Source organism: Trichogramma pretiosum, unplaced genomic scaffold, assembly GCF_000599845.2.
Source record: "Trichogramma pretiosum strain Unisexual culture from Peru unplaced genomic scaffold, Tpre_2.0 scaffold31, whole genome shotgun sequence".
In the NCBI taxonomy this organism is placed as follows: Eukaryota; Metazoa; Arthropoda; class Insecta; order Hymenoptera; family Trichogrammatidae; genus Trichogramma; species Trichogramma pretiosum.
Window position 1 is genome coordinate 1,198,118 of NW_019641631.1, and position 286,148 is coordinate 1,484,265.

Sequence of the window (286,148 nt, forward strand, 5' to 3'; positions counted from 1 at the left end):
CGCTGATCGATCTCGGTGCGTAGTACGTTGCATATATACGGCAATTCGAGTGAATCGACTCCGTCCGTGCGTACAAGCAGCTACAACTTTCGACACTTTTCCTTTTCTTTCTGCGTATTAAGATATTCAACCCGTGTAGCGTTATGGAATATTCGTTGCTGCGCGCGTCATTACGATGGCCGGTAACGACGCTCGGATGTAGAAACCAAAAGTATACAGAAGATCGTCCTGAATCGGCTTCGTGGGTGATTCACTGAGTGAAACCAATTCGCACTTTGTGTAATGACTCTTTTTACGCGCGCCAATTCGTTTCATCACGAGAAACGTCGCGATCTCCCGTCACGCATGTGGCACTCCGGAGACGCCGTCGTCATCGAAATTAACGAACATTAAGCGCAAACAAGATCGCGATCGATACGAGTCGTGCTTGCGCAGAGAGAGAGAGAAAGAGAGAGAGGCGCATGGAATACCGGGGCACGAGCCTACCTCGCGCCTAGCGGAGGAGCAACGATTTGTGTCTACAGGCGGATAAAGTACACGAATTCAAACGTCGGCGAAACGTCTCATTGGGCCGAGAAGGTGCAAGTGAGTTCAATTCTGCACGCGAGCCGCTCCGCCGGGCAGATCGCGTGTCGGGTCGTCAAGTGAATCCTCGCGTTTCTCCCGTGGATACCGGCGCGAAATGATTTCTCCTTGCACACCTCTGAAAACTTCCTCGAGAAATTTCATGCTGGAGCTCCGAAAAACTTGATTTAACGAGAGTATCTGGAAAAATTATTCTACAAATTTCTGAAGATTTAATTAACTTTCTATCGTTCCTCGCGAGTTCGTTTTATCGATCATATGCTAAGAGCATCCATTTGTCATGGTATCAAGTGAAGATTTATTGGCTTTTAAAGTATAAGATTGTATGAGCAATGTTGCAAGTTGTATGCAAGTAGGATTTAGTGCAATTACCGTTTGAATATCAATTCATTGGATTATAAATTATAAATGCATAACAAACCTAATCCTTGAAACTCGCGCGAACTCCAATTCATAAATAATTATTTTTAGTATCAGCGATGATCATTTTTATGCCTCTCTAATTCGATGAGATAATACAAAATAACACGAGGGCAAGGAAGAAAGTTTGGCTGCAACACCTCGACGCGAGCGTTTATACGAAGGCAACGATTACCGTGCACAACGCGCGCGTAGATGCCAATGACGTCGTCGTCTTTGCCAACAATTAACGCGCGCTCGGCTCGCTCGCGCGCACGGATATCCCCAACATTATTCAAATATCGTTTTAATAGCTCGGCGCGTCGTCGGCATGCGCCGCCTTTGCATAACGATCCATAATAATAATTTTTCTCGACGATTTTCATAATAACAGCAGGACCAGCAGCAACAGCGAGACGTATTATCCGTACTTACGTTGGCTGGGTGTATACGCGCGTCATAGCCGTGGCACGAAAGCGTATCGAGAGTCGACTGCAAAAGGCTCATGCGGCGCGCGCTCGCGAGAGGAGATTTCAATGCTGGCGTAAACAGGCGCAAATAACCGACACGCCTTGTATACATACAAGTACGCGCCACCGCGAATCTTCCTTGTATATAGTGGATCGCGGATGGAATCACGAAGCCCGAGTTACAAACGCGACGGGCATTGCTCAAGTGAATTCCTCTGATAAGTGACTCAAATTTTTATGGCTTTAAAAAAACATTACACAGTATAATTACTTGGAACAAATAGATCATTTGGTTCGGTTGGAGTAAATCATTTTTTAGCGCGAGTACATTCCACAAATTCGCAAATTTCGCGAAAAAAATCTAGGTAAAATGTAAATATACTCAGTACAAACACGAGTCGCGAGTAAAAAGTTGCAACATGCGTGAACTGTACGGACAAAAGCGAGCTCGCGCTCTGGTCCCCGCTTTGGAAAATCCGACTTGCTGCAATTCATCGTCCCAGTAATTTCTTTGAAAAAAAAAGTTGCTTGCGCGCTCGTTCTCCATACGGTAAAATATACATACGTATATACGTACACGAGGCATGCGCGCGGGCTTATTCAATAACGAGGCCCGCAACTGAATAAGTTGTAAAGCGAGCCACGCGCGGTACGTAGTACACGTAAATCAGCGCAAAAACCTCGTGTCATTACGCGCTCGCCGGCTCGCGTATTATCTCCCGCAGGTACGTGTACGCAGAACAAGCTATGGACCCGATGCAGAATTAGATCTCTGCGTCCGTTGGCGATATACGACTATTCGCAAAGTCACAAATGTTGTGCTCTCCATTGAAATTCATGAGCGTCGGGTAATTATGCCGGTGCTGCTGCCTGTGTATACATACGTTGCATATAATGAGCTTGATGCGCGTTACACATTGTATTGTTTATAACTCGGCGAGGAATAAGTGAATCGCATAGGCTCGAGTAGGGTACGCGGCTTGTACCATTACAGTGATTAGCTATGTACGCATGTGCATGTGCACGGCGAGTAGATAAAACACGCCGCCATCTGCTTATTTGTATATTCCATTGTAAAGATCGTGAAAGGCGATTGCGAATGAAAAGGTCCGAGAAATCTGCTTGGCGGCGGCAGCAGCGATATGGAAATATGAAATATTACAAGTAAATACGCAAAGTGCGCGCAGCTGCAATCAGACTGAGAAACAGCCAGACGTTTAAGGAGTATATAATATTTTTCAATTTTCCACGAGCAGCGTTTACGGACGAAACCAGCGAAACGAATCCACTGCATTAGTCGGCGATGGAGACGGCATCATTTGGCTTTTTTGCGTGTCGCGGCTATATAGCCAAGAAACCGTAAAATATCCGAACGAAGAAGCTCGGCTATGGCTGGCTCGGTATAAAATATATATACGCACATAATCCGTGGCGTAGTCGCACCGGTTACATTCGACCTACTATTCTATTCCGTACTTGTAAACCACAAATTTCAACGACTGCATTTGCCGAGCATGGAGCTATGCATGATGTATCCTACACTTGTGTGGTGTGGGTCACGTTCGCGTAGCTCCAGCACCTAATTATCGCTGCGAAGAGAAAGTTTGTCAACTCCGAACGTCATTTAAAATGTACATTTGCGAAGACCTTTCGATTATTTACTTATTCGTATAAAAATCATCTCTTTCGAAAATCTTTGAATGAAAACAGTAATTATTGTTAAAATAATATTCATGGGAAATATGAAATCATGCAGTGCTTTGATCGGTATCACTTGTTTTGCGCCCAAGAGAATTTTATCGTTATTTTGCGCAGCTGGTAAGCGTACTTTTCATGAAACATCTTATTGCATTGTTCTTTAAACTCGTGATTATTTTGCAAAATTTACAGTGGAGATGAATCAAATGTATTACGAGCTTAATCTTTATCAGGCGGAATAAAAAACTAAATAAACCGATGCTATAAAACAGCGCCTCGAGGGTATACAATTCTGTAACTCGTACATACAGCTCGTTGCTCTCTGTACATCGAAGAAACATCGAGCATGAGACTCAATTCAGACTCGAAATTTCCAAGAAAAAAGTCATAGCCATTTAGAAACCTGTATAAACCGTTGTATTTTGCTATAGTTTTATATGGTCTGTTCCGTACATAATGTGTGTGATGTGCTTCGCTGATTGTCTTGAGTATTTTCTCCCAACGATCTTGCCTGTACGTAGGAATCCTGCGATATACACACAGGCGGCTCGTTGAATATACACATGCCTTTTTTGTGCAATTTTATACCGTTCGACGTATAAAATCTAGCTATATTCAAAACACACTAAAATTATGGTATGCACGTAACAGCAAAAAACCATGAATATTTAACCAGAAGATTCAAAAATATAACTTGAACTTCCTCCCGAATAGAAAACTCAAACGTTGAAAATACGTATGTACCATAGCGCATCGAGCGCAGTGAAAAAAAAAAGAAACTTTCAAAAGCGATGACATCTTTTATCGTGCGCACTAAAATATTTACGTCGCAGTTTCGAGAGATCATTGACTGATGTCAATTTGCAGCGCGAGCCTATTATACACGCTTTGAAATAGAAAATATCAATATATAGTTTCGAGCGAGTCACGGCGTTGCGAAAACTGCAGCGCGTATATATAAAAAGTAGCGTGCGCGGACGGACGCTGCGTTCCGGAAGAAAAACAAACAATTCGACTTTGTCTCTGTCCGTGCGTTTGTATAGGCTTGTCGTGCCGTTGTGTATATATGTGTATAATAGACATCGACGATACACAGCTGCAGCGTTGCGCAGGTAAAAGTCGTCACAGCGCGAAAGTTCATCACAAATTGACGTCATCATTATCAATTTTTATCTTCGATTGTTATATTCCAGCGCCGAGAAAATAAGAATTGTATAACTTTTCAACAGCAATGGAAATCGACCGTGTTTGGCGGGACGAGAAATCGCACTGCTCAGGAAGAAAATTTACGATATCATCGATCGAGCGCGTGATGCTCGATATCGCTCGCCTCTGTACATAGCGTAGCGGCGTATGAAATGAAACTCGTGCTACACACTCAATAAAACACAATAGAACAGACCGATTGAATGAAAGGAAAAAAAGGCGAAGCCATTAAGTACCTTTTAACGATCGACTAAATGCAACTGGAAGTTCTCATACAAATAAAATGATGAACCGATTTATATTGGTAAAATACAAGTCGTGCAGTGACCGGTTGAAATCGGCACCCCCTATGGATTATTTTCACTCTCTATGTTGCAATATTTTTGCCGGTCATGGCACGACTTTGGTAAGTTACCTCGTGAGTGAAAGAAGGATATGTTTGATTCAACTAATCAATTCGCTTTCGGCTTTGATGGGTATTAAAAAGATATGTCGCCATGTTATGATCATTAAATTACCTCTTCACGATTGCATCATTTTGTGACTAGTTTAAATTATAATTGGTAGAATTTTTTAATTTTTCAACGTTTGTTAAATTACAACGAACATTTGTTAAATTATATAGCTCGATTGTATTTTATTCAGTGTGAATACAAATATTGATTGTTGTACAATCATAGCAACAAAGCCAGTCATTTAATAATGGAAGGTCTTATAAATTACAGGAATTAAACTGTTTAAGAGCTGTATTGTAAAAATGAAAGTGTGTGAATAATTCACATAATTAGAACGAAGTACTAATTCGCTTACGAATGGATTTTTTATATGAACCGTACACTTCATATATGTGATCATTAATATAATAATAGATAAAAGATCACGGAGATCACTCAAATTACCGTCTCTGTTGTATGCTGTCGTGTTAATTCATTACGAAACCAATCGGTATATAATCTACGACGAATAATCCCTACGGCGGTACGCATATTTTTTTGTTACTCACTGTACTTCTTAATTTTTCGGTCTCGGATTTTTCAACAGCTGTGTATCTCAGTTTCAAAAATCGCCTGTTTCTAAAAGATAGATAAACACGAGCGATGTGTTTCTTGGTCTGTATTTTGCGTGCATATTTAACTTATTAAAATTAAAACTTTTTTGCACTCAAATTGTTTTCAATCATTCAGTTGATAATACTTTGCAAGGACCTTTATTTGACTTGAAAAATATTAAAAAGTTAAGTAAACTGTATCTCACAAGTCTCTGCTAGTGTAGGAAGAAAAAAAACGTAAAGAGGAGTACAATCATCTTATTGTTCAGCTCACATCCCATACGTGGTGAAAATTAATTACGATACCGTTCCATGTAAATAATACTGAAAACGCGACGCCGACACGCAATGATCCAAGCGCATACTCGCTTCGTTTTTTTAATTTCAGAATGAATTTAAAGCGACGATTATTTTATAAATGACGCATGCACATTTCCGCGTAATAAAAGCACCGTAGCAAACTCTGAGATAATCTCACCCCGACCTTGACACATCTTGAAAAACCTGGCGGCGAATGAATTGTTCGCCTCGTGAGCACAAAAGAAGATTTCCCGCCGTGTATACCTACGAGCTGCGACGCTTTGCCGAGAGAGACATTAAACGCGACTCCCGCACTCGTATATGGCTGCATTAAATGCAAGTTTAAACGGTGTGTACCGTAAAGATGCATACGGCAGAGAATAGATAAGTCATTCGGACAGGCACAAATTGCTAGGATACGCGCGAGTTATATGAACACCAGTTCACCAACCTGCCTGGCTGTCGTTGACCTGCAAAGATTAATACACATTAATAACTGCAAGCGCGACTGCAAGTGCGAATGCGAGTGCGAAGAACAATGGACCAGCAACTCAAAACATCGAAGCTGTCGAAGCCAAAACATCTTAGCTACCGAGGGGACTCACCCATTGTTCGTCACCTCTCCTACCTGTTCGATCGTCACCTCTACCACTGTACTTACGCATATTACGATTATTGAGCGAGCTCGGTATCGACCGGCTGGCAGTCTCTGTCGGGATCTTGGCCTGTAACGATATCGTGATTTAATAAAGTGCAACTCCTTGTTCTATAATAAAGAAGAATATAAGTTCGTACCTTTGTCAAAATCCTATCATCTCACTTAACTCGCGCACCAACGTTAACTTGGATGAAATACGTTGATTGTACGCTTCGACGAACGATCGACATATAAAACATTTTCTTACGATAATTACCGGATTGCAGGACCAAAAATGACCATAATCAAGCAGCCGATCAATGAGTTATGTCCACTGCTTAATAAAAACTTGTCACGTTCCTTTGACGAACATTCGAATTTACGTCCGCAATTGAGCAATATGAAATTCAAAATCGATTTCACTTTCTTCTTTCTCGGCGACGTGAACGTAAAAATTTTCCCAGCTTCGTAAGTCCGCGCTAGAAAAAAAAAATAAACAATAAATACGTATCTTCCAATAAATTAAATCAGCCATAAAGATTGTCGAACGCGGAAAAATTCAAACTTTACCGTAGATACTCGATATCTGTATAGCTGACTCGAAAACCGCACGCGCATCGAGCTGCTGCAACAGTTTCGACGGATCTGCGCTAGGAAATCTCCGCGAAACAAACATCGGCCTGCAATATGAAATGATATTATTATTTTGTCGTATTCTCGTACATAAATTATGGACTTACATGCGGACAATCGTTTGTATTCGAAACTCCGGTGTGGTATACGAGTTCGATAACTTTCGCTACCGCACAGGCTGAATTGACTTTGTTCCAGAGATTTATTTCAACGCCGCTCAATAATTTCAGCTTCGTTGGCATTCGTATGCGTATACTGGCTAAAATAAGAGCATCGATTAAACTGTATTTCTCGAATTGTTTATCAAAAGTATGACAAAGTAGGATAAAGTGGGTGGTTATGGCCCTGCACGATTTACATTAATGGCCCTTTACTCTCGCAGTTCCGATAAATCATTTTTTCCACTCAAATACGTATATCCCATTGAAAAAAAAAAATAGCTCGAAAGAGTCAACATTGTCGTACAGTCGCAGAAATCAATTTCACTTTTGCTGAATTAATCATCCCAGTCAATGGCATATGAAAGTATAACTTCAAAAAGCAACGTAGTTTGCATTCACCTCTCGAGTCAGTGAATCGTCGGGTCGCGTGAGCGGAAAGAACACGACATTAAATTCACGCGGCTCTTAATTTCATCACACCCTTGATCGATGCTCGCTATCTGGCTCGCGAGCACTGCGCGCAAAAAAGACTCGCGGGTAAATAAAAGTCAGCCTCTCGAAGTAAGTATAGCGAGTACATACAGGTATACTTACACAACGCCCACGCACGCACGTGATGCTGCTGCAGTGTATATATACCGCGAGTAGAGCTTGATCTTGCGTGTACCGTTTGCTCGCGCGAACCGTTAAACGCAAGCAGCTTCGGCCACTTACGTACTGCATGGGATACGGCTGAATAGTTTGCGCCGCATCATTGCTTAGTCGGAGAGTAGCGATTCTCTCGTTTCTCTTTCTCTCTGCCTTTTTCTCTCCGAAGACTAATAAGACGCGTGCACGAATCGGTTTAGCAAAAGTAGAAGATATTTGCCGCACCGAGCAAGCCTATTTGCATGATATGCGCCCAAGTTAAGACAAAAAGATAAAATCCATAGCCTCGTCTGACCTCAAGATGTATACAAGCCAAACTCTCCGATATTGTTTAACGAGCATATAGCTGCTTCAGCCAAGTTGGCGGGTATATACATGGATAAGTTGGCCGTTTAATTATTATGCGAAACAATTTGCGTAAAAAGTCACACGACGTAGAGGGAAATTTTATGTACACGAGAAATTTTTGAACTAAGTGTTTCCTTCTTTTGTCAAACTGTGCAACAATGTTTGCTTCACGAGTGCATTACACTCTTTTGAGCATTTAACAATTACTATAATATGAGATTATTTAAATAAAGTATGCATAGCAGTTATAAGTACACAAATATAACATCTCCGTGTAATTCACCACCTGCCAATGGATATCCACCATTATAAAAACAGTAAATGTTGATAAATTAAAAAAAAAAATTAGAAATTAACATTCATTTAAATTTGCAATAAAGTGATGCGCGTAACTATCTAAATAAATTCTGATTCAAAAGTCAGCCTTCAGACTCTTTCGCGCCAGTAATCCGAGCCTCGAGTGTATTTCAACGAATCCATAAATACAAGCGTGTGCGGTAATCTAGAACCATTCAGGTAGTCCTGCGCGAATCGCATTCGCGTTTGATAGTACACCGCGAACAAACAGAAAACGAGTATGAAGTTGTTTATAAAACCGTATTTGCAAGTTCAATATTTTTTTTTTGCCGATCTAGTTTTCTGTTGTTTTTATTTTTTTCAATTTTTAAGAAAGCAAACTTTTACCGGCCGGTCTTTATTCTAGGAAATTGATCTCAACGTCTCTCCTCGATATATCGTTCGAGTATATAATACGCGCTCACCACACCTCGACGATTTGTTGTGCGAGCGTAAATATTGTATATTCCAGAAAAAGCTTCGCATAGCAAAACTGCAAAAAGTTCTCTCTCTCTCTTTTTTCCTCACTACGGACGATGCCTTTTTCCTCACGATATACCTGAAATATTTAGAAACGAGTAATGCCACGACTCGCTTTTACATAAGCGCGAACGAGTTCGGTGTTTGATTTGCAAGAATTGAAAAAAAAAGTAATTAAGCAGCGACAAATGGTGCTCACCCGCCAGCTGTTAATCGACGGCTTGCATCTGTGTTATACAGCGATATTTATCGGATAAAAGAACGACAGCGATCGCCGCTATAATTTATCCATTAAACGATAGTATTGTGTTTTTCGTGAGCAGCCACTATATAAATAGGCTGACAAACAGAATACGATGTCCAATTACTTTCTCGCGCATGTGTGAATCCCACGTGTGTATCAATTGGCATTATCGTGTAATCGAGAAATGCTACAAACACAGATGAATGGCATCAATTTTACAAGAATTATGGTAATTTTCTTCGACATGTAACTATGTAATGCTATAAGCTACGGCTTTATTAAGAGAAAATATTATTTTGCTTATTGCCTCGAAAGGCAACAATCAGCGATGAAAATCTTTTTCTATAAGCTTGTTACAAAGCATGTATCGATACATTCACGTAATATGTAACGAACGTTGAAAGGCATCATCACCATCGCGATAGCCAATCATCGCATTGTAGTAATAGCCGTCGATACTCGAGGCGGAAGGCTCGAAAATTCATCATATTACACTTTCTACTTGTTATAATTATATCATTGGGAGCACGAGCCCGTCGAGGTGTCGGATTTTGCACTATCGCTGCCAGATCCTTGCACAATGTAATAATGAAGAAAGAAGCTGTGCAGCTTCCCCGGCCGCGGGAAGGATCATCGCGATGGATCTTCAGCCGCACGAGAGTTAACAACGCCTCGCGTAACATTTCGTTAACGGGCCATCGCTTTCGTATCGTATATCTATGTACTCTAAATACGAGTGCTCGTGTACGTACACATGCATCTGCGGCAACACAAGGAACAACAATAGCACCGCATCGGTTCGTCATCGCGCTCTATCATCAAGAAGGAATCTTTACTACTGCATTAGGATCTCGAGCTGTATACATAAGTCGCGAGCTGCCTCGCGGTCCTAACTGTTATAAGAGGAATTTATAAATCTACCTCATTCGAGCGTTAGACGTACACATGAATTCAAAGAGGCAGAGATTCATTTTTAACACGCTGCAGCTTGTGAAGTAACCTATAGATAGACGATTGCAATAAGCATTTAAATTAATGTTTATTACAATTTTGTTTTTATTTTTAATGTTTGAAGCTGCGTTTTTAAATAACGGGTACATACTAAAATAATTGAGATTATTGATTATTATAAAATAAATTAGTAATAATTATTGAAATAAAAAATTGTAAATCTGCCGGAAGCCCAACTGTTTGATTGGTTACCCTATATCACTGCACCATAAGACTATCATGAGAAAAACGGCACGTCTCTTTCATGTCGATGACGAAGCTAGCTCAGCTTGGAGTTGCCCGCTGATTGCAGCCGGCTTTTCTTGAGTACCTGCTCCTTTTCTCCTCTCTTGACACTGTAGACTTCTTACCGTTGTTGTTGTTGCTGCTGCGGCTGCTGGTGTTGTTGTTTCTTTTGCTGAGCGATGTGTAAATTTCTGAAATTGCCGAGGCTCGTTGTTAGGTAATGGGACGATGCCGCTTCCGCTATGTGCTTACCCATGCTTGACTTTTGCTATACATGTACGCGCGTACACGGAAAAGGTATTTGTTGACGTTGGTATCCACTGATTGATCAACGTGCTTACCTACTCCTTTCCCTTTATCCATTAGCTCGATGAAATATTTTTTATTCGAGTCCATTCATTCTTTCATACTTTTGATCGTTTCGAAACAATTCGATAAATATCATTCTCATTGACACGTAGTGGAATTATTCGTCTTTAGCGCACTAACTGATGATGGAAAAAGCTCTACTTTCTCAAAGCCAATGAAACAAAAGAGAAAAGTAAAATATGAGGTTTATCTCACGCAGCAAACTCCGATTTCGCATACTTTCATTCGATCCTCAATTAATTAAGCACAAAGTTCGCGCTCACACGAGAAAGAGTCGTTATTTGTCAAAATCATATCGCTCGTTTTTACTTCGCCGCATTCGCATTCATAGAGCAGGATGAGAACTGTGTATTAAACAATCAAACGCATATCTATTGAGGTGACTGGTGCAAAAAGTTAATACAGATTTCAATGTAAAAAGTATACACATCGAGTGTGAGTAAGTAAATGGCTAAGGCTCGATTCGCACGCGATAGGAACTTCTTTTTTCTTTCCGGATTATAAAAATGATTCCTACTTGGCTCGTTTAGATGTGTGTCAAGGATGTGGCACGCTTCGTTTCATCTGCTACAGCTTTCAAGCGTACTCGTAGCATCATTCAACGCTGAAAACTACACGGCTATTCGATTCAGATCCCAAAGAAAATAATTTCATTATTTATCATTTCTGACGATTACAAGTTCTTTGTTGAGAAGCGCATCTTATGCAACGTTCTAAATGCATTAGTTATTTTGCAAAAGACAAAAGAACTCATTGTAACGTCCATTAAATATTGTATAAACAAACCTGCATGAATAGAAATGCGTATAACATCCATACACTTGCCGAGACACCTGTCATTTTTCCTTTCCTCGCTTTATGTCACGCAAGATTCAGGTCGTCGATCTTTTATAATGCAAAATCATATCCAGTACAATTTTCTTTCGAATGAATTACTCGACCCGAGTACCGATGCATAATGCGCGCGCGATGCATTAGGCCGGAACATAGCGATATTATAAGGCAAGCTACAATTTGCCATTACTATTATTCTAATTATGAATTGCTTTGCGATATTATATTTTTATGGCTTTCATATTACCCTGAAATCTAATGCGCTTTATCGATGGACCGATTCGCATATGCATTAACATGAGCTTAATTTACATGATGCCGTTAGAAATAATCGATTTAAATGGTTAAATTTTAATGCTAAAAATTCGAATTTGAAATGAAAATTAATGTAAAAGTTCTGTAAAACTTCGATTAAAATTCATAAAAAATAGAATCTTCGTATTTATTACCTTGACAAATTCAGGAATATTCGAAAGTGACAATTTCGTTCCAATTAAAGAGTGTAATTTGCTAGTCGTGTGGTAAAGTATACACGAGAAAATTGGTACCAGAAAAATGAGATAATGAAGGAAGCTCGCTACTACCAGCTTTACGACGTTGGGAGGGAGCAATGAAATGAGTTCCTGTCAAAAGTCTCCGTGCAGTTTCCGGTTTTTTATGCGCATTCTTAAGTAAACTGATCGGTTCAAAGACTCATCAACACATCAATGCTTTATTTCTGCTCGATCAGAGTTTTTGCCGTGATGTAATACGTAATATACATCTTACTTAGAAAATATCGATGGAATTCGTACAAAAAAGTTCAAACGGAATGGTTTCTACGAATGAAAATAAATATAAAAAAAAAATTCAGTTTTCTCATCGTTAGAAATTTTCTACATACCCTCGTAGGTTGATAGTACATCAATTATGCAAGCACATACAGGCTCGCTTTGCGCTATTACACGCATGTGCAATTTTACTTTTCCACTGCAAACATTAAAATATTTGAAACGCGCGTAAAGCTCTCGTTGTCAACTTTCTCCGCGCGCCACGAGCCAGCATATAAATCAAATGTTTATGGATTTCTTTTAATTTTTCTGTTTCAGAGGAGAAAAAGGACGACGTGCCAAAAGTGAAACCGCTGGATAATGATGGATCGGCCGCAGCCCGCAAAACTACCGATAAACCATCGTCGGCGAAAAAGAGTACCATCGAGCTGAAGCCAAAACCGGAAATAAAAAAGCCGATCGTTAAAAATGTCGAAGCTACGACCGAAGCGATCGCCACCACTCAGGCCATCGCCACGAACGAGACACCTGTCAGTGAGAAAAAGGTCATGGTCGAGCTTCCTATATTAGTACGGGGTGAGCCGTTAATTCCTACGACTGCACAAAATGTCGCGGGTGTCAGTACCGAAGCTACGGTGTTGAGTACCGAGGCAGCTCCGATCGTTCAATCACCTCGTGGCAGAGCACTGAATGTGTCGGCTAGTGAGCCTGGAAATACTTTGCAAACCAATACTACCGACCTCAGTGACATTAGCATGGATGACGAGGATAAAGAGGTCAAAGGTGAGAAAATCACTTGCAGTAATTCCGTCTATTGTTTCAACGTCCTACATGACGATTTAATACTTTATGAGTTAAAACAAATGACTCTAGACGTGCGCGCGGTTACTTTAATAATTTCATCAATCTACAGGTGGAGAGTACATAGCCATGCACAATGCGACAAGCTTAACGTCAGCCATGGTGAGCCCACTGCCCACCGTGGCGCCTAGTATGTGTGTCGACGGTAACAAGACCTATGCGGTCGGCCAGAAGATCCAGCGCGGTTGCGACGAGTGGTGCCGCTGCGTCGAAGGCGGCAAAGTAACGGATTGCAAGCCGTTGACTTGCACATTGCCGCTCGTTAAGACCGACGAGACTAAAAATCACGATCCCCTTTGCCACGCACAGCCCCTTCCGGAATTCCCCTGTTGCGCAACTTTAGACTGTCCCGATTCTGGTGAGTGTACGTTGCATAAGCATCGATTGGATGGAATATTTTATTCGATATTAATTAACGCGTTTTGGTTGCCTCTTAGCAGTCGAATCCGAGGAGTCTTGCATTTTTGGGAACACAACTATACAGAGGGGCCAGAGAGTCGAAGATGGATGTGCGAAAACGTGCGTTTGCGAAGAAGGCGGTCATTTGAAATGTCAGCCACGGTGTCCTCCAAATGACACTGCAAGCAGCATCAATCAGCACGATCGTTGTGTCGTTTTGCCTGATCCGAGGTAAATATTGTTGAAGAAAATCATTCTATTCTGTTTAATAATAATTGATAACTAATACGCAAACAATTAATTTTAGTGACTCTTGCTGTACGATTACTTTATGTGACGTGACTTTGGGAGATCATGAAATCAAATCCGAAGGACCAGCAGATCTTAATGTTAATCTCACTGATGTCAAAGTTCTTAACTCGACCTCCATTAAATTAAAACTATCCTCAAAGATGTCTGATGATATCACGGTAGAGATTTCGGAAAATAATCACGTTTGGAGACAAGTCAAACCAACTAAAGGTACAGAGTATACTTACTTTTCAGTATTTATGTATCACGTTTTTAAAAAAAAAACATCAAAAACCCCTAATTAACTAAATGTATTATTTTTTAGACGGCATCATCACAAATCTTTTACCTGCGCATGGCTATTACGTTCGCATTGTTGAAAACTCACGACCTGGTCCAGCCATTCATGTGTCTCTTCTCGCGGAAGTAACAAAAACCATTGCAGTAGCGGAAAAAAGCGAGAAAGGAATGTGCACCCACCGCGGCAAATCCTACAAAATCGGCGCCGAGTGGTACGACGATTGCATCGCCGTATGCTTCTGCAACGAGACGGCTCAGACCGAGTGCGTGACCATCGAGTGTCCGACCGATTTCGGTCTCGATGTTCTCGATCCTCATTGCCTGGACTGGGAAACGGTTCCACCGAATCACGTGCCTAAAGCTCCCAACTGTTGTCCACAGGTACGACGTTCGAATGTCATCTTTTTTTTCCACTGATTCGTTTAATCTTATCTCTTGTTTTCTGTACAATACAGGAGGTCCTATGCAGAAATAACGGCTCGTGTACTTACGAAGGCAAAACTTATGACAATTGGTCTCGACTACCGACCAATGTTACTGGTTGTGAAAAGGAGTGCTTCTGCGAATTCGGCAACGTCACCTGTAATCCGGCTTGTCCACCGGTGCCACAGTTACCGCCCATGTCACTGAATTGCAAAAGCCACGAAGCCATTCTTACGCACTTACCCGGTGACGATTGTTGCTTGCACTGGGCCTGTCCACAGAACGCATTGGATTTACCAGGTATTTGGAATAATTACTTATTAACGATTGTATCGGCTAAATGTTGTTTGAATGCGTTTTCATTGTGTGTACATATAAATGAGATGAACTCAAATTATAAGCGCGTAAAACGTTTTACATACAATAGCTGAGTTACGCAATGTAGCCCTATTCTGTTGATTGTATGCAAAAACATTATAAACATAATATATAATTTATCGGAGGTGATGGATGAACGGAATGAAGGAGCGATTGCGAAGGATTATTAAAATTCAACTAATAAAACCAGTCTTATTGTAAATATAATGAAAAATAATTAAAAAATAATTCCCTGAAGTGAATGAATCGCTTTTGGTTTTCATAAGAAAATGCTAACTATGTTGATTGAGTGCTTTGGAAAAAAATGTATCGCTTCATAAATCGGACCTCATTACCTCATTCAATACCTTCCCTTAAAACTATTTTTGTACATATGAAAATTGGTTTTGGTCCTAGCGTGAGAATGCTCATTTATAAAACTCAAAAATACGAGCCTGACTGAACCTCCAAGTGTACCTGGGATAATATGTAGAAAATCTTTACTTTTTACCTTTATTGACATTACCTTTTTGACTGTTTGATTCGAAAAATATATTTCCTACTTGTATATTTTTATTTTTTGTATTTGATGTAGTGTAATTGTACAATTTTTAAAATTGCATGTCAATTTGGATATTTATGCTTTCTTCTTTTGAAAATTGTTGAATTTACTCGAATGTGCAAGGTTTCTATTATTTATTTATTTATTTATTTATATATTATTTATCTTTGATTCTACTAACATTTGAGCTTTTAAAATAAAGTTGTTGGCATAATAGACTTTGTAAATGTAAATGTAAACTACAATTCAATTTTGACATAAAAATGTTCATTGTACCTCGGACCATTAATACAAACGACGACTATTCCTTTTATTCATTTTCAGGCAAAAATACTAAGTATATTTATCCTGGCCCCGTTGCACCTGACACGGACGAAAAGCACCAGAAAGACAAGTCTAAGCAACCGAGCGAGAAGCCAACCCCAAGTACGCCATTCCAATGGCCAATGGCTCCTACTCCCACACACCCACCCCAACCAGCAGTACCTCCTAACTCTGATATTATACATTACCCAATGGACCCAGGTCATCCAACAGTGCCATACGTGGGTCCTTACAATCCTGACTTTAAACCCACTCGACCTAGCGCGGCCGAAGTATTCCATTTACCGAGTCATACGGAAAAAGTTTCGCCACCAGTCAAAGACAAAAACAAATCAAAATCTGAATCGAAGAAACCAGTAGATACAATAAAGTCTCATAAGGACGGTAATGAGTTCCCTGGTCCTTTAGCACCAGATCGTTTCCCAGAAAAAGTACCAACTGCTAGACCTAACAATCCTAACGTTGCGGTTCCTGAAACCAATAATAAACTACCTGGAACGAAAAAAGGTTCCCAATCAGAACACGGCGAACAACCACAATTCATACCACTAAACGTGTACGATCACTTACCTGGGGCCGGATTCGGTTTCGCTCCAACTAACGGTGAAAATATTCCCACATCACACTTTGATACTCTTTTGGAGAATCCAGCTGCTGGTCCTTCGTACGGAGCTCGACCAGATGGAACAGATCCAAACAATGTGGTACCAGCTGTTCAGAAGAAAAAAGTCTCACCAGAAACTTATCCCAGTGAAAAAGTCAGACCACCGCATAGACCAACTACGGTTAACCCATATGCTCATCTCCCTGACGGAGTATACCATGTGGATCCTTATCAATATCCGGGATTGCTGGAGTACGATAAACAACACCCTGACCATCAAGAAGAGACTCACGAAGAAAAACCAGCGAAGAAGAAGGTTAAGCCCCAAGTTTATACCCAGAAAGATGAGAGTGGTCAAACAACTTACCACGTGCACGCGCAAGAAGTTCCCAATACCCCTCAGCAGCTCGAGGAATTGCTTGCCCATGTTATTCAACATGATCAGTTGAATCCAAATAACCAGCATCATGGGGTGAATGTACCCCAGGACAATGAGCCTCCATCTCAAGGTCCCGTGATTGGTTTGACGCATCCCCAACTTGGACCCCATGGATTTGTGGCCCAAGTACCGCCACCTGGTCAGTCAGGTTCGTTAACAGATATTTCTCAGGGTTTTTATGACTGGTTCACTTTTTTTGATGGAATTTTTATTGAATAAGTTCTAATTTTAATCTCGAGTAAGTGATATAGATAAATGAAGGTCAGGGTTTATCATCCCTATCTCTTGAAATATAGACTCAATCTGACAAAGAAATCCGCATGGAAAATGGATAGATGACATTATTCATTTTCAAACATCTTTCCGATATAGGATAAGGGCACAAAGAATACAGTGGTTGCCACAGAAAATTCGAAAACCTTCATTATTTCTTATTATTACGCGTAAAAAATGTAAAATTTTCGAGTGAACAAAGCTAGATTTTCTACATAAGTTCCTTGAATTACGAATTATAACTTAAAGCTTTGAAATCTGAATATTTATAACGCAAATAATTTAATTTTTTTAATTCATCCTTTTCATCGACATGATCGTTACATTTCATTTTATAATTATTTCTGGAATGAAAACTACCTTTAATATATATTCAAAGACTCTAAATATATAATTTATTAAAAATTATTGACTTTTCTTTAGGATTTGGTCAAGGCTTACCACCAATTGGTCAATTCCCACCTCACGGTGGTTACAATGTAGCTAGCACTCAGACTTATGAAGTAGCTGTAGAAGATTTAAGAGCTATCAGTGCAAACAGCGTACGCTTAATGTTTACTGTGCCATCAGTTTTAGTAGGACTTCACGGTCGGGTTGAGGTTCGTTACACGAGCGACAAATCGTAAGTATTATTTTCTCAAATAAATAAAAAAAATCTTTTCACTTGATTCAACTCAACTTTCCCTCAAAATAGAAACTCGGATCCATTGTCTTGGAAGTCTCAAACGTTTGCACCTCCGGGCGATCTAATCGACACCGAAGATTTGGAGTTTGACCTGAGTGGTTTGAAACCGTCGACTTTATACAGACTGATGATTGTTGTCAAATTGCGTGACTTGGCTAACACTCATACGAGCAAGATTTATCAAGTCCGCACTCTAGATAAACCGGTAGCGAATTCTACGCCCGCAGAAATCACCATCGATTCCGAGCTCAGGATTCTTGAAATAAATTCGACCTATGCTGAGTTTGAATGGAAAAAGTTCTCCAACTACGAATTACAGTTTATTGATGGCGTTTATCTCATGTACAGAGCTGAAAATGAGAAGACTTACTCGGTTACGCCTCTTCTCCACAAAAGCGTCAATCACTACGTGCTCGATCACTTGCAGCCTTCTACGATGTACGAAGTTCATCTAAGCACAAAAGACATTATCGGTCAAACAGACGTATTGATTGATAGTAAAACGGTAAGTTTCAGTTTATTTAAAATTCATCATTTGCAGAATTTTCGTTCCTTACGAAAAAATTTATTCAATTTTTCAGGTAAATTTCACAACGACTGCTGAATCGGATCCCTATTCGTTCGACGTGAGAGTCGAAATAAAAACGATCAAAGCAACTGAGGTTGAAGTCCTATGGAGCGGCGTCCCTTCACCTCAAGAAAAGTACGTGAATATCTTCAGAGCGGTGTATCAAAGCGACAGCGGTAAGGAGGATACGAGCACCTTCAAGCTTGCCAAAAAAGATGCTCCAGCCAAGACGATAATCGATGATTTGAAACCGGGCACGCGCTACAGACTCTGGCTAGAAGTATATATGACAAATGGCAAAATCAAAAAGAGCAACGTCCAAGATTTTGTAACAAAGCCCGGAGTACTGCTTCAAGGTACATTATTGATTTCGAGAACATTTTCTGGAAAGATAATGAATTTTATTGAAAAAATAAATCATATTTTTGTAGGAAAACTTGCATCCGTACCCATTAATGAAAGTGACTACTATGGACCTTTGGTAATAGTGGCGATAGTAGCGACTGTATCAATACTAATGAGTTTGGTTCTCTTGATGATGCTGATGAAAAGAAGAACGAGCAGCAAGGCTGACATATCACCGCGAAAAACTACGTCAGCCTACGACAATCCTTCCTACAAGGTAGAATTACAACAAGAGACTATGGGTAATTCAACGTTTTAGTTTGATTCCCCCGCAACGGCCTTTTAATTATTTTTTTATTTTCTACTTGTAGTTAATGTGAGTTTTAAAAATATTATATGATGTTTTTATTTTTGCAGACCTGTGAAGAAGCAGTTTCCAATGGCCACAACAAACCTATCGAGCATGAAATGCAAATAATGAATGGCAATAACGGAGAAGCAAAGGAAACCGCATAGACTGTAAAATTATATACGTAGATTGAATATTATAAATTTACATTAGAATTTTAGTATTTTAGATTTAATTAGATTAAAAAGGTGTAGTCACTCATCTTTAACAAAAGTGTACAAGACCCTCGTCCGTCCAAGTTGATTATAAGTTATCCAATCGTTCATTTAATTGAAACATGGAAACTTTTACTATAAATTCATACACTTTAGATTATCTCGTTTAAGTAATTTATGTGTATCTTTTTTATTAATTCTACGTAAACAAAACGAATTGTCGTTGTTACGAATAATCGCGAATCTAACGTTACGAATCCTAGTTTGATGTCTCAAGTCATTTGAATTAATGAACTGTCATTTCGTCAAGTTCGCAAATAATACGTCAATGTTCAAGATTTTCTTATGAAATCCTTTTTTTTTATAATTTTTTTTATGATTGTGTTGTTGCGTTGTAAGAAAGATATTGTATATAGCATTTTATTTATAGTAACAAAGCGAGAAAAAGAATATATGAATTGTATTTATATGAGTAACTGTAGAGAAATATTTATTTAATTATTATGTAGTAAAATACTATTATATGATTGAGAAATTAACTTATACTTTGGTTTATTTTAATTTTATTATTGAATTTTTTATATTCACTAACTGTTTTGTATTCACAAAAAAATATAAGGTTTACTTATAAACTTTAAGATGAAACTCCGGAAAAAGTACTTAATTACTGATTTTTATTTTTTACATATCATGTATTATCCTCTTGCATAAGTGGATTCGTGCTAATATTTTATTTTGTTAGATTCTGGAATATTAAATGCCAGATATAATATTTGTACAGAATAATTATATGTTTATGTAATGCAGGTAATAAAATTTCGTGATCAAAATATACACTTACCAATAATTAAAAAATGGAGTAATTTATTAATTATTTCCAATGAATAATTGTTCAATTGATTACAACATTTATTTTCAACATGTCTTATTTATTTTGATCGATTAATATCACACTATTATATTTAAAATAAATATTTCCAATATAAAACTACTTTAACGTAAAATATTTCAAAATAGAGTCAATGAATAGATTAAAAGTAGAAAATAAAAGTGACGTACGTTTAAAAATTACGATAAATCTTAAAACAGTTTTAACAAAGTCTCTTCCATAGAATTAGGCTCGGTTGTTGGTGCAAATCTAGCCACAACTTTACCATTTTTGTCGATAATGAATTTGGTGAAATTCCATTTAATAGCATCGATAAGAACACCTGCACCATCAGGCTGAGATTTCATCCACTTATATAGGGGATGAGCATTATCTCCGTTGACATCGATTTTTTCAAACATGTCGAAAGTAACATCGTACTTCTTGACGAATGCTAAAATTTCTTCCGAAGTTCCAGGCTCTTGACTAGCAAATTGATTACAAGGAAATGCTAAAATTCTCAAGCCTTTTGATTCTCCGTATTTTTCATATAAACCTTGAAGTTGCTTGTAGTTAGCCTCTGTTAAGCCACACTGGCTGGCAACATTTACCACAATCGCAACATGATCTTTGTATTTATCTAATGATACGTCTTTTCCATGGATGTCATTTGCGTGAAATTCATACATCGTTTGCGCCGAAGCCCAATCTTTAGTTTGATCAAATGCCTCCGCGAAGGTGAAGACGGCGAACAAAGCCGTGAAAATTACTGGAAAACCTAGAAAATAAGATTATTACTTAATAAAAAAATGTGTAATTATAAAAAATATTATTAAAACTATCTGGTCGGAGAATGACTAGAATCACATTTAACTATGATCGCTCGTGATTTAGTACAGTATAGTCTACGAAGTAAAACGAAAAAATACGTATGATATTTGAAATTCTCCTTTCTTCCTTTTTTGGGGTACTACTAAGTTTTTTTTAATGACATAAAGAGGCAATTTTATTGAAACAATTCACATTTCTTATCTCTGACTGAGAGAGTTCTGAAATGCATTATGGAAAAATCAAACTTTCAGTTAGATCCATTTCTGATACCGACGGATTCATTCAGAGTGTTTTAAACTTTCACTGTAATTATATTCCATTGTAGAATCCACTAGCTATCAAAACATTTCACTCATAACCTTTAAGATGCACAGTGGAAAAGTACTGGATGCTTTTAAAAGTAAATTGGGATAAATAAACTATAAGAAGGTAGAAAGTGGGTACATTAATTTTTTGTCATTTTTGTTCAAAGATAAAGTTTTACTCGTGTCAAAAATCAAGTGGTTTTTCATGTATAATAATTTTAAAAATAAGTTTTAATCATCTGTCACTATATTACTTATGCAACACTTTCTATTTTCTTAGCCAAAATATTTAATGCCAAGTTGAGTATCGAGTAATGACAGTAGTGCCAAATTTTGGTAAACGTTATACTTACGCATTATTGCGCTGAGGTTGTCTGTTTTTGTGCACAGTTGACGTCCAGCAATCGACTGCGGTACTATCGCGAAAGATGTTTTGAATGCGAGTCAGAATCATAATTCATTGAAGCTGCGCACAAGTTCAAATCAGCTAAAAATGTCAGAATAAATTGGACATAGGCAAGACTCACGGTCAGGATAGAACGGATAGACTTGACGCGAATGTATATCTTGGTCATATCACTAGCCGCTGACATTGAACCTCATTAATTTTAATGAGTTTTTTCAAAGTTGTTACTATGCTCATCCACATAACAAAAGCTCAATTGTTCTTATTTAGCGTCATTTTTTGAAAAACGATAATAAGATAGCAAAAAGTAAATCTTTTTTCCTTCTTCGGCTACAATTTTCTAATTAGCTATTATATGCCACGCTAATGTGCCAAGAGTATGATTCATGACAGTTTTACAGTTTTTGGCCTATGAGGATTTTTTTACCTCTCAAACTTTAGACCTTCGCTTTTTAAACACAATTTAGACAATAATTAATATAAAAAATTCCAATACGATCGGTTAAATGTTAAACTTAAACTTTCAAAAATTTATTGTTGCATTTGAAAAAGATTAAATTTTTAAATGCTTTTAATGCTAGTATAGTCACTATACATTTGAAAAAGCTTTAAAAAACTCATTCCTGGAATTTTCAATGAGAGTCACAACTAGAATGGAAAGTTTCCATGCATCTTAAGACAATGCAGTTTAACTTATTCATTTTTTCTTCTTTCAACGAATTCATTATCGAAGAAATTAAATTTCGATTCTGAATATATTATGATGAGATAGGTTTATGATCTTATAATTAGAATTTTGAAGTTGATGCATTGAGATGCTATGTATTAATATATGTAGTAATTGTACTATTATTGCTGAAGAAAGTGTAATCCCCAGAATAGACACAGCTCTATTTTGAAAATCTCCACGTGTTTTTTTAGAGCAGCCTAAATTTTCTTCTACAATTAGAATAAGAGTATAGGTTTTGGAGAAGCATACGTGCGTTTAGATAGTTTTACATATTCCTGGAATATTTGTTTTTCAGATCACCATATTACGATAAGAAATATCAGTAGTTTCGAATTGCATTGCAGGCAGTGTCTCAAATATCTTTGCATTGTTGCCAGAGGCTCGCCACCCAAGCTTGTTTCCAAAAGTCACTGCAAGATAGAGCCACGTGGTTCCTCGAATCGGCTCGATATCGTATACACAATCTCTCGGCTATGTCGATACAAGTCGCAACAGGGGGTTTTTTCCTCTGTAAGAGTGAATATGGTTCGTCGATATGACGGAACACACGTGAGAACGCGTGCATGAGTATGTGTGTGCGTGTTATCAAATGCGCAGTATCAGCTACGAGTCGCGAGTCGCAATTGCCTCTAAGCAAACGCGATGCGCCTGCGTGCGTCGATAAATCAGCCAGCACTGCGCACTGAGCAGTTACAAAGGCAAGCCCGAGTCGACTGGCTCTCCACGATATACCTAGCAGCTGCGGAGAAAGAATGAATGCTGCTTAGGCCTGTCTGCTGCGCACCTACCGCGAGCAACTCGCTTACGACGAAATCTCACCTCCCGACCGACACGGACACAGGCAGCAAGCAGCGCACTGCATCGAACGGAATCCTAGCCTGCAACACTATATAAGCCAGCGAGCAGCGGTAGCAGCAACAGCAGTCCCCCAGGCGCGCAGGAGACACCGAGGGAAAGGCAAAAAAAGTCCAGCAGCAGCAGCAGCAGCAGCAGCAGCAGCAAAGCAACCACAGACGCAGACACACGAGAGCCTCTCGCAGTGACAAATCCAGGTCAAGCCCGACAGCACGCGCTGCACGCATACACAAAGCCTATACTACTATACGGGAACGAGCGAAGCTACGCTGGTGTCCTTAGTACATAATCTCGTGCGTAGGCTGCAGATGGCTGGGGCCTTTCGATCACGGCCCGACGGTCCGAATTCGTCCGTCGCCGCGCTCTTCTTCGATCTGGACAATACCCTCATCGAGACCAGGAAAGCTGACAGTTTGGCTTGTCGCAAGGTACTTTAACTTGTTGTCCTATCTTTCAATACATATACATAAATTTTCCCGTCGCGTCGATCTGTCTGTCTTTATCTCTCACCATCATCCTCACATGATGTTATCATCAAGCTCGATCAAACTTTTCCACCCATGATTCCCAAATAATCTTTTTTTATCATACATACCTTTAATTACGATAATAATACATTCGATACAAGTTTGACGTTTATTGCAAAAAACTGTGCAATGAAATACGAAAAAAATGGTCAACGATTCTGTCTAGAAAGTGTCTAATGCATATGTACATGAAGTATAGGCAAAGTGCTCTTTATGATGTATATAAGTGGAATAGACGTCACATCGCACTGTTGCAACACGTGATGATTCTCAGTGGACAGTTTAGAGGAAGTAAGGAACTCGCTTAGAAAGGACGCCGTGTAGAGGTCAAAACAGCCTATATAACAAAACTATCTATATCGTGCACCGCGTCGCGACTCGTTTTTGTTTATTCCGTGCTGCAGCAGCAGCGATGGGCATGGCGCTCTCGATCGCGCGCGACTCTACTGACGTTTCGGGCACGAATTCGTCGCGCTGCAGCCACCGCAGCAGACGACTTTTCTCTGCTCTATCAACCTCGCTACTAGATTATATAGCATCCACATGTCTCTGTATAACTATCGTCGGACTTTGTTCGTCCGAAAAGAGACTCGTTCGGGCGCGTTGACGGCTATATCGCGGGCTGCTGCAAACTCACATGAGAATTATAACGGTGTCGGATACTCGCACGAGACAAAGGCTTATACGAACTCACCTACCTATATTGGCTGACGTTCGCAAGTTTCTGGTCTTTCTTTTCGTTACGACGTAGGCTTCGGCTGCATACGTTCGCGAGTCCGCGTTATTTGCACATGCACATTGCACCATGCCAAACCCGTGCTCGTGCGACTTTTTGCACGCTTTCGAACGCGAATGAAATACGCGTTTTCGCTGCACAGGCTTATTAACGCAACGTTTATTATTAAAAACCTCGTGTTTGAATCAACTTGAAAATCAGATCATATCGATCGATCGAACCGCTTCGATCGTAGTTTAATTGTTCGATTGATTGCTATAAATGTCATTTTTGAAATAATACGTTTAATTTATTTCTATTATTTAGCACAAATATATTGCTTGATTTACTTTTAATCGGTTTTATTTTAGTTTCTTGGAAAGATACGAAACTCGTTGCAATTTTTTTTCTTCATCGGATAATTTATTTCAATGCATTTGTACGTTTTTAAATCCGTCTTCACCTCGCCCAACTCGTTTCGATTTTTAGGAATTTTACTCGACGATCGGTGTGCAGGCTTGTTATTCGCGCGTATCCGGATGCTACACCATTTATGTAAATAAGTGACAGCAAAAAAAAATTGATCGTCGCGCGCGAGTGTTTTTCCTGAGACGAGAGAAGCGCGTATGCAAAAATGCCCGAGTGATGCAAATAAACGACGCACACGACGCAGAGTTTATTCTACGTTGTAGCGATTTCTTCGAGTCTAGTAGCTATACATAATATGCGCCAGAGAAGCCGCTTGTTTTTGCAGCAGCGAGAAAAGTGCTGAACGTTCGTGACGGAAATAGACGTTGTGTGTGAGCGGCGTAACGCGATAGCCCATGCCCAATATAGCGTGCTTTCTCATCTACGCCCGGCCAAAAGATTATTTTTGACACTGTCCGGAGAAGCGAGAAAGAGGAAAGAAAATTTCTTGTTTTCGTGTGTGTGAAAACTGCGCTAAGCTGCTCTTTCTCTATCTCGATGTCGATGCTGCTACAGCCAGCTAGAAAAGCCAAAATGCGTCTTTTTCCGCGTCGTCTTTGCGACTAAACAACTATAGAAAAGTGTCCGAAGCTTGGATTACGATCTCGTTAAGAGAAGGCGTAATAAGCGTCGTCTTGTGCGCATAAAATCTATAATAGACCTGCGAATAGCGTTAAACGAGCGCTGGTATCGTTTTACACCCGTTGTGGGGTAGTTGAACTCTATCTCGAACCGATCTGACTCGAGTTCAAAGCTATTTTTGCATCAGTCATGCACACCAACATTGTACTACAATATCTTGGTTGTTTGTATGCCAAAGGGCAAGGCTATAACACACAGGAAATCTTTTCTAATTCAAGAAATTGCTTCAATTAAGAGGGGATTTTACTTCTGCCGTCGGAACTTAAAATACATTTGCAGATGAATACCCTATAGAATTCGGATTTGAGCTGAGCCTTATAAAGTTATCCGAGCATTCGAAAGATTAAAAAAGATAACTAGAGTAATAAATTTGATCAAATACTTTTTGAGATTTATTCTAACGAGCAGTTTATTTCTTGGAAAACTTCCATGAAACATTTCAACTATTTGCGCAAGCTCGTAATATTATGGAGGAAAAAATGTTGGTTAAATAGAACTCATACGAAAATACCGTACGCGGAAATAAGCTCTCCTCACGTGGCCGTAGTCCGTACTCCGTAACGAGTTTGCGTTGTGGAGCTTTTTGCTATTATACATTAGCAACTAGCCAAACGAACAAACCTATTTATATACTCGCATGTAAAGCTGTGATAAATATTCACGTGTTTGCATATTTTTGATTTGGATATACGGTAAAAATAAGCCGTAGCCGCGACTGTGTTTTTGCAAACAAAAAAAGAAATCCGAGCTAACACTCAAAATAGCTCGATTTAGAGAGAACAATGATCGAAAAAGATTATTAATTTCGCTTCTATAGCTTAGAGATAGTTTTCTCGTTAACTATTTTCCGCATTGATCTATTTGTATCCGCTCGATAATTAATTTTTCCAACTGTTCCGCGCTATTTGCGTACGTAAATATTTGAAGCTGCTTAGTTTTTACTTTTTACGCCAAAGTTCGCCGCTAGAGGGTACCAAAGAATCTCAAATTGCCAATAGACAGTGTGCAGCAGAACTCATGCCGCCGGAGGGTTGCCAGTTGGCTGCAGACAACCTTTGCGGCTACATTGGCACGTTGAATTGTGTATGAGATCTTGTTGATTTTATTAAGTCAGTGAAGAACCGCATAATTGCATGCATCCAAGTTTGTAATTCCATTTACAACTTTGTGTTTAGTATTGAATTATTGAGTTATCTGTTAACCAAAACATGGCGAGTGACAAGATACCGGACAGTGTTAAGAAGTGTGTGGCCATGCTTCACATGGTCAAAGCAGATTCTGAAAAATTTGCTGCTTTGTTTATGGTAACAAAGTTGGTGAAAGAAAAAGACTGCAACTCTGCAGCAAAGAAAGCACTATTTGAAGGGATCGGTGCTAAATTTATTCGAAAGCTACTTGTTAGTGACGATGTGCCTGTAGATTGTCCACCTCAGGTATATAAATCTGTTGCTTTATCAATATTAACAGCTTTCTGCACTGATCCAGTTTTAGCTTCACACCCAGATATGGTTGCCCATGTACCGGCACTATTAGAAATTGTTTCTAAAGCTGATGAAGATGCTCCTGACGATACTCTGATTATTGTTAGTGAAGCTTATACATGTCTTCAAAGTATCGCTCAACATTTACCTGGTCAAAAAGCACTGATTGAGCAGAAAGCAATTCCCAAAATGTGTGAAATTTATGCTGAAAAAAGTTTTAAAACTGATGAAGCATTGAATATCCTTGTTATACTGGCAAATCAATTTGGACCAGAAGCATGGGATGCCGCAGATACCGCTCCTTTTCATGCTATCATTAATAAAATTGCTTTAGATTTTGAAACTGATCATGATGAAAGGAAATTTCATCTGTGTTCTATACTCCAAGCCTTACTTGCTTCCTGCAGGCGTGATGTAATTTCCAAGAGTGCTAAAAATGAATCTTGGCCCCAAAGTATATTGAAGGGTTTGAGTGATATTCTTGGTTCAAAGATTGGAAAAAATCAAAGAGACCCTGCGCTGAAACTATCATCTATCATGCTTGAATTATTGGGAGTAGAATGGGCTTTATCTAATGAAGAGAAGCCTAAAGTATTTTTCTTATTACTTATTCAACTAGCTTCAATTGAAGTGAGAATGCAATTGGAAGGAAAACAATTAAAAGGTGTATTATCAAATGCTGATCTAATTATAGCTTGTTTCATGGTTTTAGAAATCTCTATTTCTTACATAATAACTGATCAGTTAGACATGGAACAAAAAGAAAAACAGTCCTTATATACAGCATTAAAAGGAGCTTTTGCAGCAGTTATTAGCTTGTTAACGTCTGTGTCTAAGATGAAAGAGTTAACTGATGTTAAAGAACGTGTATTTGTTTGTGCCTTAGTTAGAGTGTTAGCTGCATGGCTGGCACAAGAAACAACTGCAATGCGTACCCAAGTTCTCGCTGTATTGCCTTATGTTTTAACAATAGCCAATGATACTTTTTATGCCTACCGGAATAAAAGAGTAGCTGCAAAAGCTAGAGCAGCAGCAAAACCAGATGAAGGATCGTCATCCGGAGAACCAGTTGTACACGATCCTCTTAGTGATATTGACATTTTAAGATTAATGCTTCCAGCCTTATGTCATCTTACTGTTGACGAAGATGCCAGAAAAATATTATTAAAACATAAACAAGATCAAATTTTGTTTGAGTGTTTGTCTTACCACTGGTCAATTGTCCATTATAAAAAGCCACCAGTACCTAAGTCTGAAAGATTGAAAGCATTGAAAGAACCGGCAAAAGAATTAGAGCCTCATGTTCTTGAAGAAATGGCAGATTCTAGAACAGCCATGGTATCCATTTGCAATGTTCTTATGAATATTACTGTGTTAGAAGCCAAATTAGTTGAAGAGTCTCTAACATTTATCAATTTATTAAAGTTCATTTTTGACAGTTTACCAGAACTTAAACAAATACCAGAAAATCTTGTTCTACATGGTAACATGGCTGTTCTTGGTTTACTACTGTTGAAACAACAAGCTAAGAGAGTCAAGAAAAATGATTTCTCCATTTGTCGATACATACAAGCAACTATAAGATTCTTATGGGATGCATATATCATTGATGAAAGTAATGACCCTACTGAATTAGCTGTAAATATCACGTATAAAGAGCACTGGATGGAAATTATGGAATTATGGTTTTTGGGAATGCAAACCATGGCAAGCGTATTACAAATGGTACCATGGTTATCTGAATTTGCTATTGAATCTGGCTGGGCTGAAGGCATCATAGAAACTTTGAAAAAGGTCAAGATTGGAGGACTGCAGCCAAATGTCAAATCAGCATTTGAAGATTTATTAAGCCACTTGGTGAAAGCAGATGAAAGTGTAGCTGCAGTTTTGAAAAAAGCTGGAGCCTTGACTGTGTGTAGAAATCATCGTATGATGGAATTGGGAAAGCACCTTTTTGGAGATTGAAAAGCTTTAATTACTTCTTTTTATTTTTAATCTAATAATACTCATATTTTGTACAGTATAAATGTTTATTGTCATTTCTTAAAATTTTCAAGTAGAGTTTTTAAGATTTTCTTGACTTGATCAAAGTAATAAAAAATTAAGAAACAAATTTTTCCACTATTTTTAAAAAAATATTAAAATTTGTTTATAACATGATCAAAAAATACATTTTCTATTTATAGTGAGCATCGGTTTATTTCAGATAATTTATTATGATTCAAGTGTGGTATGAAATTTTCAGTGACGGTTAGAAGAGTGACAAAGATGCTTGTGTATGTTTTACACTTTGTGGCTCTGATATATATTTAGAGAACTCACACCTGAAAATAGTATGCTGGCAAATGACAAACTTAACATTATATACTTTCTCAGAGTTAATTCTGTTGTTTTTTATGATGCGTGGAAAATATTTATTGTTGATTTTGCACTTTTGAAATATTTTGCATCTTTTTTTTTAATTTTGACATTGAAAAAATTTGTTTTAAATGTTAACAAAAATGTACTTATTGAAAATAGCCAAAGATAATGTTTAACACCATTTATAATCCTCTGTAAAAATAATGTACAAAAGATCACATAAATAAAATCTAATTTCTTATGAACAAAGGGATTTCACTGTAATTCACTTATTTTTATATTGAAATTACTACACCTTTTTTCAATTTCAGGTATTGAGTTATGAATTATCAATTACTATTTAAGAAAGTTATAAAAATTGTGAGAAATAAAGTTTCAATCTCATAAGGAAAATCTTCATGTAATAAAAGTAAAGCACCTCTTTGTATAGCTCGATAACTTTGTCATTGGCACAACTTATTTTGTTGTGATTACAGTAGAGTCCATGGATGCCACTTCCAGAGACCAATTAGTCGGCTTGAGTATTTGAATGAATCAATGCATTTTATAGGTAATCATATAAAAATTAAGAGTCTTCATTGAGCGCTCAAATTCCTAAATTAAAATATTACATAAACCATTATTCATTACACAAAAATCGCATTCAATAAACTTGTACGTCTTACCCGATTTTCTCATAACATTTTTTTTCCATTCCGTTCAAATTATTGTTTGAATTTTATTGGATGTGATTTTCAAATACATAAGAACATAATCTATACATCATTGATAATTGATTATGTGCTGAAATTTAAATGCTCTTATAGGTGTGCTAGAAAAACAATAACTAATAAAGATATTTTTGTGTATCAACAGCTTGCAGAAGAACTAAACAAGGAATATGGTGTGCCACAAGATTGTTCAAACAAAATCACAGCTTCGTTTCTCAAGCAATTCAGGAAATGCCCTGACAATGTTACACTTAGCTTAGACAGTTGGCGCACGTCCTTGTGGAATAAAGCCCTCGGCGAAAATTATTCTTACCTAGCAAAGCAAACTTACGAGAGATGGCTTTACCTGCGGTACTACTGTCTGGCCCTGACACCCGAGACCATCGCCATGCTCCGTCAGCTCAAGAGCAAGTATCGATTAGGTTTGATAACAAATGGACCGTCAAATGCCCAATGGGAAAAAGTCCACAAACTCAGTTTACAGCAGTACTTCGATATCATTTTGGTGTCGGGTGACTTGCCGTGGGAGAAACCGTCGGCGCAAATTTTTGAAGAGGCTTGTCGATATCTTAACGTCCATCCTGAGAATTGTATCATGGTGGGGGATAAGTTAGAAACTGACATCCAAGGTAAGCTTTGAAAAAAAACGTACCTTCCATTAATCAATTTTTTCTGTTTACAGAACTCTATATTATAGGGGATTTCTCAAAAAATTGCTGTAATTAATTAAGCCATGTAAATTATCTATACGAATATTCGGATAAGTTTTTTACAATAAATATTCAGCATTTTCTAGACGAAAATGTAATATAGCATTATAATTATTGTTACGTCTGAAATTATAAACTCAACGATTTAAAAAGTTTCAAGTACAAATACATAAATAATAGTAAATTAAATAATGATTCCTAGCTTTAATTTCAAAAAGTATCATTACTAAATATTGAAGCAAAATGTACTGAGTAATAGAAAAAATGTTCAATTTTAAATTTAAAAAAGAAATTTGAAAGACGCCGTTTGAAGATTTAAAAAAATGTTTACATCATCTTATTTAATTCAATTATACAATTAAATTTTACAATGACTCAATATAATTTATAGACGTTACAGTATATAAAATATTATTTATATTACAATCGTTGCAGAAGTTAATATTTAAATTTTGTAATGTCTTAGGTGGTATTGAAGCTGGATTAGCTGGTACTGTTTGGATACCACTTGGTGATAGTCGTCTCACAGCAGATGACCCAAAACCAAATTATACAATTAAACAAGTTACCGATTTAGTGAGACTCTTGAACAAGGGACCTGACGCTCATGAGTACGAAGACTCATCGTCTAATGCTTCGGACGGCATGTAAGAAGATGAAGAGCTGACAAAGTGGGTGGACACTTGCACCACCATCGACTACCTTTGATCTGACATACTAAGAAGATGACAATTTTTTCAATCCAATACGAGGTCATTGCAGATGAGAGATGCAGTGATATCAGTTACTATTTTCTAATATATTTTTTTACTTTCTAGACTAATTCAACATTAGCAATTTAGTAGGTTTTGACACAATTCTGTTGATTGTTATGAGCATTGTTGAATCAATGTAGTAATGTATCAATCACGTGCATTTTTCGAGAATCACGATTTTTTAAACTATTTTTCTTTTGATACGCAACGTTTACGTATTTTCATGGTTTTTATTTGAAAATAGATTTTATTCTCAAGTTATGCTATGGTTAGCATTATTGTCTTGATTGACGCATGTAGTTAAATTAATTCTGACTAGGAAATAGATCTGGATGCTTTTGGAGAAGCCAAACGTCAATTCTCACGGTACAAGAATTCAGGCAGCCTTAAAAATTAGTAAGTAAGCTTGAAAGGCAGAGATTCTTTGAAACAAAGCTCTGCACTACATTTGTTACATTATTCTGTATGAGCTTGGTTTGAGAAATTTGTGTACTTGAAGTGAGAATTTTTTTCAAGTAAAGATTTCGAAAAAAGTTGAGTCTTGATTTAGTTAACATTTTTATATAAAATAAATTCACCAAATAAACAATACATGGTTAGATAAGTGTATAAAATATTCAAGAAAAAAACAAACTATAATCGCTCTATGTGTGCAATCACATAAGCTAGGATAATCTACAATCTGATAAAACATATGTACATTGAGATATATTTTTCCACTGTACAATTCACTAATATTAAAAGTCTATACAAAAAGTCAGATGCAAACAATACTACTATATAAGTGTAATACTATCTAAAAAAAGAATGATTGAAATAAAAATGACTTATTGGAAATCCGAGGGGATTTTTTTATTCGCAACCTGACTCTCAACTATATTTAATTCATTCTTTCGCGATTTCAATTTTGACCGAAATCATGATTCTAATTCAAATGCTAAATACATCTCAAAACGATCGAAATGCATATTGCACGGAATCATCACTACAATTTAATAATTCGGCAACAATATCGTCATCCGTCCTCGTGTTGATTCAACATCGTGTTAATCCGAAGACTCGGATTCGTTCTCGCCTTTCGTCTTGTTCAGGCAGCGCGTGTAATTGGACAAATTGCGGCAATTGGTCTTGACGAATTTGCAATTGTCGCTGCAGTTGGGCTCGTCGCCGCGTCTGCAGCCCGGATCGCAGTACTTGGACGCGTTGGCCTTGGCGTAAAAGTTGGTGGAGAAGTCGTTCTTCCAGTTGCTGATGATTCGCAAGCCGGCCTCGCCTGTGCTGCCGATGGCTCGCTCGGGATTGATCGACTCCGCCCTGGCCAGAGGACTGGATCTCTTGGTGGCTTTCTTGGTCCAGGGCGCCGACGCCGAGTCGACCTCGCCGGAATCCGTCGTGTCCGAGCTGCTTTCGCTTATCTTCCAGGCTTCCTTGCCGTTGTTTTTCTTGCTGAAAAACTGCTTGATGAAGTCTTGCACGCGCGCAGTGCGTCGATTGCCTCCTCTCGTTTGGACGTCCTTATCGCTCTTCTCTCCTTTCTTCGCGGACGTGGCAGCGGGGGGCTTTATATTACACGGAACTCAGGGTTGTGCGCGTGCTTGTATATGATTTTGACGAGCGTGTCAGAGAGTAGATGATCTCACACCTTGGCTTTGGCCGGCGACTTGTCGTTGATGCTCATGTCCGAGGTGATGGAAAAGTCGTAGTTCAGACTGCTGCCGGCGCTGGCTATCGACAGAGCATCGTCGTCATCGTTGTCTTTGTTGTTGTCGATGTTGCGAGGCGAGGGCGATGCCGCCTCCTTCGTCTCGTCGTCGGGCTTGTCGTGTATCTTCGGGCTCGAGCTACGACGTCGCGGGCTCATGGACTTTTCTCGCTGCTCCTCTTCGTCGATATCTTCCTCGATCTCTTCGTTCGTCTCGCTCGGGGTATCGATTCTTTTCGCTGGCTCTCGTTCGCCTTCGGCCGAAGAAATTGTCCTCGGCGTTGGCACTGGACTCTTTGACTCTGCACAATGTGAATAGTATTTGTACGTAAGAATATTATATTAAATGTGAGTGTTTATATTAAAAAGGTAAAGCACTAGTGTCGCTGTCACAGATTAGATCCTTCTTTAAAGTTATACCTTTTGCGTTACTACTTACTATAGTAATATTGCTCTTTAAAATAAAATTAAAACAAATAATTTTTTTTCAATAAAGAAATAATTAATTAGTAAAATACATTTGCTACATTTATATTACTTTCAACGCAGATTTCGTTATTGTAACGGAACGATAATTGACAATGATAAAGGACGATTATTGACGTAATGATAATTACATCAGGGGGCGTAAACTCACAGGTATATATATTTAAAACTCATGCATTCAAAAACAGTTGCATACAATCGATACATGCATATGTATGGGCCAAAAGAAGCAGCAGAAAGCGAGTAAATAATAGCTGATGCGTATAAAGCTCCTATGTACATAATAAATGTAACTTTGTGTATATAATACAAATACGTACGTATATGCCGCCTACGTGCCACAGAGCAAGGGACTAGCCCGGGAGTTATCTCGAAGTTAAGTTTAAAATTCAAATTTGCGTTTCAAACTAAACATAGAGGAAGATAGAGAGAGAGAGATGGAGCCGAGAGGTGAATTTTCTACTCGGCTTCTCAGTTTAAATAAAAAAGCTCGAAAGCTGCGTCGCGCGCACACACTCGGATACACATACATCTAATTTGCAGAAAAGAGAGAAAGAGAGAGAGTAAAACTTGGTTACATTCAATTAAGGCAGCTCGTCATACAGGCACATCGAGCGAGTAGCGCAAGCTCGCTCGTTCTCTTTTTCTCACCCAGTGTCACTCGAGTAGTACGCATTTACCTTTGGCAGTTTCCTTGACTCTCGGCGAACGTTTGGAACTTTCGGGCGAGGAAGTAATTTGCTCGTGCGTCGGTTGGCTGCCGAACGCCACGGACCTCGTCTTCTCGAAGATTTTCGGCATCATCGCAGCCTCGGGCTTTTTTGTCGAGCTCGCGGATCGGCGTCGCTGCTGTTGTCGCTCCTGCTGCTGCTTCTGCCGTTGCTTCGGCTGCTTTTCCCTCTTCAACGTTGACGTAGCAGCGGTAGGGGAGCGTGGATACTGCTGCTGCTGCTGCTGCTGCTGCTGTCTGAGAGGTGTTTTTGCCGGGCTGTTCTTTCGCTTGGCACTCGTCATCCGTTGCTGCTGCTGCTGCTCCTTAATCTTGGGCGGGCTGGTCGCCGTGGCTTTTCTTCTCGTCGTCGGCGTCGTCGTCGTCGTCGCCGCCGCTTCGTAATCCTCTCTGGAAGGGCAATCGGCAAAAAAACAACATCTGATTATTACGCGAGGATGCACCGCGTTCGGATGTATAATAGTCGCACGAGAGGGAGAGAGAGAGGGTCTTTGCTCGGGACGTACTCGCATATATATAATATATTATTCAAAATATATGTATATCCTGGCCCGGAGAATTGTGAATTGTACACGCGCGGCGGTATGTATCGAATTGCAAACAAGAGGGAGGAGCAGCTACTGCGGCATTGTTCGCGAGCTTACGCTCAGTCGAGTGAAAACTAGAGACCATTCAGCTCTGTATCTCTCTCTCTCTCTCTCTCGCTCTCTCTGTCTCTCGTTCCTCTTTCTGCGTTATACGTGCATATCTATATTATATTCGGAGCGGCCTCCATCTCTTTTGTGTACATCTGCGGAATGTATACACATATTTCACAACTAAACTTGTCACTCGAGCTATGTACGCGAGAGACCGGTAACAAAAAGCAAAAAAAAAAAAAAATAAATAAAACAGCGACAAAAATTCAAAGCTCCGATGCACTTGGTTTATTTTTCTCTGCGCTCTCGCGCTCGATATATAGAAATGCATTAACGCAGAAAGAAAACAATATACCCACCCGGCCGTGCAGTGGCACTGGTCGGCTTTCCAACGATTACACTTTTCCACGGCGTCGTCGAGCTTCTCTTTGAAATAGCAGTATCTGTAGTAGCTCGAGGCTCTCGGATCGCTGCCCGATTTCGCGTCAAAGTCCGTGCACTCCTTCCTCAGGATTCCCGCGGGCGCGACGACGACGCTCATGCTGCTGTCCTTCCTCTCGCAGGCGTTGTGGAACAGCGACAGCACGTTGCAGTATCTGCAGAGCCTCTTGAAACGACTCTCATTTTTCTCGCTCGAGTTCACCTGCAAGTTCTTAATGCAGTGATTTTCGCGCAAAAAATTCACGGCCTCGCTCGAGTTTAAATGCTTGTTTCAGCCCGCATGTGTACTCGTAGTAAATTTTCAAATTTTACCCGCGTAAAGTCAAATTTCGCGAGAATCATGGGAAGTACTTATAATAAGCTTTTAATGTTCTCGATACGCGTACACGTATAATGCAAAGTTTTCGGTCGAAGGAGCCGAAGTAAAATTAACCCAGAAAGCTCCTTTACGATCTCTACTTCTGCCATACGGCTTTTCTATGTGTGTGCGTTCTCTCTCGTTCACATGAACACATCTCGAGACTCCGGCAAAAACTTTCGTCGTGGCTGCGTGTCTTTTTATGAGCGTCGAAAAAGCAAAGAAAAAACTGATTATCTGCGCGTCTCTTGGCGAGAAAATCGCGGAAAGTGACGTGTGCTTTTTTTACGAAGACGTTACGTACCATATACGTAGTCAGACAGACAGACAGACAGACAGACAGACACCCGCGCGAGTAAATCAATCCGCGAGGCAGATACACGTGCGAACGTCAACTTACCGCTGCTGCTGCTGCTGCCTCGTTGGCAGGAGGTGGTGACAAGTTCTTACTGCGCTGAAATAGATTTCTGTATATGCTTTGAATTCGCTCGGGACTGACGTCGTTCTCGGCTAAGCTCTCGAGCACGTCCTTCTCGGTGACGAATAGCTCGGGATTGGCGTCGACCAACGTGACGCTTTTCCGGCCTCCGTGAGTTGCGTTGCTGTTGTCGTGGATCGTCGGGCGCGGCGAGGCCGACCGCCGCAGCGACTCGATCTTCTTGACGACGTCGTCCGCGTCGCTGAGATGTCTCGGCGGCGTCGGTGGTTTCGGCACGGTGCTGCCTCGCTGGTCGAACTTCATGGCGAACACCTCGGCGTCGTCTTCCTCCTCCAACTCCTCCTCTTCCTCGGCCTCGTTCTCGTCCAGGTCAGCCTCTTTGCTACCTTCTTCCGAGTCAGACATATGCAGCGATATTTTCAGCTGGTAAATCTCGTACAGCATGCGCCTCTGCGATACAAAGAACACACGTACATGTAGCGCTAATATTTTAATTTGCAGTTTTGCAGCGCGGCGGTCACGAGCGCCAACATACTCGCAATTAATCTCGCGCCCAGAGAGAGATCGTCCAATTAACGTCGAAGCGTGTAATACGATATATTGTTCATAAAATACTATGGACGTGCTCGCTCACGCCTAGTCAATGCTTATAATTATCGATGTTTAATTAAAGCTTCGCGAGCGGAGTAGCGCCAGGAGCGGCTGCATACACGTGACCGTATAACGTGTTGGTTCATTTAACTGCGCGGAGCTTCCGAGGGTAGTGGTGGTAGGTACGGGTACGTTTGCATATGCGTACGTTTTATACGTATATATATGTGCGGAGGAATCAAGCGCGAACAATTGAACACGGTATTTACTCGGCCGCTGCAGTTACCTCTGCTGCTCTCGACGTCGTCCGTACTGCTGATTGTTATCGCGAACCGTAGATTGCTATTAAATGCGAACCCGCAGCGGCGAAATCTTAACCGATGTATCACCGAGTAAGCGCGACAATTAGTGCACAAAAAAATCAACCACATCTGCCGCTGACGGCTGGATAAATCGTCGTTTATTTTTCCGCGATTCAATGGCTCGAAGCTTTTTTCTTTTTTGTTGTTGTCCGCGCATTGTCTCTTACCCGATCGAGTTGCAGAGCCATGCCTCGCTCGAGATGTCGGGCGAAAACTTGCTTGAGCTCTTGGTCCGAGTAGAGTCCGTTCTGGACGATTTCTTGCGTAATGTCGTAAACGAACTTGGCGTAGCAGGACTCCTCCTCCTCGCGCTCCAGCAACTTGCGCAAAGTTCGCTCTTGCTCTTCGTTGACGAGCTCGCGGTGGTCGTCCGGTTGCCGGCGCCGCCTCTCGCGGCCTCTTCGGGCTCCGTTACCACCGCTACATTTTCGACAAAGACACAATTTCTGTTGATGCTGCTGCTGCTGCTGCTGCCTCCAGGCTTTGCTGTATCAGATAATCAAATTAAAAACACGTTCGAAAGTGCAGCCAAGCTCCTCTCTAGCCGGGGGCATCGGGAGCGACCCTGTCTATATACGTATATATAAGTATAAGCGTCTCTTTATTTGAGAATCAAGTCGGTACGCGCGAAAACTGAGAGGACAATCGACTATATAGACGCGGGAGCTTTGCATTTTAAGCGGTTGCAAGCTCGTCTCTATCTCTCTCGAATGCTTACTGACACTGTGCGCACTGCGTTGCTGCTACTGCTGCTGCTGCCGCCGCTTCTGCCTCACGAGTTTTAATGGAATTATGAGAGTCGAGAGCGTTATTGAAGTTTCTTCGTAAAAGAAGCTACCTACCTACCTACCCACTCCCTCAGCTGACTAACCAACCCAAAGCTTTCTGTATTTGCCTCTTTTCTTTCTTTTTCCTTTTTCGAACGAGAGCTAAGATGCAATTTCGCACGAGTTGAGTTTGCTTCTTTTTATTTTTTGTTCGTTTACTTTTTTTGTCCGTAGAGCTAAGGCCGCCTTTGACACTAGTTTTTGATGTTTCGTACGCGAGAAAAAAGTTCACGCTCGTTTGCTGTTGCGCACGCTCATTAATTAAGAAGTTGATCGAGTCTTTTTTTGTACAGACTTGGCAAACAAGCAAAGACAATGGGCTAGGAGAGCAAGGCCAAGACACCGTAAAATTTTTCTGCTCCCCCGAGCGATTGATTAATTAAAAAATATATTTGCTCGCGGCATTTGATTCTCTATCCCTTTCCTATGCTTGTATTTCTCAAGTGTCGTTAATGAGTCGCGACGGGCCCGAATCTTCGCATCGCAGAGCAGCCGCGTGGACTGGAATATTGAATAATTAGAAAGAGAGAGAGCATTGTATACCTCGATCCAGTAGTACTACGTCCGCTGGTATAATCCATCTTGCAGCAATTGTCGTTGTTGAAATGTCGCTTTTCATAATTAAAGTCCTTTGTGCGTAGCTGCTGCTGCTGCTGCTGCTGCGGCTCATTGTAGCGAGACGTCGTCGGGCTGGAGCCGCCCTCGGCCTTTGGCCGACTTTTAACATTTGACTTTGGCAGGTAGGCGATATTGTGGCTGCCTCTCGATCGGTTGCTCTGCTGCTGCTGCTGCTGCGTGCAGGGACACTTTGGCGCGCAGTTATTAGTCACCGGTACCAGCAGACGCTCGCCGCTGCAGCTGCGTCGTGACTTGCTCTCCGTTGCAGCGCTACTACTACCACCCCTCGCTCTCGGCGGTGCACTTTTGTTGCGGCAGTGTACTTTAATTACGTCCTGCGGGTAGGCAAAGAGAGTTGAGCAAGATTCGATGCTGCTGTAGAGCGAGGAACGAACGAACAAGGAAGAAAAAGGACGAAATTAGCCTGGCGGGCTTTTTCGTCGTTATGAACTTTTTCGAATTCAATCGGAATACATGAATGTATGTATATACATGGATGACGAGGCGCGAGTGTGTCAAAGGCGCCCAAAAAGTAGGTCGCGCCGAACCCCGAGATCGCGCAACTCGTCGTCGCCGTTGCGTCTTAATATACTCGAGACTCGCTCTTACGAAAACTTTGGATCATTCCATTTCAATTATGTAGCAGCGCAAAAGAGCGTATATATAACATGCATTTTGCATGCGCAACTTTTTCCGCTACCGGCAGCGCGCGCGCGCGACCAAGTTGAAAATTCAATTTTCTCTCGAACGGCCGAGAGAGAGAGGACGCAATCAATATATGAATATGCGAAACTTACGCATCCCTCGTCGTCACAGGGCATCTTTTCGACGGCCGACGAGCAGCATCTCTCGTTGCTGCAAGCTCTCTCGTGGGTCCTGAGGCTCGAGGCCGGCCTGCTGCTGCAGCTGCGTCGACGCAGCACCTCCTGCAGGTAGCGCGGATTTCGCGCGTTCACCACGCTCTTGGCCTGGATCAGGCGCTGCATGTGCACGCACATGGATCTGTGCAGCGCCAACTGCTCGATGTAGCTCTGACCCGTCTGATTGTAAACTGCCAATGATACATACAGGTCGCTCGATAATTTTCATTCAACTAATTGCTGAATTCGACCGCGTGGCCGAATTCGATAAATTAATCAATTCATCGATCGCGTGTCTATGGCACGCCGATCAAAGCGTCAAATTCTTGCCTTTGTGCGAGATGGGACTCTAATTGAAAGAGAATGAAGACATCGGCTTAAGTAGGGTATAAATCGAGCAATTGATAAAAATGAAGTTATTACGTACGAGCACAAAAAGAGGCTTTACGCGCTATATATATGTATAGCCTTTGCAAGCGCGTTCACTGTGTGTATTACGCGTCTCTTTCACTCGGCGGTCTCGGTATACGGCGTAAGGGGAAAAAAATTGTGTCAACTGTGCACCTTTAGCGCCGTTCACGCGCCAAGCAGCAAGAAAGAGAAAAAAGACGCTTTTGCATGCTGCACACAGCATATAGAGACGGCCCACGGGTTCGTACAAACGGTGTCGCGAGCCTGTCGCGCAGCCGACTATAATGCTCGGGCTGCAATTACGACGACGCTCGCGACGTTGGCTTTCAATTTTTAGGGTTATATCCTCTCTCGCTGACGACGATAATAATGATAATAATGACACGCCGTATTCGCGCGAGCGCGCCCGTTTTATGTTTATCATGCATCTGCTGCTGTGTGTGTGCGTGTGTGCATAAATGAGACTGTACACCGTTACCTGAGCTCTTTAGATTGAGAGCGCATTTGCAGCATCGCGTCATCTTCGTAGGTGGGCGACGATTTTTCCAAACACTCGCACTCACCGATGATGAGCCTCAATAGCCTCGATTATCCATTGAATCGATGCCCCATCGAATCGACGAACGTTCGGCCAGAGTCGCGCACGGAGCGCGACTCCTCACTCGCTACACGACAGATCCAATTTTGCACCTTCTTATTTTTACACCCAGCAGCTCTGCGCTTATTCTTTTGTCGTGGTTACTTTCGCACTCGAGGTGCGTAAAGTGGCATGAGTATAAATATTATGCTGAATTACGCCAAGCCTCCCCGCCCCCCCTTTCCTCCCCACCCTCCCTCGGCACTCAACCCCGCACGCGTCAATGCGGCATTACGTACAACGCGGCAGAGGGAGCTTTTTGTTTGTAAAAAGCGTTGCCCCGGGCGACCGGGACTGCACGTGTTCGCTCGCGCTACTCAGCTGATGTAGTAACTAGTACGGTACAAAGTGCAGCGTGTTACAAGTTGCACGAAGCATACGCGCAGCCTCTCTCCCGCGTATAGTCTTTACAACGCGCGCGCGCGCGGCTTAATTTATTTATCTCAAAAAGCTCGAGCGCTATTGAAAAGCTCTATCCACCAGCCGTACGCGCGTTTCAATGAGCCAAGTTCAATTATTTTGCTCGTTTATAGCGGCTTGTTAATGCTGTGCGCGCCTCCGACCTGCACAGCTAATGCAAATAATCGTTTGATAAACTTTTTCATTAAAAATTCATTCGAACTGCGCCGCTCAGCATAGTTTGTGCTTTGCAATAACAAACGAGATCGAGGGATGCTTTGAATGAAATTTTTATTCGCCCCGATAAACGCCACTCGTTAAAAGATAAACTTTCCAATCGAGTCAATTAATCAATCGTGGAAATTAATAAATTTCGCTGTGCGTGCGTACACGACGATTATATAAATTCTATTACTCATTCGTGGCTCGCGCTCTCGGTCGCTATACTCGGGCAAAATTGACCCGCTTATTATTACTTTCGCTAACTTTCTCGAGTGTATATAATGCAGTGCGCGTGACATGCCGCGCCGATGCCTCCTTATGCGCTTCGTGTACTGTGAACTTATTTTTTTTAATACTCGTTCACGCGCGCGCGACCCAACGATTATCAATACTATCGGAGTCATTAGATCGCTGGCCAATGTAAGTACGCGTAAGCCCAACGTATAACTGTATAAGGTACACGATCGAGTTGCGTTACACGTTCGCGCGTCATCGAAATCGTAATAAACAAGCGGAAGAAGGACGAAAGAAAGTCTATACGTGCGTTCGACGCGTCATTTGCCTCGATTTGCGCACGCACTGACCCAACGTTACGACGATTGGCCTCGTTATAATTGTGCCATCTGTGCGTCGACTCTTCCTTTTGCCTGCGTTCCTCCTTTTCCTCCTCCTCCTGGTTCTTTTCTTCCTTTGCGCTCTTTGTCTTTCTTTTTCTTGTCTGCGCCACTTATTTATTTTTGTATTTACGTTTCACCTCATAAAAAGTCTTTTTCCTTCTCGCTGCTTTACGACTTGATTATATGCGCGCACCCGCTATCTCATAACGATGTACTTTATTATTGCTCGATGCTCAAGAGCTGCGAAAAAAGGCTACTGTTATGCTTTAATGTTTTGCGAGGCGATAATTCATGCTTTAACTGGGAAAGGGGTTGAAAATGTGAATTATACGCAATCGTGTACAAATAACGTAAAGTTTTTATTTGGTACGTTATGATATAATGTATTGTATCAAATCTCGACATTTTTTATATACTTTTTTTTTGACATTTTATTACAATGCAATTTGATACATGATATTTTCAAACAAATAATATATAAAAATTCAATCGATCAAAAAAATCATTACAATGACTTCGATACACGACGATAAAGTTTGCTATAGAGAATCGAATCTCTCCGCTCCATTTGAAAACTTACATCGATACATCATTTTTCAGTCTCTGCGTGTACGATAAGCGCGAAGTAAAGATATAGTTCTAAATCGGGTTATAATTCTAATGACGTGCCGAATACATATACAAGTAATCCTATAATCGATAATATATACACACATTCCCCAGATATCGAAAAAAAGACAAGTGGCGTTCGAAAACGCGTTCACGAGCAACGCGTCGAACGCAACTTGCTTTTTTCCTAGCTTTTCACCAAAATGATTATTTTATTTTAATATTATTACACATGTAAAGGAGTCGCCGGCGATTCGAAAACGATTATTATCATTATTTTTTTTTTTTTTGTAAAAATCTTTTCTCGCCTCGTCGACGACTCGTGTTCGATATTTGCCCCTCGATGCGTACTACAGTTATAAATAGCTTATGAAGTGAGATACGAAAAAGTATTTCGCGAGACAATTATTTATTCATTTAATACTTGACGTATGCGCACGACGGGCGATTGAATGTACATAATTTATCCGCGCTCGTTGCGGTTCTCTCGCGCGAGTCAACACACAGCGATTCGCATGCATCGTTCGCGGATGATGGTCGCGAAAACAAGCGAAAAATAAAAGGATACGTTGATGAAACTCGCGTGAAAGAGCGCGCATAAGCGTGGTAGCACTCAAATTGCAGGGCTCGAGTATTTTTATACGGGAAATAAGAGAAGATTCGATACGAGGACAATCGATAGAGAGCGTCGAAAGTATCTTCGTGGTTGATTTTTCCTGTTCCTTTTTTTTTCATCTAGAATATTTTGTTACTTTTGGATATAATATAGATGAGGATGAACATGCTGAGCGGATCACAAGACGGTTAATAGATTGCCTCTACGGTGATGTGCTTATACTCGCTATATTATATATACGCGGTCGCCGTTGAGAGAGAAAGAGAATGAAAAATTCACGGAAATTGAAAGTTGACTCGGCTTCTCTATCCCGCTCATTCGCTTGTGAATTAAAAAGCCCTCGTGATTAGCGAGAGGCTCAGCCGACGCTCTCGATTGTTCTCGAAGCGATGTGGCTGTCCGCCGAGCAGCCGATCGCTTCCTTCTCCTTTTCGCTATTGATAATACTACAACTACTATTACTACAGGTGCTAACGTTACTGCTGCTGCCCGTCTCCATGCCCGATATCACGTAAACCGGCTGGCTGTTGTAAGCCAAAAAGCGCTGATCCAGCGCCTCGACGTTCCTCTTCAGTTTCATCTGCAACAAAAGGAGAGCAAATTGAACGGACGGCGGCGATGAGTAAACGAAACATTCGAAACAAAGGATGAAAGGAATGGGGAGGGATGTCATGCGGTAACGACTCACCTTTTTGCGATAAAGCATCAGCAAAATGAGCAAACTGCTGATAACGAAAGCACTGCCGACCGCCAATACGACCGTGGCCGTCTGGAACATCGGCGCGTCCAATTCCGTCAATATCTCTCTCTGCTCCAGGGCGATAATGCGACTGTTCGAGGCCGTGCCCGACGTCACTCGATGCGTGAAACGCGACGTCGTGGCGTCGGCCAAGTAGCCGAGCACGCTGAGCTTCTGCATGCGCGTCAGCTCCTCGAGGTGGAACGCGATGTCGACCTTGTTGGGCCCGACGACCTCGAAGGCCAAGACTATCGACTCCTGGCTGATCTCCACTTGCACGCCGTCCTTCAGCCGAGCCCCGAGGTCCTGCAAAAAGTCCACCGCCTCCTTGGCGAACAGGGGCTCGTCCTCGACGGGCAGGAAGCTGCCCGGGAAATGCAGAGTTACCTCGACGGCCTCCACCGGGGTGGGAACTGTAAAAGCGGGGAAAAAATTATACTCGTTTGCGCGAGAAGTAAAATAATTCCATTCGCCGTAATGGCCGTATGCGCGTCGACCGATAAAAGTATCCCCGAAAAAGGAAAAAAAAGCTGCACGTCGAGTTTGCGGCACGTGCATCGCGTTAATGGCGTATGATTAATATAACGAACGGCAAAAGGGAGATGTGAAAAAGTAAACTGCGACCGAAATAAATTGAAAGGATTCGTCGAGTAAAAAGTACCTACGACTCTCTGGCGATTTTAATTCGTAAAAAAATATGCGCGCGTATGATAATAAGCGCAGAGCAAAGTAACGGAAACGTGCAAATTTCACTCGAGCAAACGCGTCAAGCCTATATCGTTCCACGGCATCTCTTATCCCCGTGACACAATGCACAATCATAAAAGCCCGGCCAGCTGCGATACATCTCCCTAATCTGCTATTCATCATCGTTTAAGCGAGCCCTCGTTGCCGCGCGCATACATACAGATATGATACATCCGAAATCTGCAGTGTAATGTCATCCGCGCATTAATCAAAACGGCCTGCGCGCGAGAGAGAGCATGTGTAAGTACGCGAGATATGTGTAAACTCACGGCAAATGTTGGTGCCCTTGATGAAGGGCTCGGAGCCCACGAGCTGGTTGCCGGCCTCGTCGACGCACCAGCAGGTCTCGGCCGCGCACTGGGTCGGCTCGAAGCGCCCGTACTTGTCGCACATGGCCGGCACAAAGCCCCGCTCGTGCATCGCCTGGCAGCGGCTCACCAGGACCTTGTTGATCTCACGGCCCTCCGACACCAGACCCACGAAGGCGTTCTCCATGTAGGCCTTGATCTCCGTGTCGACCTCCGTCGTGGCCGAGTTGGCGGCGTCTCCCCCCAGACGACCGCGGCGAGCCTGACGGTAGCTGCACTTGGGCTCGGCGAGATCGCGGGTCATCGAGCCCTTGATCGGCTCGCCCTTCTTGTTCACGCACCAGCAGACGCCGACGTGTTCCAGGCATTGTACCGGCTCCCAAGCGCCCGTGTCCGGATTACACCTGGAAAAGATATTTAATTTCGTTTTTGTACTCGTGCAAACTCGTTAGCGCAGGGCTCATTATTATTCGGCGCCATTAGCCTAGGGGTGAACGCTATATAGAATAATTCCCAGCGAGCAGATACCAAAAAGCAAATGCGGACTTTGCGCCGAATATACATTGTGCGCGGATTATTATGGTATACAATAATAATTAGTAGTTGCTAAACAAATATTACAGCCATCTGTTATGAGGCGCTTTAATCAAAACTTCCGAGGCATAAAGTGCAGCAGCTAGCGTTGTAGTCGGGCGAATGGCTTATTACTTCTGCCAACCGAGCCTTTGATGTATTAATGCCGTTATAAAATGACTTTTTGCTACTAATGGAGCGAAAAGTCGACACCCCCGCGCGCAAAGTTTGATGAGCTTCGACCGAGCCACCGGGGGATCAGTGAGCGCAGGTGATTAACAGTGGGATTATGCTTTTACTAGAGATGTAAAATGTCGAAATAAATTACCTCGATAATTTACATCGACAGTCGGGAGGAGTTTATCAACAGTAAATCTTTTTTAAACAACGGTGGTGTGGATTTATTATTATTATTATTTTTTTCTGAATAATTAAACTTCGCGTGCGATATGTAAGTCGAGTTTAATGATGAAGCTGAAATGGAAGATTTTAATGTGTAAAAAGTCGCCAGCTCGAAAATGTGAAGTGCTGCGGATTATATTTACATTTCGCGCTGTTGGATTTGTTCGAGCGTAGCGGCAGTGCAAAAAGCAAAATGTTGATCTCTCTCTCTCTCTCTCTGCCAAGATTTTTTAATCCTGCCGTAAGACAGGGAAAATTCGCAAATAAAAAAACTCACCTCGGCATAAAGGACGGCTGCTTGTATTTCTGAGCTGTCTTGAGATTTCTCTCTCTGAGCCTCTCGCAGGGCGACAGCACCGGACAGACGGTGTCGCAGACAAGCTTGCTCGAGAAGTCGTTGTAACCCGTCGTGCTACAGTCCCGTTTTTTGCGGCACTCGTTGCGCTCGGCGTCAAAGTACCAGTGCTCCTCCTCGGGCTCGGCCGTCACGTTCTGGCCAGTAGTGCTGGCGGTAGTGGTGATCGTGGTCGACTCCGTGGGGCAGGGCACTTTGCGCACCGCTTCGAAGCAGACGTCCCGAGGTTTCGGGCAGCAGACCGCGTACTCGTCGAGAGGCGACAGCTCGCACTTGTGCGTCGACGGGCAGTTCTGACCGTGCGGACCGCACGTGGCTACGCTGCCGTCCTCGACCAGCAGAGGCGAGCCGTCGGGGCACGGATTGTCCTTTTTCGGCAGACAGACCGGCACCGGTGGACAGGGTGGTGCGCTGCAGGCCACTTCCACCATTCTGTCGCAAAAGAGGAAAAAGTGAGAAAGCGTTAAAATGAAATCTTTGCTCGCGAGATAGAGTTTTGGAAAATTTACAGTCAAGTTTTTGCAAAAACTTATTCTTCTGATATAATCGGACTTCTTTTTCGAACTAAGTGAAGATCGCTTAAGAATACTTTGCAGTGTATTAACAAAATCGATAGTTTTATAATTGTTAAATCTACTCCTCCTTGAAAAATTCAAACTCAACCTCCCATTTCGAGAAGGCAATTTTCTTTTCCGTTCAACTTGCTTCAAAGTATGAGCAAATTTTCAATCTATTTCCTTTTTGTTTCAAGCGCGTAGGTGCATATACCTTATACGTGGGAAATATTTAATATCGATCAAAAAATCGAAATACATCTTTTCTTTATTATTATTATTGTTGCGGAGAGAAACTAGGCCATCGAGGCAGCTTTCAAAACATTTCGACAGCTCGTAAGTACTTTTATACATAAGAAAAATATTTCCGATAGCATACGCGCAAGTCTCTCTCTCTATACCGTACGTTTGACTCAATATTTGTAAAAGTTTTCACAGTCGCACACACACGCGTTTGCAGCTACACACAGTAATTTTGAGACAAAATGTTATTATGATCGTATAAAAAAAGAGGAGAGAGCGTGTGTGTGCGCGCGCGTTTGTGCGAATTTTTGTTTATGTTTCCTTTGGAGGAAAACTTTCAAAGGGACCAACGTCATTTGCCAAATGGAGCATCTTGATGATCAATGAAGCGCGCAGTGCTCGAGCGCGCGCGTCTGACCTAATTCTGACCTCATCCACTAGCCACCCCTAATATCCCTTGAAATTACAAATGCGCAACGTTAAACCCAAGCGTATCCATCTAATGAGCTTGTTAAGCTAAGCATGCACAAACTCAATAACATTATTACAACGCGACCCACATACCTTTCCGACGGAAGTTGCTGTCTTTTTTTATTTTCCTTCTACGCTCGTTTGTTTTCTCTTATTCGCTACGATGAAAATAAAAAGATAAAAAAAACAATTGGTGACATTACCTGCACTGCTCGTTCTCTCCTCGACAGGTGACGCTCTTGCAGGGATCTCGGCAGGCGCAGACCGGGCATCCGGTCGCGGTGTCGAGCTCCAGACCGTCGTGGCACTGCAGCTGGCAGTCGATCTCGGGGCAGCGCTCGGGGGCTCCGCAGCGCGGCAGCAGACCCTCGACGACTCGCGTGCCCTGCTGCTCGCGTCCCTCGGCGTCGACGCACCAGCACATGCCCGCGTGGCACTGGACCGGCTCGAAGTGGCCCTGAACCGGGTCGCACCTCGGTATGTACGTCATCCGCGCGGGCTCGCCGGACTCGCGGGCCGAGTGCTCGGCCACGGTGCGCGCGTGCTGACAGGCCGTGGCCATCACCGGTGATATACACTGAGTGCCGCAACCTTGATAAATCGACGGAGAAAGAGAAAAGTTTTATCTGCGAACAATTTGGTGTCCTGCCGCTGCTGCCGCCGCTGCAGCTGCTGCTGCTACTGCTCGATAAAAAATGGATGCTAAAAGGACTTCGTGAAAGTCCGATCGTTGAACTTTTGCGCACGGGGGGAAAAACTGTAAATTCACGCGCTTTATATATCTATACCATGCAATACACGCGCGCACGTATACGCAGACCCGAGTATATAGTTACTATACATCGCTGAAGGGCTGTTATACATCACAGTTGGCCTGAGAGTCATTCGGGAAGAGCCCGTGAAAGTTTGTTCATTGCACTTTATTTCTCTGTAATACGGTTCGCGTTAAAATGCATCGCCTACATAAATTCCTGCCATATTACTTACCTACGTTATACGTGTATATAGCGTATCTGATGCATGTCTCTCTCTCTCTCTCTCTCACTCTCTTTCTCCCCCTTAGTCTGGTATATGCTATATATACGTATACGCGCCAAAGAAATTCGTTGTGCATGTCTAGCGCGACGCGACGTGTAAATCCGATTTGTATCCTCGAGAAATAGCTCCTCGAGAAATACATACGTGTGCTATATATTTATAGGTTGGCGTGGAGCTGCCGAGGCGCTGCCTTCTAGCTCTATGTATATAGCATGTTATACCCCGATGTATATGTACATAAGACGACAGTTTTTCACGACTATCGAGTGTGACGCGCGACAGAATTTGAACACATCTTAATAAGATTGACACTCATGCGATAAAAACTCATATACAGCGAGTCCGGAGCTTTTTACGGGCTTTTATATACATACCCATTACTCACGAGCACGTCGAATACGCGTCTATATGTATAAGACAAAGCGTCTTGGCATCGTAATAACAACTCCGCGGAGAAAAGCTGCACAGAGTAGGTACGTCAGGCGCGTACAGAGCCGTGGCCTCTCTTTTTCGAATTCAATTATGTCAACGCGCGAGTGCAAAAGCAGAAAAGTCTTGCGCGCTCGAAATCTTCGAGAGAAGAAGCGAGAGAGAGAAAGGAGAGAATAAAAGCCCTTTAATCTTGGGTAGCTGGGCTTAATTGAATTACGTGGAGAGTTCTACGCTTAAGGAATTCACCTAGTAGCTTAAATTTTCGAAAAAAATTTTGCCGTAAGCTCTTTTCTACAAGCTTGCAACGAGTGCTTTTTTTTCCTTACATCACATTCGAAACTTTTTTTTTTACCGCACCGATGTAAAACGAAGCTCAATTACTACTCAGGAAGCTCGCTCGCTCTCTCCCTCAGAGGACGTCTTGCAATTTTTGTCGCGCATATCTATATATAAGCTCGGAAGAGAGAGAGAAAACGATCTCCGCTTTAATATTGCAATCTATATTCAACGTCTAATTTCTCCGATAGCCGCAGAGGGAAGGGAAGGAGGAGAGAATGGAGGAGGAAGGGAGCGAAGGCGAGTATCATATATATTCGGCGCGAAAGCACAACCTCAGCTCTAATGAAACTTGGCCAATCAAGACAGGCCGCCGCGCACCCCCGGCCGAGAAGAATCGAGTAAGCTTTTCACGCAGTGGCAGTTTGGGTAATATCGAGCTCGGCATACTAATAAGAAGAGAGCGAGAGAGAGTCGATACGCGGCAATATATCGGCTGCGAGCGCTGCGAAACACGGCAATTTATATATATAGGTACGTGGCACAAGCTGCGCCCAGGTGAACTCCCTCGCCGGGCGTCGATTCGTACCTACCTACTCGTACGGCAGCTAATTTCGCGAACGAGATCAAAACAACAAACCTCGCGTGCCTCCCAGTGTGCGGTGGCAAATAAGCTCGCTACTCGTGTTTAGATGCATCCTCCTCCTGGCAAGAGAGGCAGAGGCAGAGCGAGAGAGAGAGAGAGAGAGAGAGAGTATTAGCACGAGTATGTGCGCAGCCAGATATAGCGTCGTAACAAGCTTCTAATTAAATTCGAAACCGTAGCACGAGCGCGCATATTCGAACGCTGCAAGTGGGAGAGTGAGAGCCAGATGCGCGGTACGCTACGCGTATATTCTATATTGTATTCCACCGGTACACACACACGCGCGCTCGTATATGCAGCACACACACATTGGCAAAGCGGCAGCAATGATACGAGCTTTTGATGAAGCTTATTAGACTTATGTATGTACGTATGCGCGCGAGCGAGTTCCAACGCCATTCGTTCAATTATTTCTCCGCGAGCCAGCCGGCGACGCGTGCTATATATATGTTTTTGTTTTATATTTTACGGATGCTCGATGCTCGTCACGCGCTCGTCCCGACGAATACACGAATAACAACGTTTGGCTTCGCAAAATCGTGTTTAATCGCTTCTGAATGCCACTGTTACGCGCAAACACAAAAAATCCATCCGCGTTGATACCTGCGGCTATGCACATTTCATTATATATTTCGCGCGAGTTGTAACGAGTGAGTGATGGATAGCGCTAACGAGGCGATTGCCAAAGTTGTACGCGCATATGTGCGAGTTGAGAAATTCTCTCGCGGAGCTTCTGCCGGTGCCCGACTGCACGAACGCCGCGGATAAACTTTTGAAATCTAGTTTTTAGGCCTGAAGCATGCGTGTGGCACTTGGAAATTTTGCAGCTGCCGAGCGTCGGCAGGATCGAGCACGCGCAGAGGACTTTAACCGGCTTGCTTAAATATTTACGGAAAAACTTACACGCGTAGCAGTAAAAGGTAGAAGTTATAAGCTGCGAACGCGAGTGACTCTTGGCAGTTTTAAAATCGCGCCTCGGATTAAATTACGAACGAGCAATTTTTACGCTCTACATTTGCGTTTGCAAACTTGTATATACGCGAGTGCCCAACCAGTATAGGCGAAACTTCAAAGGGCTTCGAATTATTTTTCGTACGGCAGTCACGTGCGAACCGAAGCATAATAACAACGATGCAAAAGTATAAAGCCCTGAGAATCTCCAGACAAACAGCAGCAGCAGCAGCAGCAGCACAGAATAATGGCCTAGTTTTTCCATTTCACGCTCGAAAAAAGGCCCTCCGAGCTGGTAGTAGTAGTAGTAGTAGTAGTAGTAAAGAAGAGGAGAAAAAGAAAAGAAACTCACCGGTGGAGCAGCACTTGTCGCCGCCGGAGCACTCCTGGTCGTTGCTGCACTGCAGCTCGCAGCTCGACGAGCTCGGCACGAGATAGGGGCATTGGCCGGCTTTCGTGGCCAGGCAGGCCGGCACCGACGGGCAGTACTGACCCGCGCCGCAGTTCACGTCGACCAAGCTGCAGGCCTCGCTCGGCCCGCACCTCACCTCCTGGCACGGGTCGCGACAGCGACATTGACGACATCCAGCGGCGTCTGTGGGTGATCGATCGATTATCGATACACGTATGCATTTTAAGATTTGGCTATAGTTCGCCTTACTTCGGTAAAGCCCGGCCGAGATGAAGTTTAAAAGAAAACGATCGAAGTGGCTGCAGCGCATGCACTACATCGTTCGATATACTTTTGGCACATCACTTTAAGTGACATTTAATTAAGACAGGCAACGCAGGGGCACTATAAACGTGTCGCGCGTAAATTTTATGGAAGATTATCCCCGAGCAGATATATTACGCATAAAATTCGCCTCTCGTGCTTTTCATTTTAAGATCCGCTGGAAGCAAATGCCGCGAGTAACATCAAAGAACTGCAATGGGCTTTAATGAGAAATACTTTTAATAATCCGAGTCATGCTCCGCTTTTAACGGGCCACGTGCACGTGGACTCGGTGCGACTGCGACGAGCGTTTCGCATTAAATCTTGTTTACTCGGGCATTTTACAGGATAATTACAGCATACATAGCCCAGGTAGAAATTTTGTTAAAAAATAATAGCTATAGAAACTCACCAAGCTCGAAACCGTAAGGACAGGTGGCGTTGCAGTTGAAGGTGCCGCAGAGGCTGAGCAGATCGCGCACCTCGCCGCAATCGGTGTCGGACTGCGCCTCGACGTCTCGCTTCAGCACGACGCCCCACTCGTCGACGCAGGAACAATTGCCCGCGCCCGGTTGGCACTGCAACGGCTTGTAGGCGCCCTCCTCGTCGCATTGCGGCGCCTCCAGAGCCAGGCTCATGCCCTCGCGCGTGCCCTCCATGCGCTCGCCGAAATCTCGCAGGTACTCGCACACTGCGAGCGCAGAAAAACAGAGAGACATAAGTCCACGAGGAAAAAAAGAGCGCGACAGAAGAGAAGAAAGACGTAAATAATATAGCATGTGGTAGCTGCTTTATTTTATTGTTCGTGAAGAGAGAGAGAAAGAGAGTCTGCAAGACGCTAATTAGCCTCTCATTGTTCGTTTATTATACATATACACGTGCACATATACTTCACCCTCGCGCGCACACACACACTTTTATGCGTTCTAATTCACGTATGTCGCGCTAGCGTACCACTTGGCGTTTCTAATTGTGTTATACTCTAGTACAAGTGCGGTCTAACCGAGGAGAGTCTAGCTTATCCCGGAGTGCAAAATTATTATCATTATGAAAAAAAGAAAGAATCCTTCATCCACTCACACGTGTGAATGTAAAGTGAAAAATAGTCGCGTGCGGAGACGGAATATATATATTGTATAGAAAAATATATACGCGAACATCGGTTTTTCCATCAAGTGCTGCGAGATTAAAGTATCAAGCTCGCGAGCTCCGGAGTTAAAATGTGCCACTTATATTCAACGCCACTGGGAGCGAGAGAGAGAGAGAAGGGCTTGCAAAGTGTTTGATATTATATCGTATATATGACAAAAGCACTAATATAAACCCTCAACCAGGATAAAGCGCACATAAGGTATTATATTTATAGCCTTGGTAACGGGTATAATGGCTGCGAGCTGTGCATTTATGAATTTTTAAAGAGGCTAAAGTTAGTCGAAACTCGTGCTGTTTAAACAAAAAAAGTTTTTTCGTGAAACAAAACAAAAAAAAAAGAAAGAAAGAGGAGAAAAGGGCAAAGGAAAAAACAAAACACACACACACAAGAGGAAAAAAAAACGATCAAAAGACTCACTCGTTGGAACTTTTTCGATCTCTGGCTGAGGAGCCGAGCAGCAGACGGATTGGTCGGCCTCGGGCACGGGCACGCAGACGTGCTGCTCGGGACAAGTTTTATTGCCGGCAGCCGACGACGAGTCGCAGGTCACGGCGTTGCCTTTGTCGTCGCTCAACGGCGAGCCCAGCGAGCAGGGACTCTTGAAGGTCCGTCGCTGGCGGCACTCGGGTTTCGAGGCGCACAAAAAGTCCGGACATCCCTCCTCGCGATTCAGCACGCACTCCTCGCCGGCCGGACACGAGTACCTGCGAAGAAAACAATAAAGTTCACGCACGCGTTCGTCGGCGGGTTATGTGTATTTATTTTTTATCGCAGCTCGTTTGGTCCACGTGCTGCAGCTGCTGCGCACCTCATCCTTCTCTACTATACTATGGCTCCTTTCCGATTTTTCTAATGTAATTTGCTCTCGCGCACATAAGTGCAGCTTTCAACGAACTGACGTCTCTCTTTGTATTATGTAGGTACACATAAAGTATGAGAGTATTTACTCACGTCTGACCTGGTTCTTCTTATTTCTACTGCGAAGGCACGTAAGTAAAAAGTAAAAAAAAAAAAAAGAAGAAGAGAACCGATTCTCTTTTGTTTGGCTTAGTCCAAGTCACATACACTTGTACAAGATAAACATTCTCGTGCAACGCCAGCAAGAAGAGCAGAAGAAAAAAATTATTTCGTTCGAGACGCTAAAGTAATGGATATAAAAGCACTGCAGCATTCATGCATCTGGACATCCTGTCCATCTGCTCTTCGGGCATGTCCAGAAATAATGCCGAGCAATAATCAAAGTGGGGAAAGACCAGGGCCTTCACGAGCATTCTCCTGATATCCGGTGCAAGGAAATCTCCGCACCCCCTCAAGCGCGACAACGCTGCAAAGGCCCTACCAGTGGCCGCCGCAACGTGCCACCGCCACGTCAACGCACAGTCGAGCGTCACGCCAAGCAGCCTCAGTCTGTCCACCACCTGTATCGGCTCGTCCTCAATGCTGGGGGGCGAGATATCAGCGTTGGCCAGCTTGTTGGTGAAATATCGACTACCAAGCCAGATGGCCCGCGTCTTCCCAGAGTTAATGGCAAGTCGTGAGGCACGGGCCCAAGCCGCAAAGCGTCCCAGGTCCTCCGAGACCATCCGAACAAGCTCCTGTGCTCTCGCAAAGGGTCCATGCAGATAGATGGTAGTGTCATCAGCGTACACATGGTGTCGACAGTGTACGAGGGACCGCGGGGCGCCGTTGGCATACAGGGCGTACAAGAGAGGCCCGAGGACACTCCCCTGCGGTACCCCAGAAGTCCTGTCGAGGGACGCAGAGACAGTTCCATCATCCCCCACAACACGCTGCGTACGTCCAGTCAGGTAGGAGCGGGTCCAGTCGCACGCCATGCTCGACCATCCAAGGGCTGCAAGTCTGTCGATCAACACATCGAAGTCGACCATATCAAAGGCCTTCGACAGATCGACCGCAACGAGAAGCGTGACGTGGCCCACATCCACGGCAGCCCGGACATCGTCCATCACACGAAGAAGCGCCGTCTGAGTGCTGTGTCCTCTTCTGAATCCGGACTGATACACATCCATGAGCCTGTTCCTGTCCACGTACTCCCTTATCTGCAAATACACAATGCGCTCAAACACCTTCGACACCGCGCAGAGCAGACTTATCGGCCTGAAATCTGCGGCGGCGCGGGGAAGTCCAATCTTGGGGACAGGTCTGACGAGGGCCGACTTCCAGGCGGTCGGGAAGACCCCCGTCTGCAGCGAACAGTCAAATATGTGCAGCAGAACCGGAAGGACGACAATCAGGCAGTCACGAAGGTAGCTTACAGGGATTCCGTCAGTTCCACGGGCGTCTGTTCGGGTTCGCGCAATAGCGTCCACCACTTCAGCCGGCTCGACGTATCTGAAGTCGAACCTCTCGTAGGGCACATCATGACTCACCGGCCGCACACCAACCACAGCACGAGCGTCCGGTGAACCCACAAAGCACTCATTCAGCTCATCGACGCTGACCGGGAGTCCCGCAGCCGATCGCGGCCCAGAGCCAAGTCCAAGACGTCGCAATGTTCGCCACCTCTCAGCGACGCTCGAACATCCCTCTATCTCGGCACGATAATAGGTGCGCATGGCATCCCGCACAGCCGTCTTGAAGCGATTACGGAGGGTCTTGTACCGCTGACGCTCCTGCAGTCCTCCAGATCTTCGGAAGCTCCTCCAGGCCTTATCGCGCGACGCCTTCAGGCGACGCAGCTCAGGCGTGTACCAAGGTCTAGCATGTTTACGTGGCCTGAATGTCCTGTAGGGTGCGTGCCTATCGTACAACGCATTTATCGTGCCCGTGAAATATTCCACCTTATCATCAATAGACTGAAGCCGCAGCAGCTGGTCCCAGTCACAAGCGGCCAAGTCCTGGTAAAAGCGGGCCCCATCAAAGTTCTTGAAGCAGCGACGCGCAAGAACGGTGCGTCGGCCATTACCAACCTCAAACTGCAATCGCACCCTCAGAAAGTCATGCTCCGAGAGGCCAACAGTTGAGAACTGGTCGAAATCGATCACTCTCGACACGTCGCTAACACATATATAGTCAATGCTGGTGTGCGAGTCTCCACGATGGAAAGTTGGCGAAAAATCGAGTCTCCGTAGTCCACACGTCACCAAGGACTCCTGCAGGTCACGACAATGTCTATCGAGGCTTGTCCAGTTGATGTTTAGATCACCAAGGAGCACCATGTAGTCAAACCTCAGTCTGCAGTGCAACACAGCATCCTCGACGTCCGACCAGAATCCAGCCTCCGGCGCATACACAACGACGCACATTATCTTTGAGTCGCCAACAAGGAGCTCCGCCAGCAAGAACTCCGGTCTCCCGGTATAGTTTTTATCGGAGGCATAGATCAGCCTGCATCCAATAGACCTGTGCACATATAGCGCGACACCGCCCGAGCGCCTTCCGACCCTGTCTTTTCTAAGAAGATTGTAGCCGTCTATGGATACAGAGCACGTGGGCCTCCAAGGCTTGAGCCACGACTCACTCACCGCCAGCACATGCAAACGATGCCGGGTGACGAGATCGCGCACATCCTCCATATGCGGGTAAAGAGACTGCGCATTGATGTGACCCATACAGAGCATCGCAGACGATAGATCACAGTTAAAGTTCGCCATAGTCGATCTGCGAGATCCTGTGCTCAACTTTTTTCCTGAGTATTGGGCATTTCGACTTGTCCGTGGCAGCATGTTCGACATTGGTGGAGCCAGCCTTTTCGCAATTAATGCAGTGCAGCACAGACGACTCAGTGCACTCGCTGGACAGATGAGTGCCTGCACATTTACCACACGTTGGAGCAGTTTCTTCGCAATTATCCTTGGTGTGATTAAATCCGTTGCATTTAAAGCATTGTAAGACGTTAATATGGTCATCAATGCGACAAGACATCCAGCCAATGTTTACGCGTTTCCGATTCATGAGGATAGCTCTGAACTCAGGCTTGAGTTCAATTATGCAGGATCGGTGTTTTTTCGTACCAGCCGGGTACAGGTAGACCATTTTCAAATCTGCAGACGTTGCCTCGGGTAGATTTTGGGCAGCGATTGATTCGCAGATACTATCGCTCGTATAATCGACAGGTATGTCGTGAACGACGACGCGTGGCATAAGCTTTGCATCGCGCTTGATCTCAAGTCCGGCATCAGACAAGCCCGTGCACCCAGAGAATTTTTCAGCGCTGAGGCAGTCCCCCTCAATGATCACCGAATTCAACGGACCGTAACGAAGACGACTAACACCAATTTTAAGTCTCGACGGATCAATACATTTTACCAAGGCGTCCTTGGTTACACTTGACGACGTGTATCGATTTTTGGCACTGTCGGTAGGTCCAATGATAATTCTCTCCCGCTTTGGTACGTTAAAAGATTTTCCTGTGGTGAGCGACACGCGCCCTGCTGCATTACGTCTGTCGCGATGATCAGCAACAGCACCAGCGTAAGTTGAGGCACGCCGAGCGCCGAGCCCAGAGGCTGCAGAGTTCAGCGCAGTGCAGGCAGAGTTCAAGGCAGTGCAGGTATGCTCGAGTTTAGCACTCGCATCCTCTATGACCTTTTTGGAGGCACTGGCCACTTCATCGGCCGTAATGCGACACAGGTAGGCGCTGCAGAGCTTAATCATGATGTCAGCGTAGGCGTTGAGCGCTTCCCTGAGCTTCTTCTTGCAATTCGCATCTTTTTCGTTCGATAACAGGTGCAATAGGTCAGCTCTATGTTTCTCGACCTCCGAGAGCATGCAATTCACGTCATCTTTTGAGAGTAAAGGAGACCCAGGTGGAGGCTCAGCGTCTGAGATTCCTTTCTTTAGGCGCTTATTACTCTGGCGTCCAGAGCCAGACGAAGCGTCTGGCATGTCTTATGTTGGACAACGTCGAGCGCTCAAGTGACAGTTGGAAATACCGAAAGTAAACAAGCCAGCAAGCTCCTGATCTACGGAGCTCTAACGTATAATAACACTGGCAATATACGACTTGAGAGATCGATTGGATTTTTATCAATTTTCGATACTCATGGGACTGCGATTTGCACACCGTCGCGGCCACGGGCAGCTATCACTAATAGCTATCACTTTGTACAGTTATTCGGCACTAAAATACAACACACCAGTAGCTAGATGAGAACGTAGCAGGAGTCGAGACAAACACGTGTTGACATGTTGACGTACGTTATGTGCGCTTTTTCACTGGACGCAAGAGATGGGAGCACATAACACCCGACTACATCAGCAACGAAATCCTCAAGTATCGTTCCAGGATCAGGTACACCTGCGTCTCCCTTATCGCCGCTGTCTTGAGGTCCGCGGAACCGGAGTACCTGAAACGCGGTCTCGTGCTTCACTCGGCGGTGGCGGAGAGGGAGACGCGGACGGATGGTCTCTGCTTATCTGTGCCTGGCGCGGCGACGACCCGTGGACAAATGTCCTTCGCCAATGGGGGGGCCCGGCTCTGGAACTCGCTGCCGTTGGGACTCCGGGAAGGGTTTCAGCGGCCTGGTTTTGGTGCCGCCCTTCGTAGGTACTTGCTGGACCTCCAGAGTGGTGGCTAGTCTACCGGTGTTTACCAGTTGTCTTTTATTTATTTGTAATCTATTGGTTTCTTTTTTTTTTTGTTTTTTATTATTCTTTTTCTTGTATATCTTTTTTGTTTTTTCATGTTTGTAATTGTTGATATGTGTGATATTCGTGCTCGTGTCTCGCGTTGCTAACCGGGAGACTGTATTGTTGCCTTGGGCTACGTTGGACTTAAGTCCTTAGCCTTAAATAATAAATATTAAATATTAAATATTAAAAGCAAAAAAGTAATTTTTCTTTATCAGCCAGTCGAGTCAAAAGAGCTCTACCGGCGGCCACCACCTACCTCTGTGTATAAAGCCCGTCTTTATAGCATTTTTATGCCGCGCGTCAAGATGTGCATTTGACACTCGACGAAATACGCGGATGTCGGGGTCGGAGTAAAATTTTATACGAGGCGTCAGGTGTAAAGGGCGGAATAAAACTAAGAGGGATAATATCAAATTCGTCGGCATGGTCGTTAATCGTTTAATTAAAAATCGTCGGAGCTTCCGTCGAGAATCGATCGGATCCTTGAAAAAGTTTATACACTATGTGCAGCTTTGGAAAAGGAGACGAGGTGAATGAATGTAAGTATAAAAAAAAAAAAAAAAAAAAAAAAAAAAAAAANAAAAAAAAAGAAGAAAACCTACCCTTCGCAGGGATCGTCGCACTCGCAAGTCGGGCACCCTGCCGAGTCGGTCTTAAATCCATATTGACAGACTTGAGCACATTGTTGCAGTGTACAGGCTTGCGGGGGCAAGGATCGACCCTGTTGTTGGCTCGTAGTCGTCGTAATGCTGCTGCTGCTGCTAGTACTGCTCGGGGTTACGGTAGATTTATCGCTGCAATCGACTTTTTCGGCTGGTCCCATCGAACCGCTGACTTTTTTGCCCGTCCGGTCGACGCACCAGCAGACCAGGCCGTTTTGCGAGCACTGCCTCGGCTCGTACTCGCCGTCTGCAAAATAAAATGGGAGCCATTTTTTTTAAAGTGAAAAATTTTTCCAGATAAAACTACGACGTTTTCTCCGTGATATATTAAATAAAAAAAAGTTTTCACTCAGCGCGAATATAACATTAGCGCAACGTGGTCATTGATTTATAACGTACAAGAAGTTGGTGTTTAAGCTGAGATGGAGAGAGCGAGAAAGATATGAGTTGTAAAATTTGTATCTACGAACTTCCGCGCTCTTCTTCCATTCTCTCTCTCTCTCTCTCTCTCTCTCTCTCTCTCTCTCTCTCTCTATGGCATAGAGCATCTAATTTCATACGCACATTCAAGAGAGAAACTTTTCCGAATGCAGTTAGAGTCTGCGCGCGCGCGCGCCTCGGATGAAATATCGCGATCGCGAATTTTTGCGTGTGATCTACATATTATTATAAATTTATAGTTTTTTTTTTGCTTTCCGCTGGCTTCCTCCGCTGCACCCAGGAGCCATGTTATGAATCACTCGACGCGCGCGCAGTGCAGTATAATAATTGTGAATAGTTTCGCGCTATTATTCTTACGTCGACGAGGTATATCACGAGATGATACGCGCTCGCATGCGAAAGTACAGCCCCGTTATCCTCGGAGCTCGCGTCGTAAATCGTCGCATTTTCACTTTAATACGAGTACTTTTCATTGATGAAAACTTATCGTAAAAATCTAAGCCGTGAGCGACGTTGTAAAGAACGTCGTGATACAGCCGAGCACGTCGGTATATAGGCGCTAGATTTCCATGCGTTACATGGTGGATGATAAAAAGAGCGTATGTGAGGCCGATAAATCAGGCACGTCAAGCGGATAGGCGACAAAAATTGAAGCTGGTAAAAGTCATCGAGGGCATTATTACGATCGCACTCCGGATGCGGCAAACAATTGCTCGCGGATCTAAAATTTACCTTTCCAGCGCGCGCATAATATGCTCCTGTCTCTCCATTTCTCGGCTCTGTACGAATGATAAAAAGCTCGAAAACAAAGTACAGGGGGCACGAGGCGAAACGCAATTATTCCACTGAAGTGCACCTCTAAGCAATTCCACAATCCACTTAGCGGCGAAAAGCTCAACGCCGCTTGCTCTCTTATTCTTCCCTTTTTTCCATTCTCTCTCTCTCTCTCTCTCTCACTCTCTCGTGGTCAAAAAAGCCCGAAGTAGCAACATACACACAAGTATAGACTCGCATACACACACACACGTGGCACCATTTATAAACTCTCGGGGTGCGAGCCGAGAAAAAGTTGCTACACCAGTATAGCTCGTAAGTAGTAACACGCTGCTGCTACAGCTGCAGAGGAACTCGCAATAGTTCAAGCCCGCGAGTCACTTTGACTAATCCTCCTTGCCATCTGGGCCGGTCGCGCGCTATTTTTCAAAAGCTTCTTCTCTCTCGCTCTCTTTAGCTCCGCTCCGACGTAGTACTACACCACTAACGCCGAAAAGAACGCGAGAGCTTGCAGTACGAGTCTTTTTCTCGCGCCTGTCCATGTGTAGCTTTCGGCACGTACTACCATACCCACGTCAGTGTATAATACATGTGTGTGTGCGTGCCTCCCTCAGTTACTCAACCGCAGAGGGTCTACTCGACGATATACGGCGACGCTGTTCGAGCTCTCGCACACTTATAAAACTTATTGGGGACGAGGGAGATCGAGGCAGCTAAGCTTGCGAGGCTTTACACGACTGGCTGCGCTCGAAAAGCCTGTTCTCCATATTACACGAGCGGCTGAGCGCGGCCAAGCTAGTAGAAGAGCAACTTTGGTGCGTCGATCTATACGTAACCTGTGCAACGCTTTTCTGCGTGTACACACTTGGTATTTTATTCACTCGACTGGTGAGGCACGAGCCCCATCTCCAGTCCGTCGTTGTATCTCATATCGCTCCTGCACTTCCATATATATGTGCCAGGTATGCGCTTGCCAGTGTCCATATAGCCTCTCTCTCTCTCTCTCTCTCTCTCTTTTGGATTCAGCCGAGCGACGTATTGCTTTATTGCCTCGACACTATATCTGATACGTATGCGCTGCTGGTCTTGCCTCGCACGCCCCCACCCACGGACACAGACACCCTCGCAGGTGACACATACACCCCGAAATATAACGGTCCAAGGGAGCTTTCCGACATTTTATATATAATACGGCGCCGGGCGAGAATGTCTCAGGGATTTAGCGCACTCCGTTTTATTTTACAGTTGACTTTTACTGTATACATCGCCGAGAGGGAGAGAGAGAGAGAAAGATACGGATACTCGAGGCTAGCTCGACGCTTGAAATTTTACGGTTTCCAGTGTCGGGAAAAAGATTTTCTCTCTTTCTATAGCACTTCCTCTCTCGACTTTATATATACGTACATATATAGGTATAGGAGCTCGCGCGCGGCCGGTCCCCGTTGGCCGTCGCGCAGCTCGCTGCGATAAAGTTGCACGCGTATACCGCTATAGGAAAATTCAACGCCATCTCGCTCTTGGCTTTGTGCGGAGTATTTACGCGCAATTATACGACAATTAACGGGACGACGAGCGGTTGCTGCTTCTGCAGCCTCGTTTTATATCAATTGGACGGCTCGTGCGCGTCGTGCTGCAGTGCTCCGTTCTTTTATCCACTGCTCTGCGATTGTTCCTTCGCATGTGTATAGATATATATACGCTCGCAGCTGTTCTTGTCGCGTTAGAGAGGACGACGAGTAAGGCACAATTTGTAGCCATGAGCAAATAAACAAGCTGCGAAACTCGTAGAATCAACTCTCGGCAAACATTTTCGGTGCGACAAATTGAAGCAATTTTAGTCTTGGCGCTTATTTATTCCAAATCCGCGCGCGCGCGCGACTCGCAGCAAAGCTTTATTTGACGTTCACATTAGCCGATGACGAAGCCAGGTAAAATTGGTCTACGTCGCATCGCAATTGTCATCCTATACAGCTACAGGAGCCATATTAATTGCCGCACTTGCTATTATTGACAGTATGCGCATAAACAAGAACACTCGGTGTCGTCGCAGTACTCTATAATATACGGTGGATGTATGCAGGGCGCAAGTTCGCGGGTCACCAAGTTTGGCCTGATTATCGAGGGCAATTTTGTCGCGTATAATGTAGCGAGATAGCGCGTTTATTTACTTCATTATCGTACGTCGAATTATGCAGTTGATTCTTCGAGTTGTGTACATGCAGTGTATGTGTGTGATTCGTGCACGGCATAGCAGCGTAGCAGGAGTTTCCGCCTCGCTTGTATATCTAGTCAATCAATTATATTCATAACGCGGCATAATACGAGCGAATCCGAGAGCTCTAATTTCGAGCTTGCGAGCTTGCGTAATCAGCTCGCTCGCTATGGCAAAAAGATGACAGAGAGAAGTGCACGAGCTGATATTTGTATCGAGGAGCTTTATATGTGCGCGATAGCCTCGATTTCTCGTATAATAGCAGCTCGTTAAGGCGTGTCGAAACGTTAATGCAGCTTATTTTTTAGTCATCAAACAGCAGACGCATAATTTATGCACCACGATCTTGCGCAACTGCCATCGTATATATATATATACGGTATGTGAAATACAGGCACACTCACTGGGAATCCCTGATAAGCTTAAAATAATAATCACACACAAGCAAGCCGCGCGCGCGAATATAACAGAGGAGCACATATATCGCATAATCATGAAACATCGTCGAACGTGGTAGGTATAACATTGCGCCGTCGTTGTAGGATCGTTATACTCTCGCGCTGTAAACAGAGGATTAGCAGCTGCAGGTGTATAATACATAGAGAGACTCGAGTGAAATATATATATATATATAGAGAAAGAGAGAGAGAGAGAGAGAGAGAGCGAGAAAGGCAGAAGATGTGCGAAGAGAGCTTAGCAAAGCACACCGGCAGCAGCAGCAGCAGGAGCAACTAGCAGCTCGCGCGCAGAGATACGCCGACTTTTATTGTTTTACCCTCGCGCGAAGCACATACAACGCCCGGTATACACAACACAATAGTTCTTAATCAAGCTGCTCACTCGCTACGTGCTAACGCAAAGTTGCCTTTGTACGTATGTGTGTATGTGTGACGAAGCTCGGCGTGTAGTGGTGTGGCTGACTGCGCGCATAGCGCTGTGCATTTAATACGTGCTATAATATGGTACACACATATAGGCGCGTAACCCGTCCGAGCGCGGCGCCAGTTCGCACGTTCGATAATGTGCCAAGCGAGAAGTTGAGTAGTATAGCAGCTGCGCCAGTCAGCCACGTGTGTATATTATACGGGGCGCACACACGTACGCGTTATATACCTACGCGCCCGGCTGCTGAGCTTAAATGCTATAACACCACCGAGTCGGGCCGAGAGCTAGTGCGGTTTGCTATACTCTTTAAAGGCTAAATATTCGCTGACGCCGGCCCCGCCGTATATAGTGCCGCCGCCGCACATATAGCCAACCCAGTCGACGCGATCGTCCACGCACCGCCTTTATAAATACGAGCACATCGACGCGAGTATAACGACATTAGCAACACCAAGCTCATACGAGATTTAGTTATTATATAACGATGTTGAGAGAAAGAGAGAATAAATATACACACACACACACGTGCTTTTTGCCTGCTCTCGGGGCCACTGGACTCGCTTTATATGGTCATGCCCCTGCCTGCTTTCCTCTACACAACGCTACATATAATAACCTGACTCTGTTTGCTTTTTGGCTTGTTTTTCTGCGAGCGAGTTCAAGTGCGTGCAGTGATCTCGGCTTCCATTCTGTCGAGGGTAATGATTCGTTATTTTTTTGCTTTTTCATTTCAACGCCCGCGTTCTTTGTCCGACATTATATTCGGTGTAACGAACGAGCACAATGCATTTTTCAAGATCTCATAATACCATCGGAATATTGACGGCAAATAGGTTTTCCATATTTTTTAAATATAACCAACATTTTTCAGCGCATCATTTTTGTATAGCTGGCTTTGTATTTTGCAAAAATTAATGTTGCGCATGAAGCTTTCAAAACATTGATTATTATTGCAAAAGCCAACACAATATGAACCCGGTGAATACAATCAATATTTGCAGCTGCAAGTAACGGTATAATGGAATTTATTAATAACATTTAATGAAAAAATTTTGCCGTGAAAAAGAAAATAATGCCAGTTATTTTTATCAGTAATTCAGAATTAATTTAAATGAAAGTTATCTCGGCTGCTAATTAAATGTTTTAATTCCTGCCGAGTTGACCTATTACTCCAATGAAGCGCGACAGAGGCACTTTCCATGGAGAATTAACAGCCAATCATCGAATCGATTTTATCTTGTCAACGCACTTTTTCTCGCTCTCCCGATGGAAATGCTCTTTTACAATTCGCTCTTTTTATTCTTTCCGTTTTATTTATGTTTTCGAAACCTGACGTCAGCGGCATTTCAGCCGCGATACTAGAGAAGAAACTTTTCTATATTGTCACGTGGGACGACAAGGCCCCACCAGTGACGCGGCGCACTACAATGAGAGTCATAAGCATAGCTCATCAGCGGCGGCAGTATCAGTACATCAAGCGACGAGGAGACACCTTGCGCGAACGGCCCCTCCCCTCTGATATATTTTGAGCCTAATTAGTTATTTCGCCTTTTATTTAACCCCTTCCCACGTAACAATATAAAACACGCGTATCATCAACACCGACAGTGCAGTACAACGTGTATCGCTTAGTTGGATTGTTGAAAATTTATTAAGCGATTTACGATTTTTCCGCAGGCCTCTTTTTCGCGCATTCGCTCGAACTAATTTACACTCAAAATGTGGCTCCGAAGCGCCGCGTTGTCGTACGGGTCGGGCGCGCATATAGTCGCGCTGCCACACGACGTTAGAAATTTCCGCAAACCGCATCACATCCGCGCTCACTGCATCTGGCAGGCAAACTTTCACATGCACGGGAGACGAAACACCGTGTTTATATACACTAACGTATAATTTATTTATATCATAAAGCACATCCCGTACATACAGACTCGCGCGCAGACAAGGTATATACAACGACGCGTACGTCATCATATATAGGATCACCGCAATTTATAATATATTGCGCAGGGATTTTATACGCTCGAAGCGACGCTGACTCGAGCGTCAAATTTCTCCTTGCGTGCTCTCGAGCTGTGTGTACGAGGCGGCCTCGGCTACAGCTCGCCCGTCGATCCATCATTTTTATGCTCATCTTGTGCCTCGGTGCCGAGTAAGAGACGCGCCGCGTGACGAGAACGAAAGGAGGTGGTGGCTGCGCGGCGCACTTCACGATTTACAATGTGTGGGTGTGTATACATCGCGAGTAGAGAGCAGCCGCAGCTATATAGGCAGCCCTTTGACGTACCCTTTGTGCGTGATTTGCGACGAGGATGCACCGCCCGTGCAGGCACGAGTTCCCGCAACAAAGCTCATCGACCTGGAATTGATTTTTAGTTACACCTCCCTTAAGTGTAAGCGGCGCAGAGCGACGGGTGAATGCACGCACGAATCGAGCCGAATTCGAAAGACCCCCGCTGAGCTACAAGGGATGCCGGTAGATACTAATTGATCAAAGTCTCCGATGTATTTAAACGCAAGTGCATCGGTCGTGTCTCGGACGTTTCGACACGATGTGGGTTAATTGCGCTTTATTCGCGCTCGTGCGCGAGTAATTAGCCAAAATAAATGCGGCACACGCGTTGGTAAATATACCGAGCATTGAGGCAAACAATGAATAGCTATTAAGCGCGAGCCGATACGAGCGCAGAGAGAGATAAAGACGAGTTGGCCTTCGAAGTTGCACCAATCGTCGACTATACGCTATTGCGAATGAGCGTCATGAATATTTTGATCGCGATGTAGTCTCGCGTACACGCGTGACAATTTACCAACTGCATCATCAGAAGGTTACACTCACGTGCTATGTGTAGTTGGAAACTAGACTCGTGTAGAACGTGTGTAACGTACGTTGGTACGTACATGGCACACAGCTCGTACAGCCCCTGAAAGCTCTCAGAGTTCAATCGCGCGCGAGCAGCAGCAGCAGCAGCAGTGGAGCGAGAGAGAACATGAACTTTGCTTCGGCATACAGATGTTATTGCACACAAAAGTTCCCGTTTTCCCTCTGCTTTCTGGCCAATTCTACCTATGTAGTAGTAGTCAAAAGCCGTGGCTGCACTGTAGCAGCAGTATCTTACACGATAGCTTTATCGAACCGAGGCTTTATATATAGGCTACGCGCTCGTACGTATCGGAAAGCCCAAAACATACGACACTGGAATACGCAGCTGGAAAAAGGAGTTTCGCGCGGGCGCGTGTAGCTACGGAATCATTTTTCGCTTACTTCGCCACCGCCAACTCCTTAAACGCAATCTCGAAAGCTCCGCGCACTCTGTGTACTACCGCTATACGACTGTTTCGATCGCCATGGCAAATGTTCAAAACCGAGAAAACGGTGCATTGCGTAGAGTACATAGGGCCTCGAGCTTTATACACGAAGCAAAAAATAGATATATTCGCGCGCTCGCTGCGAGGATAACGCGTCCTTGAAGTTATAGAAAATAAAGGTTTCCAATGTATAGATAGATACTATCGCATCCCCCAAACTGCAACACGCCTGCCACGGTGGAAACACACGTACACCACACGCGCACGAGCGAGCGAGCGAGCATAAGAAATAGCTGATAAGAACGCCCGAGGATATGTACATGCTGCTGTCTATATAACCGAAAAGCGCCGCCGCTGCCGTATTGCACGTATTCTCGAGGAAGGTGTATAGCATGTATTTCGTGTTCAGAAGAGAGAGAGAGAGAGCGAGGCGGAAAACTATGTGAATATAGGTACCGAGGCAGGTTTGAAAAGGAAAACCCAAAGCCAATCTGAGCGCGACGTGGGAAAATTGAGAAAAATAGTATCGCATGTATGTGTCGAAAACAAGCAGATGAACAAAGACCAACGTATGCTAGAGCAGAGAGAGAGACAAAAACGTGCTTTAATTTCAAACCACGCGTATCTTTGATAAATAACGTCTCGAATGCCAAGTTATATCATGAGGGAAGATAAAAGTTGGCCGAAAAATAGAAGAAGAAGAAGAAAAAGTCGAATTAAAATTATTCATGCAAATGAACAGTTCACTCGCACATTGACATTAAAAATATATAAGTATATACGTATGGAAAGCGCGGCTAAGAGAGAAGGTGTAACTAAGCCATATAATTTCTATGCAAAGAAAAGTTCAAAGTTGCGCCGAGGGGGAAGAAAAAATTTTTACCTACTCCAGTAATTTTTCATCCCCGAGCGAGTTCCAAAAAACTTCTTTGTTACGTATATACGCGCGCTGCTTGCACACGCTCAAGAGAGAGAGAAAGCTCGCCCACGTGCCAAAGAGTTCCTGCCTGCAGTAGTGGCACGCAGATCTTTTGCAGTTGGCAGTATAACCGAAACTTCGCGAGCGAAACTTACGTTTGAGAAAACTTTTTTTTTCGGCTGCTTTAACCGAAAAATAAGTTCGCGCTCCTTTTCGTTTTTTTTTTTTGCTGCTCGTCGACGGTCGACGAGCGAACGCATATACAAGCTCTCGGCTTTAGATAACAAAACTCTGCTTCATTACAAGCGCGCTTGCGTTTAAATATTTTTCCACTCTTTCTCCGTCTCGAGTTCTGTCCGTGCGCAACAGAAGTAGCAGTCGTAGTATACACAGGTACGTTTGATTCCGACAGTCGCTCGTTTAATGGGGGGAGGCAAGAAGCGATTCTAATGCGCGTCAATTTTCCAACTTCGGCTCGCTTGATTCATAAAGACTTTTCAACGCTTTGTGAATCGAATAAAGAGAAAGAGGAAAATAGAGAGAGAGAAAGACTGAAGATAGGTCGAGCGCACCAGGATAAAGTAAGGTAAGAATCTTTCTCTGTCTCTCGGGCGCGCGCGCGACAGCCGGAAAAAAGACAATCATCGTTACGCCGCCTCTCTATAGATCCACAAATTGTACAGCAGAGTATATACACAGAGACCGCCGCGACTTTGCTGCTGCCGCTGCTGCTGCGCTGTATAGAGCGCAGCGTGAACGCCCGAGTAAAAGTAAGGCAATTACCCAGAAAATAGAGGAGAAGATCGTTGAATCGAAACAACCGTGGGATGATCATTTCTCTTATCTGTCTCTGAAATACTCCTGCGCTTTAAATCTTGCGCTGCTATTTTTTCGCCCAACAAGCTACGTACTACACAGCTGCAACCGTCACTTATTTCTTTCTCGCTTATATACTTCACTCGACTCTGTATCCATACAACCGGATCAACTAAATTGCATCCTCGAAGTCTTATTTACGAATCTTTTATTCATAATTCGATTTAAAGTGCGTCCTAAAAGAAAACTCGTCTGCAATCAGGACAAAGAGCTCTATTTTTTCATCAAATTCAAACGGCGATATTATTTACAGATTGCAGATTACCTAAAAAGAGTAAAAAGTACGATAACGAAGCGCAAAAGAGTCGATCGTATACTACTCCAATGAGATTTACACTTTTAGAGAGCTGCCACCTGACGGAGGGGTCAAAAAGCGATCGCTGTACAATATTTATGCGATTACAGAGTCAGTCGCGGTAGCAATATGGCATACACAGTACAATACTCTCATTCTCTTTTCTCTATATATATATATAAAGTCAAATCAAATTGAGAGACCCGCGGGGCACGAAATATCGACATCGATTTCGCGTCATTGTCAAATACAATATCTACTCTATATACATTATAGAGTAGAGGGAGAAACTAAAGCTCGATTGTAGTCAACTGAAAAATTCCAGCCTGACACTTTTATTGTGCGCATTCCAAGTATATATAGAGCGATGCGATAAAAATTAAACACGCTCCGCGGCAATAATAATAAAACGAGCTGCGAATCGCGCAACGAGGCGAAGAATTCACCGAGGTCTCCCCGGGCTCGCGACATCCCTCAAAGTCTCTCTTGGGTATAGTCGACGCGCGCGAGACACAAAAAACAAGCAAGCAAGCAAGCAAGCAAGCAAAGGAAGGCAAGGGAGCAAAAGCTCGACTTACCTTCGTTGCACTGGGGCACGTAGCCGCGTCCCTGGCGCTCGGATATGCTCAGCATCTCGGCGAGCATGCGATTTCTGTGACAGGCGCTCAGTCCCGTCGGTGTCCTGCAGACGCCCCCGCACTTGGCGGTGGTGCAGCACTTTTGCGGATCCGGACAGTCGAGGTCGTGCTTGCACCTGGTCTTGGCCTCGCAGTCCTGCAGACGGCTCAGGGGACAGTTGCCGGGCCGCTTGATCTCGACGCTGTCCGGGCAGCAGACCCCGTACTCCTGATTGTACTCGACGAGGCAGCGGTAGAGGGGCGGACAGGTCGGTTTACCCGGGCTGTCGCCGCACAGGAAGGGCCTGGGCGAGTCGGTGATCTGCAGAGGCTCGCCTGCCGGGCACACGTTGGCCAGAGACTTGGCTTTGCGACAGGACGGCACCGGTGGACAGGGTGGTCGAGCGCAAGGCACGTCGATCAGTTCGCAGGTCTGCGAGCCTCCGCCCGGGCAGACGACTCCGCGGCAGGGATCTCGACACTCGCAGCGAGGACAGCCCGTTGTGGGCTCGATCTGCAAAAACAAAAGTACATAAAAGCGCACTGAGTTTGATTCGTAATCGTAAGCAGGACTTTTAAATGCGCAATAACACAATGTATTATATCGAGCATCGAACCAACAAGCGCTGCGTAATAACCATTCGGCTAATAATAATAAACGTCGATTCGCCGGGCGAATTGGCAAAGAAAATAATAATCGGTTATGTGTATGCGCACGGGGTGCTCGAAATGCTCCAACATTAATAGGGCATAGCATTGTATATGTATACGCATACATTTATATATAGCCGCCGTTGCCGCTGCAGCATTATAATATATAGTGCCGGGGCGCGCACACGTCTCGACGAAATACAATATTGGCCAATAATGCATGAATGCAGTCGTTATATTCTGATAGATATCTCTAATAGTCGAATCGGCCGCAGAGCAGTATTTACCGGCTTAATATTCCGCATATGCATGTGTTTACGCACGTGTGCACGGTGCACATAGTAGCACACAGTCGCTATATATATATACCGTAGCCCTCCCCAAAACGAGCAAGGGAAATGCCCAGCAAATGCTGATGTAGTGCGAAACTATATACATGCCAGGCGCGTATTATTGCAGTTGACCGGAACCGAATTCGAATCTACGCGTATTGTTGCATCTAGTTAACTTTTCGTCGAGAGCTGATCGAGCGGCCGATTAGAAAAATGGCCGTGCGTCTCTTGGGTTAATAATACAGCGAAGCAATCACTGCACTATTATTATTATTCGGACATTCGAAACCGATAAGAATAAACTAAACTCGAAACTAGGATAAAGTCGTTTTTTATCATTGAAATAACAAAGCCATAGAATTTATATAGATTCGTATTACGCCGAGAGAAGAAAAAAAAGTTGTAAAAAAAGAGGCGAAACTCTCGACGACTGTATATATTTCAAGTCGAAAGAGACTCGACTTTGAATTAACGAACGAGCCATGCAGTACAGCAGCGAGATAGACTACCGCGTGTGCCAAGGCAGAGCTGCAGCAGCGCAGCGAGTCGCGCGGACGATCCCAACTCCCAGTTGTGCGATAAAAGAGAGCAGCAGAACTCGTTAATCTGTATATACTCCGCGGGGCCGCAGCGACAAATCGCTCTTTGCAATTTGCTCCCCCGCCGCCGCCGCCGCCCCCGTGGTTTTATTATACATCTGCGGAGTCGAAGGGAAGCGAAATAAAGAAAACCAAATTAAATGGATTATTACCTCGAAGCCGAGCGGGCAGAGCATGCGGCACGTGTGCGCCGGGCACACCCTCGGATGATCGCAGTCGACCCGCTGCCTGGAGGGCGCCCTGGTGCCGGCCACCTCCACGCCGAACTCGTCGACGCACCAGCAGGCAGGGCCGCCCTCCTCCTGGCCGGGATCGCACTGGACCCGCTCGAACTCGCCGGTGGCGTTGTCGCAGCGAGGAATCAGCTGGGCCGGCCCGCGGGGCCCGAGAGCCCGGGAGCGACGACTCGCCGCCAGGGCCAGCTGCTCGCAGCCCGTCAGCTCGCCGGAGACGCATCGCTTGCCGCAGGCCGTGGAGCAGCAGCGCTCGACCGTGGCCAGGCAGTCGGCGTCGCTCTTGCAGCTGGCCGAGCGCGCCGGGCAGACGTTCTGCTCGTCGTAGGCTGGACAGCGTCCGACCGATCGCTCGATGGCGTTACCTGCAACGTCGAACCATATAAAGTACAATTAGCGATCGTTGTTATGAATGATTTGTGAGATTTATAAGAATTCAGCCAATTTGTTCCTATTGATCGTTGCAAACACGTCGAAAGTTTATCGCCGAAATTATGTACAATCGATTATTTACCTGTTACTATATAAATAGAGCATATTGTTGGTTTGTATCGAGAGTACGGGTCGATTTCATTTACGTCAGCAGACGTGAGCGATCGCCTCAATGGTCATAACCACTGCTCCGGATTTCTAAATCCAGTTCATTTATTTATGTACGAGTTATACGTTGTGCAGAGGCATTAAACTATAAAGAGAGACGAGTTGTGATACGGAATCAGAATTTCAGGACGTTCGATGCTCCTATACGTACGCGCCTTCCAATACAATCAGGCAGTTTGACCGTCACTCGATATTTCGCAAGTATTTAGGTTACGGATTCACCTTTCGAATAGCCGCAAGAGCGCCAAACAAGTCATTTGAATTTTCGTAAAGAAAGTCACGTGCCACGAGAACGAACGTATACAATTGCAGAAACGATCGTCTACGATCACTATACTGTATATTTTTGCCGAAGAAATTACCGACTTGGAAATCGGAACAACTGATTCCGATATCTTCTCTCCGAGTTGCTACTGCTGCTGCTGCTGCTGCTGCTGCGAGAGTCTGTATCGATTTTGCATTATTCCGACTTCTCTAATCTTTGGTTTCGCCTCGCGCGCGTATAACACATAAGAGAGAAGCGAAAGATACGCCGCTGCAGTCTCGAGGAGGAGTCGACGTCACGTATCCTCCGTATATATACGGCGTTTTCATCTCGAGAAATTTCCAAAATCCCTGTCTCGCACGCGCAAAACTATTTCTATATAACCTGCTTTACTATATATATGTGTCTATCTTTCTCGCTCGCTCTCGCTCTGCAGGCGAACAGCGTCGTCGTCGCCTCGTCTGTCGAGTCGTGCCAACATTTTTAAGCTCTATCCTAGCGCGCGATGACTTCGTCGCCGAGGACTTTTTTTGCTAGCTTCATTTCCAGATTCTTTCGAACTCGGGGGAAAAAGTAATATTAACAAGGTGCAAAAGTTTTTCTGCCCAGCTGCCGAAAGGAGAAGCTAGGAAAAGGAGGAAAAAAGTGACGCGAGTCAAGATCGCGCAGCTACTTGCTTCATCGCACCGGTCAATATTTGGGTACTCTTACGGCTTACATCTTGTATAGATATAGGCAGAGATGTATATATCGAGGAGCTCTCGAGTCTCTGTAGCTGGAAATTGTTAAAAATTGGCCTCGTGGCTTCGTGCGAGTGTATACCTAACGGATCCTCGACATCCTACTGCCACACTTATGGCTCGTCCAACACTTTTCATCGCCTTTCTTCCTCCTCCTCCTTCGCGAGCGCACCCGACTTGCCTCTCTCTCTCTTTATCTGCGCGTCTTTTTCTCAAATGCGTTACGTATTTTGCATGCCAGCAATAAAACGCGCGTGCCAACGGTTAATTCCTTTCTCTCTTTTTTCCGTTCTCCTTTCTCTCCTCACGTGTATAACTTGACGTCGTCGTCGTCGTGTTTTTTATTTATTTTTCTTTTCCCCCTCAACGCGATTTATCAAAACGAGCGAGCTCCTTTACAGGGAATTACAGGTGCAGTGGTTTATACATAAAACTTGTCCGGAAATTGCTCGAAAGATAGCTCGTAACACAATGATTTTCTTGACTGCAAAAGTAGAACAATCGCTCGTCGTTATACATCTATAGAATGTCGGGCAGGCGCGCAGCCCGAGTAAAGCCCGAGATTGATTGATACGGGCGAGGACAAAAAGTGGAGCCTCGGAGGCGTTACAGCGTGCCGAAGCAGCAGCAGCTCGCGGCGGCGCCTCTTCTCTCTCTTCCGCTCTTTCTCTTCCTCGGTATCATTATGAAAGACGTCGCTTTTTCAACGTTAACCCGAGGCACGCGGACGGCTAATTGATTCGCGTGCCGAGGAAGTAAAGTAAAAAGAAAAGAAAAAAAAGAACAGCGCGCCGCGCGGCTTATACAATTATTTCGCATGCTCCGCGAGCAAAAACGATAAAAATCAGATTAATCTTGCGTCATTATGAGGCCGCGGGTTGCAGTGTATATACGCGTGCCGCGGCTCAGGCAGCGCGTGTGCAACGATATTGAAGACACGACACGAGTCGTTGTCGCGCGGGAACACTGCAATTTGATGAAACTTTGCGTGCGCATCGGCGCACTTGCGCGCATCTGCAGTCTCTTCCTCTTTCTATGAGGATAAGTATACACGGAGCTGCTGCAGCGTTAGGCTTAGTGCGCGGAAACGTCGAGACAATTTATTTTGCGTCTTACTCCTAAATAAAGTTTGCCACTATACCTAGTCGAGTTTGGAATTTGGAAAATATCTAAGGAGGAAATTTTACGAGTAACGTAACGACTGGCATAATACGCGTTAAGCTCGAGTCCGTTAACTCGAAAGCAATGTTTTGAGTCGAGAGAGAGAGAGAGAGAAAGAGATGTGGCGTGGAAAGACGTGCCGAAAGTAAACTTGAATTCGGAAAATTATTGCTATGCTATGAATGATGAATCGCGGTAGGTGGGACGTATGGAAAACTTGGCCCGCGAGAGAGTCTACATAATAATATAAAAGCAGCGTACGCGCGGATGAAGTCAACATTTCAGGAAAGTTTTCTGCCGCGATTCTTCATTTCTTAAACATTATACATATCGAAAAACGGGCCTCGTTAAAATTCAGTATATATTCGCGCGAGCGTCGCTACCTCTTATATACTTATACACACACAATTGTTTGAATTTTTATGTTTAATGTTATACGTGTCTCTCTCTTTCTCTTTCTTGTGCGCGCGCGCGAATCTTATGAATAATACCGAACAGATGGCATAAACATAAATCTCGCAGGCTTCATTTGAATTTTACTTTCTGCGCTCGGGCGCTTCTACTAGCGCATCGCGACGAGCGCGGCAGTTACAAATTTATGTACAGAGAATCAGACGCTCTCTCTCACTCAAAGAGAGACAAAGTATCGACGCGATATAAAGCAAAAAAAGCCGAGCTTTATTTACTCGATGGAAAACGTATTTGCATATCGGCCCGCAGGCTACACTGTATACGCGGCTACAGCTGATAAATATTGCATATCCGATCGGCGAGGCTTTGAGAAACTCGATAGGTATACAGTTATTAAATGATGTTTGCGGGCGTTTAAATTTATTTATATATTTTCGCTCGGTGCGATGTGGTGGCAGCAGTGTTGGTGGTGGTGGTGGCTTCAACACACGGAGGCTTTCACTCAAGTGCGCTTAAACGAGAGCTCGCGGAAGGTCTTTATGTAAGCCAGACGCAATTCGCTGCATGTGCACATTACTCCCGAGGAGAGCGAGGAGCGCGTGGCGTGTATAATAACGCGCTATTATGTATCGGGCGCGTGTCTACGCCGTGGCAACTATAACTGCTATACATCCGCACGAGTCTAAAAGCGCCGTAAGTGACGAAACGCTTTTTTTTCTTTCACTCTCTCGTCAATAAATCTAATATATAAGTAGTTAGCTTTGTGTAACTTGTCGAGTGCCAGACTCGTATCTTTTTTCCCATTTATTTCATCCGCATTCGATCGACATCTATATTGCGTAATTCCTCAAATTCATCCCCATTGCTAAGTTCATCAGCAATTATCAGCGCCCTCGAGAGAAGAAGCGATTTTTCGCCACACGCCACTCGGAACTTGGTTAATTCCCCTCTTTCATTCGCTCTCCGTCTCACCCAGTGGCAACAACATTAGGTGCTCGGGCTAGATGAGCATACAGTAGTTGATGGAATGCCAGAGAGAGAGAGAGAGGGACTAGCCAAGCGCAGTAACTTTCTATATGTATCGAAAGTTCGCGTGGCGCGTTGATGGACGTGTTTCACGCGCATATAACTCCTATATACATATAGACATGGTCGTTTCCATCTTGTATGTATGTGTGTGTGTGTGTACACATGGAGCCTGCAATTCTACTGAGAAAGTTGAAGCCAGTAGCAACAGCGGCAGCAGCAACCTTAGTCATTACCAACGCACAACAGCAAATTCACCAGCAGTACATATAGCCATACTATACGCTCAAACAATCGTGCCTGCAATTAAGCATAGGCGAAACTTTGAAAATCTTTGCGTGCCGAGGCTACTTGTACGTTAGACAAGTACATTCTCGCGCATACTTCTTTTTACGAAAAATTTTTATCGATGCCGTTTATCGCCCACGCGCGTGTTGCAGTTCATTGTCTTTCCCCCCGCAGCCATGCGAGCTGCGATGCACATTGATTTCATCTTCCTCGTTTTTTTTTTCTATTTTCACCTTTTGTGCGAATATTTGGAAACATCCGTGGGAATATAGCGCGACAGTCTCGCGCGCGCGCGCGCCGCGACACACATATATTTTACTACGAATTTTATCTTGATTTTACGACAATGCATATACGTATACGAATAGCGCACGAACTGCGACGCGCGTTCGACTTTCGACAGTCCATGTGCTCAAAACTGTTTGCGTATATGTATGTGTGTGCACAGGCTCGGCCTACACCAGCTCAGCCATGTGCTCTCGCTGCGTAGTCATTTTTTATTTTTTTATTTTGCATTGTCTTTTTCCGACCCGTACGAACAACAAATTTTTTTTTTCAGCAACAAACCCAGAGTTGAGCAATGCCGTTTATTTTTTCAGCACCAGAGAGCCCGATGTTTATAGACCTAGTTTTGCAAAGTGTAACAGCTGCAGCCTATATATAATATGTACACACACGTTCCTCGCGGTAATATCTTTTTAAAAGCAAAAGTTTCGCGTTGTCGAGTTTATAACGCCCGCGCGCAGAGAGATGGCACAGTACTACACTAGTTGCGAGGCTTGTAGCTGGGCTATTAGAATTTAACTGCGCTGCTGCGAGGCGAACGCGAGAGGCACGCGTTTATGCGATGCGACGAAATGTGCGGAGTGGAGAAATTGAAATAGCAAGGAAGAGAGAGAGAGAAAAAAAAATAAAGCGCAGACAGCATCCAACTCGCCGAACGTTATGTACGCCTCGCGAGCAAGTTTAAAAAGTCGTTATAGATTTATCGAGATAATTGACATTGAAAACACTTTGACCGGATCATAACTGAAAGTTTGAAAACCTCTTTTCCAACAGCATGCATGCACTCGTACACAGCCACACACACACACACACACGAGCGTCGAGCGCTCACTATCTGTGTAACAACTCGTTCTTAAACTTTTACTTCTCGCTTTACTTGCACTTGCTGCTGCTGCTGCTGTTGCAGGAAGAAAACTCGTCGCAACGTGGGAGAAGGGGGCACGAAGCGAAGCAAGCACGAAAAAAACGATGAGTTCTTGATAAAAGTGCCACGAGTCGACGCGAGAAAATCCACGTCGTGTGCAAGGAAAAATAAATATAAATGCGAATTTGATTGAATACAAGCTCGCGTGTGCCCGCGCGTCCCGTATATGTATACCGAGCGAGCAGCAAGCTCAACAAATATCGAACGAGCTTTTGAATAACAATTATTTAATTCCATGGCACAGGTAGCCGTTCTCTCTCGCTCGCTGGCTTGCCCTCGCCGAGGTCGACCACAGCAATAATTTTCCGCAAAGGATGTTCGGCCGAGTAATCAAATATTGCCCATCCATATACAATAAATCTATGTATATGGCTGCTGCTGCTGGTCCTCGTGTGTGTGCATGCCCGGAACAATATTCCAACTCGCTTGTGCACACGCGAGCGAAACCGCGCGCGCAAGTAAGCTCCGAGGTGAAAAGCAGAGATGAATATGTAAATCATCGCCGCACGGGTATAACGCAAAATTGATAATCAAGACTTTTTTCATAAAAAAAATAACGAAATTCCAGCGAGGTACGTTGTCGCGCGACTCGAACTCGAACGAAGCTTTATAATTATTAATTTACTCGCGCGCGGTGAAAATGACAAATGAAATTGGATTCCGCGCGTGATTTTTTTCCACAATTCGAGAAATCTTTTATTTTTATAACGAAAATCGAACATTGGCGCGATTGGAGAAGATAATTCGAGTGGCTGCTGCGTATAGAGTAGATCGAGTCTCGGGGGTAAGCTTTTCAATCGAAAAACGCGTCTGTGTTTACGCGCCACTTTAATTCGTATATAGCTCGCGCGCGCGAGTAAATTATATACATCTATAGACTCGTGTTGCCGTGTGTGTATACAGAAGCTTCATCACCACACAAGCTGGCATCAAAGTCAGCCGAGCGAAAAGAAGTGTCTTTGCTCGTTGCTCCTTGAAGCGCAGCAGCAGCAGCAGCACTAGCTGCTCTGATGATTGCTTTTCATCTGCGTCTCGCGTCTCGGAGACTATATATAGCTGCAGAAGCTTAACGCGCCACTCAGAGTATACTACAGGCGCGAAGCAAGCGGATATGGGAGAGTTTTGCGAGCTTCTAAGCCATGCTGTATTATCTGTCTGCGTGTAGATGTGTGCTCGTGTGCTCTCGCGTCTATGCAATCTATACGCGCATTGCTACTGCGAGCGTAAATCCTCCGAGATACATAAGTACGACGAGCGAAAAGTTAACGATGAGTTTAATACGTGCAGATGAAAACTCACTTATGTTAGCGAATCCGTCTATACTTGAGCGCGCGAGCACGAGTTTTTCCAACGCTGTGTCAAGTTTTGCAGTTCCTCGTGTGCGTCGAGTGCCCCGTAAATGTCATTACTGAATATTTTGCAAAATTAAGCAGCAGTGCAGCGCGCGTAATCGTCGAGACGCCGAGGGGAGCAACGACTAATTTTTCCGCAACAACGAGTTTTGTCCGGATTCGGAGCGCGCGCGTTCGACCCACTGAGGCAGCTTTTTTCTACTTGCCAGAACGTTCCATCGAAAGTGAGCGAGAGAAAGCATTTGAAAAATGTACTCATTTGCAATAGGTAGCTAGCTCGAATTGTTTCGTGATTAGCGTGCGCGGGCAAGTGACGTGAGCACACGAGCACAAAAACTCGTACACTTTTACCAAGTCCATATATACGTTTACATTATATAGACAGAGCTCGAACGATGGAATGTAAGCGCAGAGTCAATATTGATCAACCGCACATATACTATTCTCGACTTTCCATGATATGCCGCCGCTGCTCGCACTAGTCCAAGCGTGCGCACTCATCGAGCTCGCCTTTGTATTATCCTTACAATGTCTTGATGAATCTGTTCTCTTCGAAGCGTAAGATTAACATTTGTTGGTTTTTCTTTTCTTTGGTAAATGTCGCACGAATGCGACTGTATTTTCTACAAACGCGAACGACAATTGGGGATTCGACCGAGTGAGACATAGCGCTCGAGCGACTGTTTGCTTTGAAAATTACCAAGAGATTTTTGGTCGATCCGTGTGCTCTTTGTGCGCTGGTCAGCAGCAATCTCCGGTCCTCGACATCAATCGTCCCTATAGTAACCTCGGCTACGTTGGACTGGAGATCGATGCGATCGTCCACGAGTGAATATAGCTCGAGCGATATTTTGAAACGCAACTTGCCCGATGACCCGTGTTATTGTGAAAATCATAAATAAACATAAATAAAAATGCAGCTGATCGCGGCGGAGAACAAGCGCTATGAAAGCCAACAGTAGCGGGGCTACGATGCGTTGCATTGCATGGTATATAGTGTCGATTTCTCAAGCGATAACGAACGAAGCTCTCGCATTGTCTCAACTTATGGTGTTTCCTATACATCGTGTAACAAACTCTCTGATGAAGTAGAATTTCGGTCGTACACATACTTGGGTTATTATTACAAAGACGCGCTGAGCGTCGCATCAAAATCCCTCCCGTGGCAACGTAAAGCGCATATGTATACCTACTACTACGTATCGTAGCTCGCGCGCGCACCACAATGTGGCTACAAGTGCATATATCTATATACCGTGTAGCACCATTATCTAAGCACAATGTGCACACTGGCTTATATATAGTCTCGCGTAAAACACTGCCAACTGCAACGTCTCTCGCTCCTCTCGCTCCTGCAGGAATATGAGAGCTCGAACGACTTGTTGTGTATATGGTGACGTCGTAAAACACGCCGTATACCGTATATACTATATAGGCGAGCACACACTGCGGCAGTAAATGTAAAAGTTTATTTTTTTAATTTTTACTCGACCTTTTTTCGCCCCCCGTACTACTACTCTGTGGACAGTTTTTTATTATTACTCGGTTCTCTCCAAGCAAAAAAGCTAATTATTTACTTGGAAAAATAAAACCGAGAGCTTTTCGAAAGAAATTTTGCTTTTTTACAACGCACTGCGGCAGCGGACCTGGCCAATTTTGGGGTTGCCAAATGTCAATGTACACATTCGCGCGCCGTCGTTTATGGCGGCATAAAAATGATGTTATATTGAAAAGCCATACATACGCCGCGCGCGAGCATGTGTGTACGTTCGGTATATATATAAAAACGACCAATCGTGCACGGCTCAATACACAAAAGCTTTCCTTCGCAAGCACAGCAGCGGGAGAGGCGCGAAGCGAGCATTGAATGCAAAATCGGTAAATGGAGCAAAAACACAAAGTTGCGGAGGGCGAAAAATCAACAAAGGCTTCATAATGACAGCCCCATTGCTTCTGCGCATGGGAGAGAGAGAGACGGGGGAGCAAGAGAGAAAAAGAGCAAAATTTTTCTCGGCACACTCAAGCTTGCGAGTCGCATGATAAGCGCCGTCGTATACGAAGGCACCTCATCGACAGTATACACACTTCATTTTACGCGTACGGAATTCAATCGGACGCAAAGAAAAAGTGAGGGTGGTCGGGATGCTACTGCTGCTTTTGCTGCTCTCTGATGCTGCGCTCTACTACTACTGCTACTACTGCTGCTGCTACGATTGCTTTGTGTCATTTGAAATGCGAGCCAATATTGAATTCCTACAAAGCTAGAGTGAATTTTTCTTTTTTCGTGGCGAGCGCATGGAAAAGTCGCAGCGCGCGTGATGCTAAATTGCGTAGTACTTCGCCGGGCGACGTGTCGTATTTGCTTCTAAAATTTTATAATGCATATTTTTTGCCCCTTTTTAACGCACCGGCACGAGGCAGTGAAAGTAGCTGCTGCGACAGCAGCTAGAGGCAAAAATAAAACGATTTATCGCTTTTTGCCTACATATAAATGGCGTTGGGATGACCATTTTTGACTTCGTGCACTGCAGTATAGCTGCGAGCAGCCACAGTACATATTATATATATATTATGCTGGGCAGCGCAATTTTTCAAACTGACAGCTGGCAATTTTTGCTTATCGCTATTTTCTGCGTGGCGATGCGGTGACGTTCGTATATAGCTGCCCGCGCGCGCATATAGCCATAGCGTGTATATAGTGGCCAGGGCACGAGTCGCATACCCCTCAAAAAGTACATATACGCACACGGATGTGTATAATTTTTTTTTCTTTTAAAGCCAGGGAAAGAGAGAGAGATATGTTTTGCCGTAGCCGGGCGTTATTTATTGAAAATCGATGGATATGTATTTGTTCTAGTACACATTGGCCACGACCGTCGAGCGGCGCATGGAGAGCCATTCGGTATATCGGCTGCACGCACACGTGCACCCGGACACAGGTTGTGAGCGCGAGATTAGATGGGAAATATTGTTTGTAAAACGAGGAAAGATATTGATAACATAAATATTTGATTTGCATTGTGCACTAGCGGCGTATATGCGAAAAAAACGAAAAAAAAAATTAAATCGGCAAGCGTACAAGGTGCAGCGCCTGCATAAATGTACGATATTATTATTGTGCAAGACTGGCTGGTGGTAGCGTGAAAAATTATACGAGGCAATTCGAAATGCGCGCACGCAGTTTTCCGTTCGGCAGATGTCGCGCCGCAAAACGCATTATATATATAATATATTCCGTCGCATTTATCTCGCTCCAGGAGAGCTCGAAAAATCTGGATTCGAAAATGATTAGTCTGCCCTCGGAAAATTACAATTGATATATGATAATAAAATGCAAAAGGGCTGGAGTCAAAACGACAAATTGAAGTGCAAAAGAACGAAAAATGGTATTCTACGGTATCATATTATAAAAAGCATTGCAGTCATTTGAGGGAATTTCTATTAACTACTTTTCTCTGTCTGGCCGCTAAATATTTTTCAAACATTATATCGGAAAAAATATTAAGCTCTGCGTGGCTAGCACTACCATCAATACTGCGCCCACGCCCGTATACCACACCACTGCGCTTATGCCCATCAGTTCTTACTTTTTCAACTTCTAATTTCTCTGTCTCGGTGGTTTTTTCACGGAAAAAATAGGGTCATTCGAAGGATGATAAAAGACTCGAGGAAACTTTTCACGTATTAAATGTTGAGTACTGAAATTATGACCGACTTCCATACCCAACAGTTTTACATTAACACCTACTTACATACATAAGGTGTCAGTGAGAACGAAATTGGTTGAATTGACCGACACTAGCGATTAATATTCGTATTCATGGCAGGCACTAATGAATATGTAAATATGAAAGGCTGACCGCAGAAAAATACGCACGACTACAATGACATATATCAATGAAAATTTCGCCCAAGCACAAGTGGCAGGTGTCAAAGCCTTTAAAAAAAATCAGAATTATTGCAAGCTCGGTCGAGCTCGTAAACTTTTCATCTCGATCGACCTTTTACGTGAAAAATGTACGCAAAGATTTTCAAAGGTGTACTTTGAATTTTTAAACATCAAAACATATTCGCGCGTGAAAAAAGTCCATCTGAAAAAGCGTATTTTGGTGAATTTCGCTCTCAAACGCGAGTATACGCAAGGAACAAATTAGAAATATACTTTTCCATGTGCTTTGACACCACGAGCTTCAGAGCAGTGGCTCATTTTTTATCTGAGCACACATGTTTCTTGACGGCATATTTTAGCCGAGAGTGTGTAGAGCGAAAAAAAATTCTCTAGCAAGTAACATCAGACGCTACTCATATAGGTACACATAGAGCAGCAGCAGCAGCAGATGTATGTTTACTTTTTTTTCTGTCTGGAGGCCAGCGAAATGAAAATAAAAATACGGCTGACGTGCAAGCTCGCGCAAGCTTATGATTATGTACCTGTAATAGCGTACGATTGCGGGGGGCCTCGAAAGGTTTCGATTTTCCGGGCTACCGGCAAATTTGCTCTAATCGAATCTGCGCCCTCGAAATTCGTATAGCTACCTCTTCGCTATCTGCTCTTTTCCGTCCTATGTACCGAGCTCGTTCTCATCCCTTTTTCTGCTCTACACGCGCCATACAAAATGCATACATACATGCACGCTGGGGGCTGAAAAAAGCTCGATTTATATACACACACACACACACACACACACACACACACCCACTACGGCAGCTTGAGCATACCATCTTTCAGCCATAGATAAGCTTGCGCGCATCCATGAACTGAGGAGTTGGCGAAAAAAAAGGGCCGCAGGAGAAAAAACATCAGATTATATTCATATATAATATGTGTATTTATGTGTACGACAGAGCGACGAGCGGTATTCACGTCTAGCAGAAATGAGCTGCTGCTCTGTTTTGTTAAAGGCCACAGAAGGCTATGCTCGCGTGCGCGATTCAAAAAGTGCAGCTTTTTACGTACGTGTTGCCGCAGCAGCTGCTACTACTGCTGCGCACACGCGGAATAGGGAAAAACCGCGATGAATGCTTAATTGAATTGGCAAGTTTTAGAATGTCATATTCTGCGAGCTAACTATCCTCTCCGTTTGGAGGGTTGGCCGCGCGCTATGAATATATACGGCTTGCCGTGCACGGCCGAGAATTTTTCGCGCGAGAGAGCGAAATTCTCTTGGCACGCGTGTAGTTTATAATACATACTGCACTGGCTGCGCTGATTTCTTGAATCAGGGACGCGAGCGTTTTTGTTTCGCAAACGCTCCGTCTCTAATCTCTTCCTTTTTTCGTATTCACGAATTCGAGTATAAACTTTTCTCGGGGTGTAATTTCACTATCCCCGGATAAATTTTGCGAGCAATTTCGTCCGACCTGCGACCTTATATATACGTATACCTTCAATTTTAATAATGCAATAGCTCTCGACGCTGGAGAATCTCTCGCTTACGGACGCATTATTTATTTAAAAAAATAAACCCCCGGCAAAGCTAAATAAATAGTGCACGACTGCAAAATCTTACATAATGCTTTCGCCATCTCGGCTGAGCACTTGAGCCATCGTTTCGAGCTTCAAAATTATATATAACGTGTGCGCCCTGCATGTGCGCGACTCTATAAAACTTAATAAAAATTTAATGGCCACGATAAGTGACTCTTTTTCGAGCGAACGAAACAGCAACCTATAATAAAATAAGCCAAAGCTCGCGGCCTCATGAAAGCTGAATGCGGCGGCGAAAGAGCTCGAGTTCCCGCGAGCTAGATGGAAAAAAAAGGATGGAAAAAACCTTTTCTCTCACTGCACCGCACCCATTTTTTTCGTTTGTTGTGGCATCGAGCATTAGAGAAGAGAAAAAAAAAGAACACACTGAAAAGAAATCTACAACGTCGAGGCTGCAGTACAGACATGCGAACCGCGGCATAATATATATAAATAATGTAGCATTTTTTATTTATTTTGCGTAGCGCTCATGCACGTGTACCGTATTATATCTACACGTGAACTCTCGGTGCTATATCTCTTGCGCTCGTTCCTGGGCTTGCTTTGTATTTTAATAATCCTTTTGCATGAAAATTCTGGCTTCGTGTATAATATAATGTAACAGGCAGCTGAATGAGGAGAGCTGCATAGATGGCTGCGAGGAAAAAGAAATTGGATACGTATACAACGTAGCCGTCACAGATGACGACAACGACGCTGCAGAAAAGAAATCGTGAATTCCACGATGGAAGAGACCCAAAAGAAGACGGCGACAAAAATAAAGAAAAAAGAAACGGGAATTCCGGGGAAAAGCAAGTGGCGTACTTTGAGGATGCAGGGACTGTTATTTACTTCATATAAATATACGCGGGCGAGCGAGCGCGAGCGAGCAGCGCAGATGCCGAGAGGCATCTTAAGATATAGGAGCTTCGAGGCCGAGGTAAGAGGGGCAAAAAAAAATCTAACGAAGCCTTAATCATTTTTCAGCGAATTTTCGGTTTCTGCTACAAGCTGATTCGGCGAAATTTTTCCATTTCGTCGCTTCGCCAAGTTAGCTCGACGATGGCAAAGGTCGACGACGACGATGGAAAGAGAGGATCGCTCTCACTCGCAATCGTATAAAACGCTCTTTTGCTCTTCCGTCGCTCGTTCGCAGATATATACATGTATATATATCACGTGTGCGCTATATGCTGCTGCGGGCTAAAAAATAACGCTCTATCTCGTCGAGCTACGTGAAATCTCTGGAGTCGAGCGGCGCGCCGCGTGTTTCGAATTCGATCTTGCACGAGATTCACGTGACATTAATTCAACGGCCAATTGGACGAAAATATCTCGCTGCGCGACTATTAAATTTGCAAGCGCGCGCGCGATGGCAAAGGTTGAACATTTTCCGCGCTGCTTAAAGCGAAGCGATGTTTAATTCTCAGGCTGGCAAATTTTTTTTTTTGTACGTACGTCAATCAGGATAAATTCGGCGAACGCCACTCGAGATCTTTAAAAAGGCCAAATATTAGCGTACGCATACACGCACATGCATGCATACTCGTCGTGTGTGTGCTGGACATGATCATGTATGTTAATTTTATGCAAATGCGGGTATATCTATTCACAAGAGAAATACATCGGACGTTGATTGCTCGTTTAGTGCAGTTGTCCTGGTAAGATGTACAATATATTATATTTCCCGAGCATCAACGGCAGCAGCGAAAAGCACCGAATGGATGAAAAAATCTTGCATCGCTATAAATCCGCATAAAATAGATAGATAAGCGAGAATGTTTTAATAACGCCAGCACGTATATAATACGGTCGCATGGCAAATCTTTCGGAGCGCGTATAAATATGTAAAAGCGCGTGCAACATCAACGACACAACGCGCCGCGCCCGTCTTAATGGAAATTTTTCTCGTTTCGTGGCTCGCGTATTATACACACATCTGACAGTCTAGCGCGTGTATAGCAAAAGGCAATATTTACCCTGTACAATATATGCGCTAGATTTTTTACTGCGTTAGCGTGGTATAAACTAAGATGCGGTGAAACGGAGAACATGATGTGCTTGCGGCGCGTTGTTCGTTTGCGCGATCCTTACGTTTCGTTAATGTTTCGCGTCGTAAAATCAGCATTCAGGGTATTATAATGCGCGTACGTGTTTTTTTCGTCATGAATAAAATATCGCGCCTTAATGATAGGCGGGCATTAGCGAAACAATGCACACGTCGGTGATTAATAAAAGGCCCGGCGGCTACCTTGCGCGCGCGCAAGGCAAATTTTTCAACCTACGTACGTACGGCAACGCGAGCATATAGACCGATATAATTTACGCGCACGTAGGGCCAGAACAATAAATGGCTCAGCTGCTATTATTATACGTGATATTTCTCAGGCCAGGCACGAGAATGTGTGTTTGCACTGCGGAGAGAGAGAAGCATATTGTTCGCAAGCGCATAAGAAAGAAAGCCTCGCGCGCTTCTGTGCGACGTGCGGTGGCTTCTTGCTATACAACTGAACATACACATGTATATCGTGTATGCTGTGCGACGACCTTCGCGCGTCACTCGCATATACATGTAAACGCGTGTTCCGAATTCGCGTCACGTTGAGGGGGTTACAAGGAGCAGCAGCGGCAACGGCAACGGCGACAGTAGCACCGCCATGTGTCCGCCGTGTATATTGGATCTTTCACAATGCCGCAAGCTCAAGCTCGAGGGCAGCGTACGGATCGAGGCATTTACCAGCTTTTACGAGCTTGTGGACTTTGGTGTGCACTTTCGATTTCTTCGGGCGCTTTGTTTTTCGCTCGCCGATGCACACTTAGTCCCGCAGCGTCTATTTTTTGTCCTTTTTTTATTATTTACCAACAGCCGCACCTCGTGCTTCTTTAAACAGACTCAGACAAATTCGTCAAGCTTTTCGTCGAGACGCATTATTTTCTAGAAAAAAAAAAAAAAAAAAAAAAACAATAACAACGACAANAAAAAAAAAAAAAAAATACGCACTCGACTCGCTCCCCTATGGCTTTTCTACTTCCCCGTTGGTATATACGTATACACGGCTCTCTCTCTCTCTCTCTCTCTCTCTCTCTCTGACATTTATACGTTGCGCGTACGACGCGGTAGAGAGGGAGGGAGAAGAAAAGAGAGATTTGGCGTCTGGCAGGGAGCTTTTTGCACACCTGGCCAACAGATAGGTCAAACAAACGCTGACACGCAGGGGGAGGGAAAAAAGCTGCGCGCGTGATAAATAAACGAAAGAATACGAGCGGTGTGTATATACGCGCGTGCGAGGAGCCCCGCCTTGTATACGCAATAGAAATAAGCATTGCTCGCTCACGTAGTATACGCAACGAGCGCGCAGATATACGGCGACGGAAAATCTATCTGTACACAACGTTTCTCTCTCTCTCTCTACCTCCCTTTCTCTCGTTTGCTGCTGTTGCTGTGTGTGTGTGTGTATGCACAGAAGGGCTGTGCCACGTGCAGCGAGCTTGCAGGTTCTGTTTACCGGCGCCTGGATCCATGTGTCTGTCTGTATGTGTGTGTGTATACACTCACCGAGGAGACGATTTATAGCTCGAGAGTGCAGAATGGAGATTCATTGAAAATGTTCGCTTGTGTACATATGGTTATACACACACATATACACACCCGTAAGCAATAGCTTGAATAGATTTCAATGAAAGCTCCCGACCCATTGTTGACTTGGAGTGGTAATAACCCTGTCTCTCTCCCTCTTGGCCCTCTCGGCCATACATATATATGCGAGGGCACGCAATTCATATGTATAAATGGGATTATCATTGCTCTGCACCGTCCCTGCAGCAGCACAGTGTCGGCGGCCCACTCGCAGCCCTTTTCTCTTTTTTTGCGCTCGATATCGTAATATAAACGGACGTTTGGACCCGATTCTCTTTCGCTGCTGCTGCGCTACACTGCGGTCTTCGTCGCACCCCGCGGCGACTATGCACGCGAACGGCCGGTTTTTCAAATTCAAGCTAGCTTTAAATTCATGTATAAATCGTGTTGACTGTTCACTCGATATTTCTGTTACCTGCGCGAGCGTGCGTACGCGCCAACATTATCGCGCGATTGCGTATACCGATATATGACTTTGTAAAATCCGGTAAAATGACCAACGAGCTGGATAACAAATCAATGCGATAGCCGTATAACGAATCGTTGCGTTAAATGCGTACGCGCGTGGCACGCGGGGGGATTATTTACATTAAAAATTGAGCTCGGCGCTAATACCGATGCACCGATGTTTTAAAGTAATTTAAAATATGGAAAAAAGCTCGTAATTTTTGTTTGTATCGTTTTGCCGGAGGCGAGGAAAATATCATAACTGTCAACACTCGGGAACGATGAGTGCACTCGAAAAATATAATATTGTTCGTGCTCTTGGTTGATTTATAACAGCTTTTCGCATATTACGCCACTTTGGATCAAAAACGTTTAAGGCAAATGAGAGAGCATAAAGTAAAGCCACGTCCTTCAAGCGCTCCGCAATCTATACAATCCGCATTTATGCACGTAAACGCGAGTTTGAAATTTATCAAAGAAAACCCGACGCGCGTGGCAAACGTGAATAACCCGTGTGTACCGGTGATTGCAAAAGCTGAAAATGGAATATTCATCCGCAAATGGTTTCTAGAAATAAAAGCTCTCGAGAATCGAGTTCTTGGATAAAAAAGCTTGCGCCGTCATAACCTCGTTGCGAGACGATCATGGGATCGTTAAAAGAAAAAAGAAGAAGAAGAATTTCAATGAACGACGATTTATTTTTCATCCGCGAATACTCGTCATGCATGTAGGATCGGAGATAGGCACTTGTTTATACAAGGACGCGCAGTAGCAGCAGACCACACGGGAAATTATAAAAATAAATACGCACCAAGAGCGGAGGTCGAAGCTGGGATGAGGACGAGAACGAGTAGGAGCTTTGCGACTAGAGTCGTCGTCGTCGTCGTCCATGGTGAAAGCGGCGGCAGTGCTGGGTGCCCTGCGCTCGGCACTCGGCGTCGTCGCATCTTCAGCGCATCAAGTGGCCTTTCTCCAGCCTTCTTCACCCCGGCCTTTTCTCCTGGCGCTCCGTTCGTATAGACTTTGCTTTTTCGCGTGCAGCAGCAGTAGTTGCCAAGCTGTAAAAGAAAACCATTATTCACTTAATTACTAGTGTAGCGCAAGCTTCGAGCTCGTTTCTATAGCTGCTATATAGATATATTATATATACGTATAGACAGGTAGGCAAGCGCAGCCCGAGTTTTTTCACATAGCTCTCTCTCTCTCTTATCTCGTCCGAGTCTATATACGCTCGCGCGTTCGTTCCCTCTCTGTACACGTACAGAGCCGGCTGTATACGTTCTTCAAAAAAATTCTTTCGCTTTCTCTTTTTTAGGGTGCAGCATACCTAGGAGGGTAGCAGCAGCAGCAGCAGCAGCAGCTGAAAGAAAAGGAAGAAAAAATTCTCGGCCTCCCCCCGATCCAACGCGAAAGAAAATCTTTTAACAAGCGCCTTTGCGCGAGGCGATGCTCGCCTTCGACTCATCTAGCTTGGCAATTTCCCGAAAAGAGGAGGATAGATATACTGACCTCGAGCTTCTCTTTCTCGCTCGGCAAGTGTGTATAATATAGATCTAGACTTTACTCTTCGATTAAAAGAGAGCTGCCTGCGCGCGCGAGCCGAAACCCATAGTGAAGGCGCGCGCAGTAGTATAACAGCAGTCAAAGGCTCCACTCACTCAGCCACTCTTCGCTCGGAATAAAAAAGAAGGAAGAGAGCCGGATGAAGAAGCAGCGAAGAAGAAGAGGAGCGCCGACTTTTTTCTCCGCTACCTGCTGCAGTGTGTACCTTACGACTAAAATATTAAAAGCAGCAGTTGCCCGGAATCCGAAACGCTACTAGTCTGGAGAATCCCATAGACGTGAAAAAAGAAAAAACGAGAAAAAAAGTTTAGCGCGGCAGCCTAATTCCATTATCCTACCGCGAGCTTCGCAGCAATGCTGCCTTATTATACATTAGACCGCCGCAAGCCGCGAAAAAGGCGTTTTCATTCGCGGTACCCGCCGCCGCCGCTACAACTACCACATTTCTCCCTCTCTCTCTCTCTCTCTCTCTCTCTCTCTCTCTGGAGAGGCAGAGAGGGAAAGACGAAGATTTATGTAAGGAGATGAATAACAATGGTAATACGTATATAGAGGCCAGGCTGCACGCACGACTGAGTGAGGGAGTGAGAGAGAGAAAGAAAGACCGAGAGAGCAAGAGGTGGTGGCGGAAGCCATGATGGTGAATATTCTAATGCAGTCCCTAAGGTTACTGCAGCACTAGCTTATTCATGAGCGTTGACTTCGGAAACTGTGTCTTTCGTCTTATGCTACCTTTTTTCTCTCCCTCTTTCCCTCTTAGCAACAGCGTCGAGGCAATAGTAGTAGTAGTAGTAGTAGTAGTAGTAGTAGTCGCAGCAGCTACGTCAGCCGATAAGGATAAGAGCTTGAGCTTTGCTTTGTCTTTTTATCCTTACGTACTCGCTCGCGTGCAGCTAGCGCATCTCCTTGGCTATCCTACCTCTTTTTGCCGTTTAGAGAGCCAGCTGACGTTTTACTCTGTGCTGCTGCTGCTACTGCCGCAAGTCAACGTCGAGCCATTCTTTATTCCGACGAGCTTTTTCTCTTCCCTTCTAGCTCTCTCTCTCTCTCTCTCGAGCTCACTGTATACGCGTGCATAAATTTTCAAGTAAAAAAGACTCAGACGCGTGCCACCTTGCCAAAGAGTGATTTTGCTGCTGCAGCTCGTCGCATGGAGCACTTTACTCGTTGCTGGCCTCGGCCAACCTGCTACTGCTGTATAGCTTATTAAATTATTCATTGGCGTCCCCGTGTGCGCTAGTGTGTGTGTGTGTGTGTGGGTATGCGAGCGACGAAAGCGAGAGAGTTTCGAAAAAATGCATGCATACGTCGTCGGGTGCGCTTTCACAAAGCGAGCGAGTGCCATAGCTACGAGAGAGAAAAAGAGCCAGTTCCACACACGCACACACTCGCAGCAGGATCTAAACTCGAACTTTTCGAGCGGTACATAATGTCGTATGCATATACAATGTATGCAATATACATACACTATATACAATATAATACGCGCCGGATGACGTTTATTTTTCATTAGAGCCGGGATTTCCCCTATATACTATTGTCGCTCGCTCTCCCTCTCTCGCGCGTATTATTATTATTATATATATCTCTTTCTCTCTCTCTCTCTCTCTCTCTCTCTCTCTCTCTCTCTCTCGAAAAATGCACGTACATACAATGTATATATCTCCGTGCACACCCGTGCACGCAAATAACAAAAAAAAGTCATGAATTTTTGCGCACTGTAATATCGACTTGCGAGAGCGCGCAACGCATTTCCGAGCATCGCGTAGTTTCGCAGTTTTACGCTTTACGAGCGTATAATACACGTTATGTGCATTTGCGTTAATTTGGAGCTCCCACGGAGGAAATGATGTTGTCGGATGAGAGAGTCACGCTTTTGTGCGCATTCATTGACCGTTTTTTTCCCCCGAGCTTCTTTCTATTATCGCTGTCGTGTACATTCGTATTATATATCTACGTGGATATGGCGCGCGTTCGATTCAAAATTCGCTGACCTGAATTATTTTTTGAATCCAGTTACACGCCAAGTCGTGCGATGCGTCGCCCGCTCCACCCTTCGCGCGTGCTGGATTTTATTTAGCGTGTACGCGAGAGAGATGGCTTTTTAATATCGATGAGTGATTTATATCTGATTTAAGCTTGTTAGCCGGGGCTGAAAAGCTTCTATTGTTCGTCGGGCATAGCTTGATCTACACGATGTCTTCATTATTCATGGATTTATAATGTATTTGGAGAGGTACATTCATTGTCAAAAAATCGCGTAAAGATGATAGAAATTAATGATTGAAAGTTGTGAAAAATACAACTCGATAAAGATGCTCGCTTGAGATAAAATTTTATTTTCAATCGACGCTTTTATGAGTTGATAGTTTAAATGCAAGCGGTTATATTTCATTTATATGATAAGACAATATCGATACTCGCCACCAATATACGTGAATTGAAACGCGATAATTGGAATGATATTTTTTTTCATCGGATTAAATCGCAGACCGGTATATAATATTAAAGTACGTTTCAGCATGCAACTCGTTCTTATCTCGATAAGGTGTTTTAAATCAATTGAAAATGTTCCGCAGGCGGGGGCGCGACTGCAGTTCCAACAAGTTTCAAAGCGTTAATCAATTTATAGGAAGAAAATTCCGCAGACTTATCGACTTTTCCGAATGATAATACTCGGCGACAAGCTCGAATGGGATTAAAATTAAATTCTAATCCGGCGATCAGAGGGCCCCGGCTGTGTGTGTTGATAACATGTAAGTGCGCGTAATGCAACGAGTGTCGAGCTTTCGAGCTTTCGAGTAGTAATACATCGTGCAGTCAGTCAAACTCGACGAGAGAGTCGGCGTCGATCCAGTGTTACACATACAGTGAGCTGGTACTGTGGCAGGAGTCGCAGTGAAATTAGCAGCAGTGCGGAGTCGACGCACATCGGATGTAACATCCATCTCGATGTCTAACTCTACATAATTCGGAGCCAGAGGTCCAAACGGAATACACATAGGGGTGCACGCGCGAACTCGAGTGCTATTATCTCTGCCGCTCGGTCCGAAATAAATCCTTTTCCTCCTTCTCTCTCTCTCTCTCTCTCTCTCTCTCTCTCACGGTTGGTCTTATCGGGCTGCAGGGCCGCCACCGCTAGTCCCTACGTGGGGCCAAAACGGATTCAAAGTTTGTCTACTACTTCTCGGGGCTTGGATGATACAGACGTGAGTCGCAGTCGTCGTCGTTGTCGTAGCTGCAGTGGCCCAGCCCGTCGTATCATATGAATAATTCAATTATTACTTGCTACTCCGATGCACGAGGCTGAATCTCGCTCGTTGCTAAACTATATTATATACGTATGTACGTATTCGCGACCTCGTCCGCGTAATGGATGATCCTTGACATCGTCCCCCATGGTAATCTGGGCGCGTGTTCGACGTACACACGCGCACACAAATGCACATATTTGCACACACACGTGTGCGCCAGTCCAAATGGAAATCCCACAACGAGCGCGCTGCAGCACGCGATGCTTTTGTCACTGTCTGCGTACACATTCACGTACACACACACACACACACGCGAGCAAATCGCGAGTTTTTGCCAGCTCTCGGGTGTAGCGTGCGCATCCGTGTTGGTATATAGACGCGGTGCATGTAGGGAGCAGCAATGCATGGGTGCGCGAACGAGGAACATCGACATTTTCATTCAATCAGTCACGGCTGGACGCGCTGTTTTTGTTGCACACTGGCCAGCTCGACCGTCGGCCTCCCTCGGCATAGAACTATACCTAGTACTGACAGTGGCTCTCGCGGACGTGTGACACCAGCGGCGATACATGATCGGAAGTGCGCAGCTTCGTGCCAGCCCCCCATGTCGATCCCTCTCGCCAGCCAAAGTTCCTCTGCACATTCAAGTTTCCAAATGCTACAATCTCTCTCTCTCTCTCTCAATCCCTATATATCTATCTCTTCGTATGTGTAGATTGACTATACTCTCGCGCATGTGTGTGTGTATAAAGCCATTGTAGCTCGCTTGGCCATGGCATCTCTCGTGTCGACGGAATAGAGCAAGAGATAGATAGAGAGAGAGGAAGAGTAAAAGGCGCGCAGCAACTCTTTCGCTCGCTATTACGAACCACGTCGGCGCGCGGGTTATGTGTGCCCTGTACACACACATACACTGACGTAGCAGCAGCCAAATGCGTGTCGGAACCGTCCGACCAACTTTTAATGGACTGCGCGACTCGGGCTCCATGTAAAGTGAGCTCGTTCGCAGATTCTTTCGTTTGTGATTTGGCCTTCCGATGAATCGCGTCTCTGTGTGTGCTATATGGCAGCATCGATATGTACGCCCGGAGCGCAATTCGACGTTGTGCACTCGTTCGCCTCACTCTCCTCGCTTCGCAACGTTTAAACAAAAAAAAAACAAAAAAGCAAGCAACAAACCAATACCGAATTTACGAATTTTTTCCGACTAACGAATTCGCGCAGGCATTGTCGAACTATGCTCCAGAGGGAGCAAAATCAGGGGGTAAAAATACAACGCGCCGACAAAAAATAGGAAAGACTCGCTGAAAAATACCATTTGAAACTTTTGTTTCGATCTCTCGACGGCAAAGAGACTCGGCCGACAAAAATAAATAAAAGAATCGTCCTTGTCGGCGTGGCTTGCGCTCTTTATGAACGCTATACTATGTGCTTGCAGCAGCAGCACGCTGTACTTTGCAAAGAAACTATTTCGATATTTAAAGAACTTGGGTGTAGCAGTAGGAGCGCGGATATATGTGTATTCGACATGGAGCAGGATAGAAACGACAAACGCTCTCGAATTCGCTTCCCCCATTACTTTATAGTTTGTATGTATGAACGATACATGCTGTATGCACGCTCTTTTGCGCGCGTGTTTGTCCGTGAAAAAAGCTCGATCTCTACCGCTGAAGAACGATTCTCGCGCGTACTCCCAGTGTTCTCGTTAGGCTTTTTTCATTCTTTCCCTCAAGAGGGAATCGACATTGTTATGTGTACTTTGTTTCCACTTTTTTTTTCTTCCTTTTATTTTATTTTATTTTTGTATTTTTTTTTTATTCCGAGCGTGGCTGTTTGTGAAATAGCGCAGCTATTTTTCCGGGAAATAGTAGAGTTACATCGGCTGCGCGCTGCCGTTTCGGGCTGTATATAGAGCGGCTTAATTGTCTCTTTGCATAACGTCAGGATTATCCAGCGCTGTCTGTTGGTTTCATAACGAGCAGTTTTACGTACAAAAACCAGTTGACGTATCGTGAGTGTATTATCGATGAACGAATTGAAGCCTTTTTTAAACTCATTGCATATTACAGCAGTATTAATTCATCGAAAAAGAGGACAAAAGGCTTTTGATGTAAAGTCGGTATTGAACGAATTGAAATTGATGAAAAAGCTCGCAATCGCTTAAGCTGAGGGTATTACTCGACAAAGAATGTCAATTTAAAAGCTGTCGTTGGTATACACGAACGGCTACTTTGGTCGAATGTTTATATGCGTCTCAAAGCCCCGAAAACTCGGCGCACATATTGATAAGACCAGAAACATGGTGTATATGCTGCATAAACTTTAAATTAGAAAAGCCACAAAAATTTTCCACTTCCAGCTTGGGCTATATACGAAGTAAACCTAAATTATGTTGCAAAGCTTCTGTTAAACGTGTACAAGTACGTGTGTATATGTGTGTGTGTGCTGGTATAAACCCTCGCGCACACCTACGTCGACTTCCACTTAATCAAACAATAAATTACCACGAGCGAGCGGAACACTTTTAATTAACCGCAGCCAAAACTCATGAGCTATCGCGTCTCGGCGTTGCTACTGCTGTTGCCGTAGCTCCCCCAGGTATATACACGATATATACTCAATTTGAGGGGCTGCGAGAGCCCGGCACAGCCTGATACAAGTCGAATACAGCAGCAGCCTCGTTGGTATAGCTTAGCAGTCATCAAGCGGCACGGCGAAGTAGGATCGGATGGCGCGCTCCACGAGACGGAGGAAGGAAAAAAGAGGACAAAAAATTCCTGAGAGAGTATCGAAACGCGCCAATGCATACCGAGTAGCTGCTAGTAGAAATTGGACAGGGCTTCGCCACCGCCGCCGCCGCCGCCGCCTTCGTTGTCATCGATACACAGCAGCTATACCGGAAGATCGTTCGCGCCTGAAAATTATACGGTAGCAGCGGCAACGCGAGTTGCTGCAATTCTCACGGGGATCTGAGCGCGCCTTGCCTGACGCGATTACCAGCGTGTAATTACCGCAGCAGTCAGCAGGACTTGCACCTATAGCTATACACCTATACATTGAGCAGCAGCAGCAGCAGCAGCAGCTCGACGCTGTACGCCTCGTAAATTATTCATTCCGTGCGCGGGGGAGGCGTAACAGCAGCAGCAGCAGCAGCAGCAGCAGCAGCAGCAGCAGCAGCAGCAGCAGTAGCAGTGGCGGTGGCGGCAGAGAGAAGCTTCTACCGCTGCTATCCGATAGCCATCGGCCGAAAAGCTCGTCTGGCTGCGAGCCCCCGCGAATAATTATTCCCCTCTAGCGTATCCGATGTTGCTTCTGCTGCTGCTGCTGCGACAAGACGCCACTACGTCCTGTACGTGCCATATAGCGCGAGGCCAATTTCGTGATAACGCGTCGCAATCGCTGTGACAACCGGTGCGTCGAGCTTGCAAATGATACTTGCTGCAGTTTGACGCCCTTGTGTACTGCAGCAGCAGCAGCAGCGGTACAGCCACCATGGGCTATATGCAGCCTTTGATGGGAATAACACGAGTGAGAGAGAGAGAGAGACAGACAGAAAGTTGCTGGCCATCGTTGTGTCAGTACGTCGCGCCCTCGACAGAGAACGAGAGAAATACACAAAGAGCTTGCGATGCGGTATTTGAGAAATTTCGATGATGCTCTCTTATTCTGCCGGCGCTGCTGTGTATTTACACGGTGGTTAACTCACGCGAGGGCTCGATATATATCTAGCCTTGCCCATTGCGGCCACCTCGTGCTCATGGTTAACCGGAGAGTTAAAGGTCTGTAATGGCTCGCGCGTAGCTTAATCTTCTTCGAGCTTTTTTCGAGCTTGCGGCTTTTTGCTATGTAAATCGCGGTTCATCAGAACTCCTCGGCTGTTGTACCGCGATCGAAAACAAAGACTCGCTTTGCGCGCGCGATCTAATTATAATCAATTCGGTTCGGTCCGAGATTACGGCCTATTCTGTCGTGTTTATTAATTTAATGAACTCGCATAATATTATGTTTCGGGATGTGGAATATATATATCGACGAACAATCGCGAATTAATTGAGATTTCATGCATACTCATCGTTGATTGTAAATCAAATGCGTCCGTTTCTGTATCTGCATTTAACGCCTCGCTTCACTCCGCCACTATTATTGTACTTATTAATATTTCGAGTACGAGAAACCGAACATTAGCTGAAAATAGTTGTGCATCGGGCGATTTGCTTATTCGCCAAGCGGAATAATTATCCGCGCTTTTCGCAACGAATTGACTTTCGTTAAAACAAAACGTTCGTTTTCCAAAGAGGACCCGATTCCAGGATAATTAATCGCCAAACAACGAATCGACAAAATTAAAATTCAATGAAGTTTTTTACAAAAGCGAAACCGAGTATTAAAATAGAATATGCATGTTTAAAACGGCATCGAGGGGCGGGAGTAAAAGGGTCAAGTCATCTCTATACAGCAAGTTTGTACGAGTGGATCAGCTGGTGCGCCGACTGCACTTGCTTCGATTGCATTTGAAATAGATGAGCCGAACGGGCAGAAATGCAGAGGGCTTTCGGTTGACTTTCCGATGGAAATTTTGTTCCGCTGATCGATAATTTGGTTTCCCTTGCACGTTGCGCGCGGCGCGCGTATAACACACAACCGTCAGTGGCAGCGCGGCAGAACGACATTATTAAAACAGTATACCGACGGAAACGCGATGGAAATTCGCGGACGAATGACATGGCAATAGACAGCACGAGCAAACACATCTATTTCGCCAAACAAGCTACCGTCTAAATTTTCAATTTAGCCCTCGAATAAAAAGTGACATCGCTCGAGTGAGTAATATCGTTTGATTCATAGGCAACATTTTTCAAGCGCTTTTTACAGCGTACATTTGCTGCGTGCGGATCGATGTAGTCCACAGGACGCTCAATGATGCCAAAAAAGTGATGAAAAAAAGTTTTTACTTACTTATTATTATTATAAGGCAATTCGTTTTTGTTTTGTAATTTCCGAGTACGCAAACTAATTTCTTACGTGAAATTAAAATTCACGAGCGGTTTTGTCCTTACCACTATGTAAACGACTCTTTTAATTTACATTTTTATTGCATTTCGTGGTTCGTTAATATTTTTTTATTTCGGTACATTAGGATCGCTGCGGTTTTTTTCAGAAGAAATTAAACTTGAGACCCAGAGAGAATGTAAATTGTGTGATTTTGTACAGTAGTTTGAAAATGTCTCTGAATGTTCAATTGCTTTTCCACAGAAGAAAAATGTATTTTTTTGAAGCGAACGAGAAAAAAAACAGTTGAGAACTGCTAACGCGCACGTAAGTCAGAAAAATTATTGCCGGTAAATCTAGAGTACTTAGAAATTATTGACATAATAACTGAGTAGAGAGTCGCGCGAGCTTTCCTCTCATTTTTCTTCCACGTCTTTAAAAATAAGTTTTACGATAAGACGTGTGCCGCTCGGTGCCGGCGGAGTGCGCGCGACAAAAAAGAAAAAGTCTAGAGAAGGAAAAAAAATATTTTTTTCTAAAATTTACTATAAATATCGAGTGCTCAGCTCAAGCGAATCTACGCTGTGAAAAAAGACACCAACCGAAAGAGAGAGAAGATACTTTCGAATAGACATATCTACTCTTAGTCCCCTCCATCGTCGGGCGAAATCCAATAGCATCGATTGCCTTGGCTTGTGCAGCAAAAGCGCATCGTTTCTATGTATAAAAGCCCATTTTCCGAAAAGCCGACGTCACTTTCTCCCGCATATGCAGTGCATCATTCACCCACACACACACATACAAGTAGATGTATACGTGTGTAGGTGCGCTCATGTGCATAAAGAGTGTGAAATGAAAAAAGAAACCTCGCGCCGCACACTGGCCCGAAGAAGTGCTTTGGCATATGCTATCGGACGAATCTCTCGCGATATCTCGAGCAAAAAATAAAAATGAGCTTGAGCTCTCAAGAAGTATTTTACGCCATTGCGATGAAAAAACTACATCGGATAAGGAGGTACGTCGTCGATTTTCCTCGCACTCGCTCGAATTTCACTTTAAATTATACGCGCGAGTCCTGTGTCTTGTAAAGGGCCGATACTTTTTTTTCGACCATGGCCATTAATGGTGGTACGAGCTGATGGAGGAGCTTTATAACCTATCTCCTCGAAAACTAAACCTAGCCATCGAAGAAACGTTGGCGGCCGTTCAGCGTACAGTAGCGGTCGAATGATGGATAACAAACGGGGCAACCACGAATTGATGTTATACCTATTCGAGAAGCGGTAGGTACATAACGGCGAGAAAAAGCCATTAAAACCATTCGTTTTATATTCCGTTTTTGGTTTCAAAGCCATGGGGCTCTCGCGCAGCCAAGCCTGCAATAATCGAAAATAAATACAATGTGATCCACCACCAGTTGCACGTGCGCAGAGGCAGGCTCTACCGCACTATACGCTACACATACGCATGCGATCGTGTGTGCCGAAGCGCGCATTCATATGGGTCACAGAGCACCTGTGGCCAGCCAGGGGGTCAACAAATGAGCTTCAACTTCGACAACAGAGACAGAGAGAGAGCGGCTCCTGTTACAATCACCGAGAGGAAGTCGTCATTAAAATAACTCTACATAGGTGGATTCGCCGAGCGAGTGACGTCATTTCTGTTGGCGTTGCTCTACAATTTATATAGAGACGAAACGATAACGCACTAGCGTGTATTTGCTTTGTAAATATACCGCGAGTCTTTCCTGCCTTTCTACATATTCCTTCGGCACATTTTCCGCGAGAGGCATGTCGATGCAGGCGCGATTTATGGACTCTACGCTTAGCGCTAAAACATATATCTATATACGCCTAATTCTCCGTGAAATCGAATGTTCGAAAAAAAAATTTTCTGCTGATATGGAAAACTTGTTTTTTTTTATGTCATACATTTCTCTAAATGTTATTAAAATTATTGAGACTATCTGGCACCCTTTTCTAAAGGCCTAAAGCTGGCGTTTTTCCCGAAATTCACCCTTATAGCTAATATTTAAAAAATGCCTAATTCAGCATAAAATGATTTTAGGAAAAAAGTGAAAAAACGCTTTCTACTGTATATCATCCAAACTTTCGAAAACAATGTTCCATAGCGATCTGCGCACTTTTCTTGCTTGCCATTGCATAAAAACAGGTATAAGTTGAAATCTAATTGAATTCATTGAAAAGCATGTTGTCACCTCTTTGTAAACTGAAGAAAGCAGAATAATGGTTGCACCTTGTGCAGGACGATGTGCGTTTGTTTCGTGATTGAATTTCACTTCATCGTAGGATCTCGACAGGCAGTGCTCCATCGTTACACCAGAGGCCGTCGCTAAGGAGCTTTAAACTACTATTAAACTACTGTTTTATCAAACATGGTTATTCTTTAGGATAAAGTTAGAGCCAAATGATACTTGGCCAGATGCTGACCATGATTTGGATTTCGGTTCGGTGGACTCTTGCGAAGTTAAAAACTTGAAAACGTTCGCGTTCGATAAATCATCGGTGGGTTCAATGATTTGAATCTTGCAGTATTTTTTCACTATCAAAAAATATAATACAATTTTAATTTTAGGAATTTCACATGAATAAGGACATTGCGTTACCCAAAAATTTAGATGAAAAAATATTCATAGATTATGAGGGCAAAGATGTTAAACTTGAACTGAAGTCTTTGCCGACAAGCATTTGCAAACTTGAGTATCGAAATTTCGAACCTACTGTGAAAATAGAAAACGAAATTGAGACCAGTTACTTGAATGAAAAAAGTCTCATGATATCGATAAAAAAAAATTTCGATTTTCATAATGATTGTCCATTTCGAATAAATCCTCAAGTGAAAATTGATAAATATAAAAAAGTTAAAATATTTAGAAAAACTACTCAAACCAAATCATCTTATAAAAACAAAATGTGTCAAAAAACCAACGAAGGAAAGGCAAGTTTAAATACACACATCAACTCGACACATAAAAGCATTGGATCATGTCAATGTGATATATGTCACAAATCATTTGCGCATAAAGGTAACATCAAATCTCACATAATAACAGTACATAATCAAAGCAAACCCTTTGAGTGTGATATCTGTCGCAAATCATTTGCATATCAGAATATACTCAAAAATCACTTAATGACAGTACATAATCAAAGCAAACTCTTAGAATGTGAAATTTGTTATAAATCATTCAAGCATAGAAATAACCTTAAAAGACATGTAAACGCAGTACTTAATCGTTACAAACCCTACACGTGTGATATTTGTCACAGTTCATTTGGACAAAAGAATAATCTCAAAACTCACATAATTGTAGTACATGTTGGCAGTAAACCTTTCGAATGTGAAATTTGTCAAAAATCATTTCTATACAAGGGTGATCTCATTAAACACATAGATATAGTACATAATCATAGCAAACCCTTCGAATGTGATATTTATCACATATCAATTGGACAAAAGAGTAGACTTAATAGATACGTAAACACAGTACATGATCGTAGCATACCCTTTGAATATGATATTTGTCACAAATCATTTGGATACAAGGCTGACCTCAAAAGACACTTACATTCAGTACATGATCGAAGCAAACCCTTTGAATGTGATAGTTGTCACATATCATTTGGACAAAAGAGTAGCCTTAATAGACACGTAAATACAGTACATGTTCGTAGCAAACCCTTCGAATGTGACAATTGTCAAAGGTCATATAAACGCAAGCAAGCCCTCAAAGAGCACATAAATACAGTACATAATCGTAGCAAAGCTTTGATCGAGTGTAATATTTGTCAAAAATAATTTGTACCATAAAGATATCTCCAACGTCACGTGCGCGCAATACATGATCGCGAAAAACCTTTTGATTGCAAAATTTGTCGCAAATCATTTGGACAAATTATTAATCTTAGCACTCATATAATTGCAGTACATAATCGTCGTAAATGCAGTAAATGATCGTAGCAAACCCTTCGAGTGTAAGCTTTTTTCAGAGACATTCGAATGAAGACTTCTACGCCAACACGACTACGCTATTTAATTTCGTAAATCTCTCATTTGAAGCCCTTATATCGTTTATCCTTCAATTTTGTGAAAAAGAATTAAATATTTAAAATTGTTATTCATTTTTTTATAACTGTCATAAATAAAATCAATCATATTAAGAAAATTTTGTCGTCAACATATTCTTCTGACTATCACTATATTGTAAACCGATCCTATCAACATTCCAATTGTTAGTCAAACCTTTACCAAAGTACGTATACTCTTTATTGGTATCCGAATAGAAAATCCTAGAAAATGCGAGCTCATTTTCGACAGTGTCGCTTTATGCAATTTTTAAAAAATTTGATGTCCAATTTGTATTATAATCTCTATTCTAGATTTGTATTTTGCATGTAATTTTAATTGTCTCAAACAAATTGACATCTATAGGTTCGGGGACTTCAGTCCAAGCCAATATTACACGTAAATATTGAAAAATAAAATCTACAAACAGCGATGTGTATTTATCACACTTTGACGCTTGCTCTATAATAGCAGTGCCGGAAGCAACGCGCGAGGCAACGATCGCGACTCATTTTTCCATATAACACATAAATAGGTATATACAGCTTCACAGACGCACGCACACTGCGTCTTTGAGTGATTACGTTATGGGCGTACGTATTGCGAGCGTGATATAAAGAATTTTTTATTGACTCTCAGCGGGGGAGGTGTTCAAGCTGTAAGAAGCCATAAATCATGCGATTTTCTCAACTTAATAGATACTTTTTTTGGATTATCCTCGCTTCGGAGGAACTTTTCGCTCGCTATATGTGCGCGAATCATACGGAAGCTTGAATTTTTTATTAAGAAGCACCGGGTAACAATGGGTTATCGACGCGCAGTATAGAAACACAATATAATGTAGCAGCGATCGATTTTTTTGCCGCGCTAAACCTAAATTTGCTACCCTATACGCGGTATTATAATAAATTGAAGAGCTGCGACTGTTAGTCCATAATCCCGCTTTTGTTCCTTCTTGCGGAGGGAAAAGTGATGATTATATATATATATATAGGCGAAGCCGAGCGATATAATAATAGCTCGTGGAACTCTTATAAAAGAGAAGAATTTTTTTGTCATCACAGAGAGTCTTGTGCGACGACGACGTCGACGACAAGACGACTCGCGTCGTGGGGTGGGGTAGGCGCACATATATATACTGTGTGAGTGGAGGGAGATCGATTTTTCTCTCGTTAATATCCGTGTATTATACGCGATTTTTCACCCTCGCCGTGTGACGTGTAACGATAATACTTTTCTCACTCACAGCGCGAATATAATGCTTTATATGTATGGATGCTGCCATGCGAATATTCTATTGTTATAATCGCGCGGATATCAGCGATTTTACAAATTCTTGCGCTATAAATTTTCATGCCCTGCTTTGTCGAGCCCCCCGTGTAGGAGATAATTTTTGTAATTCCGCACAGCCCGCGCGCCCGGAGAATCAACTCGTTGGCGCGTGATAATTTTTTTATTTTTAAATAGATTTAATTGCGTTGTAACGAGAAAAAAGTTGAATTCAATTTTTCGTGCCCTGATTCTCCGGTAAAAAAATCCCCGAGCTATAACGCTTCAACTCCACGAAACTTTCTTAAAAGTTTTCCATCGACGGGAGAGAGGCAGAATCTCATACTCGAGTGCAATCTAGGGATATATGCATGCAGGGTAGCTGTCGGCTCTCTAGATTGGCCTCGGCTGCGGCTGAAAATTCACACGAGCTCGAAGCTTTCAAAGACAGCACGCGTTTTCCATTTTTATTATCGTGCAGGTGTGCAGCGTCGTGTAAGTAGTATATATAAAGCGTCAAAGTTCAAAAAAGAAAATGTTTTGCCTTTTGACTCGGAAGCCTATAACCGCGCGCACACGTCGACGTCTCGGAAAAGGCAGCTCTGCGCGTCCTGCGCGCAATCAGGTATATGCAGGCCGTTTTTGAAAATTAGTTTACCCTATAGAGAGGTCGTTGATGCAGCAACGCGCGACGAGCTAGTTCGCTATAATCACGGCCCTGGCTCGCACATTGCGGTATAATCAACAAAGTCTGCCAGCAGCTGCATTGCAATATAATAATGATCATTTTCGCACTGAGAGAGAGAGAGAGAGACATGCACGTGGACGAGCAGAATTCAAAATAATCGATGCTTATCATCATAATCATAATCGTAATCATCATCGCGGATGTACTGTAGGTGGTTTAAGCCGTCGCTCGACATACGCACAGGCCTTTAGGGCAATGTACGTGATAATTGCGTCCTATGCCCTGCGCATACGTAGCTAACCCTCTCTTACTTGCACAATATATAACCGACGTGAAAGCGTAATTTTGATAACAAAGCCCTCGCATGCACGTAGTCGTGGAAGCTCACGGCAGCAACTGATAAAGAGAGAGAGAGAGAGAGAGAGAGAAAGATATTCGAATGCACTGGGAAAATTGCATAACGTGAACTCGCAAGAGTACGCGTTATCGAGAAAAAAAGGACGATTCCTCGCTGCTGCTTCCTTTTATTTTGCTACAAAAAAAAGCTCTCGGTTCTCGTAACGATCGATTCGATGCGCGCACGCAGAAGCCATACATTATCATGGTTTAATATTCATGAGAATCAGCCACGCTCTCGAGAGCTTGTTGACAATAACGGAGCAGCACGAAGAAATCGAAAAGGTCAAATATCGGCAGAATTTTTAGACGCACAAGTATATATCACGGATAATATAAGCAGTCGTTGTGTGTGCAATGCACACCGAGGCTACTGCGTATACGCCCCAGCGTCATCCAGCCGATTGGTAAATACGATTAAAATGCTAATTGATCATGCAGTTATGTGGCGCAACTATACAACATTTTCCCTATGTACAGAGGGGCCTCAAGGTTATTGGCTGAGCGCACGGCTCGATGCACAAATTCGAGTCCCGCACCATCGGCTATGTGGCCAAAGGGGGATATACACACGTATGTGTTATTACGTATACGCGTATGTACGATGTATACACAGGTGCGTATACGCCACTGGCTGTAGTCGTAAAGGCTCTCGAACGTTTGCCCGTAATATCGTATACTAATTCGATTGCCGCGTCTATATATTGTATTCGTGCGACGCTCGAGATGTAGCGTGTGCAGAGTGCAGTGCATGGCCGATGGCGAATTTTAGCGACAATAGACGCGTGAATCTTCTTCCGTAGCTCCTCGAAAAGCTGTCGCTGCACAGTTGAGAATTTCGCATTCGACGCTGCAACGATATACGAATCGCTACCGGAACCGGAGAGAAATATCTACATATATTTACAGACTTTCTTGATGTCTGCCTGTTTGCCGGAGCGAAACACTCGAGGGAAATGGAGATTCTGTTTTGTTTATTCGCTCGATAGCTTTACACATATACACTCGCACGTAGGAGAGAGGGTACAAGGGCGCATATACACACGATTGATTGATTTCAAAGTAGAATTTTCTTTCTCGCTCCGCTCCGCAGTACATGTGCGCGCAGTTCTCTGTCCTCTATGTCCTCTTTCTCTCTCTCCTTTCTATCCCTCTTTTCTCGTTGCAGTCGGCCGCTTGGGAATTGTGCTTCGCTCGCGCCCCACTCGAATAGCTTAACGCCTATATCATCGCACACGCTCGGGCGTTCGTCGCAAACAGGAACAAAGAACGAGCTTGCGAGCTTGCGAGCGAAATTACAGGATTCGACAATTTTTCCATTTCTAGCCAGCTTGCAGCGAGCACGTACCTATACTGCGTGCAGTACAGCCCTGGTATAGCTGCTAGAGGGAGAGAGAGAGAGATCAGAGCCACTCGGCTCGGATTTCCGCAGCAACTGGAGCGCGCGCGCGCGCACTGCTTTCATTAGCATTTTTCGCCTACAGCCAAGTAGTGTAACGAAAGAGGAGCTTTTATAAATTAGCGGATGATCAGATTAGTGTAAGTGCCAGGCAGTGTAGTGCTCCAGTGGCGCGCGCGCGCAAGCAGCCTACGATCCTACGGGGGCGAATTTGCATAATAGCTTATTCATACGTCGAAACGCAGCCAGGCTAACTGTATAAAGCAATTATTCTCATCCACTCAAGTAAAGCTCGGAAATATCCACAGCTATATACACGTACACCGGCACACAGGATAAACAAATCGATTACGCCTAGCCTGCCTGAATGACTGCGCACGTGGAAATAGGAATGCAACCGATGCACGATGCGCGGACAAAAAGAAAGAAGCTGCAAAATTCATATCTGTTCTCGAGTCTCGACTGGAGTAGCAGCAGTGGCAGCAGCAACGAACGAGCAACCCTCGCAGTTGTACATATGAACTGCATCAGCCAGCAAACATCCAGCTAGAAGCAATCGCTTATGTGCCACTCAAAGCAATTCAATCGCGATAAATTCGCCGCGTAAACGAAAAGAAAAATAGCTGCGCTAGCCACCGAGACCTACATTCGCGTTATGCGCTATACACGTATACGGCATACACGCATGTGTCGACAGCTGCATCAGCTCGAGCATGTGGTTTATACTCGTCTCTTTTGCTTCGTTTACCACCACCCCCCCACGTCGTTTTAGTTCTCTCGCAAGCTTCGATTCTACATATATGTATGCTCGGTGTGCCGTGTGCCGTGAGTGTGTGGCCCACTTGATGGCTTTCCGCACACGTATTACAGGTTTATATGCATGCGATGCGAAGCGAGCAGCAGACAAACCGTCAAATAAGAGATTGCCTCTATCTACTCGCTTCTGCTGCCGCTGCTGCTGCTGCTGCTGTTACTGCTGAGTAGTATGCTGCCGCTGCCAGATTGGATTGTGAAATATTCAGTGAACGAGGCGAAGCTGATGCCTCGGCTAGGAGTAGATGAAGCTTCCGCCTCCTGCCTCTGCTAATATTATAGAGATGAATGACGACGGCCCATTTGCTCGTAGATTTTTCAGGAAATTTAGCCATGATCGAGTGATTTCGAGTACTGCTGCAGTGCTGCTGCCGCTCCCACTGCTCCCACTGCTACTGCTGTTCACTGCAAAGGTCGAGGCGTCGATGCGCACCCCGTACATTTATCAACGCGTTAAAGGCTTTTTATTTATCGCCGAGTATACATCAGCTAGAGAGCCCGGCAACTTGCGAGCTTCGAAGCTTTCAATTTTTTCACGAAATATCGTTTACTATTACTCGCCGCGTGCTGCTGCCGCTGCTGCTTTTCCCTCTTCTCCTCTCTTCGCCTCGTTAGTGCGTATGTATGCGCAGTGGCCTTATACACACATACACACCCACGCATAAGCTCCGCTATGTGCGCAGATACGGTGGGATTTATTTTTAATTTTTTTTTTGTTTTTTCAATTTTTTTTTCAACTTTCTCGCAGTCGTTTGATATTATACGCGATGAAGACGGATGATGATGCCGCCCAGCACTGCAGTGCGGACGAGAAAATTGTGCGCGCACGCGAGATTTTTTAAATTTGTAATGCCTCGGCCGAGAGATGGCGACTGAGCGATGCGCGCGCCGTGTAATAGGATCAATTTTTAAAGAAAAGAAATTGATAGCCGCGTTCGAGAAGGAAATCGACTATATAGAGATAAAATACCGTTTTCTTCATTCTTCCTGTCCGTTGGAATTACCTATATATACATTGGCAATGACGCGAAATAATCACTGCCGCGGTCATGAACGATCTGGTCTCGAGCGACAACGATGGATCTTGTGGATTTAGAGAATCGCGGCAACTTTTCACAAAGATATATCAAGATCGACGAAAAAACGCTGGTTATTTCGGTTAAGTACCATTCGCGGTTGCTTGAAAATCTTCAGCTTTTTTACGTTGTATTTATCGACACAGAAACTCGAAACGAAACGGAAAGCTCTTCATCAAAAATAATATCATCGTTATTTCCATTTCCCAGTGAAATCACTTGAAATAAACCAAATAGTTGTTTACAAAAACAAAGTTTTATTTCTATGGCTGTTGTATTTCTGCGTAAGCTCTACATCTAAAATATCGAAAAACCCTTGCAACTGATTTTCATAATAAACAAATAATGGAGCTCCAGGGTGAGTGTATGCATACAGAGCGTTCATTGATCAATGCCCAAGAGCTATCTGTCTCTCTTGTGTCCATTGTGTGGCGTTAACTAGGGAGGTGGCTACGATTTTTCTCTTTCATTCTTTTTTCCTTTTTTTTCCATGCTTCGCGTTAAAAACTCAATTAATAGAAGCAGTGCAGCGCTCGACAGCGAAGATATAATAGGTCGTTTATAGAGAAAACTCAATCATCGCCTAGCCCGGCAGCTCTTTCTATTATATCTGAGGCAGTGTCTGCTGCTACCTACTGCCCATCCCGGACGATCGAAGAATAACAACTAATTTACTCGGGGCCGCTGCAATGTTATCGGGAGGGCTGCTTCTAAGATATACAAAGAGACGAGGTTTCCGAGCCAATTATGTGTGTCGCGCGCCGTCGCTCTGAGCAAACACATCGAGCGCCGGAACTTGCAGCTCCGAGAGAAAGAGAAAACAGCTTTTGGTCTTATTTCTTTGACTCGATCGAGTTTGAATGTCGGAGGCGCCCCTCTGCACACAGCTAGACACACGCCAACGTGTCACACACTCGCGCTTGTTACGTTTCAATCAAAATTCAAATTAACGCGTACTCGCACTCAGTCGACAGTCTATAGCTGGTTCGTCTATATGCGCTGCACCGCAGACAATGCGCTTAGCTACTTATTTTACCTTCCGACACTGCTAAATTTAATGGACCGTGACACGCCGAGGCTTCCGTTGTTTCGTGTTGTGCATTTCGAACGAGATAGATCACGTGCTTGATTATATATATACACACGTACACACATACATATAGAGAAGGATTGCAACTTCTCTCTCTCTCTCTCTCTCTCTCTCTCTCTCTCTCTCTCTTCCTCTAGCTCTGAGTGATGCGGGGAAACTTCTGGATTCTACCGAGAGCTGTTCCCGCGGCAATGCTTATTATGACGCTCGACTGAGCATTATTCGTTGCAGCGTTGCCGTTGATGAGCAAGATTTAAAGAAAACGTTGCAGAAAAAAATAAACAAAACTTTTATTACGCTCTCTTGATGCACACCCACCACGAGCTTTCTCTTTAAATTGAATATGATTACAAACGACTGCTCTGTATTATACCACTCGCGCACATAGGGTAAGAATCGAGAGCCAAGCAAAGGCGAAAAAAAAGTTTCCATTAAATCATTACAAACACGATTGCGACACACTCAAGCAGTAGCAGTCGTAGCAACAGCAGCAGCAGCAGCAACATCAGCAGCAGATTTCAAATATACCTAAGAGCTTCCGCGGTTTCGACTAATCTATTTACATACCCTTTTAGCGAAATGAGACACACGCGCACTCGCAGACGTTACACACACACACACAAACACACATCCACACTTATACACATTCGAGTGCACGTAAACCAAAAGAAATTTCTTCCGGACGCGAGAGAACTGAATGCGCAGGAAACTGGGTAGCTAGCCGAGCTACAGTATAGTAGCTTTCTCTAACAGTCAGGGGAGAGAAAAGAACTGCTAAAACTCTCGGCAAATAATACCTCGGTTCTAGATCTCCGACGCGCGCTGCTATAGGATGGCCGCTGCTACTGCTGCCCAAGATAAGTAATAGCCTGCGCGCGAATTTCCAGATTCCGCAGCGAAATGTGCGAGCATATACGATTATGCCCCGGACATTTTTTATGTTTTTCGGTTCTCGCAGCTCTGACAAATATCATGACAATTATTTTTTCTCGCTTCTACGCGATAATAAGTGTGTGGCGTGTGTGCAGAGGCGGTGCATTCTCTCTGATGCAGTGACGCACGAAAGCTACAATCGTGAGTTTGTGCAGCAGCCAGCGTGTCACATCGTTTTGTCGGAGCTTGCGAAAAAAAGCTCAGGCGCTCGCTCGTTTAAGTCAGATTACTGCGGGACATTCTCGCTGCCGTTGCTGCTTGCGCGAGGTCCGCAGCTAGACTGCTATAGCTGCATTACTTACACTCGCTGCGATGTATATACGCGTATATATACCGACTGTAAGAGGTGTCTTAATTGAGGCAAAAAATAAATTATCCAGCTTAGTAAGCTCTTTATCAGTGCTATACGCCTCGGAGTGAAGGTAAACAACGAGAAAAAAATCCGCTCAGTACATTATACGCTATTTTTTTCGCAGAATAAAGAGGAGCATGATACGAGCTCGAGCAAAGTTGATTGGTGCCTCTCGTCCGCGTGGTTGCTTTATTGAAAGCGCTAAATCTTAAAGCTGCTGTAAAAGCTCAAGCATCGTGTACATACATACACCCCCACGCGCGCCTCATCCGTTACATCGATATAGATGTACATATTCATTACCATTAAAAATCATAGCGCAATTTTAAAAGTTCAAGTACTCGCAAAAAACTCGAGTACTCGAAAATATTCAGGTGCTTGAATTTTTCTGACTCGACTAGAACACAACTAGAGTTGGGTAAAAACTCGGAAAATCGCGTACTCGTACAAAATTACTCTTGTTTTACAAAAAGCTGTGGAAGATTTTCAATGCCTCTCTGTGGCAAAAATAAGATTACAGCTGCGCAAAAACGGGCTAAGATGGTGATTAAAGACTCGTGATTCTTGTGCCGATGGATCCGATGAATTTTCTTGTTTATTTTTAGACATTGTTCGGACTAAAGCCCCTTTCTTCCTTGCTCTCCCTCTCTCTCTCTCTTTATCATTGTTTTTTTTTTTTTTTTTGAAACGTACTAGCGAGCTGCAAGCTCTCCACATACGTAGAGACAACATCCATTACAGAGGATTTTCTTCGTCGCAGTGCGAGAGTAGAGTCGGTGCGTAGGTATATACCTATACGAGGCTATTCATTTTGTCTCGTAGCTCGTGGTAGCTGCGCGCGCGGATGATATTAGTCGAGCGCGTCGCGTACTGACCCGATACGTCCGTGTTATATGTACAGAGTCTCTCGTCCGCTGCATTGGCCCGGGCACGAGAGAAGAAGAAAATTATGAAGATTAGAAGTTATTCGAGTACGGTCATTGTCTCGGCGGGCGCTGCTGCGGGGAACTTTTGAACATTTATAGCCATCTCTACTCGCCGCACGCGCGCATTTAATTCCACGCTGTCGAGGAAAGACAAGAAGACTTTATACAATACTAACTGCTTGGATGTTTGAGTGTACACGATATGGCTATATAGAACGTATAGTTAGTTGGAGCTCGAAAGCTCGCCGATTGCCGTTTTGAGCTTTCCCCTCTCTCTCTTTTTCGACCTCCTATATACGTATATATTACGTGTTATTGAAACTTTGCAAACTTGCCACTGCGTCGAGTTGATGCAGCCAAGGAGGGCGATAATTGCCTGCTTCGGCATATCTTGATGACCGATCAATTCGCCCCAAATATATATATAAATTGCCGCTGCAGCTTTATGTATTAATGGACTGTTTTAAAACTTTGCGGTACGGCTGAAGACAATCGCATCGTCGGTAATTTATGGGCAATGTCGTCGTCGTCGTCGTCCGATGCCGCTGTACAATCACACGATAGATTGGATTGCTGCTACGTGCAATATATACCTACACGCGAAAAAAGTACACACACTCTTTTTCCTCTCTCTCTCTCTGAACACACATACACATACATAGAATCTCTAACGAGTCGTCGAAATTTAATGCTATCGTAAAGTTGTTGCAAACATCTACTGCACTCGGGGGCAGACATTTCATTTCGGTGAGTATATATCTAGAGGAAACTTAACGTTGAATTTAATTAAAAACGTTTCTTGTTAGGCATCCTCTCCTGCACTTATAATTATAAAGTTGCGAGGAATAAATTTTACAAATTATCTACCTTTTCTTTGATAGGTTTCATCTAATACTGGGTAAATATTTGCAGAGCGGATAGAAAAAATCATACCAAGGAGCGTCTCTCTACCTTTAAAACATATAGAAAAAAGGTATGGGAAGGGCCGTAAAAGCAAGTAATAAATTAAAGGTACTGCTACAGAGTCAGGCAATATACGCATTAAAGCCAAAGGTCCGTTAAGTTAATAAAAAAAAAGCTTCATAAAGAATGATGAAAAAAGCCCTCGCTCTTTCTCTCCTTCGATGGGGCAAGTAGTCGCACGTACGGCCAATAACGCCCGAGCAGCGGCAGCAGCTCTTTGCCGTGAACGAGACGTGGCCAGCTGTGTGCGTTTGTGTGCACGCTCATCCATCGAGTCGCTCTCGCGTTCGATATAATTTCCCACCGAAAACATCGGAGCTCCGATGCATGTTATAAGCGTGTGTGTGTGTGTGTGCAAACGTATATAAAAGTGTTGTAGTTAGTTAGCCTCGATAGCGTCGAGAAATCGAGCTTGGCTTTGCTACACCACACAGTCGTGCAGTAGCTTCTCTCGCACGCCCATCAACAGGTTAACCAGATCGGAACGAGTACAGCTGAGAGCAGCAGCAGATGAGGCTACCACAGGCACTGCTGCTGCTGCTGCTGCTGCAGCTGCAGCCACTGCTGCTCTGTAACACTTGGGCAACTTGGATTCGCTTTTCGCGTTTGATGTCAGTCGGTTACATACACACACCCACAAACTTATACACATACACGCATGAGCAATGCACGTGCATCGTAGGGCAAAGATATACATATCATCGAAAGCCTTTGACCGAGAGCGCACGAGGTTGTTGGTGCGGAGATGAGGCGAGGCGGCGTGGCAGCAGGCGTATATATGTACGAGCGAGCGAATGCGCACACGTGTGCAATGCATCTCTCGCGAGCGAGCGAGCGGGTAAGCAAGCGAGCCGTAACTTGCGCCATGTATAGCGCATGTATATACGTGTGTATTTGTGTGTACAACGTATTATAGGACTTTGAGAAGTTGCGGGCCAGCAAAAGAGAAGGGCATCGTCCGACAACACCAAGTCCGAAGCTTTGAAATCAAATAGTTGCTAATTAAGCGTCGACTGCGCCCCGAGCTAGCTCGAGACCAGCAGCTACCTGCTGCAGCCGCATGATTTTTCGGCTGGAAAAATTCACTCGAGCGCCCATTTCTGCATTTTCGTCGTTGCTGATTGCGCTTACTATAAATATAATGGCCTTTCGGTTGCGTGAAAGTTTTTGTTGGCGGCAGCACACATAAGCACACAAAGTACAAAAGATAATTCCGTCATTTCGCTTGTTTACGGCGCGTAAGCGAGTACATGCGCCAGAGCATAGTTAGCTGCGCTTTTATTTCACAAAATTAAGTACGGGCTTTGGCCGATGGATGTAAAATGGCGCGTAGAACGAGCGTACGTTTGCGTTTACACTCGCGGATCGTCAAAAGCAACGAAATCCGGTTTTTCGCATTTCCCGAACACGCGTACCGCGCGAAAGTTGACTTTTGCGGAATTACCGCCTGTGTACGGGCGGCTGAAAAATTAATAACATTGTCAACAAAAGGCCGGGGGATTTCTCATAATGTCGGCGCAGGTGCATAATCAAACATTCGTTATTAATAACCGCGACGAGGATCGAGAGAAAGAGCCACGCCTGAACCGTAGTTGGCATTTTCAAGCACACACACGCTCGGCTTATCGAGGCAAAAACAAAATTTATCGCTCGCGCACGATACTTTGGCCTGCGGCTCCAACGAGAAAAAATAACAGGTAAGTACGGGCAATTGCGCGTTACTTTTCTCTTTATTCGGTTGAATGTGCAATGTGCATATACATATACGTATATGTAGCGTCGCACTCGGAACCAAAGTTAAAAGGAAGAGGCAAAAAAGGGGGACGGCAAGAAAGAAGGAATAAACGTTACGCGCTGCATAATTCAAGGCGTGTGCGCTTTCGTTGCGTGGGAGAGCCGGGCGTATAAGGGGTAAAGTAATCTAATTACCTCGTGCGCGCGCGGTAAAAGCTCGTTCGCTCTCTTCTCTCGCTTCTCTTTCTCTCTCTCTCTTTCTCTTTCTCTGTTGGCGCGGCGCGGCCTGTACAAGGAACCACAATTAATGAAACGACAAAAAGCCGAGTCATAAATCTGAGAAAATTCAAATTTTCTGTAGCTCCGCTAAAAGCCGCCGCCGCCACGGCTCTTGCCTTATGCCGTTTGGTACTATAGTCCCTTCGCACGTACCTATATGCAGGATGTGTATGGTGGCTACGTACACAATACCACCAAAATTAAAAACGTCCCGGTCATAACTCGCGCGCGGATGTCGTCGAGCAACACTTGATTAAAAAAATACACGCCAAGGGCAAATCTCATCGCCGGCACTGCAGCGGCTCTTTTAGCCGTTTGTATGTACAGCACGCGTATACGTATGGTACGGCGCCGGATGGAAACAGAGGCAAAGCTCATAAATCCCAATCTGGGCGTATTAATATTGTAATATAATAATATACACGAACAGCAGGCGTAATGTATGATAGCACGTGGAGCAGCTGTGATACCTACAAAAGCAGGCGGCTTATTGTACGGCGACGGGGTATACAGCTCGGAGTACGAAATGAAAAAACAACAGCTTTTGCTATACGTTTCCTCGTTCGGTCGGGAAAACGTATTTTCGGAGTCGGCCTCCAGTCCAGGCGCAATTCGCGCGAGGCGAGTCGTAGATTTGTGCATAGGCGTGAATGCATGTATGTACAACGCAGGAGCGAGCGCAGAATTATAGCAGTGATAAGTCGAGTCTCCCCCCCNCGCAGCCTGGATGAGTGAGCGGCGGCCCATTATTCGGCCGCACCGCTCTCGTGTGTTTACGCGTGTACGTGCGTAAGCCGCAGTGCGTTCACATTTCAGTGCTTTATTAGGAATAAATTCGCTCGCTCTCGTGGCCCGGCTAGGCAGCAACAGCAGCAGCCGCTTCGACTTTAATCGCGATTATTTGCCTGGGCTTTCGTCGCGCGCGAGCATACATCCGATCCGATTTATCGATCCCGATACTTACGGCTGCTCGGTGAGGGAGGATGATGCGTGCGCAACGCGTCGAATTCGAGTGATCTCGAGTGCAGTGCAGCCAGGACTTTAATACCACTCGACGAGCTCGCGCGTCATCATATAAATAGGCGGCTTCCAGCACCTCGGTGCGCGGCGGCCAAGAGGCTTAGGTGTGTACGCTGCAGCAACGCTGGACTGTCCCTAATTTCCAATGCGGTGCGATTAGGGAGAGGGCCGTTCACCGGTGCATAAACACACACACTACACTACGGAGTTTTCGTACAAGTAGCGATTACAAACGAGAATTACGTGTGCATTTGCATCAGTCAAAACACGGCAGCCGCAGCTACCTCATACGTACGTGGGGTATTTGCAAGTATTTCGCCATAAATAATCGATCGGTTTTGCCCTTGTTGCTCGTAAGCTCGATTTTACCATAATAACTGCCCTAAAGTACGCCGAGCTCGGTGTGAGTTATACATGCGCGCTGCTGCACCAGCCCACGGTTACGAGCGCCGCAGAAAGTTACAACGATTTTCCGTGCGTGCTAGATCCCTTTATTTTTTTATTTTTTACTTCCCTTTTTTTTGTTCATTTTTTTTACGAACGTATTTTATAGCTCGAAAATCGCGTATAAATAGTTTTCGTGGGCGAATATAAGTCGTGGTAAAAAACGAGCCTGCAGCTCGCGAGATTACAGTGCGGGGGGAGAAAAAAAGGAGCGAGCGAGAGAAGGAAAAATCATCGGGAAAACTCGGCTAACAACAAGTGTGCTCTTGACGCGGCCGCGCACACACGCTAGGAACACTACTGGCAGAAAGATACGACTCGGTGCAGCGGACAATATTAACGAACGTCGCGGATATGTATAATATACACTGTGTACTTATACGCATACACGTGCAAAAGTCTTAAATCACTGGCATATTTTTAGAAAGTTTCGCTTAAACGCCTCTGATATATATTCCGCGCGTGGACACACACATATATACTCGCAGCAAAGTTGAGTGGGGAAAAAGGCGAATAAAAAGCCCGCTTAATTACCATAATCTTTATTAGCATGCCGATTCGCGACGTTCTTATCGTGCATTAAACTTTTCTAGTTTATTGTAATTAACTGCGGTAGAGTAGCGCGGGGGCACACACAAGCGCTATATGCATATGTATGCAGCAGCACTATAGGTATCTCTGGTGCATTCGGACTTTTCTTGCGGTCGGGCGCTATAGCGGCCAAATGGATTTCGCTATCGAGCCGCACACATGCGCTGCAGCAGATCCCGCATAGGAAGCCGCTTGATGCTCGAAACTATAATCTGGGGACGATCGTAGCATCTATCCCATGTGTGTGTGTGTGTGTGTGTGTAGGGTTTGTGCGACTGTAGAAGCGAGTCAAACGACCGGATCACGAGAGGATAAAACTAGAAAATTAATTATGTCGTCTTTGTAATGGGCAACGGGAGCAGAAACTACGGCTGCATGAGTTTAACGACATGCATCCGCGTAAGCGACAGCGAAGTGTGTCTGTGTGCGCGACGTAAACCTACGTGCGTGCTGTGCAGGATACACGTGGGGAATGTTAATCTACATGCCTGCAAAGAGGTTCAGCCGAATGTGTTTCCATACGGGGCCTTGTGCACTGCAGCTGCTCGCAAACATGTACACACACACACACACACTAACACACAGAGATATTGACTATATAAGTTGAGCACACGTGAGACAGGATCTTTCGCTGAAATAACAGGGTTCGAGTATATAGCTTAAGCGGTCGCGCGCGCGTGGCGCCGTTTTCTGCCATATACTGCAGGCATATATAACAGGCACGAGGCATGAGGCAGCGACCTGCAAACCGGTCACTTTATTCTCACGATTATTCAGCGCCCTGTGTGCATTCGCTGCTACGTCCAAATATATTTATCCGCAGAAAGTATACATCGGCGAAGCAGCCGCCGAGAGCGAGTTGGTTACGAAAGAAAATCGCGCGCGCCGCCGAAGGTAATCCGGATTGGCAATTCGCTGCCGTATACTGTGCACATGAAAATGCTAATGAGATTATCAGTATGCGCGTATATCCTACTACACGTTGTACATAGATATGTGCACGCATGCAGTATCCCGCGCGCGCCAAACTGCAACCGTATTATTACACTTTCTAATATTTTAATGTCTCATTTCCTTCCCCTGTCTTTCTCTTTCTCCGCGCGCGTATATGCATTTTTCCGTGTATATTAGCGCTCTCGCATCTCGTTCGCGCCCGTGCGAGATGATCTTGATTTCATCGATACGACGCTTCATTTAATTAGGATGAAATATTTCGTCGATAAACATCGAATTCAGTCTCGATTGCTGCAGTTATTAATGTTTCAACAAAAATAAACATCTCCTCATTAATCGGTATACACTATAAGACGCGACAGTGTTGGCGCCTGTCTTATTTTTTGTTTGCCTCTTGGATGTACGGTACGTCACAACACATTATATACGTACGAGTGAAATTTCACTTTCATTAGCTCGACGCTGCTGCTGCTGCTGCTGCTGGGTCGCTCGCTGCTGTAAATATACTATATATACTCGGGCAGCGAGACTCGCGGTAGGATACTACGTATTATTGAGTCGCGCGCAGTCCGCGAAGAGTCCCGTTTCTTCACCTCTTTTCTCTCCTCGAAAGCATTTGGCCTCGATCCGTGTAGTGCCGCCGCGCCGATCGCCGCCGCCGCTGCTGCACGCGGAATACATCCTATACAGCTACTATAGGCGCGCGCGGAGCAGAAAAGAAAACAGTCGGAGTCGCGTTACGGTTTCGGACGCGCATACGATTATGTATAGACATTCAGGCAGGCACACATGCGTCACTGTTAAAGGCGTGTGTATATACGATAACTCACCCTGACAGTAGCTGACACAGTGAACGAGCGCCGAATTTCGACGACTGCTCCGATTAATCGAGTGCAAACTTGGAGTTTATTACAGAGTTCACTGGGCAAAACAACGTGTTCACAGGGTATACGATTCGGCGATATAGGCAGATCGAAGACGAAAAACAATCACAGTAACGCGCACAGCTGACGAATAAAAACTCGTCGATCGCGTATTATTTACGAAACGTGGAGCTCACGCGAGCTTCGATAACAAGCGAAACGGTAACGACGTGCTGTTTAGCGCACGAGCGACGGCAGTTGACTGGCTCTGGTATAATGTGGCGCGCAGCCGGCTAGTCGCTTCAGTGTTGTACGAGAGGAGCAGCGCGCGCGAAAGCTCGTGCCTGCCGCCCCACCTCCTCCACCTCCTCCTCTTCCTCCTCTTCCTCCTACAGCAGCAGCAGCAGCTCCTAGCACGCGCGCAATAGCAGCGGCTTCGTTTCGCGCGTCTGCGTGCAGTCTCTCTATATACGATATACATATATTCGCATGTGTGTACGTGACCCCCTTCTGCACACACTAGCGCAAAAACCACTCGTATATTACTCCTTGTATATCTACATGATATTGAGTGTGTGTGGCAGAAAACGTATATATACGTATATGTATGTATATACGTATACGGCTTCTCTTTGCAGCCGCGCGCAGTGCCGTGCCTTTGCCAACTCTCGCTGCATATACAGCGCATCTATTCGACCAATATTGCATACATTGTATATCTGTATATGTATGTGCTACCGTCACTTACTCACTCACACGGACGCGCCCTTCTTTCGACGACAGAGCAGCCTGCATATATACCTACCTCGTACCATAGGGGCGCAGCAGCACTACTGTATCGCTGCACTTTTTTTCCTCGGGTCAGACGACTCGAAATTCTTCCACCCGCCTCGCGTCCACTGATTTCGCGCAAATTAAATGTCACCTGTGTGCATCAGCGCGTTTTTACCCGTACCCAAAGTTTCTCCCGCTAGTCTATCCAGTACGGGGGGTGCTCGCAGGTACGCTCGAGGCTCATACACTTATAGTCTCACTCGTCGAGTGCCTCGACGCGTCGACGATAGGTAGAGGTTGGCTGCCAGTAATTAATCAAATTCTGCGAAATTCAGCACAAGCTCGACACGTTGCTTGAAAAAGAGACGAAAATTTTCTCTCCCGGCGATCGCTGCTCGGTCCCAAAGTTTCGACCAACTCAGCCGCAGCCGATCTTTTCAACTGACAGTCATTAATTCGGAGCCGTATACAGAAAAGCTAAGGCTTCGAGCTTTTCGCCAAGGACGAAAATTCAATGGGAATATAGAAGAAGGCGCGCGATGCAACGGCTCGCTCCCCCACTGGTAATTTGGCTCATTACCAGAGCCGTTGCTCGAGCCTGCCGGGGGCGGGGGGAGCGACTCTGATTCTAAATTTAATGTTACTAATTGCGCTAATGAGTATTTCGCGCGCCCACCGCTTGCTGCAACACACATCCCGACGTAATAACGTCGCAGTTATGTATATGGTCGATTCTCCGGTAAATCCAATGGTTCGACAACAACAACAAAAATGTGTCGACTAGCGCGAACGAGAATCTTTCTATGAATCATCGAAGATTTACCCATTGCATAATCGATCTATTATAATAAGCCACTTTTATTTTCAATAATATAATTTCGTTTCTTTCGAATCGACGAGCTTTCACCGCACTAATTTACGTAACTTTAGAGACACGCTAATTACCTTGGAATATTATTTCTTCGCATTGTTGGGAAAATTTCGGAATATCGTTCAAGCGTGTGCGAGTCCTTTGTGCTTAAAACGTGCAAAGTAATTATTTCATTGCATTTCAAGCGCATTTAAGCAACTACAATTATATTTTCAAGAGCGAGCTCTTTCAAATTATTTGTGACAATTGCGTGTGGATGGTTGACCTCGCTGGTTTTCCACAAATACCTCGGCTGTATACTAATTTGTGATTTATGGCTTTCTAAATTATTTTTGATGTCATTATGGCACTTTGTCCCGACAACTTTACTCACTGAATTATCCTTTAATTTATCAAGGTTTGTATCCAAACTCACAGCTTCGTTCTCGAAAATTATTGAAACGCCTGTTATATCCAAAAAATCGAGTCACGTCACTCTGTTTCTCGATCACGAGTTTTCCGATATAACGTTTCTGTAGACATAGTAATATAACAGTTACTGCAAGTTTGTAATCATTATTGATTGATATAATTTCTATATTTTCACCGCAATTATACTAGAGACTAGCGGTTAAGGGCTTAATCAAATTCCGATAGATTCAAATAACGGTTCTCAACTTTATTAATACGTGATTCAGTCAAGTTTATGACGCTATAACTAATGATCGAGCATCGATCGATGATAAATTCCCCATCCCTCCGTCTTCATTAGCGAGCTGCGACTGACCAAGTTTACGCAGGCATTATCTCGTAATACTTGACGACTCGCCTATGTATCGCGCACAAAGGCTCTGCAGAATATCATTTACAAACTCATGAACCACCACGGCAAGCAGTCGCAAGGTACTTTTTTTTCTTTTTTTGCATTATAGTATATTATAATGGCTCGGTGTAAACGAGCGTAAATTAACTGTATTTTCAGCAGCATCCATGCAGAATGGGCGAGGATAAATATAGTATATACCGGCAACGACGTAGGCGAAGCGTGTATATACCGAGCACAATGCGCAGCGCGTATAGCGCGATACTCCAAACATCAAAATCATTTCAATTAATCACTCGACGAGTATACTCCGCGCGATATACTCGCGATATAGGTAAAAGCATTGCAGACTGGCACGTGCAAAAAAAAAGAAGCCAAACTAGCGCGAAAAAATTTCGTGCAGCGCAAAACTCAAACGAGGTTTTTGACCTAATTTTCTGGCCCCCACGCTCGTTCTCGCTCTCTCGTTCGCGGTGTGGTGTATATGTGCGTAAACGCGAACGTTAGAGAGACTCGCGATTAAACCTGCGGTTATGTATGCGCCGCGGAGCAATGAGAGGCGAAAGAGGATCGTTATGAAAAACAGCAGCGCGCCCTTATAACGTATACCTATAGTGCATTTATATCCGCCTTTTTCGTCGTTAGGCTCACTGCCACGGTATATACAGCCACAGAACTCGACAAGGCGACGGCGCGTTTTTATATTTACGGCTTAATTATCGAGGCGTTTATAATGCTAAGCGTCGACAGAAGCGCCTCTCTATTAGTACGAAACCCAACAATCATAACCGGTGCAGTAGACTAGATGCCCGGATCTAGTGGTGTGTTTTTTCTCTCCTTTTTTTTTTCTTTTGCTTCTCGCATTCGTTGGCACTGAGGCGACTACTACTACTACTACTACTACTACTACTACTACTACTACTACTACTAGTAGTACTATATGAGCTGCGCTGTGCGCGCTGTTGACTTAACGAAGACTCGTTAAAGGAGATTGCGGAAATCTAAGTGCAATTTCTCTGATAACTGCCGATTGAATATGTATGAATTTGTAATGGTTTCTTTGTCGGAGGCGGTCGAGTCTTCGGGAGGCACACTCGCTTTTCATTGGATAAATTGCAGCTGCGGATCCACTGGAGGATCGAGCAAGCCCAAAATTGATGAATTAAACGCGACGAGAGAAAGAGAGAAGCGCGTCCCAAGCCGAGCTCGACTCGAACCCGGAGAAATTTACCGCGTTTGCGTACTACTGCGAGCCCGGCAGCAGCAGCAGCAGCCGGAGATTTAAATTAGAATACGCTTGGCGTACGGGTTAGCGCGCGCGCGACTCGATTCAGCGATCTACTCCGCTGCGCCGTGAAAATGGCAAACTCTACTCGTGTAACAAGGAGCTTTTAATGATTATTAGAAAAGTCTTTGGGAGTCGCGCAAGCAAAATGCCCCCCCGTAGCGACAAAGCGAGCCGATGACTTAATCCAATAGGATATCCTATATAGCTAATAGCTCGCGCACGCGCGCGCACACATACGTCAAAGAAATTGGAAAACCCGCGCTCGCTCACAGGTGAAATAGACTGCGGCACGAGCGCGCGCGCAAAACGTAATAGGCTCAGAATGTCTGTGCAGCACTGCACCAGGCACTGCATCGCACACGTGAGCGCGCGGGTAGTTGACAAATTTCTCTCTTGGCTCACTCTCCCGAGGCTCGGTAGTATAGGCTGACGTGCGGCCGTCAGGTCGTGTGCGCAAGTGAATGAAATGACGCACACACATCCCCACGCGATAATAATAAGTGAAGTAAGATTCACCGCCGCGCGCGGAATTCGTTTAAGCCTCGAGGCGGATATAATATCTGGCGTATATACGTATAACGTCGGTGTATAAACGGAACGCGCGCGCGAAACGGAGAGCCCGAGAGAGCTGCAACTTATATATTGCAGCGCGCGAGAGCAGCCAGATCGTCGACACACTCGACGCCCCAATGTTATTATCTCGCATTCTTCGGGCATTTAATATCGAAAATAATAATATCCCCAGCGCCGATGCGAGGCATGTCCGCGAATCCATAACTCGCTGCCTGCGTGCTGTGCCGCTGCTGCAGCTCTGTATACGAGCAAATTAAAAAACTTGGGGGGGGGAAAATGTAGTTTTGCTCGCGTCGCTGCAGCTGCTCTCTCGGCCGCTCTTTTTCCTCCTCGTTGCCGATAGTTTCGAATCTGTGTGTGAGCGCGGTATATACGCGTACGTACGTACGCGCAGATAGAATTACGCTTTCAACTGTTCATGTGCTCGTTCGTCCGTTGAATCGGTCCGGAGAATTGGAATACTACACGAGCCGATACGCCATCAACGGCAGAGAGAACGACGAAAGCCCGCAGCAGCAGAGAGAGAGAGACTTTTTCTATTTGAACGTGTATCGGTGCTTTTGCTGTGCGAGCGGCGGCTGCTGCTGCTGCGGAAGGAAAAAATGTATACGCCCGTCCGGGAACAGTTTAAAATTGACTCGATCGTGTAAGAGCTCGCAGCAGTCTACGATAGGATGAAAAGGATAAGCAACTTTTGATGAAGTCACTCCGCCGAAGAATATTCTCGACAAAATTGTCATTTTGAACAAATAAGTTGTTTTTCTTTACTTGGAAAATGGACGTATTATGGCTCTCTGGGAATTTCGTCGTACTTTTTACTCAGGTACTCGTCGTCGAAAATATCCCCAACTCTCTCCTCGGCCCGTAATTCAGGTTGAAAAACTTTTAAGATAAATTCATATTCGAGAGGCAGAGGTAAGGAAAACGTGCTCGTACATCCCGCACCAAGATCATTTCAAAGGCCAAGTCAAATACGAACTTTTCTCGTCCAAGCGAATGTTCAATCTCGCTCTTCGGCTCTTTGTGCCTCTGCATATTATAGGCTTGTGTGCCCTCGAGTTCGTCTACATAATACGCGCACACTTTGAATCGTACGAGCTAGCTCTCACATATTGACACGGTATTATTTTAGCCGGTCGCTCGCAGTGTGCCCGAAGCCCTCAAAGAGTCGCCTGCGAAATGGACGCTCGCGAGCGAAAAAAATAATTGGACTCGGGGAGGATCGACGGTTGAAAAAGTCGTCGTTGGAGGTGGTTCGGGCGGTACACCGCACGAGCTCCGTAAAATCGATACAATACCTATACAGCACTTGTATAAATCTGTGGTGTACTGTACAGTGCAGGCACAAAAGATGCCCAGCTCCGAACAACCCGTAGCGCACGTAAAATATACTACAGAGAAACGAACGTTGGCCCTGTGACGGTTCAACAGGTCGAGGTTCGGTGCGCCACACCTGCGAAATGCACGGGGGGCTCGATTCTTGCGCTGTGTGTGTGCGTGTGTACGTGTCGTACAGTAGTATATCTGCGCGCTGCATGCGGATGCGGTCTCGCGCACACAGTGACGTCGACGTCGACGCGGTACGCCGCATTCTTCGTTTATATACTACATCGCGAGAGATGCTGCGCGAGCCCGCGATGTAGGTATAGGTGATGCGAGCCGCGCGTCGCTTTGTGTATGTATACCTGTGTTATATACTGCATGTGCACAAATGTACTACTACTGCAGCTACTGCTGTACGCGGCAAGAAAAGAACAGCAGAAGCAGGCCCCAGTGACCGACATTCCCCGTTTCTTCGTTCTCTTGCCGATACCTCCTTCTCCTTCTCCTCCTCTGCTTACCCACCTCCTCGGCTCCTTCTTCTTCTTCTTCTTCTCCGGATGCGATTGCCGGTACAAGTGAAAGAGTCAACGAACGAGATCAACGAGATCGATGCAGTCGATACCGATCGTCTGTTTATCGATCAGCCTCGTACCTACGCAGCCTGCACTTTTGGTCATTCTTTTTTTCTTCCTTCTCTTTTTTTCATCAATAACTGTTACGGTCGAGCGAGACGAGTTTTTAAATAAAGGGCGTGGGCCTGTGTGTGTGTGGAGGCATGGGCGCGTACACAATGCAATCCAAAACTGAACCGATGGCTCACACGGACTCGTAATCGGATGAGAGCCAGAGAACTTGTATCGGCTATCTAGCCTTTTTTTCCCCCGACTAATGCATTTTCCGAATATACTCCGCAACGGAGAACTAGATTTAATGGAAAGTTTTTCTTCCTGCCCAAAGGGCTTATGCACGCTCAGAATACGAATATATACTCATCCCGGAATTTATCAAATATTTCGACTCGATTTGATCGCTCGACGAATCGAAGCCAAACGAAAACTAAAACTTCGCAAGGATACGTTGTGCTTTGGCAATCAAAAGTTACAACAACAACTGCGAAGACGACGACGTTTAACAATGCGAAGATTAGTCCATGTATTATTTCGTCGATGATGAAAAAGTGTCCTCGTTACGCTATCCAGCTAGCGTAGCACGCAAAGTTCTCCTGCGCAGGTTTACCGGTAAACTTTTTGCAATTAACTCGAAAAGTGTTTCGTTGCGTAGAATTAAAAGAAAAAAATATAAGGAAAAAGTGTTGCCCGAGTTTAATTATGTCTTATATATATTATATATATCCCTGCAGTCAAAGGTCCCGGACGAGCGCTGATATTTAATCGGTCAGTACCTGATGAATTAGCTGAAATTTATCAAACTTATAATTAGAAAAAGTTGACATAATTGCTTATATAAATATAAGTTATAAATATATACGATGATGGGAGAAAAGAAAAATCCATCCTCCCGCGTGCGATTCACGTGTACATAGTGAACAAACTTTGGAAAATAATCCCCTCTGCCAACGCGATTAATGAGCAATTATCCACCATGTACAACACACACACACACACACGCATACATATATAGTAGCTGATTTTTATTGTCTTTCTCTTTTGGCTTTGGATGCTGCTCCAGTTAATAGCGACTATATGGCACGATGATGGCTAACGGGAAAAGCTAAATCATACCGCGTCCATAATTACATAGTTTGCGAAATTTTCTAGCCGTAAGCTGCTTTGGATGTGTGTGTGCGCACTGATGTGTACGTGTGAAGCAGCATCGAAAACACAAAGTTACACAGCTGCAAAGTTAGCCGTTTCGAAGCCGGCACCGCCACCGGCGTTGCAGGACGCTGCTCATGCCGCTAGGCTGCTGCCTGCAAACATTTTCGCGTGCAGCTACATTGCTTTCCAATCGAATTAGCTCATATAGGCCGTCCTTTCGCCTCAGTTTTGCGCTACGGAGGAGCAGCAGCAGCAGCAGCTCACGTCGCGATTATACGATCGCACAGCAGCAGCTGCGGGGAGAGTGTATGCATGTAGCTCGACTATATGCGCCGGAATCGGGTGAGATTCGAGCTTCTAATCAAGAGCCGGCCGTGGGGGTATGGGGGAGAGATGCCTTCGCTCGAATCGATTAAAAGCTCGTAAAAGCTGCGCAGCAGCTTCGAGCCGAGCCAATCGTTTCTAGTCCTTCTGATCGTTATACGCGTCTCCATCATCGTCGTCGTCGTCGTCGTCGTCGTCATCGTGGGGCGTTGGAAGGCAGAGAAAGAGAGAGAGAGAGAAGCGGAAAATGGCACATTTCAGCTGGTAGGGCCGATCTCGGAAATGAGAAAATTCAGCCACCTATATACTCAGCTCCCCGAGCTCTCGTAGAAGAGTAGCTGACAACGATCGTACGTACACTGCTGACAAGGACGTCGTCGTGCGCGAGCACTAAACAAAGCCACTCTTAACGCTTCTTTTTATTTCCCCTCCAATTTCGCAGATATAATCTCGTTACAATTAGTAATTCAATTAGGCTGGAGTTCGGAGTGTGCGCTACGTAGCACGTATATCTGGGAGCAGCCAACGATGCCAACTGTACGATACAACACGCCAGGGATAGTAGCGCTCGACGAATCGATAAACAATAAATGCTTTTTGCTCTTCTAATGCAGCATCGCTATGTCTATCCATATTTATAGTTATATAGCTCGATATAGTGCGGAAGCACTACTGGAGCGGTACACTGGCACACGGAGTGCAGGATAAAGGAAAGACAGAAACTATGTATCGTCGGGAGCCGCGCGATATTAGTTTCCGGATGTACGAGTGAAATAATTATGACGCTTAATTGCTCGCCACTGCAGCACATCTCTCTCTCTATACATTGTGAGGTTTCTTATCCGATCCATACAATAGCCGTTACGTTCTCCTGCGGCGCAGGATTTTCTGTCGAGCTGCGAGCACAGGCGAGCGACGCAGGCGGAATATCGCTCGGCGTGTCACGTTCGTTTAGTACAGCAGCGGCAGCAGCAGCACAGCTCAACGCAGCGGAAGGGAGCCCGAAAATCACCGGAAGCTTTGACGAATTCACGACGCAGTCGATGGCTCCGGGGGCCTTTTGTTCGCTGCTGCCGCTGCCTACACAGCGGCTACATCCTTGGCCAAGTGCAACGTCTGTCTGTCGGGATCGCTCGTTATTATAGGCTCGTGTACCTGCTGCAGCAAAGTCGCATCTGTATCAGTGTATGTGTGTATACATAATATAACGTTCGGGTGCACGTGTACACATGTACCAGTAGGCGATACGGCGAGCGGCTGTCTTTTATGTGCGCGCCTAACGGTAAACTTCTCATCCGCACACCTATACTCGCACACACACACATTGTACATCGGCGTAACGATACACGACCAGCTGAACTTGGCTCGGTCTCGCATGTGCTGCTTAACAGATATACGTATGGCATATATATCCGATAAAGTGTATATTGTTTTGGAGGAGAATAGGTAGGTATAGGAGCTGCTGCTGGCGCGCGGTGCAGCCGATCGGCTATTGGCCGAGTTTAACGAGCGAGAAATTTCGAATTCTGCAGATAGCCGTGGTGCCAGGCTCTTCTCTCTCTCTCTCTCTCTCTCTCGGGTTAATTTAACGTGCGCAGCTTCGATACACGACCCTGCCAGCAGCTCGTTCTTTTTGCATATAGCCCGGCTATATATACTATATATAGCCGTGTATATAGCCCCGATACAAGGGCGAGAAACGGTTTGCGGATACGAAACAATTCCACCGGCTCTCTCGAGCAGTCGCTATATAAATGTGTGTGGGTGTGTATCCGTGTGCGAATTCGAGAGCAGCTTTACATTCTCGGCTCGTCTCTTTCTCTCGCACACGTATACGTATACAGTCGAGCGTGCAGATACTACTATCTGCCTGCCTGATACGTGTATTGAGATTTCACCCGCAGCAGCTCGGCACTTTGCACCCGCACCAGCTATGCTGCACCTATATTGTATAGGTACTACTGTACGCGCAACGGCTCTGTATATGAAGTGCCTCGATTCGTTTCTCCGTGTTCAGCGTGATTTTTCTTCCTCCTCTCTCTCTATCTCTGACTTGAGAAGCGAAGCTGTGTTGCTCGGCCGCGCACCATCACCTCCGCAGCTCTCTATGTGTATGCGATTGTTTTACAAGTGCGCAGCGATACACAAGCGCCTCGTCGAGCGACGAATAAAATCCGACAAATTCCTCGATCGAAACGATTTTCCCATCAAAATTTCATCGTTGACACGAGTCGAGAATCATTCGGCTCGTATATACTCGTGTAAAATGTCAAATGTTATTCTAATAAAAGCTCTACATCGCTCTCGTGCCCGTCCAAATCAAATGTCTGCGAGCTACAGCAAATCGGCAAAACCTCTGCTATTGACGCGCGTTTATATATTATTATGACGATTTTCGCTGGATGCGTTCCGCAGCTGCCATCCTTTCAGTCAGGGCAGAGATCCAAGCCCCGGCATAGGCGAGCCCGGAATGTTATTTACCATCGACGAAACATACTCATTATATGAACAAACAAATGCACTGCTCGCTTGCATACGTAATACGTGGCACATAGTAGAGACGAGAGGAGACCGAAGGGGGAGGCAATTCTGACGTAATCGCGTAATACATATTGTACGCAGCTCACACACACAGCTACAGCAAGCTCGGTAGCGCGTACGATCGGAGAATTTCAAATTATTCGCTTATTTCGGTTGGTGCACGGCGCGCAAGCTCTCGAAACTTTCCGAGCTCGGAACTCGACGAGGCAGCAGCAGCAGGAAGTACCCGGGCAAAAGCTCCGATAAGTCGAGGCCCGGGGAGGAGGCGCGCATTCGAGGATAATATTCAATTAACTACATCACACACACATATATAGTAGTTTCCAGCTGTTAATGCTGCATTTAAAGCTGACTACGGCGTACACACGGAGCGCGATATACATGCGTGGCAGCTACGTGGTAGGTAGCTTTAATCGGCCAAAGAGTTAAAAGCACGGAACAATCTGTGTGGGGGCGTCGAGTCGAGATCTCTCCCGAGTACATGGAGTATTTCGGCTGCATTAAACAGCCGCGCAACACTTCTTAGCGATTCGTCGGCTGCCACACTGCGAGCGCAGAGGAGCAACGAAGGTAACTCGGCGATGCGCATACAAAACGATATATAGGTACATGTATATGTAGAGCTTGCAGAGCCCTATATATTATGGCTTGGTGCAAATTGTTCGTTTCATTGCTGGCGAGTCGAGGTCGACGGTGACAGGTTATCTGCAGTAATAGTCGCTAAGTATGTAGCGCGCGCGCTTAGAGAAACTAAGCTACAATAGCACGTAGAAAAGCCGACAAGCAAAAGGGAGAGCGAACGTTGAATGTCAGAATTTCTCTCTACATACATACTAACGCGTTGTGCATACAGGCACGTATGTGTGTGTGTGTGTGCATGCAGAGCAGCTCTACTGTATCTATGCTTTGAAAAGCTCGGGTCCTGTCGCGTTGGCACGAAAGAGAGAGAGAGAGAGAGAGAGAGCTGGCACCCCTCACCTCCCTCGCTATTGTATGTTATGCTACACGAATACATTTTTGACTCTCTCGCTGTAGCATAGGCGCTGTACACGCGTACGGATGATGCATAATCGAGACTTGCATTTTCGAGATACCTCGCGCTAGATACACACAGACGTACGCACAGAGAGAGCAGAGGCTTTTTCGCGCTCAAGCTCTATACGCGCGATATGATAAAACTAGGACAGGCGGAATAAACTCCTTGCTCATGAGTAGCGATGCAGCCGCACATCGCCTCGAGCCAGCCAAGAATGCCAGCAGCAGCTGCACACGCACACACACTCGTCGTTGTACGCTAGCGTAACGATCCACGCATTGTTTCGCCAATGATTTTCATAAACTTTGACGCAGTGTATACGCGCTTATGATTCAACGTATTCTCTTGTACAGCTCCGATGCTCGTTTTGTGCTACCGCAGAGGATCGCGAGAGGCCGAATTGGGTGCGCCTTTTCACCCCGTGCGATAACGATCCGCCTATATGCGCAAATATTATGAATTAATTTTTGTTACCGTTCCGATGTCGATGAAAGCTTTTTCATCTGCGGCTTACGCTGCACCAGCTTTGAGTCACGAAAAATACCGATTGATCTGCGTTCGCGATTGAAAACGAAGAATTTCCTGGGGAGAAAAAAAAAGTTTTCTGAAAAACGTATTTTTCGATTAATTAGGAATTCTTTCGAGCTTCGCAATTAGTTTTTACTTACTGCTATTTTTCCAACTTCGAATTCATTGACTAATTAGAATAAGTTCACGGCTTGGGCCGAGTTTACAGGAAGGCTATACGCGCATATTGGTCATTCCAGCTGGTGTAACATTAGCTTATCGAAATTACACCCAAGTTCGCTCGTACCTATAATATACCGCGTATACCACCTTCCTTCCTTGCGCAGATATAATTCCAAAGCCTAAATCTTAGTACACCGGGGCGTGTACATGCCCTAAGTTTCGCGCAAGCTTCAATTTACAAGACTTATCTGCCATTACTCACCAATACGAGCTAATAATATTAATCGATTTTAGAGGCAAAGTAATTATTCCAATGATCAGCGGCCTAATACGATTAAGTTATACCGTGGCACTGTCACTGCGCCGCGAAAATTCACTTTTTTCTCAGCTCGTGTACATCTCGAATCAAAAATTTAGCTGTCTTTGAAGTTCTAATATAAACAGAGTAATTTTTTGATTAAAATTGTAAAAGAGACAGATTTGCGTAAAGAAATTCTCGTACTTTTTTTATTTAAATCAAAGTTGGCAGTGGTAAAGACGAGATATTGAAATTTCGTTGCTTTGCCCAAGGGAAGAAAAATTTCATCATCTTCGAGCAACTCGTTAAATTATACGTCTCAAGTATATCTCGAGCGAGCAGATGTCGTGAATTAAAATTTGACGTAAAAAATTCCTCAGAGGGCACTTTTTATCCTATCTCGGCTCGTTTAAAAAAATCCCATGTCTCATATTCGTAACTGCAAACGAAAAAGATTTTCATATCGTATTTCGATTAAATTTTCAATTTTTTTCACCGCGTCGGGTCAATTTACTGTACTTTCAATATTGAGTTTACTCATCGATTGGAAAAAAGGTGAAAATTCCAAAGAGCTAAAAGATCAGAGTAAAATTACAATTACACAAATTGTTGAAAGGCTTTTTCGTCTCGATAAGACGCATTAATCATACCGAGTGGCAGCAAATGCACATAGACTGCGCTTAACTGCGGCATCATCTAGTCATGTGAATAAAAAAACGTACACACATGCACGAGGGGAAAAATAGTCTCAATGCGACGTGACTGAAGCCTTGAAAGACCTTAACGACCCTCTTTCCTTTGCTCCTGATGTTGGTATGTTTCAAAGCAGTGCTGCACCAATGCTAACTCATGCAACTATGCACCGTGAATGGAATATCGAGTCACAGAAAACAAACAACAAATGTGAGAGAAAAGGAAGAAAAAAATTTTAAAATAACAAAACAAGAAAAATAAGAGATCTTTAAAAAACTCAAAAAAATTTGAACTGAGATGTGGTTTCCTGGTTTCTTATAATTTTAATTTATTAACGGTAAATCAACAGTCATCAAGAGCTTCATTTCTACGTATCCAGAGACCTCAATAATTTTTTCAGTAAGATTCTTATTAGAGCTTCCTCTATGAAGGAGTAATAAATAGTTATGTCTCATCTCGGTGAGAGAAGCATGTTATTTATTTTTTTCAAATTGAACTTTTCCTAGAGCCGGTATATGTAAAAGCCTGTATGTGTTTTTTTGAATTTTTTAGATATTTAAAAAAAATACCATTGAAAGAATTAAAAATAACCCGGAAAGTTCTGAAGAATATTTAGGGATTTCTTTGAACGATTACTTTAAATGATACCTTAAACTTACAATTAAAAAAGATTCATTACAAAATATGGGAAGACTTTCCGTATGGCAGATTTTATTATCTAGTGATTTTTACATAGGCTCTCTTTTTAAGCTTTTTTTGTTTGATTTTTCTATAAGATATGAAAATTTTTTTTGTATAATAAAGAGAATATTCTCTTTTTTTTACCCCCTTTTCAAAATATTTTCACTCTGAACTATGCACAGTGTGATTTCAGTTGCCATTGAACCTTTCTCATAGAAACAAGCCCTCAGTTTTGAGTATCCTGTTGAAAATTTCAGCTAAATTTCAGATGGAAAAATCAAGCCAAAAATTTTAACAGAGATGTTATCTGGAGGTGGGAAGATCTTGTTAAGTTTTAAAATTAATAATCAAGTGACTGAAATCAATTGTACTAGAATAAAACATGCTTGATGGGAATATTCTATTATCGATTAATAAAAAGATTTCTATGTTTTTAACGCTTTGTGCGCATCAATCTAACCGTACTCAAGCAAAAAATGTAATCTCGGCGAGGGCCTACTCGCAGGTCTGTCTTCTGGACTATCTTTAACGGTTACTATTTTACTTCAAATATTCTTGTGCTAATCATTAAAAAAATAGAAACAAATTTTTTTAATATATTTATTTCATTAATGTATAGAAAATTTACAACATTAAATGACACTAGACTTGAAAAAAAAAAAACAAAATATACTCATCGACATTACGAACTTTGGCCTCCAGCCGCCAAGCTAACATGGTATAAATCTTGGTTCATTAACTGCTCGATGATCATTTCACAGCAAAGTATCGGCAACCGATAGCCTGTCAGCTCCCAAAGGGCATCCAGTGCCCAGCGCTGGAAAAATCCTCTTGATATTTGTTCGCACAGATGCACAACGCAAGTCTTACGATGCATTCTGGGAAAGTCCCAATAAACACCCGAGCCCGTCAACTTCAGGTAGTCCGCGTAAGTGAACAACTTAGCCGCCTCTTTGGGTCGTAACTTGATCAAGTCGTCGAGCGATAGGTCCTGTTTCATCTTTAGTTCTCTCGCTTGTATCGCAAACACCTTGTCGTCATACCAACGTTTGGCAAGATCCACCGATTTCTCGAGTAACTCATACTTGGCAAACAACTTCATGATCGTAAGGGCGTCGCTTCGGCCCAGTTCGTATCCTCTTTTTCGAAGACTATCGACGACGGCCAGAACCCCAAATGCTAGATTCAATTCATTCCAATACCACCTTTCGAAGAAGGTACTCTCGGCAAAGTGACTCTCAGTGGGAAAAACGAAACTAGATAGATCAGCACCATAATCCAAGAGTACATCGATCACACGTGGCGATAGATTTGTCACCGCCCATTGCAGCGGTGTCCGACCCAACTTGTCACGGGCATCGACCTGAACCGTCTTGTTTCTCTCGCTGTTGATCTTGAAGAATAATTCCACCAAGCCGTTATAATATTCTTTCCGTTCGTAATTGTTGCAAATCAAGTGCAGAGGTGTAAACCCTTCTACATTGGCCAAGTTGGGATCGGCGCCTTTTTTGAGTAGCAATTCAGTCATCCTCTTGATGTTGATGCTCTTGTATTTCAATGCCAAGTGCAGCGGTGTATTGTTACCCAATTTATCCCGGGTATTAATCAGAACCGCCTGTTGGATGTCGTCGTTTATCTTGAAAAATATCTCCGCTAATCCACTATCTTGATCGTTTCTTTTACAAATAATGTGCAGAGGAGTCAATCCGTTGGCATTGGTTGAGTTCGGATCAGCGCCATTTCTCAACAACAATTCGGTCGCATTCTTGAGACCACCGTCCACAGCCAAGTGCAGAGGAGTCTGACCCATGTTGTCCTTGGCGTCAACCTGCACCAACCGATTGAATTTTTTGTTGATCTTGAAGAATCTCTCCAACAAAGCATGATCATAATATTGTTTCTTGAAAATAATGTGCAGCGGAGTCGACCCTTCAGAGTTGGCCACATTTGGATCTGCGCCGCTTCTCAATAGCAATTCAGCTATCGTTAAATAATCATTGGCTAGAGCCAAGTAAAGCGGTGAATAAACGTATCCAAGGCAATCGGGGCTCTGACCGAGCTCGAGAAATTTCTTGACCACGTCTTCACAGCCAGACACACAAGCCACGTGAAAATGTGTAGATCCCAACTCGTCGGTGTAATTCACGTCGAACCTGTCGTAAATTTTAAAAAGATCTTGAACCTGGTAAACCCAGTAAGGGGGCCTGCGTCTCTCCGCAAGATGAACTGCTGTCGAACGACGCGACGATGGCTCACCGTTCTCATCCACTTCGGGTTCGTCCTTGTAGCCGCAGTCTGCCACGAACCTAATGAATCGTTCGAATCGATGACTACCCCAGTCTCCATTTATAAAATTAATGGAATCCTTAAGAAGAATATCAATTTCTTCGGATCGAAAAATGTCCCGGAGGTTAGGAAATCGACCCCTCCATTTGCTGATCAAAGGTTCGATTTGAATGATAAATTGGCGTCGCTCTTTTGGACTCTCCCAATCGATCTTTTTGCGCGTAGCTTTCAATTTTTTCAAACAGTTTTTATCGCCTTGAGCCATCGTTCTACACACTCACGCACAGACACAGTATTCACGGAAATCACTCGCTGCACACGATATGATGTTCACTTGCGACGTCGTAACTCGTAACAAGTATCGACACGAATGCCCTAGGATCGCAATTCGCATGCGGACTGCGGAGGGACAAAAGAAACGTATGCTCGTGGAGTCGATGCTAGCGATAGGTGTGGCAGTTTCATGAACTTCGTGAACGACTTGGCAATAAAACAGGCGAAAGCCGAAATGTGAAGTGTCAATTGCAACATGCGGTCGAAGCGAGAGAGACTGTTGAATCTACGCACGCGGCGAGTGCGACTGACTTAAGGCGCCAGCGACGAACGTCTAAACGAGGCTGTTTTTGAGCACGCGTTTTTCAAAACGAGATGCTGCGAGTTGATGTTTATAATGCCTATGTGAAACAGAGAAATAAGATTGCCCGTGTTGATAAAAAAATATGATGTCTGACGCAGGCACAAATCGTAGTAGTTTTTTCTGATTCGTCACAATCAAAATATGCTCTTTTTCAAGCTGAAAGCAGTTATAAAAAAATACTCTTGTGTTTATTATTCTAAACCTAATATTTCCCGACATCTTTTTTTAATATTAAGTCTTCGGAAAAATTCGAAAAAGGTAGTTTTTCGAACCCTCATGAAAGTGATTAAAAATTATGCATTTGTCGACAGTTAATATAGCACTAAATATCTTTTCTCAGGAGAAAGTATTTTCCATGAAGAGGCGCTTGAAGACCTTGAAAACGCCTTGAAGATGTACGGAAAATGATCACTCACCGATGCACTGGTAAGTAGCCCCGACTGAATTGAATCGTGTTGGCGTCGTTAGGACACTGAAGTGCCGCATGTCCGACAGTAGTCGAACCGCAGCTCGACGCTCTATCCTTCCGAATAGTTGGCGTAATAGTCGGGAATCAATTCGTAGCATCAATTCGTAGCATAATATAATATAATACATGAAAATCTTGTGGTATATTAAAAACATACGTAAATACGTACTAGATCAGTGGCATATTAGAAAATTGGCCGCCCCGATGCAAAATTTCATTTGCTGCTCAAACAATTCGAAAAACATTAACATAAAAATTGATAAAAGTATAAAGAAAAGGAAAAAAACAACTATGAGGCCTTTTACGAATTTTTAAAGAATGTAGATAGCGTTTTTCGGTTTCAATAAAAAAATATTAAATGGTTTCCATTTTGGTTTTTTCGGTAAACATTTATTTTTATTTTTCGATCACGTCTCGCCTGACGAGAAATAATCAGTATTTCAACAAGTTCATCAAAATCTTTCACTAGTTAATTCAGGCTTGCATATTATTACGTGAGGATAATAAAAAATCAAGTAGACAACTCAACGCTTGCCCGATTCAAAACTTCAAACAATACGTGAAAAAAAATTTGGGCTCATAGTTGAATGAAAAGCTAAAAACTAAGTAACTGAAAAATGAAAAGAGAGTGGTAATAAGTATTGTGTGAAGTCTGGTTCAAAATTAAGCACTACAACGACATTTATGAAGGTTTAATGATTGTTGAAAGCTCGAAGTAGGTAAGGAAATAATGTGGGCACAATTCTTATTAAAATTTTGAAACAAAACACATATTTATAAGCATCTACACATATTTAAAATTATAAATCATCATTTTTTCTTGAAATTGTGACATGCGTATTATATCATTTATGGACTGTCATTTGGTGCCGAATCATAACACATTTTTGTCCAAACTTCCTCTCACACTTGTCGCATGCGTAATCTTTACGACATTCGTGGACTGCCCTTTGGTGTACTATCAAATTTCTTTGAATCCCAAATTTTTTCTCGCATTCGCCACATGCGTAATCTTTGCGACCTTCGTGTACTGTTCTTTGGTGGGTAAACAGATGCGATTTTTGTCCAAATTTCTTATCGCACATATCGCATGCGTAACTTTTGTGGCCTTCAATCGTCCTTTGGTGTATCAACAAATCTGATTTACTAACAAATTTCATCTTACAATTGTCGCATGTGTAATCTTTGCGACCTTCATGAATCGTTATTTGATGGTAGAACAAATTCGATTTTTGTCCAAATTTTTTGTCGCACTTGTCACATGCGTAATCTTTGTGACCTTCGTGGACTGTCTTTTGGTGCCTAAACAAATTCCCTTTTTATTCAAATACCTTTTCGCACTTGTTGCATGCGTAATCTTTGCGACTTTCGAGTATTGTTTTTTTGTGTTTTCTTAAATTTCCCGCTTCCCCGAATTTTTTCTCATAATTGTTGCATGCGTAATCTTTACGACCTTCGTGGACTATCTTTTGGTGTTTAATCAAAGAACTTCGATGTCCAAATTTCTGATCGCAATTGTTACATGTGAAATCTTTGCGACCTTCGTGTGCTGTCTTCAGGTGGAAGAGCATATACGATTTTTTTCTAAATTTTACTCCGCACTCGTCACATGGGAAATTTTGGTGACTCTCGTGGACGGTCTTTATGTGCGTGAGCAAACTCTGTTTATTTCCGAATCTCTTGGCACACAATTCACATAAGTAATCTTTAAAAACTTCGTGAAATATTTTATTGTGCTTGAGTAAAGTTGATTTATTTTCAAATTTTTTCTCGCACTTTTGGCAAATGAAACCTTCAGGATTTTTGTGTACCAATTTTTGATGTGTAAACAAACTCGACTTATTCACAAATTTCTTCTCACATCTATTGCATGCAAAATCTTTGCAGCCTTTGTGTACTGATATTTGATGTCTGCTCAAATGACTTCGGAACTCAAATTTATTTTCGCACTTGTCACATGCGTAAACCTTTTTTTCATTATGAATTGTGTCTCGGTGTCTTGATTCTAGTGTAAATGCCTCGTGTTCACATGAGCTATCTTGTGAAACGATTTCCTCGGACTTTTTCTCACTTTTATCCATTTTAATGACTAAATGAAACGATGGATTTTTCTATTCAGTACCACAGAAATTGAGTAAAATTTATCTTTTGATATTTTGACTTATTTCATCGAACAAGACAACATTCAAAGTAATTTATTTTCACTATAAATACAATCAGTGTGTCGAGGGACAATGTCAAAATCGTTCAAGATCATATGGTTTACAATTTAGATACTGTTTTATCCGTTTATACATTGTTCGTACAAAATTTGAAACAATTTCAAATTGTATCTTTGCGAAAATTCCCTCAAGAAATTTTTGCCTATCTAAAACTAAATATCCCAACAGACAAAATCGAGCTCCCACAAAAAACATCTAGTAAATAGATACTTACACACATATATAATAAAAAAATTCATTCTTAAAGTTGCCACTAAATCGCCACTGTAACAACACTATACATATGTAGATGTTTCAACTGGCGCTTATGCGAGGTACAAAATCTACGATTATCGCGTTCGCTCGGGTTTTGCGAGTCATCTGCTCTTATCCCAATCCGTCTAAAGAAGTTTCATTTCAAAAGTCGAAAGGTATGCCAACACTTTGGATTGACATTTCGCACGGGCGATGGTGAGAAATATAAGCACGACGAGAAGGGAAGGAAGGAAGGAAGGAAGCGCGTCAGTTGTAGCAAGAATTTCGGGAGAAGAGAGAGAAGTTTGCCTCGCGACTGACTCGACTCGTCGAATGAGTGGACTCTTGAGGAGAATGTAATCTCGTTGACTTGAATTTTGCAGCGTTTGCGCTAACTCGGATATGTCCTCCAATCCATGTACACACCTATATACACACGCCGTTGCGCTGCACATACACGCGTGCACACAAGCCGAGTGGAGACTCGAGAAATCTTCACTCCGATATTGCTCCCATCGCGTCGATGGATATGTATATAGCGCTGCAAGCTAATCCGAGTGTCAAGCTTTAACGCAATTTCAGCTCTGTACTCTCTATACTCTTCGCGTACCTATATATCCTATCTAACTCCTATTGATTCGAGAAAATGATCGTGATGCGAAAACTGAAAAAAAGCTCGAGCTTCGAGCGCCAATCAACCAACTACTGGTTACGATTCAAATTTTACGTTCTACGAAAAATAACGAGATCAAATAAAAAGAAAAAAAAAGGACTTTGCGAGTAGATTTTTTTGGCACCCTCCGTACGTCCGAGTCATTATGTGAACAGCGTCGCTCGAAGCGCGTGTACTCGTGGGAAGACTTTTGCAATTCGAAGAACGAAAACGAAAAGTTTGTGTGGCCCCGACAGAGTTATATATATAATGCGTTATATGTAGCACCAAGAGCATAAGGAAAGAACCGAATCGCAGAGAATTATTGGACCAATTAAAGAGCCATTACCGAGCCTTGGACTAGTGCAGCCGGACTCGTCGAGTTAGTACCCTTGTTTTAATAGGACGACTTGTCGGAACAAGGCTAATTTTCCATTCAATACAATCGATTATGTTTGTCTCAAGAGAGGAGGTGCGCGCAAAACGAGTGAGCCGAGATTCGAAAACTAGTCGCGCGCGCACGGAAAAACTTTTTCGACAGCTATTGCGTGCCTAAGTCGACTCTGATAAAGTACCTCATTTTCGGGGGGGGGGGGGGGNGGGGGGGGGGGGGGTACTTGATTGATCAAAACTATTAAATTGGTCCGTGAAATTTTCCATTCGACGGGGCTCGTTGTCGCATCGGGGTTTTTGTAAGCTCCACAGTGCATAAGCAAAATTAAATCGTATTATTATTTTATTCATATCTCGTTGAATGTACAATCCTGCTAACGCGAGCATTTACAATCCAGGCGGCGTACGGTGCATTTCATATGCATTCCAGCGACTATATAATATGAAAAAGTTTAAACCTCTTCATCCTTTCATGATTTTATTTTTCATTTTTTCTGGTAAATCCAGCACGCCGCGCGCGCGCGCACACACGTAGTACTGGTTTTGTTAATACCTGCAGCGAGCGAACAAAAAGACACGACGTCAATGGAACTTCATTAAAAAAGTGCGTGTCATACACATGTATATATACGAGGGTGTGTACGTATGCGCGGCGTGCAGTGTATGCAGTCGGTGCGGGGGCAGCGTTGAAAAGTAAGTCGCGTCGGCCGGATGAAACAGATTTCTCTCGTTCAAAGCTCTTGTGGCTTTGTGCACTATAATACACACACACACACAGACACACTCACACACAGACGACCGAAGCTTTTGGTAAATTGAAAAAGTTACATAAATGCAAATAAGCAGATACAGGGCTCTCATCGTTGCGTTGTGTACGGTTACTCATGCCGCTCGCACAAGCGCGAAACAAAACGAAGAAGAGAGAGAGAGAGGAAAAAAATGGAAATCAACGACAACGAGAGGCTTTGCGCGAACGAGTAAAGCCCGTCCGTCGGCAAGTGTGTCCATATATAATAGGTGTAACGTGTATGTACGTGTGGGTGGCCGTTGTTCTGTGTATAAATATGCGCCGCGACACAAATAGCTAATAACTCGTTGTAACGCTGCATAAATATAGGTATATAAAAATGAAAGACGAGCGAGATGGGCGACAAAGCGAGCACAAACTGCGCCGCTGCATATGTAGCGTATGGGGACTATATATGCACACTGCACAGGTAGATGTACGTATACGTATGCACTGAACTGAACTGCATGTGCAATATATGCAACGAGCAACGCGAATGACAAAAGAGCAAGGGAAATTATCCAACACCATCTTCGTTCACAGACACTCGCGCAAGATGCACACAAATACAACAACACGTATATATATGGCACGTGCACACACAGGTAGAGAGCTAGTCTCATTAGTATTTTTAACAAGCTGCTCGCTCGTGCGTCTCTCTCTCTCACTCCGCCGCCGCTGCTGCAACTACCTCTTGCTCTCTATTGTCCGCTCGTATATTTGTTCCTATATAAGGCAGCAGCAGCACAGTCCCACCTCGCTCGAACTCGCTCGTCGTATTATTATACGAAAGCATTATTTTCAGACCAAACAGCTCGTTACGCGCTCTCGGCCGAGACTACATAGCACCCCGCGAATTATACTGTCCCCTACTCTCCTCGTGCTCGGTGTGCTCCTAGCTGCTACTGCTGCCAAGCTTGCTCCAGCTAGGCTCTTATCTCTTAATTAATTTTCGCAAAATCCGACCGCGAGAGGAGAGAGCCTAGACAAACTTTGCCTAACGTCAAGCCCACGCGCGCCAACTTGCCGCAGCCCCCCTTCTCTCCCCGTACACCGAGCTGTGCTGGCCTCTAAACTCGTAACCAGTGGCGGAAAAATATGCTTTTCAACTTTTATTTCCCGACACGGCCCCGTCGACAACTGCTGCTGCTGCTGCTGCTGCGTATAATAAGTGTGTGTCCGTTCGAGGTGGAGGAGGAGCAACGGCAAAGAGTTGAAAAATGAAAGACCACGCCGCGTGCTCGCGGATGATCGATGATCGGGGGGGACGCGACGCACGCGAGTCGAGAATGAGCGATGAAAATGGACAAAGACTTTTCGCGGCTTTTAAACAGCTCCTCTTTGTTCGTTGAGCTCGACGAATTGTTGCGCGCGCGATATAATGCGAGCGAATTTTCTCCTCCCGGGTCGAGCCCGCGACTATGTCGAGCGAAGCAACCAAGATTAAATTTCCCTATCAAAAGCATGAACTCGATCTTACAATCATTATCGAATTACTAGTGGAAAAATTACACGAAAATTCAAGAGGAAGGAGAGAGAGACGCTTCCTTTTGTCTTCTACCCGATCGTTACGGCTCCGAGATAAAGACGAATAGAAAGAAGAAGAGAGCCAATATCAACAAACGAGTATTCCATTGAACGTATGATAATTCGATTCACAATGTAAAGCCTCGCCTCGCCGAGTAGGGGAGTTGGGCGACAAAAAAGAAGAAGAAAGAGACTGATATATGTACTTGTCTCATATACGCGATATAATAATGAATAATGATGAGATCTTCGTTCGCGGCGCGCCGAGTAAAAAACTAGCTGTAGAGCTTGAGAACCGCTGTTCGAACACCTGAACACTTAAAAGAACAAAAAAAAAATAATAATTATAATAAACATCGGCATCAGCGGGAAGCAACGAGCTGCACACAACGCACGCGTTATCCACGTACTTTACGCCTTTTCGATATCACTATATTACGCGAGTTTCTAGTTGATCGGTCTGCGCCGCTACGCCCACACGTCTTAATTTTTTTTTTTCTTCGATTCAAATAACTCGCGTCCGCACACGCGGACTCGCGCGAAACATGCGTGCAGGAGTGTAGCGAAGACGGCCGAAAAAAAAAGAAATAACGACAATAATAACAAACACTCTCTGTCGGCATTGTGGGATTAACCGAAAGTTCGGGTGCACGAAGAGTCGAGTTTTACCTTTTTGTGCGCATACACGAGTATTCGTATACGGAGCATGAAACCTCATCAGAACAACGGATTTGCTGCCAAAATCGAGGTAACGTTAAATTAATCGAAACAAATAATGAACCATAGTTGCGTAGGGCGGAGATGGTATTTATTTGTGATTCTAGGCTTTTGGTTGCCGCGTCTGTGTATCGGTGCAATTTTGCGTAATGTTTTAATCGTATGACGTATTCGTCTAATAAGATCAACATATGGCGTGAGTTTTGTTAATTGTCGTTTGCATCGATGCGACCGCGTCAATGACGTTTACGCGCGCTCGAGGCTGACGCCAGGCCAAACGTACAAATAGTGAAATCGACCAACGTAAACTCGTCGAATCCTGCGCCACTGCGAAAACCACGTCGAGCCGTTAATTGGACACGTGGTACGGAATTTTAAGTTGCACTCGCGCGCGGACGTGTGCAGCAGCGCTTCGAGCATCACCGACCGAAATAAAAAATGAAACAAAAAAAAAAAGGCAGCGAGAGTCTTTATGGAAAATTTCACCGATTTTCGACGTTTTTTTTTATTCGCAGTCCGAACAAGAGAACAACAGTAGCAACGAAGGACCCTACCGACAATCGCCGGTGTTATTGGATCTGGACGAGAATTCAAAACAGCAACAGCAGCAACAGCAGCAGCAGCAGCAGCAGCAGCATCAGCACAGACTACACGAGGTCAACAATGGCCCAGTACAAAATCTGCACAATGTCTGCATTCAGCAAACCGCAGCCGCAGGTAAATGTGTTCACGCTCTTTTACTAATGTACTAACACACGAAAAAATTTTATTTGAACAAAAGTAAACGCAGATCCAATCGACCCTAATATCACTAGCAGCAAACGACGCAATACTCGCAAGCGATGGCATTACCCTTACGAGCAACAGCAGCAGCTTTATCAGCAACCACCACCACTACAACAGTCACAACAACAGCAACAACAATCGATAGCTGATAAATATTTAGTAATACGAATGCCAGAACCGATTGGCGAAATAGTCAATTTGCAGCAGCAGCAGCAACAACTGCATGATCCAGTCAACGTGAAAGCTCAAAGAGAACTGTCACAGTCGGAAAAAGGTTTGCTTAATAGGTAACACATACTTAAAGGTGGCCCCTCATTCATATTATAATATTCAGCTTAGCTTTCTAAAATTCTTTAATAATTTCAACGCTCGGAAAATCGTACGAAGCTTTTGTATTTGTAACACAGTAGCGGCAACGGATAAATGCGTAACGCGTCTAACAAAGCAACGAGGCATTTTTCATGAAAATTATTCCTACTTCTTTGTAGCATTTTTCTCTTTTTCATTTTAACTTTTGGAACACACATAATGCAGCATTCGTACGCGCATACGTTTCCCCGCAACAGCTACAGAAATGACGTATCGACGCATTTCCAGTAGAAGAAAGTCTTCGACGCGTATTTGCCTATACACACGTGCAGAGCTGATACCTCATCGATCCATGCATTCGTCTCTCCGTTTGTGCAAACGGCCGTACATTTGTATCAACGATTTTTTTCAAACTTACCTCGGAGATTCGGCGATGAAGCTTGATGGCCTGTCATTATCGAAATCCGATGCGAAATACGTCGACACGCATTGACTTTCAGTCTTGTATTACTTTATTGTTACATTAAATTATTATCATCGAAGCTCGTGTCAACGAGAGGTAGAAATGATTGCTCGGCAAAACAGTCGTCAACCCAGAGTCGTCATGGTACTGGCCGAGGGTCGATATCTCCAGAATCTGTAGGGAGGCACGCCGCCGTAATAATTGTGACTGGCGCGACTCGGCGACTCGAGCCGGCGCGACCGGAACACGTTGTCGACGCAGGCCACTCGCAGATTGCTGGTCGCGATGCCGCCGCCGAGCCTCGACGACACCGCCGAGGCGACCTGAGATATCGTGCTGGAGTAGCGGACTCGACTTCGCCACTGGCACAGCTCGATGTTGCTGCGCTCCCGATGGCTCATGGTGGCGGCGGTGGCCTCGAGACGAGGCTGATCGCGTTTCGCGTGGCCGAGCCCGAGGAAGGCCCAGAAGTTGTCCCAGCAGCGCTGCAGGTAGTTGCTGCCCTGCCACCACGACGAGGACGAGGAGCGCTCGAACTGCGCTGGCTGGGGAGGCGGACGTTTACACTCCGGCACCAGGGGTTCGTAGGCGATCGGCAGCAGTGGATCGGCGCCGCCGCTGCGAAGCTCCGAGCTCGAGATCGACTCCAGAGGATGGTCGTCCGGAAGGCTCGAGGACGAGTCCTCCTCCTCGTCCGCATAGGGCTCGAGCTTGGTCGGGAAACCCGAGGGCGGCTCGGGAGGCTCTCTCACGGTGACGCCGCTGTTGGCCAGGGCCCTCTTGACGGCCTCCTCGGGCGACAGGATGAACTTCCTGACGACGGGCGCGTTGGACTCGGTCTGGACGCATCTGGTCGTGATGGGCGTCTCCATGAGCACCAGCGCCAGGGAGTTCTGGTCCTTCTTGCTGCCGCCGAAGCCCAGCGAGTCCGACGAGTTCGTGTAGTTGATCACGGCCATCTCGAAGCTCGGCTGATTGACGTCGATCCTCAGCGGGGGATGACGATAGGGATGATGCTGCTGCTGCTGCTGCTGATCGTGATTGACCGAGAAGTGGCTCTTGCTGACTTTATGCCCACCGCCGCCGCTGCTCTTGCCGGTCCCGATGAGGGTCGAGGACTTTTGCGCCGTCGGGATTATTTGAATGCTCGTCATTCGCTTGCGGGCGTGAGGCATGGGTTGGCGAAAGTATTGCAGCTCGTTCAGTCGCGTACCTGCAGTCGGCGTCGACGAAAAAAGAGACGAGACAACGACACTCGTCACGTTTAACGATCACGCTGATAGCGCGACAAACTTTACGACTCTACTAACCTTTCCGACTTCTCTTGACTTTGACTTTTTTCTGCTCCGGCTCGCCGTTCCACAGGAAATTTCTCTGCACGCCCATTTTTTTTTCTCTTTTTTTTTGCTCGCTTCTCTCTTGGATAGCGACGACGCTTTACGTTTGCCGACGTTCTTTTGCACTTGTTAATTTGAACGAGTAAATTTTGATGCTAGCACGGGCCGAACTTTTGTCGAAAAAATGTTACCGGAACGACGGCATGTCTATATATCGTTAACCCCGCGACGCGCACTGATCACGTCTTTCCTATGTTTTTCTTTGTTTGTTTTTTTTTTTTTTTTATTTATCCACAGATACACTCGCACGGCATCTTGTTTTTTATCGATTTTTGTTTGGTTCGCAGATTACAAGAAATCGGCCTGCGACCGCGAACGAACCCGCATGCGTGACATGAATCGGGCCTTCGAAAAGCTGCGCGAGAAGCTGCCGACGAGCAAGCCCGGGGGCAAGAAGCTCTCGAAAATCGAGTCGCTGCGCCACGCGATCGATTACATCAAGAGCCTGGAAAAGGTCCTCGGCATCGAGTCCACGTCCTACGATTATTCCACACCGGATCATCATCATCATCATCCTCCTCCTCCCCCTCCTCATCATCGACATCATCAGCTTCATACGGAGCAGCAGCAGCAGCCGCAGCAGCAACAGCATCTGCATCAATCAGAAATTCATCATGCGCCAGTTGCCGCTGCCGCTGTCGACGGAACATCGCCCGCGGCCGGATACTTCAATAACGCCAATAATCCAGCGAGCCACGGTCTAGGTGTTCATCAATGCTGGGGCGAATCGTATATCTGTTACTATACTCCGCCTCCAGCGATGAATTTTCCTGCAGCTCCAGCGGCCGCAGCCACCGCCGCCGGTACAGCAGTTGTCGAGCAGCAACAATTTCACGCCGCGTCGGCCTACGCGCCCAACGGTAATGGCCCGACGGCAAACGTCGTCGACGCCAACGGCAAAACTCAATTATCCTCGCTGGTGGGCGTTTATCAAAGATTAGAAAATATGTAGAGATTCGGGGTGAGGGTGTGATTCTCATAAGACCCGCGTCGAATATGTAATTTTTACTTTGTATATTATTTTTTTTTTAAATTTTATAAATACGCTTGCGTTCTGTGATGGGCTTGTATAAAATCTGTGCATGTCGATTATCTAAGGTACCTATATATCTTATATATTATCGTTGAAAATAAATGAGTCATTTATTACTTATTTGACTATAAATATATTTATTTATTTCATTTATTCAACGATCCATAGAGCCAAAGATGTACATTTCATAAAGATTCATAAAAATAGTCTATAAAAAAAAACACTCAACATCATTCAAATTTAATACTTTGTACAATTTTTCATGTAACCTTACTATCAAGTACACTTATTCTCTAATGAGATTTTATAAAATATATGTACAAAAATATTATCGCTTTAAATAATATCGCTATTTTGTACAACTGGAGTAATATTTGGAGGAATTTGGGTTGGGTACAAGTGTATTGGCAAATCCCAAGTCATAGGTTCAACTTCTAATGAAATGGGCGCTTGCCAGCTCATAGTTTCTTCAGTGGGAAATTCAAGTGGTTTCACAGATGTAACAAATTCAAAATGTAGTCTCCATTTTAAAGTCACTAAATCTGTACTGAAATCTGGTGTTATATGAAAAGGAATTGGTAAGTTTAAATAGGTATGCATGTAGCCCAAAACAACCTCAGAGTGTTTATTCGAATCATTTATAGCAGGTGCAGCTTTTCCCTTTAAATAATCTTCAGCGATGTGTTCCTCTGATTGCAGAGTAACTGTTATCTGAGTACATGTCACATTTGAATTGGAAAAATCAAATGTACCAACAATATCTTCACCAAGTTTATAATTATTTTTGAAAAGACAAAATCTTACAACTTTTCCATTTCCATTTGTAATGTTATAAAAATTTGGACTTCTTCTAGCTGTTATATTCTAATTTAAAATATAAATATATAATGAGTTTTTAATCAACTTTATACCAGGCAACATAAAAATGTATGGTTAGTTACCTCTAATAATTCCATGGCAATTTCAGTTGGAGTCTCTTTTGGACCTTCTAAAAATGGATTGTTAGGTGTTAATTCTGCACTTTCACTGCAGGCAGCACCTTCAGGTAAATCTGAAAAAAAGATTTCTTCAGTATGGTACCATTTTAATAAAAAAATAATTTCATGATTTATACCTTTCAAAGATAATACTCGAAAAGGTATCTTCAGCAGTTTTGTTGGTTGATTCACTCGTTGGGCACCAATGGTAATTTTATATGCATACTTCACGGCTGATCCTCTATATGAAGGTGGAGAATTACTTGGTATTGCTTCTTTATAACTGACTATAAGAAAATATTAAAAGTAATACTCTTTCACAAAGTCAATATGATATTTATTAATTTAAAATCATACATACATGATTTACGTTCTCCAGGTTTTAATTTCAAATCGCAGATCAATATTTTTGGCTTTGTGTTTAAAATTGTATGCCCAATATCTTTGTTTGATGGAGCAAATGATGTGTCTACATAAAATTGAAAAAATATTACCTACTGTACAATGATAGTAGGAACAATCATTATTAAACTCATCTCACCACTAGTTCCAGCTACAGGTTTTGTATTACCAAGCACTTTATCAGCTTCAATCAACTTTTCATTAATTGAGCACTGGCAATGAATTTGAGCACTCACCCAAGCTATGCTTTCTACAGAATTGCTACTTGATAACAATGAATTATTTAAAGTACTAATAAAAATATGGAATTGAACATTTTTTAATAGAGAATTTTTTTGTACCTGCTTCCTTGAGCAACTTCAAGTTCTGGTTTAGCAGGACAGCTTAATGTAATCAAACATTCTATACTTTCATTAGTAAAAAATGTTGAGCCATTGAGTAATGTTGCAGTAATTTCAACCATATTCGTTTTGAAACTTGCTATCTTGTGCACTAATGTCAAAATACTTCTTCAATATGTCAGTGGCTATGAAACATCAAGTAAATTGTTTAAAAACATCAATGTATGGATTATATTCAACAACACTTTTGGCGATGAATGTTTACCAAAAAAACTTTTATAAAGCATTAAATGTATGTATCATGTACTTTGTTTATGATCACACAAAAACAATGCAAATATGCACCGGCAATCAAAATCACACTGTAATCGGATCTCCCATGAAATTTTATCATAACAGTTAATTCTACCACGTTTTTATTTTGAATAGATGGCGCTAGCGCACAGTGATTACAGTAGTAAAAAGTAGCTTCTGTAAGAAAATACAAATTTCGTATTTACCGTACGTGGAGTAGCGCTGGAACGCAAACTAAGAGAATCTAATTAGAAAAGAATTATGTATTGCAGACGCTAACAGTTATTTAAATTCATATCAGGTGTAGTTGATATTTATTTCTATTATCTATTCATTATAGGGATGTCATCATTCTACAACATTCTTGATCTGTCAAATCTGAGTTGTGTGAGATATTGAGGATGCTCTTTGTCTTTAAAAAATTATCTGCCTGTTTCAAGTAGCATTTAAAAATCTCACTTACTCATTTGAGCAAGTTTTCACTTTTCACTTTAACGCACCTCGGCTAGAAATTCAGGGTGATGCAACTTTTTGATTAAACACATACAGTTAGCATCATACTAAACTAGTAGAAGTCAGTATCTGCAATTGTTTTGGATAATTTTACTCAAACCTGTGTAATGTGTATTATGTATATAGCGTAAATAAGACGCAGCCGATGCAGGTTCAAATTGACAACTGCGTGACTATCAACATTATTTTTTTTTTAATAAAAAAAATGAAGTTTGCATTTACGTGATAGTACAAAACTATAGGTTAGAACCTACATTTTAATAAAAATCGTTTTTTATCAAGTTTCTCTCAAATTTTAAGGAAAGATATTAAATTTATTTTTTTAAAAATCAAATCTAAGAAATGTTGGAAAAAAACCTTTGATCACTTTTCATTCCCTGCGCTTCAAAAGATTTAAACATTAATTGATCAAAGTATCGCAATCATAGTTGATTCAGAGAGATAGTAGAATATTGATTATTAGAGATTTAAATGCCATTTAAATTTTCACACATTCATTTATTCTTAATTTTGTATTTCAGATTCTATTTCTTCTAGATATTTAACAGAAAACACACCAAAATGTCAAATTATTGTGAAATTTGTGAGATGGTCTTTGTGAATGAAAGTGCTTTGGTTGGGCACCAAAATGGGAAAAAACACAAACGAGCTGCTTCTCGAGTAAATCTATTCAAAGATATTGCAGAGCGGTCCATTTTCATTACTGGTTTTCCTACATATATGCACAGAGAAGAGTTTCTTGCTTTTTTGAGTCAATATGGAAAAATTTACAAACATTTTTGGTATCCCAAACATGTAATTGTGGAATTTGAAAGGAAGTAAGTTCTAATTCAAGTATTGATTTATATTCAATGAATTATGTGTACTGTTACGTGGGAAAAGGTAGGTATAGGAGGTAGCAACTTGTCACAGGTGGGGGTCTTGTTGTCCCTGTTGACAGTACAAAATCAACTTCATGATTTCTGTATCAAAAGTTAGTGAAAGTTAGTCAGTGAAACTTAGTGAATGTCTGAATAAATATTTATTTTTTTCAGAGAGCCAGTTATTGCATTACTGAAACAACCTGTGTTTTTTTCCAATGTAAAACTTAAAATTAAACCTAGAACTATGCCTAAAACTTTTGGTAAGTTTATTATCATTTATTAAACAATATTTTTCATCAGGTACAAACTAACAAAATTATTGATTTTCCAGAAAAAAAAGTAGAGAAACCTGTACCTGCTATCAATGACACACAAGATTTGATATTTGAAAATATAAAATCAATTTTCGATGGTGTACCAAATTTTGATGAAAGTTTAAGAGCTTTTATAAATGAAGTTGCAATGACTCAACAAGATTTAGAAACACGCTATGAACCTACAATTATACAGTTAACTGACATTTTCCGTCAACAATTTCCTCATTGTATTATACATAGATTTGGTTCATCTGTATCTGGTCTTGGTTTTAAAAATTGTGACTTGGATATATTCTTGGATACTGGTAAGTGTTTTAAAATTCAAAATTTTCTAATTCAAATATCATGCTAATTATTTTTAACAATTTCACAGGTTTAAGATTAGTACATGAAAAAGATGAATGTCAAGATCCAAATAGTATTACTCCTACAACTGTTTTTGCAGAAGTTAAAAGAAAACTCTATGGCAAACGAAATTTGTTTACCAAAGTTGTACCGATTCCCAAAGCAAAAACTCCTATCATAAAATGTATCTACATACCTTCACATATATCATGTGATATTTCTTTTAAAAATAGTTTGGCTGTATACAATAGCAAAATGATGCGCTATTATCTCTCATTGGATCCTCGGTTACAGCCTACAATGATGGTTATCAAATACTGGCTCAGTAATTTGGAAATCAAGAATGGTGATAGAATGTCAAAGTATGCCTTGATGTTATTATTTTTATTTTATCTTCAACAACCTACTGTTAAAATAGTCCCACCTATCTATGACTTGAAAAAAAATTGTATACCAGAAGTAGTAGAAGGATGGCAAGTTAATTATGAAGAATTGAGCACGCCATTTGAGCAACCAGAAATAAGTAAAACTAAAAGTATTCCACAACTATTACAAGGATTTTTCGAATTCTACAAAGAATATGATTTTAAAAACAATATTGTCTGCCCTTTGGATGGGCAATCACATCTCAAATCAGAATTTCAAGAAATTGACCAATTACCAGAGTGTATGGATAGATATAAAAGTTATATTAAAAATAGCGAAAATCCTGTGGTTTTTCCAACAACTACATGTATGTGTGTGCAAGATCCAAATGAATTAAACCACAGTGTTACAGCAGGTGTATCTTATAAATATTTACAAAATTTCCAAAGTAATTGTGACTTGGCATCAATAGTTTGTGCAAAAGAATCTGAAAATAACTATAAAGATCTTCTTCCAAATCTTTTTACAGCAATAGTTAAACCTAAACAAAATTCTAGGCACGTTAAGAAATATACTTTTGTTGTTTATGCTAAAAAATTATTGAAAGCTGGACTACCTAAAGATTTGGATTCTAGAACTGATATTAAAGATAAATCATCATTCATGAACGATCATTGGTTCAACTTAATAACAAGATTTACAGAAATATATTTAGAAAAAGTTTTGAGATTTAATGTTCGAATGACTCATGTAGCTAAAGATACAAAGCAACAGAAAGTTGATGACCAATCAGATGTTCACTCCAATGACATGAAAAAAGTTGTTTTCCATTGCCTAGGTGAACAAATTTTGTGGACAAATCGTAAAAATTCTCAAGCAGTTCTCGATCCTTCTATAAGTGGTCTTGCAAAGGAAATCGATGTTACAAATCGAATTATTAATGATGTAGAGTCAAGTGAAAAATTCCCGAAAATTAACATGGATTTTGAATGTCACATTATACAAAAAAAGGGGCCGAATGTCCACGTAAATTTTTCTTTAGTTAATAATAATTGCCCTCAAAATGTATACTCAGACTTGGTTTGTCATCTACAAAATCGCATGATAAATGTGTTTCGAAAAACAGCAACACATATGATACAGTATGGGAAAACAAACTTGAATGCTTAATTGAAATGTAACAATTTATGTAAATACGAGAATTAAATATGACTTACGTAATAATGATATTGCGATATTTTTAGTATTCGTTTCAACTTTATCATCTTTATCTATCTTTGTTATTGTTAATAGTTTGTTGAGTGTCATCAACGTATAGATAATCGTTTCCATGTATATAAATGTATTTTCAGTTACATTTTGAATGCTAGATCATTTAAGTAATATAAATGAATTGATAATCTGTTGCAATTTTATCATTTGTATATATGCAAAGAATAAAATGAAAAACAAAATTAAAAGTAGTGATAAAAATTAATATTTATTACAAAACATAACAACTATTTTAAATATTCACAATACTTTTTTTAAATACTCAACAGATTCTCTAATGAGACGCTTAAAAACTTTGAAAAAGTCAGCTCGAGTCAACTCTTGTTTTTCTTTCAAGTCAGCTTGGGTGATATTTTGTTTATCTTCCATTCTATTTAGTTCTTCAACAATTTGATCTACTGTTTTGTATTGGAGTCCCATGCCTAAAAGAATAGTTGACTGAAGAACAGACAAATTTAAATCTCCCATATAATTGAAAAAGTACAACTTGGCTAGTGGAAACATTAAATCTAATATCATTGTGTAATCACACATGTTATTTTTAAACATTTCCAATCGCTGGATATCTTCAGTTGTAAAGTAAACAAGCATCTTTTCCCGTGGTAATGTTTCACGTTGTAATTGAATTGTCTGGTTCGATAATATATTCCATGCAAGATGTATTGAATAGTCCCTAAATGACGATTGCAGTAACATAACGAATCGACGTCGAAAATCTTTCCAATAGGCTTCAAGCCAATCAGAGGTTTTTGCACCTAACTTGGATAACATTATGCATGACTGTTCTCCGGTAATATCATTTGAAGTCTGTCTTACGTATACAGGTACAAATCCAGCTTTTTTGGTCCAGAAACGCATTAAAGGCTCGGATACTCCGAATGACACTCCTATGTAGTCTAGGTGTTCTGGTCGTCTTTCGGATAGTTTCAAAAAGAGTGGAGGTAAAGAACTCTTAGGTTCTATTGTTTCTTGAAGTAAATCTACATCTTCATCTTCAGTAATTGTATCTATTTTCATTTCTTCGTCATCCAGGTCATTTTCATCCCGTATAAAAGACTTACGATAGTATTTTTTTAGTAATTTTATAGCCCGTTTACCATAGCCTCTATTTTGGTAATCCGGATGTGTAGCAATTCGCACTATTCGAGCCCCACATAGAGAAGGGAAATCTTCATCTTGAAATTGTTGACCTATGGTCCATGGTATTAAATCTCCTGCCGCTCGTTTCTCTCTTTTGGCTAATCCATCGGATACAGTTGATTTCCTTAATTGTCCTTCAAGGCACATCTAGAAAGAAATAAAATTGTTATTATAATACTGAATTTTATTTTTATTATATACATTTTTTTTTATATTTATAATAGATCATCAATTTACCTGAATAACCACCAGTATTTCTGGTAAAGTAGTTTTACTTGAATCAACTGGACCTAAAAGGCAGAAAAGGTGATGAGCAGGACCATCAGACATCATTTGTAAATCATCAGGGCTATTTTTGTAATGTGAAGATACGCAGAGGGCCATCATTCTCTGTAAGAACATTTCAGAAGCTTTGTGATAAGAGAAAAGTGTATCTCTATTAATGTAATAAAGCTGGCAATCTTCTTCCTTAGGGTATAGTGTCGGGGTAGAAGGAATGCCAGTTGTAGCATCTAAACACAATAATTCACACAGCCACTTTTCAACACTATCTCCAGCTCGATATCTGATTGGTTCCTCCAAACTGAGTTCTTTCAAATTTCGGCGGACAGAATCTTTACTTATTTTAGAAGAGCTTTTTGCTTGTGTCCGCAGTTGCTGAAGTAGTTTCAAAGTCAATGAACGCCCAGTGCCCTCGTATCCATTAATTGTGGAAGCCATGAAAATAAGATATGGTCCTAACATGTCTTTGACATAAGGTAGAGGAATGGCAGCTGCTTCGTCAATTACTAATAATTCAGCCATACCTAATTTTTCTTTAGCATCAGCAGGATTTATATATTGAACAGTTTGCTTATGATCTCTGAAAATGTCTACTCTTATGGTAGCTTGATTGTAGTCTGCATTACTACTTTTTAAAAGCTGATAATCTGTGTGTTCTTGATATTTTAATGCAATTAAGCCTTTAGAAATGAACTCAAAAGCTGTCGTTAAATTTTCAGGGCTAGGACTAGTGATAAAAATATTAGAATATCCATAAGCAATTGCTGCAGCAATTGATAAACCAAGGGCTGCAGATTTACCACGTCCTCTAGCTGCAGTTAATGAAATTGTAGATCTTAGAGTTTTTTCTGAAATAGCTTCAATGAATTTTATTATTGCATTAGCTTGATCAACAGTCTTGCAACAATTTACTATGGCGCCAACAGGTTGCTCATCTTGTAAACTCTTTTTAAGTGAATCTAATTCAGATGTGTCAATAGTTGTTTTTTCAGCAGGTGCAATAGTAAGATTACTAGAAGAAATAGGCAATACCTGTAGTCGATCATCAATAACTAAGCAACGCTTACAATTAGCTAAAGATAATAAAAATCTTTCATTAAATCGACAAACAACGTCTTGGTGAGCTTCTGTTCTGAGCCTTTGATGGACATCCATATTCATTGTATATAGTTGTTTCAATGATTTCAAGCTTTCGAGAAGGAAAACAATTATTCCACCACCTTGAACCGTTTCTAATGTTCGGGCTAATATATTTGGAGTGATGACTTCAAAATCTTGTATTACACACATATCATATGTATTACCCAGAATATTGTGAGTCTCTTTATAATAACAGTAACGAATTTTAGAGGAATGAATGAATTGCTGGAATGGATCATCAAGATCGACATTTACTTGGCCTAATTTTGATTTTTTTTGTACCATCTTCATTCGCTTCATCCTATGAGTACTAAAGCCAAGGTCTTTTTTGTAACACCATAAAATATTGGGTTGGGTTCTTACGGTTGATTTGAGTAATATGTGATGAAGGAACATAACTTGATCCTTGGCTTTTTCACCAACAATAACGAACATCGTCCTGTGTTGACGAGCAACTCCATCCTCTACAAGCGTCCGGATACGATTATCAATCTTCTTTCTCACCATTTTTCACTGTAAATAAACGACCGAGATTCAGTTGATTGAAATATTTCTTTTAAATTGAAAAATAATGTATTTAAAATTGTCGAACCTGATTAAAGAAATAATATAGTCACAACTGATTGATAAAAACTCAACTATTAGTATACAATATATTATATTTATACTGATGACAAAAAAGCACGTGGCTCACTGCCGGCCTCGTGCACTGAATGATTTTGACTGGTATTCTGAGCGAAGTGGCGACCGCGTGCGTGCGTTCCTACTGCTTGGCGCTAGCTTCGAATTCGTGACGAGACACTACTGTACTAAACAGTATCAGTGCATAAAACCTAATTACTGCTTTGAATTCTTCTACCGAGATAATGAAGGCTTAACATTAAATTGCCCACGATAGTAATTTTTTATTAAATTAATATTCTTCAGAGGGTTTTAAGCCATCAAAGGAAATCAAATGTTTTTCCACGGTCGTTCTCAAAAACAACTGAAATGATTTTACTGTATAATTTTAATTTTTACAGAATCACCAAATTTTCAATAAAAATATTATGTAGAAAATCGACCTTTGTTAGTAAATTTGTCGTGAGTACACTGACTTTTATAAAGTTATAAATATTATCGACTACCATTGTAGATGTAGCCGTACTACAGTACGCAGCGCGCAGTGAGCGCGGCTGCCGCACCAGCGTGTCTGCTTGCGATGCATTGTTCCCTCTGCACGAGCTAAACACAGACGCATAAGACCGTTGGCTGATCGTTCAGCCTTACACGATAAGGAAGATGGCGGAGTGAGTGCAGCGCCTATTTCATAAGATTCTTTTATTGCAGAGTTTGGATCGTTTGTTGTGCCAAAACATCACGCTGAAAGAAATTTCTATTAGATTTTTCTGAAATTGATACTATTCGAGCAATAGAGTCGAATGATTCTTAGACTTCGTCGGGTGAACTGTTTTCATACATTCGTATAAATCTAATTAAGTAGTGAAAAGTAAGGATACACGAGAGGCTCCGCATGTGCTTTCTTGCCCTTTGTGTTTTTGCCTCACTAGCAGAATAACATTTTCTAGCTAGTATGGGCAGTAAATGTGTTGAAAATTTCACCGAAGACGTAAATTTAGACAGCTTAGATTCTAAGTGGACTGAAGAACAAGTGGTTGAGCCAATGCCTATCAAGCAAGAACCTAAACTCTCACCTGACTCTAAACTAGCTGCAGCAAACTTGAAGGCTGAGGACACAAAAAGATCCATGAACATGAAAGTTGAGAAGTTAGAAATTAAGGCCACAAAGTCTGAATTCAAAAATGATATTGGTTCAACGCATACAAGCTCTCAGGATCATGCAAATGAAGAAGACTGCATCCCTGGTGATCCAAGCCTCTTAGATACTTTGGATGTTTGGGATGAAGAAGACAAGGAAGAAACAGAACCAAGAAGGAGAAGTTGGGATAGAACCAGAGGACCCAGAGAAAGGCGTTCAAGGTATATACGGAGCTGAAGAGTTGATTAACGTTACAGACAAACTCAATGATAGAATAACTAATGATAATTTAAATTTTAAAATGACAAGATTATCAAAGTATACTTAAATAAATTGATAATCTTTTTATTAATCACTGAATGTCATTGATTTAAGTTTTCATTAATTATTGTTAATTGTAATAATATTAGGTAATATCTTTATTTTCAGCGGTGTGTGCAAAAATGTTACCTTGTAAAAACTTCAGAATTGGTATCTTTTTACTGATGTAGTTCAGTAAAAGCATTACGTTTAATGAGCTTAAAGATTACTTTTCACATAAAAATCTTTCAGAATCAAATATTTTGTAATGACTCTATTGTTAAAAATCTTCAATGAATTAACATTCAAATTTAATTTTATTGAATGTTTTTAAGTCAAAAATAAAAGTAGCTTGTTTTTGTTATTTGTAAACAATAGAAGTCAATAGAGACAATATTAAATATTTCAGTGGGTAAAAGACATCTTTTATCTGGAATGCAGTTACATTTTTCCCAAAATGGTGCAAAGCATCCTCTCTTGTACAATACAAGAACTTAGGAATATAATAATCACTTTCTTTCTTTTCAGGAAAATTATTGGTCAAAATAATGCTGACACAATTTTTTAAAATCAATTTGAGTACAATAGGAAAATCTTATTCCAAACATGTACTAGTGCATTTCTTCTACAAAGCTGAATTTGAACTAGCATTTTCTTGAATTCAGTATAGTTTTTCTAAAAATGACTCAGACAAATTCGCATGAAAATTTCCACTACATACTGTAAAAATTTCATTCTTTAACTGACACTTTTTTTAAAATAAGAAGCTGAGTTCATTTTTAGGGATCGAGATGCTGGAAGAGAACGCGAACGAGATAAAGAACGGGATAAAGATCGTACCAGGCGACGATCTCGCAGCAGTGGCAGAAGACGATCCCGCAGCAGTCGAAGATCTCGAAGCAGTGGCCAAAAACGATTCGCAGACGGCGGCGAAGGAATCAAAAAGGAATTGCGCCGTGATCCAGATAAGAGCAATAAGGATATCGAGCAGAACAAAATAAAGACAAAAAAAGATAGCGAGAGCAAAATTTTGGCAGAAAAAGAAAAGGCCATAAAGAATCTTCTTGATTCTGATGATGTTGTACCGCCGGGTACCGAAGGTGAAGCCATAGAGTGTATGGTAGAGAAAGAAAAGGAAAAAACTGAACATGATAAAAAAGAAGAAGATTTGCGTAATCGTCTGAGAAGCGATAATCGACGCCGTAGTCCCGTTCATTCGAGACTTGGACCTAGAAGACCTAGTCCACGTAGAAGTCCTCCAAGGCGTCGCAGTCCAAGTCACGAACGTCGAGACAACAGTTCGGAAAGACGAGCTTTATCTAGGAGACGATTGCGCGAACGGTAAATATATATTTCCTTAAATTTGTTTTATTAACTCGGGTATTTGTTTAAAAAGTTTAGCTGTAGAATGTATTAATTTATTAAGTGATACTGAGCAAGATGTTTGACAGTATTTTAAAAATGGTTTATAGTAGTGAGTGATTTTTTACTAATTATAATTCCAAGTGCCAAACATCAATTGTATATTAACAGTCATCGTAATTATTTTTTCAGTTTAGCAATAGAATCGACAAAAAATATATCAAGGCTTCATATTTTTACATTTCGATATCGATACGATACTCGATGTCGTGTATTATTTATATTTTTTTCAAACGAGATAGGAAAAGCGTTGAAGAGGTTTTTTTTTTCACAGCGTAAAAAGTGAGCGTACATCACACGGTACTCATCGTTAAATAAATTAAAAAGGAAGAAATGAAAATTATAAGGGAAATGAATAAAATTTTGATATTACGAATGTAACCGCAGAATTACGTTCTTTTTTTCACTGTTTTACAAAATTAATTGCTAAGAAGATATCGCAGAAAGCAATAAACGCTCCCGAAACAATAATATAACTCCAGGTGCGAGATCGAGCGATCTTGATCCATAAATATCCGAAATTATTTGTAGGAGATTTTTTATCGTCGAAACGTACCAATACCAAAATTACGTTACTGAATGTCACAAAGTGAAATAGCGCTTCGTTTCACATTTTCGTTGACATTCAAAAAAGCGAGTGATAACTGCATGAATAACGTTCCCCAAAATCGTTGAAAATCTATTTTATTTTATCAAATTTAATGAAAAGATAAATGTAATTGCAATTACAAGCTCTATGTTGACTTTGGGGGTTTCACAGACGAGTGGGCGGTAGAAGTCGTTCTCGCGAACGCCGCCGAACTCGAAGCATCGAGCGTCGCCGGAGCCGATCGTTGGAGCGTCGTCGCAGCCGGACACCGGATCATCGCCGTCGTTCCAGCCGCTCGCCTTACAGCGAACGTCGTCGTCGCCGATCGATATCACGCTCGCCGAATCGTTCGAGGAGACGCTCGCCGTTCATCAACGAGCTCGCACGACAGTTCCAAGCCGACTCGATGCCGATGAATCCGGAACCACCCATGACACACGGACATCAGCAGATTGGCGGACCCGATCAGATGCCGCCTTCTTTCATGTCCGTACCTCCACCCGGAATGATGGCCGGTGGACCACCACCAGGCATGATGGTGCCACCTGGCATGATGGCACCTCAAGTGCCCATGATGGGCGGCCCACCACCCTACATGGGTTACGATGCCTGTCCCCCTGGTCCGAGTTACGGACCGGGAGTAGCACCCGATTACGGAGCTCCATCCGTCATGTACCCAGGAGTTCCGTCAGTTCCTATTATGAGATCCATGTCGCCTCAACCGGTACCCGCTGCTCCTTCCGTTGGTCTCCCCATGAACCCCATGAATCCGATATACCCCGACGATTGCACACATCAACAGATGCCAGCGAACTATTATACGCCCAACGACCCGCACTACTGCACCAGATCGGAAAGCCCGGAGGACCGCATGAGAACACCGGAACCTCCGATAATTTCTGATTTCAAAGTAATTTTTTTTTCACTTTCTGCTGGTTGATGTAATTGAGGTATTGCTTGGGAATTGAATCGTACATGATTGTTGATGAGATTCTCATGCGTTTACTTCGTCACGTGTCGAAGCACTTTTATAAAAATAATCTTTGCCTTTACAGATTATTGAGAAGACCAGTTTATCCAGTCTCTTGGAGGCCTCCGTTTCAACAAAAGGTGCGGTTTAAACGATTCTTTATTCATTTCAGACGCGTAAAACAAAATACTTTTATTAAATTTTCAGTTAATCCTTGAAGTATACGCTTTTATAACATTACTTCAATGTAGTACCCTTGAATGGTTGAACTATTGCAAATAGTTAAGCACAATCACTTTTTGATTGTATAATTGCAAAGCAATAGTTGAACGCCGTTTATAACGTAGTTTTAATGCATTAAAATCAAAATGTGGTTTTTATTTATTACAAGCTGGGCCTTGAACATCAAAATCATGAAAGGGATATTTGATAAAAAACGAGAACCAGTTTTATTCTGCCGGAGTAACATTAATTTTAGACCATTTCTTGAAAAATAAAATTTAAGTTTTACCTGTTTTACTTCACAGATTCATCTGGACTAATACCTACATGGAAAGGTGAGTTTCAAAAATATACAATAATCAATTAATTATTAATCTAATTAAAATATAAATCTTTGAATTTATCACGAAACAGGTTACAGGCCGGAAATAACACGTCAATGCGAAAAGGCGTTGCGCAGTCTACCAACTGAAGATCCACGATTGAACATGAAAGGTCGTTTCTTCTTCGATCCCGAAAAAAAGTTTCCTAAAAAAGACACAAAAAAATTGTCAAACTCGATTCTCATACGTAAAGGTCGTACGGAAATTCATTGGGAGGAAGAAGAAAAACAATTACAATCGCAGCTCTTGTCTCATGATCGTAAACGCGTCATTACCGTACAGAAGATATGCCAGACGGATGATCCCGGTCGTGAATCCATTGCTGTACAGACCACCGTTGAAACTCAAGATTTTAGCATGCAAGTCATGGATCAGGATTTCTTGACGGCCCCTCGAGAAGAGTTACAGCGACGACCGGTCGCTGATAGACTCGATTGGAGTATGAGAGAGACATTCGATCACGCTGTAAAAACGACGCGCGATGTTGATCACGAGGCACGTTGGTCGATGAACCATGCCCGCGAGCGAATGATGCAGCAAGCCAATTGGAACAACCGTCCCTTCTCGCCGCCCAAGTTACAACCGATCGTCAGCGACCATCATCACGGCGCTGCTGGTATGCATATCGATCGTATGCCCGTAGAACAATTAGGAATGGGAATGGACACGATGGGTATGGACCGCAGGCCGATCGGTGACAAGATGCTCGGTATGGAACGTAGAGGAGGAGATCGGTTGGACATGGAGCGCGGAATGATCGGTCAACTGGAAATGGAGCGCAGGCCCGGGGATCGAATGCCGGTCGAGCGCATGGATCGGGACTTGGAACGACGCATGCTCATGGACCAGAGCGCCATGAATCAGAGATTCGTCGACCGCAACGCCATGAACATGAGGGACCGCGAGATAGAGCTCAGAGCTCGAGAAGTCGAAATGAGAGACGTCAGGAGTATCGGCGTATTTAGAGATCAGGAACGGGATCGCATGGAAATGATGCGCGAACGCGGCATGATGCAAATGCGAGGAGAAGAGAACTACAACAACATGTTCGGTAGCAACGGCGGTGTTGGTTTTATTAACAGGAACAATATGCAAAATACAATGAATCGCGATGATTTGGATACGCGGGAGAGTCCCTCGCCCGTACCCGAAGAGGACCAGGACGATCTGCAAATAATTGAGGAGCGAGGATTCAATCGAGAACCTTGGAAGCAGCTCCAACAGCAGATACAACAACAGCAGCAGCAGCAGCAGCAGCAGCATCAACGACAGCAGCCGACCATGGATTCGATGGGCAACGCAGCGAGAGGAGCTGCGACAAACAGACAAACCTTTCGAGGAGGTAGGGTTGGCGCCGGTTTTCGTCCGAATTACTAAACGGGCCGTGTGTGAGGTACTGACAAGCGATTTTGAGGGAGTCTGATGAAGTGCAGAAGTTACCGATCTTGGTAATTATGTTGTGACTATTTTCATTCCATGGCTTACTCGACGGAGTAGCTTGCATGGGAGCTATGACAACACAGAACAAATCATGTAGCGCTGATTTGATTAATCACTGGAACTTTCCTCAAATCAATCGTGTATGTAAATATGTGTTCATAAAAGAAATATAGGGTAAATCTTCGTTTTAAATTATTATATAATTTAGTTTACTAGTTTTTTTTCTACCTATAGGTATGAAAATATGTCGATGTTATAGAGCTGAACTTTTATATTATTAAGAGGACAGATAAACCAAAGTTTATATTAGGTAGTAAAACCTTCGCCTCGTGTATTCGAATTTCAGTTTTCGTTATTTAATTTTTTTTTCTAAACTAGATAATTACTTCAACAAGTCATTGCTTGGCTCTAAGTGTTTTTTTTTTTATACTAAAATTTCTTCATCCACTTCAAATCGTTATTATTTTTCTTTTTTTTTTCAATAAAAAGATTTTGTATGAAAATTTTATCAATAAAATAATTACTCAGAACGATTACATCAATTCAAAAAGTTCTATATCCTAATCCTAAAAATGTTTGCCATGATATAGAATAAGAGCATGCATAAATAATTCTAATGACCAAGTTTGTACATTAAAAGCTACCATAGTAATGAATAAAAAAAGGTAAGCTCATTTAAGGTAAAAGTATGAAAAGGTTTGCATCGTGATCAAAATAATATTTTCTGGGCACACGTCGCAAATCAAATTGAATTTTTTTTAAAAATATAATCAAACTGTAAGTGTTCAAACAAACTAGCGTCACATTCATTTCTACAAAGGTTGACTGAATCAATTACACGCTTTGGATAAGTAAGAAGAGCTTTTATTTTTGAAATGTCGATTGTGAGACTTGCACGTTGGTAATTTATGATTAAACAACAAGTATGAAAAAGAAACGAAAAACAAATCGAATAAAATAAAATTCGATTGGGTTAAATTGTATCGCATGTATAATGCACAGTTGACAATTGGACAGCTGACACGATCGCGTGGGGTTGTTTGTACTGCATTACTTTGCGGCGGGTGGCGGCTTTTGACCTCCGCAGTCCGCGCCCGGCAACGATGCGCACGCGTTGCGTTAAAAAGCCCCCCGTGTGAATTCAGTAACTTTTCGCGTTCGGTCTATCCACAGTCCACACACACACAAACACTGTATAGGTATGGCTAAAGACCGTTGGCGTTCGAATACGCGGAAGGCGAGTTCATTGTGGTGCGGCGGGGGCGTTTAGTCGCGCCTTCAAGTCCTATTACTGAAATTTTATCGATATATTTACCGCGTGAAAAAAACATTTGTTTAGAAACCACAGATAATTGAAAAATAGCTGTATACTGCCGTTTTAAAAGCTTCTTCGGAGTTCAAATCATGAATTCGAATTTGTTGAATTTGAAAAAGTTCAAATTTAAAACTTCTATTAAGGAGCAAAGATTCCAAATTGTATGGTTCCTTTTGAGCGTATAGTACGCATGTGAACGGACATATTTATAATGCGGGAAAAGCTCTTAGAACTGAAGGACCAGTTACGAGTCAAGTACTCTTGGGTGACTCAGCGACTGCGACCGTTGAAACGACGAAATGAAAGTCTCGTACGCCAGTTGAAATACAAAAAAAGAAAAGAGAAGGTTACGCGTCATCGGATATTATAAAGGCAAAGACTCTGGGTCTATGCTGTGCGAAAGCAAACGCAGGCAAATAATCAAGGCTCCAAGATCGCAGTCATCGTCTCGTAAGTCGTAACGCGCGCCCGTCGGTTCAGCTACTCAAAATAAGTGCAGCGGCAAAGTGCAGAGGACAGCACCGGTGCGAAAAATCGGAGCACAACAACAACTCTCCTGAGAGAGTCTCGAGTCGTGTGCGTTGGCATCGTACAACATATACACAATATTATACATGTATACACAAGGCTCGCATACTTATATATACCATGTCGGCGCAGCGCAGCAGCAGCAGTAGCAGCGCTTTTCGAGCATAGCTGCATAGCGCCCGCGTCCGTGTGTGCATGGCCCTGATGCAATTGTGGTAGTAGCCCGACCGAGCTCGTGTATGTGCGCGCGCGTCGTCGTCGACGACTCGGATTTCCGAACCGAACTCCGAAGGTATATCCACTGCCTTTGTACATGTATGTGCAGCACATCTATACATGTACGGCGAGGCGAAAACGAACACAACCATCCGCAAGTAACATCAGCAGCAGCACTCAGCAGCGTGTCCGCCGCGCGCGCGCGAGTCCCGTGCTTCTGTGTGTCTCACCGTTTCTCTCGCAGTTCTCTCTATTATCTTTCTCCTCGAGTCGAAAACTGTATCTTTAATTTAAACAAACGTGTCGCTGCTGCGCTCGTTTTCGGGGATAAGAGAGACGGGGAAAAAGAAGGTGCAAACAAGGTGTTGCGTCGTGTGCTCATGTGCTCGTCGCGGCAGTTGCAGTGATTGTTGTTCTTGTATACATACACGCGCGCATCGATAGATGTATACATATATAGACTTGTGTGCGCGAGAGAGCAAGAGGCCCCCGACATATTATCATAACACACGTATAGACATATAGGAGTAACAGCAGCTCTCGCTGCGTTCAGCGGGCCGTGAGTCGAGTTTGGTGCGCGCGTGAGTGAGCGAAACTTTCTGCTTCTCGGTTGCAGCATGCGCATTATCAACAACACAAGAGACACAAGTGCCGAGCGTCGTGCAGAATCTTCAGCGTTCTAGTGTGTTGTTGTTATTGTTGCGTCGTCGTCGTCGTCGTCGTCGTTGTTATTGTTGTTATTGTTATTGTTGTTGTTGTGCATTATCGCATGTGGCCCAAGACGTACGCCCCCTTCGTCGTGGCTCCTTGTCGTTGACACGATCATGTGTTGTTGTATACAAATCATGGCCAGCAGCAGCAACAGCAGTGCCAAGCGCACGAGTCAAGACAGCTGAACAGAAAAATCAGTCGCGAGGCAGAGATTCATCGTCGTTGTTATATGTATCATCGCAGCTGCTGCTCGACATTCGACTCGGGCGCGAAACAGAGAGTTACAGAGAGCATTGCAGCAGCTCGGATATATTTACGCACTCGTCGCGAGGCAGTTTTAGCGAGTCGCGAGAGAGCAAGCTCCGCGCTTCCCGACCTGGATTTCGACGACCCTTGCGAGGCGAGACGGCGAGGTAAGTTTTTTCCAACTCTGCACCGACAATATTTACGCTTACACCTCCGATGCCTGCAAAACATGTATGTATTATGTATGCACCCTGATGTTCTACTTGGGACTCTTACATGAGTTCATGTGTGAGAGATAGAGAGTGAGATCAGAAGTGTATATATGCGCCTATGTGTTATGTGTTTGGAGTCCAAAACAGAAAGAGCCTAGAGTCCCCGCCAAACGTGAAGGTTAGGTCGGTACCTTTCTGTCTCCATAAGCGAATCTCTGGCAAAGGCCGCGAAAACGAGAAAGAGAGCCTTGAGCCAGCTTCTCTGCGTGCCTGCAAGTGACATGTACAGAGAGCATTGCCTGGAGAGATAGAGGCAATGCCTCCAATGTATACATACGTTTTCATCTGCACCTACGTGCTTACGTATGCTCGTGTAATCGCGCAAATTTATAATATAAGTTCGGAGCAAGAAAGAAAGCGAGAGAGGCGAGGAGAGTCGTGTACACAAACCCCTCGCCGCAATCGCCGTTGCCGCCGCCGCGCCGATGCTTCGGCAACCGCGCGCGCACAGCGTTACATTAAATATACACGTTATTACAGACACACGTACACACTACACACATGCACGGGTGCGCGCAGACACACACACACACACCCATATACATGCCAATTGCCAGCCATCGCGTTGACTTATCTGCAGCAACAGCACATTTGTGACCGTATCTATGTATGTATGCGCAGGGCGTTCAACTGTGTCTTTTCCGAGAATGTGTCGCATTGTGTGTGCACTCTATACTCGGCGACGCTGTCGCGCTTCTGAGGCGTGCATCAACGCCAGCGCGCCTAATGCTATGCATCAATTTCTTCGCGCAGGGCATGTCGGTATGAAGTATGTGCAGGAAAAGACATCGCCGCGTTCGCGTCGGCTTCGTCTATATACATGTATGTAACGAATGCGTGTGTGTGTTGAGGGTGCGGATCTCTCTCACACACACACATATACTCGGCTTGGTCGCGCATACACAGCAGCAGCGAGTGCGAGTCTTTCCGTCTTTTTCTAACTTGGGCGCAGTGTGCACCGACGGCGTAGAAACGCTTTCGCGACTGTAGATGGCACTTAGGCACACACAATTCACCCGCATAGACAGATGTGCGCTCTCCTTCGCGTGTATGTGTGTGTATACATGCCGCGCGGTGTATGTGTGCGTGTGGTTTGCAGCAGCAGCAGCAGCGGCGGCGGCGGCACCATAGCGGTGGCGGCTGTACGACGACGGCAGCAGCAGCAAGCGCCGCAAGTTGCTTTTTTGCCGTGTATAAGCGCACGAGAAACTGGCATGTAGCTTTAGTTCTCGCTCACGCTGTGCTTGGCTCCGATCGGATTTTTTCAGCGGCGTTCAGCGGACGGTCTATCCGCGCGCGCGCTGCTCCTCCGTACACACGTACACATGAGATAAAAACTTATGCATGTGCGTAATAAAACATATACATTTAACGCATAGAAAAACGTGTGCGCGCCAAAGTGTGTGTGATACGCAGTGTTGCAAAGTCTGGCCCCAAAGATAGAAGTGGCCGAGCTCCCGATGCAGCCTTGCTCCATGAATCAGTCCCTATATAAGTGTGTATATGTATCATAATAGTATACATAGATTTACATAAATGTGTCGTGTTCGTGCCGTGGAACGCTTGCAATGAACCAATCGTCTCGTTGTCCCAGTCGTTGCTGCTCCACGGGTCTTCGAGTGCAAAGTGTGCATGGGTATTAGTGGCTACATATATACTAATTTATATATATATACGTAGATATATATATATACACCTTCTCTTGAGAGCGAGTGAGAGAGAGAGAGAGAGAGAGAGAGAGCAGCAGTGCCTAACCTCAAAGATTCCGCGTGTGCTAAAAGTTTGTGCTTGTATTAGCTGCTCTGTGCTAGAAAAGTGCGAGTGTTTTTCCTAGTGTGTGCTATGTGCGAGTACAAAAGTGCAGTCCGCAGTGTACCGCTTTAAAATTTCTTTTTTCCGGACCAACGACCGAAGAGAGCAGCACGTCCGTCTGCCTGTGTGTGTGTATGTGCGTGCGCGTGTGCGTGTGCTCCTATTTTGTGTACATACTTGTGTAACGTACGATCATCGCGACTCGAGAGAAAGAAAGAGTGTACTCCGGCCCAGTCTAGGACGTGGCTCTGTGCTACGCTACTCGATAGCCGCGAAGGAGTGCAGCGTCCACTCCGCGCTGTTCCGCGCAGACGATGCTGGTTCATCGCTCGTATTGACGAACGCATCATCCGCAGCCACAGCACAGTCCAAGGTCAATGGACTTTTTCGGTAAGACTTGCATTGCATCGCACCGAGATGATTCTTTGCGATTGACGAATAACGCGTCTTCGACTGTCAACGATGAGTCATTAGCCCCGATGCCAAACCCCAACAACAACAATTGACAAAAACATGTGTTGCGTTTATGACGTGTGCGCTCGTATATAATACATTATACACGCCCGTGAGCTTGTGTTCGTGCCTTCGCTTGTGTGTACCTATGTGCGCGCGCGCGCGCGTGCAAATGTGTGCTGCCGACTTTCGAAAGTACAGCCGTTGTTTCTCGCTTCTGGTATATACACCTCGATTGCGTATCAGCTCCAGATTAGTCGTAATCGCAATAATAAAAAAAAACTCCTCGATACCGACTCCGAACGATTGGGCGAGAAAAGGAGAGTCGAGAGGAACGATTCGGATTACGTGAACGACCCGCTGTGTACTTCGCTCGCCGACGAATATGTACCTCGATTGTATATTTCGCCATGTGTACACACATCGAGAGTGGCTGTGCCGCAGCCAAATGCACGGAATACATAATTTTTGCATCGCTGCTCGCGCGAACATCGCGGCGTTATTCTCTTCGTCGTCGATGAGCGGGGCCAAAGGTCGTTGCGCAGCGCGTGCGTCTCGCGCCATCCTCCTCCGAGCTGCTCCGAAATACATATTTTCCTTGTCGCTTCTCTCTTTGGCTTCCTTCGTTTTTTTTTTTCGTGCGACGGTTAAATAGACGAGGCGCGCGCGTAACGCTCCGAGCTCCAGCTGGGCCGTATACGTGGAGCACAGGCGTGTGCGAGCATACAGGTGTAAGCGACCGAGGGAGACGCAGCCGCGCATCGTATCGACGACGACGACGACGACGACGTTGACGTTGACGTTCATGACGACCGATGACGCTGATAACTATGACGATGATTATCGTGATAACGATGACGACTACGACGCTGTTAACGACGACGACGACGATGATGATGACGATGACGACGGCGGTGGCGGCGGCAAGAGCTCCTGGGAAATATTATTCAGCATGTATACAAGCCAGAGAGTGGGAAAGAGAGTGACTATGTGCAAGCGAGCATTGCAAACATGTGTGAGTCTGCTCTGTGCATGTGTGTACGTACGTACGTGTGCGTGTACATGTGTTTTATACGTGTCTGTGTGTGGGGAGGGGAACATGGCTCTTCTCACGGGCGCGCTTGGCGTTAGGTGTATTATATGTATTGTGCAGTACTGTATATACACTGCGCGCGCGAGCTCCGAAATGACGACGATGAACGCCAGTAGCAGCAGCAGCAGCAGCAGCAGCAGCAGTAACAGCAGCGGCAGCGGCGCGACCGCCGAGGAATCAGCTGTGCGTTAAAGGGAAGAATAGCGTTCGATGCTCGATCGTGGTGTTGTGCCTCACATGCGCTGCCACAGCTTTTCGATGTACCATTTTTCTTTTCTTTTGCACACGCATGCTCGCGGACGTGTGTGTAATATGGACGCGATGTTTCTGCGCGATACAGTATTCGATCGCACACATTCATCGAGTGATTATTAAAAGAAAAAGAAAAATTAACGACGTTGCCGAGGCGTGATGTAAGCACCTCGATTCCGACTAACGGGTTATGTAAAGTCTTCGATAAAGCCTTATTACTTATACATATATATCTATCTGTCGGCATAGATGGAGGCGACAATAAAAATCGATGTCATCAGCATGGCTCGCGCGTCCCATAGGCCTCTCTCTCTCCGATAATCAGGCGTTTTCATATTTTTCTGCCTCGAGCAAACAATGTTATCGCTGTGGTTCGAAACGACGACGACGACGAATTCAATGCCTCGAAAACGTGTGAACAAGACAAGACAGAGCCTATGTATGATAATATAAACAGAGAGTAGACGCGGAGAACTAATAAAAGATGCTGCTGGTGTTTATTTATCCGGCTAGATAGATACGCGCCCCGCTGCGCACGCACGTTTGAGAAGGCGCGCGCAAAGTGTCACACGTTTGTTTATCGCTTGGTGATGCGCTGCTCTGCAGTTGGACCGTTATGCCTCTGCGTCGTCGTCGTCGTTGTCGTTTCAAGCTCGAGTCGAGGAAGTAATTAGACACTGTATGGCGCGCCGCTGCAAGCGCAAACGCGCGCAACACATACACACAAATATATACAGCACATATTTATACTAGACGAGAGCAAAAAGAACTGCTTCATTTGTATGAGGTTATTCCTGGAGACTTCACTCGTATTATAAACTTTATAATTGCTTCAACTTGATCCTCCTCGTCTCTGAGTCGTCACACCGATGTGTACAATGAACACGAGTCTCGTTCAGCTACACTTACCCGGAGCACATCTTTGTTTTTGACTCTTCAAAGAATCTGTATACGACGAATCTTCATTGAATTGTTTTCTATTTTTTGCTCGTCAATTGCTTATTGTATTCACCTATTTTAAAAACAAAATCATATTCGAAAGTGCGCTTGACTTTCAGGGGGGAATTAAATTTTCGACACTCACTAGTAAGTTCATTGCATTGAAGCATGCGAATAAAAGTAAGCACTGGTCTGTTACGTAGACACCGGTGCGCAGCGGCGATGACTTGTACGGACTTCTTGTCCGTTATGAACGTTATATCGCTTTAAAAATGAACTCCTTTTTTTACTTCAGTAAATCTCAATCAGCGAGAATATGTGAAATCTACAAATTTACAATTGCGTGGAGCTGATTACAAAATAAAGTCGAATATAAAAAATCAGAAAAGCTTATTTTTCGGCTTTTAAAGCTTTGTTTATTATCATTTCTAACATCAACAAGAAATACGAAATCTGATCTAAATTCTCTGGATACTTTCATTATGAACGAAATTGTGATTTTAACCGATTGACCAATTATTATTGCAATCGCGCTCTAGTTCATATATTTTAAATGAAATATATTGTTTTTTTGCATTCGATGTCACGAGCCCAGACTGAAGAGAGCAGATTGTAAAACCCATCCATGTGTTATACATATTTTTCATGACTTTCTCTCTTAACAAAAGAGGAAAAAAAACGTTTCTAATTGACAGTGTATGCGTCTTAATGCTTTGCAGAAAGTAAAGCTTCAAAATAAATTAAAATACATACCTTGCAACAGAATTTATAATGCGATATATGGTAACGCGAGTACATTCCTTGAATCACGAATACCTTTTTGCTTTTCAAGCCATGCTGAATTTCACGCTCGCGCGCGTATATCGGCAGAAAAAAATATGAAATTTAATCGAATTTATCAGCTAAGGAGGCGCGAGAGCTTTGATGCCGCGGCAAAGTATGCTTACATAAAGCAATAAACATTCAATTAGGACAAAATGAGTTTCGGCCTATACACGAGAGCTGACACACGATAGCGCGCGCGCGCCTATACCCGTTGCATGTCGTCAACACATTTCACCATGGAAAGGCAAATGTGTACTTGCATAATTTTAAGTAAAACGTCTCTCGCGTTTGACGTTTAATAGCCGCCACATGCACTTTTACATTCACGCCGCCGGGGCTTGATTGCTTTTCTGTCACCTATATTATAATTGTTACACATTTCCTGCATGCGAAAGACTTAATAAACGTTTTATACACTTTGAGCTTTATTGCGAAAATAACTCATAATGATCCACCCGTGCGAGGGTAACATCTCTTGTGGCGCATCGTATGCTGCTGTGAAATTGAAATTGTACCCGAAAAACGTGACGGGCCAACGGCTCTACGTACGCACATCGACTTGTACGTGCTCATTGATCTGTATATTCGTTGACCCAATGCTATTAAAAGACATATCCCAGATACTTATGTGCATTGCGTCATACAGGGTCAGGGAGCGACGAATTTTATTTTCCGAGCCACTCTTTTTTAGAGCAATCACCAGCTCTTTCTATTATCTCGCAGCTTTGCCTCGAGGTTAGGCCTAGAATACCGTCATTAGATTTAATAAATCAATTATTATTAATTGTAACAAATGCAAATGTAAATTTGATTCTAATCAAGTCCTTTTAACTTTGTTTCAGATCGTCACAAAATAGAAAAGAGTCACTGTCAATAAGATAAACCAAACGAGTCAATTACTTAAGGCTAAGTAAAAACAAAGGAGATCGGTGCAAGAAAAAAAGAAAGCAGGAGCCACATGAAAGATGCTAGTGACAACGTATTAGAAATAAAAAACGCAAAGATTGACAACTCAAAAGTCCTGTCCTGACCCTACAAGTTCGCGTATGGAAGGGTTTGGACCGAGGCAACAAAGACGACTGAAACATACGACGAATCACAAGACGAGCCAATCGCTGCCAATCGTGCTGACGAGCAGCAGCCAGCTGCATCAATGACGAAGTCGACGGGTTGAAAGTGAACCCCTCTTTTTCTCTCTTTCTCTCTTTTTCTCTCTTTCACTAATTTTCTTGTAACCAAATAAATAAAGTTCGTCACGTATGTGTACAAGTGATTCAAAAAGACGACTTGCCACGAGTGTTCGCTATCGTTGATTTTTTTCTTTTACTATTCTTTCCCAAATCTGAATACATCTTTGCGCGTGTTGGTCGAGTGAATAAAACCAAACAAACAAACAGCTCTCGAGTCGTTAACCCCTCCCCCCAACCGAAGGGACAAGAAATTCTCAATTCCATCTACATGTCGTTGTGAGGTAGACCATCGACTGCCTTGACAAACAGCTGGGCTGTGAGCAGTCAAGAGCAGAGGCCACCGCTGCTACAGTACCAGCATGGAGTACGGCAGTGGTGGAGGCAGCGGCGGGCCCGGCGGAGTTCGCAGCGCAGGCGGCGGTGTTGGTCCCGTGCAAGCACCACCGACCACCGGACCCAGAGGCACCGACACCACAGACGCTACTTGGCATAAACACGAACAAATGATGATCATGCACAAGCAACAACGTGAGTTAACTTTTTTTTTCATGCTTACTAGATTTTTGTCTTTAAATGTTACCATTAATCATTATTGCGTAAGTTCAATCCGTCGGATCGATGAGAACGAAAAAAAGGACGATCGAAAATTACTGATCGATCGACTTGAGAGACCCTAAATGTGTGTGTGTGCTATATAGATCGTCGACTAAATATCAAGTTCCGTTAGGGAATAAATAATTAGATTGGATTTTTGGCGAAATCTTTCGAGAGTCGAGCTCGCCAAAATGTTCTTATTGTGATTGTTGTCTAAACGAGATATCTTGAATATTTCCACGCATTGTTCAATGTTAATGGAGAAAAATTGCATGTAAATATACCATTACATTAATGCTGCATGTACCAAAGAAAAAGCAATGTCCATAGGTGTAATTGTAATCAATGTTTTTTTAGATTAAAAAAAAATGAAAAATAAATGTCTATTGAAATAATTGTGTATCATTTGTATGTTTTACAATAAACAATGTCAAAGATACTAGCTCATTGGAACAAGTCATGCATACAGTTTGATGCTAAAAATTACAAGGAATGAACAATTTTCATCATCTAAAATTTTAAATGTTGCAAGCACAATTATATTTCAATATCTCATACGTTATGAAATGATTTTTTTATAGCGACCGACCGGTAGCGTTGAAATTCTATCTCAAAAAAGGTACGCATTAGTAAAAACAGACAGTTGAATTGAAAAAAAAAAGTAATAAAAATAAAACTAATTGGATCATTTAATCATTTAGTTTAATTCCGATCACGTAATGCAATCGAGTGCATCGCATCTATATTCCATCCACGAGTCTGCGTGAGTCTAGAGCTTGGAGTTCAAAGCTTATGCAGCAGAACGACCGTACGAAACGGCGATACCCACTCGCTGCAGTAATTTTACTGCGTGAGCTATGAATACAGTCGGGTTGTGCAGCACAAATTCACCTTATACCAATCGTCCAGATTGTTTCTTCCGTTGAATGTTTTTTCCTCGATTGAAATCGCGCACGATTAGATACCAGAGAGAAAGAGAGAGAGAGAGAGAGAGAGAGAGAGAGAGAGTACAAAGCTGAAAAAGAGAAGAAACGGATAGAGGAAAAAAGAGACGTATAAGACGTTAGTTTGGACGCTTGCCTGCATCGGCGACGACTGCATGCGACTAGACCATGTCCGTTTGCGTGTGTTATATTTTCGACCAGCAGCGGCACGACTGCGCGCCGCATTCCGCCTGTTGTGGTGACTAAGTCTATCGTATATACACTTACACACACAGACGTTATATTACTGTATATACACGTGTGCTTTGCTGTCGATCGCTCGAGACGTCGTTGACCCGTCTTCGTTTTGACCCCGAGGTTATTAGATCGTCGTGGGCTCGTTTAATTGATTTCCAAAACTCCTTTGTCAACGTTTTTTCCTTTTTTCACTCTGTACGAATTGATCGTTTTCTTTTGTTGCATGAATCGGTTGTAATCAAACAAGACCTATAAAATCGGTTCAACCGAACCGTTTGGGGGAAATTACGCTGGGCTAAGAACGGCTACAAATTTTTGCATTCATCCCGATCTCTCTTTTTCTCCGACGCGTCTTTTGCGCGTTTGAACTCGGTGCAAGGTGAAATTACCCTTCTGCGTCGCTGATTTTCTAGGATGGTTTTCATTATGAGAGCCAAGCACTATGTATACACGTACGTGTTTATGCGTTTATACGTGTACGACGTGGGTATAGGTGTGTGTGTGTGTGTTGGTATACGTGCGTTGCTGCAAGAAACACACATATATTGCCGTGCTAAGCTCTCTCTCTCTCTAGTCGGCGTCGTATATATAATGAGAGATTGCGAACGGCGCGAGAGCTTATACTGCTATTTCTTGTTAGCTTTAGTGGCGGGCGGGCAGAGGCGGTGGCAGTGGTTTTGACGAAGATTGCGCGCGAAGGAGGAGTAGGAGGCTACGATAATTAATTTCCACGCTTTGAGAGAAAGAGACCGAGAGTCTTTTCACGTTTATTTTGAATATACACCGTTTTTTTTTGTTTGTTCTCTCTCGTCCAGCGTGTAAGTGATTGTGTATAGCCGCTTATCGGGCGCGCGTCGCGCGTATAATGCAACACACGTAATAAGGCTCTCGCCTCGGCGATATAGGAGGCTTTTTCAAGCGAGTAGTTGCGCGACCGATCGGTGTGCGCGAGGATTAATCGAACATTGTTGCCGCTGTCGAGTCGAAACTTTCCAATCGAACGAATCGGAAACAATAAGCGATCCGTAGCAGGAAAAAAAAGTCCCCGATTTGCGAAATCCCATCGGTGCACGAGTGAAATCTCAATTTTTGGAGTTTACAAATCAGTCGGTCGCAAAATAATGAAATAATGGTTCGTAAGGACGTTTGAAACTACAGGGAATATCCAGGCGTGTACACGTATATGTACGGGTAGGTTGCGCTCGTAACCATGCGTCGAGGGAAAAAGCTCTCGAAAGTTCCTCTCTGCCGAGATAGAGACGCGCACACAGGGAAGCGCTCGCAAGCTCCGTGAATATATAGCGGGAAATGGCACGACTATGAGAAAGAGTATACGCGAAGCCAACAATAACTCCCCTCGAAAATGTTTCCTCGTCGTCGTCGTCGTCGTCGTCGAGCGAAAATCGCGCCAAAGCTCCACACATATGTGCACGGCGACAACGAGGAAAAGCACCTGCGCCCAGCAGCGTCTATATATGCGGTGCACTTTCCGCCGCCGCGACCGTCATCGTCGCACACGGCATGTATGGTACGCGGCGGCGGCGGCGGCGGCAGCAGCAGCAGCAGCATAGCACCGCAGCAAAGAGAAAGAGAGAGCAGAATCCTCTCGAGTTCTTCTCGCGGGTGTGTGGGACACGAGAGCGCCTGCGCTGCGGCTGCACATCAGCTGAGCGTGGCCCGATCGCCGACCTCTTCATTACATCTATAAGTATATACGTACCCTATCCTATACCACTGTGTACAATGTACATGTGAGTGTTCCTTTTCTATCTGCATATACATACAAACACGACTTTCGTCCTTTGTATTGCTTTGATGCCTAGCATTTACATGGGCTTGAGCGTAGGCTGCCGCCGCCGCCGCCGCTGCTGCTGCTGCTGCTATAGCATGCTATATGCATCGACGTCCAGTTCTTCGCTCCTTTTATAGAAACCTGGACTTGGCTGAGCTGTATAGACGGCAGACTCAAAACGGTCCCTCTTTTGTTAATCGAAACAAGAGAATGGAAAGAAAGCGACTCTATTTTACTTTAATCTCGCGCGTGTGTGTTTATGTTCGGAGCTTGACTTGGTCGAGCCTAAGCTTTTTATCAAAATTGTCCCCGGCTAGATATAGCGTATACGCATTTAATGCTTGACACTGAAAACGCTAACGGGAGTAATTTTTACATGAAAAATACACACGTCTTCTCGCGGTCGACAAAAGAGCTAGGCGTGTAGGAGGTTACTTTATGGCCATCGGAGCGTCGTTGATCGTAGCTTTCGGCCGAACAACTGCGTCTCGGGCGGAGCGATCGAACGGACCGAAGGTTTTATTATAAATAGATAGGAATTGCGATCGGTAAAAGGCGAGTGTTGAATATATGTACGGGGGCAAGGATTTATCTGGCGGAGAGCCGCCGCCGTTGCCGCCGCTGCTGCTGCTTCGCGTGTATGTATCCATGACGCATGGTAGTACGCAGTACTTGGTCGCAACGGTTCTTGCATACCGAGACTAGATAGACATTATCTTTTTAGAAAGCAAATATTTTAAATGCGTGCACATATGTAAGTATAGCTTCGAGCGAAATGTTTTGTATTTGCTTCGAGGCTTGTCGTCTAGCAATCCAACGAATGTATATATGGTCGTCTTCATCGTTGGATTTTCTTCACTAGCGTGCGCATCTACGGGATGCAAGAATACGTTTCGAAATATCGTCGCTTGCGTTCGTTAAAATTGAAATTGTTCGTTATTATTGAAAAAAAAATGTCGAGCAAGTGCAGCCACGTGTGGCACGCGTGGGATGCGATCACTTTGTCGCTCGATACAGTGAAAAGTTGTATCAACCGTCGCTCGCGCACGTTACGCTCGAATTCGTCATTTCTTTTGAGCTTTGAATCTGGCCGCGCTTTTCTTCTCCCTTTTTGCGACGAAGCTTTTTTTTGCTCGCAGTATTCGTGCGCGCTCCTTTAGGCGTTTTGTTCTTCAGCCATCAGTTTTCATCCGTGTCTCTCCCTCTCTCATCGAAACGCTCTTCGATTTCGCCGCTCGAGAAGCTCTTCGCTCATTTTACATTCGACTCGCTAGCTGCGCTTCTCTGATTCAGCTGCCTCGCGAGCAATATTATACACGGGTATATACCGACTGCTCGATACACGAGACAAAAATCCAACGATATCATTGCTTTTTTGCAGTCGATGCCAACGCGGACAATCTGCTTTATCTAAAAGATAGCCGCGTTGAAAATCTCGTTTGTATATCAGAAACTCTCGTTTGCTAATGTAATTTTTGCTAAGCCTACTTTGGTCGTTTTATTTCTCGAAAACATCCCGTGTTTTCTTTTCATTTCCTCAATTTCAAATCGATCGAATTGAAAAAGCAATAATTTTGTTGACCAAACGAGGCATCATCGCGAAGGACTCGAGTTAGCGACGGTATAATAATGGTCTTTGAAAACGCTGCATTGGACCGCGTATCGCTCGCGCCTCCCGTGTTGCATATGGTGCTGCGACTGATACAGCGAGGCGGCAAGCGCAGCAAGAAGCTGCACCGCTCGAGCTAGAAAGCTGTGGCGCGGCGGCGGCGGCGGCAGTGGCAGCCGAGTGCGCGCTTTACCCTCGTGTGCAGCACAGGAGAGAGCAGCAGCGCCGCGCGCGCACCGACAAGAGAGAGAGAGAAAACAACCCCCGGTACGCGATCAATACGCGATATTCCTCCTCCTCGCTCTCTTCCTCTCTCTCTCTCTCTCTTGCTCTGCCTCGTTCTAACTCGCATATATACTTCGCGATTTTATTCTCTCCCTCTCTCGCTTGCTCTTATTACAGCTGGTATATGTAGCTAGCTCGCTGCTGCTGAAGTTGGTATATATCTATGGATTTAAGCCGGTACCGCCCCATAGTTGTTACTTCCTCCCCCACATCTGACTTCAGGCTTCAGCTGGTTTGCTACTAAACGAACAGCTGTCTTCCCTCGCCGCGCGCGCTCACGCAAGCCAGCCAGCCAGCCAGCCTGCAACGCGCCTAGAGCTGCTCGTCTCTCTCTTTCTCTCTGTGCGCGCGCACCTCTTGCGCCACTGCTGCTCGTGCTGTGTGTACTTCGCGCTCTATACATAGGTATAAACGCGCAAAAGTGAAGTTTGGTTCGCGCGCGTTCATTTCACTTCTGACTTATGCTTCGTTCGCGTGTGTTTCGATCGATCTCGGTAGTTTTCGGGATCCGAGCCGACTCCTCGCCTACCAACTTCTCCCGCGCATATATCCCTCTGCTAACTCATCGCGTAGTTCGTTCGAAGTAAAAAAATTCGGAGCGAGCACCTCATTTTTTTCGCTCGCCCCTACACGTTCCGACCTTTTTCACCCTCTCTTCGTGTAGTACTTGGCTGCTTTATATAAGATTCGAATATTCTCGTATTCGCTCCTATACATATCATTGAAATTCCAATAATTTGCATAACGGGCGAATGTCGAATTCTTTTGAAAAATTCGCCAATCGCCCAATCGCGCTTTATGCGTAAATAGAAAAAAAAAGAGTCGTCAACGAGTTTGAATGAAAACAACGTTAGTCGAGAGCTAGTATAAATATTCCAAAAAAAAAGATGCGCGCGCGAGCGAGGCATCGCAGCAGCATTGGAACAGCAGCCGGCTTGGCGTGGCGCAGCAGCCGAGCTCTGTTGCTATGCCGGGTTCCCCACCTCTCACATATATATACGTCTACACGTATATATATATGTATGCGTTTGCTCTTCGCACTCTCTTGCTCTCTCTCTCTCTCTCTGTTGAGCAACAGCAGCAGCGAGCCAGCCAAAGCCCACCCCTCTCCGTCAACCCCCTGAGCGCAGCTGCAGCAGTCGTCGCGAACGACGGGTCAAAGCCTGCAGGATGGCTCCTTCCTCTCTCGCTCGTTTTCTCGAATCTTTCTATACGCGCGCGAATAGATGCGTAAATTCGTTCGCCGTTATTGGCGAGATGGAAAAAAATGAGAAAGAGGGATTATCGACAGGGCATTTTTACCCGACACAGGATTTCAATTATTTACAAAAGAAATGATCCTCATTTGAGCCAACAACGAAGCTGAACACGGCCAATGACTCTTATCAATCGCAAGCTCGTGTACTGCAAATAGCGTATACATATATCGGTGCAGGCCTATAGGCAACGAGCCGAATAAACCGCGCGAATAAGCAATGACGGTGCAGTGCGCGAGTCCGGAGCATCGCGCGTACGTACAGCTACATATAAGAAAAGTGCAGCGAGCTTCGAAGCGCGGGGAGAGCAGCCGGCTCAACTTGCGTTTCAGCGTAAGATCAGTTACGACGTCGCTGCCGATGCACGTGTGACGTCAGAACGCGATGCAATGCACCTCGGGCGCTCGAGCCGCCGCGTACACCTATGTCGTGAGAATTGCCCGCTCGTGTGGGTTTACCTGCACACACACACACACACACACACACACACACACATACACACGTGCATATAATATATACGTACAGCAGCTTGTACAGAGAGTGCATAGCGCGAGTATTATCACGTGCGAGAGCTGAAGCCATTTCAGAAACAAAATGCTACTCGTGTAACGACTAGTGTCGCATCGCGTCTGCCGCACACACACGCCGCAATAATCCCCTATCTTCGATATATAGCTCTCTCTCTCTCGCTCGCTCCCTTTCAGGTTGAATGCACCGCGCGCCGCGACCGCAGCCCCGGCACACATACACACACATACTCACTCCGAGTTTATTATCCGCGCGTACATATAATATATAGGAGGGATCAATCTATGGAGAAACAGAGCGAGGGACGAGATTTCTCGCTTTATCCGCGGCTGAGTGCAGCGTCAGAGCTAAAGAGAGAGAACCTCTCCATCGACTCGTTTTGCTTTTTCTTTTGGTAATCGGATATTACGGCCGCGCGCAAAGCTCTCTGTATACGCAGTTTCCTCCAGCTCCCCCTCCTCCTCTTCCTCCTCCACCGCGTGTGTAGCCAATGTTTGTTTTGAGAAAATAATACCGTCGCGTCCGTGTTTTCCGATCGCAGCTCGCGCCAACAATACCTGTTTCTATATATTACATGTGCACTACCGCGCATACGTGTATTAAATACAGTGCACGAGATGTGCTTGGGAGTAATAAGATTTCTAATAACGACCGATCGACCGAATTCTCGCGCTCGCCTTGCGGGTTCATTAAGCCTAATGTACACTGCAAACGTGACCGGAAATTCGTTCAACAAAGTATATATTTCGAACTGCAGGACTGCGCGCGAATTATAATATACGCAGTCTCGAATCGTTGCCCCTCCCGCGCGTGTAATGCCATAGCATTCAATTCTCCGTTACTGCGCGCGTGTACGTACTTGCACACATGCACATTTTATACCAAAAAATAAACCGTACCTTATGCTTCAGCGACATGCACGCGGAAGGTGCATATAGCCGCCCAAAATATGAACGGGAGGACCTGGCCACACTCGTGTGCAGCAGCTTTTCCATATACTTCCCCCCCTAACATGCAGTAAAAACTCGATGAATTATTCAGTGGCTCGGCGACACTGGAGCACAAATTTATTTAAGAACAAACACACAATTATAAGAGTAAAGAGAAAAAAACAGTAAAGTACGCGACGTACGAATCATGCCTTTTTTTCTTCTCTTTCTCTTTCTTTTTCCCGTTTTCGCCGTTGCCGGAGCCGACATTAAGAGCAACGAGATTGCGCTTATATGCGTGAAAAATCAAATAAAAACGAGAGATAAAGTATAGGAACGATTTAGCTATGCGTTGATTCCAAAGAACTCCGCGAAATTTCTTCCTATAGAGCAGAAAGAGAAGAGAGAGAGTAGACACTTGGCTGACTGGCATATCCAATTAATTTTAAGAAAAAAAAAACCATCTCTTTTAAATCTATACTTGTAATTTTCTGCAATTTTTTTCGTTGCTTAAATTTCTTTATAGCTGAAAATCCCACTTCAATAATCTCATTCGCCAATAATTTTATCGCGTGGAAAAACACATTCCAAAAAGCTTTGAAATCTCAATTTGTAAAACATGTTCTGAATGGATTGCCGAATCGATGTCACCTTATTCGATTTGTTTGAACAACATTCATATTATAGAAAGCATTTGGATAAAAATGCAAAATACATTCTTTGACGACTTTTACCGCGATTCCGATAAAATGGATGATTCAAATTAAAGTATTTCATCAATTCTCGTGCATTATACAATCGGTGACTGAAAACAGGATCTCATGTACTTAACAATACGGATGTATTCACGAAATTCATATTATTATCTTTTTTATATTGAACTATACGAAAATGTATAGTTGCTTAATTGAATTTTATATGCAATTTTGACTCTTTTCAATGACCCGATCTTTTTCACCACAAGTCGTTTTGTTTCTTTCTTCGAGAGAGTCGATGGGGTTGGCCTTGTACGGTTGTACGTGAATCCAAAATTTTTATTAATAATATCTCAACAGTTATCTCTTTGTAAATAACTGTGGCCTAAGTGTGCAACTAAGACATCCATAAATGTGCATCATTGTTGCTGTTTCTTGATGATTGTTATTTTAATGTCGTCATTCCTTGTCACCGTTGTCAGTCACAACTTATCTGGTTTTTTCTTCGGGTTTTCCCACACTCTGAATAAGTGCATAGTTTATATTTAGCGCAATTGAATGTCACACGCATTCTTTTACGGATGCATTCATGAATGAACATCAATTTTCTAAGTGTGATATGATATCGAAAATATTTTATAAATCAAGGTTTTTCAAACATTTCAGATACTATTAATCGACGCAGTTGCCTTTCTGCAATTATTAAATCAAAAAAGCTTTAAACGTATATTTTGAATTTTACTACCTACAAATCAGATATACTGTCGAGGTAAAGCCACAATTTAGGCTCTCGTCCCAAAAAAACTTGTAAATCGCAATTTTACCAAAGGTACCCCGAATAAGATATTCATGAAGCTTTTTAGAAAGTCATTGCAAGTTAGAATCTCAGAAAATTTGAGTCGAAAAAAATCATGTTCAGCCTGACTCTGGTATCTCTATAAACGCTCATTGTACCAATAAGTCTCCTTCTTTTCATTTAACTGCAAAACTACATCATTCAGCAATACGCAACTGTAGGTCCTGTGTGCAGGGTACATATTCAGCAAATACAGAGAACAGTGCCTCGGAAGAAATGAATAAGTTGTAGACCATATAATATGTAACATTTCATGACGCACATAACTGGCTGGAGTCTCGGCTTGGCGCACACGCAGCACGCGCTTTCGAGCATGCAAGCGCGCGTGGCACTCGGAGCGAGTAGGCTCTTTTCTCTTTCACTCTGCTGCTGATGCTGCTGCTGCATTCTCGTATGTGCCCAAAAATAAAGAATGAAAGCGCAAGAAGTTTCGGTGGCGGCTACGGCAGCGGCGGTAGCGGCATGGAGGGAGTGGACCAGAATGAGCCAGCGTGCGCGTGCACGGTGCAGCTCGGCAACAGTAAGAATGAAAGAGAGAAGAATGCGTTGCTGTACACACGGTTAAAAGCGGGAGCAAGAAAGAGAGAGAGAGAATGAAAATAGAAAGATGCAGCTACCTCTTGGCTAATATACCTGCAGTCCAACTCTTCTCTCTCTCTCTCTCTCTCTCTTTTGCACAACTGCAACGAGCTTACGGTAGTTATTATTTTTCTCAGTCCGTGTTATTCGCGCACCCTTTTTTCCGCACTTGTTCGTCGCAGTCTCGCAGTCATCGTCTACTTCTACTTTTAGCTTACACTCGTGTACTACTACATACTTGGGTACATCGAGCCGGGGCTTGTCTGTACAATCGTCGGCCGTTGAGGAATAAGCGCGTAGTTTGCATGAATCGACCAAAATGTGTGTGTGTATGTGTGTATGTATGCGAGAGAGTACACCCATGTTACACATGACTCCGGTAAGTAGTAGCTCCATTTCTCTCCCTCTCGCTATATTCCAAGAGGAAGACGCGACGATATGTCGCTGCACACACATACACTCACACACACACACACATACGCGTTTACACTCGTGCTGCACATGAACAGAGAAGAGCTGCGAGAGAGAGAACATGGAGGTGCAGCCAGCCAGCCAGTCAGCTAGTGAGAGAGAGAGAGAGAGAGAGGCTGCTTGGCATGAATGAAGCTGAGAATGCGCGTGCGATATACAGCTAAGTCTCGGCAATTGCGAACGAGCGGCTGCCTGCCTGCCTCGACTCTTCGTGACCTCGCGCGATAGCAGTCGCTGGCTGCTGTAACAGTAGCTGCATCTGTATCGCATGTACCAACAGCGAGACGAGCCACTGCAACTTGAATGAAAATTTTTTTCTTTCTTTTTTCTCTCGCTCGCTCATATACACTTGCGTTGACAAATTTATGAATGACGAAGATGAGTTTTGACGACTCAGGCTCGCGCAGCTGTAATTGCATACTCATGTAAAATCGTGCGCTATAATACCGTACACGCACGCACCTCTACATTTATATACGTACGATGCGCTGTGGAATGTCGCTCGCAAGCCTGCAATTAAGTGTCGCGTCATTTAAATTTGGATCATCAATCAGTATTATTTGCGAGAAAGAGGGGGAGAGAACGGCTTCGGCTCGGCGCGGAAGTTTTTATCTGCGCGTGTACACGCCTTATTACTCGGAGCACTATAAAATACTCTTGCACCGTCGAGCCCGAGTCGGAAATATGGCATATTTCAAACGAGCGCGACGACAAATTCCAGATTAAGCAAATAAATACACTTTTTGTAGCTCTCTCCTCTGCTCTCTCGCAGCTGTTTCTGCGGGGGAGGAGAAAGCATTTATCTAATACGAATCGCGCACAGTTCTTTGGCCAATGCATCCGAGCGAAGTCGGTGACAATAAGGGCGTTTATCGCGCACCGTCAACTCCAACTTCTCTCTCGCTTTTCGCCGTAGATACATCTACCTATAGATGCGTGTGTAGCGCAAACGACACACAACAATACACGTATATGTCCCGTTTATATAAACTCGGTCCGTTCGCCGTCGCCGCCCGCAAGCTCTTCGATGAAAAATCCTCCCGATAGTGAGCATTCGGTCCATTGTACGCGCAGGGGCAAGAAAACCTTTGGACGAGACGCGCCGCGTATATACGTCTGGTCGTAGTCTGGCGCTTCCATTTCGGTGCATTATGAAACGCGCCGCGCGCGGCTATATATACATAATGGCTCGAGCATAGACGAGGCTCCTCACTCTCTCTCTCTTTCGCTTGCGGCGTCAGCTCGCGACAACGATGCTAACGATCGATTCGGTCTCGGCGGCTGCTGCTCCTGCTACTGCTGCCGCTGTTATACTACTGATGCTGCTGCTGCCGCCACTTCGATTAGCCGATTTTTTCGTCGATTCACTGGCGTTGGGATATATTTAAAAAAAAAAATCTCCGACAAAGCCTAAAGGGATGAAACGCGCCAGACGTGTAGCGGAGTTCTGCGGTGGTGCGGGAGGAACCCTCCCGTTCTCTCTCTCTCTCTCTCTCTCTTCTCTTTCTCTCTGTGGTTATAACGGATAAAGCCCAGTGTCGGCTCGCTTGCTCGCGCGTGCGAATTAATGAATGAAAATTTTTTCTCTCATTCAAGCGTACGCTACTGCCGCGCCCTGACCTACTTTATTACCGATATATGCTACGTACTCGAGCGCTCCTCTCGTGCGCGGCGTACAATGTTCGATCATTGCCGTAGCTCTGTGTTTGCGTATAATGTGCCGATGTCTGCCATGCTTCTGTCTGGTCGCCGGTATGAGCTTTATGATACAATATGCATGCGCGTCAACAAGAGATACGCATTGTTTATATCTTGCCGAGCGGCTCGATAAGCCCGTGATGTTTCAATAAATTCGATTGACTGTACAATTATAACCGCGACGTCTGAGTGTTTATTTGGGACCCAGTGCGTCGAGATATGCGCAAAATGCCCTATTAATATTTAGCGAGCCGATGATGTGCATTATACATGTACTATTTTTATCCGAAAGAGAAGCGAAAGTTGCGAGCGATTAGCTGAGAACAGTTCCTCCCACGTGACAGTCATGGCGACAGCAAAAAATTAGTTGCATATTTGTGCAATCGCTCTGCAGCATTTACTTTCAACGTCGGCTATCAGTCGAAATTTATTTTCTTTCATTGATCGTGTGTGTGTACATTGCTGATCCAGACGCGCGCATGGTGGGGTTATCGGAACTTAGCTGCAATAAAGACTTTTTTCCTTGCACATATTTTGACAACGGCGCGGAATATTTTGTCGCTGCAGCAAAAATGGATCAAACAATTACTTGCGTATATTAAGTGTAATGTATAAAATTGCTCGACATAGCCGCTGTTGATGCAGCTATATTGTATTCTCAGAATACTTTATCGTTATCAATAGGTAAAAGAAAAAACGATTTTTCATTAAAATTATCACTTCCGGTTGATTATTTCGAAATGAAATTTCTTTAGACGCGTTGGACATGGCTAATAAACCTATAATAATCATAGGAATATAGATTCCTTCAAGACAAAGCTTTTTGAACCTTGTGATTGGCTGACGCTTTTCAGTGTGAAGAGACTGCTGGTGCACTTTTATACGGCGAGTCTATCTAACTCTTGCTGGATCAAACAACAAAACATATAATATGGTTGTTGTTTTTTGTAGCTAGTAAATTTGAAAAAATGCAAAGTAAATCATCATTTAAAAATTTAAAAATTATAATTTATTTTGCATAGTTTTAAATTTTTTATAAAAAAGCAAAAACACAGGTGCGCTCCCTAAACTTTCCTAATAAATGTCTAATACATTTACAGATCTTTATGTATCATATAATGTTTTATAGATTTCAAATAATAACGTTAGGTTGTTTTCGCGGGTCCCGAAATCGCAATTCTCGCGTATATGAGGAGCGTGGAGTACGCTGCTCTCGTCTGCCATACTTTAGCCATTCGGAGCGCGACACGCGCTCCTCGATCTTTATGCATAAATTCATAAATTCATAAAATTATGTAATTACTTGTGTAATTTTTTAATAAAATTGAGTAAAATTAGCAAATTCATTTAAAAAATTGAAATTCCATCCCTTGGACAAATCAAATTCAAAAGAAAAAAAAATTAAATGATTAACCAGCTATTTATTCATTCTTAAGATGAATTTTATTCAATTGTAACTGTTTAAGAGGTAAAATTATATATTTTTTATCTATTCTAATTTGTTACTTTTATTTAATTTTAATAATATCGTTATTTTTATTTGTTTTCCTTTAGTTTTTTAATTGAATTTAAAAACTCATACTCAAACGTCATGCGTGATGTCAGATCTTATCAATATTACATGTTCAAAGTGTTCGTGTATATAATACCCTTAATTGTGGCTGTATATGTTAGTGGATGTATTAATTACAAATGAAATTGACAATCCTTAGTTAGAAATGAAACGTTACCTTGCCAAAAAATGTTTTTGTCTCTAGATTAAGACTTGGCCGTATATAATATATCAAGCTTAGTAATTAAAAAATCTACGAAGCGATTCAAGCGGGTCGATTCACTAATAATAATCGAACCGCTCGATTCGCATTAACGCCCTTGATTCCTACACGACTAACGAATCTCGCCTTATTCGGCATTTCCATGTGTTGCAGTTCAAAGCAGCGGCAGGACGGGGACACAAGGCGGCGGCGGCGGAGGCGGTGGTGGAGGAGGTGGCGCGCCTCTGTACGGCCGACTGGTGTCCGAGGAGCCAGTCTGCGGTACCGGCACCGGTACCGGTACTGGCAGCGGCACCGGCGGCGTCTGCTCGAGCGGCGTCGCCTCGCAGGATGCACCGGCCGACATACACGCCATGCAAGCGAGGATACCGCACAGGTTTCGCGATCCTGCCTCGGCGCCACTGAGAAAGCTCAGCGTTGATCTCATCAAAACTTACAAGCACATTAACGAGGTGAGTCTTCGATATCATATTTGCCAACAATTTTTATTTTTTTTTTGCTCCATTACGCAATGAGCACTTTTTTTTCTTCGGGCTCTTGTGCTATGTCGTACGTGAGAGATACTCTGTATACGTTTAAATGCCACAAATACGCCTTCGTTTCTCTTCGATTGTTGTCTTACCTCGAATAGTTTGATCATAGGCAATATAATGAAGTGTCGTCGTAACAACCAAATAATTATTCAGCTGTATAAAATGAGAAATAGTCCTTGAACTCTTACTCAGCATGTTTTACCAATAAATGTTTTGAACTTTGTTGAAACGATAATTCTTTTACAATTTGTCTCGAGTCAAAACAAACCGAACGCGAGTCGTCTCGAAACATCGTCAACGAGCTCAAAACTGTCAGGTAAAATCGAATCTACGCGCGCCGGCTAGTACTAGTCGGTGTATTCAACTCGAGTGATTAAGAGCAACGTATAGAGCGAAGGTTTTGGAAAAAAAGCCGCGCAGCCCACGCTCTCGTCGCGATTTCCGGCCGCAGCAGCTCTTGTTGCGCTCGCACACGTGGGTTGTTGTCACGCTGGTGCGCCGCTGCGTCTCTATATACATATTGCTTTGCCGAAGCATTATGTATACGTTTCTATATGCGTCGAGCGCGATAACGCGTGGGTTGACGTCTCTCTTTTGTTGCAGCTACTCGATCGTCGCCGGAACAAGCGGAAAGAGAGAAGCGTATGCCTCCGCCCAGCCTTCCTCCTCCTCCTCCTTCTCCCGTGCCCCGAGCTAATCCTGAAGTAATCCGGCCTCGAATCGCGCGCACATATATACCGTCGATCCAAATGCCGCCGTCGTCATCGTCGTCGTCGTCTGCTGCTGCATTTTCTATACTCTTTTGCGCGCGCCTGCACTCGGAAGCTCGCCGCTCTCTTTTCGCTGGAGCTCCGGAAATGCCGAGAACTGTGTCGGCACACGCAGCGGAAACGCTAATGTCTGCTCGTATCTTACGTAATAATATCTTTGCGGATTTTAAAGTTCTCTACGACGGCTCTGCTGCTCTTTTTCTAACTTTTTAACGGCTATTTTCGTTATTTCGAGTGTCATGCATATTTCACGAAACTCGTCTCTTGTGTTTCGGATGTTTTGGATCGGTTTGTACGACAAAAAATAATTTAATAAAATGTCAACCATTCCGAAGCGATTTACACGCGTTTCGAGCTGCCTCGCACGCAGGAATTATGCAATATTTCGTCGGACAAAAATGTTGTACAAGCGACTGCGTATGGAGTCGCTTTGGAGCACGAACTAGGCCTGCTACTCGTTAATAGCACGTTGACTTGCGTGCAAAATATTGGTTATTAGCACAATTTCGTCAGTGACGCAAAACATAATGTACTTTTTCCGAGCGTTTTAAATAATCGACCAAAAAGCAATTACAGCTGGAACGAATAATAATGCATAAAAAATGCGAGGCGACGCACGAGAAACTAAGTGTATTAAATTAAACGTCAACTGTATTCGCTGACTTCTCGGAGGAGAATTATTACAGGTGTCCCGAACACGATCGAGCGAAATCTCATTTTTTCCGAGACTCGGAGACTAGAAATGCGAGGTGGTGAAGACACACGCGCAAGTACTTTTTCTCAGTTTCTCTAGGAACGATTGGAGCCGCAAGAGTGCTGCTCTTCACGGGCATTTAATTGAGAGACTCCTGTGGAAATCGATCCTTTTTCGGCTTGCACACGACAGCTCGAGCTCTGCGAAGGACACTGAAAATGGGAGTGTCCTGCTCTCTGTGTATACGTGAACATTGTAAAAATACAAAAATATATAATGTATATAAATACACGCACCTGTGCAGCGTCGGTCAAGAAACAGTTCGCGCAAATACACTCTCGTGTATAGGCACTCGCACAATAGCCTGCTGTACAGTGCTATATACACGCTTGTGTGCATGCGCACTCTACGTCCGTTCGCTGCTTCCGGTGACTCGCGCATTCCTCTCTACATACGGCGCGAGAGAAATAGCGAGAGAGAGAGAGAGAGAGAGATGGAGGGAGAGAGTAGATAGAAAGAGAAAGAAAGTCTGGCGGAGAGGCATCCTGCGTCCGAGAGTTATGCGCGCGCTTAGCTATACCACCACACTAGGTCAACTGCGTCGTTGGATGCTGTAAAGAATATCCACGCACTTGCGTATATAAATGTATAACCTATCGTCTGGATCGCGTATTAGGCACGTTATGACCGAATGTGGCGTATAGAGAAGAATAAAAGGGCGGTACCGGGAATTTCTTGATTGATTCATCCTTCGCTGAAGAAACGATCTCTGCCCGTTGGATACAGTCGACCCTTCGTTCGTAGAAACAAACACGGACTCTCGTCCTGACTATTTAAATACGTTTCTCCATTCGTGAGCGTATGAGGCAAGATTCTTTAATTCCTCGCAAAGCCGAAGATCTTTAATGATATATGTCTGTTTACCAGCGCGAGTCAAGTGCGCGCAGCAGCACGCAGCAGCATAGCTCCCAAGCATTTAATTCTTTCAGGCGCGTGCGCGTGTATGGTAATCTTTTCCGAGCCTGTATTGGAAAGCCGAGCTATCGATAAACTTGGGGAAAAGAGAGAAAAGCTCGGGCGTTTATTTGTGCACGCAGAGGTAAAACATGACCACAATGTGTCGTCTTTACATACCCAGCGCAGCAACACATATCGCATATACCAGATTCTCTCTCTTTCTCCTCTTGACGAAGAAAGGAGGGTTACTACACGCGAGACGAAGTCGCCTCGAGGGTAGTACAGGAAGGCTTGTCGCGCAGTTTTCTCCTCGTATATATGCTAAGTGCTTCTCTCTCTCTCTCTCTCTTACGTGCGCGCACGAGGCATCTATTGTTATATCCATCACACTATGCGCGCGGCTTGGCCGATTGATTTTATTGGTTTTTCTCAGTTGCGAGCTCGCGAGAACGTCGCTCTCAGATTCTTCCAGTTGCGACGCATTATTCTCACGCCACGCGTAGATTTGTGCACGAATTTCCCTAGCGATTTATTCCTGCACTTCGTTTTTCCTTTCCTTCTTCTTCTTCTTCTTCTGCTTCTTCTGCTTCTTCTTCTTCGTCGTCGTCGTCTTCTCCTTTTTCTTCTTCTTGGAGACAATTTTTTTTAAAGCTAAGAATAATGCCTGATTTTTACCCCATATGTATTCTCAGTCACGCGGTCGTTGTCGAGTCGTATATCCGTGTGCGAATCGACATGCGCATCGCTTGCGTGCCACAGATCTTGATATACATTGGCCATAACATGAAAGCCACCGTGTGACGATGGAAAAATAAAAGAGAACCGTACAGTAGATGCGAGCTCGGTAGCTGAAAAAAAACTCGCAGAGAGATGTTAAGTTTTTTTTAATTAAGTGAAAATGAGCTAGAGTGTGTTTCTTTCTACGAAAAAAGTTGCACAATGGATCGAATTTGTCAAGAAGGGGGGACATCCCCCCTCTCCAACGTAGCTAGATTTCAATGGACACAATTTTTCGAAAGATTAGGCTTTTGGAGTCAATCGACTTTGCGTCCGTATTGCGTAAACTTAGCAAACCATTAGCTCTATTTAAACATAAAAGTCTCCTCGGGCATCGATGAATAATTCAGTATTTTAGCAAAAGCGACTCTTTTCTCGGCTCTTTCTCGCTCTTTGTGGAAAAACTTTATTCCCAAAATGCTCCGAAAATAATGCGACTCTTTTGTTTACGACTATGCGTATGATAATAATTTAATGCAACATACGATTCCACGCTTCCACGCGTCGAATTGCATAGGCGTCCCCACAGTGCATGCAAAGGTGTATCCAAATGCGCACGGGTAGTATGAAAAGTGGCTCAGCAGCCGTTGTCTCAACATCGGCACCATTACTCAAAGTAGGCATCGGGTTGGTAGCTTTGGTATTAAAAGTTCGACGTTCCAAAAACTTTCCGCTGACCGATGGTCGATTGGTTCTCTCTCTCTCTCTCTCTCTCTCTCTCTTGCTCTCTGGCTCTCTGTGCCTTATACCTATACCAACGTCTTCCTATATACGATTCAAAATGCGTAGCGTGACTCACGGCTTTTGCAACGGTTTGCTCTTTGTCGATCGATCTGAGTAGCTGTGTATGTCTAAATGTGTGTGTGTGTGTTGTGAGTGTCTGTATTATATATATGGACACAAACAGATAGCTACATAGACACGAGCAGCTGTGTGCTCGATGATGAAGGTTTTATAACTCTTTTTCTTTCTTATAAGCTGAAATAGCCGACTCGCTAGGTTTTTTTACGTTTTTTTGAGCAATCGAGATCGTTGGGACTTACGGTTATTATAAAGTTCGTTCGTTCGACACAAGAAAAAAAAACTGAGATTGCATACGAAACGAAAACACAATTTGGAAATTCGACCGCACGTGTGTGTAGGCCGACGCGGTGCACAAATTGTGTAATAACCGCACGCGACAGTCACGAAAGTACCACGTGTCGCGCGATAATTTTGAAAAGGCGGAAAAACAAAAACTTGCAAGCTTAACGTGACACGTAAACTGCGCCTCATGTACCGCGATAAGACAGTTCGCACGCGTGTGCACGTATATATGCATGTACGTATAATACACGTCGTCGTTGGCGCCATAGTGATAAGGCTTGACATTTTTCTCGCGCGCTTGCAGCGCAGCGCGATCGAAGCGGCAGCATCATCGATACATGTACATACATATGCAGTCGAGTAATGGCAATGCGAATAAGCGTCACGTCCCATACTCGCGCGTCTCTTCTTCCTTCTTTTCTTTTTTATCCCGAAAAAAACGAGCGAAAGAGAGGGAGGGAGGGAGGGAAATAATACACACACGGCAGCACATACCGCACATTCCGGAGGACGCGCGTGTGCAACATTTTTCTCCGATACTCTTGATTTCCTTCCGAGCCTCGAACCAAAAGTTGAAATTTGATACGCATAACATTATAACTCGCTTCTATGCTATTCCTCGCGCGTATTATGCGCCGTGCGCGCGATCCGACGCGCTATGTTTTGCGTTCCGCGCGTTCTTCTTTTAATGCCAATCTCTTGGGTGAGAAATTTGAAATTAACGTCTTTTACTTTCGACGAATCAATCGTACGAGTTATTATTCGTTGATCTCTATGGCATATCGTAAATTGTTCGTACTTGATCAATAAAACGTACGCGTGTGTGCTTTCCATTTATTATCGGTACTACATCCAAAAAATAATCTAATTTTGGAAAAAATTGACTTCCTTCGAAGGAAAGAGATACGAGCCCGTTACTGAAAAATCACGCATTATCCCGTCAAAAAAGCTCTTACTTGGATTGTGCTTGGAAATAACTACTCTGCTTCATGGAAAAAAATTGATCAAGTTTTCTCTACAATTTAGTCAGTCAATCGCTTATTTTAATTATACGGCAGATGTATGAAATTGCAACTGTAACGCGAGCTTAAGTCTGCGATTCTTTCATTCATGAGTCCTTGCAGCATTCGATCATGTTGCTTTTGTTACTTCCTCGCGAGCAGTTTTTTTCATTCAACTTATCACGAGAGAAGACAAGCAACATAGACTTCACGGTTAATCTACAATAACAAAGCTGTCGTGAAAGTTTTTCGCGAAATGTAAAAAACAAACGCTAAAAGCTAAAAAATTTTACGCGAATCGTGATTAAATAAAAAACAATTGTTTGCAACATGTACTGGATGATGGTACACGCGAAACATCCTCAAGAGTTCACTTTTCGCCATGCAAATGAACGATGACCTTGAGACAATCGAATAAATCACGCGAACGAATGGACGCACGATGGGCTCTTTTCATAAAAATCATGCTAGTAATCTCGTACGTTGAGTTTTGGTTTATTGAGAGAAGAAAAATAACGGACATTTAAAAGACTTTTGAATATTTTGCATATATCACAGCCACAGCCGCACTTTCTGAAGGCAAATAAGAGCGACTCGCTCGAAATAAAAGGGGAAAAAAGGAAGCGGACATATATAGGCATTCGGTAAATAACCGTCAAGAAAATTGCCTGCATTTACATGGAAACGAAGTGAAAACTTGGGAAGCGAGCACGACACAACACGTCACACGTTATCGGTCACGTGCACCACGCACCAGCAGCAGCAGCAGCAGCAGCAGCAGTGCCGAGAGAAATTGTTCCTCTCAGCTCGCTCGCGCTTTCTTTTTTCTTCTTCTCTCTGCTGCTGCTGTTGCTGCTGCTGCTGCAAAGGGGTATTACATACTCCGCGAACTGGCGCGCCCTATCGCTGGCACCATAAAATCGTTCAGCCAAAGAGCAGACTGCACGACGGCGGTGGAGTGGGCATATGCGCGCGCTCGCGCGTCAACTTCATGGTGCAAGCGTGAACACCGAAAAAAAAGGGGATTGGCGAGTGCACTGTAATTTCTTGGGATCTATCGTGGAATTGAGACATAAATGGAGGCTCGATTAATTAGTCGCGAACCAAAATCAATAGCCCATATGCGCCTGTTCAGTATGGATAAGCAGGAACTGCCTTAACAATGCTCGGGGAGATGCAAAAACTATTTGGGTATAGGCATCAAAGACTCGAAAATTAGACCGAGACATTTTTGTTACGAATCATATAATAGCCGACTGGTGAAATAGGTACACGGAGAGAACTAGCATGAGCAGTATGAGTCGTCGCTCGGCTACATCGGCACAGCAGCAGCAGCAGCAGCAGCAGCAGCACAGCGGCATGATTTTCACGTGGCGCAAAGCGGGCGAAGGGCATTCGCAGTAGCGCAGCGTTGGCAGCGTCGAATTCCTACAAGAGGACGAAAAGCCGAGAGCGCGCGCAAGGAAACACTATCGATTGCTTTAAAGGTCTCGGGGCTTGCTGCTGCTGCCGCTGATGTTGCTCCATTGGCGTCGCCAACGTTGGATTCTGCGCGCGCCCTTCCCGCCAACATATAGAGCAGCAATATCCGCAATATATACCTATGCAGTCTGAGCGTATACGTGTATAAAAGCTCTTCAGCCGATAGGAGTGACGTTTTTTTTTCTTCCATACCTAACTCTTGTTCTTTTGTTGCGCTTCTTTTATCTCTGCCTTTTAACAGCGCAGACTCATGGTATTACAAAATCATCCTTAGATTGCAATTCTCATCTGTATCCTTGATGATAGCTTCCACGATTATTAATCATCTTTAACATCAAGTGTACGATATTTATATTGGACATTGAAATTGGGTAACTGCTCGAGTTTCAACCGCGAAGACTCTGCATGATTTTCTTGATAGATCATATGAAAATTATTAACGGTGAAAAAGGTAAAACGTGATAATGAATGAAATCTCTTATCTCCTAAAGTTAATTATCGAAACAAAATTTTGATAGTCCATTTAAATTTGATCAATCTTGAAAAAATTACCGACAGAAATGGAATTTGCATTTACGGGAAAAATATACGCGTTAAAAAAAATTCGTCGTTGCAGAATCAAAGAAATTCTGAAAACGACAAGGACAGTAGCAGTCGCGAAATCCGCGTGCCTCGCGGGCTAGATCCTTCAACCCCCCGATGTCTGGCGTACAGAATGCTCCATCCCTCAAACGCTCTTTCTCACTGTACGCGATAAAAGATTCTTTGGGGTTGCTGTTGCTGCTTGTACTGTGAAATAAAAGCCGCGAGCCAAAAGCTTGTCCTCCAAGAGGGAGAGGAGGAGAGGATGAGAGGGAGAGAACGAACACACACACACATGTATATGTACGCATATCGTTAGGAAAAGCTCGAACTGCAGGAGCAAGAATCCGTGAGAGAAAAAAGCTCGCGAGCTCTGAGATAGACAGACGAAGCTATTATACATATGCGTGGTGCATGCATGTATAGGCCGCGAATATACATACATTCGCGCGCACACGGGTAGGAGGGATGCAAAAAAAGCGCCGAGAGAGATATTTGCTGGTGGATGTTAGCGCGGCGACAGGCAGAGGTACTGGGCTGGCTGCTAGAGTAGAAGGGGTTGCGCGCTGTGCAGAAGCTACCCCCCCAAGACTACGCGCGCGCGCGCACTCGGCAGTGTCAACGACCCTGCAAACTCCAAAAGAGAGAGAGAGAGAGGGATGCGTACGCGCGTGTGTGTGTCTATACGTGTGTTTATGTATTCCCTCTCGACTTTTGCACACACACACACACACACACACCCACCTGCCTGGCTTATCTGGAGTATGTACACCTATAGGTATGCACACAAATATACATATAATAACACACACATGCGTGCGCGAGAGAGAAAAAAGAGAGAGATTCTTATCGTTCATGTTTTGTGGAACCATGTGATGTTGTGTACCACACAGACACGCGCGTAAGACATTTTTTTTCATCCGCAGAATACAATTTCAAATGTTAGGGTTGATGACGATTCGTAAATGACGGCGGCAAGAACGTCGTCGCTGAAAACGATGAAAGCTAGGATAAGAGAGTTATATACATATATTTTCGAGAGATAGGTAGAAAAAGAAAGAAAAATCCCTCAGCTTTCGGTCTTATTAGTTCTTATGCTCTTAATCTGCCCCCGCTAGAAATGTTTTTTTTTTTTTTTAGAAAGAGAGAAAAAGATTTCCGAGTCTTACATTGACGAATGGTCGGATAGGAAACGGCAAAAATACTTATTCATATCTATGCGCTTGTCTTTGTAAATGAAACAAAAGTGTCTGATATCGAGAAAACGAAAGACACGGCAATTGTGGCATTGATACAAAGAGACAATACATATCGTTTTCTTCATTAAAGCCATTCTTATTAATAACGCACCTTTTCTTATTATGCGATCATTTTTTTCCAGGTGTATTATGCCAAAAAGAAGCGAAGAGCGCAACAGATGCAAGGTGAGGACGGCTCGCACAAAAAAGAGCGTAAACTTTACAACGACGGTTGGGACGACGATAACCATGATTACATTATCAAGAATGGGGAGAAGTTCCTCGATCGGTACGAGATCGATTCGTTAATAGGTAAGCTTATGGCAATGTGTAATTTTTTCTCCTTACATGTTTGTTTACGACCTTGTTTTAAAAAAATATCTTAAAATTTTTCAGGTAAAGGTAGTTTTGGCCAAGTAGTAAAAGCCTTCGATCACGAAGAGCAATCCCAAGTGGCAATAAAAATCATCAAGAATAAGAAGCCTTTCTTAAATCAAGCGCAAATCGAAGTGAGGTTACTAGAAATGATGAATCGAGCAGATACAGATAATAAGTATTATATAGGTAAACAAACACCTTTTTTTTTATCAAGAGCAACGCCCGTCATTCGATCGCATCGCTAATATGCAACTTTTTTTCTCTTCACTTTCAGTCAAACTCAAAAGGCATTTCATGTGGCGAAACCATTTATGTCTGGTGTTCGAGCTGCTATCGTACAATCTCTATGATTTACTTAGAAATACGAATTTCCGAGGAGTCTCCTTAAACCTGACGCGAAAGTTCGCGCAGCAGTTGTGCACTGCCCTGCTGTTCCTGTCTACGCCGGAATTGAACATTATTCATTGCGATCTGAAACCTGAAAATATCCTCCTGTGCAATCCCAAGCGAAGCGCTATCAAAATCGTCGATTTTGGCAGTTCTTGTCAACTTGGACAGAGAGTACGTCGTATAAACTTTGCTATAATTCGACATCAAGTCTCGACGTTTTCACGTGTGTTCTAATTAACTCTTCTTCTTCCTTTTACAGATATACCAATACATACAATCTAGGTTTTACAGATCGCCCGAAGTTCTGCTGGGTATACCTTACGATTTGGCGATAGACATGTGGAGTTTAGGTTGCATTTTAGTGGAAATGCATACAGGAGAACCTCTGTTCAGTGGTGCCAATGAAGTAAAATTTTAATTTTAATTACATTTAAAACATCGAAATAACCTTTGACTGTTTTAAACTATTTTTGTTTTTGTTTTTGCAGATCGACCAAATGAACAAAATTGTCGAAGTGCTAGGTATGCCGCCCAAGCACATATTGGACCAAGCGCACAAGGCGCGAAAGTACTTTGAGAAAGTTCCCACAGATGGTTCATACATACTGAAAAAGTCAAAAGAAGGCAAAAAGTACAAACAGCCGGGTACGAGGCGACTACACGATATCCTCGGTGTAGAAACCGGAGGCCCCGGTGGCAGAAGACACGGTGAACCCGGACACTCGATTTCTGATTATCTCAAATTCAAAGATCTGATACTAAGGATGTTGGATTTCGATCCAAAAACTAGGGTCACGCCTTATTACGCGTTGCAGCATAACTTTTTCAAAAGAACAGCTGATGAAGGGACCAACACCAACATTGCTGCTGCCAATAGTGCCAATACCAGTCCAGCAGTTGTCTCGATGAATCAAGATCATGGTGAGCACTACTTTTCTTGTGTTAATTCAAATCGAAAACGAAACATTAATTTTTTTTTAAGTTAATTGCGACAACGTGAACCTATAAAAATGAACTGTGTACTTTGTGATTCATCAGGTCGTATAAAAAATTTTTTGATCAAGTACGTTTATTTTTTTGGGAAAACGTACATTTATTCATTAAAAAAAATTAAGTTTTTGATTTTGCAAATAAACTACATCTATTGCACTTTTGCAGTGACTATGTACAACATGTATTGAAATTAAAATTGTTCATCTGGAGGACAACATAATTATAAAAAAGAACAACTTTCATATGCTTAATATCACAAGCCATTTACTGCTTCGTTATTATTTAAAATTTTATTTAAAATGTCGAGATTTTTAAGAACCACAAAAAAACCATTTACTTGAGTAAACATTTTTAAGTGCTTTTGAAATTATTTTTATACGTCGCAAAATTAAAAATTTTCTTAATTATTTCATTCATAAATTAATAAATAGCTATTAAAAATAAAAAAAATACATGATTTTAATAAATGATCGAAAATTGGTTTCTTAAGTTTCGTTTTGTGCAGAAATTATTAGATCAGAGTTTTTTTTCTAAATAAGTTGTTTTTTCAAGATTTCCAATTAAAAACTCATTTCTCAGTTCACATTGCTGCTGGTCCTTTTATATTTAAATCATGGGCTTCAAATCGAGATTCTGCACACTCAAGCGACGTTTTTAAGTTTGCTTTTTATTTTTTCATTTTTTTTTTGATAATTATTCATGTAAACATGCTGCGCCGTTGAATAGGTCATCGGTATAGTTTTACTTGCTGGCGAGCAAAATTAATTTTTCATTTTATCCTCGATTTTCTTTTGGATATTTGATGTTTAAATTTTTTTTATTTTCTGCACAAACTAAAAACGATTCTTCTTGTTGTTGTTGCCCGTAGATATGATAGGGGGACAGTACGTGGCTCGATGACTGTCGTATCCGCGGGGCGGCGACGACCCGTCCTAGGCCCCTCAACCCTAATCTTACTTACTAACATAAGTAAGTTCTGTCTAACAATCAAATCCTTTATTGCTCATAAAATTAACAAACCCGAGATATTTATAAATATTTATTTTTTCTTTGTATCCTTTAGTCTCGGATTTACGTAAAATAAAATCCTGCTTGTTGTTCCTTGTACTTTACTTAAAAACTTGAAAATTCTAAGCTACGGATCATAATTACAATTAGCCTGTAGCTTAGATTGAAATATTTCCACTTAGAATACATAATCTTGTTGCATCGGGTGGAATGTATGGACACTTTCAAGTTGAAATTTATTTACGTATCATAAAAAAATACCAATAAATAATAGAAATCTTTATTATTTGCTCTTTTTTAAAATAAAATAAAGAAACTTTATTTGAATTTTCATCAATGCTCGCTTAATGCATCCAGTACTATACTAATTTAAACACAATGCCATTCTTTGTCACTCGTGCATGCTTCTTTGCTCATAGCAATTGAATTTATACATTCTGTATCATCTCTGATCATTACATGTTGTTTCATATATCGTTGATTTTTTGGGACAAAATAAATATAGTGATACTAAGTACTAATTTGATAAATATCTAACCAAATCAAAAATTCAACAATGTATTAATTAAGTATAATTTCTTACAAAATGTTGACGTTAATAATAATTGAATTAATATATTCAAAAAAATACTTTGAATTGAATAAAATATGTAATTTTATCGTTTTATCAAATATCAGAATATAGATTACAATATCCTTATTGATGAAACCCCTTAAAAAGTGAATTGGGAACATTTTAATTCGGTAGATTTCTGTTGTAACTTGATTATGGATATTTATGTCTTTAAATCTTTCCTTGTTGACTTCACGTTCTCCTTGAGTGAAAATATAAAATGTATTCCCTCTAGATTTAGTTTTTAGCAGACCTCATCTGAAACCCCCTGTAAATGTTAGTTCTTAGGTGGTATTTCAAAATTATTCATGAACGGAGTTGTGTGATTAAAATTCAATGATTAGAGTATTAAAGAATTTAAAAAATGTATACGTCTATAATTGCAATAAAACAAAATCGCACAATTCCGTCCTGCTGATGTCTTTTGTTGGTAGTTGAACTAATGTACTACATTTTTTCACCTGTAGGATTGACAAGCACTTCTGGTCAGGGCAGTAGTAGCAGCGGTAACGGCAGTGCCAGCGGCAGTCAGCAGCGTATGGACGTGTCACCTCGACACTCGAGCACCAGCGGTATTGCCGGTACCGGTAGCAGTAGACGACTCCCAGCAATGGCACCGACGTCCTCCGCTCCGGCTTCGATCGACGCCAGCACCGGCTCAGCGGGCGTGGGATCCCTGCCGCAGACTGCGAGCTCGCTCAGCTCCTACAGTAGTCTTTTGCCAAGTATCCCGCTTCTCCCGTCAGCCAGTGCAATGACTGGCATGCATCATCATCACCCGACGACGCATCAGCCGCATCGTCAGCATCAGCAGGCAGGCTACTACAACTACTCGAACTACGTCCCCGTAAACGCCGAGCCACACCATCGTCAAGTTGGTGTATCATCACAGGTTGCTGCCGGCAGCAAGCAGCGTGGATCGGATCATGCGGCCGAGCGTGAAGATAGCCCCATGGTTGGAGTTTGCGTGCAGCAGAGCCCAGTCGCCATACATTAAGAAGCGTCTTGCAGTTTTTTGTGTTTAATGTTCTTGCTAATTTTGTTTTCCTGACGCCGTTACTGTGTTGCTACAACTACTGCCGAGAGTGGCATTTGTGTCCCTCGATCTTTGTGTACATTTATATATTGGCTTGTTACTGATACTTTTCAGCACACGCACACCCACTGATTCTTTTTAAATTGCTTTCACCCACGTGGAAGCAATTAAACTCGGTCATCGCTGTGCATAAATGAATGACTAAAAGAAACAATGCGCAATTTCCAATTGAGAGCTGCGCCCAACAGATTTTTGTAAACTATGAATTTGAAGCAATCATTTTGAATTTTGAGTACATTCTTTTGGTTGATAACGAGATTTCTTTGGACAAAACAGTCAGTGACCATAGAGTAAAAAAATAATTGAATATGAGCGAGCAAATGTGACTAGTCTTTTAAAGCAGCGAAAAATCACCTACTTCTTACTCTCGATGCGTCGTACGTACTACGAGAAATGTTTGCATGTGCGATTGATTTTTTACATCTCATTGAAAAAAGATAAATGATAAAACCAAAGTGTTTTGTCAATTCACTTTCCCATTTTTTCTTTCATGCGAATTATTGATTCGTTGAGGTGATCAGTCAAAAAACGAATGAATCAAGTGAAATTTAAACTTTGCAAGAGGCTAATTCATCAATGAAAAAATCGAGCCTGATATCGGATGAGCTAAGTTGAAAAATCTAAAGAACTTATTAGTTAATGGGTTATATACCCTAAAAATATTCCGTGAGTGTGCGTGTTGAAATTTATGATGTCTTTCAAGTCCTATGTATAAAAAAAGTATATATATATATATATCAAAATGTGTATATAAAGGTTGTATCGCGTCCATCGGCGCAGTATACGAAGATTGATTAAGAAAAAGATAACCCGATATCGAAGTTAAATTCGAGTTACCGTGCTACTAAGGCGCGGATGTGCACAAGGGATTACATGGCCTATAGTGCGCGGACGATAGCCAGCCTGGCCATTACAGGCCCCCTGCCGATAGACTCTTGATTGGAAATTCTATGAAGATTACATTAATGCAAAAATTATATAAAGCAAAAATGAATGCAAATTTAGTTCGTAACGCGACAAAAATAACTTTTACGATATAAACTGTGTGGCCTAGCGAGGAAACGTGATAAATACATATTACTATAATAATATTAAATGAAAGAAAAATAGAATACAAATAAACATTGTAATCATGTACTCCGTTAGAGTTTTATACACAATGTGACAAGTATGAGTGATACAGTACGTTCTCGCAATTAAGCAAATATAAATAAATAAAAGAGAATGTTCTTTGTAAAATATCTTTAGATTAAATGCTATACGAGAGCAGCTTTAGGATCGTAATTTTAAGTGCTATAAGAAATGTGTGAAAACGTCAGAAATAAGAATGTACGAGTCAATGAATTAGTTTGTGCGTGCGAAAAAAACTAGAGAATATGAATTATAAAAAAAAGAAGTGTGATGCAACTCGGCTCTTTTTATTATTTACTTTAGATTCGACGATGCGTTAAAGATGTGTGTCCGTCACGCTGAGCGGCGCAAATTCCAGTTTGTTGTAATAGATATTTGAAACAAATTCGAATGTTTGTTTGCGCGACTTAACGATACATATTTATAAATAAAGTATTGATAAGAAAGTTGAAAAGTAAAGTAAGAATCATCATGAATGGTATAATTATATGAGAAATACTAGGTACTTTATAATAAAACAGAACATGCGTATATCACGAAAACATGAAGTTCCAGTCGTTATTGATTTTTGCCGTTTTTAATCTATATTAATGCTTTTATTATCTTATATAAATAAATTTTCTTCAGTTTAGTGAACTTTGTCTGATATGTTGCAGAGAACGCAAAAAATTGAACTGTTCCTTTAATGTAGTCGATTTTCTCAAAACTCGTAATATTGACATGTAAAAATGATAAAGTAGTGAGTGAATTCATTACATAGACTGATTAAGTATTTTTTGAGATACAAAACCATTTTGGTTTTCAATATTTCTAACAAAAAATGGATATATCTATATCTTTATATCCCCCTCTGTAATAGAAAAAATTGTTCAAGATCAAGGCGCGTTCATAATATCTGAACTACGTTGTAGTAGTCATAATATATTAACGATTATTAACTTTGAATTATCTAATTTTTACATCATTTAATATACGTGAAAAATATGTACATATTCAAGTGAGTAAATATAAAACTAATATTCGATAAAAAAATTGAGGCACCAATTGAAATTATAATTAATGCAGTAAACGATGTGTATGTTTTTTCGCATTCTCGCTTCTTATTTGCGTATTGGCTTAGCTGTACTACACATGCACAACTCATGTAAAATTTTGTTGGTTCCATTCTTTTTTATTATCTGTCAAATAATCTATATTCATCTCAATTTCATTGAAATGCACCTTAACTTATTGAAGTTATTCTTTTTTCTCGATGTATTATACGCAACTGAACGGATGGAGTTGGATCTGTGATACGAATAAACTCCAAAAATCTAAATTATTTACATTTAATTCGATAAATTATTCACGCAAATATCACGAGGTCTCTGATAGTTATGAGTGATGCTTAAAAGAATTTTCTGTGATAAATTCTGACATTCTCAATGAGAACTTATTATGAGTAAATATCAGGATAAACTTGAATAAAAGATAGATTTTTCAAACGGCAAAAATCAATTCGCTTTTTCACAAAAGCAACATTACGGTTTAATATAAATAGATAACGGTTTATTCGTGAACCCTCTTCCGAGTCACTGTTAAATTTTGTCCAAAAATCATCTTGGCTTATTCTAGCCATTTTCATGACTTAATAGTTGCCAATTTTGTTCGAATAACAACTTGGTAACTTTAAATATTCAAACAAGTTAGAATTGCATTCTCAACTTGTTAGTTGGATACAATTCCGACTGTTAAGTCGACGAGTAATACCTTTTATAATATAATATTTGTGTAAAAAACCTAAGAATCATCTTGACAATGCAACAAAGCATTTTGTTTTATCTATACATTTCGTTTTTTTGTCGCATGGCGCTCGTTGTTTTTCAAAATTGATTGTTATTACAATTCATATGTTTGTCATTGATGTGTAAGAATACATTTGTATAAATTAAAATTTGAAAACTTAAGTGATATTTGATTAGAATGTTGAGTTTTTATAGTATTAAAAAATGAAATTAAACAATTGAAACATAGCAGAATCTGGATGTAAGAAATAATCTATTATGCGTGTACAGTTTTAATTTATTGACTATTTAATACAAATAACTATGATGATTGATGTAAGTTTTTGTACCAAATAGTCAGTTATTTAAATAATCGTCAAAAAAATTATCATGTTCTAAATAATACGTTTTTCCTTATTATGTAAATTCGATGTTTGCTTTGTTGAGTATTACCAAGTCGAATTGTATTTAAATCCGAAAATGTTGCATTAGTAACTCCATAATGGTCTTTCCGAAATATTATTTTCTTGTAAATGTGACTGCTACATTATGAAACAATTTCAAATTCTACCTAATTTGTTATGACAGCTACTGTTTTGTAATTGTACATTAATCTTTTACATTTTCAATATGCATGCCGTTCCTGGACGATCCTGGATAAATCCGGTGATTTTCGCCACTCAGCATCAAGTAATCTTTTATACTAAATATATTAAGTCAGTTAGAAGTGACAGAACTGTACGCATTACATAGCTTAAGACTCAGCAGTATGTGCTCCAGCTGAAAGCATATCGATTTTCCTTGATTCGAGTATGGTATATATAAACTGAAATGAATTCACATGTGTATGATTTTACATTCGTGTTTTATTCATAATTGTGAATTGCTTTTGTAAGTCAATTTTTTCCTACTATCGATTTTTTTCAAAACCACTTCAACCGTCACAACGATTCCCCATTATGTATATTGTATATTTATTATCATCCGCTTACATTTTGGAGCACGTATTTGCTGCAATAACGTAAGATTCCTAAAGTCATGTGTAACATTGTGTTCAGAGAAAAAATATACTAATACAATACGACTGATGAATGCCTGCACAGTGGCGAACAAGCGTCCATTATGGAACATTTATAAAATTATATTTGAAAAAAATGCACATCGCAATCATCAACGGATGCCACCAATGAGAACATACGAAATGTGAATAAGAATAAGCGCTACCAATTAAGGACAAAACACAACTGACTTATAAAAAAATTTAAAGTGAAGATATTTAAAAAAGTGAAAAAGTGAACTCTGTGTGAGACGAATTGTATCTAACCTGTATACATTGTCATATTATTAATATTATACATAATATTGTAATTGAGAATTTGAAACAATATTACATAAGATTAATAATAAACAAAAATATCTTTATTTCCTTGTGTTTCATGAACATTTTCCCAAACATATTTGCAATAAACAGATAATAAAATTAATAAGCCTTTTCTCTTAATCTTTGCTAAAACTTAAAAAATTAATCAATTACAAGCGTTCAAATTTGACATTTATTTTGTGATAAAACCTCAAGTAAGGCTCTGTATCCGTTACAATGACGCTCTGTTAGTGTAAGTAATGAATTTTGAAAGATTTATGACGAACGATCTAGCCGGATTAAAGTTATTACATAGTTTCAGAAATAATAATTCATTATTGGACTCCTAATTAGCTTTATGCGCGTGCAATAATACGTTATTTTTCAATTTTTGTGTCATTCATGAAGTCGGCTTTCACGTGCAAATATAATACAATTAAATTTTTTGGTTTTAAAATTTTCGAATATCATGGCTGTGTTTAATATTTTTAATGCGAAGCAACAGTACTTTTTTATATTCAACTGTCGAATACAATGACGAAACTAGTCATTTTTATAAAAATTGTTTTTATTTTCTTTCAATAATAAAATTCTTCATTTTTATACAAGTATAAATAACATTTACATTTAATTGATTGGTGGGCTTAACTAATATTTCAAACTGCAGATGGCGTAACTCGTTAAAGACCTTAGATCGAGTCTGTTCGCGTATCGCATCGTACAAGGACAATCGTTTAGCGTTCCTCGGTCCTAGTGTGTCAAGTTCACAGGTCATTTCACAGGGGACTCTGTTCCACTCTATTTCTTTCTGGATTCTATACAAGTTACGGCTCTATACTAAAATTCGTGTTCCTGAATGTTTAGTTGTGTTGTAAGTTTGTAACTTGCCGCTTAGCTGGTGCGCATATAATTGTGGCAACTATACTAGTCTGTCTCTCTGATTTGAGTTTGACAAAGTGAAGAAAAACAACACAGTTCATCATGTACAGTGAAGATTACGATAAACAATCAAAGAGATATCCAGAAGATAGTGACGAAGATGAAAATGAACATCATGCAAAAAAGCGCAGAAGACGTTCTTCGAGCAATTCAGATGTTGAAGATGAGCAAAGAGCCAGTTTTTCACGTATGTACACAATAAAACTATCAATGTATAATTTGTCATAAACAAGCGACTACCGTCTTTACGAAAATCTATGGATCTTTATTTTAAATTGAGAAAAAGTTATATATTTTTATTATAAAATAACATGCGCTGATTGTATTTTATGTAAATGGATTGGAATTTCAGGGATTCCCAAGTATTTTTAACTTTTTCGGTTTTAAATAACAATCAACATTATACTTTTTTTTAAATTATTTTCATAATACATCTTTGCGACAATCCATCCATCTATTTTATACGAAAACTTCTCAACCTTCATGAACTTTAAAAAGAACATTAAATACAATGTTTTGATTTTGTAAACATAACCGCTAAAAATCATGTGGCGTCAGAGCTTTTTCGAATATTTTGATTTTGTTTTGATAAAGTATGATAAGGATTTCAAATACATTTTATTTTACACTCGTAATACCCGTAAAAGCTTTTAAATTTATTTTCAACATTAATTTAATGCTAATGTTAAAATTGAACATCTATTGTAATATACTTTCATAGTAATATCAAATTAATACTTGAATATTATTGTATCCTGTTTTAGAGAGTAGTTCTCAAGATAATGATTCACAAGATGAAACAGACAGGTTCAATTCATCCAGAATTCAAACATTTTACAATGCTACTAATTTTCTCGAAAATTCCGTTACTGAAAAAGAAGAAAATATATCATCAAAATCATTCAGTGATGGTACTGATATTTTTTCAATGCATACTTTGATTTATTAATAAAAAATATTTTTAAATTATACTTATATATTATAAAAATTTAGTTACAGGCTCTTCTCCGGTCAAAAATTCTCAAAAAAGTACTGTCCTGAAAGGTAGCGTTGCTGAACGAATGATGAAAAAATGGGGTTACCAAACAGGTGCTGGTATCGGTAAAGAATTACAAGGAAGAGCTGAACCTGTTGCCACATCTACTCAGAAAGGTCGCAGAGGATTAGGTCTTGAATTAAAGGAGCTTGAATTTGTTACTGAAGATTTTGACCCACGTGAAGAGGTTGTTGAGATCCCAGAAAAAATAGAGTGGATAGAAAATGAACTTGAAAACGCTCCTAATGAAGAAGAACTTAAATCATGGGTTGAATTACGCAAATATGGTCCCAGGCCAAAAAAAATTGATAATGAAACAACATTTTGTGATGCAAGCATAGTTCGTGGAATAGTCAATGCAAAATCTGCATTTGACAGGCTGGATAAAAATGAAATGAGAGAAGCCAGAACTAGAAGTAATCCCTATGAAACAATTAGAAAATCTATATTTTTAAATAGAGCTGCTGTAAAAATGGCTAATATCGATAAGGCTTGTGATTTCATGTTTACTAAATTTAAATTACCACCTGATGAACCGTTGTACTTTGCTGATGTATGTGCTGGTCCAGGAGGATTTAGCGAATATGTACTTTATAGGAGAAAGTGGCGCGCCAAAGGATTTGGATTTACACTGAAAAATGAAAATGATTTTAAATTGCATGATTTCCATGCTGGACCAAGTGAAACTTTTCATCCTTATTATGGACCAAAAGATAATGGTGATGTGTATGATCCAGAAAATCAAACTGCTTTTGCAATGTTAATAGATAAACAAACTTCTGGGGTTCATTTCATGATGGCTGATGGAGGATTTTCTGTGGAGGGACAAGAAAATATCCAAGAAGTTTTATCCAAACAATTGTACTTATGTCAATGCTTAGTAGCTTTAATGACAGTTAGACCGGGAGGACACTTTGTGACAAAAGTGTTTGATTTATTTACTCCATTTAGTGCAGGACTTATTTATATCATGTACAGATGTTTTAAGAAAATTTCAATATTCAAGCCAAATACTTCAAGACCCGCTAACTCTGAAAGATATCTTATATGCCAAGAAAAATTAGAAGATACTACAGATGTTATGAGTTATTTATATGATGTCAACAAGTATCTGTTAGAAAATAATGAAAAAAGGGACATTCTGGAATTAGTACCAGAGAAAATTATATTGAAAGATAGTCAATTTTATAATTATCTAAAAAGTTCAAATGAAGAATTAGGAAAAAAACAAATTGTAGGATTAAAAAAAATTGCTGTTTATACCGAAGAAAAGGAACTCATTGAACTACGACAAAAAGATGTTCGAGAACAATGTTTAAAACATTGGGAATTGCCTGACGAACCAAGACCAGTTGCCCGAAGATCAAACCCTCAGAATAAAGCTCAAGAACTTCTTGGAGATCATATAAGTATACTACAAAGCAGTTCTTATAAGAACTCAAAAAAATTAACTCTTGAAAGTTCTCAATTCATTCGTCAAAATCCTAATGATTGGTTTTGTGTGCCATGTGCATATAATGTAGAAGAGTCAGCATTAGGTGGGCCAAACGATGATGGACCAACTTTTTATCTAGGTCTTGGTAAGACCAGTGTTTATAGATGGATACAAGGACGATGGATGCCCTTTAATAATCCAGGAGTAGAATTACCTCGTGACACTTTAGTATATGCAGAGTGGGTTTTAGAAATGAGAAGAGAAGATCGAGCTCAGTCAAAAACATATGCATTGCATATTATAGATGCATTATGTCTAGGAGGAGAAAATATTTCTCAAAAGTTCCTCACAGAGAGGCATAGGCTCATCAAAATGTTTTGTAAAGCAATTTGGAAACCAGTTGACCGTTCCACAGCTCCTGTACGTGTCAAAAAATTAATACCTGTAGATAATGCTTTAAAGCAAAATTTGCAACTATCAACAAAAAGGATGAAAAACGGAGCTAACAAATTGTGCTATGCTCCTACTAGAAGAGATTATGAAAATGATAATGAAGATACTTATTATTATCCATTAGGTAGTGTTATTTTTTTCAAAGCTACACAGGAACCATGGCATAGGCATTGGGGTAATAGAGAAAAAAAAATGTACTTGTACAATATAGAAAGTAGATCCTCCATTTGGGAAACACCAGATATAGCTGGTGTCAACTTTGCTCAAACGATAAAAAATCAATTAGTTTGGAATTATCCCAATGGAAAAGATTTATCAATGGATGATTTATCTCAGATGATACATCATTATAACAGTCGAAAAAGATAATCTAACTGAACTTTAATTATTGAAAATTCGTTTAAAATTGTCTAATTTTAATAATTTTGTATTAGATAGTCACAAGTTTGCTGAATATTTATTTTTTTATCATAGAGTTGAAGAGTACCTGTTTGTACATAAAAAAAAATATGTAAAACTGTTTATAATTGATATCTTTTTACATTGTAATATGATTAAAACAATTATATAGTTAATAAAATAAAATAAAATAACTATAAAATATCCTTATTTTATTTCTTCAATTCTTTTTACAAAAGTGAAAATACAATCATATTTCTAGTTCATTCATTTTATAAACAAATTTCCATTTGAAGTAATGAGTCTTTTGTAAGAATAATCAGATGTTGATTAAATGCTACAGCTCCTAAAATTTGAGTTATTCCATTTTCAAAATCTAGTATGGCTTGTCTGCCAACTGTAGCATTTTTTTTAGGTCTCTCATATAAAAGTGCATGTCTAGCCCATTCTATGATGAGTACAATGGATCTATCTATAATTTAAAAGTTAGTTGATTAAATTAAATGATTTGAATTTATATTTGCTTCTTTCTTACTTACCAAATGGTGCAATGCAAAATTTTTTATTTGTTTTACTAGCTTCTATGTACCCGAAACCAGGAAACGTAAAACTATGTTTCAAATCCCAATCATTTTCGTTCTCCACAGTATTCCAAATGCAACCGTCATTATCATGTCTCAGGCATATGCACATACCAGTTGATTGATTCTCAGCAAATAAAACTCGGTTATTTATACCTAACATTACTAAATGTGATATACTGTTGGATTTTAAATCAATTCTTTGTAAAATATTTTCTTCTGAGTTCAAATCACATTCTTCAAGTTGTTCAGTGTTGAAACCGATAGATGGTTGATTTTTTTCTCTTGTTACTATTTCATCTGAACATAAATGAGCTAATCTGCAATGTTTTATATTCATTTTATAAATTTTTAACACAGACAAAAATCTTTGTAATAACTTACTTGGCATGGACTTCAGCAGCTAATGCCTCGTTTGGCAAATATTCTCCTCCAGTATCTCCTTTTATTAATTCATTCCACATCAAACCATTTTCTGCTTTTATCAGTTCAACTTGCAGAGTATCTTTATCACGTTTAAAAGTAGTTAAGTTTGGTTCTAATCTGTATGGAGTTTCACCTTTTAGAAGAATAACATCTTCTATTGTAACATCAACACCTAGCGATGTAGTTTTTACTTTTTCTGAAAATTGAGCTAGGGTGTCTGGAATTTTCATGTATACTGTTAGAGAATCTTCATCTTGAGACCAATAATATCGTGGAATTTTTATGAGAGAATCTGTATTAGAATCGTTATCCTCAGATTTTATAGGATTGACAGAATCATATTCAAATTCAATTTGATCACTACCGATAATATTGCAGTATTGCCCATTTTTTTCGATATAAACATGATTAATTGAACCTTTTACTTTTAAAATTTGTTTCTTTACCAATTTGATGGATAAAGGTTCATCTTTGACACTATTATCCAGATGATATGTTAATAATATAAGTTTTGAAACTTTTTTAGTATCATTTTCATGGATTGAATTAAGAGCTACAATTATATTATCAGTTTCTTTGATGTACCTAGTATCAAAAATTACCCCTGCTTCAATGTCTTCAAATAGAAAATGATTGAACCTTCCATTGCCTTCAATAAATAGTTCAAGTATACCACCACCGTTAGTAACTGATATTACATTTTGTGAACCAAAACCAATGGATGGATTATAAACAGATTTTATCAATTTTATTGATGCAGCTTTATCTAATTTGAGTTGCAGCGAAGAGTCCTCATTGTTGAAACACCATACTTGTCCATCATTGTCTATAAACCAACAGGTAGAGTCGTATGGATTTCGAAATAAATGATTGTGATACGCAAACAATTTTGCTTCCAGTAAAGAGTCTTGAGATGAATCAGGTTCCAATCTTAGGATTTCTGAATAGAGAAAATAGAATTTTGATTTAAATCAACCAGAATATGAATAATTGAATAGGTTAAGCCAATACCAGTTTGTAATTTTTTATCAAATTTCCTTTGGAAAAATACATTTTGATCGTATAAATACGTTTCAAACTTTACATTCAATAATTCTCTGTTTGGACGAAGTTCTATTATTTTCATTATTGGTATTTTATACTGTTTCAATTTTGTAAAACTGAATAATTCTCACCGGCGCAAGTTCGTGTTTTCAAACAAAGTGACAAAAGCTTCTGCTACCCCAGCTTTGCTGTGTTTACCTAAGTGTCACTTTCACGTAGGTCGTAGACACAAGTCGACATGTGCTGAGTGCACAAAATTGTACTTGAAGCTGAAAAAAGTTTTTACGTGCTGTACTCAATTCTGTTTCTAAAATCTTCAGGATTGAATCAATGGTTTAAAATTTATAAGCGATTTCTTACTTGAAGTAAATTTGTTTTATTAAAAACAAGAATTTTAAGTTTATGCATTAATAATATCATTTTTCTTCTACTCAGTGTACAATATGATGAATAGGTATACTTTAATACTTTATGTAACATTTGTTTTTATTAATTATTTAATTACTTTAACATGCTATGGATTTATTTAAAATTAAAAGAACTATATTTTGTCATTACTACAGCTGTTTTTCAAATATCGCAGATTGTATAAATCAAAATACTTAAATACATTTTTAATTATCATTTTCGACTCATTAATCATGAATCTTTTTTGCATAGTATGTACATAGATAAAAAATTTTATATATCAAGGTAAAAATAGTTAAATTCAATAAAATTCAAATATATTTTTGTCACGTGTTTTACAGAGTAATAATATCAATTCTAAGCGTTAAAAGATCACAAAACACATGAACGAATAAAATTTACATAACGATTATTAACACAACTTGTTGAGAAAGTCTTGGTTCGAGAAAAAATTTACGTATTTTTTCGAATGTGCCCACATTTGGTAAACGAGTATATGGTTAGACTTTGGTTAGCTCTCGAGATTAAAAATGACACACCGGAGGTATCATCTGTGATAAAAGAAGAGCGTGGTCGCCCAGAGCATTCGCTGCCAGATCCAGCGGGGAACTCGGCACTGGCCGAGATTGGCCACGGAGCCGGCTATGTGTCTCATCCAGTCCCAGAGTCCGCCGGCGGCGTGGCCCCCGTTCACGTAGAGCACGTAGGTGAAGCCGTCCTTGGACTTGCCCCGGATGTTGTAGTAGTAGGGCAAAAAGCTGTGCAGGCTGAAGTGGCAGCGCTGATAGAAGCGTATGGCCGGGGTGTTGCTCGACAGGACGTGGAGAAAGACGGCCTTGACCGAGGATCGCTCCGGCGCGGTGACGTGGGCCCTCAGCTGTTCCAGCAGCAGCGACGCGATGCCGTTGCGACGATAGGCCCGGCGCACCCCGAGGCTCAGTATGTAGCCGACCAGCGAGTCGATGCCGAAGCTCGAGCACAGCACCGAGCGGTCCTCCTTGTTGAGCTTCGCGTACGGCTTGATCTCGGCGACTATCAGGCCGATTATGACACCGCCGTAGACGGCCGCGAGAGCGTAGAATCGAGACGACGACGTGATGTCCTCGTACCACCAATAAGGGTAATCTGTCGAACAAAAGCATTTCTACATCAGCTTTTCGGTTTGCCTCATTAACATCTTTTCTCTTATCACGAATATTCATTTGAAAAGTATTCATCAAAGAAAAATTTCGAAAGATAAAAAATCATCAGAGCAGGATAATTTGAGCGTGACTAAGCAGGGTACACATGAAAAACTGCACTCGGTCATTGTTCACAAGTATTCGTTAAATTCGCGAAATCGTGCGTAAAGCCGATAACGCGACGCAGGTGATTAATTAAAACGACGAAGATAAATATTTGAGTAAGTTTTCGTGATGTTCGATTTTCAAGTTCTGTCGTTCCTTGCGTGAAAAATCGTAGCTTTCGAGCGACTATTTTTGGATTAAGCCAGAGTAAATTACATACATTAGACGTTTTTGACAAAAGCATGGAAGCGTTTTAGGCTCGGACTTGGTCGTAAAAAATTGCGAAACAATAATATAAAATTCGTGTTCTTGTGTCAACGGCGAGGAAATTTGGCACAACACGTGTATGCGCGCGCGACACATGGTTCCGTTCGTAATTATTATCCGAATATATATAGTACCAAAACGATATGACTGAAAATAATGCCAGCGGTTAAGCTACTTGAAAAACACGGACCAAGGGTATGTATCGGTCGTTAAAGCTCGACTCTTGAAGCGTTTACTCGTGTCGATCGTACGGATCATCGAAACAGTGCTAAATCCACGAGCACGTCACAGGTGAGCATGAGCCGTGCCGCGAAATACCTGTGTAGGTACGAAAAAGAACGCGCGGAGAGCGCTGTTTAGCCAGTCAGCTGTCTAGTTGTTTATAAATGCAAGCTCGTCTAATATATAAGAGCTTCATGTGCGCGCGCGACAAAAAAAAAGAGAGTCATGGCAACGAACTCGCGCCGCGCCGTAAAGCTCTGTACGTATACGACGTATACATGTATGTATCGATTTAAAAAGCCTCTTAAAAACTCAACGATGCCTCTTGTAGTCGCTTTGCATGCGCCAAGTTCGCTGTGTGCGCTTTGGAAGAAGAAAAAAAACGACGATAATGACAACAACAACAAACGCACGCAGCTTATGGACATTGCAAGTACAAACGATATACGGCACAGTTACACACGACGTGTATATATAATGAATTATATATAGAGTCTAAAGACAATTAATGCTCTGAATTTTTAATCATCGACGCTATAAGGCTTTGAATCGCAGGAGCTTATAGCCGCGCCTCGACGTGCAACACATCATGAGTTTTAGATCTAAAATAAGCTGGCCAAGCGCAAGTTAGAAGCTGCTTTACGCTCCACGATACCCTCGTGCTTTAACACAATACAAGATCTCTCTCTCTCTCTTTCTTTCTCTCTCTTTGATTCGTATTATAGAGTGTTACACGCGAGTTGTCGACGAGCAATATGTAGACAGCCTATATACAAACGAAGGCTCGCCTAATGGTCTTTCGTTTATTTGACTCGGCTCGACTTGCCGAGGGCTTAATATAGCGATACAGAAAGAGAGAGAAAGAAAGAAAGAGAGAATCATAATAAATGCGAATTAAGTTCAATTCACTGCTATTAGATCCGATCGTCCCTCCGTCCTATACTCGTGCGTGTCTCTTGTATGCACGTTTAAATGGCTATGCATGCGATCGGATATACGTCTCTATCTCTCTCTCTCTCTCTCACCTATAGGAAACCAGTCTTGACAGAGAGCCTGGACCTCCTCGAGATCGTCGGGGCAGAGGAAGCGCAGCTGCACGTCGCTCAGCAGGCACAGAGGCACGGTACTGTTGACGCAGCGACTGCTGCTGTTGCTGTTACTGTTGCTGTGGCTGCTGCTGCTACTGCCACCGCTGATGCTGCCGTTCGAGGAGCTGGGCGTCGACTCGTGATGAAGCAGCTCGATCCGCGGCCCTGCCGACAGCAGCAGCGGAGTCGAGGCGCTCGTCGACTCGATGATCTCCTCCTCTTCCTGCAGACGACAGCGGTCCTCGCCGCCGACGACGAAGGCCTCGTTGCTGCAGCTGATCGAGGCTGCAGCGGCGGCGCCCGTCGAGAGCGGCTGCTGCTTGTTGCTCAGCTCGCCGCGGCTGCAGTCGCACGAGTCGCGGGTCTGATTCTCGTACCTCAGCAGGGCCTGATACATGTCACCGTCGCCGAAGTTGTCGGACTCGATGCTGCTGTTGTTGTCGCGTTGCTGCAGGAGATTGTGGCGATCGCACGAGGAGGAGCCCGTGCGATTGTTGTTGCCGAGGTACGAGATCGAGTAGACGTCGTTGTCGTCGTCGTCTTCGTTGTTGTCGCTGTCCGTCACGCGGCTCTTTACGGGACTAGCAGCAGCGTAAGGAAGGCCGCAGTTAGTCGACTGCTGCACCTTCTGCTGCTGCTGCTGCTGTTGTTGTGGATGTTGTGGATGATGTTGCTGTTGCTGCTGCTGCTGTTGATGATGATGCTGCAGATGCTGTTGGCTCATGCATTTCGACATGTTTGCCGAGCTGCTGCAGTTGGTGCATCGACGAGCCGAGTCGACACAGGCCGCGCTGACGGCTCGACTGGTCACGTCGTTGCCGACAGCTTCGACGAGGCCAACGTCGTTATCGCGTTCGCACCGACGTTATAATTGACGTTTTCGATCAGTCGCGTCTGTTGCTGCAGCTGTCGTTGCCCAGGCTGTTTCGACAACATTTCGCTCTTGTTGACGTAGCCGTCGTCGTCGTCGTCGTCGTCGTTGCTGCGTACCTGTCACCACGAGCACACTCGAACTATCGACGTTTTCTCCGATTATTCTCACGACGCCTATTCTCCGTATTAACTCGAGCCATGCAAGATCGCGCACAGAGAGAGACTGCACACGCGTTATGATAATTTAAAGGGGAGCAGTAGTTGGGAACTGCGACAGAGGCCAAAGCGCGTTTAACCTCAAACGGGATCGCGATCTGACGGCCTTGCTGCCGTAGCAAGCTCCGTGTAAACACTGGCCGTGCGTCGCGTGTTTTTGTGTCCGACTCGAACTTATACTGCTTTGCGTTCGCTCGCACTTGGCAATCGCGCTGCCTGCTGAGTTCGCGTCGGCAGCAAATATCGGAGCTTAGCCAGCTTGACTGGCCGCTGCTGAGAGGCGCTGCGAGTGTATCGCGTGCGCTGCGCGCGTCTGCTCCTTCACTGCTGACTGCACTCAGCTTTCAACCCGACTTCTCTGCACAACAGTAGTCAAACAACACTCGTCTACTTTGAATTGACTTTTGAATCTTTCAGATATCTTTCAAGTGTATGCTTTTGTTCATTTTAATGGCACATGATTTCAAGGCCTTCCATTCTTTTTGTTCATAGCTGTCATTGAAATAAATAAACCCTAGCTGAGGATGAAAATTTGACCTTCGTTCCTGCGGAAAATTGTTGTCATCTACCTCTAGTTTATTTGATCATTATTATTATCATTTTAATTTTTAACTTTTTATTACTTATCATTCTGAATCGATCTTTCAAAAAAAAATATGCAAATAGATACATCATAATCAACTGCATGCAAAAGTAATTGAGTAATAAATTTGGTTTGTAACTTTCATTGAATAATCTAATATTTTTAATTGTAATCTCATAACATACAGGTATGTATAAAATACAATGTTAATATCAACGTTTCATTTCCTAATTTAAAAATAAATGAGTGTTGATTATTACCAAAAATGCGCAAAAATAATAACCGCACTGATTTTGAAAAAATTTGAATTATAAATGATTTCTTTGTGAAACGGTATATTCATCGTACCCATCGTGATATATTTGATGTTAAAATTAAAGTAGGTCAAGAAGTATTGTGAACGAGACTGGACCGGTACTTGAGATTCGTGAGAAGTGATTATGAAATTGTATTGAATTTGAAATGAAAAAATGCTCGGAAGAAATTTGTACTGCTACGAAATAAAAACTATTGCATGGCCGGAAAAAGCTTGCGATTACTATTTTTACGGGTAGTAAATAATTCGTCACTAAAATGATTTTGACGAGAATTCCTTGAATCCATTTTTTTTATTTAAAAATACATCAAAATAAAATTCAATTGAACAATGAAATAAAATAAAAATGTTAGCTAGTTTAAACATCGGATGAAGAGCAAAATTTATAACATTCCAAAACATTTCCATCGTTTGACGCGTTTAAAAATAAATACACTTACTACACGCATAAAATATCAGTGCCGATTACTTGCACGCGAATTTGAGATTTTACACACGTCTTTGATGCACGATACGTTGAAAAAAAATGTCGTTTACTGTTACAGCGACCTTCACGTAAGAGTAAAATCTTACCGGCCAGCATTCCGATGCTGGTCAAACTTTCCTCGTGTTGACATTTTGTACACTTTAATTTTTCACCGTTGATCGCAGAAAAATTAAGTGTTAGAAAGCTCTTGAATGAGCGTAGGTAGGTACATACGAATAAAAAAGGTATCGAATAAAAAGTCATGAATAACGTGACGCAGATACGGCCCCGTCGCGAGCGTCATCGTTTGTGAGAGTATTCGAAGCAGCTATACGATTGACATTTGCTTATAATAAACACGGGTGATATCGAGAGAAAAGTAAGCTATACTTTTGTGTCGCAAAGTGAAAACGAAGATCAGGTATAATATTCGGAAACGTCTATATGAATTGTCCCAGGCTTCAAGAGTCTGAAATTTCGTAAAGAATCAAAGCTAGTAATCCTGTTCTAATCGCTTACGTCTATTCTGCGTCATAGAGTTTGAGCATTAGGAATTTCACTTGCATGTAATACTAATTCAGAGGATATTTATGACAAGCCTATGCGTGAGCAATGCCTGAGATTTTTTTTAATCAAAATATAATTCATGTTGTACGAAAAAAAAACACAAGCGATTTACGTCCCCACTTTTCGATCTATCCTCTAACGGGCCTCCAATCGGCGAGTCAGCTTACGGCAAGGCACTCACCGTATAAGAAGCCAAGCCCGCCAGTTTTGTCTTTTAGAAAGGAAGAGGCTCCGTTGCTGAACGTATACACGACGTGATTTGTGCTTGTAAAAGGGATAAATTAACAAAGTGAGTGAAATTAAGTGATCTTTTTACGGTTCGAAATATTTTTGATAATAATTTTCGGTTGTTAAATTTATAAGTGAATGCGCTGAGAAAAACTGTGTGGTCAAATTATTATCAATAATTTGGCCAAAAGTAAAAAAGTTAATCGCAATACCGAAAAGATGCAGATTATATTAGAAATCAAGGTTGATTTATCGATCGATGATTTCAAACGTATGAATTTGCAATTGGTAGCATATAAAAATAGTTTGCAATGTGTGGCATTTTTTCTCAGGGCGTTATCATTCATTTGAGTTTCAAATATTTTAAATTGCATACACATCGATCATTGATTTTAGTCCAAAATATTTTTTCCCTTATTTATGAATATTTTCATTGATGATTTTCAAGTTTCATTGGTTAAAAATAACTTTATTAAAAAATTATTTACCCAATATCTGTCACTAAATAATCCCGACTTAATACAATAAAAAAGTAATATCACGACAACTACACCGCTTCTTGAATGAAAGTCAAATTTCTCGTGAATAACGCATATATTTTAACTACTGCTCGAAAAAGTAATGTCCTTTTCTCGCCGCCACTTTCTCATTTTGTCTCGGTACGAATGGTCAACGTCGTTTTTTGATTTCACCCGCGATTCGACAATCATCGATCTACCGTAAGTTACAGTTAGTTACGTGCTCGATTTGTGTATATACGCGGCGCAGATTTTTCACGCGTACGTTGCACGATCGGCGTTGATCGCTCGCAGCACATACACATCGATGGTGTAGCGGCGCCCCGGCAGTAGGTCGCACACAGTACGATCGTCTTTTTGGCGAATAAGTAACGGTGCCTTTTGATAGTTCCGCACCAGCAGTAAACATATCGGCACTTGGACGACGAACGGGTCAAAAAACTCGCTCAGCCGGCTCGCAAAAGTGGGTTAACGAGTTCCCCACCAAGCTCTGCAGCTTTACTCTCTTCTCTCTTTCTTTCTCCCTCGTGTTGCCGCTGCTGCGTTGGATAGACGTCGTCGCGTCGTCGCCGCCTTCAAAGTCACCTTTGTGTACGCGTACTTTCATGGTCGAGGTTTTCCATCGACAGCGAGTACGCGACTACGTTTTTTTATTTGCCAGTCGATCTATCGCTGGACAACAGTTACAACAGCTGCCTCTCGTATCCTTTATGGTATCCACTCTTATTTATCCAATTCGTAGTCGTTGGCGTCTCTTTTTTCTCTCGAATCGTACTGTACTCCGCTATCGAACGTAAACAACATAACTGACATTTTTAACAGTTTATTATTCGAATCGAAAATAAAGATAAATCATCAACGACGCTTTTTGTTATTCAGATAAATATGCAAAATAAACAGTATCTTGCGCTATGCCTGGTGGCTTTGGTCATGGGCCAGGCATTCGCTTTGCCTCAGCCGATCAATTCATCGGGTCGGAAGATCGAGTCAGGTGCCTCGAACAAAATCAATGAGGAAGATGATCTCGATAACGTCGAAGATGTTGCTACCCCCAGCTCTACCGCCGTTCAGGTGAGGTTTTATCTTCTCGAACAAAATCACGATGACTTGGTCAGGATTTTTTTTTAACTGATATAAACTAAACAATGTTCGAAACAGGAAACCGGCAATGGAAATGGTTTTTCATGGGGAGGCATGCTGGGCATGCTGATGCAAATGTTTCTAGGACAGTCCGGAGGTGTCGCACCGGCTGGTCCAAGCAAAAACGAAGTCGACGAGGCCCCGGCCCCGGTCAATCCTTGGGCCAACATCCTGTCGGTGGGGCTTCGTGTGCTCACGACTCTGCTCGGCGGACCTCAGGACCAAGGCGACGGTATCGATAAAATCGACAATGGGCCCGCAAGCCCGATGCAGGTAATATTTTAACGCTTTATCTTTTGATATGAATATCAAACAATTTATTATTATTGCTTACAGTAGTAGTAGTAGTTTTGAAAAAAAAATCACAATGCACAGTTGTTAGATCTATAGAGAATTTAGATTAAAAACCACACTTTTATGAAAGCTTGAATAACTATGAGAATCGTATACGTAAAATGTCGAGACAATTTTTTGTCTCGGTATTCATACATACGCACGCTATGATATATTTAGGAATTATTTTTTATATCTTAAGATCAAGTATATTATTGCACGTATAAGTATAATTCCGTTTTGAAAAAATGATGCTAGAAATTTTCTTTGAAATCATTTCGTTACTTGAGATCCATATTATATCTAGTTTAATACAACAGCACCCTTAAATGTAAATATATATATTAAATTAGTTTGCATAAAATTTTGCACGCATTAGGAGGTATTGCAATTGGTGTTGGGTGCATTTCTGGGACAGGGAAGAAATCCAGAGCAAGTGTCCGTGATAGCCAGCCAAGCAAGCGAGGTTAGTAATTTTGTACATAATTTATAAATACATAATGATGCTAAGGTACTCTTGAAATGTAAAAAGTTGCACAAATAGAAAATTCACATTCCTAAAGAGCAAATAAACATCGCGGCTCTACGTACTTTCTAAGTGTCGTACAACGAGCCGATGATAATCACTGCGCTTATTTTGATTTTCTCTTCCCTTTTCGTGCGAGTCACGAAGCAATTTCGAAAACACTCGAAAAAAACTTTTCTTCCTTCGCATTGTCAACAGTTCATCAACATCGTGATGAATCTGCTCGACGCCTTGAAAACGTCGTTCTCTCATCGATCGCTCGGAGCCCGGGCTCGGGGTCAGGCTTCCGCCGTGTCGGAGGGCGCCTTCGCCGCCATCACCATGTTCCAGGGCTACGTCAAGTCTCTCAAGGGCTACGGCATGCGTCTCGCCAAGGACAACAAAGAGGGACTCGACGGCTGCGCCGAGCGAGCCATCTGCGAGGCCAACGTCGAGTGTACCGAGGAGATCGCCCAAACCGGACAGACCCTGTCTTTCTGCCAGATTGGATCGTAAGTGTTTACTTTTTATACTGTTTCCGCCGAGCTTTTTCCAAAAAAATTTTACGAGTTTAGTACAACGATTTCAACGAAAACAAATGAACGAACGATATGATTTTTCGAAATTGTCCCTTTTATAAAATAGAAAATACATGGAGTCGATTTTGAGATATTTATTTTATTAATTAGAAATCGTGTAATTTTTGTTTGAACAGTCCCAGAGTTGACGTTGAGCCATGGCAAAACATATTTTCACATCTCCAAACAATAACATCTCAAAATATTTTTTTTTCTTTTCGCAGATACGTGACGAGTTACTTGGTGGAAAAGCGAACGGGAATTGACTTCGACATCCTACACGAAGCCGGCCTCTTGGGCCAACGTGGCGAGAACTGCAGGATACGCTTCCCAGACTGTAACGCCATTTAAATTCACGACGAGAACAAAACATTACATTAAAAAAAAAAAAAATCATTGTAAATATATCGCGACGAGACTGAACTTTTTTTGTATAACTTATATATTTTATATATTTATAGCCAATTGTATGATGTCTATATCACAAATGTGTAGGCTGGCTCGCGAGCTCGCGAGCAAGTATTTAATACAAAATGTTATATTATATACCGACGACAAAGACGAGTATAATTCATAGGAATATGTAATAATGTAGTTAACGCAATTGAGTGTGATTGCGAGCGAATGTGATTTTTTTCGTCAAAATTATATCGATATAGAGACGTAATTGCGAAGTTAAAAAAAATGTTCGACTATCGCTAATTTTATGATGGTAAAATTTTCAAGAAGCGATACGTTGAATTGGATGAATGACCTTACGTATTAATATAATATCACGTGCATGCACCTATTAAGCATTTGAAGTAGCGAATAAATTTAAAATTTAAGAAATAATGTAATAAAATATTGAAATTCATCCACCGTTTGCCAAGTGAATCATTACCATACCTTGAATCGAATTTCATTTGCCGTGAGCGAAAATTGAAAAATCATCACAAGACATAAATCGTATTTGTTGCCTCGACCGCCCAAGCCAACTGTTACATCATAGTTCTCTGCACATTTTATCGCCTACAAGTTGTAATTATAACCCATTACATCTCATTGTGAAAAATAATACGTGTTCAGGGTCAGCGGCGTTGCAGTTTTTCCGCGTAATCAAATCGTTTTCTGGTTCTTTCGCTTTTCTGCGATCGAGTTTTCTTTCAAAAGTCAAGAATTAATGTATCATCATTTAAGCACGTATTATTATGACTCTCGTTCGGCTGCTCTCCAATTTTTAGCGCATCGGCTCGTATTAGCGAGAAAGAAAACTGCAAGTTTGCGATTTTTACCGATCGTAAATCGTTGAAAAATAAATTTATACAACACTGTTATTTTTTCGCACGCAGAAAAATGTTAAATCCATAAAAGTAATTGAACCTATGAGAGAGATTTTTTGACAGTAATATAAAAAAAATAAAAGCGAAGAATCTGACATGTTTTCCTGCTTAACGATATAAGCGCAATAACAAAATAACGATCCGTACGTATACTATGTGCGCAATCGTGTAAAATGAGTGTGGAGTGCCTATATCGGTTTCAAGCTGTACAATGATGTGAGTGAGCGCAGCATCGCTCGGGCGGATCGGCCGATACATGTATAGTATCGTCTGGTGCCCGCATTCCCCATCGAGCGAGCGGCGACTGCCAGACGCAAAATATTGCGTATGTGTAAGACAGTCGTACGCTGGGCGTCCCGCAGCGAGCTACGCGTCGTACATACACGAAAATCACACAACTCCAAAAAGAGAGACAGAGAAAGAAGTAAGAGCGAACTTCGAGACGTCCGTTGTTGCAGCGACATCAAACAGTCAGCATATAGCTCAGCTGTTGCCTGCACCCTATCACACGTTCCGGCTCAATCGATACCAAGTTATATTATACGCACATTCAAAATGGGCCTGAAGGACTTCAAAATACACTTCGATAGTCCTTACGCGACTTATCATCCTGATCAGACCGTCACCGGCAAAGTTATCCTTACGCTCGATGCACCCAAGAAAATCAAAGGTGAGTCGCGTACATTCATACTGTACACTGTATGCGCTCATATACGCATACTTTCAGCGAGGCATGTGTGTCATGCGCTGCATTTTGGGCGTGATTTTCTTACAAGTATATGCTCGCATGTGTACCGTGAGATGAAAAATGCAATGTATGCGCTTTGAATGTTTTATACGTTGCTCTATTTTTAGTGTTTACGTTAGTTCTGGCAGGTATTATTAGGGGCTGCCTTAGCACCGATATTTTTGAAAACAATTATTTTCTATAACTAAAAATTAGTTAAAAGTTTTAATAATACTAATCGAGAATCTTAATTATATGATCATTCGATTCACTTTGTTCTTGAATAAACAATGATTAAATTGTATCTAAATTGTAATTAAAAAAAAAAAAGCAATAAAAAATGTTAGGGTAATCATTGATCAATGAACTGATGATTGAATTGATAGCATTAAGCATTATTGCTGCTATCCAAAATAACACTGTAATTAAAATAATCATTGACCATAGATAATTGTTCAACTTTTTTATTTTTTTATTTTTAGGAATAAAAATTAGTGTGAAAGGTGAAGCCGACACATATTGGTCAACCGACAGACAAGAATTAAACAATGAGGGTCGTTACATTAATGAAACGGACGTTGTAACTGCTCATGAAGAATATTTCAAAGCACAATTTTATATTCTTGGCTCATCATCTGGTAAATATTTTTATTGATACACCTCTTTTGTGATTTACAAAATGAAGTAATTGAAAATTCAATTAATTTTTTAAATAATCTGTTACTAATATTGAATATTGTGTTAATTTTAGGTGAACAAATTGAATTGCCATCAGGCACACATACTTATCCATTTAACTTTGTGCTTCCACCTTCGTTGCCAAGCAGCTTTGAATCTGATTTTGGACGTATAAGATATACAACAAAGGCAGTCCTAGATCGCCCATGGAAATTTGATCAAGAAACTAAAGTTGCTTTTACTGTTGTTTCTCATTTTGATTTAAATAAAGATGCAAAAGCTTCTGTAAGTTTTTTAAATGGTCTTCAATGAATGGTCAATTTTTTAAATTCTTGTTTAAATATTTTTCAGGAATCAGTTCATTTAGAAAAAAGCAAAACCTTTGGTTGCTTTTGTTGTGTTTCACCACCTCTTACTGTAGATATTACACTTCCTGTCAGAGGATATGTACCTGGACAATCTATACCAGTAAAAGTAAATGTTGAAAATCAATCTGGAATACAAGTTGATACAATCAAGCTCAAGCTGGAAAAGGTAATTGAAGAAAAGCAATAAGTGATAGAGTATTTTTGTAATGTTATGTTATTAAAAAAATTAATATAATTATAGGTTGTTACATATTCAGCAACTACTCCACGCTCTGATAAAAAAATTGTTGAAACCGTAGTAGCAGAGGTTAGTAAAGGCCCCATAGGAGGTAATGCACACACAATAGTAAGCTATGAACAGATGATTGATGTTCCTCCTACACCTCCATCAAATCTTCAGAATTGTGGAATAATTGATTTGGAATATAAATTGAAAATAGAAGCATGCATGGCAGGATTGTATGTTTCAAAACCCTTACTTACTCTGATTTTAAACAAAAAAACATTTGAATATGCTTTAATATTTTTTACTCTTTATAGTTATCACAGAAATTTGAGAGACAGCACTCCTATTTACATTGGAACCGTACCTTTATCTAGTTATCAAATGCCACAGGCTCCAATTAAAAAAATAGATTATGATGCAGGTGACGCAGATAACGCTCCATCAGCACCTCCAGTAGAATTATCCCCTCAACAAGGTCTTTATCCTGATTTAGGTAAGAATGAATTTAGAAAACAATCTAAATATGTATAGAATTATTTTATGATGATTTGCTACAATTAAAATTTTTCCAGCTCCTCCCTCTTATGAGGAATCAGTTTCTGGCACAAGACCCCTCAGAGATGGAAATGAATCTGAACATCTTATTGGAGGTGAAAGTCGTTTTGCTCCAAGATATCCAGTATATAATTTTAAAGTTTCTCCATAAATGCCTTATCTATAAATAATTTGACGAACAAAATATGTTGTGATAAAAAGACTCTTTGCTCAAGCCTGTGCTCTTTAATTATATTATAAAATTTAAATCAAATGTAATTAGATAAGTCTTATATTTTCTATAACTTTACTAAAATATTTGAATCGATGCTTGTTTCAGCAAAAAAATTTGCTGAGTTTTTTACCAGAAAAATAAATATTTTATTTTACAGAATGTCAAGTGTTTACTATATTGTGCAAATATTAAATTGTATAAATTGATGTATATTTTTATCAAGTAATTGAATATTATAAATAAAGTTTGATTTGCTTCATAATTTTTTTGGTTATTTTAATTTGAAATTCGGCGCTAGCTGTTCCTGAAGTCAATGATTGTTTTGCTGAAGTTCCAAGCATTTCCTTACATATCCATTATCCAACGCCTGTTTGTAGATTCACCTTAAAAATTCGCACTGCCAACACGTTATAGTTATAGCCTATATTATTGTCAGTCAAGCGAAATTTCCCCTACCATCTGCAGTTTTCCCGCGGATTTCGTTCGACACACAGGCTGGACAGTGAGGTGCAGTCGTGCAAGATAATTTTGTTAGTGTTATTAGTTCTAAAGAGTGTTGATAATTAAAAGATAATCGTAGAAAACTCATTTAGCGATATAAAGAGCTCACAGAAGAACTTTAACCGGTGAACGTCATCAGGACATGGGATCTTTGCATCATCACAAGACTCGTACTCCAAAGTGATTTTGTTACTTTCTTTGTCAAGTCCTAATCTCCACTGAGGAAGATAAGGTTTGCAAACTTGGTATTTTTCGTATATTTGTTCATGAATTTAACAATGCATGAATAAACATCTAATTCAGTTCGTTGTTGAAATTAAATTCAGTTTTATATCAAGTCGAAGATGATTTATTTTGTTATGAGAAAATAATCATATTTACATTTTTCAATCAAAATATTATTCATGATATTTAAAAAGCTAAATGAATATCATTCATGATAATATTTTTATTTAGCAGGTATAGGCAATTATGGATAGCTCAGAGCAAAGTGAGTGTAAAGTCAAAGTGGACTTACATTTAAATGCCACTAAAAATATAGAAGGTATAATTTTAATGAATTTTTTATGCTCAAGTTTGATCTGTAGAAGTTTAAATAGCATGAAGTTATATGAATATAAATGTTTCAGCAGAAAAGAAGAATAAAAAGAGAAAATTACGTGATTCTCCTGTGCCAAGAGTAGCAAAACAAGCTAAAGTTGATAAAACTGCCAATTCAGCAAGAAAGAAAATTGATTATGACGACATCGTAGTACTTAGTGAAAGCGATGAAGTTGATAGTGATAAAAATTCTAAGCAAAAAAATAAGGGTAGAACACCTCAAACTCCTAAAACACCTAAAACACCTAAAACACCTAAAACAGTAGATGCTCGAGCTAAAAAAACTCCTGGACAAGGAGCAGTTAAATCAAAAAAAGTAGCAACTCCAATTCAAGCAAATGCCATAACCAAATTTTTTCAGAAAAAGTCTAATTCTGATGGAGAGAAAGAATCTAATACATGCAAATCTGTCAATAACTCCAAGGAGTCATCTCAAAATAATTCAAAAGATGATCCAAAAAAAGAGCCTGTTTCAAACAATAGCAATAAATCTAAGATTGAAGAAATTGAAGTAATGGATATATCAGATGACAATGATAATGTAAAAGATACTAAAGTTGATTCACCAAAATCAATTAACAAGAAGAACTCTTCAGGTTCAAATGATGGTGAACTATTACTCAGCTCAGATGATGATGGTAATAGTAAAGATATTGATGATTACGGCTCATCGGATACAGATCATAAAAGAACAGAACATGAAGATACTGATAATGATGTAGAAAAAAAGCAATGCTTAACGCCTTCTAGTAGATCAATGCAACCTATATTAAATATAGAAAAATTAACTCCCAAACAAATAGCTAAAAAAAAAGAAATGGAAAAAAAACGTTCTGCAAGAGAACGACAAAAACTTGTAAGTTTTGCATTGATTTACTAAATTTTCAAATTATATTTAACATGCTTTTTTTATTTTAAGGAAAAAGAAAAAAAGCTACTGGAAGAAAAAGAAATGAAAAAAAAGGAAAAAGAGCAACAAAAAAAAGAGCGAGAAGAAAAAGAAAAAGCTTTAAAGGAACAAAAGAAAAAAGAAAAAGAAATGAAAGAGATAAAAAAACAGGCAGAACTTGAGTATGAAATATGTTTTTGTATGTAAAATGATTAGACAATCCATGATTTTATTAATCTTTTTCCATTACTCTACTTACTAGGCAAAAACAAAAAGAAAAAGAAGCCAAAGAGGATGAAAAACGTCGGAAAGAAGAAGAGCGTCGAAAAAAAGAAGAAGCAAAAGAAGAAGAGAGAAAGCGAAAGGAAGAAGAAAAACTGGAAGCAGAACGAAAAAAACAAAAATTGGCTTCAAATTTCGTCAGTTTTTTCAAAAAAACTGCAGAAACTAAACCTGTTCAAGAAGAAAAAAAAGTCGAAAATAAATATTTTATGCCCTTTGAAGTTAAAGCTGATATGCGTATAGCACCATGTGTTAGACGAAGTCTCGAGGAGAAACAAAAGTTAAAACTCGATGAGTGCATTAAAAACGAATATAAAGGTAAATCAAAATCATACTTGGATGACATAAGTGAAAAGGATTTCAAACCCAGAAAGTTTGGAAGAACTTGGCCATCTGAAGCAAACGATGATGTTGTTGTCATAGGTAATAAAAAGCTCAACCTTTTTATATAAAGCAATTAATTAAGGTCAAAATTAACTATGTCCTATAAAATTAAATGTGCGTCGTACAGAGGAAGATGAAGAAAGCAAGACTGTTGTGCGAGCAACTAAAATCGAGCGGCATCGGGCAAAGCTATTTTTGTTTCAAGAAAACCAACGACCACCTTATTGGGGTACATGGAGGAAACAGAGCAAATTCGTCAAACCACGAAGACCTTTTGCAAAAGATAGCGTGAGTACTTTTTATATTTTTGTAATCGTTTTTTATTAATATAAGTTTAACATAGACATTAAAGATTGGTAGTAAAAAACTCAAATTTAAAGTAACTAAAAATTACATCTTATTGCAATTTCATTGAAGCTATACAATCATTAAATGTCCAATGACAACAAAAGTTTAATTTAAACTCGTAATTATTAAATATAATTTTAAAAATTAAAAAAGGTAAAGAATACATCTATTGATCGGTGACCGAATAAAACAGCAAGATTATCCATCGAACTTATCTAAATAACATTGAAAGTGTATAATTTTACAAGATATCTTATCATAAGTTACATTTATCAGATCGGCGAAAACTTATTGTTATTAAAACTAAAGTGTACACGACTAAGCTTTGTCGTATCGACAATTGGACGCGCGGCCTTCGATAAAATCCAGCTCTTCCTTGTCGGCGTCGCGTCCTCTGGCGCGCGAGAACAACAAGTTGAGCGAATTTTTCCGATGCACCTTGCGATGCTTGGCCAGGTGATCGCTGCGCGCGAAACGCTTGCTGCACAGCTCGCACGGGTAGGGCTTGATGCCGGAGTGCGAGCGTCGATGCCGCGCCAACTCGTCGGACCGGCTGAAGCGCCAGCCGCAGCCGGACCAGGTGCAGGCGAACGGCTTTTCCCCGGTGTGGCGCCGCAGATGAGCTTTCAGATGCGACGCTTTTGCGTAAACCTATTGGAAAATACTCGATAATTGGTCGTACGATCGAATCGTGGTTACTTAAAATTGATTCTTTACCTTGGCACAGCCTTGATAGGAGCAGGGAAAGCAGCGCTCGTCACCACCGACGATCGTCTGCGCGACAACCGGGCCGCGGTCCGCGTAGTTGTGAGTGGCCAATGCCGTGTCGCTCGATCCCATCGATGTCTCGTCCTTCGATCGATTATTGTTAAAGTCTAAAATATTATTATTACTAAGTGGATTGTCGTCGAAGGATCTGCAAAGATCGACGTCTAAAATTAGCAGCGGCTCCTCTTGCACGAAATACGCCTGGGGCGTCTGCTGCTGTTGTGTCAGTTGTTGCGAGCTCTCCAACGCGGGCAAATGTAAAAAGTCCTCGCAACCCGCTGTGCAGAGGGGAGTCCTCATGGGTAGTCCCGCGTTCCACTCTTTGTCCATGCACCATTCCAAGTCAGAAACCAAATCGTCGAGATCTAGCAAAAAAAAAAAAGATTTGTTCAAATTCGAGTCGTTTTCAAAATCTAAATAAGAAAACAAATACCAATCTTACCAGCGATCGGCGAATTATTCGCCGTCAAATCGTTCCAGGTCACCTCGGGCGAACACACGGAGTCGGTGTAAAAGTCTCGCGACTGTGCCGCATCGATGCTCAGGCTGTCCCTCAAGTGCTCGAGAAATTCGGAATTTTCGCTCGAGGGCGTCGTGCAGGGAGTCGATTCGTAGTCGGAGAAGAAGCTCGACGAGTTGACGGGCGACAAGTCGTGTCGCTCGGAAAACGACGGGCTTGGCTCGATCCCGAGCGCAGAAAACAGAAATTCCTCGGCCATCTAAGTCAAGAATCGTTTATCAGTATATTGTTAAAATCGCGAGTCTCAACGTGTGTCGTACGGACGAATTTCATCGCTGCTTATTAGTCGCACGACCGCCGGAGATGATAATAGTGGCGATTATGCGCTTTCGAGAGCATTATTACGTAACTTTTACGAAAAATATTTTTTCCAAGATCTCGCTTTATGAAATTAATTTAGCTTAATTCTAACTTTTTTCACAAAAAAGAATGAGAGAATTTTCGTTCAATCACTTGAATGTTAATTATTTGATTTTAATTAATATTCGATTTTATTTAACACTTTAATTATAAAGAAGTTGCTCGAGTCTGCATATATTGGACGCTCGCACGTTACAGAGTTTAACGATACCTAGGCTTAATTTGAAAGGAATCTTAGCATATCTCTATTTAATGTAAGCGCGCGAGTTTTGATCGATAGTATATCCCCTTGCAGAAATCAACGAAGAACGAATTCACGCAATACCAAAAAATACGATAAATCTGTACTCACATCGAAAATCGGACTGTCGTCGATCATTTCTAATGTACTTCAGTGTTTTAATTCTATATCTATCGCGCCTCGCAGTTTTCCAATCGCCCGCACAAAGGGCCTAACGATGTTAATTTTCTCCGCGATCGCGAGCGAACCGATACTAACTCTGTGACATTCCGAATGGTACTAACTAGTAAAGCCATGCATGGTAATTAAAATCGAGTATGAGTCGGTCGAGAGATCGGTCGAGAACAGTGGTAGAATAATGAAAACGATATTATATTGGGTTTTGAGCCTGCCATACGTTTCACACACATGCACGCGCAGACACCATCCCCTGGGGACCAGTGCGAGCAGTGCTAGAGAGAGAGAGAGCATCATCTGACCGAACCAAGACACGCAGATGTATATATATTTATGAACTCTGGGCTCTCTTGCGAGGAAAATTTACTGCTCGCTGATAAAACATTGACGCGTCGTTGTGCGTGCGAAAAATGACGATACAGCACTAGATCATATGATTTCCAGACTTTGGGAGAGCTTTTACGCGATGAGCTTTTTTTTGGGGTCTATTCAGCGATTCGGACGTATCACGATTATTTTCATAGTTATACGGCAAAGGCCCAAGTCGTTTCGTTACTTTTTGGAAAATGTAAACACGAAGAATCGATGCATAAAACGACGAACCTAAAAGACAAAAGATACGAACGCGTGGCGCTAGTCGAACAACAATAATAAATGCGCTATCGCGGACTGGTCAGAGTATATGGGTTTTCTCGCCTCTAATCCTCCGAGAATTGAAAGCTGCGTGCGTGTCTGTTCTTCTATTGATATTCGTGCAAAGTTGTGCGATTTTTTTTTGGCGCCAATGGCACTTCGTTTGCGCACGCAGCACGGATTTGATAATGAAAAAGCAACGAAAACGAATAAAGCAAAAAAGAGAGCATTCCGATAGCTCGACGCTTGCGCGCTGCAAAGTTTCGACGATCCCGTTTATTATGAATTCGTTTGCAGCATTTTTTTCTGCAGATAATAAACTTATTACATGAAATGTCGTTGTTATTGTACGTTTTAACGAATCGACGTAGAATCGATGTTTGTGCTACATTCGCGCATTTTACCAAGCGTATACCGATGAAGTCTGTACGAGCCCAGTTGAGTCAAAAGTGAATAATTCACGTAAATACCCAGATCTTTGTCTAGCGCGTCACTATGTATAATAATACCTATACGGTACTGGTCATTTCGCTCTGTGCTCCGGCGCGATATCGCCTACATACGAGCTCGTATGTCACCCTTGGCTCGCGCAGACTCGCTCGTACACTTGTGTGTTGCATTATTATTATTATTTTTTTTCACGGGGGATCTGGCACTTTTTCATCGGGCTCGATCGCTCGCGTCACAGAGTCGCGGTCGCTCTACGTATAATAACAACATCTACGATATAGATATAATATATAACATAACGCCAAACGCTTTTTCACTTAGCCATGTACTCCGGCTGATAAGGGAATAATCAACGCTCTCGTTTCGGTATATTTCCTTTTTTCGTTTGTATTTTAATCTGCGCGAATATTTCTGTACAATGTCAAATCGATGCGCGCGCTATATATTATAGTTTCTTGCCTTTCTTTTTTCGTGTGATTCCCGATTAATCATTACGTTATTATTCGCGATATACCCGATGATCGTGTACGCGCGAATCCCCGAAACGTTTACCTAATTTGTTGGCCGGTCGCGGCTATAAAAATACTACGTCAACACACGCGATGCTGTTTGCAACCGAATTTTACAAATGAGCCGCTAATCCAACTATACTTATCTCGTTCTCGATAAGTCCGACCGAAAGATCGAGTCAGAAATTTTTCCCATATCTTTGGTATATCGTCAAGGTCGCCATCACTATCATCGACTCGAGCAGCAATTGAAATCCGTGAATAATACAATAAAGCTGGATAAATCAAGCATGGCTCGTAGTACACGTACCCCCATTATTCCTCTTGGCAGCGATTGTCACGAAGTTTTTCAGTTAATCTATTTTTCCATCCTCCTTTTCCTCATGCCGACAGCAGCAGCGATCCTCACTCTGCGAATCGTGTACGGCTGGGCTTTGTCAGATTGCCTGGGCGAGTTGTGTCCATATGATAAATAAATATGTGTATAGCTCGCGCGCCTCTGGGCTGCAGCGACTGTATCAGATGTTTCCGAGCACGAGGGATGATATCGGCACTGATTTATGTGACAAATATCACAAACTCGCACGACGTTCAAGGTCGTATATTAATTTCCCAGTTAATATTTATGTGGTCGATTCTTGCTTTTCTTCAAGTTGACAGTTCCACGCTGTATGAGAACAGATATTCTCAAATCAGATTTATTCAAGCTAATAATTCTTTACTCTATGACATTACATATTATGTGGATGACTTACCAATCGGATGGATATGGGCGAGACACCGTTCCAAATGCAAAAAATAAGCACTCGTGCTGTATCAAACACTCTTTAACACACGCGTTGGCATCGATCTTGGCGAATTGAAGAAAGCGTTCGGCTCGCTTATGTTTCGACTTTCGACTAAACTAAAAAAGAGAAAAAAGTCATCGACCACAGATTAAAGAGTCGCAAGCGGGTCTATGTATGTATCACACATGTGGTGCCTCGTGTAGTGTGCCTCTACACAATGAAAGGCCGCTCACGCGGCCGTGGCGGCATCAGCATCATTTGCTGCCGGTTCGACGATAAGACTCGTCAAGGAAGTAGCTCTCTGATACCGATGTCCTGCCTATCGTATTACGTGTAAACAATCTTGCTCGCCTTTACATACGTTACAGCAGGCGTCAAAATTTATTTCTTTTTCATTCGCACAATAGGCTTTTATCGCGCTCATATTATATTGATTAATGAACTCGAGGATATGGTTTTGTCAATGGTTGTGAGATTTTATAATTTTGTTTTTAGGATACGTTCGATTATGAGGTCGACTCTGACGACGAGTGGGAAGAAGAGGAACCTGGAGAATCGCTTCATGGCTCTGATGACGAAAAGGATAAAGAAGAAGACGCTGAAGATGATTATGAAGTCGATAATGAATTCTTCGTTCCTCACGGGTAATTTATTTATATTTTTTATCTTCGTTTATATTATTGTATGATTTAAATTTTTCTTTTATTTCAGATACTTATCGGACGAAGAAATAAACGCCGATGAAGAAGAAGAAGACGAAGATTTTGAAGTGCGTAATCAAATTATAATCATTTTCATTTTTTTACTATCCATGGTATTAATTTGTGAATAATTTAATTGTTTCAGAATCCGGAGAAGCAAGAAGCCAAGTTGAAAGTACTTGGAGAACAGTTTGAAGCTGAAAGAAAAGAAAAAGCTGTGAAAAATTTGAAACCCAAAGTCATAGGTTGTATTTGGCTTAACGCTAACGGAGAATGCCCAGAAAACAGTAAATTAATTACGACATTTTATACAATTATTTTTTTTCGTACCTGCTTATGAATAAAACAATTTTTTTCAGCTCGTCCTCTTCATGTGCAATTCCTAAAGACTCATCAAGCATGGACGCGTGAAAGGCCTATTATTCTCACTCCACCGGCAGAATCTGGCAATTCAAACGAGGCCTGTACCACACCATCGAATAAGCACGCAAGTGCCCGCAAAGCTAAAGCTTTTGAGGAAGCCATGCCAGATCTCATCCGATTGCTCCATGGCAACAGACATAGTCGCGTTTTCCTGGTCAAGGAGTTCATCGAATTTTGGACCAAAAAGAAGGGGATGGAAGAGAAACTCATACCTAAGGCGAGACTGCATACGAAAATTTCCGAGATAGCCACGTGGGGCAATTGTCAAGAAGCTGGACCTCTCAAGGACAAGCTTTGTTGGTTTGTGTCTGAAGAAATTAGAAAAAAATATTTTCCAGAAGAAAAGTTGTCATTGCCGAATCGGTGGCAGTATTTGTTAACACCAAAAAAAAAGAATCTCGATCTTGAAGAAGAAGAAAATAACGAAGACAAAGAAAAAGAAAAAGAAAATGAATCAGAGAAAAAAAGAGAGCCAGAGAAAAAAGGAATTTGTCTGATAACAAAATTTACCAAGACAATGACGACTGAAGAAAAACAGAAAGAATTGACTGAAAAACCCGTAACTTCTGAATTGTTAATCAAAAAACCCGGTGCTACGGCTATACCATCAATCAAAACAGGAGCTACGAAAGCTCCAAAACGAGCAACGTTAATATCTGTACCACTTGGACAACCGTTGCCTCCAAAAGTTCCAAAAATTAGTTTATCTAATGAAGGAGCTCCAAAAAAAGATCCCCCAAAACAAAAAAGGAATGATGCTGATAAAGATGATGGATGCGTACCCGTATCGACTAATGAAATCGATACAAATGCAGAAAGTGATGAAAATTCAGTCAGTTTAGGGAGTGCAGACTCAGAAAGTTTAACGAGCGAAGAAAATTCAGCAATAAATGAAGAAGAGCCAGAAGTTATAAGCATTGATGACTAATTATTATTATTGAATAATGATAATTGGTCATACGTAGTATTATTTTTTATAAAAATTTGCAACTAAACTTTTTAAATGTTATAATACATGGGAGAATATAAAATATTTACTCATAAATCGTTACACAATCATTTTTATGAATGTTTACAATAAAATCATTCATCGTAGAAAATGTTGCCACTTATGGGAAAGTGCCTTATATTTTTCAGTGATAACTCAATAATGTTCTTTCGACTATTTCTACAGTTTAACGTAGATCCATTATACTAAGATGTTTTTATGTATGAAAGTTAGGAAGGGGTTTCGTTATTATCATATTCATGTAAACGTTTTGTTTGGTAAAAATCAAGTTAAAATTTAATATTTTACCATTGACACACAATTGACTATAATTTAAATTTTCAAAAAAATCTAGTAAGTAGCACTTGAAATTCTTATTATTTGAATAAAAATTTTCAAGTACTGTTTCAATTTTGACAAGTTTAAATCGAAATTATTTGTTCAAATTGAACTGTTTTTTGTAATAATCTTCAGTTCTTTATTTTCATATAAAATCAATTTCTTGATGTTGCAACATTATTTTTATGTTTAACAATAATTTGTACAAAAATGAAATTTTTAACGTAAGAAAGTAAAAAAAAATCAAACAACTTCGCAATGAATTTGCTTCATTTGTCCATTTCCTAACTTAAGAGTTGTTTTCATCGTGCTCTATGAGAAACTTAAATGTACGTGGGCTGTTTATGCGATAGGTAACGGAATAGGACCGAAAAAAGTGATCTCTTCAAAAATATCTTGGCTGTACAGAAATCGGGTGTAATACATTATACGGACGAATAATAACATATTTATTGCGCGCGCGCGCAACCCGAGACCGATTTTTATTTTTTTACGATCGGCAGTATAGCGAAAGTGGATAATAGCTCGGCGCGGAGCTCTCCGACAACGGCAACGACGTCGTCATTGTCGTTGGGCTTTTGTGCGCAGTCATCGCGTCGCATGTGTCCCAAAATTGCGAAAAAGAGAGTCTGGTGGGCCTATGAAGCGCAGCGCGCGGGATGATTGCCATAATTATCGAATTACCTTGCTGCGCGCGCGCGTCGAAAAGAGAGAGAGAGAGAGAGAGAAAGACATAATCACGCGTGCGCGCAGCGAAAATTATTATAAGGTCTCGCGAGCGCGCGCGATGCACTTTTTTTTATTGTTATACACTTTTTGGCACAGAGGACACGGAGCAATTTTACGCTCGGGTATTTTCTTTTTCTTGAGAAATTCGACTGACAAAGAAGAAGTTTCAAAAATTTTTTATGGGCCCGCGCGCGCGACTAACGGTGTCGATTGTTATATGCGCCGGAGCAGAGACGCGCGAGCCTGTCGGCCTGAGATTGCTAAATTGATAAGTCGTAAAAAAAGTGGCAAGAAAGATCGACGATATATATCTTTGATATTTTCGTCCAAGGAGATGGCAAAGATTCTTTCGACCAATTGTTTACTTTCCATAAAAAGAAGTACTGCGATTCGGATGGCAAGATTATTTTTGTTGCTTTTGAAGCAAAAAAACCGCGATAATTTTGACGAAGCTGTAATGTGGGCTTAAAAAAATATATCGTAGTAAAAAAGTATAGTTAGCAAGTATGCCGTTATTAACGATTCTTACCTTTCTAACAATTTAAACGAGTTTATTTAGTAAATGGCTCATATTTACGTGAAAATAAAGTAATCATTCAGAAGTTCTATCTATATTTTTTAAGTAGCTCATCTTATGTTCAGCTATGTTGAGTTAACATTACTGTTTTTCATTCTGTTCTGTTCTCATCCGCAAGTCCATACATTTGTGGAGTTGATCTGAAATAGGTATACCTACGACTGTCTTCAAAATTTTCTTTTTGAAATGATGAAAAAATGAAAATGGAATATGAGGAGATAGTGATTAATTAAAATTCTTACAACGCTGCAGCTTTTACGATCGCATGCATTTTCTTAGTCATTTAAACTCATTCACAAGTTACATAAAAATAATTAAGCTTATAAATATCAAAAAAATGGAAATTATTGTTACTAATCCAAGCAATTGAACGAACCGACTCGGGAAAAATTAGTGGCAAACGCAGGAAATAAAGTGTAAGTCTATTAAAATGTTTAATAGCCGAGCTCTTTCTCGAAAGAAATAACACATATAATTTTATGTAACGATCGCCTCGAAAAGGAGCTCGAACTTGCGTTAGTGAATTTTCGCCTCGGCTCCATATCGGGTGCGGGATGATAAAAAGTTTTCCCGTGAAAAACTATTCTTTGGATGGTCTAACGAGGCTGTGCGGCTGCGACTATATATATACGTGGAGCTGCAACACTAAAAAGAACCCAGTAGAAACGTGCGGTGGCCAATGGGGTGGCAGAGAGGATTTCCGCTTCTGCGAAGCTCGGGGATATCGAACGTCTCCAGGTTCACTCAGAGACTTTTGCGAGCGTTGGATCTTCTCCATTTCTCTTCGCTCCATTTTCTCAACCAGTAGGTTTCCCTGGTTCTTTATGACTTATTATTTTTTTTCATGCGCAATAGTGAATTTTATCAGTTACTTTCAAAAATTATAAGGACAAGCATGACAGTTTTTGAATTATTTCGAGAAAATCGAGGTTCAAATCGAATCACCTTGTTTTCACGTGAATTCATTTTTGAGCTTCATAGATTTTTTTATTTTTACAGAAGTTTACTTTGACTATGTGTATCTCGACAAGATATGTGGGCGGAGGAGGGATGTAGCACAGCAACGGCAATTCTTTCTCCACCCTTTGGGCGACTGATGTCCGAGCGTCTGTGCTGCTTTTCTTTTTTCCTCTCTCTCTCTTTCTTTCTCTCTTTTCCAGGGTGCTGCTGCTGGTACTGCGCTCGGTCGAGAAAGAGAGAAAAAGAAGCGAGATAACGGCGGAGCGAGAAGAGGATGAAGCTCCCTCGCTCTTTGACCTCGCGCAGTGGCGGCCAAGCCTTGCCATCCGTCTCCTGTTTGTGCGTCTTGTTTTCTTCTCTTCCATGCCACCGCAGCGAACTTCTTTTTTTTTCCTTTTTTCTTTTTGCAACCTCCCTCCTGGCCTCTATTCTTCGAGGCACAAACACCCGACTCTTTCTCGTTCGTGCTTTGTGCACGAGCTTTTTCTTTGGCTGCTCTGCCTCGACGCAAACTCTTGAATATTTTTTTTTACAACAAAATAAAGAGTAGAAATGCTTCTATGGGTGTCTGCTGAAAAAATTAATTAAAAATGTATTAACTTTTCTGCGTTGAATGCTAAATTCAAAAATACCATTGAAATTACGTAATATCATTTACATTGTAAGTGAATTTTCATAAAACTGTAAATAAGCTTATGATACCTCGAGAACTCGGCACGGTGGGCCTGAAGCCGCGATAGGTTTCATCAAAATGGCCACCAAAACTGATTGCACCACTGTTTAGTCGGTCAATCACAGATGAAAACCCCGTTCGAACCAAAATCCTAGCTGATCCTGTTCAAAAGTTATACGTATTTTTCTATTTTTATCCAAAAACCTCTATTTATAGTCCGGACGCTGGCTCGGTTTTCGTAAAAATTTCCGACTCCACGGCATTTTTACACGTTTCTAGACGTATTTTGATGCGCTGAATCGATTTTTTGAGGTTGATTTTCTCGAATCAGGTGCGTTTAAAAGTTATAAACAAATTAATTGTTTAAACGGCCATATCTTGTAAAATATTGAAGATAGATTGAAACAGTTTATTTTTATTTTATTTGTCTTTAAAAGACAAAGAATTTCCATTAAATTAATTAAAAATCCGTCCACTAGAAAAAAGTTATGCAATATTTAGTGCAAAATTACTAGAAATACGTCCTTTTTTATCTTTCAACCCCCGTAACTTGGCTCGTATTAGTGCGATCGAGCTCATCGACGTCTCATTTTAAAGGTAATAACCTACACAACAATTCGGTGGTAACCGCCCATTCCCCCGAATCCATTCCCCCGAATACCATTCCCCCGAATAAAGAAATCCCCGAAGACGCTTTCCCCGATGCCATTTCCCCGAATATACATTTCCCCGAATATACATTTCCCCGAATATATATTTCCCCGAATATACAACCCTGCAGTTCTATGCAGGTTGCACCCACCATTTTCACGCAAGTTTTTACCGTACTCGGCACCGTCAAAACTCGTGAAGGAAAAGCGGATTCAAAAAATGTTTGCTTGCCCCTGGCGTACGCTCTACTTTCATCGAAAGAAGAACAGCAGTATAGGGCTACGTTGAAGGCATTGAAAGATGCAGCTGCAGAGTACAGCATTCAACCCTTCCATGCTCAAGCAATTATGACCGACTTTGAATTAGGAATAATTAATGCTGCCCAGGAAGTATATCCGGATGCTGAAATACATTTATGCTTCTTTCACCTGAAGCAGAGTCTGTACAAACAGATTCAAAAACTAAAATTGCAGAAAGAATACAATAACCCTGATGATTCATCTGTACGAGATTATGCAACAATGATAGCGGCTTTATGTTACGTTCCAGCGCAGGATGTCGTTCGCGCATTAAAAGCCCTGAAACCTGAAGTTCCCGCTGCATCGATATCCCTTAGAGCAGTGGAATCAGTACGATTCCGTTATAAGGAACGAGCCAACTACGAATAACGCTAGTGACGTAATTTAGTGACTGTCACGTACTTTTCATTTGTTTATACGCGTTTTTCGATGGGATAAATTATTATAATAACGTAGCAACTTAATATAAATGAAAGTACGTCAAAAAACGAAAATTTTAAGACGTTCCAAAAGGTAATCGATCAAATTGTTTTAATCTATCTTCAATATTTTACAAGATATGGCCGTTTAAACAATTAATTTGTTTATAACTTTTAAACGCACCTGATTCGAGAAAATCAACCTCAAAAAATCGATTCAGCGCATCAAAATACGTCTAGAAACGTGTAAAAATGCCGTGGAGTCGGAAATTTTTACGAAAACCGAGCCAGCGTCCGGACTATAAATAGAGGTTTTTGGATAAAAATAGAAAAATACGTATAACTTTTGAACAGGATCAGCTAGGATTTTGGTTCGAACGGGGTTTTCATCTGTGATTGACCGACTAAACAGTGGTGCAATCAGTTTTGGTGGCCATTTTGATGAAACCTATCGCGGCTTCAGGCCCACCGTGTCGGTGACTATTTTTTTTTCTTGCCAAAATCCTCGTTCATATCTCATGCGAGCGCGTAAAGTAGAAGAAAAAAAAAATTAATGAAAGTTTCCTTCATCACAGCCGTGGTGGAGAAAAGTTATGGCACACCTGCGATGCTGCAGTAATAAAACGGCTTTCGCGCGCGCGACGTTGTTTTGCGTCGAATTAAATCACAGATACGCGTAAGAGTCATGGGCGTCAGATTTATGCGCGACTACGCGCGGCGCCAGAATGGAGGGCAACTTTTTCAGCAGCGCTGCGGATGAAGCAGCAGTCGCCAGAGCGGCCCGTGGATTAGCATTTAATACTCCAAATGTATGTGATACAACAGCTGCTTTGCCGTTGTCTAATTTTTTTTGTTGGTATTTGAATAATCGTGATGAAATTTTTTTTCGGTAAATTAGTCAAAATACAGTGAGTATACTCCTTGCATTTATTTCAAGATACGAGCAAATTGATAAAAAAAATTACTCTTTTTGTTGTAGATATGAAGTTGATACGAAATCAAAATTGTTTTTAAAGAAAATAGCGTATTAGATTATTTTCAGCAATTACGTCCGAGTCAAAGTTTCAGCTAATTGAATAATCATTAAAATATACTCGTCCGAAAAAAGCTCAAGAAAAGCAAGCAACAAGACGTTGGATCGCGTCGAAGCGGAACGCAACGTGTTTAATCGAAGCTTGAGAAATCGCGCCCAGGAATCGTCGGATCATAGGGCGTCTTCGATCGCGAACTCGCGCGTATGCATAATATAGGCATGCGGGGAGAGTATCGGCGTGTGCTGCAGTGCGCAACAGTGGCTCATACTTTCTCATATAAGAGCCGTATCGCTTTGTGCGCGCGATGTGGCACACACAAGGTCTATTTGGTATCAGCTACTCGCTCGCTGCTCTCCGTCCGAAAAAAAGGAGCAAAAAGGATCGGGATATATAGGCGCGACGTTTGCAGCGCGGCACAACGGCAGCGAGCACACGCGATTTATGTGTGTGCGCGCATAAATAGCCGCTAATTATATTTCGAGTCCGCGCGCTGTAATGCATAGCAGCGAGAGAAAGAGAAAAAGAGAATCGGAGAGAAGAGCCAGAGATGCGCGATGCACTTTTCTACATTCCATGAGAAAAGAGAAACAAGTGCGTGATGATGCGAGTGTGCTGCTGCATGTGTGTGTGTGTGTGTGTATGTAGCGGAGCCGAGTAAAAATGCGACCAGAACGAGAGAGAGAGAAAGAGAGAACGAGAGAACGAGAAGGCACCAGCAGTCGATGATGCATACAGCGTGAGAAAGTCTCCTCCCGATAAACGATGAGTATATGCCTGTCGCAGAATCTCGCTCGCTTCTGTGTCTATACTCTCGCGTGTGAAATGCTCCGCACGTCCGCAGCAAGCATAATGCTAGCCGAGTGCGAGTAGTGCCGTGCTCGCGAACCCGCGTGCACCTCATGGGAGGTGCGCAGGCACCTTTTGCCCGAAGATTAGACGTGCGATGTTGCACTGCCCAGGCAACGTGTGTATATATACCAGCACGTATATAGGAGCCGGGACGGCAGGATTTTTTTTTCTCTTTTTTGACAAAAGTGAGCCATGTACTCTCTTCGGAGCTGCTGCTGCTATTCATTGATGAGAGAGAATTTCGGTACACGAGCGAGAGAAAGTTCGTGACGCGAGTCCACGCAGCACGAGGGGTTGCCGCGATCGCGCTCAGGAATTTTCGGTCGAAAGGGTAATGAGAGGGAGGCAGAGAGCTCCTCTGTATATGATACGAGCACCAAAGAGCCCCTGATTAAGAGAGACCGAGGTCCATTCGTATACACACACACACGTACACGCAGACATTTTATGCTTTGTGGCATGCGAAAGGCAGCGGTGGTGAGATTTTTCGACGACTCGAGTATCATCATCGTGCTATATAGATGTACGTATAATATACGTACACGTATATATTCGTAACATTTGCAGAGAAAGAGAGAAAATCGACCGAGCGACGGGGGTCACGCAAATGAAGGAATTTGCTAGCTAAAGCACACGAGGCTCGAGACTCGAGTACACGTGGCTTCTCGAGCTTCGAAAAATAAACAATTTTACGAATATATAATATACGCCAGCGTAATATCGCGTGAAGTCTCTAGCTGCATACCTTCTGCACGAGTTTCTTCCAATGCGGCGATTACATGACCGGTATAGTGTGTATACATATACCTATACGTGTACGGCGACGATGCTCTTTTGTTGCGGCGAACCTTTTTTTCTTCTCTGTCCAAATCTACCTCGCGAGAATCGTATAAAAAGCGCATTTTGCTCCGTGGAAACGGCGGCTATTTTGTCTTGCGCACCGAGCGATTCTCGCAGAGAGTATATTGGAAAAAGAAAATTATTCCACGCGTAGAGCGAACGGCGCAAGCCGTGTGATATAGCGAAGGACGAATAGACAAATATAGATAGAGCCTCGGGTGAAATAAATCAATGTCTCTCGACTAGCACGGGGGGCTCTAATGCAACCGCGGAGGATCGATGTTCCTTGCCTCTCGTCGGTCATTCGCTTATACGTCGCCCAATACACATATACTACGTCGCATCTTGTGCAGCTCCAAGGAGTCTACCTACGTATATAGGTATATTGTGTATGTATGTGTGAGCTGCAACAGTGGCAGCAGCAGCTCGTCGGTGTGGCTCGAAATCGATAGTCACCCGGGCCGCGCGCACTAGTGTACCGGTAGCACATCCCAGAGAGAGAGAGAGAGAGAGAGAGAAAGAGAACGACGACGACGACGTTGCGCTTGCAGCAGAGCTTGGACTTTTCCGTTGCTACGCGCCACTGGTGTCTTCCACAGCTCGGTCATGGCGCTCCTAGCTCGGCATTTATCGATCCACCGAGCCGAGGGAACTTTTCGTCCTGCCACCGACCAAGAATTCTTTTTTCCTCTCTTTCTCTCTCTTTTTTTTGCACTCAGAACAAACTTGAGCTTTTAATTAATCGAGCCTCGAGCTTTTTTTCCAAACTTGTAACGATTATTTTTAATTAAAATTTTTTTCCAGATAATTTTAAATTTGTCGTTTGCTCTTTGATCTTGGTGCACGAGAAACTTGACAAAGAAATTGTTACATTTTTCATCTTTTTGCACTTTCAAACCTTTTGAGTCTGAAATTGTTTCTTTACAATCGGTATTTTTCGGAAAGAGAAGTTAAATTCAGTTAAATGGGTTCACATTCGAGAGGACCAACATGTTTTTTCGAGTAAAAGAAATCTGGTATCATGATTTTTTACAATGATTTATCATAAAAAATCGTTCATATCACGAACCAAGCGTAAAATTAGATTTCACACGAAAACTCGAAACGCAAAGGTCAATGAATAATCGAGCTGATAAAATCAAAGACTCGCGGTCACGAGAGCTTTGAAAATTTGATAGCCACCCGCGTATATACAGGTCGTACGAAGCGCTCGAAAATTCGTCGAGCGCATTGGATAAAAGCCGCAATTTCCTTTGCTGGGCTTTTTATCGACTTTTCTCCTTGCAGCTCTCCTGCACGAAGAATTTCCAAGAATAGTTGCAGGGAAATTCGCCACAGCCAGCCACGTATGCGGACGTCGCATTGTAAAGCTGGGCTCGCGCGTATATCGGATAAGAAAGCTGAGATACAGCTCGGCTCGAGCTCGGTGCATAGAATATATGTATAGGAGCCGGAGGAGCGGCGAGGAGGAGGAAGGGATTGGGTTTGGCGCGGCGATCGATTTACGTGTCGCTCGCCGCTGGTGTCCGGCGTTGTGCGCGCGCGATATCACCCCCTTCGTCGGCCACCCGAGAGAGAGAGAGAGAGAGGACGACTCGTCGGCTAGCTCTGCGACTCGACCAAGACGACGCGACCAGGAGGGAAAGAGAAAGAGGAGAATATCCCAGGGTCCTCCGCGTCGGCGGCATATTCTCCCTCTTTGGTGTCGGTGTGTGTGGCACTGTGCAGCGCTTGCGCAACCCTCCCTCTTTTGGCCCCGCGCCGAGGAGAGCTTTGCGCTCACGGGAGAGACGCGGCTGTGCAGTGACATATAATTTGTCACGGGCCTCCCGCGCACCGTCGCTGTGCCTCTACTCCGACGCCCTTCTCCGCGGCCACACGACTTCTCTCCTACGCCTCCCCACCGTCGACGCAGCACCACATATACAACGTTGCACGACTCGCAAGCTTTGCCGTGCTTTATATATAGCTATAAGCTCGGCTACGAGGCGATGTCAACCGGTAGCCGCTGCTGCTGCTGCTGCTGCTGCATGCGCAGGAGGAGTATATATACACGCAGCTCGTGCCACGTACACGCCCTGATGCAACGAGGTCAATTTCGTCTATATATAGATACAGCGCCAAGTTTCAGGGCTGCCAACGACGTTTAATTCGTAGCGAGTCAAAGATAGAGAGAGCCACTCGACGACTTTCTACGACAATTTTATCATTGTTAATAATTTTTTCAACTCACTTTGAACCTGTTCTTTATCAAAAATATTTGGCAAAAATCTCAAAAACGCTTTTTGAAATATGTATCTAATTGCCTTAGTTAAACATTTTGAGAGGAGTTGCAGTTAGGAAGAAAAGAACACCATGAAATTAATTGATAAATGAATCATTTTCGGAGTAAAAATCATTCAAGCTTCAAAGTTTACCTCCAAAGTTTATTATCAAATGTCAAAACGAGCAACTTACCTATGGTTATTATGTTCATCTAATTGAGTTTCAAGAAAAAAGTGAAAATTCATGTTCTCTGCAACTTTGAAATTAAATTATGAGGTATCGAAAGGAAAAAAACAAGCAGAAAATTAAAATGAAATAATAATAAATACGATATACGAAGGTACACGTCGAAGCTTCGGAAGCCATTGACCGACAACCCGAGGCAACTCTCCAAGCGTCTGGTTTGCAGGGCTTCGCTTACGTACAGCCGTTTATAAGTATACTTATTTATCAATAATTTGTCTCAAGCGCTATAATGTACATCGCTATATATTCTAATGTATAATTTTCATTGAAGAACAAACGAATGAGCAATGAAAAGAGCAAATAAAAGTCGCTGTAACTCAATAATTTTCGACTCCGTAAGGAATATAACGTCCCGTTTCTTTTAAAAATATTAGATGTTCGTGAGCAGTTGTGCAGGTTTCATCGAGTACTTGACTATTTCTTGTAGCTACCTGTGTATCTGTACAAGAGCTCGCTGATATATTGTTTTGACTCTATTCTGCTACCATTCTGCTGCAACGGCAAGTTTTTCCAAGTTTACTTGGAGCAATTTACTTGTTCGTTTACAAATTATTTTAATTTATTTACGCCTTAGCGCTTTTAACTAAATTGTACGTTAAAACGCATAGATTTACTATAACGGATAGTTGCGATTTAACGGATAGTTAAAATAAAAAATTCAATGCAGGAGCAATGTCAACATGGCGCTCGCGAGCTTTATTCGTGGAGAACGAAAAAAAAAGGGAAAAAAAGTCAGCCTCTGACTGGTCTAGAGAGAGAGAGAGAGAGAGAGAGAGAGAGAGAGAGAGAGAACGAATGTCATTTTGCTTTTTTATCTTTTGTCGCAGAGCTTCGGGGTATACGCCCACGAGGCTCTCTCGGATATGTCGCCTGCGCGGCGCAATACAAATGGAGGGGACGCTTGGAGTGTCGCGCAAGAGAGAGGGACTCTGTGTGTGTGTATGCGTGCGCGCTTTGCGAGAGTGTCGCCACTGCGTCGCCTGTCCTCAACTCTCACTGGCGACCGGCGTGTGACATTTACCATTGGCTGGAGCGAGCTGCGACAGGGCGTGGCTTGAGCTCTGTCCTTCCGGTGATATGTATACAAGAGTCGTGTCGCGCAGAGAGGCCCGACGTCACTCGCTCGAGTAATTATATATGCTCGTTCGAATGTCGCGGCTCAAGGATGACGAGATTCGTTGCATAGCTATATACGGCTGCGATGCTTCACGCGAGATATCATGATACTTTACAAAGAGACACGCCGATGCGAGAAAAAAACTCGACGCAATCACGCGACTCGTCGTCGTCGTTGTAATATATAGCGGCGATCATCGGCGGGACGAGTCCAAAGAAAAGACTCTTGTGTGCGAGCTGTCGCATGTATATACGCGGCTCGAAGCTGCCCATAAGAATGCAGATCTCTCGCATGTATATACGTTGTTGGGTGCATCATGCGATATAGCCAGGCTGGAGAACATGGATGTAGCCGGGGCTCGATGCTCGGCTGCGTCATTATCAGGTGTAGCTCTGCATGCGATGCGTCCTGCACACATAGCAGCGTATATGTAGCGAGGTATACACACGTATGCCTGCGCTCTCGTGCATGTGCCTCTTCTCTTTCTTCTTCGCGGATAATTAGGAATAAGTTATGTGAGCTACATGTGTGTGTATGTGTATGTGTATGTGTGCGTGCCAACGATGGGTCGTCCAAGATACGTACGCGGAGCTTTGCCTTCGCGTCCCTCCACACATACGTATACTTGTATCACGCGGCTTGACCCCGACGTACGTATATATACAGTCGCGTCGTTGCAATTCGCTCGACTGCATATAAGGTCTTTGCTGCCACTGCGCTGCTGCTGCTGCTGCTGCTGCACGGCTTCCACTATATACTACGCTGCAGTCGCGATGATCGAGTGCGGCGCTTGATGTATCGCGTGGGCGTTTCGACGCGCTACTCTCGTACCTATACCTATATATACCTTCGAGATTGTATGTATACGTGTGTACGAGAGTGCAACGAGCTGCAGAAAGTGCGAAGGTGCGATACGCTGTGTGTGTACGTGCGGCCTTAGACCTAGTATGCGAACTTGTACATGTGAACTTGCGCGGCTGCAACACGCAAAGCTCCGCCACGAGATGCCATTTACTTACAACGCTTGAATCATTTATCTGTATAACTTGAAACTGAAACGCTATTTTTTATGAATATTTTTCATAAATGGACCACTAGTTTCTTGAAATTAACAATTAATAAAAACAAAACGGCACCAGTGTCAATTTTGAATAGAATACATGTTGCTGTTACGAGTAAACATTGTATGATGGTATTGCACGCACAGTTCAACCTCTTTCAGTCGCTCATTAACGCATGACCTTATTATTCGACCAAGCAAAGCTCCACAGCTGTAATACGCATGTAGCAATTACCCCTGCACAATTGCTGCATTATGAGTATCGCGTGGCAGTGGATGACGAATCTTCGCGGCTCTATTATATGTTTGTATGCGCTGCTTTGCTGGTGAACTTTGACCCTGATGCTCTCCCCTCGTTTACTTTAACTTGTATTGCATTTTAAAGAGGATTTTTGATCATATTTTTATATAAATAATCTTTTTTTTTTGACGAAAATGTATTTGCTTTTGCATCGATAGAAATAAGTATAAGTATTTAATTTGATTCGATAATCGAATAAAGTTCAACGTCATTTATTCGAGATACTTTTGTCAATAAATATTACAAAATTCGATTTTTGAAGGCTATCTCTTGTATACAAAAAATATTATTTTTTATTACTTTGTTATTTTCATTAAAAGTATTGCCACAATGTTCATAACAATGTAAAATAATGTCTTCTGATTAAAAACTTTTTATGAGTCAATGTTACCGTCAATTTTTTTGAACGAATGCTTGATATATTTACCATCGATACGAATATGGTAATTTATTAGCCCGAAGAGTCCCACACATATATCACTCGAAGACCAAATTTTTATTCTCATGGGCAAGATGCGTAATAAGGCAAGTCGTGCTTCATAAGAGAAGTTGATTCGCTGCCGGACGCACGACGCTTAATTGACGCGCTCGCGGACATGGGATCGCGTATAATATTATACACGTGTAAGCTTTACATATATTGCGCGCGGGGAGCAAAAGTCAGCGACGCGGCTACTTGTGTGGTCTTGCCCAGCACACGTCCTGTCGACCTTTTTTTCCTTCATTCGTGCATACTCCGAATATACTTGCGTTTCTGTGCACTTGTTCCCTTGAATCGTACTTGCTCGTGAAAGTCACAAAGTAGAGAGCAATTCCTTTTGGAATTAAGACAAACCCGAAACGAAGAAGGAAGAATAGCGCGTAGAGCCATTCGTGTTTGCGCGGATTATTTTCGAGCGATCGAAGACGCCACGCTCTCGTCCCCGGAGGCACATTAAATAAAAATACGCTCCGACTATATGCATGCGCGCGGCTACGTGTCGATCCTGTCGCTCGACAAAAGTCGTGTCGGATCCTGCTGCCAAGTAGCAAAGTGCGCTATTATTTTTTATAGCCTCTTACGTTGTGTACTGTTTGCAACTGCACACACACACACACACACACACACATATAACGACGAGGACGTCGACTTTGAGTGCTGCCTAGGTTTGAGGCCGCGCGAACGAGAGAGGCTAAAATTATTGTCCACCGTTGCATGCCTCCTCTAAACCCGTTGCGAAGAGAAACCGAAAGGGAGAAAGCACGTAGCAGCTCCAGTCAGCCGACTCAGACACACACACACTATGTAATTTGACGTTTTAGAAATGCCATATAATATCTACGTGTGTGTACGCGCGTGTCTCGGGCCCACAAGTCAACGACGAGCACACGACAAATCTATAATCATGCACTGCTGCTGTTGCTGCTGCTGCTGCTATACGACTGCAGCTAACTTTAACGATTTTAACAACCTGCAGCTTGTTTTTTCGCTGCCGTTACTGCGCCGATGCACGACTCGACGGACTTTTTACATCTTTTTTTTTCTCTTTCTCTCTCTTTCTTTCTTTATTTTGACATTGTCTCTCGGAACGTCCAATCGAAGCCTAAAAAACAAGTAACTGAGCTTTCGAGGAAATCTTAACTGTTTTGGACCGACGACGATTATAATAACTCGCCAGTCTCGATCGTTTTTGGACATTGACCCGTGTCAAGTGCGCAACCAAACACATCGATGATTGTTTTGTTTTTCAATGCAACGATAACTGTTTTTTCGAATGTATTTCGACGAAAACACGTTGATTTTTTACGATCGAAGGTAGCCCTATTATATAATAATGTTGCTATTCGATCACTGCGAGGCATTTAAAATCCATTACACGGCGCACAATCCTGCGCAATGTCGATAAATTTTGTTAATTGATGCTCGAACGAATAAAACCGTGCGTTTGCGCACTCCTTTTCAGCGTTAAATCTTTGAAACGCAGTAAATTTACCGATCCGCTGAGTCCACGAAACCACATTCACAATGAACTTCTAGTCAATTTTGATTATGGAAAAAACTATATTTTCGGCGTAAATCACTTTTACTCGAGCAATCGGACGATTAAAAATAAAATTTACCCCATTCGGATTCGGAAGGAAATGTCTCGAGCTGCGCGGCACGTGAAGGGTTAAAAGGGTACACGTACATAGGCGATGTAAAGGGCCCTGCATGTCTGACGGTGGAGCTTTGACACGATACTTTGCTTCACGAAGGTCTGCGCGATACGTGTATATAATGCTGTATATTAGGCACGGTCTCGGATCACAGCTGTGACAGTTTGATAATTACAAAACTCCGATAGCGCTGGAGCTGAAATTTGTCGAATGTATGTCTCGTGCGAGCGGCTCGAAGTTTCATTTCGCTGTAACGTATATAAAACCGACATTACGAGTCGCAGTTATGAGTCGCAGGCACAGGTTTTATTTATAGTCGTAAACGACGTGCACGACGACACGTGTCTTTCGACCTCGGGGAGATATATAATTGCTCGAGGATTGTTAAAATTCAATCGAGGCAATTTTCTTGAACGATTGCTTCAAGCTTGGGGTAACAATTTATAGACTATGACAGCGGAATTAAGTTTGTAAAAATATGTAGTAGGTAAGATTTAGTTTGTTTCGAATTTGAGGTACATATTACTTGTTTGTGCGGCGAAACTCTGAAAAAAAGCTCAAAACATGCGAACAAACGGGCGTTCGGAGCAGTCATTATTGTATCAATCTTTTACACAAAAAAACCCGTGCTCCCGAACAATACACGCGGCTGCAAAGTGGCACCTGGTTCAATCGAAAAATACAATCCGTCCAAGAGCTTCTCACCCCCACCCTCTGTTGCTGCTGTTTGAGTGCAGTATCCAAAAGCGAACGACGCAAGGAAGAAAAGGCAAAAAGGACTAGGATTTGCAAGCGAGCGAGGATGGTGTACACGAAAGAGAGAGAGGGAGACGTTGGCATTGTGATGCTGCGAAAGGTCGCGGCTCTGCACGCAGACCCGTGCGCGTCAATTGCTCTCTCTTGACGGTCGGTGATTACTATCCGGCTACAGCACACTCACACACACACACACACACATACTGCATGTGATATGTTGCTGCCGCGTAGCAGAGAGAGAGAAGAGAGAAAAGTTGCTGCTGATGCTGTGCATGGGATGCAGCACAGGGAGGTCAAGTCGTTGCTGCGAATCTTGGAAAGGAAGGAACGAAGAGGAGGGAGCTTGTGGCATATAAGAGGTTAGCCGGCTCTCTTCTCTCTCTTCTCTCTTTCTCTCTCGCTGTCGGTCTTAATGTCTCGCGTCACGCAGCCCGCGGCGGCATCGCTCGCGAGGCCCAGAGCAGGCAGAGAGTCTACTTACTAATTTGGCGCCAATTTAGCAGCTCACAGCGAGAGAGAGAGAAGAGAGAGACGGTGCACATGCATCTCTCAGTCGGCTGCAGCCACCCAACCAGGCAAAAAGTCAAAGTCGCGCGAGCTATATAGCTATACACGTAGCTGCTATGTACAAGTGGGGTCCAGGCAGTGCAGCGCACACACGGAGCACAGAGTGCAGTTTAGCCTCCACTGATTAAATGCTATACCCGCCTCGCTGTTCCCACACTCACGGGGGATACGCGCCTTCTCTCTGTATATACGTTGCAGCACTGTAGCAGTGCAGTGGTAGGTAGGTAGGTGCATGTAGGTAGGCAGCTGTATACAGCGAGCATACATTGCAACGCGCACGAGGAGTAGTAGTAGTAGTCGCGAGCGGCGCGTGTAACCCATGCTGCAACTCCACTTGCTGCTGCGGATGTGGACGGATAGACGCGCGCGCCAACCCGACCATCATCGACTTGTGTATTCGCACATGCACAAGTTGCCGCTCGATGATTCGTACATATATATCGACTGATGCACGTGTGTGTATACGGTTTGCCAGTCCTCCGCCGCGTATTTACTCCAACACATATAATATAGCTTCGGTAATGTATAAGAAGTAGTAGCAGATTATGATTGCCACTCTCAAGTGAGAGAGAGACGACGACGACGACCTATAGGACGTATATCGCACAAAGCTCTGTTATGCCCATGCTGTATCGTATACACATGCTCTCTACCAAAGCCGAACGATTTATTGTCGCTCACTCGTCTTATTTGCCCGACGTCGCTTCTCTTTTACCGATGCCGCTGTCGTGAGAACTTTTCAGGCGCTTTCCTCTGCGCGCATGTTCATCATCGTCGTGTGTGTGCGGTGCTCGCCAGAGAATATTTTGGATACTGCTATTTGGGCTGCCCGCGTACATAAGCGATTCTCCGCACATTGAAATCGTGTAGGATTTGCAATTATATCGCCCGCAATGCGATTCCTCGAATGAAGAGCAAGAGAGGGGCTAAATTGAAAAATAGCCGCGATCGATTTTTTGAAAATATGCCAATTGGATAGGGCTGCGCCCGCGACGTACCGAGAAAGAGCAGCATAATTAGCTTGCGCTAAACGAGCCTCGATGAAAATCCCCGATACGTACCTAAAGATATGTAATAAGCGCAAAGTTTTCAGCCATCGGTGCGGGGTTGAAAACAAAATACTTTACACACACGCGTGTGCGTGCGCTGCAAATCAAGTAGTAGACAGAGTTTCACGTAACGTCATTATGAGAGATCGGCAGTTTAAATGGTCTTTATTAATACGCACGTAGGCTTATCTCTGCTCTCTCTCTCTCGGGTCGTTTTCTTTCTTTCGAGCCGATATTTTCCATCCCGTGTCGAAGGCCAAAGCTTACACAGGCCCCGCATTCCAGTCGTCGATTTTCTTACGCGCTCAAGATATATTCGAGAACGTCGGCCGCGGCTGTATATGCACACTTTTCCACGAATCGCTCGCTTTCTGCGCCAGCTTGCCTTATATACATATACGTGTGTACGTGTGTCTAGGTATATATACGCTACGATAGCAGCCAATTTTGTTGCTGCCGCTGCACTCATGATGGATACACCGCCAAGTAGTAAGTATGGCTTTAAGACTGATAAATGATTGCTCAGAAATATAATAGCGACGCGCGTTTAGCTGCTCCTCCCCTTGGCTCTATGGACAGCAGCAGCAGCGGCGGCAGCAGCAGAGGAGCGAGCTGCGCGCGTGCAAAAGCTCCTTCCACGCTGCATCTTACGTGCATTTACGTGGCTGCCGTGGTGGTATCCTAGATTATGAGAGCCAACGACGAGCTATAGCCGGCGTGTGGTCTTTAGCGTTCCCAATCGTGCTTCGTCATATATACTCGTACTCTCTTCTTCGACCAGTTCGAGTGTCCATTCGATACCTTTTCAAACATGCATGCTTAAATATTTTTTGACTCAGCCAAGCAGGCTATACGGTAAGTTGCTCGCTCGACGAGATTCGAGACGAGCTTTCATTCATCGATCGAAACTTGTACATCTGCAGACTTCGCGTTGATAGAGCTAACCCCTTCTTTCTCTCGTGAAAATACATCGATCGTTGAATTTCGATCGTCGAGTATAGAGATCACTCATGAAAGCAGCCGACGAAAATACCTACCATTTAGCATGGAAGCGCGGAGGGAACATCGCCCAGGTGACATGGGTCGGCCAAAATACAATGGCCTGGTGTTCGGGATTGAACCTCGTGTTTCTCGACGTACCCACCAATCGAGTGCAAATACCCAGATTTCCCGAGAAAATCACCAAAGACGGAGTGGGATCTATTTCGGGCCATCACACGTAATTACCTCGTTGATCTATGCCAAGAATCAAATGTATTTCACTCATCTGTCATCGTTTCAGTTATCAAATGTTCGCGTACACAGATCTGCATTTGAAACCTCGAATTCATATCTACTCTTACCCGTCGATGACGAAGATAAGCGAATGCGTCGGTGGATCCATGTGGACTTACCTGGTGACGGAATTTTGCGGTGACTATCTCGTCTCTTGGAGCTCAGCGCCAGACTTCAAACTCTGCTTCTGGTCATGGAGGACTGGCCAGAGAATCACCTCCGTAGATTCGATTCTGCACGAGTCCAACGCCTTTGATCTAGTACTAAGAGCGAGTTACTTCACTCCCAATTTTCTGATTCAGGTGAGCGCGAAAAGTATTAAATTTTAATCATTCGGTGCAATGCTTACTGGATCAAACGGTGGCAGGTGGGAAAATCGTCCGGACGATTGTTGATCTGGGAACGGATGATCTGCAAGGGCAAATCGATCGTGAACCACAGGGAAATTTTTCTACCGAAGAAGCCACCCATCAAGCACGCGTCCTGGCAGCCCGGAGCCAATAAGAACGCCTTCGCCTTGATCGATCACGAGGGCCACATCTTCTTGTCCGACACGCTGACCTTCGAAATAACTCGGATCGTCGATACGCAACGCTGCGCCGACTGTCCCAACAACGCCCTGCCGAGCATCACCTGGTTTCGCGGCGGTATCGTGCTGCGCACCACCTGCTGCGACCTACGATTCTACAGCAGGAAGGATCCTCGCGAGCCCTCGTCGCCGTGGATCAGCGTTTGGTCGGAAAAAGTGTCCTACCGTCCTCGACTGCTAACCTCCTATCCGTTTCAGAACGACAAGCTGTTCTTCGTGACGGAGGAGGGTCACCTCTACTACGTTCACATACAGGAGAACGGCCAACCCGCGTTCGAGCTCATGCACTTCTTCGGTGGCCACTATCATTTCATGAGTATCGTCCATCCGTGGGTCGAGACGGTACTAGCCATCGACGAGACAATGGATCTGTCGGTGATAGAGGCCCACGGCGGTTTAGAAATCGCTCGGATGAAATTGCCCTTGGAGGGAAGAATCATGTGCTTCCAGTGCCATCCACACTTTCCTTTACTGGTGGTGACTTCGGACTGCGGCGAAGTGATGTTCGTCAGCATGCTTCATTACCTCGAACCAGTGATCTTGGGCAAATTGAAACTGCAGAAAGGAAAATTGGACTTGTTGAAGTACTCCCAGTCTGGAAGGTTCGTTTCTTTATCTGAGCATATCACTACAGAATTGTATTTTTTTCTTCAAGTTAAATTACGCAGAATTTACTTATAGTCACCGCATTATGATTTTTACTACATTGATAGAAAAAATACTTGTAAGCATAAGAGATCTATAACTTATTTTAGTTGGACTTTATATCGCCGCTTGAGCGACCATGGCCCAAGGCGCGAGTAATTTATTAAATGCAACGGGCACGTCGGCTTAGTGAAAAATTATCAATGTGTGCTAAGCTACCAGTTACAGATCTGTTACTTTTACAAATAATTTTTCTAACATTTCATTATTAACCAAAACTTACTTTTATCGCATTTAATACACGGCCTTTTTTACCCGAACCTTCTTTTTGACCTATAGAGTTTGAGCATCCATGAATAATGTAGACAAATTTGCTACACATTAAACGTTTGTATTGTGAAGCCTCACGCTCATTTTTACAAGGTTGATACTTAAACGTAATATATTGAGAACAATAGAATTATCACAACGTTTTGTTGTCCTGACTCACGCGCAGAGACTACTGCACGCATCCGTACCTCACGGTGTAGACCAACTATAGAACACGTCTTGCTCCTCCGTATAAGCGAGCGCCTTTGGCCGACACACAAACACTCGGCTCTCGGACTTTCACCGGTGTACACTGCTCGGCAGCGCCAGAGCACGTCGTCACTCGTACTCGGATTTGTGCTGAATGAGCACCCGAAGAGTTTTGACCTGTAGCAATTTTCTTTTAATAGTGAACTTGGTCAATTAAACAACTCGTTTCATTATTTCGCCGATTTTCTACTAAAAGCTTCCGACTCGACCGCCAGGTGACCCAGCGCCAACGAAACCCCGTACCCGCAGAAGAAGAGCATTCTTCAGGGTACTAGTACAAGTGGCGGCTACACTCGCTACCCATCACATTTTAAGTTGGGACCATACAATAATATTAGCTAAAAAATATTTTGAATATCGTATTGATCTCGATATTGTCACACAATTGTAGGGCAATTATGTCGAAATAACATGGAAAATTCGATAATTGTATAAAATAATAAATGTTGCACAATGAATTTTGTACATTTATTATTTTTAATTGAAAGTACATACCTAAATATGAATTTATCAGTTTTAATCCTATTAAAAAGTTGATAAACAAGTGTTTGATAAACATTTAATGTCAAATATCCGAGTGCCGCACAGCGCGGCATTATTTGGTCAACTCGTTAAATTTGTAACTTGCTGTTAAAGTACCTAAAAGCACCTAGAAGAAAAAGTAACGCATCATTTCGATGGGAAATTTTCAGCTTTCCAATGGTGAGCTCAGATTATCCGAAATTTTCCATTATACTCGAGAAAATCGACGGAAAAACTTCAAACTCGATAATTTTACGGTAAGATCTCGAGTCATGGCTCAGACGACAAAAAGTTTCGAGCAGTAATAAAATGGATAAGTATTATTTTTTCATTAGCACTTTTTTTATCTTCTCCACTAACAATTTTAATTTTAATTTAATATATGCCTGATTTAGTAATCTGGCTCGGATCAGACTCCAGACTTGGCCCTGATGAGGAATGTAATAAGGTTCAATACCGGACCGGATAAGTATTTACTGAAATCAGGCCCTGTTGCGGGCTTTATCAGGGCCTGCAAAAACTCTTGAAGTTTATCCCCTCTCGTGTAAGCACGCATATATCTGGGACTGTTAAGGCTCTGAAATTGCCTGATTTAGAATTATTATTTTTAGATGTAATTACGCTCAAGGGAAGAAAAAACAGAAAAAACTAAGATTATGTTAATTACAAATTTATTAACAAAATATAAAATACAATAGTACAATTTTAAAATTTTTTTAACTATTGTAAAAATCTAGTCAGTCTAATAGTCGTTATTTTCGACATGATTATAAAATATGAAGTACAATATAAATTTTCACTATTCTCACTATTTTCACTATAATACTATTATCTCACTATTATCACTATTTTCACCATATTCTGCACGTATGAGTTTTATTTTATCTCGATAATCTTTCACGCTTAATCTATTCGCAGCTTTTTTGCGAGAAAACATTTTAATTATTAATTTTATGTGCTTTCAACGCTTACAAACATACACTGTCTGCTAATTTATATACGAAATCATTGATGTAATAAAAGCTCTGGGCCTGATCAGGTCCTGAACGGGACCTGAAGTTCATTTAAAAAATTTTTTAAACTTATGGGCTCCGTATCCGGCCCGGAAAAGCACCTTATTACACCCCAATTCCGGTACCAGAAGGATATTGTTCAATTTTCAAATCAGTATTCTTGACCCGGTCGCTATGTAGCCCCCTACCCGTCACGATAGTAAATGACATAAATTAACTAAATTAACACAATCAAATAATCTACAAATGATAGAAAAACATAATGATCAATGAAAAATGGATTTTAAGGTTTGATTTGACTTTTCTTGTCGATATCTCAAATCTCTGTGGCATTTTTTCGCGCCCGCAGCAGTTTGCTTAACAAAGCTCTTATTCTTCTTTCTTCAACACGTAGATAATTTGTTAGCTTAGACCATGAAGCTGTATAGGCTGAAAATTAATAAATCAAATCAGTAAAGTGAAAATTAAATGAAGAGCTAAATTTGCCACTTACACAAAATAGTATTTACACCGGCAGCGTAGAGTCCGAAACAATCGTCACCTTCATTTCTCCCTTTTCCGCTTAGAAGTTTCAAGTGCATGTGGCGTGAAAATGGCACCAAACAAATTCCTAGCAATCAATGTCTGGCTGATATATGTGTTCTGGAGTTTAAAGTTTTTCCGTCGATTTTCTCGGGTATAACGGAAAATTTCGGAAAATCTGAGCTCACCATCGGAAAGCTGAGACAATTTCCTATCGAAACGATGCGTTACTTTTTTCTTGTAGGTGTTTTTAGGTACTTTCACAGCTAGTTACAAATTTATCGATTCGGCTAAATAATGCCACGCTGTGCGGCACTGGAATATTGTTGTCAAATAAATGTTGTTTATCAACACTTGTTTATCACCTTTTTAATAGGATTAAAATTGCTAAATTCATATTTAGGTATGTACTTTCAATTAAAAATGATGATTTATCGAATTTCCCATGTTATTTCGTCAAAATTGCCCTAATACGCTGGTACAGAATTTCGACGCTACGCGTTGACGGTATCGTTCAGTCCTCAATTGTACCGATATTGTCTGGTTTTTCGGTACAATATCAATACAATATCGATATTTTTATTGTTTATAGAGAAGCAGTATTCATTGAAAAAGAATTAAACATAAACTCGACTCTTTGACTCTGACTGAGATAAAAATTATTAATTTCAGATTTGTGGCGGTGTGTCATAGAGAAGAGGGCGTTTGCTACTTCTTGAAAGTTTCGCTCGATAAGCCAATCGATGTGGCGAGTCGCTTCGTAGTACCCGTAAAGATAACCGACGTCTTATTGTACGACACCGATTCTCACTTGAGGCTCTACGCTCTTGACTGCTCTTCAACGAATCTGTGGATCGGGCACCGATTGCTTTACTACGATCTTCCAGAACACCACCCGGAAAGCAAAAGAGCCTCGGCTGCCTGGAGATACACGCGATTCTATCAAAAATTGTTCTATATGCCAGGAGAGCCTACTTCAATAATCTCAACATCCTATTTGACGAGAAAATTGATAATAGAGAAATTGAACGATTGGAGAGAACTAGTGTGTACAGATATAATGTCTAATAGCCACAGTCTGAAGCAAGTGAATCTTTGGGCAAATAAGAAATGCGTAATCACGTGTTCCATCGATGGTAGAGTCATCATTCGAACTGGTGATATCAGGCAGAAAAATAATATTTCTGTTTTTACTCATCATTCAAGATTGGGAGGGACACATCAGGCGATTTCTTCATATAACGCCGATCTTATATTTGCTTTAGGTAGGGATGGTTCCTTGGCGGCTATGAGACGAGGCGAGCCTGACGTCAGTCCCCAAGATCTCTCGCCGAAGCTTTATACAACTTTTTTCTCTATCATTCATATCCACAGAGATAGTGCTCTCCTCAAGTTATTGGACCAAGAAGTTGTAAAGTTTTTGGAGGAATCCTCCAAGGCAATAGCCCACCATGAGAACTCGGAAGGTTTGACTTGGTTACAGTGGAAGCAACAGCAAAATTTAGAAGAAGAAAGGTTGCGATATGCACATGAAAGAGGAGCAGTATTGGCGACTTTCATGGATTTGAAGAGCCAAATCGTAAATTTATTAAACGCAAACGAAAAGATGGACGAGCTTTATAAGTTGCCGATCTCGGCTTTCGATCTGGACAAACGTTTTAGAGACAAAACCATCAAAGTAGCCAAAGACGAACGAGAAGAAGTGAAACTCAGATTGGAGCGAAGCTGCTATGAACGCGATCGAATATCCGACCACATCCAATCGGAATACTGGAACCATCAGGTTGTTCTGGGACGGTCAATTTTCGGCATTTTTAAACAGCTCGAAGTTACGAATTACGTCGTGGGTATCGATCAGAAAGAGAAGGAGGAGCTTGTCGAATTCTATAAGTTCGGGCGCATAGTGAATTTGGAGGTGACAGGGGCCAGAGAGAAAGATGTTTTTGATTTGCTTATAGACCCAAATACCGTCGATCCAGCGGATAAACAATCTGTGAAACAGGACGCCAAAAGTATAGCTGGACAGTCAGATTTCAAATCCGTGGCTGACACCATTTTTCCTGCTGAAGTCAGTGACGATTCCGACGCAAGTTTATTTAAAGGTTTCAGATATTTTCTCGTCGATTTTCATGTTTGTATTTTTGCTTTTATTGTACACGACGATATAACGTTAATTTTCCAGGAAGGACAACGCATCGTTTCATTGAACCGTACTCTCCGTATTATCCGCAATGTGCTGTCTATTCGTATCCTCAGATTAAGAGCGGACAGCAAACCATGTCCATGGACATGCATAATCTGCGTCTGCACTTCAATGAAAAATTCAACGAACTTTACGCGGTGAAAGAACGAGAAATGGTCGTCGTGTACGAAATGATCGACCGTATTTTTTTCATACTCTCTGAGCTGAAAACCATGTTTGGTATAACTATCGAGGGCTCTTACGAGTATCCCGAATGGCTGGCCAAAGAAAAGCCCGAGAGAATTATCGAAGTGAAGGACTCGGAGATTTCGGCGCAGGTCTACGTTTCTAATTCGTATCAAGAGCTTATGAGGAGCAAGGCATGCAATCTTGACACTTGAAACCATGCGCTTTTATAGATTTTGACGTATATGTGAATTTTTCAGGAAGAAGAAGAGGATAAAATGCGTCGAGCGAAGTTGGCCGATAACTATCGAGATCGTGCGTTGCAGCGAATGATGGACGGTGTATTGGAGGTAAAATGGGAGGATCTCATCAAGCATGATCCACCCGAACCAGAATGTAAGAGGATAGGAAAAAGACCAGAGGAGTACACCAACGACGATAAACTTGCCATTAAACAGTACGAGCAGGAACTAGAACGCTTGACGAACGAAAGACTCAAGTACAAAAATATTTTACTCACCGATTACGAGACTATCCAAACTACCCTGAAGAACAGCATCGAAAGGTTCAATAAGCGCCTTGGACAACTTCATTTGGTTCGTAATCTTAAAATCATATTTGAGACATTGAGGCGAAACTGAGATATTTCGAATCTTCCAGATGAGAATGAAAGTGCAAGCTGCGGTACAGCAGTTGAATTTAGTAATCTGCAGGCAAATCACTAGATACAAAGGATTCATAAAATCATTGGACCAGGTGGAAGAAATGAAGGTGCGAGTAAAAGAGAAGTACGACAAATTGAGTGTATTCTCCACCGAAATAAAGTTCCTCGACGCCCTGGAACAACAACTCCGAGACCAATTGGAAGAGTTACTAGCCAAAGATAAAATAATCGAAAAACGATTTAGAGCTGACTTGACGGGCGTCAGTAAAAACGTTCAAATGGCCATGTTGTCGCAGTTCAGGAAGACTCCGCGAACGATTCTGAAAACTAGATCGTCTTCCGAGGTGTACGACCTATCTGAATCTATACTCGTGGATCAAAAAAAGCCGTACTTGACAAACGAGTGTCGAGAGTATTTAAAAAATTTAAATTTCATGGATCATTGTCCTGTGACGCTTGCAGGTACGATCGAGCCTGCTCAATGGAAAACAGTCGTAACTTTTAGACGTCAAAAAGTAATCGCTTTAATCCGATGAAGTACAAGACTGTACTTGAACGATATATTAATTTGCCCATGCTTATAGATTGAGCAAGATCTGAAAAAACGATCTCTAAATCACGACCTCGATTACGTGGGATTCGCCTTGGACAAACGAACTCGACTCATGGACGAACTGAACAAAGAGATCGAAGATATGAGACATGAAATTAACAGGCGCCGTATTGAAATTAGAGAGGGAATGATTGACTCACCTTTGCAACTGGTCCTTAAAGTCGGTCAAATCGAGCTCGCTGACGCCAAGGGAGAGGTTGGTGATTCAGAGAATGCAGTTATGGTGCCAAAGTGTCAAATAGACACGGTCAACGAAGCCATTATTGCCGTGGGCCGTCAAAAAGTTCGATGGATCGATCAATGTATGAAATTTGAAAAGAACATCGTTTACGAGCAGTGGGTGGATCGCTGCTTGAGGACAGAGTTGAAATTCGCCAATGAAGAGCTTTACTACGCGAAGGTGGCTATGGTAACGAGAAAAATTCGAGAATACATCGCAGGAATTTCAAAGGATTTGCATTCAGACGACATACTACATCATTTGACGAGGCACATTCAAGCGACGAAAAACAAGGAAGAAAAAGTACTTTTATTCGTCAGTTATTTCAATGTCATTATTGCTTTGATTTACGGTCTTTTAATTGCAGCTTTTGCACGACTGGCGGATAAAATTACACGATGTCCTCGATGAAATAACTATTTTACAAGACAAAAATCAGAAGGTCGATCATCGCATCGAGCATCTGAACGTCGATCGTTGGGAGATGGAATTGAAACGCGACGTTGTAGGCGAGGCAAGGCAAGAAAATTTCAAAGAGGACCTTTTCAAAATTCTCGCTAAAAGGTCGGCTCTCGTTCGAAAACTTGTCAACAATCATCAAGCGATTTTAGAATTACGAGAAAAACAGAGGCTCGTAAATGCCGACCCAATGTCTGATAATGAAGAAAAGCCTACTAAATAACGTATACAGTAATTATTTAAGGGCAAAGATTGAAATTTATCTTAAATGAACAACTTTGTTAGCTAAAGATACCTAAAGAGTATAACTTTAATTCATATTTTTACTATAAAACTATTTATCAACGTTTTCAGTAAAAAATTCAAAATCTTTCATTGTTCAGTGCAAAAAAGGCAGTAATATATTATGTAAATAATGTAAAAAATCAAAAACGCATTCAATAAAAGAAAATAAATTATTGTTTAATATGTAAGACTGTTTTCTATGATTGATCAGAAATTATCGAGATTCTCAATTGAATTTATCAAGACTTGAAAGTGGCCCGCTCCAGACACGAAATATGATACGTAAAGTTTCCAACAACGAGTACGAAACCTTTGCACGCAGTCAAAATTGATTTTTACCGTTAGTAAGGTTGACTCCAGCTACAGGTCTTTCTCAGTAGTACGAAAATTGGCTGATTATGTAAGTTCGACAGATAGAATTAGCCGATGAAAAATCTCACTCGACCGAAGTGCAAGCTTGAGAACGAAAAAAGCTAGCTCGAGCTAGAGCATCCTTTCTTCCGCATTGGGAGCATATGCAACAATGGGATAGCGATTGCGTGCGATCCTGATGCGGGCCATTAAGCACGGAAGGCCATACGCATTGGCAATTTCTTTAACCGCCGCGAATCTTTCTCACTGGCAGCTCTATGCGAATACAGAAGTGAAATTCCATTTTACGCGTAGTACCTTTAGACCATACGGCAAAGAGATCTGGTCACTGGGCGCGCGGGGCGACGTCAAATGCACAGCGCTCTCCAATCGATGCAAATCAAATCGAGTCGAGTCGTGTAACTTTTACATATAGATAGAAGCGGCTGCAATGACCGCTGCGTACGAGCCATAATACATCGGTGTAAAAGCTCTCGTGTACGTGCGAATGTAAAAGTGCCGCCAGCCAATCTGGTAAATGCGACTCTCGTTTTATCCCTCGGCTGCTCGCTCGCGCTAACGTATTAGATGCAAAACAAGCCGCAATGAAAAGTACGCGTCTACGTGGGCACGGAAGTTCATTGAATTAAACATTAGCTGCGGAGAGAAAGAACCTTTTTCCGTATAATACAGATTTGTCCTGCTCCAGATAGGATATATATTTTTTTGTTGTTCGGGTGATGCTCGCGCAATAAAAGGCATTTTCGCGTTTGTTTGCGGTCGAGGGCAAGCTTTTTTTCCCCTCTCGGATCGAGTATTGTGCCATTAACATTTCATAAAAATCAAAGATTCCATTTCGCTGCTGATAAATTCTCCGAAGATGCCATCATCGCGTTTCGCGCAACATTGATTGTCTCTTGTAGTGTCAAGTAGCCAGCGCGCGCGAGTGCACAAAAAAAAAGGCCAAGTCGTCAAGGTGCAGAGAGATAGAAAACCAATAAAAAGAAAATGGGATTCAGCAGTGGCAGGCTCTGAGCAATAGTGCGGCGGCAGAAAAGGCGACGAAGTCCAAGTGTTTTATTACGAAAGATCAAAAAAAAAAAAAAAAAATGTGAAAAGCTGCTGGCTGTACGTAGGATTCACGCAAAGAAGACAAGAAAGCAGCAACAGCAGCAGCAAACCTCGTTATTATCGACTGCCCTTCGTGCATATAGTATACTCGTCCTCGTGCGACTGCCGCCGAGTCGCTCGCAGCTCTCTTTCTCTCACTCACTCGCTCTGTATATAGGCTTTGCGTACTTTGAGCGCAGCTGTAAAGAGACAAGAGAGAGAGCCCAACGCAACAACACAAAGGAGCAGTAAAGTCTCTCGTTTTCGCGCTCGATTTATGAAACGGAAAATAAAAGATGCCAAGGGAAAAAACAAAAGGTGTGCGCAGCTTTTATGACAATTTCTGGTTAGCGATGATATTGCGCCGGAGCTGGAGGCGATCATCCGTTCGCGCGCTGCACGTCCAACTCCGAGGAGCGAGAGAGAGAGAGGGACGATTTTCGCGCAAAGTCAGTCTCCACAGAGTCGGAGTGCGATTTACGAGCGGCTAAGCGGTGATTAGCGGTGAATATCTTACACCGAGCGCGGGGCTATTTTGTATATATGCACATTTACAGGCACCGACGCAGTTATTTACGCGTGCAGCTAAGAGGCCGGCCGCGTGCTTATTAAAAACGAGCGACGCGTTTTTTCAACGCATGCTTACGCCGCTGAAATGTATTTTATAAGCTGCCAAAAGACCGAGAGAGAGAGAGAGAAAGCTCGAAATCGAAAAATAGCGAGTACATTAGGAGTTTGCTGCATAAAAAGGAGAAGAAGGTATATAGAGAGCTCGTCGAACGGCTTGACGTAGCCGCGAGTAGGCGCACACACACACGCAGCACGAGAAAGAGAATGAAAAATCGATGATGTACTAACTTTGCCGCATAGACACGGGAGGCTCGCGCTCGGCGAGAGAGAACACATGTATCCAACATACACGTATGCCACATACTTTTACGGCTGACTGGTGAGTGCGCCTCTTATTCTCGTCTGACAATGAGTAACGACGACGAGTACCAGCAGCAGCGCAAAGTCCTGACTTTGACGGCTCGCTAAGCCGGACAGTGGCGGAATTATGCCGGAGCTCGAGCGTTGTTGCTGCTGCCTCTCGTCTACGCGTATAGCGAGAGAGCCGCAGCAGCATTACGTATGCGCCCGTCACAAGCCGCCCCCGCATACGTGTGTGTGTGTGTGTGTGTGTGCTTCCGAGGATATACACGCGCTTTATATATGTGTAGCAGCAGCAGCGACGAGAAGAGGCGCACAGGGCATTTGGGCAACGATGGCAGATGATGAGATGCCAGCGGGAATATAGCGCCCGAGAGCCGGGGATTTCGTAACTTGCCTGTTTGAACTTGCATACGTATTCGACTCTGCCGCGCAGAGCCAACTCTCGAGCTTTCGCCGAGCGGAGCTCTTATTGTAAAAGCTTCTTTGACTCTCTCTCTCTCTCTCTCTCTGCTATGCTGCCACTGTCGTTGCTTATGTACGTCTGTGCACCGACGATTTTTTTTCCGCTAAAATTGACATACCTATACCTATACGCAGCAGTCGAATATTTCGCAAAAGACGACTCTTACGCCCTCGAAAATTACCATACAAATATTATTATAATGTCGAACGCGTGTGAGCGCACGGCAGCACAAGCTCGATGTCGATTTCGTACACACACAGCAGCAGCCTCTTTTCCTTTCTCTCTCTCTCTCTCTCTCTCTCATTCAGCGAGAGAATCTTATAATACGGACTTGATGAAGGGCCATAGTCTCCGTTATGCCCTTGGCTTTTGGGATATATGAATATATGCGCGCGGCAATTTGCATGACAGGAGCGATATTCCCACCGTCGTTTTCTTCCCATGAGCTCGCTCGCTCGCTCGCGCGCGCTGGTGGCGGGCCCGACCTCGCCGAAAATAACGAAAAACGAAACGAGCTGTTATATTACCATCCGCGTGAGCTACTTTGCAATCATCTAATGCGATGATCATTTTGGTTCCCCTGGCTCTCTCTCTGGAGCCCGCGAAGAATGGGAAACGAAGAGTATGAGCGTCGCGCGCGCGCGACAGCCCCAAAACAGAAGCTTCTCTCTCCTTCGCTCCTCTCTTCTACGCAGCTTCTCGGAATGAGATTATACATTTACCGAACGGAAGTGAGCTTCTTCTTCTTCTCCTTCGACTTCTTCTTTTGCCATCTTGGCCCTCGAAACTACGTAATATGTTTATGTGTCTCTTTCCTAATATTCAAGCTCAATTTTTACATAACCAATTAATGAATAATAGGCTTGCGCGCGCTCTTGCGCCGAGCGCATTATATTTATGGTAGCAGTGCCTATGCGCTACGCGGCAATATATCACGTTGTTACTGATCGTTATTGGTTATCGTTAAATTGATTGATGATCGATGAATTTTAAAGCGATCGCGAATGTTATTAATCATCTTTTTGCGCGAGACGCTCGCGAGATGCAGCTGCACATGTACGCGCATCGTTCGGGCTTTATTCAATTGCGATTCGGATGTTGCGCAGATATGTAAAAAAAATTTCAACTTATTCGCGAAAACATCCACGAGTATACGTGCGCGTCCGTACGTTTGTAAACATAAGATTATAATTTCGTCTATACGTATTCATTTATAAACTTGGCCACAGTTTTCTCATGCGTAGCTTCCAAACCGATCATTACCGCAGGAAAAGAAAGAAGCAAAGTTGGACGGATCATGCAGAGGAGGCAGTATATGTGTGTGTAAGAATAACCTGTCTCGATGCTGCACGTACTAGGAAATGTGGGCTTTGGCAACAATTATCTATAGGAGATCTCCGACGAGTGTAGATAATACTAAACATAATTTTAAGAAGAGCTAATACGGAATCGCGCAGCGTGCAAAAGTCACGAAAGGCCAAGTATTCTAATGTATCCAGCCGGAGCTATGGGAATATCGGCGTACACTAGCATCATCGTCGTTCACTCGGACAGAGAGAGAGAGAGAGAGAGGAAAAGAACAAAAAAAAAATCTTTGAAAAGATAAGCGAGCTACTGACCGCGCACACGACTAAATACCCGACGACCGATCTGTATTTAGGGGCACGCGAACATGTAAGAAATCAGATAGTCAGCTCGAATAACGTGTAATATCGCGCTTACGAGTTTCACATTGTATACGTACATACGCATTCGAGAGCTACAATGTTCGAGAGCGTCGGCATCGAGGTAAATACAAAAAAAAAGTCCAGCATATTAACTTTAAAGCAAAGTAAACCATCGCTTACAGTTTTGCAGTAGCTTTAATGAAGTTGGATTCTTTTTTAAATGTATGAAAATATTTAATGATCAGTTATTCATTTACTTTAATTGTACTAGAAATTTTTTATTTTTGAAATTAGCTCCAATTCACACTACTTATTTGTAGTTTTTACCAACAAATACAAAACTGTTGGATTGTTATTTTAAAATTACGAAGAAGATTATGGAAAACGGTAGCTCGATCGGCAACGATTTAGCATGGAAAACAATGTACGCGTAAATAAAAACAGGTCCATCGAGACGAGGCAAAATAGCCATGCATTTATATCCTTTAAAGACCACAGCTACCCGTAAAATTTTGCTTTGGACGTGTATAAGCATTCGTTCAAGGCTGCCAGTGGCTGGACAAGCTGCAGGCAGGGTCACCGCAACGCGAGCAGTTCTCGATAGTTTTGTCGGTTCACGACTACTTCGCTCTCCGTATTATCTCTTCTCTCTCTCTCTTTTTTTTTTGTCGACTTCTTCTTTATACTCTCGATGTCTGCCTATATCTATGTGTGTGTTGGTACACATTTAGCGCATACGTACACGCGAAATACAACGTGAGAACCGCAGCTCTCGCGCGTTGCAAGCGAGCGCGAATGAAATCGTTTCGAGAGCGAGCGAGACCTGGGCCCCGTGTAAAAACACGGACTCTCTCGACTTTTGCAAAATGCCACTCGGCCTCCCTCTCTCTCTTTCTTTCTCGTACTCTGCCCGCGCGCATGCGAGAAAAAGAGCAAAGACACATGCAAGTTTGGCTGCATGTTTAAAAGTGGCAATTTTCATCAGAATTAGCACGAGCGTTAATACACGAACGATCCGAATCGTACATACGTACCTCAAATGTATGTATAAGGTATCGATTTCGATAGCTAATCGGCGCTTTATGTGCATATAAAAGTTGATTTTTTGTCGATCGGTGCTGATTAGTGCCAAGCGATCGTGGGATTCTGCGGCGAGCAACAACTCACCGCCCGCGGAAAAGAGAACTTATTTTCTAATGGGACAACAGAAAGTAGTTTTTCATAAAATAATAGTCGCTGAGCTGTTAACACCGTGATAGCATCATTTTTCACACTCGCAGGATAAATACGGGATAATGATAGCGCGCGTCGTAAAAAATTATTACTAAATCACGCGGGGGGCTATTTTATTACGGCGCATTATAACACTTGCAGCGACTCACGCGCCGAGTCCGAGTCGATGAAAAATGAAGTGTCGGCGTAACAATAAATATCGATAAAATAGGCCTTTCTGATTACACGACATCATCTCGTGCACTTGGTCTTCTGGAATCCTACTAACAAGCACCCTCGTGCAGTGCGCATCTTTTTTCCTCTCTTTCTTTCTTTTTTTTTTTTTTTTTGTTGCTTGTCGAACACCGCGAGCAGCAAAAGTAAGCTTACACCGCGCGCGAACAAGCGCGAACGAGCTCATAGTTCGAGAGTCTCGCCAAGCGCCTGGATGAGCAATTTTTCAGTGTAAACCTCGCGATCGGCGCTCTCTTGGCTCTCTCGCGCGTACGTACCTCTGCAATTGAGTCAGCTGCGCCGCGCTGCAGCAGCATCATCGCGCTTTTGCACGTGTGCTCGTATGTATGCGTGCATCTGCACGCGCGCCCGCGAGCCGGACCCAATTGGAAGCGCGAGTGGCGAGTGCAGTACTACACACACACATACACGGCAATTTGATATATATCTTTCTCTTTCTCTTGGTCTGTCTTTCGCTTCAAAAAGAGTCGGGGCGCGCGCGATCGCGTACGTGTATAACCGACGAGCGCCTGTATAGATGTGCATTACAGAATGGAAAAGTGTATATATACACGTTCGGCTATTTATCGGTCATCGGTAATAAATTTCGAAATAAATTGCCACTCGCGCGCACTCGAGAGCTTCGTCGGCCTGTGCTTTAGCGAGTGTGTGTGTGTGCACAGAAAGCTATATACGCACGCAAGACTACTCGAGTCGTTTTTAGAGAGAGAGAGAAAGAAACATATATAGAGAGACGATGGCTGAGGGAGAGGAACGCCGACGACGACGATGATGATGATGGAAAAGGGTGTACAACTCGAGACGGCATAAGCAAACAACAATAATAATATCGTACAGGCAGCAATAAGTTTTGTGCCAGCTGTCTATATCGCGATCCGTGTGCGCGGCGCAGCTTCGAAGATCGCGCGAGTCCGACTGCATATACAGCGTCCGTGTGTGCCTACCTTCGTACACCTACCTACCCCGCCAATAAAATATATGTGAGATGCCTCTTATATTGTGTGTACGAGCTGGTGATCTATAGGTTTTTTGCCGCGCGTACCTGTGCTCGTGCTCGAGCGGACCTCGTGTACGATTCTTCGATCGAGCGCGTATCCAAATGCTGAAATTAATGGCAGCTGAGATTTCGCCAGAAAAACTATTTCTAAATTTCGCTCCTGTATCCAATGAACGTTTCCATCTTCTCTTTTCATAAAAATGATCGAGTAGAGTGCATTACGAAGTTTATATTCTAGTAGAAGTAAGAAAATATCTGTCTATGAGGTATCAGGTATGAGTAAGACAAAAACAAGTCAACGTGACTATCGTAATTATTTCAATAAAAATTAAATTTTGGAATTTACCCAATTACTTTAAACCAAGAGTAATTTGATTTAATAGAAAATTAAAAAAAAAAATAGGTTTGACTTATGATCTAAGCTGATAAACGTCAAACTTTACTGCAAACTTAGTCTAACTGAAGTCAATAACCAAAAAAATGACATGAACCAATACAGATAGATTATTTGTACAAAAATGTGTCACTTTGAGACAGAATAATCTGATTTTTTCATTATTCGTCTATTTTTTGATTATTAAAGCATAAAAATGAAAATGATCTCATTTTTAGGTGAAAGCTCTATGTCAATTTATGAGCTGTTTATAGATTATTTACAAAAACGATGAATACAAAAATGAAGAAACTGCAAATTTTTAATAAAAAATTTACTTGATATATCTTTGTATACTGACTCCCAAAGAAATGTTAGTTGTGATTGACATTTCACAATTATGCGAAACATCCAAATTGCGCCACAGATCTTTGCTTTTTGATTCCATGCTTAGCTCTGTACAGGAAAGCTTTCGCGGGCCGCAGGAATGTATTCGCGTGAGTTAGAGTATTATTTACCTGATTGTGTTGTGTATATGATACCTCTGAGAATGCGTGCATGTGTATGTTTGTTTTTTCTTTCATTTTGCTCCAACAAGGGCTTCGACCGAGTAGCCAAGTTAAATTTTCGAAATATTTCGAATGCCCCACATACCTAGAAATGCATGTGAATGTATAATATTCGCAGGTCTCGCGCATTTGTAAATGCTCACACTTATGCACATACATATACACAAACGCGTGCGCCAAGAGATTCTTAACTTTTCGAAAACTTTCGTTACGTACCGTATTTGTACGGAGTTTGCGCAGACATGAGATTGCGGTCAGAGGTAATGCAGCTGGATTTCGGATAATGATATAATGCGCCCCTGCATGTATGTGTGTACACTATCACGTACGACGATACGAAAATCACGTCGTAAAAAATTACGAGAGACTCGAGTCTTTGAGCTTTCACGAAACGGACATTCATTTTGCTAAACGCCGAGCTAATCCACGGATTGATCGAGTTTAGTCGATGGCGCGTGCGAGTACGCCGCTCGACGTGTACATATATACTATATGGTTGATTCTCCTGAAATCTGCTTTTTGCATGTCTTTATGCCATATTCTTAAACTAGTGAAGATGAGCCAAAACTGGCTCGGTCATTCATTCAATATTGTTGTATTCTTCATGATAGGACATAAATATTTCAATTTTTTAGGGTCAGTTAAATTTGCCGTGAAGATATACATGCCAAATGTCACCTCCGTGGCATGTCTACATCTCAAAATCAACTCTATTTGCATGTACCATGCATTCTCATTAGCACCTGACCCTATAATAACTATGAGACCAGCTTCTATACATCCAGAGTAAAGTTTAAGTCTATTATAGGGCTTTGAAAAATGTTTTAAAAAAATTTCCCACGCAATTGAAAAATGTCTCGGATTTTAATCATGCTTCTGAATAATTTCAAACATACCGCCTGCTTTGGGTCGCTAACTCATTTTTGATGTCGCTAGATACGTAAATGTCAAGTATTATAGCCCAGCTTTCGATTGGTGTAGGTTGCGGGTTCAAATTTTACATTTTATCGATGCTGCGATAATTATTCTATTGAAAAATTCACGTGTGTCAAAAAAACGGTCACCTCCGTGGACATGAATATCTCGAGCTATGATCATTCTTTTTAACCGCTCGCCCCGTCAAAAGACTCGTTTTTCATGACCAAATTTCGGGTTGTGCGGAAAATTTTGTGCGTTTCTTATTTTTCTTACATAGTTGATCAAAGCAGCGATTTGTCACCTCCGTGTGTGTCACCTCCGTAACCGAAAATAGTCGATTTTAAGCATAAAATCGGACATAGTTTTCGTAAAACGAAATCTCAAAGCCCCAGATTCAATAATTATTCATATTTTATGGTTTAAAAAAGGGTAAACTAGTTCGCGCCGTTCAATATGACAAAAAAATTTTCACCATTTTTTCGTTTTCCATACCCGAAAAAGCAGATTTCGGGAGAATCAACCATATATGTATACAGCTCGATCCAGACACGCACTTGTCGTACGATAACGAGCAACTCGGCGTGCGCCTCGAAAGACGGACGAAACTTTCAATATAATACTTTGCCAACTTTTGATTTATATCGCTCTTGCGTACGCGTGTTCCGAGCTTTTTCGGCCTGAGCGAGAGAGAGCTAACGAACGAACGTACAAGTCGCTTTTTAGTGCTTGTCGGATCGCGTTAAGAATTGTTTCCAACGATTGTATTCAATTAAGGCACTCTGAATTTTCGGCCCAGGCGCGCACTAATTATATCCAGTGCGTCAAATGGCTGCGTCGAATATCGTGCGATACGCGATAATAATTTTTGCGGGATTAATGTTTTTCGAAACGGTAAATCCGTAATACGGTGCAGATCATTACTGCGCGCGCGCTCGAGAATACGAACTTAATCTCGAGCGGATCGGTACACAGCTATTACTGATTTTTCTCTCTCGATTCCAAAAAAATAAAAACATTCCTTGCGCATTATTAGATTTATTAGCGCAAGTTTGTAGGACTCGCTATGTGTTTCTCTCTGGGAGCCATGTGTGTACAGCCGTGGCGCATGCAGTGCAGCAAGATCAGCGCGGCTGCACCTCGACAGGTAATAAAGCCGGACCACGCGCGCGCGGCTGCATAAGCATCAGAAACAAATCATTGAAAAAGATTATCCTTATTACATCTCGTTCCTAAAACTCCACCCATGTATATATATATATATACGTGAAGCTGCCGCTTGGCAGTGTGCGCCTAAGCCAGCAGACGCGAGCCGAGTTAATTAAAATCCGCGCCAGGAGGACGCAACGAATTGCAGTGCGCGCGCGTTTCAAGATCTATACGAGCGTGTGTGTAAGTGCAGCGTAAAGTCCGCCTTCCCCGCCGAGGTATATATACGAGCCGCGCACGGAGAAAGAGAGACAGGAACGATTTGACACTTCATTATTGGGACCCCGTCATTAAAACGAGATTAGTCCGAGTTGACTCGCGCGGCCGGGGTCGCCGATATAATGCCCGCCCGTTCGCTCGACTCTGCCCACTCGGGACGGCTCTCGTATATATATATATATATATATATATACACGACGGATACATTAGATGCTCGTCCCGAGCTATGTGCGTGCCATGCGATGTGTCTCGGCCCCAAAAGCCTGACAGCAGGTTTTATCGCGTCGGTAATTTTTCAACGACGATTGATCGTAATGAGGATCTGCATGCTGCTCGAGCCGAACGTGTGCGTTCGAGGCCGAAATATATAATGCGCTCCGTGAGCCAATTGAGACGACTTTCGTGGATTATCCAATTAAGTGCTGCAACGTCGAGAGACGTATTATCGAGTGCTCGCGAGACGATTTTTGACATGTAGCGAAGCGACGACGCTCGGCCAAGGCCCCGGCTCGTATTTTCTCTAACTTTTCAACTCGACTCGGTTTATGTGTTTTCTCGCGTAATTCGTGCTTTTTTCTCTGAACTAATGCGTTGGATACTTTTGAGGAGGTGTGAAAATTCAACAATTGGCAAGTAAAAAAGTCGTAATTTTACTATGTTTGGAGGAGTAAAAAAGTCGGAGAAGTAAAAAAAGCAAAACGACGTCGGTCTTCCGAACTTGCGCACAGCTCCGTGCACACGGGCAAAGATACACACAAGCTTCCACTGTTAAGTGCAGCTAGCGAAATAAGCTCCAGGGGCTGAGGGACTATTATATAGTAGTAAATATATATAAGCTGCAGCCGAGCGCAAGCTACGTTCGGTGTAGTAAGTATATACACACGAGCTCGTCCAATTACGTAATTGTCGGATAGGTTTTACTTGTTTCGTATTGTATAGCGAGAGAGAGAGAGAGAGGGACGAGTGGAGACTCGGCGTAATCGTTCGCTTCATGACTACCCTCGTCGTCGGAGTGACATTCCCTCCGACTAGAGGACGTAGTTTTACGGGCACTCATGGCTCTTCTCCTTCGTTCTCTCGCGCTCGTTTTCTTCCTCTTTCTTAGTTTGCCTTGTGCTCGTCCAGATACGGCAGCTGTCGAAGGTTGTGCAGCCTGCGTTCGCTTATACGTTGCACTTCGACGACGACGACGACGACGACGAGAGGGATTCTTTTTCAGGAGGCGTACAAGCTGAAAATCACACGAGAACGAAGAAAAATAAGCGCAGAGACTCTTCTCTGCCGATGCTGTTGAGCTGTTGCAGACTCGAAGTTAGTCGAGCGCGGGAAAGGGTTTACGCGAAGATTATACATACGTATATATGCAGAAAGGGAGAAATGCGCAGGCTGAGCACGGAATGTCCTGTAATTGACGTCGTTGCGACTCTTACATTTACATTTTTCCGCGTGACTATTTTTCTCCTTTTTTCGTACGTCTTTGTTAAACTTCTCACGAATTTCATTGTTTTTCCGAAGCCAATAAGTTGATCGATTTAGCATCTCGTTGGCGTATACCTAACGGTCGCAAAATTTTATAACGCGAGTACATTAAAATACCCGGCAATGTCAAGGAAAGCCAGCCCTTAAAATCCTCGAATATCGACTGCGCGAAATTGTCTAAACGCGCATAACTCAGCGCTGCTTGCCAACGTCCGCGTGTGGCAGGTATTACGGCATATGTATAAAGAAAGGCGATGTTGGTGGTGAGGCATTCCTCGAGGCCACTTACGCGTACATTTCGCCGAGGGAGAATCACTTCCGTGTAATGACTGATGTACTGCTCGTCGGACGGTCATGGCTGCTGCTGCTGCCGACACTGCGCGCAAAAGCTGTGTGTGCCCATGACGATATCCTGTAACTGTGACGCGAGCCTGCGTAAACAAGCGCGACTGCCTATGCACATATTGCAGCCGCATGAGTCAATAAATATATTAAATCTATTGACCGAGCGTCAAAGTCAACGTTTTAGCGCCGAGTGCAAGAATGCACGGCTTGGAGTACATATATACGTCCCGACGACGACAATGATCACGGCGCGCGGTAAAATCTGCTCTAGCCCAGCGTTTACCCGAGCAAAGCCACGGACAGCTCTCGCTGCTTCGGCTATATATTTATTATATATGCGTGCTTAGCCGAGGATAGCTGATGCGCTGCTCGGCGGTGCGCTCGGCAACTTTGTCGACGCGAGCTGTGCGCACGCAATTTTACTGTCAGATATGTTGGCTCGAGACGGCTCGCTGCAGCGCAAGAGCCGAGTCCTGTGCGCGCGATGCATTATGTACCTCGGCCCTTCTCCTAATTATGAGACATTGTGAGCCAACAGCAGCAGCGGCAGGAATGTTGATCGCTCGACAGCTCATCGCACCAAGGCGATTTATTTTTTCCTGAAAATCTTGCACGCGCTGCCTGAAAAATTATTAAAACCCATCGATGATGCGGAGAAAAAGGTACGCGCGCAACATTCGAAACGAAAGAGCAGCAGCGCAGCAACGCAGCAAAAAAAAGGAGAAAACAGAAATTGGCTTATCGCGTGGCCGACTCTGCTGCGCTCACGTGAGCTCTTACTCGTCATCGTTGCACGTCCACTCGCATAATCTGCATCAATTTATCCGTATATTGCACTCGAGTGCGTGGGTAATTGTATTCGATGACCGATTAAATTGTCCAAGCCTTCGCTTTCTTATCTCGTAAAGCCCAAGTGGACTTGGACTGCTGATTCTGCTGCTGCTCTGCTGCTGCTTTTGCTTCTGGCCGGTGCATTTCAAGACGTGACAACAACCTGACAAAACGACCGCATCGCATCGCAGCAGCCACCGTGCGGTAGAGTAGTAGTAGTAGTAGTATAGTAGCTCGCAGTTATAAAACATACGTCGAGCTGTGGCTCACGAATCAGCGCTCACGAATGCGGAATTTGTCTCACACCCGACTCTCCTGGAGCATATTATCACGAACAAAGCCCGGCAGACCGATATAATGACGCCGATGCGGCTACCAGCGCTTGACGTTTTTTTGACTGGAAATAAAGAATACGAACCGAGCCGAGCCGAGCCGGCTAAATAACTATCGCGCGTCAATATCCTCCGAGCTGTGCGCGAAACCTATGGGAATAACTCCATCCGGATCTGCATGCCTCGACGGAAGAACAGGGGGATTTCGACTATGGTCGCGTCGTGGCGGCGGCGGCATCGCGTGTGTGACTTTTCTCTCTCTCACTCTGCCGATCGTCTGTTAAATTATCCTTGGGCCAAGGACTTGTTGCTATGCCACTGATGAGGCGGCTCTGCCACCACCACCGCCGCCACACCGCAGATGGTCGCGTGTTCCGACTGTCGCATTTATGAGCTTTGACAATGTACGTATGAGTGCGCGCCGATATCCGTCACCGCGAGCGGCTGTAGCCGAGCTGCGATTCAACCCGAGACTACATATAATACAAGTTCTACTGTACTATATACGATCGCGTGATGACCGGCCCGCGGCTTTGGCTCGGCGATTCGTATTTCTACAAATCTATAGGCCTATTGAACTTTCAGCAATGATGTGTGTCCGCATGTCCACTGAACTTCATTGTTCGGGGGCTGCTATTTAGTGACCAAACTCTGCCTCATGACTTGACAAACGAATGAGCGAGAGAGCGATCCCGCCCTTGTAGTGAATAACGTATTATCATTTTTAAAAGTATACTATGACATCCATTGTCAAATTGCCCGAGTACAAACAAACGTTACTGAACGTTCATTTTTAAAAGATTACTATATTTCGTGAAAAACCTTGTTACTTTTTTATACTTCACTAATTACCTATCTGTGCTTTGAATTTGGTCAATAATAGTGATTCTCCTGAAGACAATAATTCAAAGCATGCCAATTTAAATACGATCAAAAATCGCTATTCCCCAGAAATCGCAATTCGTCAGATCGGGACTATAAATTATTCGCGCAGTTTAGAAAAATCAAAGTTAAAAAAAAGTATATGTGCACATCTAACAATTAAGTGAGTCAATCATTGCACTATATCCATGTATTTTTATATTAAGCATATCCTCATACGATGGCGTGTGGCGCGTATGGATGGCAATCGAAAACAAAATTGCGTGTGTGTCTCTTTCTGTTTTCTTGATATGTCCTGCATCGTGAATGCAAAACACATACTCTGTTACACTTGCCTCCTCCTCTTTCATTTCATAGTTGAACTAATTCACACCGAGACATGTATAAAATGAACTCGTACAATGATAATAACGCGTTTTACGTACAATGTAGTACGAAAACAACCCCTTCTTTATACGCTCCATTATATAAGGAAAAGGATCAAGAGAAAGAGCGAGAAGGAGAGAAGGTGGTAGTAGTAGTAGAGAGAGAGAGGAGGAAGAGTAGCGATATATATAGCGTGACATGTGCGCGACGCCAAAATTGCCGTGAGAGATTTTTATCGGGCTCCGATGCCCCTCTTACACATACACAAACACACACACAGCGCACACGAGTGGGACAGGCGAAGGGTAAGTTTGCCTTCGAAAGATGTGCACCGTTGATATTCACGCTTCGACATGGTGAATTGCGTATTATACGTATACGTATACGCGGTGTATATATGCAGCCGCCCCTGAACGTATGTGTATACGCCTCAGTCGGATGATTAAATGGACGACTGGGCCAGTTCTGCTAGAGAGACTGAATCAGAACATAAGTGTGTGTGTGTGTGTGTGTGTGTGTGTGCAGTTGCAAGAGGAGCCGACGCGTCCGTCCTCCTATACACGCTATTAGGCCGTACTTTACGGGCCAGGATGATCGTCATCGTTATCATTGGCCATTATAAAAGTTGCAGCGCTGGTCTGTTTCGTCCGTCGTAGTAGCTACATAGCTCGGGGATCGATCAAACGTTTACGTTTAAACGCGTCCTATCGGCTCGGGGTTTAATTGAAAATGTACACTCGATTGAGCGTGTTGCGCGCGTGCACTATTCCGATGCTATACGATCACCCCCACAGCCATTACAGAGAGAGAGAGAGAGAGGCCTGCTGCTGCTGCTTGTAGCCGAGCACGGTGCGTGATAACGAGGGATCGCGCTTCGATCGGAGCTTCAATTCTCTCTCTCTCTCTCTCTCCGCGAAATTAAGCTCGCAGCTAGATCGATTTAGCCACGCAACGAGATCATCGCGATTTGGGCCAGATGGGCGCGAGCATCGATAAGCGCGTGCACTGCACAGAAACGCGGATATACCCACGAGCCAGAGGATTTTTATTCAGAGACATTGCGGTGGTGCACCGAGAGGTAGCCGAAAATCGAACCATTTCGGCCACAACCGCACTTACTATCGCGAAATACAAGATCGGAACGAGTAATTACTCGATAAGCCAGCCCTTATTTGGCTAATAGATTAGTTAGTTTTCGACTCGATTGGAATTCGTAGTTTTCTCCAGTTCAGATTATCACATCAACTGTTCGAAACATATCAATTGTACAAAATGTTGTGTATCGACTTTGTTGGTAGCTTACTCGAGCTGCTAATGTTCCAGCACGAAGCACATGAAAATTCGAAAAAAAGCTTCGGATTAAGCAGTCAATTCCAGAAACAATAAAACGCGTGTAAACCTGCAAAAGATGCGTGCGAAGGTCTATTCGTAGTTATAAACGCGTTGAACAGCATCTCGAACTATACGGTATTACAGCCGGTGAAACGGAGCCTTGGGCGACGCGTGCCGATCATCCGCACAGCACACGATCGACGCGGCAGCTCCGAGTAATAACGTTAATAATATAAAAACTATGCTCGAGAGCCCCGTAGTACAACAGTGACGCGCTTGAAAATGGCGCGAATTTAACGAGTTTGATAGCCGACAATGTAATAACGACTGCGCTTCGAAGCACGTCGTTATTATGCGGTATAAAAAATCAAAACTGTTGCGCGAGCTATTTTGCCGCGAAACAAGTGCGGAGGTGTTGTACTGTAGTGCAATTTTGTTGCGAGGCGCGTAACTAGCCACTATTTAAAAACATCGAGTCGTAGACGCTGGTGCCGATAGGGTTGATAACTCGGTCTGTCCCTTGGGCGAAACGGTGCGTTTTCTAAATTGGCGCAACGCACTGCATACTATACATATACTCCAGCTAGCCTGACATTTGTGCTTTAATTGTGATGGACGACTTTTCTGCTGCAATAAGCTCAATTATTTCTCGCCCTTGATTTCCTCAACGTTTGAGTGTACGCGCTCTGTGCGAGGAACGAAAGTCGAGAAAAGAATCACGATAAAAATAGGTCCTTGATGGTTGACGTTGGTTATATAAAAGCCGAGTGTTGTATACACGTAGCGCAGCTTAACTTAACAATATATCGCGCGCTGCATACAAGCTGCATATACACATAGGTGCCTGTCTCGGCAACGGCAGCCCGGCGATGGGCGTCCAACGATAAGAGTCTGCATATACGCGACCCGTATGTGCAGGAGACCGCCTCTCATTCCTCCTCTCGGTGCCTCTCCACCTCCTCTACCTCCTCCTCCACATCACACAGCTTGTGTCCGCGCGCAGCTTATTCACGTACTCGCGAGTACGTGTAATTCTCCTCTTTCTCTCTCTCTCTCTTTCTGTCTCACTGCTGCTTCTGCTGCTGTCGAGGCTTCTTTTATCTCTCCTCGTCTCCTACCTGTCTTCCCTCCCACGCGCGTGCACCTGTCATCCTCGAGTCGTGTACGCGAGCCGTTTCTTACAGCGCGTACATACACGTACGTGTATCCCACCACACACATGCATATACGTATCGCACGTACACGAGTTCAGGCGGAAAGAGACGCGTTAAATACACACAAGCCCGAAGCAGCTCGCATAATATCGTGCCTCTGCCTGTGTGTGTGTATATACGCGAGGATGCAGCCGGCTCGACATATCTGTCCGTGTGTGCACATACGAGATCGCACTCGTCTCTCGGCTGCAACGAGTCCATCTATGCAGCAGCGCGCACCCTATCACACGGGATCGCGAGACGCGCCTCGATGTGTGTAAGTGTGCAAGCGCAGGAAGTCGACTACGACCCGCTGATGTGAATGTTTCGCCGAAAGCCCTTCTTCTGTATATTCAGCCAGTGAGATGTGCTCCAGCCCGACGAGACACGCTCTTTTGGATAGCAGCCTTTTTTTATTCGGCCGCTGCCGAGCGCGTTTATTGTTGTTGCCATTGTGCGGCAGGCTTCGACTCAAAATCATCCTTGCTTTTATTTGTCAAGCCAACTTTTACGTAATTCAGAATAATTTTTTTAGATATACGTCCAAAATTGTTTAAAACAGGTCGACAAAATCAATTTTAACTTTGACAGGCATCTTATAATTAATGTTCAGCCGACTCCAAGCTAATGTAATTGAAAGGCTTGAGCACGTGCATAATTTCTTACGGCACTTGAGCCAGCAGCAGTTGGAAGCACAGATAAAAAAAGAAAAGCTCTTTCTAAAGAAAATCAAACGTATCTCTGAAGCATCTATGCTCCGAGAGAAGGCAGGTGTCTCGTTGATTGCAGCTCGTTATGCAAAAGTTTCCTTTTTTTTCGCTACACAAACGCGTTTGTGTGTATGCGTCTCGAGAGAAACTTACGTAATCGCGGGAGAGAGAAAGAACGAGAGTGAGTGAGAGAGAGAGGAAGAAAAAGCGCGATAGGTCGACTTGCACATTTTATTTCTGTTTTTGGGCGTATATTTTTATACACTTACGCACCTGTCGGCTAGCGCAGCCGCCGCATCGTTGTATTCCGCGAAAATTGCCCGCTGGATTTTGATTCGACGCCGACATTGTTGGTATAATACGCGTGCGATTTATAAAAGACGATGAATCGACGAGAAATGCCAATAAATACGTGTGTGTGCGCGCGCGCTTGTGTGTGTGTGTGTGTGTGTGTGTGTGTGTGTGTGTGTGTGTGCAAGTGAAGCGCTGCTGAGCGATTAAAAGTCGAGCTGTGCTCGCGCGCGAGACATTGCCGGCGCGCGAGGGACGTGGTCAAGGTTCACGAAAACAAGAAAAAAAAAATACGATGAAATAAAAAAAGAAAAAAAAACAGAAACGAAGAGCGCGTCGATGGTCGAAGGTTACGTTGCAATTAAGTGATTTACCGAGCGCGCGCACAGTCCTTCCTACTCTCGGCTATGCCGCGAGATCCCCCCTCATGGCATCGCGTTTATGTACTTTTTTTTATTCTTCTCCTTTTCCTATATAGAATATAACTTGTGTATGTGAGGCTGGGTATGTGTGTGTGTATCTCGCAGTGCGCAAGCGAAGAGCGACTAATTATCCTGCTGCACGAAAGACTCTCCACATGTATCTCGGATGTTATTCCTCTGCGCTGGCTTTTTTTTCTTCGTCTTCTTTCTTTCTTTTTTTTGCTCCTCACGCTCTCTGTGTTTCGTCGTTCACGTTTGTCAATTAAAGATATTAAAAGTGTTTGTGATAAATTATACGTATTATGAGATAAGCTGTGGGTACTACACGACGTCTGTACGCTATAATATAGTCGGTACACGAGATCCGAATGTTTCATTCCCTCGTCTACAATGTGTTGTACGGAGAGCAAATACACTATATGTCGTACTTGCGTATATTTTCCACATATTTCACACGAATGAATCTAGCGAAAAAAAATCTGAGCTTAGAAAAAAAAAGTAAAATTTGTCATAGTCGCGAAAATGAATTTTTTCCCGTCAAATCGTCCGTGAAAGCTTGACTTAGCACGACGAGCCATACATATTCTCTTGGACTCGGGCGTTATGCGAACGATACCCGAGACGCCTCGACGTCGCGGCGGAGGCACCGAGTGCGCAGCAAGTCGGTCTGATTAACGAACGGCCACTTTTCATTTCAGAAATATCTCTTGGCTTGGACACGCGCGCGTGTGCAGCATAAGCAAAGCTCCTCGCGCGCGAGCAAGAGTAAGAGTGAGAGAGAGAGAGAGACAGAGATTGTGCAGAGCGCAAAAAAACGAGGACAGCCGGGGTCGATCGTAGGCGTGGCCAGAAAACATACTTACGACGCTCGGACAAACCAACTTTTATTCATCTTGCTCGATCTGTCGTTGTTTTCGCAAACGCAATCGTCTATTACGAGAAATCGTCATCCGTTCTCGAATTGATTCCTTTCTTTTCGTATGGAGTCGTAACTGCAGTGAGCGTCGATTTACTGATTGATTTTTAGAAAAGTATTGAGGGTAAAAAAAGCAAAAAACAGAAAAAGAATATTTAATTTTTTACGGTTTGTTTATTTCGTTTTAATCATTTTTGTGGATTTCTTTTAATATTGATGAATGATTCATAATAGATCTATAATATATAATACATCATAGTGTTTCGATTTTATACATAATAGATATGTTATATGTACAGACATTCGACGTGACCGAAAACAGTGGATTATCATACTATATTTTAATATGAGCTGACCGTGTAATGTAATTATGCCTTATGATTTAGTTAATAATCGTAATAATAATAATAACTTATGTTTACCATTATCTATACGTATGTGTTATCACAATGACAACGAAGCTCGGTGGCGATTTTCCAGCTCGCTTCGCCATCGTAAGCACGCTAACCGAATTCGCGCTTTTCCAATATCATATAATATAGTTATCGTCTTTTATATTTTACCTACATAACATACATTGTGATTGGTATATATATCAGTGTCTAAAAAAAACGCAACGTTATTACATGAACCGAATCACCCGCACATGCAAATATATACTAATCAAAACAACTACAGCTTTGAAGCTAGGCGCTGACATTTATAACAATTCTTAGCTAAAACTTAATTGTCTAGTTTAAAAATTAACTTTATTATTTTAAAAATTTTCCGTTGACTATATTACAAGGACTTAAGAAGCAATATTATACAAATTCCTTCAGACTATACGTGGTTGTGCTCTTGGAGCACGACGTTAATGAGTAAAATTATGTCATGAAATTAAAACGTCCGCAGCACGACTTTATTGCACGCTTTTTTTTTTGTAAAATCAGATTTGTTTTTAATAAAAATAACATCGATACGAACACATCGCTACGAGTAAGTCTCAATGGTCTGGGTCTCGTAGATCTTTGGAAACGATAGTAATAGTTGCCAATGCGAGCCGGACCATTGAAACTCGGCCAGTTTTGACGTCCGAGATTTTTTGGCGTTATCAATAGATAAAAGCTCGAAAATCGTCTACATCGCGCCTTATCGGTAATTCGCGGCGTCATTACTGGCACAGTCTCGGTGCCTCGAAAGGAAGTTGCATCGCTGAGCCAATTCGTGATGTAGATTCCTCTCGAGCGTCGAGTCTATGGTCGGCGGTGGCGGCGGCGAGCGAGCCATTTTCCTCTCTGTGACGTTCTACTGACCGTAGCCGTGGCCATTGTGAAGGGCCAGACGCTGAATAAGCGACAGCCACGAGAGCAACTGATTGGGGTACTGACCCGGAGCTCCGTGGGGTGCTCCCGCTGCTGCTGCGGCGGCGGCCGCTGCGGCGATGTTCGGGTCGATGCCGACTGGGAGCCGTGGCTGGTACATGCTGGGCCAGACATCGAACCCACTCCTGCCGTTGGCTGCCGCCGCTGCCGCTGCCGCTGCGATTTCGGGTGGCGTGAGCCGTGGATGGGGCATGCCGAACGGCGTGGCGGCCGCATTATACGAGCCAGCTGCTACAAGGAGTTGCATTTGTAAAGCTTGCTCCTGAACATAATGATTGTGCATAGCCGCTCGACGATCGTCAGCAGTGGGTGCATACTGCGCATCGATCATTCTCGGCGGATTAAGCGAGAGTACCGGGTGTGCAGACTCACCTTCGTCAATTCGTGCCTCCTGCGCCCTTGCGACTTTTCGCTTTTCCTCCGCCGGCTCGTGCTCGGACTTGGGGCTCTCCACTCTCGATATCGTGGACGCCGGAGTGCGCTCGCGATTATCTCGGCTGGGACTGGTCCGCTGACTCCTGCAGTCGGACAGCTGGGGCGACTTCCTCGGCGACTCCTTCATCGCTGCGACGATCTCTTTCTCCTGCGACATCCGACTGTTTTTCGTTTCGTTGTCGTCGCCGCCGCACTTGGACGTCGCGGGACTGCTCGCTCGTGAGCTGAGATTCTCGGGCTGCTGCTCTCGAGCCTCGGCTTCCTCTGTGTTTTTGGTTTTTGCTTCGCTTTTGTCTGCCGGAGAATCACGATGCTCGGCCTGTGGCGTAGTCGCGACATCGCTGCGACTGTCCGAAATTGCCTTTTCCGATTCTTGTGCCGGGGAATCTTTTTCCGTTTTGACTTCCACGCTGTTGGGTTTGGCCGTGGCCGACAAGTCCTCGGGCTGATCTTCCTGCGTGGCGTGGGCGGCGTCGTTCGATGATTCGTTATCGGTGGACGACGAGTTGACCTCGACGCGAAGACTGCACCTCGTTGGATTCTGAGATTTGCGCTTGCGAACGCCGCGATTGTTCAAGAACGCGGGGTTGGACGCAAGATGGGCCGCTGCGAACGGCTGAGGCTCTCCTGTCTCAACGGAGGCCGCGTCTTCGTGACTACTGTCGGCGTTGCTGTTCATGTCGTCGTCGCCCGTGGACAATCTCAATCTTTTGGCCGAACTATTCAAGCTAAAGTCTGCAGGTTGGTCTTCTTCTTCGTTTTCGTCTTGATGTGGTTTGACCTGCATCATATCCTCATCGCCAACAACGACGATACCGTCGTCGTCATCGTCGTCGTCGTCGTCGCCATCGAAAGTATCCGAGTGACTCCTGAGCGGTGGGGATGAAACGCCGTGGTTCAAGTGAGATCCAGGCCCGGCGAGTCTCTGCTGAGCCGCCAGTGACTCCTCGTAGGCTCGATTATTGTGCGCATTGGACTGGTCCATGAATTTGGGATCGACGCCGCAGAGAGAGGCGGGCGAGCGCAGTTCCGGAGGCGGTGTGAGCATCGGGTAGGAGCCGAACGGCAAATGGGGGTTGAAGCTGCTGGGGGCCAAGGGCATGCCCGGCTGCGGCATCACGAGCGAGTGTGCCATCGACGAGCGGCCGTCGTGCGGAGAGATCTTGCGCCTGAGGTGCGGCGAGTGAAGCTTTGGATTGGGATTGGCGCTGTGGCGATTGCGCGAGCGCCGCGAGCTGAACATCATGCTGCAGCCCTTGACCGTGCACTGGTGCATCTCGCGCAGATGAACGGCGCTGAAGTGGATCTTGAGGGCGCCCTTGTCGCAGAACGTCTTCAAGCACACGTTGCACTGGACGCGCTTCTTGCCCGTGGCCGGGTTGATGAAGGGCGTGCCGAGATTCGGCGGTATGTTGCTCGAGGCGCCCCACTGCTGTCGCTTGCCCGGCGAGCTGGACTTTCGGCTCGGCGGCGCCGGTCGGCTGTTGAGCGGCTGAGATCCAAGGAACTGTCGGCTGCTGTTGTTGGCTGGCTGGGCCTCGGCGGGATTGTACCTGCTCTGTTTCGCGGGCCTCCAGCTGGTCGAGAGGTTGAGGGCGCTGCCCGAGTTCTCGTCCGACAGGTCGTCCTCTTCCGAGCCGCTGGCCTTGTCCGTCGACGAGGCCGCTTCCGAGTGGTGCTCGTTGTTGTTTTTGCTAGCCTCGACGCCGCCGGCTTTCACGGCGCCGAGCGGGGGATAGGACTTTGTGTGCGAAAAGCTGTGGGGCGAGAAGGCCGACGAGACCCCGGTGATGAGATCGCGAGCGAAGGAATTGGCGGACCTCAAGCCTTGGCCGAGGCTCGGGTGGTGGTTCGGGCTGGACTCGTGGTTGTCCCTCCGGCGGGCCGAGGCTGCTGCGTTGGCGGAGGCCGCGCTGGCCGACTGTATCTGCGCGGCCATGGTCGGGAAGTGGGCCTGCATGCCGAGGCTGCTGAGCTTGTGAAAGTCGAAGGGCTGCATGTTCTGCAACTGATTGAGCGGCGTGCCGGCGTACTTGCTGACTACGGCGGCTACGGCGGCGGCGGTTGCGAGATTCGACTGCGGGGGCGAGGTGGCGCTCACTGGACTACTGGCCGAGGTGAAGTGGTGCGGCCTGGACGTGGGCAGGCTGTTGGCGCCGCTCGAGCTCGGCGACAGGGGATGGTGATGGGGGTGGTGCGGCAGTGGTACGAGGCCTTCCGGCGACAAGCCCGGCGCGCCCGACAGGGGCAGTCCTCCGCAGTGCAGCAGATGAAGCGGTGGGGGCAAATGCGCTAGAGGCATTGTCGGTGGCGATTGTCGCCTGCTCGGTGACATAACATCCGCAGTATGAGTACTGCCCAAGGTGGAGATCGACGTGGACACTGCTTCCTGCTGCTTCGTTTGCTGCTGGGACTTGCTGCTCGCTGCTGAGCCGACTCCTCCTGCCGTGGCCTGCAGTAGCTGCTGCGCGAACGGACGCGTCTCGGGGAATTTCAGAAACTGCTGTAGAACTAGTGGCTCCTCCTCAGCCGTGCAGACGCTCCATCGGTCCAGAACTGAACCGTTTCTGTAAGAGTCCTGAAACAGCAACGACAACAACGATTTTTCTATTAGCTCACGCTTTTTCTGGATTTATTTTTAAAAAAGTTTTCTCAAAAGAAAAAGTCGCTGTTTTGAATTTATTACTTTCGAGGGCAACGGCGCGTAAAAAGACGCGATGAAACTACTTATTCTAGTTATTTCGGTCCATCGTATCGAAGAATTGCGGCACAAGTGTGCGCAGAGGCGCCAAGGCGAAATTCTCGCCTCTGTCTCGACAAATTTGGCGCTTCGTGTCTCGTGCGTGTGTAGTGCGCGCCTATGTTTACGCATACCTTCGCGAGTGTGTGTATATTTCTCTTGCAATGCGCACCGCTGTCCGTGCGGCTGTTCAGAATTTTTTAACGCCCATGATTTTTTTTTCTCTCTGCTCGTGTGCGCGCATTCGATGAGTGCCCTTCGCGTACGTACGGTTAAAAATAATCGTAACGATTTTTGAAGAGAGAGAGAGAGAGAGAGAAAGAATTGGCGCGCCAAATGTCATTCGCGCTTTCAGAGCGTTGTAAACAAAAAGTGCATTTTTCCAGAAGGACGGACAACGCTTGAAATTCACCCGGAGCAAGTGGTGCTGAAAAGTGTATTATTATTGTGCGCGGAACAAAGGCCTCGCACTCGGTCAGAAGATGCATGAAAAAAAAAAAAACTACCGGCAGCAAGAGAAAGAGTGAGACGGAAAGCGAGAAAGAAGGAGAAACAGGAGAAAAATCCCGCCTCCTGCAATGGAGCGGCCCCGGCAACTACTACCGTGCGCATATTACAATAGCGAACCCTTTGTGCAGTACGAAATGAATGTGCAAGTGTAAATAGCGCTATGGGTTTAGCAATGCGTAACGTGAAAATCTTGGAAACGGTCAGTGTCGTTATATGCAAAGTTTCAAGCGCTGCGCCACTCGTCGGCCAATGCACAGAAGAGCACCGCATGTACTCGGAACATTAGAAACATGAAAAAATACTATAGGCAATGGCGTCACGTACATCAGCAGCAGTAGAGGTAGCGGCAGCGGCAGCGAAACGAAAGATGGTGCATTAAGCAAGCGTGGGACCTGAATTTTCAATTTTCTTATACTACCTCTCGCGTATACGCGGCTAAAGTCCGTCACGCGCGACATACCTGCATCCATGCGGATTCGGACTTTAATGACGCCCGCAAAACGTCAATCACGCGAAAGCGCATTACAATTTACGCGAAATGAATTTGAAATTTCGGCCTGAAATTATGATATTATAATAAGTCTCTCGGCCTCGTGTACGTGAAGCAGTATCAAGATGTGCTGCATACATATTATGCACACATCTAACGGTTCGGTGCGGTGGTAGGCAGTCGTGACGCGATGAAGCGAAACCAAGCCACGCACTTTTTTTTTCTAAATACCATATCGTATACACAAGCGCAGTAGAGTATTATAATATAATATAGCGCGTTGCACTCGGACGATATAAAAGGCTGCAAAACTATTTGCGCTGACGGCTACGTGCAGTTTCCTCGCGGGTAATTTTCAGCGTTTATCACTGGCACATCGGGTGCATTATGTACCGACGGAAATTAAATAAATAAATAAAAATTTTACAGAGTAGAAAGAAAATCTCGAAACTGCCTTACATTGCGAGCTGCAACAAAGTTTCCGCGGCAACAGCAATGGCAGTCTTATAGTGTAGCAGTAGCAGCGCTTCTCGAACCGTCGGCAAAGCGCAGTGCAGTATACTATACGAGAGCGAAGTGAAGGGGACGAGGCGCGTCGCGAAATCGACCCAGGCGGAGTCGCCACCTAGTGTCCGACAACCGAGCCTCGTATACACTACCGTGACTTTATAAGATACATTCGCCGCCGCCGCCGTCAAGTGTATATAGCGAGAGCGCATACGATTTCACGCTTTATACTCTTCGTTGCGCACACGGCACATACACAGCACGCGCGTGTGTGTAGAAATCGTGAAGATTTCACGTTGGATATATGCACTGTCTTTCTCTCAGAAATCGTATGGTGTTACCCCAAAGGCTTTTCTCCTAAAACTGACGAGTTTTTTTTACTACTACTACTGTAAGCCTCGGCCATCAGTCACCTACTGTTCTCGCGAACAAGCGTCTCGTTGTACACGCGCGTCGAGCAAAAAAAAAAAAAAAAAAGACGTCAAATTAAATAAAACAGCAGCGGACAATGAGAGATGTCTGGCAAGCGATAATAGACGAGTATTCAGTGTTTGCCTAGCGTACGTACATATGCTGCCGCCATATATATGCTGCTCGTTAAATCGCTCGACATTACGTAAAACACAAGCGCGAGAGGACACTCGCGAGCGTCCACTGTTACAACGAAAGGTCGTCTAGCGTGTATAGCGTGCGAGTTCCCGAGACCATCCTCGACGTTTTCTTCTCGACTACAGCAGGCCGCTATATGCGATTTGGAGCTGGAATGCCAAATGCTCGATGTCGCTCCGTTTATGAATACGCATTATTTTCCTTTCATCCGTACTACAACTCTTTAACTGCGCGTCGCTGCTTTTTTTTTTTTTTTTTAATGACTCGACACTCAACGGGATAATCTTCGAAAAACCGTGCTGAGCTGACGGTTAAATTTTTCCTCGACGTTTTCCACCTGTTACGGTTTAAGTGGCATAAGCTTACTCGAATCGCGCGACAGAAGCTGATTCCGGGACTCGGTTAATCTGGCTAATTTTCTTCTAAGACGGATCGCTCGACGACTTTTCTCCGCTCGCTCCCTCGGCTAAACGATAACGACGTCGCGACGACGACGACGTCGCACACTTTGATGCACCAAGCGGAAACGGAAGAAGCGACGTTTCTTTATATATAACGCTGGCGCGGTGCGCATTATCGAATCACGAGTACTGCACACGGCTTCGCGTCGTGAGAAAAAGAAGCTATGCCTTCATATTGTATCCACCCACGTAATGTACACGCCAGCGCGTTCCTATAATTGTTCGTATATAGCGTAGTTTTTTGTTCAACGCATGTGTGTGTGTCTATGTGTGATTACGCTCGTCGTCTGCAGCAATCGCGCACCAGTTTTTTTTCTTCGTCGCAATAACTTTTCCCTTTTGTCGGTTGCCGCGCGTGGCAAAGTCGCTCTTTTCTCTTTCGTAAGAGGGGAAAATCGCGCGCGCGCGCCCGAGGAATGTTACATTGTTTTCGGCGACATGCGCTTCAACGCGGCAAAATCAAGCGCGCGTACACATGCATCGCACGAAATTGGCATCGGGGGACGACGTTCGCCATATTAGCTCCGATGTAAAGTAGACGCGCGGCGGTGACGATGATTAGAGCGTGGGGAAACGCGTACTTTTTTGCCGGAATTAGCAGTCGGAGAATAATCGTTGCCGCTCTGTGCACGACGTTGCGTAAGCACTTATAATGCATATAACGTCGTCCCGGAGTCGAGAAGAGACACTTGTAGTTTTACCTTAGCTATTTAAATTGTTCCGCGCATCTCGCTGTTTTTTTTTTCTGCTTCGATTTCGTCGACTCGGCAGAGAACCCGATTATAAAATATTTATCGTCGAGACACGAGAAGGCTCGCAAATATATGCGTGCGTGGACATGTTTATCCAATTGGAAAGAGGACAAAACAAAAATCGGCCGATAAAAATACCCGAGAGAGGTAGAATCGCCGCGGGTATACACACTCGCGTACAGGATCTTGCCCGTATTATCTTAAACAAACGATCGATTTTCTCTCTTTGCGCGACACATATA

General features: G+C 42.8%; 22 protein-coding genes across 34 annotated transcripts in view; 12 read left to right on the top strand and 10 right to left on the bottom strand.

Annotated features, from left to right (window-relative positions):
- Positions 1–11,947: 11,947 nt before the first annotated feature.
- On the top strand, positions 11,948–20,311 carry LOC106652169 (putative epidermal cell surface receptor). The gene is made up of 13 exons (XM_014370963.1): positions 11,948–11,975; positions 12,721–13,185; positions 13,316–13,621; positions 13,701–13,893; positions 13,970–14,184; positions 14,279–14,634; positions 14,709–14,976; positions 15,920–17,110; positions 17,659–17,857; positions 17,930–18,425; positions 18,502–18,844; positions 18,920–19,110; positions 19,251–20,311. The coding sequence occupies exons 1-13, from the start codon at positions 11,948–11,950 to the stop codon at positions 19,347–19,349; spliced, it is 4,350 nt and encodes a 1,449-aa protein (XP_014226449.1). The 3' UTR covers positions 19,350–20,311.
- Positions 20,312–20,399: 88 nt separating this feature from the next.
- LOC106652294 (phospholipid hydroperoxide glutathione peroxidase, mitochondrial-like) lies at positions 20,400–23,405 on the bottom strand. Its single transcript, XM_014371164.2, has 2 exons — positions 21,755–23,405; positions 20,400–21,043 (listed from the first exon to the last, which is right to left on the bottom strand). Exons 1-2 carry the CDS (start codon positions 21,756–21,758, stop codon positions 20,478–20,480), a joined length of 570 nt encoding a protein of 189 aa, XP_014226650.1. The 5' UTR covers positions 21,759–23,405; the 3' UTR covers positions 20,400–20,477.
- A 207-nt stretch (positions 23,406–23,612) lies between these two features.
- On the top strand, positions 23,613–32,598 carry LOC106652293 (N-acylneuraminate-9-phosphatase). Its single transcript, XM_014371163.2, has 3 exons — positions 23,613–23,820; positions 30,442–30,925; positions 31,473–32,598. Exons 1-3 carry the CDS (start codon positions 23,701–23,703, stop codon positions 31,655–31,657), a joined length of 789 nt encoding a protein of 262 aa, XP_014226649.1. The 5' UTR covers positions 23,613–23,700; the 3' UTR covers positions 31,658–32,598.
- On the top strand, positions 23,830–29,839 carry LOC106652291 (neurochondrin homolog). The gene has a single exon (XM_014371162.2). It carries the CDS (start codon positions 26,953–26,955, stop codon positions 29,188–29,190), a length of 2,238 nt encoding a protein of 745 aa, XP_014226648.1. The 5' UTR covers positions 23,830–26,952; the 3' UTR covers positions 29,191–29,839.
- Positions 32,599–32,690: 92 nt separating the features above from the next.
- Positions 32,691–33,314, bottom strand: LOC111693737 (the record flags this gene model as incomplete). Its single annotated transcript, XM_023459258.1, has 1 exon — positions 32,691–33,314. A coding segment is annotated over one exon (507 nt), but the record flags the coding sequence as incomplete, so codon positions are not given.
- On the bottom strand, positions 33,260–40,949 carry LOC106652171 (mediator of RNA polymerase II transcription subunit 15-like). The gene is made up of 8 exons (XM_014370966.2): positions 40,703–40,949; positions 39,751–40,004; positions 38,879–39,288; positions 37,676–37,994; positions 36,517–37,005; positions 35,677–35,960; positions 34,630–35,069; positions 33,260–33,765 (listed from the first exon to the last, which is right to left on the bottom strand). The coding sequence occupies exons 1-8, from the start codon at positions 40,743–40,745 to the stop codon at positions 33,398–33,400; spliced, it is 2,607 nt and encodes an 868-aa protein (XP_014226452.2). The 5' UTR covers positions 40,746–40,949; the 3' UTR covers positions 33,260–33,397.
- A 1,490-nt stretch (positions 40,950–42,439) lies between these two features.
- On the bottom strand, positions 42,440–117,853 carry LOC106652217. The gene is made up of 13 exons (XM_014371038.2): positions 117,581–117,853; positions 88,743–88,989; positions 71,247–71,692; positions 69,474–70,026; positions 59,125–59,431; positions 53,345–53,631; positions 52,187–52,465; positions 51,412–51,654; positions 47,920–48,307; positions 46,371–46,880; positions 45,080–45,522; positions 44,013–44,476; positions 42,440–43,904 (listed from the first exon to the last, which is right to left on the bottom strand). Exons 2-13 carry the CDS (start codon positions 88,876–88,878, stop codon positions 43,683–43,685), a joined length of 4,278 nt encoding a protein of 1,425 aa, XP_014226524.1. The 5' UTR covers positions 88,879–88,989; positions 117,581–117,853; the 3' UTR covers positions 42,440–43,682.
- Positions 117,854–141,000: 23,147 nt separating this feature from the next.
- Positions 141,001–145,333, top strand: LOC106652172 (putative cyclin-dependent serine/threonine-protein kinase DDB_G0272797/DDB_G0274007). Of its 2 annotated transcripts, none has more exons than XM_023459251.1 (4): positions 141,001–141,240; positions 141,725–141,926; positions 141,991–142,269; positions 144,452–145,333. In XM_023459251.1, exons 1-4 carry the CDS (start codon positions 141,199–141,201, stop codon positions 145,114–145,116), a joined length of 1,188 nt encoding a protein of 395 aa, XP_023315019.1. In that variant the 5' UTR covers positions 141,001–141,198; the 3' UTR covers positions 145,117–145,333. The 2 variants fall into 2 exon arrangements, with proteins under 2 accessions (XP_023315019.1, XP_014226453.1); XM_014370967.2 differs by having other exon boundaries at positions 142,000–142,269.
- Positions 145,334–145,480: 147 nt separating this feature from the next.
- LOC106652330 (RAB6A-GEF complex partner protein 2) lies at positions 145,481–147,296 on the bottom strand. The gene is made up of 7 exons (XM_014371230.2): positions 147,183–147,296; positions 146,918–147,102; positions 146,716–146,837; positions 146,536–146,643; positions 146,312–146,461; positions 146,139–146,248; positions 145,481–146,061 (listed from the first exon to the last, which is right to left on the bottom strand). Exons 2-7 carry the CDS (start codon positions 147,037–147,039, stop codon positions 145,534–145,536), a joined length of 1,140 nt encoding a protein of 379 aa, XP_014226716.1. The 5' UTR covers positions 147,040–147,102; positions 147,183–147,296; the 3' UTR covers positions 145,481–145,533.
- Positions 147,297–147,404: 108 nt separating this feature from the next.
- LOC106652329 (speckle targeted PIP5K1A-regulated poly(A) polymerase-like) lies at positions 147,405–151,049 on the top strand. Of its 2 annotated transcripts, none has more exons than XM_014371228.2 (5): positions 147,405–147,512; positions 148,246–148,542; positions 148,759–148,847; positions 148,919–149,209; positions 149,278–151,049. In XM_014371228.2, exons 2-5 carry the CDS (start codon positions 148,286–148,288, stop codon positions 150,783–150,785), a joined length of 2,145 nt encoding a protein of 714 aa, XP_014226714.1. In that variant the 5' UTR covers positions 147,405–147,512; positions 148,246–148,285; the 3' UTR covers positions 150,786–151,049. The 2 variants fall into 2 exon arrangements, with proteins under 2 accessions (XP_014226714.1, XP_014226715.1); XM_014371229.1 differs by lacking the exon at positions 147,405–147,512 and adding an exon at positions 147,530–147,966.
- A 78-nt stretch (positions 151,050–151,127) lies between these two features.
- Positions 151,128–154,143, bottom strand: LOC106652173 (RNA cytidine acetyltransferase). The gene is made up of 3 exons (XM_014370968.2): positions 154,042–154,143; positions 152,265–153,962; positions 151,128–152,174 (listed from the first exon to the last, which is right to left on the bottom strand). The coding sequence occupies exons 2-3, from the start codon at positions 153,954–153,956 to the stop codon at positions 151,128–151,130; spliced, it is 2,739 nt and encodes a 912-aa protein (XP_014226454.1). The 5' UTR covers positions 153,957–153,962; positions 154,042–154,143.
- A 520-nt stretch (positions 154,144–154,663) lies between these two features.
- LOC106652363 lies at positions 154,664–160,988 on the top strand. The gene is made up of 6 exons (XM_014371291.2): positions 154,664–155,429; positions 156,292–156,849; positions 157,691–158,429; positions 158,575–158,629; positions 159,017–159,046; positions 159,126–160,988. Exons 1-6 carry the CDS (start codon positions 155,023–155,025, stop codon positions 160,469–160,471), a joined length of 3,135 nt encoding a protein of 1,044 aa, XP_014226777.1. The 5' UTR covers positions 154,664–155,022; the 3' UTR covers positions 160,472–160,988.
- Positions 160,989–162,468: 1,480 nt separating this feature from the next.
- On the top strand, positions 162,469–199,437 carry LOC106652315 (serine/threonine-protein kinase minibrain). Of its 2 annotated transcripts, none has more exons than XM_014371200.2 (9): positions 162,469–163,717; positions 170,039–170,914; positions 184,788–185,086; positions 193,898–194,066; positions 194,151–194,318; positions 194,407–194,693; positions 194,782–194,928; positions 195,011–195,443; positions 197,604–199,437. In XM_014371200.2, the coding sequence occupies exons 2-9, from the start codon at positions 170,746–170,748 to the stop codon at positions 198,131–198,133; spliced, it is 2,202 nt and encodes a 733-aa protein (XP_014226686.2). In that variant the 5' UTR covers positions 162,469–163,717; positions 170,039–170,745; the 3' UTR covers positions 198,134–199,437. The 2 variants fall into 2 exon arrangements, with proteins under 2 accessions (XP_014226686.2, XP_023315014.1); XM_023459246.1 differs by lacking the exon at positions 162,469–163,717 and adding an exon at positions 165,013–166,024.
- Positions 199,438–203,317: 3,880 nt separating this feature from the next.
- Positions 203,318–206,795, top strand: LOC106652344 (cap-specific mRNA (nucleoside-2'-O-)-methyltransferase 1). 2 transcript variants are annotated; one of them, XM_014371265.2, is made up of 3 exons: positions 203,318–203,612; positions 204,190–204,336; positions 204,425–206,795. In XM_014371265.2, exons 1-3 carry the CDS (start codon positions 203,468–203,470, stop codon positions 206,716–206,718), a joined length of 2,586 nt encoding a protein of 861 aa, XP_014226751.1. In that variant the 5' UTR covers positions 203,318–203,467; the 3' UTR covers positions 206,719–206,795. The 2 variants fall into 2 exon arrangements, with proteins under 2 accessions (XP_014226751.1, XP_014226750.1); XM_014371264.2 differs by having other exon boundaries at positions 203,321–203,612; positions 204,419–206,795.
- Positions 206,796–206,981: 186 nt separating this feature from the next.
- LOC106652174 (nudC domain-containing protein 1) lies at positions 206,982–209,051 on the bottom strand. 2 transcript variants are annotated; one of them, XM_023459252.1, is made up of 5 exons: positions 208,767–209,051; positions 208,341–208,695; positions 207,714–208,232; positions 207,288–207,649; positions 206,982–207,220 (listed from the first exon to the last, which is right to left on the bottom strand). In XM_023459252.1, exons 1-5 carry the CDS (start codon positions 208,879–208,881, stop codon positions 207,021–207,023), a joined length of 1,551 nt encoding a protein of 516 aa, XP_023315020.1. In that variant the 5' UTR covers positions 208,882–209,051; the 3' UTR covers positions 206,982–207,020. The 2 variants fall into 2 exon arrangements, with proteins under 2 accessions (XP_023315020.1, XP_014226455.1); XM_014370969.2 differs by having other exon boundaries at positions 207,714–208,695.
- Positions 209,052–209,499: 448 nt separating this feature from the next.
- Positions 209,500–213,373, bottom strand: LOC106652345 (N-alpha-acetyltransferase 60). The gene is made up of 2 exons (XM_014371266.2): positions 212,008–213,373; positions 209,500–210,332 (listed from the first exon to the last, which is right to left on the bottom strand). Exons 1-2 carry the CDS (start codon positions 212,804–212,806, stop codon positions 209,755–209,757), a joined length of 1,377 nt encoding a protein of 458 aa, XP_014226752.1. The 5' UTR covers positions 212,807–213,373; the 3' UTR covers positions 209,500–209,754.
- Positions 213,374–216,478: 3,105 nt separating this feature from the next.
- LOC106652267 lies at positions 216,479–219,191 on the top strand. 2 transcript variants are annotated; one of them, XM_023459272.1, is made up of 6 exons: positions 216,479–216,550; positions 216,717–216,908; positions 216,996–217,250; positions 217,690–217,776; positions 218,035–218,327; positions 218,618–219,191. In XM_023459272.1, the coding sequence occupies exons 1-6, from the start codon at positions 216,548–216,550 to the stop codon at positions 218,742–218,744; spliced, it is 957 nt and encodes a 318-aa protein (XP_023315040.1). In that variant the 5' UTR covers positions 216,479–216,547; the 3' UTR covers positions 218,745–219,191. The 2 variants fall into 2 exon arrangements, with proteins under 2 accessions (XP_023315040.1, XP_023315041.1); XM_023459273.1 differs by lacking the exon at positions 217,690–217,776.
- Positions 219,192–219,994: 803 nt separating this feature from the next.
- LOC106652340 (arrestin domain-containing protein 17-like) lies at positions 219,995–222,527 on the top strand. The gene is made up of 7 exons (XM_014371258.2): positions 219,995–220,385; positions 220,925–221,080; positions 221,194–221,405; positions 221,472–221,654; positions 221,730–221,947; positions 222,029–222,207; positions 222,287–222,527. The coding sequence occupies exons 1-7, from the start codon at positions 220,043–220,045 to the stop codon at positions 222,418–222,420; spliced, it is 1,425 nt and encodes a 474-aa protein (XP_014226744.1). The 5' UTR covers positions 219,995–220,042; the 3' UTR covers positions 222,421–222,527.
- Positions 222,528–222,931: 404 nt separating this feature from the next.
- Positions 222,932–232,055, top strand: LOC106652342 (chromatin assembly factor 1 subunit A-like). Its single transcript, XM_023459253.1, has 10 exons — positions 222,932–223,216; positions 223,444–223,528; positions 223,614–224,440; positions 224,504–224,666; positions 224,759–225,178; positions 225,267–225,427; positions 230,429–230,577; positions 230,645–230,702; positions 230,780–230,921; positions 230,994–232,055. Exons 2-10 carry the CDS (start codon positions 223,456–223,458, stop codon positions 231,983–231,985), a joined length of 2,985 nt encoding a protein of 994 aa, XP_023315021.1. The 5' UTR covers positions 222,932–223,216; positions 223,444–223,455; the 3' UTR covers positions 231,986–232,055.
- On the bottom strand, positions 225,453–230,008 carry LOC106652341 (transcriptional regulator ovo-like). Of its 2 annotated transcripts, XM_014371261.2 has the most exons (5): positions 229,901–230,008; positions 229,456–229,812; positions 226,698–226,974; positions 226,205–226,620; positions 225,453–226,138 (listed from the first exon to the last, which is right to left on the bottom strand). In XM_014371261.2, the coding sequence occupies exons 2-5, from the start codon at positions 229,459–229,461 to the stop codon at positions 225,806–225,808; spliced, it is 1,032 nt and encodes a 343-aa protein (XP_014226747.1). In that variant the 5' UTR covers positions 229,462–229,812; positions 229,901–230,008; the 3' UTR covers positions 225,453–225,805. The 2 variants fall into 2 exon arrangements, with proteins under 2 accessions (XP_014226747.1, XP_014226746.1); XM_014371260.2 differs by lacking the exons at positions 229,456–229,812; positions 229,901–230,008 and adding an exon at positions 227,488–227,697.
- Positions 232,056–249,922: 17,867 nt separating the features above from the next.
- Positions 249,923–258,604, top strand: LOC106652175 (cilia- and flagella-associated protein 43). Its single transcript, XM_023459259.1, is given in 8 exon segments — positions 249,923–250,489; positions 250,555–251,378; positions 254,730–256,147; positions 256,240–256,623; positions 256,690–257,021; positions 257,086–257,583; positions 257,674–258,225; positions 258,290–258,604. Coding segments are annotated over 8 exon segments (4,890 nt in total).
- A 19,605-nt stretch (positions 258,605–278,209) lies between these two features.
- The window catches only part of LOC106652214 (zinc finger protein basonuclin-2-like), a 202,212-nt gene continuing 194,273 nt past the window's right edge, over positions 278,210–286,148 (bottom strand). For 4 of the 6 annotated variants that reach the window (XM_023459282.1, XM_014371022.2, XM_014371026.2 and 1 more), the window contains one exon: positions 278,210–282,415. In XM_023459282.1, the coding sequence (XP_023315050.1) occupies positions 279,326–282,415 (3,090 nt within the window). In that variant the 3' untranslated portion in view covers positions 278,210–279,325. The remainder of the gene's footprint in view (positions 282,416–286,148) is intronic. The other 2 variants (XM_014371024.2, XM_014371023.2) reach the window with 2 other exon arrangements.

Bases quoted from the DNA above. Each gene is read 5' to 3' on its own strand.
- LOC106652291 (XM_014371162.2), top strand. From the start codon at position 26,953: ATGGCGAGTGACAAGATACCGGACAGTGTTAAGAAGTGTGTGGCCATG.
- LOC106652169 (XM_014370963.1), top strand. From the start codon at position 11,948: ATGCCGTTAGAAATAATCGATTTAAATG. The intron at 11,976-12,720 runs GTTAAATTTTAA...TTTCTGTTTCAG, and splicing joins AGAAATAATCGATTTAAATG to AGGAGAAAAAGGACGACGTG. The intron at 13,894-13,969 runs GTAAATATTGTT...AATTAATTTTAG, and splicing joins GTCGTTTTGCCTGATCCGAG to TGACTCTTGCTGTACGATTA.
- LOC106652315 (XM_014371200.2), top strand. From the start codon at position 170,746: ATGGAGTACGGCAGTGGTGGAGGCAGCGGCGGGCCCGGCGGAGTTCGC. The intron at 170,915-184,787 runs GTGAGTTAACTT...CATGTGTTGCAG, and splicing joins GATCATGCACAAGCAACAAC to TTCAAAGCAGCGGCAGGACG. The intron at 194,929-195,010 runs GTAAAATTTTAA...TTGTTTTTGCAG, and splicing joins TGTTCAGTGGTGCCAATGAA to ATCGACCAAATGAACAAAAT.
- LOC106652340 (XM_014371258.2), top strand. From the start codon at position 220,043: ATGTGTAAGACAGTCGTACGCTGGGCGTCCCGCAGCGAGCTACGCGTC. The intron at 221,406-221,471 runs GTAAGTTTTTTA...AATATTTTTCAG, and splicing joins ATAAAGATGCAAAAGCTTCT to GAATCAGTTCATTTAGAAAA. The intron at 221,948-222,028 runs GTATGTTTCAAA...TACTCTTTATAG, and splicing joins GAAGCATGCATGGCAGGATT to TTATCACAGAAATTTGAGAG.
- LOC106652342 (XM_023459253.1), top strand. From the start codon at position 223,456: ATGGATAGCTCAGAGCAAAGTGAGTGTAAAGTCAAAGTGGACTTACAT. The intron at 224,441-224,503 runs GTAAGTTTTGCA...TTTTATTTTAAG, and splicing joins CAAGAGAACGACAAAAACTT to GAAAAAGAAAAAAAGCTACT. The intron at 225,428-230,428 runs GTGAGTACTTTT...TTTTGTTTTTAG, and splicing joins GACCTTTTGCAAAAGATAGC to GATACGTTCGATTATGAGGT.
- LOC106652344 (XM_014371264.2), top strand. From the start codon at position 203,468: ATGTACAGTGAAGATTACGATAAACAATCAAAGAGATATCCAGAAGAT. The intron at 203,613-204,189 runs GTATGTACACAA...ATCCTGTTTTAG, and splicing joins GCAAAGAGCCAGTTTTTCAC to AGAGTAGTTCTCAAGATAAT. The intron at 204,337-204,418 runs GTACTGATATTT...ATAAAAATTTAG, and splicing joins ATCAAAATCATTCAGTGATG to TTACAGGCTCTTCTCCGGTC.
- LOC106652173 (XM_014370968.2), bottom strand. From the start codon at position 153,956: ATGGTGAGAAAGAAGATTGATAATCGTATCCGGACGCTTGTAGAGGAT. The intron at 152,175-152,264 runs GTAAATTGATGA...ATTTCTTTCTAG, and splicing joins AAATACTGGTGGTTATTCAG to ATGTGCCTTGAAGGACAATT.
- LOC106652363 (XM_014371291.2), top strand. From the start codon at position 155,023: ATGGGCAGTAAATGTGTTGAAAATTTCACCGAAGACGTAAATTTAGAC. The intron at 155,430-156,291 runs GTATATACGGAG...GTTCATTTTTAG, and splicing joins CCCAGAGAAAGGCGTTCAAG to GGATCGAGATGCTGGAAGAG. The intron at 158,630-159,016 runs GTGCGGTTTAAA...TTTACTTCACAG, and splicing joins GGCCTCCGTTTCAACAAAAG to ATTCATCTGGACTAATACCT.
- LOC106652345 (XM_014371266.2), bottom strand. From the start codon at position 212,806: ATGTCGAAATGCATGAGCCAACAGCATCTGCAGCATCATCATCAACAG. The intron at 210,333-212,007 runs GTGAGAGAGAGA...TTTGTTCGACAG, and splicing joins TCAAGACTGGTTTCCTATAG to ATTACCCTTATTGGTGGTAC.
- LOC106652341 (XM_014371260.2), bottom strand. From the start codon at position 227,514: ATGATCGACGACAGTCCGATTTTCGAT. The intron at 226,975-227,487 runs GTGAGTACAGAT...TTCTTGACTTAG, and splicing joins ACGACAGTCCGATTTTCGAT to ATGGCCGAGGAATTTCTGTT. The intron at 226,621-226,697 runs GTAAGATTGGTA...TTTTTTTGCTAG, and splicing joins GAATAATTCGCCGATCGCTG to ATCTCGACGATTTGGTTTCT.
- LOC106652330 (XM_014371230.2), bottom strand. From the start codon at position 147,039: ATGGTTGAAATTACTGCAACATTACTCAATGGCTCAACATTTTTTACT. The intron at 146,462-146,535 runs GTATGTATGATT...ATTTTCTTATAG, and splicing joins ACCTGGAGAACGTAAATCAT to TCAGTTATAAAGAAGCAATA. The intron at 146,062-146,138 runs GTAACTAACCAT...ATTTTAAATTAG, and splicing joins TTGCCATGGAATTATTAGAG to AATATAACAGCTAGAAGAAG.
- LOC106652174 (XM_014370969.2), bottom strand. From the start codon at position 208,881: ATGAAAATAATAGAACTTCGTCCAAACAGAGAATTATTGAATGTAAAG. The intron at 207,650-207,713 runs GTAAGTTATTAC...AAAACATTGCAG, and splicing joins GCTGCTGAAGTCCATGCCAA to ATTAGCTCATTTATGTTCAG. The intron at 207,221-207,287 runs GTAAGTAAGAAA...TTTAAATTATAG, and splicing joins ATTTTGCATTGCACCATTTG to ATAGATCCATTGTACTCATC.
- LOC106652329 (XM_014371228.2), top strand. From the start codon at position 148,286: ATGTCAAATTATTGTGAAATTTGTGAGATGGTCTTTGTGAATGAAAGT. The intron at 148,543-148,758 runs GTAAGTTCTAAT...TATTTTTTTCAG, and splicing joins ATTGTGGAATTTGAAAGGAA to AGAGCCAGTTATTGCATTAC. The intron at 149,210-149,277 runs GTAAGTGTTTTA...ACAATTTCACAG, and splicing joins GGATATATTCTTGGATACTG to GTTTAAGATTAGTACATGAA.
- LOC106652267 (XM_023459272.1), top strand. The intron at 217,777-218,034 runs GTTAGTAATTTT...CATTGTCAACAG, and splicing joins TAGCCAGCCAAGCAAGCGAG to TTCATCAACATCGTGATGAA. The intron at 218,328-218,617 runs GTAAGTGTTTAC...TTCTTTTCGCAG, and splicing joins TCTTTCTGCCAGATTGGATC to ATACGTGACGAGTTACTTGG.
- LOC106652172 (XM_023459251.1), top strand. From the start codon at position 141,199: ATGAAACCTCATCAGAACAACGGATTTGCTGCCAAAATCGAG. The intron at 141,927-141,990 runs GTAAATGTGTTC...TTTGAACAAAAG, and splicing joins TCAGCAAACCGCAGCCGCAG to TAAACGCAGATCCAATCGAC. The intron at 142,270-144,451 runs GTTTGCTTAATA...TTTGGTTCGCAG, and splicing joins ACTGTCACAGTCGGAAAAAG to ATTACAAGAAATCGGCCTGC.
- LOC106652217 (XM_014371038.2), bottom strand. From the start codon at position 88,878: ATGCGACGACGCCGAGTGCCGAGCGCAGGGCACCCAGCACTGCCGCCG. The intron at 53,632-59,124 runs GTAGGTTTTCTT...TTTTCTTCGCAG, and splicing joins TGCGACGATCCCTGCGAAGG to GTACTCGTGTCCGGCCGGCG. The intron at 45,523-46,370 runs GTGAGTTTTTTT...TATCTTTTCCAG, and splicing joins CAGCCGTCCTTTATGCCGAG to GTGTAATCCGGACACGGGCG.
- LOC106652171 (XM_014370966.2), bottom strand. From the start codon at position 40,745: ATGACGCGATGCTGCAAATGCGCTCTCAATCTAAAGAGCTCAG. The intron at 40,005-40,702 runs GTAACGGTGTAC...TATCATTGGCAG, and splicing joins TCTCAATCTAAAGAGCTCAG to TTTACAATCAGACGGGTCAG. The intron at 33,766-34,629 runs GTAAATGCGTAC...CACATTGTGCAG, and splicing joins AGTCAAGGAAACTGCCAAAG to AGTCAAAGAGTCCAGTGCCA.
- LOC106652293 (XM_014371163.2), top strand. From the start codon at position 23,701: ATGGCTGGGGCCTTTCGATCACGGCCCGACGGTCCGAATTCGTCCGTC. The intron at 23,821-30,441 runs GTACTTTAACTT...GTGTATCAACAG, and splicing joins ACAGTTTGGCTTGTCGCAAG to CTTGCAGAAGAACTAAACAA. The intron at 30,926-31,472 runs GTAAGCTTTGAA...GTAATGTCTTAG, and splicing joins GTTAGAAACTGACATCCAAG to GTGGTATTGAAGCTGGATTA.